The sequence below is a fragment of the Passer montanus genome, unplaced genomic scaffold (genome assembly GCF_014805655.1).
Source record: "Passer montanus isolate IOZ18808 unplaced genomic scaffold, ASM1480565v1 scaffold24, whole genome shotgun sequence".
Taxonomy (NCBI): domain Eukaryota; kingdom Metazoa; phylum Chordata; class Aves; order Passeriformes; family Passeridae; genus Passer; species Passer montanus.
Window position 1 is genome coordinate 11,146,056 of NW_024367037.1, and position 288,358 is coordinate 11,434,413.

The window sequence follows — 288,358 nt, forward strand, 5'->3', positions numbered from 1 at the left end:
AAGAGAGGTGATATTAATTTTCATTTAGATGTTACAGACACTCTAATTGCACTTGCTCATCTCACAGGACTTCCTATAGTTTCTCATTCCTTGCTCATAATTTCTTTGCTTTTTCTGTACACCAGGATGTAGTGGATTTGATTTTACCAAAACTTTCATGGCAAGTATAATTTCCTTAACTGTGTTAAGATGCAAAACAAGCAAAAGAGATTTTCCAAAGAAAATTCTGCTCTGTTATTCTGTATCCTCTTTCTTGGTTTTAAATTAATATATCAAGCTATTTCCTGCTAAGGATATATTATATTCTTGAACTACCTGATTTAAATATTTAAAACCCTTGCAAACTTTGAATATAATAGACTTTTGTTTGATCTTTCTTTACTATTCTATATAAAGCTATAGCAAGATGTCCTTTCTCACATATACTATTCATTATTTGTAGTTTATTACACGGACTATTTATTTGTGTAGTGAGTAAAGACAGGGTTTTATTTATTATTTTCAAAGTGGTACAGAAAATGTCTATGTGGGTTTGCAAGTGCCCATGCTCTGGCAGAAGGGGGTCTGCAGCACACAATTTGTGAGGACAGGCTAGGGCTTCCCTGAGCCTTACCTAGCCAGTTGCAGCTTGGTCCAACAAACCACAGGGCACAGTTGAACCCCATAGCCACGGGAAGTAACTTATTAGAAAGTGCATCTGTTTTAGAGGAAAAAATCCCCTAACATTAATCAGTAAGTGATTTCCCTCTCTTCATCTCAGCTCATGAGCTTAGCTGAGGTGGGAAAGGGAAAGGATGGCTGAATGGACATCTCTGACAGACAGACAAGCTCAGCCCACCACAATGTTGTAGTATAAACAAGGATGATGAAGTTTCAGATTAATGAAATATATCTTCCCTCTAAAATAAGACATCTGTGTGAACACTGTCAGTAATAAGAATATTCAGTAATTAGGATACCCTAAATAAGATTTCTTCCCACGGACTAATCTAATGCATTGCTAGAAACATCTTAGGAATGGAACAAAAATTTCTAAATGACAACATTTAGAATGTTTTCAGCACAATAACTGAATTTCCCCTTCTGCATGCGTGCGACTCACAGCATAGTTAAAAACATTCAAGGAGGAAAGAGCCCCAAGGAAATACTTTTCATCTAAAAACACACAACTATTTTTCTATAATCCACGAGGAAAATCAGTGTGCTAAAAGACTCATTGTCTTTTACATAATTAACCACAAAGCAAATTCGGTTAGTGAAACAAAGGTGGCTACACAATGTTATGAAATTCTCTTGCTTCAGGTATTTTATTGATAGACATGAAAATCATAATGAATTACCAGTCACTTTTCTTATTTGCTGCTTGACTTCAAAATCATTAGAGAACATTTTTTTCATTCTAATCACGGTTTATCATTCATCTTTTACATTGTATGAAGGAAATGTTCTACCAAATGCTACAAGTTCTTCCAAATGCTACTATGAACTATGAAGTAAAGAACTACCTAAGAATGCACTGTGCCTCTTTTTTCCCAATGATTACAGAAAAATAGGAAAGCAGAAGGAACCACTGATCTATAATAGTCTTTCCTTGAGACAGATAAATAAGCAGCAGCTTTCCCTTTGTCCCATATATATCTGTTCTCTACTAGATCTGCTGTCACCTACTGTATTGAGGTTCAAGTACTTCTATAAACCCCACTGCAGTCTGTCTGTTTATACCTTCAGGTTAGAAAGTGATTGGCTGAGTCCCTCGATGGTGATGCCAAACTTCAAATATTTTCTAGGTCTGTTGCCTGCAACACACTTCTTTCCTCTGCTGGAGGAATGCTTAAATGTTGCCAAAAGGCAGTGTTTTTAACTTTGATTCCAGAGGAACACCACATTTGCTACATTTCTGCAAACTTATGCTATAAACAGGATTAAAAAACAGTTAGGTATCTGGAGTTTAACCATTCCTTATTTTAATGAACTGCTGAAAAGGAAACAGAAATATTTCAAAAGTTGCCACAGTTTCAGTCACCTGAAAAAGAATGAACTATGAGACAAAGTGCACCACATTCTGTAATTATCATATCCCATATATTTCAAATATAAACCGCTTCCCTCTGTAAAATATTACTTATTTAAGTGCAGGAGTGTTTTTTGGTTTTTTTGTTTTTATTTTAACAAAGATGTCTCTGAATCAATATAATTGTTAAAATTCAAAAGCCTGCCCAGACATTTTTTTGAAAGTCCTTGCTTACACTGAGTGGAAATGAAATTTTTCTTGTCCTATAACTTTTTCAGTAGACCAAATGCCACCTAAACCTCTCCAAAAATAGCTCAAGATTTCAGTGTGAATTTAATTCTCTTCTTCTTATCCAAAGATTAGCTTCTGCTGCTTAAGTTCTCCCTTTTCATCTTCTCTTTTTTTTATCACCATTCTTTTGTTTTGCTTTTTCTTCCCCCCCAGTTCCTTTTGAATTGAGAAACCGTGACCTTTGAAAAGAGAACTGCTCTGTCTTTCAAAATATGCTAATAATACATGATTGGAGAAAGTTTCCAGTAGTAATGCAGACTGAAAATGTTACTGATGGTACTGCGCAATTCAAGGTCGACTTTAAAATCATTTACATGGTTCTTGGATGCAATTTCCCTTAAAAAGTAAAAAAAAAAACCTTTAAAATAAATGAAGAAATCATACTAGAGCATGATTTTGTTATTTGGAAATGGTACTCAGAGAGGAATTAATTTTGTTAGAGAGCCTTCTCTGTCAGAAAATTAATGCAGGATCTCACAACTTTGCAATCAGTTACAGCTGTAGATGAGACTATGCCAAATGAGAAAAAAAACCCAAAACATATTTCTGCCTCTACTCTTCTTTTTTTATCCTCATTTAATCCTATTCCTCCTCAACCCCTTCTTCTGTCATGCTCTTGAACCCTGTGATAATAATTCTTCTCTTGTACAGTACTAATGCATCTCTGAATTCCCCATCAGCAAATAGCTTTCCTCCCTACTGATTCGGGCACTCTGCTTCTCTCTCATATAACACAGTTCTCCTTATACCCACTTCTTATTTACCACACTCTCATTTGTCCCACAACTTCACTATCATCTGTGATTTCATTCACTCCTCACTCTCCTGAAGCTTAAAGGAAAGGGAATAAATCACAAAGAAACAAAAGTCTAATTTTTCAGGTCTGTGCTCGTAGGTCCATCATGTGAAGCAGTACAAGTTCAGGCCAGCTCTGACTGTGGCTGATTACTTCTTTGGAGGCTCAGAGTTCTTCAGAAAATACAAACAGTGTGTCCTCTCTGGATGAAATGCAACTCAGCTTCAGAGTTCAGCAGCAAATCTTTAACAGGTCTCTCCTGAATGCATGTCAGTAACATCATTGGATTGGGAATTCATTATGGAAGTGTGGTCTGTCATATTTTTTTCATGATAAATAGAAACGGCAGAAAGCTGAAAAACTTTTTGCTGACACCCTTGTCCAAAATTATAGGCATATCACTGTCTTTAAACAAGAAGCATTCTTAACCTCTCTTTTTTGCACAAACTTTTTTTGTTTTCATTTTCTTTCCTATTTTTTTTTTCAATTTCGCCCTCTGTGTGTATTTTTATAGCCTGTGGATCCTTTTATGTCACAACTTGTAACTGAAGTGGTATAACAGGCACAATTCACTCCAAATGTCTTAAGTTTAGCAAAATTATAAAAAACTGAAAACAGCTTTAGAACAGGAAGCCTTAGCCAGCATTAGCCTGCACTCTGTGAATTAGTGTCTGCCCAAACTATAATTACAATTTTTAGCATGTAAATTTTATATGAAGCACCATCAGGAGCTATGATCTCCTAGAGACCTTTTTTCAAATATAATTATTTCCATACTCTGCCCTTCACATACCCAAAAATATGACCAAGTATTCTATTTTGAGCACTCCTACATTAGCCAGGGCCAAAATGTGTATTAAGAAAAGCCATTTATAATATCAAATATCTGTCTACACATTGCAGAGAATAATTTCGACAGAAAAAAATCATTTGCCTGCAACTAGCATTTTGCATTTTTTTTAATTGTTAGCTGAATACATTGGCCCCAGAAGTATTCTTACGCATGACAGGGGTAATGATCTAGGAAAATTGAAAAGTGTGATACTGATTAGGTAAATGAAAAAACATATCTTTACTCATCATGAATCATTACAAAAAGGTTTGATAATGTAGTCAAAGCATTATTTAGTGACAAAAATGGGCATTTAGGAGGATAAAAATAGAAGAAAAAGCAGAGGTCATAATTTTATAAAAGTAGTGGTAAGTTTCCCACTGAAGCAATAATAATGGAAATAAATATGCCATCTTGAAATCTCATTGAAGTGGATAACCCTTTCATTGAAGGATGATGAAAATTATTTTTATACTGAAGAAACTGTAAGTTTAAAAGATTAAAATTAAAACTGTGGTAATTTTTATTACCACTTTGGTAATAACCTCACTGGAGTCAACATCTTTTTCCCCCACTCCTTCTGTCTGCAGTTCAGTTTCTAGCTAGCTACCTGCAGCAAACTAGCTGCAAAATAAGAAAAGCAATTGAGCATTTTGTGAGGAATGGAAGGATACAGGTATTATCAAATACTCTGACCAGTTTCCCCAGTTATAGACAGCACTATAGCAAACTTTTCTTTCTTATTTCTAGGAGGCTGATGGAAAGATCACTAAAGAAAATTATAGGATAGGGAACATAACTTGTATAAAGTAGTATCTCAAAAAGGAAATGGTGGGGGAAAAATCCAGTAATTTAGGAAAAATGATTTTTTAAATATAAGTGGAAAAATATCTACATGATCCATGAATCAGTTTGGTATAATGTAATTATGGGGCATATATGCTTCTAAAATTATTGAAACATGACAAGGCCCTGTCACTAGCAGTAAATAGGTCTTTATTAATGACATTAATTTATCTTTGAACCCCTTTAGTACTTCAACCATTTTCTGTTATTAACTCACCTTCTGTGAGATTGGGAATAATTCTGTAGCAAATGCATTAACATTATTGCCACATCTAGATTTTTTCTTCCTGCTTCAAATGAATATTAGCTAAGCAATTCTGTGAGGAAATGTTTCTTTTTGAAACTTGTGGCTCAGTAAGCACTGTTTTTGACAGTGTTGCTGCATTCAAAGTACCAAAAGTAAAGTATATTGCTGTTTCAGAAATAGTTATTTAGCATGTTTTTCCAAAAAGTTGTTTTATTATGGCAGGAGGACAGCTAAAAGCAAAGGTAGGGGTGCAGAATCTAGGCATTCCCACAACTCATTATCTTGCAAATACATGGATTGCCACAGCACGAAAGCAGTGACTGTATTCAAGAACAGCCAACAAATCTCTACAGTGAATAGTTACTGTGAGAGGCTTGACATGAAGAAAGTTGAAAGCGACTTTTGTGCTGCTCAAAGACTCATTCAGGCATGTAGGGGGTGAAGCTTCATCTCTCCAGTTTAATAAACTGGCTCATTTTAATTAAGCAATAAGGTATGGTAAGGCATAAACTGTCCAGCATTAATTCATAGTTGGTGTACCACTGTTAACCATGAGGCTGAAGGATGTCACCCTCAATGCAACAAAGGCATGAATTACCTGCCCTGAGAGTTCTTTATGCAGTGTCTTATGGCCACTCTAAAAATGTTACTATTGAAAAATATTTTTATTTTTAATTAGAATTGTGTACAAATAGAGTTTTGTTTTAAACAATTCCTATTCTTTGTCAGTTTTTTAAAGTCTATATGGATTTCGCCTAGCCCTGCACACTGCCCATTTGCAATGAAATAAGTGACAATGGGGCAAGGGAATAGTTAGGGTGTTTTTCTGTTTGGCTATGCCTGAAACTTCATCTCTTTTCTGAGGGGCTGGTCTACAGATTTATCAAAAATACATACAAAATATAAATTCAGTGATTAAAAAAGAGTTTGTATTAAACTCAGAGACTGAAAATTCCTAGTGCTGAACAGGAGGTCAGATCCTTTCTCCTATTTTGCTGCTCAAAATATTGAGTACATTCCTTGGAGTTCAGCAGAATAAGTTCACTTACTTCAAGGGGCTGCTTTGTACTCAAGTAACAGAATATTCTGTTCTAATGATTGCCACTAGAACATGATGAATTTTGCAGAGCATTTACCCGCTTTGTGTCTCTTCAGCTGTTGGAGATTTCATGTGTGTTGCAGATTGGAACCACAAAGAAGATCCAAAGCAATCTCCCACCATACACACTCTGAGTTACATCTTGCCCAGCTTTGGTCCAACAGTACTGAAGTCCCATCACCATGGGAGAAAAATGAAATTTCATGTTTAATACTGTAGTAAAAGACATACCATTCTTGTTATTCTTTAAAATATACACATGCTTTATTAAAACAAGGAATTTAGTATCAATACTAATATTTAGTACATTTTTAGTAAAGCATTAAATATCTGTCATCCATTCTTACAAGTTTTGTACTAATTATCATTCCTTTCATTACTGTTCTTTTTTTCCTTGTGTCACTTTTAACATGGTTAGTACCCAATGAAAGAATTCCTGCTTTATTTTTCTTTTTGAGGAGAGCATGTTAGCATTGAGACAGGTCCTAATAATACAAGCTGGCAACACATTCTGTGCCTATTATCATCAAAAATGAATTTCTGTCATAATATGAGACCAAATGTATGGAATATCCTGCATTTGGAACACATTAGATTAGATTTCTTTATGCTGGTGAAAACCAATTAACAACACAATAGGATATGATACAATACATCCGCCCCATGTCATAGCAAAGTAATTATTGCATCTTTTCCAAACATTAATTCAAGATTTTCTTTTCCATATGGTATATGAAAGAAAGTAATTGGCAGTGTTAAGGTGCTATGTTTGCCAAAAGTGCTCTTTGGCAAGCAGTTATTCAACAAGCAAATAAGTTTTCATATATAACTGGCTGATGGAATGACCATGTGAAATAAGTAAATTTTGTTATTCATGAATAATTAATATCTGCAAATATATTGCTGGTAATAATTTTCTCTAAAGAACTATTTTTGAGATACTTAAGAGAAATAGGGTTTTTTTGTATTTATTTTTAATATGAATAGCATCAAAATGTAGAACACTGTATAGAAGTGCAGTAATGTCTACTGGAAATACCAAGGTTTTGTATGGCCAGAAAACAGCACATTGTTTTGTGCAGTCTCAAGTGTTAAGTAATTCATTTTATCTTCAGAGAAGATGGCAGCAAATATGAGTTGGAACTTCATTAAGGTAAGAGCTTGCTCATGATCACCTGGGCTGGAAATGACACTCATCAATAAAGCTTGCCTTCAAACTGCAGGTTTGATCTGTTGACCTAGTTTCAACTAAACACTGGATTGTAACTTAGCCACAAATACATTGGACTTTTAAGTGATTAAACATCCTGTCAGGGAAGAGGGAAGATATTAATGTTTCTGTTCTGTCTCCTAAGAAACTTTGACAAGAATCAACAAAATTACTAAAAATAGCTCAGAAACAGTCTAAAGTTTAACTGGCTTCACACAGTCCTTAAGAACATAAGTTGTCATCAATTTCTCCTCATCCTGAATTGATACTTAAAAATCCTCCCCCCCAAAAAAGTGCTAGGTTTTCTTTTTCTGTTCAAACACATAGTACAGTGAAAGGATTCAGTACATCTCACCTGTCTGATTCTCACACAGACCACACACTCATGTTCATATTTGCTTCTAGTCTTAAGCAGAATACCAGCTACCTTTCTAGGTCAACCGTAAAATTACTGATCAAACTTTGATTTTCACATTTTTGCAGGTAGAAAGTTACAAGTTGGTAGACTTTTATTCTACCTATAGAAGAAGCAATAACACTGACTAAAAGTCTAGGGTAGACACTGAGTAACTGGAAAATTATTTCCTATAAGGGGTCAATATTGGAAGAGATAACTGAAAGATGGTTTGTAGCAATATTACCATACACTAAGGCTCATGTCTGACATGTTTTAGGTTTACAAGGAATTAATTTTATTACTGATTGGACTGATAAAACATTCTGTGTTAATTTACAATTTCAAATAAAGTGGTTTATTTTAAAGGGTAAGCAAAAATATTTTGCTTTGAGCTAAAATCTATATGTGTTTCTTAAAGAAGGTATATAAGCAGATACATAAGTAATATCTAAATGTGTTAAACATAGTAACATTGCCTTTATCTTGGTTAGTGGAAGAATTAGAGGCTCTAAAAAGTTAAAAGTTATAGGAAAAAACTATGAAAAAATAATTTATTATAAGTATGTTTGAAGAACAGGTTAACAACCTCTAGATCAGCCTACTATACTACTTCATATCTCATTCTAAGATTTTTTTTATCAAATTCATTTGACAGTGTCACTAACATAAAGGCAGAACAGTTTCCAGTAGAATATTTTAGGTCCTTTGCACAGCCAATCTATGGTAGTTACATCATCTGTATCTCTGGTCTTCTAACTTTTAAAATTTTTAATAAGTTTGGCTGCTGCTCAGGCAATTTGTTTATAGTAATAAGGCGGCTGAGCTTAATTTCTTTATTTGAGAATCATAACACTGGGGAGAAACACAAGCATTGATAGACAGCTTAATAGTGACAGTAGGTAGATATTTGAAAATCTGACCTTCTCTTTGCTTTCTCTAGTTATTTTATGATTGACATAGGATAAAACATTTATGAAAGAATATTAGATTAATCATAATTTGTGAGAGCAAGGAGAAAAAATGAGGGAAAGTGATAGACCTGGAAGCAAGATAAACCCTTCAGATTTATGAAGCAGTCACGTGAATTTTAACAGAAGTTCAGATTCTAATATAGTAGAACGTCTTCACAGACAAATTGCAAATGTATGCAGCATGGTACGTAGACTTCTGCAAGGCTGCAGAATAGACACATTAACGGCCCAACATCTGTAAAATAAAAGATCTGCAAAACTATTCACTTGCCATGCATATTGAATATTAATGACATTTAATGCTGCACTTTATTAACCTTTTACATTAGTGGTCAAAAATGAGGCACACTGGGAACAAATGCATGACAGAAGGGGAAAATGTTTCTGACGGCTATTGGGCTCCATTTGACAGTTAATAAAAACCATCAAGTCCATATTATGTTAGATTAACCAAGATCTGGATTCTACTTGACAAGTCATTATTATTAAAGGCAAGTGGAGGGTATTTTCAAATACACCCTGGAGTGATGCATGTTAAAATATGTATGGCAAACCCTTGAATGTCAAGGACATTTTGTGCAGCGTATAATGGAAAACTGCATGTAATGTGCAGTTTGGGAACTATTTTATGTACCTCTGAAGATTTCAAAGCATCACAATGAATGTTTTATTGAAAGCTGTCATACTCGGTCCTGGGACCAACTGTATTGCAGATATTTATGAGCAGTCATCAGCAGTTCAGCAGCTCCATGCTTCTGCTAAAGGAGGAAAAGAGCAGAATGGCCCATTTTTGCTTGTCTGTTTTCTCTTCATCAACTGTGTTATTCTAACATACTGATTTCACCTTAACATGCAACTTTCACCTTAATATTATTTTTAAATACACCAAAAGCCTTCTGATTTTGGGCTCAGTGTTGTGCAGGGATTTTATTTTCCAAAAGCTCATCTGTTTCCTATTCCATGCCCAGGTTTTGTTCTGTTGAAGAGAGTTATTTTTACTTTACTACTACTTTGTGCTAATGTTTTAAGACAAGTTAAGATTTAGGGAAATATTATTCCCAATATTGTTATTCCCATATTTGTGGGGAAATCTAAAATTAAATACAAATACTATTTCCGGTAGTTTACAAACTTTAAAGCTTTAATGTAGTTAAAACAGAAATAACCTGATTCAGTTTCATAATAATTTTCTAACAGAGAATCTCCTTCATAGTCATGGGAACAGTTCTGTTTTATAAAAGAAGGAGTATTACATCAAATGTAACTGTTTTCTCTATGCAGAAAGTAATTTTGCAACATATACTGTCCTATGATGTGTCCACTGTCTCTGACTCTCTCCATTTATTATAAAAGTAATGTAGTGCCCAGGTTAAGTGGTGGAATAGCAAAAGATTATTCTACATTAAAGAAATATTTGATGCAAATTTTCATATTTTTTGTTTCTTTTTTTAGGTCCAAGTGTTTTGAGCTTTATTAGTCTTCAGGTCACTGTGATCTTCCAATGTTTATGAGGAGAGGATGCTCATTTTTTAATGGATCTTTGTACTTTTTGGTGCCAAATGTTATCACTTTATATTTGGTCAGGATTTGTTGAAATTTAAGAATTGATGAGCAAAAAAATGCCACTGGTGAAAATGGTAATGAATTAATGTGCAACTGGTGGCTTTGAGGATATATGTCTGCTAGAAGGAATAAAGGGGGTAAGGCAGAGCACAGAAAAGTGCTTCCTGTGCATGAAAAATGTGAGATAATAATGATGATTTTTCAATATGTCCACAGCTAATTCTCACTTTTATCCCACCTTTTATCATGTCTAGAGATGGACTATGAAAAAGACATTAATATTATTGTCTTCTGTATGTGGTAATGCCATCCTATCAAAATTTAGATAATTTAATATAATTTGCCACAAATTTTGCAAAGCTGTGATACAAAGCTTATTGAGCTCTGCTTTTATCATGAAAAGACCACCTTACCTTTGTAATGGGAGATGAGTTTTAAAAAACTCCAATTTTATATACTCACTATTGTGGTAACAGAGCAATTTCCATACCTTTTTGTTTGGTTTAGCTTTCACAGAAATCCTTTGTATGATGCAACTTATACAGATAGAACAAGGTACCACTCTGAATGCCAGCTCTTCTTGACTCAGTCCACTAATTTAAATTTAATTTGTTACATAAAAGCCTATGAAATTTATTCATTAGCTAGTAGAAAATGATATAACATTTTGGAAACAAATGTGCTTGTGACAATTTAATACGACATGAACGTGCAAGGTTGTACTGTACTTCATACACAGTTATCATAAAAGCATTATGAATCCTGGGGAATAGGAAGTTTAGATTCTCTGATTGTGCAAACCTTGTAGATGCAAATTTCTTATTGTAGGCATAAAGCTCTTAAATACAATCCCTGCTTCAGCAGGGAGATGAACTAGATGGTCTCAGTGCCCCCTTCCAACTCTATACAGTTTGTATGGATCTGTGTTATACCCCAGGACTAATAACTTTCAGTGAGACCTGACTTTGCTGTTGTCCAGATCTAGAAATGAGCTGAAGGGTGCACACTTAGGAATGGTGGACACTTAGTCTTCCCTTTTTTATCTGATTTCCAGTTTTTAACAAAGCAGAATTCTCTGTAACCATGTGCAACATTAGTATTCCTAAGTAAAAAATGTTACCAGTCAGATTGAGATGGGAGAAAGAGTTTAAAAAGTGTTGGAAGAAGATTCATGATTACCCCCAATATAATCACTATCAATCCAGAAAAATAGTATTCAAGGTTATGTCTCTAAGAATACACAGAGACACACAGAGACAAACCATTTAGTCTAAGACCTTATCTCCCATAATGACCCATAATAAGAAACTCAGAGGAAAAAAACAAAGCTGAGAGGAACTCTAGAGACATCACTCATCTGACTTTTCTTGACTGATCATTTAGGAACTTTGTCATTCTGTCTGGACAATAATATTTCTTTTCCTGGAAGTATTCCCCATTAATTACTATATTTTTTTATGCAAAAAAAAGAAAAAAGCCTTTTGTTTGTTTCTAAACCACTGATAAAATGATCTTTTTTTTTCCCCCTAGCTTCTCTGCTATGAGAAACAGAAAATAATAATTCTTTATTCACCTTCTCCTGATTAGCACAGTTTTACATATCTTTCAGAAATCCTCATCATGTTCCAGGCTAAAAAAACTTCTCTTGTGAAAGCTTTACTACACTATTAATAATCTGTCTTGCCTTTCTCTGTTCCCTGTTGGTTCTACTGCATTGTCTTTTGTAGGTGATCAGCCTGCATAAAAATGTCTTTCAGATATGACCACGATATAAATTTGTAAGTGATACTGTGGCATTAAAAGTTCCTTCAAAAACATTCCTAGCATTCTTCATCATTACTATTGTTGTGCTCTCAGCAGTACCTTAAATAAAAAAAAATCTATGGAGAATAACTCCAAAACATGTTCTTTGGGCCTCAATAATTGAATTTGTCCTATGCTATCTCTCTGTGCCCACAGCCAAAATTTTTAAAGGTTTTTCATGTATTTTTCTTTTCATTAGCTGGTGTTGATTTTTAGGTATCAGTAGTATCATGAGGTAGCTTTAATAACATTCTTGTGTATGCAGGGTTTAAAAAAATATTAAAAATTCCATTATTCAAAATATTTTTTCATTATTAGAAAATATTTAGACATCAGCATTCACAACTTTTTCTGGATCACACAGACATTTATTATAAATCTCAGTTTTCGTACAGAATTTTGATACTCTTTTGGTGACGCATTTTATGCATAAACACTGACTAAATACTCTGAAGTTTTTTTCTGGTCTTTGTTTCTTGCTTGCAGACATTTATTAATTCATAACTATCTTTCTTGTTAATTGATATAATAAATTCTTGAAGACTTTTCAGAAGGAACCTTTGAAAGACTTTGAAAACCAATGTTTTTATGACTAACTTGTTAGATTTTGAATAATTCCAGTCTTTCTCATCTGCATAACTACTTCAACAATAAAGAGATATTTGTGTGAGACTGATACCAAGCTATGTGTCCTATATGTGTTTGATATATTTTAACATGAACCAACAAGTTCCCAATGACTCATATTTTCAAAGGACTTGCATCTTTTTTTTCAAACTATGACAATTACTGACTGCATTATAAGAACTGTTTCTAAAATAGGTGATTGAAATATATGGCTGTCATTTAGAGATTTGCTGTTCTGTCAGGTGCTCTACCTGATCCTCTGAAAGAGAGGACTTCTGTAATGACATTATTCAAAGACTGATATAAATCCCCTATGAATCATTTACTTATTTCTAAAAAAATGAGAACAAAAATTCATTTATTACACCAAAGGCTGAAAAAACTCTGTTTTGACCCCTGCCCAAAGCTAAACTAACATACTAATTTTTGTATTCCTCCTCTTTGAAATTTGAGTCAGTGACATTCCTTCTTTTACTCATCTAACATATTAATCTTCAAAGTTTTTAGAGTCACACAGTTGTCATAATTATAAGGGGTTCAGGAGCTTTACACTTAAAAGAAAATTATAAAAAACTGGACAGGAGATTCAAGCTAAATCTTTGAGTTCAATAAATAGTATAAATCAAATATAGCACTGTCTCATGACTGTCATCATCAATTACAAGTAGAGTGTGAACAGCATGATATCCCACTCAAATAACACACAAGAATGATGTCTTGATACTACATCAGTATTCTACGTAATACAATGATCTGTCTGTGAACTGGATGGAGTGGCTGTGATTTAAGGCGTTCTGTTGTAAATATTATGTACAATATATTTTCTCCTCAAGTATACAAGGTACCTCTGAGATATGCATTTGCATACACATTTTCTAGATCTTTACTATGTAAACAGAATAAATTAGTAGATATTCTGAAAGGTTTTGATTTGAAAGGGTTTTTTTCATAATTTTCCTGTAAAACATATACTTACAAAATTTCCATGTTTAAGTGGTTCCTGCTAATATTTCAGAGTAACTCCTCAGACGGAACAAAGTGTATCTGGTTATTATTCAGTTACAGTGAGGTTTTTTTCCCTCACTTTCTCTTAATCATACATTTAAACTCCATCATTTTAATGTACCGCAACATTTCAATATGGAGTATTCTGAGAATCCCAGAATGGTTTGGGTTGGAAGGGACCTTAAAGATGATCTTGTTCCAACTCTCCTACCAGGGTCAAGGACACCTTCCACCAGACCAGGTCACTCTGAGCCCCATCCAGCCTGGCCTCAAACTCTTCTATGGATGGGGCTTCCACAGCTTCTCTGGAAAACCAGTTCCGGTGACTCATCACCCTTGCAATCAACATAATATCCAACCTAAATCTGCTCTCTTCCAGTTTGAAGCCATTTCCCTTTTTCCTATCATTACATGTCCTTGTAAAAATCCCTCTCCAGCACTCTTCAGCTGCTAGAATGTTGTTTCCAGTCATAAAAGAGGTCTTTCTAGTCATTGAACAAGTGACCTGCCATTCAGATTTCTTCATTATGAGGGCTGGCTTTCTTTGCAAAACACCTTGCCAAGTGGCTATTCAAAAACATGAGTCATCTTGCAGTCACTGTTATAAAAGTTCATAAAAATGGATCAGAAATCTGTAATTACTGAATGAGCATTGTTTGTGTGGAGAGGTCCTGGCATCAAGCTGGTGAGCTTTCCCATCAACTCTGAAAAATGTCACTTAGCTGCTGCAGTTATGTTCACTACTGTATTTTACTTCTCCTCCTAAAAGTGTTGTGTGACACAAGGCAGCTGATACAATTACTCTACAGAAGTCCCTATTTCACAGCAGCTAAAATGGGGCCAGGCATACAGCTTGTGCTTGTCTGTATTTGGGAATTCCTTGAGCTAAATGGTATTTATATAGAGTTAAGAACAGGTATTTATAGATGGAAGGTGATATAATAACTGACTACGGGTAAAATTGATATAATACTGACTAAGTATTCAATTGCAGTTCAGGCCATGGTGTCTGCTGTTTACAGTGCTCATTCAGCTTTATTGTTTTTAGAATGTATTTTGTGTGAAAAATATTGTCTATTTCCAATCTAGCTTTTAAACTTATCTAGTATCTTGTATGAAAGACAACTTTTTTTTAAAATCTAATACATCATCCAAAACCAGAAAATTTCTGTCCATTTATTATTTACTTATATATAGATGTGTGGAAATACAGATTATATACCTGAAATTTAAATTTTAATTTCACACAATCAGTGTGCTTATTTTTTATTTTTTTAATATAAATATAAACTTTATTTCAGTGGGGAACACATGCTTTTGCATTCTATTTTACGTTGAGGTCACCAAAGATCCCCGATTCTTCACTTGGGATTTTTAGCCATAGAAATAATTTTTTCTCATGACATTTAAAACTATTAATTGCTTATTTGTCTTTCATATATCAGTCATAATAAGCAAAAATACCACAAAGTAATGATAACAAAGAATGAAGTTTAGAAAGTGGCAAATATTTTGCTTCACTACTCAGTGTCTGGACCATCCACAAATCATCAAAACTGGCTGTGAACTCCTAAGTTTTTAGCTGGGAAACAGAAACCTTCACCTTTTCTAAATCCAAAATTCAGAAAGTACTTATCTTTGCTCTCTGAGACCATGTATTTAGCAATTTGCAGTGTTTGCATATGGCAGTATCCATCTATTTTTCAAATCCAATTTTCTCTTAATATTTAGATTTTTCATTATAAAAGATCTAACTTATGAGCATAGGTTAGACAGTGAGATGTGAAAAAAAAATTATTATTTCAGACTTACAAATAGAACACTGAAAATAACTCCCTTGTCTGTCCTTCAAACTATCATTGCTGTCCCTCAGATTTTCCATAGTCTTAGATTTGGCTGAGCTGCTGCAGTCATGTGCATTTCTATTAACACCTTATTTCCACAAGCTATTTAGTCAGTACTGACCTTTGTAATAAAATTCTTAAGATAAGAAATATAGCACATATTGAAATTGCAGAGCTGTTTTGCAGAGTGTTTTGTAACACTACAGTAACCTTATTCAGAGAGTTGTAAGGAGTATGACAGCCCTTAGATGGTCCAGCATGATTGAATAACACACAAGATTCAGAAATATTAAAACCAAATTTAAAAAAGTGAAAACAAAAACACCAAGAAAAAAGAAAAGAAAAGAAAAGAAAAGAAAAGAAAAGAAAAGAAAAGAAAAGAAAAGAAAAGAAAAGAAAAGAAAAGAAAAGAAAAGATTTTTCCTTGAAGGTGACAAAATAATGCACTTTCATTTGAATGTACAGATAGAAGTCTATTTATAATCATTATAAATAGGATAACAATCAATGAATATGTGAAGAAATTGAAATATAAAGAAGTGTCAATAAGAAGATAACTATGAAAAGTGTTAAGGTTGACTTTTCATAGATTTTTTTTTTCATTCCATAATTAAAAGAATGACAATTACATGGTAGAAGTAAATAGAATAATTTAGCATAGTTGGTATTCTCAGAATTTTTAATAATAATCTACTCTAAGTTTCATTAATTTTTTTAATAAAGGGGGGAAAGTTGCAGATCCATCTACCACTTAAAGTACTTCATTATAATGCTTTGCATATTATGTAATTTGCAAGAAATTTTTTTAATCCCTACAAAAAATAATTTGAATGAAACAATTTATATGTCAGTATCCTATATTCTAAGACTGACTTTTCTTAATCAGTAATCTGTCTTGAAAAATCCATGAGAGTAACATGAGAGCAGAAGAGATTGTAAAATTATGAAAATATTTCTCAACCAGCCTGAGACTAGACAGCAGAAAAAAACACATGGAGAACACTTGCTTTTGAACTCAGCAGTACTGATGTGATTTAATCTGGGCCTTCCACACAGTTTAAGCATCCCTCAAAGGCACTCTTTCAAGTGGATACACATGCTCAGAATAAATATAAATCATACCAATATCTCCATATAGCACAGACATTGTAGAAGAAGGATACAATTTAAAAGAAGAATTTTTTTGTTAAGGACTCAAGCAGTATATAAATGTTTCTCTACTAGTTTGTTTTATAGACGTAACAAGATTTCTGTTGATAGTGTTGCAAAAACAGGGGGACCAACATTGTGAGAAAAGAGTTCATGTCTTTTACATTTAGTTATTCAGCTGAAATTGACTGAAAATGTGAAGAGTTATGACCAAGACAGGTAGACTATTTTAATTTTGAAATTGTTTAGTTTTCATTTTCCTATATATATGTGAAAACACTAACTTAAAGCTTTACAGTTTAAATTTGTTTATCACATAATAAGCAAAATCAAAACATGGAGGTGAAAACTGGCCAGTTTTCAAGGCTTACTCACATATGTTCCAGATAAGAGAAGAATTTTGTCTAGAGTTTGGCATATACCTTATGCATTCAGTTTTTGATTTCTCAACATGATTCAAAATTGTTGTCATCAACACTGTCTATATAAAATAGGGAGAAAGTTTGAAATTTCTTCAAATAAAGATGCAGACATAAAATTGATGACTTTGAGCTCAGCATGGGATGAGGAGATAAAAGCATGCTGATTTCAAAATTACCTACTGTTTGCACTTAACCTACAGAATTAGTTTTATGCTTGATAGTTAGAAAAGAAAGAGGGATACAGATTCTTAGATTTTTCAGGTTTTTTTCCTGTTTAATTTGCAAACAAATTCTACCTACAGGTGACATTTAAGGCTCAGAGGAGGATAAGTAGTCTAGCTACAGTCTAATTTGTAACTCAGATAGCATAATAGAAAAGCCTAAAACTTCCAAGAGAAATTTTAAAGGTTTGAGGTCCTTGCATGCCTTTAGCTGTTGTATTGGGGGTTTTTTCATGGGTTTGGTTTTTTGATTGTTTTTTTTTTCCCCCCCCCGGCATCAGGATTGCTGTACACTGTCATTACTCACTTGTCAATGCAAGAATTTCTCCTGGTTTTTGACTTGACACAAGATGTCAATAATGGAGACATGTGACAAATGAGCCTTTTTCTTTTTTATGTGCTTGGCTATTTTGTTCCACCATAAACACTATTTTTTCTTTGCCAGAGCTTTTCATGCCTGAAAATTTCTTGCTGTGTAACTAGTACCTCTTTTATTCACTGAGGATGGATGCTTGGTTGCTTTTCCCATGCAGTGAGCACATAGCAGGAGAACATATGCTGTATGGTGGCTTATATGGGAATAACTCAGAGCTCAGGAATCTGACCAATCTTAGCCTCATTCAGTTCCTGCTCAGCAGAAAAGGTACTAAAACTTGATTTGATACAAGGCATTACAGTAAGCTACTTGCAAATAAGGTATAATACCCGATACCTCTGTAAATGCTATTAATGTAGCATTTCTAGAAATATCTATAGGTATATATATGTATGTGTGTGTATATATATGCACTATTTAAGCAACAAAATAGAAAAGAAGTCAATTAAACAGGTGTAATAGGATACAAAATTCTAAAGTTCCCATGAGAGTAAAGGAAACCATCCTATTTCAGAAAATCCAGGCAAGATGCTAAAAAGGAAGCTTGATATCTGCTCTGATGAAATAGATATTTGTCACTGCTAACCACATAAAAAGGTATAATAGGAAACTTAAGTTTTTATTTATATTCCTTTTTCATATTATTTAAATTAAAGAGGAAGAGAACAGGGAAAGAAAGATACAATTCTTGTGTCAGCAGCCAAAATATCCCAACCAACTCTGAGAAAAGATATTTTTACAGTTGAGATTTGTTGCAGTATGTTCTCTTGTTCAGCAGATCACATAGGGAAGTAAATATGGAAAGAGAGAATACAGAAAAGGAAGAAGAGCTACTAGCAGTTTTTGACTTGATGAAAAAACTAAACAGTTTGATTTTTGGTTAAAAAAGCCCCACAGTCTTAATGCCAGCTTTCTGGTTTCTGAAATCTGTTACCCATTAAAGTGGTTTCCAAGTGGTGCCACGGACTAAAAGCAAAAATGGAATTCCAATGAACAGCACTGGATCCAAACCAAATCCAGCAGACAACTGCATAATATCAGGGATGCATATGCGTAGCATAGCAGTAAATTTCAAGATTCTGACAAGAACTTCTTAATGGCACTTTTCTCTAGCTCCCTTCTTCAGAAGAAATAATAGCAATAACAGCCACAGTATTAAAACAGTAATTATTTTAATCTTCTAAGAATCTGACTGTCAGTGTTTCAGCATGTCTGATTGTGTTGCGTGAACTGTCTGTGACTCACAGAAATATTGCACCACTGATACCTGATGGCAGCTGGACCACTCACCCTGACTTGTGCCATGCCCTGGAGCTTTATTTGGCTGCCATGGTTGTTTCCTCCCAGTTTCCAGGTGATGCAGCCTGCCAAGAGTGAGAGAAGACATCTGTAGCTGGAGGACTGCATTTGATTTCAAAGAGCACAAGTCTCTGCTCATATACCCTCAGGTCTGTACTGTGGTCAGATTTCTGACTCTGGCATGAAGTTGTAGGGCTTTGCAGAGATGACTTTGGCTGGAATAACCTCTGGTTGAATTGGTCTGAAGTCATCATAATTTTTGTTCTCCTGTGTCTGCAAAGTGAGAAGACCTAATTTTATAAGTGACAGTGTCTTGGCTTATAATGTTAACATATGTCATAAGTTTTCACAAAATACATGTGGTCATTATTTGTTCCAGATTTTGTAAATGTGTCTTTATTTTCAGATTCTCTCGATTCTGGAATCATTTTTGTGAATGATGTTTGTTTCAGTGGTCCAAGATATTAATGGGTGACCAGGAACAGAAAGGTAGAAATCCACTAAGCTTTACTTATTTCAAGGTGAATTCTTTGCTTGTTGCCTTGTACGTGACCTGACCACAATACAAAATGTGAATTAGGTAGCAGAGCAGTTAATGTCCAAAGAATATACAACTGTAATGACTTGTATTTGAACATATTCTGTAATACAGCAAAGCCATTACAACTGATCAATATCCTCAATAATATAAGTGAAAAGATCATTACTGTGTTACCCACCATAGGACAATTAAAGACCAACTAATAGCATTGTATATAGATTTTGTTAATAAGTAAAAAAGGATTCTTTTCCATAGCCACAGGAGGATTAGTAGTAATATCTAGCCACTTGAAAATACTTACATGTATTTACAAACCAAATGTAGAGATGCTGAGTTTTGAAAGCAAGGAAAAATTTTCAGAACTACTTTATTAGTTAAACAAATGTACCTAAAAAAAAAAAAAAAGAAAGAAAAAAAAAATTAAGACAGCTCCCTTCTCCCCAGAAAACCTCTGCCAGTTTTTTTGAGCCGGTTGAAATTTAAGCCAGTTGAAAACAAGTTATTCCTGGTTGAGGCTCAGGACTGTGGATTTTTTCTTTCTTTTTGTTATTTAATGTAATTTCCTTTTTTCTTTTGTCTTGTTTCCTCTTTTATTCTCTTGACTTTTTTTTTGTTGTTTTCCCTTTTCCTTTTTTTTTTTTTATTTTTAATTCGGGATGGGGAGTGGGAAATGGTGGTATTAAACTTAAAATGGCATTTGGTGTACATTACATCCTATTGAATGTGACATAGGGAGTATAGTTTTATTTTGGTAACAGGAAAGATGACCTTTTACTGGTTGCATGGAATTTACAATGAAATATAAACTCCCCCCATGCTGATGTACCATGAAAATCTCATACTGCATATTGGAGGATAGAACAAAATTCAGTCTTTTAAGAACGTATTAACATGACAAATTTAATAGAAGCATAGAGATAATGGCCAATAGTCAAATGCCGTATGTGTAAATTCTAAATTATTACAATATAATGCAACATTTTTAACACATTTGTTCAGATATGAGTGTGCACACATGTATAGGCACACATCCATCCATATATATATACATGTATATATATAAATATATATATAAATATATATATATATATATATATATATATAATTAATGCAATTTCTCTTCCCTTTCTTCAAGGGGAAAACATTTCTGAAAACAAGTCAACAGAGATGGACCAATACCTCTGGAAATAAAAATATTTTGAAAATTACATTGTAAAAGAACTTTTGAGAATTATTTCCTCCCTCTATGACAATAAGGGTCTTCAAACCTACAGCTGTATTTATTACTTTCCTTTAAGCTTCCATATTTTTTCACACAGATTGTTTTTATTTTTATATAATAGGAAAAATCTCAAAGTTTATTTTGAAATCAGTTGATTATATTGCTCAGTTTTTGCTCTATGCTGATTTAATTCTTCAAAGTTCTGCCTTTCCATAATGTGTGATAGAGTAGAAAGAAACCCTTGTCTTTTGAAAGCTTTATATTAGAAGGATTTAAATCCTTACTTTACATTTTGCATGAGATCTGCACATAGTATAAAAGCTGTAGCTCTTTCTCTACTATTGTCCCTCTGGGCTTTGGCATGTGGACTCCGAAATTTTGTAACTTACAAAGAATCATTTATCATACTTAGGCCCAGAGTAGCTTTCAAACGTTATTATAAAAGAAATAGGGTCACTGTTGTAAACTCTTAGGCCTTATTTGATTTTTCAATAGCTCTATATTTAATTTTATTGTTGAAAATTTCTTGTCCATTCTTTGTGGTTATTGTTAAGGATAAATGCTTGCCCTCTTAAGGTTGCAGTTTTTATTTTCTATTGTGCCAAGTCTCCTTTTCTAGCATGGTCATCTGAGAATTTAAATCAACGAACAGAGTACAACAATTTAGAGTCCATTTTCCCCATCGACTTGAATCCTTTTTTCCTTGCAGTTAAGGAGAACTGCAGATTATCTATTAGCACTTAAAACCTCCAAAAAGCTCCCAACACATTTATTCTCATTAACAGTTACCTCTGTATTAGAGATGGCCCACTAGCTGATCCCTCCTTCCAACTGGCAAGTTCAGTGAGAAAAAGCATCAGTTTCATCATTTTATTCTGAACTCTACTCATTTTATTTATGAATAGTTCCCACAGAAGTCGTTTATAAATGGTATTGCCCATAGGACATGTATCCCACTGCTGTTTTTGAGAACTCACGAATGACTTAAAGGGATCCTATTTTTACTGCCTTTCACAGCAACTTTAATATCAAACATTATCAAACTACAGACAAAAATCTGCTTAAACTGTTTTCTTCCTACCTGCTCCACTTCAGCTCTTAGGGTTGAGCTACAGTTCCTCTCTACTCAGTAGTACTCACTAGTAATAAAATGTTAACAGTTTTACACCTATTTTCAAAATTTAGTTGTTCTGCTCATATTTATGGATTTAAAATTAAAATTTCTAATTTATACTAGTTCAAACTGAACTATTTTTAATTAAAGGTACTTGTATACTTATGTACCCATCTTTAATAGATTTTTTTCTTACTTCCTAAACCTGACACTATGAGATAACTTAACAAAGAAAGTGAAAAAAAGAATAAGAAAAGGTTAGTAAAATATCCCAGAAGCATTTATGGAAATTTTTAACTGCAGAGAAAGAAAATAGATGCACTAGCTTGGATGTTCATGGGCTCACAGCTGGTGGTGCCTTTCAGCAAATAAGCAGGAATGCAGCCACAGATACTTAGCCAACAACAAGCAAAAGAACATTAAGATCTCTACTTGTCCTTAAACTAGGCATCATTAATCAATGAGTTCAAATATTACTGAAGTGTCAGTATGGGAGGGGGCAGGCAGCTTATGTGTACTATCTTACTGCATAGGTCCTATTTTTATCTAAAATCAGGTTCTTGAAATAGTAAAAACACAGTGGAAAAAACCCCAGAGGACCCTCTCGAAAAGATGAATTCACTTGAATTGAAGAAAATAGCAGTACCTCATTGTACAAAGACAGCAAAGAGAAGGAAACAATTTTCATGTTTGCTTGAGATATACAGCTTATTCTCAGTCTACCAAAAGCGCATTTTATCACCTGAATACCTCTTAGTAGTCTACTGCTCTGTAGAAAGAAAGTAAATTTCCTACCACTCTTTAAAAAAATCTGTAGTGATGGGGCTCTTTGGAAAGGTTGAGGTACTTTTTGAAAATAGAGGAAATGGTTTGAGACAGTCTTTTCTAACTCAAGGATATATAGCACAGTATCATAAACTTTGTTTCCATATCCCATGTTTCATTAAATCAGACATTTCTGTCTTCTTAGATGCTTGTTTGGATTTCTAGACAAGGATATTTTTCTTTTCCCTTAAATTAAGACCTCACCTTCCTTGTACAACTGCTATCTAGTTTCTGTTGCAGCAGATTACCTACTGACAGCAGAATTTCATTGAGCTGGCTCTGAAAGCCCCTTGGAGATATAACAGAAAACATCAGTTTGACTAACAGAGATCTCTTCTCATGTTATCAGCTGGGGAAGGGAATATCTCATGGTTTCAGAGAGCTTTACAGGGGCCACTGAAGACTCAGTCAAGCCAACAGTTCTTTTCTGCCCTAGAGAATTAAGAGTTACAAAATCTGCTTGAAATTCAACATCAAATTTAAATTCATAAGTTTATGTGTCTATGCATAAGTTCCCACATGCATACTGGGCATCTAAGCTCCTATTAAAGTTGTTGTAGATCTATTTTCCAATATTTTGGACTTGGTTTGTACAATGGAAATAGGGATTTTATTAGTGAGACTACACTGTAAGCACCCTTCAGAGCCATTTTGCAAAGGATATAACTTCTTATAGCCCCTGGTAACGACATGTTGATGATTTTGCTAGAAATGTAATAGCTTTTGCTTTTAGTTGAGTTATCAATGACTCAATTCCTATTATGTTAGCCAAATGAGCAGCTGCCATATCTGCATTTAATATGGTTCATGAATATGGGACACAAGCTAAAATTCAACAAGATTACTGATAGGATCCTGTATAACCAAATTTAATTTAATAGCAACTCACAGTGTATTGAAAAGAAAATCATCTATTATCAGACTTTCTGTTTAACTGTTAGTTTAGGCATCCTAAAATTTTCATGTTTTGATATGAAAGGCGAACATATTATTTTAAATTCTAAATTATAGCATTTATGAAATGGGAGGAGAGCAATATAGTGTGATTAGGATGCAGACCCAATCTCTGTGAAAATTGAAGGCAAGTTTCTGATGTAGTTTTTATTTTGATTTTCTCTCAATATTTGTATTTTCTGGATGAACAAAGAAATAAAGATTTGTAATCAGGTTCCTAACTAGGGCTAAAAAATATCATGAAGTATGGTCTTTAGTCACTATGGTCACTGCTATAGTATTCTCTGTTAAGTGCAGGTAACTGTTAATATTTTGGGAAGTTACTCAATCTCTATTAACTCAGTCTCCATATTGTGAGATTCATCCAGCCTTAATCAAATAATTCTTTACATTATGCATGAGGATAATCTTGCATAAAAATTGCAGCAGGGTATTTTTTAAGGGGAGATACAAAGAGTACAGTTACCTCCAGTATTTAGAGAAACAAGTTATCTTAGTGGAGCTAATAGAGGCTATGATATACTCAGAAAAAGAATACCAAACTTTTATCAGGACTTATGAAATTAAAAAAAAACCTGTAAAGATGCTGTATAATTATTAAATATATATTATTTGCACATATCTTTACAATATTTTGCCTATAAATGTTACACCAATGCATGCGTTTAATATTATTTATAATCAGCAATTAAACAAAACAATCACTTCTTAATAACAGTCTACTATATTGCACACTGAAGTGTAATTGTGTAGTTAGAATACCTCTGCTCTATTTTATGAGACTGTAATTTTGTTCCAGAATAGATAAAACTATAAGATCAAGGTATAAATAGGCCCATGTGATGAAGGGAAGAAAATTGTTTCCTCATAAAACAACACAGAGGAATTGGTGTCTCTACTACACTGAGAGGTCTTATTCTTTTAAAAAGCATGTCCCTGGCAATGCTGGGTCCTTTGTTTGTTGTTCCATACTAACATGACCCACAAATGTCCTGTCACAGCTTTGGTGGAAGTGCTAGGCACTTACCAGGACACTCTATTCTGTAATCCTTATGTCTGAAAAAGAAATCCTAAGGGCCTGAACACTTGACTGACTTTTTTCCTCACCAATATAAATTAGTTTAATAGGAGATACCATTCCTTTCAAACTTCAAAGAATAGCACTACAGTTCAGGCATACGTAAATCACAGATCTGCTTTCCTTTAGGCTAGATTATAAACAAAACTAATACAAATCTAACTACCTAGACAATTATTTTAAAACATTAAGGTCATTTATAAAATCTATATTTTGTTGCTGCAATTTGGAAAGGAAAAAAATGAGAAAAAAAAAGAAAAAAAAGTGAGAGAGATAAAAGTTTGGTTCCAATGCTACTTTTTCCAGTGCTCTGTATTTCCTTGTTTGATTGTTTCTATACTTTTTTATCATTTTATGATATCATTGTTATGAAATAAATAATCTTATTTTGAAATACCTTTGTCTTCTTATTATATCTTAGTAAGAACTGAAATATAAGTTTCTGGTTGCATTCTGGCTTCCCTTTGACACAAAAGTATTACAAGATTCTGTATGGTTGAATTAAAGATCCAGGGGGAAAATGCTTTGACTTCTGAGAGACAGCTGGGTGTGATCATTCTGAATGTTTAGATAGTTGAGTTGTTCAGACAAGCAGAAATGTTTATTAGATGTAAGGCTGTTTTCTAGCAGCAGTAAGTGAATGGATTTTTCAGGAAAATCTATGAACAAAAGTTCTGATTGCTAAAAATGTTTTGAGAGCTCCACTCCCATTAGCTGTATACTATGAGAGTCAGGAGTAAAATTCACAAAAATAAGAAAGGCCTGGGGCTGTATTTGTAAGCATAAGTTCACACATTCTGAACTTCATTCAAAATAAATACTTTTGCATTAAATTTGACCTTTTTGTTTTCTGTATTTAAAGGAAAAAATCATAGGTAGTGCTAGTACTTTTAAATAGCTGAAAACCTCAAACATCAGAAAACTACCAATTTAGAGCATGTGGGGTTCATATGTGGTTCACCTTGCTCTGTGATTGTTGGTAGTTTTTATCCTTCAAAATATGCAGAATACATTGATCAGGTGTTGCAGTTTTATCTGTAGTTAGGTAACTGTCTTCAACAAAGTTTCTAATTCTGCTGTAAAGCATACAGAAATCATCCCATCTTTGTGGCTCTGCAGGTTCTCCTACCCTTACTGAACTTCTCAAGCTTCATAGGGGTTGAGTGGAAAATCAGTGGTGTTTTATACTAAATTAAAAACAATGGAAGGCGCCAGGAAATTTATTCTGTTGTAATTACAGCAGTGAACTGTAATTTTTAATCAACAAGATTAAAGATAAAACTGATAAAACAAAGCACCATTCATTCTATATAAGTTTTGAGTTTGGAAATTGATGAGTACAAATGTATTTCATTGCTTTTATAAATTCCTGTCATGAATGAAAAAATGATTAGTCTGAATAAAATCATGTGTAAAATGTTTGTAACAAAGGAAGACAGAAGGATTTTTTTTGAATGCTACCCAGAAATGAAAGTTTGTTTGTGTTTAAGTACAATACAGGAGGAGCTAACTTTAAACAGGGTCATTATTTCTGTCCGAACTTGCTTAAATATGTCTCAAAATTCTCAGTTTCTCAAAATACCACTTAAATATAACTCATATTTCTAACACAGAGCAGGTAAGGAGGTAGGTTATATATAACCAGGTATTGAAGGTCTAGTGTTTCCATACTTGTACATACTAAAATACTTGTATTCATAGACTGCAAGAAATTACCCTTTCCATCAATGTAAAAAAAAAAATCTTCCATTAATTTATTATTTATATATGTATTTATAAATGAGGGGGTTTTGTTTGTTTCTTGGGGTTTTTTTGAGAATAGGGTGTGTTTTCTTTTTTTTATTTGACTTTGTTTTGTTTGGTTTTTTTTCTGTAGAGTTACTAGAAAATCAGGATGTGTGAAATCTAAGGAAAATTTGCCACATCTGAGACAATGCAGCAAGGGAAGAGAAGCAAGAATATTTTCATTTTCACTGATTCCTTTTTTTTTTTCAGATGAAATACTAAAATATCTCCTTTAAAATATATTTTATTAATTGAAGATCAAATGCATAAAGCACTGGTATCCCTCCAAGTTTATTTCTCTTTGTATATAATTAGAAATATGAGCTGGCAAATCACGGTTTCACAAAATGTCAATAGTGCCTTGTGCTTGTACTGCTCATTGAACAATCTTTTTGTCATGGCCTCCATGTCAGAACTTATTGGTTTTCCTTATAAATATATAAGGCAAGCAAAGCTAGATGTTGGCTTTTGTGCTGTGTATTCTCATGGGTGTCAATGACATCTGTTATGCTAAATTGTATCAGGCTTGAGACTTAAAGTGTATCCTATGTTTTATGGACAATTTATTTAAAGTGAATAATGTTTCATAGTTCTCACAGTTTCTCTAGTGTTTTAGTTTTTCACTGATTGTACAAGAATTTTGAACTAAACACACTTTTTTTTTGAACTTGGATATCTAAATCCGAGATTTTGTTTAATACTGTCAAACTCCTTCATATGAAATTTTCAACTCCATATAAACAACAGTGAGAGTTTGAATCAAAAACTATGGATGTCCTGATAGAAGCAATATTAGGTGGTTTTGTTGCACTCAATTTTCAACATATATTTTCCAGCACTCTTGTGTTCTAAAGTACCATCCCAGCTGAAGTATGTCTTAACCATGATGTCTTCAATTCTTACATAAACCCAGAAACTAATTTTAAAAATAACTCATACATAATCATGGGCCATCCCAGTTCAGATTTTATCAGTTGGCCCAAAAGAACTAGACTTGGTCTAATTCTGGATAAATCCTTTTCAGCTCTGTTCCCTGCCTTTCTGCAGAGCTACTGGCTTCTAATCCACTGTAAGTGTTACATTCCTTCTCTTTTCTAGTCAAATCAGCTCTTTATCTCTTTCCTTTAGTTTGTGATATACTGTTTTCTATCTATCAGTGAGGCCTTTGTAAGACCACTTCCCTATTTCTGCTGTTTTTCCCTCCATTTCATTTCATTGTTCTAACTCACTGAACAAGGACTCTGTACACCATACTGAACTCTTGATAAGTTTACAATTCTCTGATATGTTGTAAACCACCCACTAGAAGGCTATATGAAGTTAAAGATGAATTTGTTATGGTAGAATTTATGGAAAAGTCTGTTTCATCTCTATATTAAAAAAAAAAAAAAAAATTTGCATTTCAACAGCAGGTAATTAGAAAAATAGAGAACTGGAAATATTTTTGATCCAAAAAGATGAAGGGAAGGAAGGATTGTGACACAATAATTTAGAATTTGTAATTAAAATTATTTGGATTTAGATTGACTGTGAAGGAGTAACAGAGAGGATTTAGTAATAGAATTTTATGTGTTTAAGTATCCCCTGACTTTGAACTACACATTAAGCAAATGAAAATATGAACATTGCATATTAAAATGTATATCTCTACAGGACTTTGATCTCAAGATTGTGAGGAAAAAGTATTTACACTGAAGTTGTTCAATGGAAGAAGAAATCTTAGGTAATTTAAACAATTAAAGCAAAATACAAGATATGCTAACACAGAGAAAACAGGGAAGAACATATTCTCACTAGATAGCCTGAAAATATTAGCTTACAATAGTCTGAAAATATTAGCTTACTTGGCATGGTATCATCAGTCTGAAATATAGCTATTTCTAAAAAAAATGTATATGAATATATTTTCAAGTATTGTATATGGTAGTTAATCTCCCCTTCACCTCTTGTGATTTTAGAGTGATGATTTCCACCTAAAATAATATTCCTGCCTATACCATAGAAACAGGAGTCTGTCTAGCAGGCAAGAAACTGAAACTGACTGTAAAGTGCTGTGAAATGCACACAGTAAACATACTGAAAGAAATTAGATTATCCTCCATCACCTTTTTTTATAGAAATATGGTATGTTTCTTGTAAATTATAACAAGAACAAGCACAATGTTTTCAAACTGAAGTGATTTTTGAGATGATAGTATTCTTTAAGACACTGATCTATTTGATTATATTATCTAATACAGAAAAGCAATCTGCCACTGCTTCAGAACTGCAGATGAAAAATAGCAACACTAGAAAAGAAGAATGGACTCAGGAATAATAATAACAAAAATCAAAATCCAGCCTATTTTTCCATGCAGGGAAATCCACAGGAGGCCACAAAAACTGCTTTGCAGCACAGAAAATACACATATACTCCACTTCTTTCTCCTAATAACAGAAAAATAATGCAATTGAAGAAATTAACCTGTTCATCTTTCACAAAGAGAGTCAGCAAGACCTATGTTTAAAAATATATATATATTTTAAAGCATTTTTTCTACTTGAGAATGTTTTAGAATTTTTTAGTAACATAAATGGAAAAAATACAATTAGGCAAATTATTCTAAAAATCATAACAAATTCTTTCTTTGAAGCCTTTAGTTTCCAGACTCAGATTCTATCTGCCTATGTAACCAAAATTACTTGTACAGAAAATCAGAATCATAAGTTCTTTTACTGTAAGTGATGTCAGCCTCATTTGCTGTCAGAATGACCAGAAAATAAGGTAATCCAGAACTGAAAACAAATTTGTTTTCTTCTCTACTTAGTTGTTGACCCTTAAGTTTTGAACCAATGTGTGAGCAATGCCAGAAAAATGAGGCATTTGTCATTTAATAAGCAAAGACCTGAAGTTCAAGAAACTGAGAGAAAGGAAGAAACAATGGAATATGTGATAAGTGGAGGAAAAAAATAAAGTTGTGTGGAAATATTTCTGGAAATATGGAAAAATATTAACACTAGAAGATAGAAAACCAACTGTGAGACTATTACACTTCTAGTAACTTCTGACACATGTAACTGGTGTGGGGGGGTGTAGATAAATAAAGTGATAACACTTGTGAACTTCAAGAAAATAAAATTAGAGTAAATGGAACACTATTTTTGCAAGATAAACTATACATTAAGAATTTGAGCATTGAGGTCAAAAACCTTATTCTCAAACAGTGCACATATCTTTAATGATGTGCATAGCATTATTTTATATAACTTATAATAAAATCAGGAAAAAAAAGTGAAGAAAATTTATTGCACTACACTTTTGGTTTATGATCTTTTTTTGGAGTACTTTTAGGCAGTTCTGTGGAATCCATATAAATGACTGGGGTGTCTAGGCAGTCTGACAGCATTATTTATAGACAACAGCAATAACTGGGGACCAAGCTAGCTTGCTTGATACGTCTCTGTCTTCTACTGCTCTGAGTGGTGACTGATAACTAGGGTTAGTGAAGTTGCAAATGCACTGACATTAAACAAGAGAAATGACAAAACGAAGGGGAAATGCTTATAACAAAAAAAATGAAATAAAATGTGTTCTGTGGGAAAATCAGAACACAGCACAATACATTGTAGTTTCTCTCTCTGAACATTCTGAGTTTTACATTTTCCGTGCAAAGGGTTTACAGCCTCAGAATCATGCTGATTTCAGCTTCACTAGGGAACTCTGCAAAAGTTTACTGTACATAAGCATTTAATTTTTTCTTGTAGCAAGACAGGTTCTTGTGGAATTCTCATCATGGCAGCCCTGTATCACTTCCTGAAATGATGTGTCTGCTGTCAAATTTGTGTTACAAATTTGTACTACAAAGACAGGAAGGTTAAACGTAGGAAGCAGTGAAATTCCAAAGCAGTCTAACACATATTGCATAGAGCTGCAATGGTTTATCACTGATTCCTTCATTTGAATTGATAAGAAACAAGATAATCTAATAAAAAATAAACTTACATTAGACAAAAATCCCCCAAAACAGAGATTAGGGACAAAAATTACTGCATGAAATCATTAGGTAGGAATTAATATTTTACAGTGATTACATCTTCAGGTCTTTCAGAAAATTTTCAAATTATTAAAATATTATTTTTTTGGGAAGAACATATTAATACACATAGTCTAGTGGAAAATGGTTTTTTAAATTTATTATTAGTCATGGATTTTTAAAATTTATTATTAGTCTTAAGGGTTAACATGAGCAGACCTAGCAAAATCACAGCAAAAAAATCAGAATTACAGAGTGACTGACAGGTGTCTAGATCACTATGAAATTTGAATCTTAATATCTGCTTTTTTAGCAGCTTTACTGCAGTTCGTGTGCAGACAAGAAGTCTGCTGCCCTTTGAATATGACATTAAATATCACAGGAAGCAAGTTGGCATTTTGTTAGTTCTCTTCTTATCCCTCCTGTATGTTTGCTAATGGATGGAAATCCTCATGACAACCACAGTAGGGGAAGCTACTGTTCTCCAAATCTCAATCCAGAGACTTCTGCAATTATTTAAGCAGAGTTTGAAGCACCCAATATGTACAGTCTGTGGGAGATATTATGAAAAACTGATGTCTTCTGAGAACTTCAGGCACAGAACTGTGATTTGTATGCTGAAGGCAAGATAAAAAAAAAAAATCAGAAGTTGAGTTAAGGCCTGTAAGTTTAACTGTTAAATAGAATGGCATGGCATTTTATAGAATGAACGCAAGAAGATTTCCTCAATTTTTTTCTTAATGTAAAACTTTCCTTAGGCAGTAAAGTATCTTACTCAAGCTGTAGATTTTAGGGCACTAAGAAGTTATATTCTCCTTTCTGAAAGTTGATGTATTTAATTGTTTTGGAAGACCAGTCTTGAAGAATATTGTTATTAAGATCCTTACGCCTCTTTGTGCCACAGTAATGCATCTACCTTGACATATGCTGAAATGTTGGTGGAGAAAAGCAGTATATTTTCCTTCTAAATAACAAAATCATTAGAGATTAATGTGGGTTTATATATACATGTGTGTGTGTCTGTGTGTTTTGCTCAGTATATATCAAAATTTACCTGAGTGTTGAAGTCTCAATTATTAAGCATGGACAAATCACAGCTGAAAAGACTGGATAAGAGGATTTTCAGAGACATCCTTCCTGTCTGCTGATTCTATCATTATTGTGAAATGCAGTGAAATTTCCTGTGTTCAGAAATCAATATTATTTGCCTTTTTTGATGTGCACACAAAAATTTCTAAGATTTTTTTGAAGATAAATTTCCATGTTTAGTCTGAAAATACTATTCTGGAAAATACCTTTGCATAGTAAATACAAGCACAAAAAATTTAAATATTAGAAATATATTAAATCAGGCTAAAATTAAATTTCTTATGAATTTTTCTTTCTTTTTTTCTGTATTGGCTGCAGTATACTTAAAACTTAAGGTGGCTTTGTATACTTGGGATAAATTAGGAAGAAGGAAAAATAGGACGAACTTTGTGAAAATACTTACTATGTAGGGTGCACTGCAGTAATATTTGTTTTTAATTTTGAGCATATTGTTAAACTTGTCTACAGTGGTCATTATGTCATTAAATCACTATAAAATATCATATCCCATTAATCACTATAAAAAGAGAAAGAAACACCTTGAAATTTTTCTTGGCATATAGAAGTGCTGGACAGATGCAGACATTGAGGAGGATTAACTGTCTTATATTTTCTACTTCATGCATACATTCATACATGTCATTAATTTCTAAAATTATTTTTGGGGTTGAATATAAATATCAGCATTTTGATAGGACTTGGGAAGATTTCTATAGCTTCCCATGAATTATCAGAGTGGTCCCTTGATGAAGAAGGTGTAAAAAGTAAGTCAGAAGCACAAGGCAGGCCATGAGAAGCACAAGGCAGGAGTTTCCAAGAAGCCATTTGGCATTAGCATTGTGTAGCAGCAGGTTCTCTGGGTTCTCTGAAGGAGAGAGCAAATAAGGGGGAAAAAGGATCTGTGAACTATTAAATCAAGACAAAAGTGAAAAGACTAGAGCCAAACTGTACAGAATAAAACCATAATTACTCTCAAGGCATCAGATCAATTTCCAGGGCAGCATTATCTATGATAACTCTTGGCAGCTCCTTTGTTTATCAGGACATTTAAAGTGGCTGTAGGTGCAGGACTCACATGTAATATGTTATATAAAATGGAAGACTGTGATCATTCTTCATATACTAGATGGAATTGAAAAAAAAATTAGGAGTGAGAAGCTTATAAATAGCACAAGAAAACAAATATTCAGGGTTTACTGTGCCTTTAAGCATAGCATGCTTCCTGCTGAAAGAGCTCCCAGTTAGCATTTCAGCTGGGAATCAACATATTATAATTCCTCTTTTGGCGTTTTCTTGTTTTTAGTTTTCCTCCATCTAAAATAAAAGTAAAGCAGTCTGAATAAAAAAGAGGTTTGCTCTATATGTATAGCAACAAAACCATGACAAGAGATTGATGTGTCTATTAAAGAAGTAAGTGAGGGAAATCATATCTTAGTTTTGCTAAAGATGTGCTTGCTGTTCTTTTTCTAAATGCTTTCGAGTAAAATTTTATGTTTAAAAAAAAAAACCTGTTCATTCAGCAAAATCAGGCAAATAATAATTTGTGTTCCAGGATAATATTGAAAATAGTATTCATGTGAACACCCAGATTCCCAACAGACTATAGGTTCAATGATCAGAAACTTTCCGTGCTATTAGCTGACAGCTTCTTTGAGACATAGCAGAGCCTAAAATAGGCTTGAAGGGTTTGTTTGTTTTGGGTTGTATTTTTTTTTTTTCCAGTGAAGAAGATTGGAATTGCCACACAGAAAGCTGCTGCATCTGACATTATAAACAGCTGGAAAATTCTGGGTATAAAAATTCTTAAAACTACTGTTAAATACATTTGGAAGCATCATGGTGAAGCTCCATTGGTTACAGATACTCCTCCTCTTTTTGTCCCTGTTTCAGTTTTGTAACAGCCACTTGTTTACTATCAATCCACATCAAGTGGATTGATAAGATAAGTTGACTGTGCAAAACATTGGCGTCTCATAAAGCAGTGTTTGGACCACATAGGATTAATGGAGGCAGATTAATAAAACTTAATAAATAAAAATTAGAAACAACACAGACAGGTGAAAGCCTATTGATATTTTTCGCAGTTTTAATTTTCACATTGTTTCATTCTACATTTTAGTTATACTACTGGTCACCAAAATTCATTTCTGTGCAATGGGTTTGGAATGTTGCAAATGAGAACAACTTCTTAATGTCCGTGATGATATGATTGTAAGCATCTTATTTAAGATGTATTTCTGCCTATCTGTGCATAAACGCTTATCTGCCTATTATTTATCTCATCTGATCATATAAATGATAATCACAGGGCTTCCCACTGCACTTAGTATTAATAAAACTCTTGAGAGTGCCTGAAATAAATCAAATTTTAAATGAGCCTTAAACCTTAACTAACCTGCCAAGCCTTAAGACAAAGAACATAGCTCAGAAGTGGAGGACATGGAAATTTTACTGGGTTGCAGAACTTGGTATTACTTTTGAGTTGTGCCCTGGCAACACCTCAGGGCAAGGCTAAAGTCACTGCTGCCTTGTCCTTTCATCCTTGTGCATGGAATGAAAATAAAAAGGGACAATCCAGATCTAGCTGCAAACCAGCACATGACAGATGACTGATGTACCTATGTCTCAGCAAATACACAGAGATACAGTGCAAGAATGATAAATGGCCTGTAGTTAAGCAGAAAATCAGTTCTCCTTGACAACCTCCATTTTTGTGATTGCAGAATAGTTATTGAAGTCCAAGGCAATAACAAAATCAACTACTAAGAACGAATCTGTAGCAAGTATTTTAACATCATGGTAAAACTGGAAACATAATTTAAGGAAAAAGGACCAATTTCCTCAGACTTGCAAGCATTGGTATTGTCTTCTCATTGACTTTCACATTTTCAAATTAACAGAAAGAGTAAAGCCCTAGTTTTGAACAGATTCTTTTGCAGTGGAAGTGTCTTTGAACAACTGTGAAGTCAGCCAGTATGTCAGGTCCCCATCGTCTCATCTATGAAGCTAATAATAAGCTCCAGAGTGTTAATGAGAAATGGTAAGTTGCTCAAAAAACAAGTCAGAGTATAGACCCTTAAATTAGATGGTCCAATACAATTTTTTGTAATAGCATCCTATCTTGATTTGCATTATATTAATAAGTCTTAAGTTGCAAATGCAAGATGTACCTAGGGGTGTGTATTCTATCACCCTCTGTTAGAGGTGGGCCAGTTATCTGCTGTTAATTGGGCCACCTGTTAAAACCAGGTGGCAGATAGATTTCTCTATCTCCTCCACAAACCAATCCTCCCTCCAGAAAATATCTTCTGTTAATGGGCCATTGAGTTGCACTGCCTGACCGATAAAATGGCATCATCCCATTGTGAGGTGCTCCACCCAGGGGGAGGAGCCAAGCATTCCTACCTGGATATAATCTGAGATTTAGAACACGGCACACAACCTTTTCCCACTGGACTCCTAGAAGAAAACCCAGCCCATCTACATCATCACTGAACCTTCAGAAGAAAACTATACCCTTCTACAGGATCACAATTTCTACAGAACCACACCTGTCACTCCAGGAGGACTGTAGCCACCATTTAATTGAACTGCTACCAACATCCTGACCCACAGTGTGTCAGGTTGTGTTCTGTCAGGATTGTTTTGTATTACTGCATTTTTGTTTTTACTTTTCCTAATAAAGAACTGTTATTCCTACTCCCATATCTTTGCCTGAGAGCCCCTTAATTTCAAAATTATAATAATTCAGAAGGAGGGGATTTACATTTTCCATTTCAAGACAGGCTCCTGTCTTCCATAGCAGACACCTGTCTTTTCAAACCAAGACATCTTATTACCCAAATCATTCATGTATGCATGTATACATGGGAGTCATGGGATCCCACCTCTGGGTGTTGTCCAGCCCTGTCTTCCACAACTACTACTGAAAAGGTAAAGGTGAACACAACACTTCTATGACCTTGTGTGCCAAAATGTAGATTTGTAATATCCCATTTGGAGAATACCTTCAGAAACTCCCCATGTCGAGTTTAGAATGGAAATAGAGAAATTATCCCATCTTCTTAAATTTGGATCCATGTGACTTCTAAATAGAGAACACAGACATTCTGAGGCAGTCTCCTTCTTACAGATCTCAGCTGTTTTTCTTGCTATCAAAGCAGCCACAGACAGCTTGCTTGGACACCATGGCGAGAGATGAGTCAGACCTCTTCATGCAGCAGAAAGTTTCCTCATGCCCAGCGCTTCTGAAGACCATCATTCTGAATGATGCAGATAGGATGGTTTGTACCAGAGAAGCTATCATACTGTGACACAAAATTCTGCAGATATTTTTGAAGGAAAAAATTGTTTTTACCAAAGTGTAGTGTGGATGGAATTGCTGTCAGGTGTTTGAGACCCTCCAGGGTCTGGGATCTCAAGTCTGAATCCGATATCATTAATCAGAAATTATGAAGTCTTTTTATTGACCAAAAAACAAAGGACAATGGTGGTTTTTCCTTTCTGACAATTAAGAAAATAGGCCCCTAATTTAGACACTCAAAAATTGCAAAACCTACTGTTACTCACAGTTTGAAAAACCATCCATGCAAAACTTATATATAGCATGTTTGCAGTCTGCCTAATATTTATTCAAAAACCTTTCCCACTGCAGCTGGGAATGCCGTTTCTAACCACTGAAGACAAGTGCAGAACACTGGGGATGTAGAACAATTGGCATTGTTAAAGGCAACAGGGACAGCTTTCATCCAAAACATACTACATATCTCACAGATGCTGGTTATCTCCCAGAGCTGGTACTGATAAATGATGTACAACACAAGTGAATGCTGAGACACAGCCAAGCAGAGAAAAGGATATCTAGGAGGAATTCCTTCACAGAAAGAGGCAACTCATTAAAGGAAGAGAGCAGGTACAGCATTTATTTTTCCTTTGCACATCTGTGTTCCTTCTCTCTTAAACTTAGGACTTGTTTGCATGCTCTATTTCAAGACAGAATTTGGGCATGACAGCAAAGCCATTATTTCTTTGTGCCTAGGATGGGTTTATGTTGGTATAGATATGATCAAGTGTAGGGAGGTCTTGAAAAGGTGTTCTGCTCTTCTGGGAAAGCAGTGTTCAGACTTAAAAAGGGGCTCTGCGATTCAATATGCCTTACTCTTACTCCCCTGAAATGGATAGCAGGTTCCTAGTTTTCCTCCTTTCACTTTGATTTTTCATCACGTTGCCCTAAAGAACATCTCTGTTGTTTGAAAGGTTGTACAGTTTTTTTCTGAATTTCCTGGTTTTGGCTGAAGTTGAGTTAATTTTCTTCACAATAGCTGGTATGGGTTAATGTTTTGGATTTGTGGTGAAAAGGGAGTTGATAATTGACAGATGTTTTTGTTATTGCTGAGCAGGGATTGCACAGACCCAAAGTCCTTTCTGCTTTTTGTACTGCCACACTGGTGAGGATATTGGGGGTGCTTTGGAGGCTGGGAGGAGACAGAGCTAGGACAGATGACCCCAAGTGACCAAAGGGATATTTCAGACCATATGGCATCATGTTCTGTATATAAGATGTGGGAATAAGGAGGAAGGAGATGAGGTTTGGAGTGATGGCATCTGTCTTCCCAAGTCACCATTACATGTGATGGGGCCCTACTCCCCTGAGGGTTGCTGGACACCTTCCTGCCCATGGGAAGCAGTGAATTAGCTCCTTGTTTTACTTTGCTTGTGTGTTTGGCTTTTGCTTTCCCTATTAAATTTTCTTAATCTCAACCCTTGAGTCTTCAAGCTTTCCCTTCTCTGATTCTCTTCCCAGTCATGCTGATAGGAAGGAGAGTGAGTGAGTGGCTGTGTGGAGCTTCATTCCAAGTTGGGGTTAAACTGTGACACGAGTCTAACCTGTCTCATATATTAAACTGTGTAAAGAACATTTGCAACTAATTGAAAACACGCATAAACTTCACAGATGAATGCTTCAGTCATTATCTTTCAATTATAAATCTTGGCTCTATCTATTCTTCAATATCTGGTTTTGAAACCACCTTCAAATCCTGACCTATAAGCTCAGTAGCTTGTGTAAGATCTGGAAGATAAAGAACCCTTTGAGTTTTGGCTCTGCATTATGTCAGATGCTATTTATGGGGAAATATAAAAATTACAGTCTATGGTGACTATGGTGTGGCATATATTTAATAGAATAGGCATAATTTTCTCAGAAACACTGATGTTTGAAAGCAGAAATCAAAGAATTTGCAGTATGCTATACCAGGCTCTGATCTACTTCCAGCAACAATAGGAGAGTTTTTAAAAGAAACCACAGACTTTTATCCACTCAGCTCTTAGGTTCAGAACCAAACAGTTCTGAGTATTAAAGTGTGACTCACTGACACTGATTCAGTGGTCACTGAGGACATTTTAAATTTACCCCAGTGTAGGTGATTATAGATCCACTTGAAGTGGTATGATCCAGCAACCATGAGGACATAGTTCTCAAAATCTTAAAAATTGCTTGTTTTAATTTGCTGTTGATGCTAAAATATTTTCTTTAAAAATTGTGTCTCTTTGGGCAATTGCTGACATATATAGGGGAATGTTCTAATGAAATTTTAATTTTTGAAAAAAATTGCTGAAAGCAATATGAATAAGTGAAGAAATGTAAGTATTCACAAATTCCTTTTTCTTACACAGGAAGGGAAAAAAGACTTTTGATTTATTAAAGTATTATGTTTTAACATTTTAAGGTTTGAGTTGCTTGTCCAATTTGTAGCTATTTGATTGAAATGACTTTCCATTTTGGAATTTATTTTATTTTAGGAAGAAAGAATACAAATTTAAAAAATAATTATTAATTGATGAGATAAAAAATGCTGGTGATTAACAAGTTATTATCTTTTATGGTTTATGATTCATTTTTATTTTCATTGAAATAAGGAGTCTTAAGGGCCAGGGAAACTATATATATATAAATAATATATATATGTATATAAATATATATATTTTTAATGGTTTACGGATAGGAAGAGAAAAGTGAATAAATTAAGCAAAATTTTTCCCAATAATTTTCATAGACTTTATTTCTCAGTTCCACTTCATAATATGAACACAGAAAATGTTACAAGTCATGTCACGCCTCCCTTGATCATTATCACCATATTCAGTTCAAAACAAGATTAAATAGGTACAAACTGATCAGAAAGTAATTTGGCTGGTCACTGGAAGAACAATATTAATCATCAGAAGATAATGTATTCTTTTAGCCCTGTTCATTCTCTCAGAATTAGTTCTAGAGCCCAAAATTATTCCATGGCCAAAGTAGTCTGGATTTAAGCAACAAAATCAATTAACCCGATTAATCATAGATCCATTTGTTCAATGGAAGTTGTGATATAACAGCAGACTGTGGTGCTGAATGATTAATGAATTTTCTTTCACTCCTGAGAAGCCACAAATAGGAGTATGATTTTTCAGTTCAGTTCTATCAATAACTATAGGCCTCTATGCCAAATATCGCACTAGTTTTACAATAATTTTTGCTCTTCTAATGCATGCTGACATTGAGAAGCAACTCAGGTGTTTAGTGATTCCCTTCTTTCCCTTCATTAGTAGAGAGACTGACTAAACAAAGGGACTTTAATTGTTGGGTTGGGTCATAACAAGATACACGGCTGGGTCTAATTACCTCTCCTCCCTGCTGCAAGAAGGGTCATGTTTTAAAATGGAAAAGAAAGGAGTAAAATCTCCTCTTTTCCCCAGAAAAAGAGCATGAAGGAAGGTGGGAAGAGTAATCAGTATCCATGTCTGGTCTTTCTCTTCCTTACAGTAGAATCACATTTTTATCCTTGCATCCCATAGAGATAGAAATCTGTAGATTTTTTAAGTCTGGGATATATTTAACTCTTTTTCTTCCACAAGGATGCTACAAAATCTACATCACCACAGTAATTGTTTATGATATCCTAAAGAAAATCAAACAATGAGTGAAAGTTTTATGGCCGGTGTGAATGATGAAATCTTTGTATGCAGACAGCATGGGGTGGGAAAGGTTGTTTGGATATTTTCCTAGGGTCTGTGCTATGAAATTACAAATCTAACAGAATAATCAATGAAACTTATGTTTCACAGTCTAATAGTTGTCTTCTGTATCCTGAACCTGAGTTATCAGTCCCATGGAAGCAGGCTGAGTTTGAAAAAGTGTTTTTCTTCACACTACCTGCCTACCTGTGATTAGTCTTGCATTGGGTGACTCAATTTACTTGTTTATGAGACACATATTAGCCGCAAAAATTAATTACTTGTGTCTCTTCAGGACTGTAAAGAAATACCCACATTGCCCTGTATCAATTTGTTAAAGAACAAGATGGCTTAACTGCCCCACTGTAAGCTCATTTGCCTAGAAACTTCAGTATATTACAGTACACAAAAACTGTGCAACTGCTTCTAATAATGCTTGTATGAACGACTCATCCAGCAATAGTGCACACAGTGGATGGGATATAATCCCAGTCCTCCTTGAGAGGACAACCACAGACATAAGCAGAAGAGTTCAACCTGATGCCAGTGCACACAAATCTGACTGCTTTGTCTATTTTCCTCACAATAGACTGATGTAAGCCACCAAAAGAAATATTTGCCTTTTCAGTGTCGGATCAATGATCCACAAATAAAGAAGCCTTAATATCAAGAATTAGAATAGATTGGAGATGTGTTACTTTTGTCTTCAGCATACTTGAAAAATTAAGCCCATTATGAAGATTTGTGTACACATTGGTTTTCTTGTGTTTTGCATTTTTTAAAGTCTTTCTTATATGCAAATCCAGAATTAATATACCAGTGCAACTCTAAAGGAGATATTGAAGTATGCCAAATGTACACAATAATTAAAATATTAAATTCATTTTTACCAACTTTGTAGGTAAAGTTTTACAGTTATTTCAGTGACGTATTGCAAATCAGATGTTATACTTGTGCAACATATTTGTTTGAGTTTAACTGAGGATAATCGCATGAGATGAGAGAAGAGGAAAACTCAGAGGTAAGATAAGACTGTCTTTCATTGAGTTTGGCTGTGGTTGTTATTTTGCTGTGCAGTAACCATCTGGGACACTGAAGATAACTTCCTGATAGTAGAAGTCAGTAAAGTGAAGTCTGGTATTTATTTAGTATAATTGGCTACATTTACAAAAAATTCAAGAGTATATCCATATCAGAGGAGTATAACAAAGAGAAGTTTTTGTTGGGATTTTGATTTAAACACTAATGACAACTCTTTTAATTATATTTTAAAAATGGAAACAAACAGAAAAACAAAGCAAAACAGACTTATTCAGGCCTTTTCTTCAAGTCTGCCAAAGCATACATATCAGAGGAGTATAACAAAAAGAAGTTTTTGTTGGGATTTTGATTAAAACACTAATGACAACTCTCTTAAATTATATTTTAAAAATGGAAACAAACATAAAAACAAAGCAAAACAGACTTATTCAGGCCTTTTCTTCAAGTCTGCCAAAGCATTTACAGTGCAATAATACCCTTCTTCCATTCTTCCACAGCTGTACCTTGCTTCTGGGCTGTGACAGAGAAATTAAAAGGTGTTTAAACAAACATAAACTATAGGCCTTGTGTGATTATATCTTTCCACATTTAAACAAAAAAACAAATGATGTTTTACCTTTTAGACAATGACAACAAATCTTAACTGAAACAGTTTGAAGTATTTAACTCTGTCAACTTTCAGTCATCATTTGAAGATTACTGTAAAATCATATTTCTGTATTAGAAGTGGCGTTCTTCTTGGAAAGAAAGTTTGCATATTCCGTTTCCTGGTATGTAACCTATTCAGACCTTATTAGTTCATTCTAAATTCATAGACCCATGTAAGGGATGTGAGAGATCCAACCAAAAAAAAACCAACAAAACCAAAAACCAGAAGACCTGAAAGATTTTGTTGTAATAGAACAAAGCATTTTATTCCAGGTAACTAGCAGGCCAAATTGCTTGAATTATCACATTTATTGAAATACATACTGCTTTATTGAAATCCATAAAACACTTTCATTGTGTTCTATGAAATAATGTTTAGGGAACATAGGTTTTTTTTTTATTTGTTTTTCTAAACACTGAGTCTATATATGTGTGTATATAAGGGGGTATATGCTCATATTCTTTAGTTTTATCAGCCATTCTCACACATAGAAATAGTGTTTGGACTTGTGAGGTTGAAGGGGACAGAAAGGTACATCTACGCCTCAAAACTTGTTTAATTCTTTCAGATTTTGATTTTTGAGCTAACAGTGTTATCTAAGCATCTCTCATTAGACTACAAGCAAAATTGATATAATCAACAGAGAATTTCAGAATTTTATAATAAAATTCATGAAGTTTGTCAGAAAACACAAAAATAAAATCCCTAGGCTAAACAAAAAAAGTGAGATGTCAAGGTTTGGACTATCCAGGACACACCTTGATAATGAATAAAGCAGACTCTGACTAAGAATTTTCTTAGATTCTGGATTTCAGAGGAGCTCTTGATTTGTGTGGTCTCTGTTACATCGGATGGGCAATTTGTCTCATCATGGTTTAATTTGTCACACACCACTTACTTACCAAATCCAGGGAAAAGAATAGTCTTAAGGATACTTATATTTGATTGTTTCAGTAAGGAAATGATGTTCTTTATACTCTCAGTGTCCCTACCTTATAATTTGCAAATATGAAATGAATAACTCAAAGTGGTGACAGATGAAGTCCAAACACTCATGATAAATAAAGTTGTTTAAAATCCAAGTATCATTTCCTGTGAATATAAAAACTAACCTTTTTTTTTTCCTTTTGAGATCAAGGCTTTGAAAATTTTACTGCTTTTTTTAAAAATCATAATACCAAGAAATTAGACAATATTCAATTGAATGTAAGGAGTATTACAGAAGAAGAAAAAGGTGAAGCAAAAATTTGATACATGTAAGATTGATAGTCAACAGAGCTTTTTGTGTGTGAAGCACAATAATCTTTATGGAAAAAAACATCAAGCTGCAGTAACACAATTTTGATAACTTGCCTTGGCTGCTGTAGGACATTTATTATCTCATTACCATGAATGTTGTTGTAGACTCACTAGGATTTTAAATTTAATTACTCCAATTTCAAATAAAATTGAGAGGAAAAAAGAGGGGAACAAATAATAAAAATATGTTGGAAGACCACAGATGAAATAAACAATTATGAGGTTGATATTAACCCTTAAATTGCACAATGTATTTTAAGTTAATTTCATTAAATAGATTTTATCATACTTTGAATTTTTCAGAATGTTTCTGGGTGACTTTTTTACTAAAGATAAATATTATTCCGTATGTGTGTGTGTATAAACATATTTATGCATAACAATAAAAGATGCTTTATTAATTTGGGCTGCTGACCATAACTAGAAGTTAATAAACTGGACTGACAACTGTAAGTGGAAGATATGTCAGATCAAAGGTACAAATAAAATAGTGCTTAGTGCTAAGTTAGCATACAACTTCTAAAATAATGGATTAATTCCACAGCATAAAAAATATTTTTCATATGCCTTTTTTGATCATAGATATTAGAGCAAGGCAATGCATCAGTCTATTCACCCTTCAGTATGCATTATTTGATGATTATAACTGTATCATACCCATGCTTTAAATGTAATGGATCAAGTACTCTTGATTTCTCTCAAGGAATCTAAAGGATGATTTTTATTGCAGACCATCAAACTTCAGTCTTGATCTTCAGCTTAAAGGAAGACATGTAATACCTCTGGAAAATAATCTTATTATGGAAATATCATTATGTCCTCTGGCACATGTATATCTGCCTAAAATCAAATGAACAGACAACCTGACGGTGGGATCACTTGTAATGAACCACTGTTAACACTGATAGTGACTTTCAATTGTCACTCTTGCAAAGATGGTAATTAACATTTCTTCAGCATAAGAACTCCCTCAAAACAATCAAATATCATTTTACAGTTAACTGAGTATTATATTGAAAAGAAGTTAAATAGTTGGAAAACTAGCTGGCAGCATTTTAACATTAAGATTTCTGCCCTCTGTTGCCAAATTAATGTGCAAGCAAGGACTGGAATGGAATTTCAAACATTTGCTTATGGAAAAGCTCCTGTGTGTCTGAGGCAATCTAGAAGACTAACTCCATCTTTTTAGGTGACAACTTTGTGGAAACATATGTTGTAACCAAGACATGAGAGCAGGTCACATAAATATTACTAATCTATTTTTCACTAGAAACCTTGAACATTAGGGAAAGCAGCTTAAACAGCAAACTCAGCTTCGTAGGCCTCCAAAGCAAAAACAAGTAGCTGCTTCCCAGAAATCTCAGTGCTGTTGAAACTAGACTGCTACTATGATATACAGTTTAATTTTGATATGTCTGTGTGACATGTATCATAGTATTTGATACAAGTAAATTTGAACAACTGTGCTTATTCTACCAGTACAATTCTTATGATGTTTCATAGCTTGCATAACTCAGGCTTTTTTTTTAATGGTAAAGTAAGAAACAGAGGAAATTGAGTAACTATGATCAGTACTTGAAAATGCAGAAGAATATTTACTTCGTTGAGAACTTGGTGCAAAATTTTAATTAAGACATAGTTTATAGCTTATTATGGAAAGTGAAACAAAATAATCATGTTGCAGTTTTCATATAATGTAATTTTACTTTTTGCTCTGCGTTTTTTCTTTCCTTGCTTAAAAAAAAAATCCTAAATCCTAAGTCCATCCTAAAGAGTATGGACCTGTACACCTATGTCATGCAAATGAAAGTAACAAAACAATTTCTATAGCTGATATTCGTAAGTTTCCCATAGCATAATTTCAGTTACACAAAAGGAAGATTTTGTTTACTAAGTTTTCTTTGACATTTGAGTTCAGTTAGTGCCATGGCAGAAGACAAGTTGATTAGGTCATTTGCATCATCTAAATGGAATTCTGAGTAATGTCATCATTCAGTGGGTCATTGAGAACAGAAAAGTGATTGTATCCCATCAAACCAGGCTTTATAATCAAGCAAATAATACTTGGAATGTATCATTTGTCTGTACAGATACAAAGTCTGATTGGATGATATTCAGATAAGGAATATGGACTTTGAATTTTAAAAGGGTGCTTAAGAGTGGGGAAAAAAAGAAAACATTAAAAAGAAGGAGAAGAAAAACACCTTTCAAGTGAATCTCTGTTTGATTCCAAACTTATTCACATTAGTCAGATTTGAAATCACCTTTAAATATGTTGAGATGCAGCCAGTAAAAAAAATATTTTCAGTAACAGTATAATTTTATTTATACTCATGGTTTATTCTGATGGAAACAGTGTTTGTCTAGTGGACTGTATATTTTATTATGTTCAAGATATCCCCCCCATTTCAACAGGAACCATAGGTGTTACTAACCAAACCAGCCTTAAAAAAAACTTGTATAGGAACATTTAACTTCAGCTGCCTGAAGCACTTGCCATTCAGTCAGCCCCAAATGGCTCAAGTTAGTCCAAACTATAAAAAGCACTTTCATTTAAAGCACATACCACCACTGGAGAGGTGTTGAATCTGTTGCGTATTAAGTTAGCCTTTGTCAGCAGAACATTGCAGGGATTTAAACGTGTGTTAACAAATTACCTTCATTCAGAACACCAACTTGACCTGAATCTCCTGAGCTATAAAATTCAGCATGATCAAAAAAGAGAAAGGAAAGTGACAGTATAGGTTAGACTCTTTTGAAATTCTAATGTTTCCACTTTCAGTACAACTGGCAAGAGTTTTAAGAAACTGGAGAATATCTTCTATTGACTAGAATATGAAAGAATCTGAATAATACTGTTTAACCTCTATAGTATAAGGAACATATATTCACACGTGTCTGTATATCTTGCCTTAGGCCAGTGTCAAGGAAAAGAGAGTGTTCAATCCTGTAAGGTACTGAGTACTCTGGCTGTGATCCAGCAAAGCACTCAGCTATGTGTTTAAATTTAAGTACATGGATCATGCCACTAACTTCAATGGGATTATGCTTAAAGATAAACCAACCTTAAATGCTTTGCTGGATCACAGCCACAGTGCTCAGTGTAGGGTGAATACAAATACAGTCTGAGAGGAGCATTTCCTCTCTGTTTCAAGTGAGACTTCACAAAATACATAAAAAAGTTTTTGTCAGGAAAGGATGTTAATATAATAAGCAGACTGAAAACATTCAGAAGGGTGGGATGATTAATAAATCCTGGGGTCCTTATGTTCAAACAAATAGGCAAAGCAACCAACAAAAACCAAGCTTCGACTTTCCCAGGCTCAGATATTAATTTTTTTTTCATGTCACATAATGACTGAGCATGGACTGGGATATAGATAAAGCAGCAGAATTTGAGTGAAAGAGTAGAGATAGAGGCAAACAATGTTCCCTTTTATCCTTAGCCAAATTTTTCTGATTTTAGCTGTGGCCTCTCTTAATTTTGTAATTGAAAAGAACAAGAAGGCTCTAAGTTTAAGCATATGAGAATACCCTCACAGAATACACATCAATTGAAATCAGACAAAGCAGGCTATATAATTAGAGGCAAGTGATATTCTTATGGGTCTGATGCTGTTCCAGATGAAAACAACATGAAAGTACACTTAGGAAACAAAGAATATTTCAAAAAGCAAAAGCAAACCTGTGCTTTTCAGCATTATATATAAATACTATTAACTTTATCATTTGGTATACATGTTTGGAACTTCCCTTGGCTCCTGCCAGTGTAAAGAGGACCTGGTTAAAGCCCTGGAGCCTACTGAAAGAAGTCAGATGAACCATACTGGTCTTTCAAAAAGTGAAGCAAATGAGAAGAGAAAGAACCTGTCATGCTTCCACCACTCGCCTGTTCTTGATGGGCAGCAGCAAAGGGTTGGCACCAATTTTTCTTTTATTATCATCAGTCGAGGTTGCCAAATCTTTGGACAAATCTGCAAGTTTGTCTTCAAACAGTAACTATCACAACAACTCAGGTGGTGAAAATGGACTGCAACAGTGTTTACCAGGGTGATGATATGACTTGAACAAACACGTAACAATTGCAAAATCCTGGGCAGCCTGACTGACAAAATGACAACCAAGTCACATTTATCTTCCCATAGAAAAGATAGCACGTTCCCTAAAATAGCATACAAAAACCTAGGAGTGCCTCAGAAAGTTTGGCCTCTTGTGGTTTTCTGAAAGGCTTGAACCATATTTAAAAATAATACACAATACATAAAATAGGGCTTCATATTTCAAGAGAAATAATTAGACAGCATTGCACTTTCTAGCTAACAGTTCTTGCTGAAGCAATGGGCAGCTCTGGAAAAAGTCTGCCACAGTGCACCCTGAAGTACAATCAAATCAAACTGATAAAGAATTCTATCAGAGGTTAGTGAACATGAAACACTTTTGAACTACAAAGCGCCCAAGCAACTCAGCATGTGTATTTTTTCCCCAGGTTTATCTCATTCCCAGAATTCAACTTCTCACCTTTTCATCATATCCATCAATTTCTTCCTTGTTGAGAAACAATTATACCCTAGGAATCTCTTGAACTCATTTATACTCTATTATTGAACCTTGAACCTTGTTCTATGGCTTTATTTTATTTTTTTTATAGAAGCCCTGCTCTAATTTTCTATTTACTCCTAAATCCTTAATGCTATAAAATATTCTTCAGATTCAAAATTTGTCACCAACAGCTATGAGTTTCTTTTTCAAACTGAAAGGCTTTTGATTCAACTCTTGAAATTTGAAGGATGTTCTCTATTTATACAAGTACATTTTATGTTTTGACCAAATATACATAATGTTTTAAACGGGGACATATTTTATTACTTATATTCCCATAGATCTACTTTTTAACCACATAATCAAATCAGGGAAAAAAAAAAAACAAAAACCCAGAACAAAAACCAACCCAAAAACCCCATAAACATTGAACTGGTTAATTTTTCTTTCCCATCATACACAGATTTTTATCTCTCTATAAAGAGTATACACAAGAGTTTAGTAGATGTATGCAGTATAGAAACTCATTGCCTAGTGTTTTGAAATGCTTTTGCAATTTTTTACAAAAGCTTAATTTTGTTTGACTGAAAATTCCACTTGCCTCCAGGATGGGAAAATATTTTAATCTGTAGTTCATGGATGCTTACCTAACTCAAATAAAGAGATAATTGCATTTTTGAAGCTCAGCATCTCTTCCATAGCTTCTGTAAAAATCACTGTGATACCTGTAGCAGCTCTCTTCCTGGGAGGCAAGTGTCCATCAGGAGAATTATCATCAGAACTGGAATTTTTTGGGAACTTCATCAAAGAGACTGAGAATTAAAGGCATTTAGAAATATAATTTTCTTCCAGGGTTAGACTTAATTCTGTTCTAAGGCACTTTAGTGAAGTTGACTGTTTTTTGACAATTGCAATGCCCTGCTGAGGCCGTGATAGAGTTTAGGTTGATCTTGAGGTCAGCTCTTTATCCAAGCTCTTGGTTTGTTTCCACACTGATGCTAAGTCAGGTTTTCAACACTTAGGTGAACTCCTTTGCAAAGTCAATGCTCAGTGTTCACAATGTCAGTACATAACAACTGAGCTCTTGATTTTGAACTGAGAATAACACACTGGCAGCTTAGCTTGAACTTAAGGTGCTTATTAGGTCTAGGGAGAAGTCTCCTGCTTTGAATATGAATGAAGTTAGATGTAAAAGAAAGCTAAAGCTTAAGTTTACACTTCATCAGGGAAAGAGGCACCCAGAATTTTTTACTGATTATGTTTTAAATTCCCAAGGGAAATGAACAAAGCAAATCTTGCATGGAGAATGGAAGCATGTTTAGGCAGAGAAAATTAGAATATTTCTATTATTTTATTGGTATATGAATATGTTTGATATAGATTTATCTCTGTGTCAGTCTTGGTGGGATAGGAATCTTTTACTGCAGTGTAGTTCCTCTAACCCCAGCAGCACAAATAAAATGTTTTCAAGAAAATCAGCAAATGCCATCTATTCCAGGAGGCAGTGGAGTTATTTATATTTACCTTCTGTTTTGAATTCCTGACTAAGTATAAGCACTATTCAGACTTCCTTCTATAGGTAGATAAGTGCCCTGAAAATTGGGAAATGGGAACTTACATAGTAATTATGATGTGTTACTTATGTGGTAATTTAATCAAAATTACCGCACATTTAAAACTGAAAGTGTGAAAATACATATGACATAAAGTAAGATTTAACCCCTTCTTTGGATGTAGCTCAATAACACAACATAGCTACTTCAAGGGGTTGATTTATCTCTGCCTTCCTCCTAGTCCAATCATTCCTCTCTCTTCTCCAGCTCCTTTGTTTTCACTTCATATTTGCATTCATGTCTGTGCAGTAATCTCCCTTATCTTGTGTGCACTGTGACACATCTGCTTTTGAAGGCAAATGCACATAAGAGTCTGTGAAAGCAATGGGTTGCTAAAGCTATTCTACTTGTCATAACAATACTAAAATACTCTCTTGTTTTTGCTGGGGGAATTTGTGTTTTGTGGTTGGTTGTTGTTTTTTTGGGTTTTTGTTGTTTTGTTGGTTTTTTTTTTCAGCCAGATTTAGTTTATTGAATTGACTTACCACACAGACAATGTTTTGGTGGCTCAAGGCTGGGAAGGGTGGTAGAGTATGAAGTGGTGAAGCAGCAGAGGTGGAGGAGTGGAATATTGTTCTTTCCCATTTGAAGGTAGAAAGCTCCTAAGTCATCTCAGGCTTCTGCATAACTGCACCACTAGGATATGATAGTTTGGATAGGATAACAAGTACATTTGATGTGGTATTGTCACATAAAAACCTACCTTATGATCAGACTTTATAAAGCTACCTTAAAATACTGAAAATTAAATTTTACCTTAAAATGTGTTAACAATTCTTTTGAAGAATGATTCAACATTCAGCAAAGAATCTAAGAGTCTGTAGATTTCTAAATCAGATGCCCAAAGTTAAATGAGGTTAAGACATGAATATTCATTCTAGCACAGCCCAGTGGAGAAACAGGGATCCCAAAGTTTCTCTCAAAGTCTATGAAGAAGCTCAAGAGATTATTTTTGACCTTGTAGAGCAACCAGCTGCAGAGGCAGGAATCTCTTACAGAGAATATTATGGCAGCTACCAACATGTTTTTGCTGAGAGATGAACTCTTTTGCTGCAAACAAAATGTGATGCAGGAGTCTGTCTATCTACTCTGTGGTAGCATAGAATTTAATGGAGCTTTGGTGACACTGAACTTGGATAATGTACTACAAATCAGTCTTGTTCTGAAAATGAGTGTCAACTTTTACCAACACACTTTCTCATATTATTCTCTACCCTCTCATAATTAAATAAAAAATTGTTAGCTTTTCTGAGCACATATTTGCATTGAGAAACCAAGTTTGATATGCTGCCTCTGTTGACACATAGATCTTATTCCTCTTAGATTAAAACAACTTATAAATCTATTAATTTGTATGGATTTTCTTTCCTCCCTGCTAGGTACATTACATTGCTCTAGATGACAACAAATATAATTTCCTGTCAAGTGTCTTCATTTTTGTTTTCACATAGTCCCTTTGCTTTTCATTAACATGAGCATGGGCTATGCTCATGACAATTTCTTTGACTTCTATTCACCCTCCTGATTGTTTTTCATCTCTGCTTTAATTGTATAGCTCTACAAACACATTTCTCTCTTTTGTTGTCTGCAGTCAAAAGAGCTCCTTTTTTTGAGCTACCCTTAATTTGTTGGTCCAGTTGCTGGGTAGTGCTACTTGAGTTGCCTCTCAGTAAGACCCTTTGAATTTTGTTTTGTGCACATTTGATTTTCCTTTGTTAGGAGAAAACAAAGGAAACAATTGTGCATTATGTGTCAGAGCACAGTTTTTGCACTCTCACACCATCCTTGCACTTGCTGTCTAAGACCCAGTAGCACTGCTATCAGGAATGTTGTACCTTGCAATTTTTTCTAAGAGGCAAGTCATTCTTGTATATGTTTTGATACTGTCCAATCTGAGGGTATAATTGCATCAGCTCCAGTTTGGAAACAGACTGGCATTCAGAACACCTCTTAAGAAAAAAATGCATGTATTTCTGTGTAAGTTAAAGCTCAAATATTTATTGTTTGAGGGTACAAAGGAGTTGATCTCTAGCTTAATCTAAAGCCTACTGAATCAATGAAAACACTTCCACTGGCAGAAGCTAACTTTGTAGCAGGTCCCTTGTGCAGTATCTGTCCTCCACTATTGGCCTATGCCTTGTTCTGTGATCCTTTCAGCAACAAAAAAGAAAAGAGCATCTAACTTAACAGCTGGCATAGAATGCATCCCTGCTAATCAGAGACAAAAAACAGCACTTCAGTAGAAGATGTAAATGTATTTTTAAAAGCAAGAGTAAAATTACAGACCTCTACAACTAATTTATCACCGTTCACAGTTTCCAGTCCATGGCAAAAGAAATAACAATAAATATTTACCAAAGGAAAGTGAGCAAAAGTGGATCTGCATTTAGAGCATTTTAATAAATGTTTAAAAGAAAATTAGCATAGATCACTTGGCTTTGAAAATCACTTTTATCTTCTCTCTGTCTGTCTTTGATGGATGTTGTTCATGCTCTTCAGTTTACAGTAACAAGCAAGTTTTTAATTTTTCTATCTTCCTTCTCTCTAGTGCCAGACTATGATGGATGATGTGACAAAAATATTCATCAGTAAATTCTAAATCCTGAATACAAATTAAATTAGTAATATAAGAAACAGATTTGCATTCTCCTTTGACATTGTTGTAACTGCATCTGCTACTCTCTTGTTTTTCCCTTCTACTTGTTCAATATTGATAATAATACCAAATCAGCATTGGGATATCTTGTACTTCCTTAAGTAGAAGAGCATACAGTATTGTTCTAATATACTTTTGTCATTATTTGAGCTGAGGTGTTTGGATTTTGAATTGAAGCAGCAGGAGCTGAATGATAGACAACTGTCAAGGATTGCATTTCCAACCAACCACAGCAGCACATCTCTAAGCAGCATGGATAAAAAGTTTTACTAATTAAAAATATGGCTGTCTGGCCAGGCCCAGAGAGTGGTAGTGAAAGGAATTACATTCAGCTGGTGGCAGATCACAAGTGGGTTTCCCCTGAACTCAGTGTTAAAGCTGATCCTGTGTAACATCTTGTATCTATAATCTGGATGAAGGGACTGAGTGCATCCTCAGACAGTTTGCAGATTACACCAAACCAGGTGGGAGTGCTGACCTGAGCTGAGATGGAGTGTAGGAAGGCTCTGCAGAGGGATTTGAACAGACTGGATTGATGTGCCAAGAACAATCCTTGTAGGCATTGAAAATATGTGTAGAAGAGACAGTTGAGGACATGGTTTTATGGCAATGTTAGGTTGGACTCAGTGGCCTTCAAGTCTTTTCTAAACAGAACAAATCTGTGATTCTGTGATTCTATTCTATTTTCCAAGTGTTTTATTTTACTGTTCTGAATGGCAGTGTTCACTTTAGCAATTGCTTTCCTCAAGTTTAGGGGTGTCTAAGTCCCTAAAGGTTTGCTGCATCTAAATGGTTGCTTGGAATCTTTCTGAGGTCCTTTATCCTCTATGTAGAGAAAAAAACCAATACCTCATAGACAAAAAGAACAATGGTAGAAGATCTAAGGAAAACAGTGGTCATCCTTTTTAAATGTTTTTTATTTTAGACACAATTTCTACTTTAGAAAGGAATTTAATTTTAAATTAGTGTTGCATGTAACCTCTGTTAGGCACAAATGAACACACACACACACACACACACACACACACACACACACACACACACACACACACACAAAGAAGATTGTGACGTTGAAGTTTTCCTGAGAGAAGAAATATATGTTCAGAAACTTAAAAATTGATACTTATGAAAGTCAGGGAGGACTAAAATAAATGTATACATCTCAAAATATTACTAGTGAAAAATCAATAGGGAGAAGAAAGCTGGATGAATTTAAAATGCTTCTTCTTATAGATACCATATTTTCAATAATATCATCTTAGCAATGCAGTTATTCACTCTTGCTGAAGAGCACCTCTAAGGTCAGTCTCAATAGAAGCTCAGCTTATTGAATCCAAATAAATGATTATTTTTATGGTGTGGAGTGTATCTTCTGCAGTCTCTTTTACATTTCTCTTCAAAGGTAAGACTGAATGGGTTGAAAAGAGATACCAAAGCATCCTTATTTTTTAATAAATTTCCAGCCACAGGAATACATATTTTTTGTCACCTAATTTAACACAGGTGACAGATTTTATCCCATAGTTTTTGTATCTATCTTAAGCCGTTACATTTTTACATAGTATTTCAGTATATGATCATAGATAACAACTGGTGGAGCTACAAATTTTTTTAGAAAGTTTCTGAGTCTAATATTAAAGACTTACAGAGACAGAGCTCAACAGCTTTTTGATGAAAGGATTTCAGCATTTAGTTATTGTAAGTGTGAAAACTAAGACTGATTTCTAGCATGAACTTTCCTCCTCTGGCTAGTGGATTGTGTGATAAGCACAAATAAATTGAAAATCCTTTAAAAACAACAACAACAAAAATCTAGCTGCAGAGTTTGTGCTTTGGATGTCGAGAAATGAGCTAGAAATATGCTCCTGATACCATATATTGAGACATTGTATTCCATGCAACCCAAGCATCTAAGAGAACAAAGCAGCCAGCAATCAAAACTTAAAATCACCCTCAGCTTCCCCTGCAAAGCAAATAAAAGCAGTATGCCAGCACAGTTTATTAGATCAGATACAGGCTGTGAAGTTCCATTCATTTATGTTCTTCCTGTTGTATCACTGAATGCTTCAGAAAGTGTGGAAGTTCCTGTTGGCAAAGAGAAGCTGAAACAAATCTTTCTGGGATCAGGAACAAAGCGATCATCAGGCCTGTGTTCTTATCATGCCATGGTGGTGCCCTAGGGAGTCAGCGTGCTCTCAAACTGTTTCAGAGGGAATGTAACTTTTGTGAGACTAGAACTTGAGCAGAGAAAATTTGTAGGACACAGTATGGCAGAAACACATTATTGGGGAAATGAGAAAAAAATGGGTCAAATCTACATATTCACTGAGAATGCTTTGAAAAGAAAATTATTGATTTCTTGCATTTGGGAAATTATCCTCTTAAGGCAGAGAAGAGGTAGAATGATTATCTGGTTTAACTATAGGACCAATGGGACAAGAGAAAAAACAGGCAAAGAGGTGATCGAGAGCAGGTCTATAGAGAAAGATTTGAGTGTGATGGTTGATTAAAAACTCACCATGAGCTGGCAGAATGCGCTCATAGCCCGAAAAGCCAATGGAATCCTCGGATGCATCCAAAGGAGCAGGGCCAGCAGGTTGAAGGAGGTGATTCTTCCCCTCTATTCTGCACTTGTGAGATCCCACCTGGAGTACTGTGTCTGGTTCTGGTGCCCTCAACCTAAGAAGGAGATGGAACTGCTAGAGAAAGTCAGGAGGAAGGCCCTGAAGTTGATAAGAGGACTGAGCTGAGAAAGTTGGGGCTGTTCAACCCAGAGAAGAAAAAGTTATGTGAAGACCTCACAGCAACTTTCCAGTATCTGAAGGAGACTATGGCAAAGATGGAAGTGGTTTTTTATCAGAAACTGTAGTGATGGGATAAGGAGTAATGTGTACAAATTAAAAAAGGGAAAATTTGGATTAGATATTAAAAAAAAATTCACTGTAAGGGTGTTTAGACACTATAACAGGTCACGCAGGGAAGCTGTGGATGCCACAACCCTGTCAAAAGCCAGGCTGGGGAAAGCCTTGAACAACCTGGTCTAGTGGGAGATGTCCCTGCCCATGGTGAGGAATCAAGACTACAGGTTCATTTCAACCCCTTAACACTGTGTGATTGTGTGATTCATAAAGTACTGAAGGCATTTTATTTTAGAGAATCCATTAAATGCAGAGGATACGTAAGAGTATGCTCCCAGAAGTATCCTAGAACACTTCTGAGCAATGAGACCATTAAGTCAGAGAAGAGTGTTTTGTTGTTTATTGGTTTTGTCTGGTTCTTCTAATGTAGTCTGACACACAGTCTGACAGCAATTTGTTTTCAGGTATGAGCAAAATGCCCATATGTGTAATACTCACACCTGTCACAAATTCTTAAAAACATTTATTGTAAAGGAAGAATTTAATCTTCAGCCAGAGCTGCTGGAGGTGTCTGGGGAAGGCAAACTTTATTTCCAGGACCCAGTCATTCTGGACATTTTGGTTCCAAAGGATTATCAGAGTACTAGGGGAAGCTCATATCTAATGTACCTCAGGCAGAGACAGAGAATGTCCATAAAAAGAACCAGAAAACTCATGACTTATGGGATTCAAAGCTGACAAAAACTCTCCCAGCAATTCTGCAGTGTTCAAGCAATGATGCTCCAGTATGTCCATGACATATTTTTTTTCTTTGTGCTGAGTTTGTACCTGAGAATTTAGTCTAATTTGAACAAAACTTAGAGATTATACACATTCTAATAAAAATTATGTTCTGACTGTAAATATAATTAAAACATATACAGTCTTCTTTTTTACACCAAATATATCATATGGTCTTAAAAAACACCTACGTATATCTCTCCTTTTTCACTTTCTTTGGAATCTTCTCCCCTCTAAGATGTACCACAAGTGTGATTCTACAACTTTACGAAGTGTTTCTCAACTTAGCAGATTTTTGCCTTCTACTTTATGTCTCCATTACTGATGTCTCTTGATAGTAGCAACGTGAGTGAAGGAAACTGGGACATCGTATCTGAAAGTACATTTAGATGTTCCAGTTTGAGTGGAAAATAGACATCATTTCAAGTAATGCTCGGGAAAAAACCCCAAACATAAGAACATTTTGTTTCCCAGTAATTCCAAAGAGTTAGCATCAAGAGTAACTATAAATAGCAACAGATACTGGAAATGCTGTGGCACATATTACAATTATGTTTGAATTACTGTACTGGTGCTGTGTAAAAGGCCATATGAAAATGCAAAAAATATGCTGGATAATTAAAACCAGAGAAAAAACTAGTGGGATAAAAACTAGTGGGATGCAAAACAAACTATTCACCCATTTCTGCCCTTGAAGTTAAGAGCTTCTCATAGAGGTAAAGCTAAATAAATACTGAAAATTAGAAGAGAGAAAACCAAAAAGCATACTAAAATGAAAACTTACAAAGGAAAAGTTAATGTGCTATTGAAGTTTACATTTTTTCTTTTTCTAAATTAAATATAAGAAAAAAAAGAAAGGGAGAGTACAAAAAATCTTCAGCTAAGCACTACAGTTTTTTTCTACAAACCTGAGGAGATAAAACATATCCACTTATTAAGACTAATCTCAAATCTGTGTTAGAAGCACATTTAAGACATCTAATCATGGTTTCAGTCTTTGTCACCAAAGTAGGCAGGAAGCATCTAGCTGTCAAACACTGGGACACAGTTCCTAGCTAAATATCTGTTTTTTATATAGACCTAAAGAAACTGGGGAGAAAATACTATCTATGAAATATTATTATGAAAGTTACACCCTATGTGCTAAAACCAGAATTATTTTGGGAGGCTGAAACTATTTCTTAAAGGAGAAGCTGTCATACTTCTGAGTTATCCAGCCTTCTAGGGATAGGCAAATTTGAAACAAAAACAAGCTAAAAGCCGCAAGAGATGGAAACAACCCTCCAACAGCCAAAAACTTTGATTAAAAGCTTTATTAGGTTCCTATTGGATCTGATAGGCAATCTCAAAAAGGTTTGCATTGCCCTCTGTTTAGGCATTTGGTATTTTCACTTCACCCCTGACAGTATAAAACCTACATTGTGCACTACTTCCCCAGTTCTGAAAAATGAAATTAAAACAGAGACATGAATTTGTAAGGGATCATGATGGAAAAGGATTCTTATTTTTCTTTAGATGTATGAACCTGCTGCATATAGTAAGTGGCTCTCTGGATCCCAAAGATATCCATGAGAAGCTTTTCCCAGCCACATGATTCCAACCAGGCTGTACACAGCTCCTAGATTTAGGAAGCAGCAGAGAACACTTCTGAGACACATAAATGAGGTAGTTTCTAGCAAGTGTCACATTAGAAGAATGGGTGCCTGAGTCCTTGGCTAGTGCTCTAATAGCTGGAAAATCCCACTTTTCATTTTACTTTTCTTGAAGAAAGACAGTCTCTTTCAGTAGCAACTCCCAGTCATGTCTGAGAAGTGGGACCTGTGTGACTCACCATTGCACCCATGTACAGATGTTGTAAAGTGAGAACTGAAGTTTAGGAGGGTTCTTCATGGCATCCAACAACAACATTACAATCTACAGCTGCAATCCAAAGGCTAAACCTCATTTAAAAGAAGTATGCTCTTCTACACAGAAAATTATTTTGAAGAAGCTGCAAAATTTTTATTCTACAACTTAATGATGTGTTATTTTTGGTCTCAGAATTCCAATTATTCGTACTGAGGTTTCAGCGAGGTACTTACTGAAAAGCACTGAAAATCTATCAGTTTCAGGCAAGAGAAATCTTCATATAAATCTGAAATTTAGTCAGGATGGTTTGGATTCTGGATGTCAATAAAGGGTATAAGAGGGAAAGGATGGAGTGGAAGAGGAAGCTTGTGTGAATGACTTTAAGCCTCTGGGTGAGCTCAGGGCAGACCCTGTGCCTATGAAATCATTTTCTATTGTTAGCCTGTACAAAATGTTTGACTGTAAGCCCAGAGGGAAACTAGGCTGGTTTTGTGCCAGGCTACTGTTATCAGGACAGTGTAAGACTGCTGCACTGCACATACAGAACAAAGAATTACAGATTGACTTTTCTCTGTGAGAGTCAGCTTAATAACCATTATTTTTATTTTCTACAACAAATCAGTAAAAAAACCTTGTTTTCAGGCAGATGTGTTTCTTATGTATTAGAGAAGGGAAACCTCGACTCTCTGTGTACTGAGGGTGAAAGAAGAGGGATTTCTACCCTTGGAAGGTGACCTGCCTCAGAATATCTCAGCTGAGATTTGCTGCCCTTTTTTATACAAGTTTTTGCCTTTGCATGCACAGTTATCCTGGTTATACACCCTGGTGAATAAAAAAAATTCTTTCTGCATATAAAGGCATATAGCTTGGGTTTTCCTTGAGAGAATAAATGCACTCAGAGTATATAATGGTTGGGAAAAAGAGAAAAACAACATGGAAAACACTTTCAGCAGTATTTCTAGTAATAAGCAATGAGATAATTATATACCTGAAAACACATACATCTTATGATCCCATACCTCAGTAAGCTCTGCAGTACAGTGTTCTAGTAAGCATGAGTAGGTGATTAATGTAGAATTTAAAATAATTTTATTTTAATACATTATATGCATTCATTTCAATCCCTGCATTATCATTATCATCTGAGAGTGATTAATCTGTTGATTTCTGCTTTACTTGTTGTAATAACTAGTCAGGCTGGGAATCTCAGTTTTGGATATTGATGGACAGGCCATTTTCTTTTAGATCGAGGTTATACTTTCTGCTCACTGTCTTCAGATATGAAGGTGTAAGGCTATAAAAATAGAAAGTACTTTTCACAGGTCATTTGATTCAGCTTTGGAAAATAGAGTGTTTTGATATCGATCATGTCAGGATCTCTTCTTCTGCTTTAACTAGACCAGCTTAACATTAATTACAGAGCATTTAAAAGTCATCTGTTTAAAGGTGAATAGCTGGGAGGAAGGCTAGATGAAAGAACTTAACAAAGTTCTATTTTGGTCGGCATGTATTTTAAACGGCAAAGTGTGTTATCAACCTTGAATATGATTCACATTCTGTCAGCATCCTCAGGAGGTGTAGGTTCCTTTGCAGCAAAACTAGAATAAATGTCATTTTGAATGTGAAACAAATACGTAAAACAAGTATCCTGAAACATAATTTCTCTAAGGAAGTTGTCACTGTCAAAAGTCATGAAGTGATTTAGTGTCAAGGAGACTCTAGATAGTTTTGCTTCTTTCCTCAGGACTCGCTGATATTAATTATTTGCAGGAATCTGTATGTTCCTATGAAACAATAAAGACAAGGAATATTGACTCTGAAATAAATAGTTTCATTAAGTAAATGCCTCTAGGTAAAAATATGCTCTGTGAAATGCAGGTCTCTCAAAGTCCTATATACGTTTGTGCTGCCACAGATCCTAAACTGTGTTTTCCTGAGTACTTCCAAAGAGATAAAGTATACACCAGTAAATAAGCAATATAGCATATCTACTATGTTAAGATGTTTTTTAGTTAGGTTAAGCTGAGCATAGGACATGGAGTTTTCCTTTATGGGTTACCTGAAACTAAAACTTTTGGTTGCTATAAACAAGTTATGCCACAGTTTGTACTAAATAAAAGGCAAATTTCTCATCTTGGTGACTGTTTTACTCAGCTCGAGTCCCACTTTTAGTGGGACAATGGCACTTTAAAATCCATTACTTTCTTGCCAAATTCTGAAAAATTAATATTCATAGACTCTTTTATAATTCGGGTGGCTCATCATGGTAATCCTGTGTTCTGGCAGGGACCAAACACAGCCGTATATTGGCTTGTAAATTAATCTTAACAACCTGCTAACATAGTAGCATATTTTGCATAGGATGAATGGATAAACTGATCACATCTGTGTAAATTCAGTTTTTTTGTATTTGCAACCGTATGGTCAGCTTGATTTATTCTGGAAAGTGAATATTAGATGATGCCTGATGGTGGAACTCTTGGTTTGTATTTTCTGCTATGATTTTTGTGAGAAAAGAAGGGCTCTACTTGATAGCTAGGTATCAAATATCAGCTCTAGTAGTTTTGTTAATGGATTAACATGTAAAATAATACATTTATAGTAAAATTCCATCAGAAAAGGCTTAAATGTGTCTTTCTAGAGGTTATGTCCAGCTCTATTAGAAATGAACAAACAAAACAGAAGCTGGTTAGAGTGATTCACCTTGCAAGTTATACAAAGTATAACATCTTCCTAGAATCACAGGGTATCTCATGTTGGAAAGGACCTATAAGGAACATTGAATCCAACTCCCTGCTCCTTAGAAGAGTAGCCTACCTCTTATAGAGAAAAAAACTCGTTTTATCCAGTGCTAATCTCACACTTAGGGGTCCTACTTAAGATAAGACACTCCATAAACAAGACACACATCCTGTTCTGATCATAGATAACTGAGTCCCACCTCTGAGTAGAGGGCCTCATCTTAAAGGGACATTTGAAGTCTTCTGGATAACCAGTAATGACTTTTTTTTTTAAAATTATTCTATAAAACTAGATTATAGGAGAGCATTTACTAGTTTCCTGACAGTTTTTCAAAATTATTTTGATGTGTTGGATGACTGATGTCCTTCAGTATCAAGGGTTCTGTTGAGAAAACAGCATGTCTTCTTGAAGATGATGTAATGGGAAAACACTGGCAGATAAGAAGTAATACACAGCAGGGTGAAAACTTTGCACCATGCCCCTATAAACTAAGACAGTAACACATGTTATTTTCATGAGATCACAATTCTGGCAAAATTAAAAATTGCAAGTGAGGATATAAAAGGCAGGAGAAAAACTTGCTATTATTGGTAGAGTTAGAAGATTTACTCCATGATTAATTGTAGTGTCACTGAAATTTGACTTTTAGATCTTTCAATCCTACTCAATCTGCACTGAGTGCAGTTCCTCCTAATAACAATGCATGAACAAATGGATCCTCTCTATTTAGAAGGTGCCTGCGTGTGGTAAAATATGTACTTTCACTTGCTTGCTTTTTATTATATATATCTATTCAGGACCCCTCTGTAAGTATAGTAGGTGGTAAAATAATCTGCAGTTTGAGAGAAACAGTACATCAAAGGGGAGGGCTGTGAAGATGATCAGAGGCTGAAAACAGGTTGAGAGAGTTGGGCCAGCTCAGCCTGGAAAAGAGAAGCCATCAGAGGAACTTGACTGTGGCCTTCCAGAACCTAAAGATGTCTTAAGAAAAAAAAAAATAGAGTCTTTTTACCAGAGTATGTAGTAACACAACAATGGAGAATGCCTCCAAAATGGAAGATGGTAGCTTTGGATTAGATATTAGGAAGAAATCTTTTACTGTGGTGGTGGTGGTGATACATTAGAATAGGTTGCTCAGAGATGTTGCACAATCCCTGGAAGTGTTCAAGACCAGGCTGAATGAGGCTCTGAGAAACCTGACCGATAGGAAGCTGTCTCTGCCCAGGGGGGATTGGAACTAGATTATCTTTAAGGTCCTTTCAAAACTGAGCCATTCTGTGAGTCTGAGCCCCCCAATTCCCCTCAGCACTACAAGTAAAAGGCATTGTCTGCTGGCCATCAGCCCACTATCAAGACATCAGAGACATGCCAGAACAGGCTCTCAGCCTGAAGGTGAGATTGGTGCCTGAAGGGAACATTTTTATGAATGCTGAGTTAACAGAGCATAATATCTTTGATATTCAGATATTTCTTATTAATAGACCAGGGACCTTGGTATTGCATGTACAATTCTGCTCAACCTTATCGAGATGCATTTTTTTTCTGCTTGAATCACAGCAAGATATGTTTTGTAAAAAAAAAAAAAAAAGCTTATATCATCAGAATGAAAATCGAATTCTGACAGGGGAAAGATTTTAACAATAAAAGCTGTGAAAGTCTCCTGAAAGTGAGATTCAGTCCAATCTGACACAATAAATTGTTTTACTGTTGAACAGAGTCCCACTAACAAGTATAGATTACATGTGTAAGACCTGGTTTTGCCTGCAGCTAATGTACCTAGAAGATGTATTAACTGTGCAACTCTCCTATTTACAGGCAGTAGAAAGAGTTTCTATTTAAGTATAAGCTAAAATGGAAAAGAATATGAACATTAAATTCAGCCAAATATTCAAAATATTTAATGTTAATAACCGACTTAATGTCCTAAATAATCTAGGAAGTCTACATCTATACCTACAAGTAAAATATTCATTATAATTTACTGGAATATGGAATTAAAAAATTACATTAGTCACTGATATTAAAATGCCAGACAGGCAGAGGAGGTGTGCTCTGTATTCTGCTGCATGTCTCCTAGGAACTATTAGTACTTCATGCTTTAACAGGCTGAAAATGAAGTGCAAACTCATCAATGTAATTATTTCTTCTCTTCTTTTTGTGGAAGCTGTGCTAAAGGGTGGACATCTTTAACTTAATCACTGATTACATTTGTTGCCATATGAATCTGTAAAACAAGTATAGCAAATCTATTTCTATGCTGAGTTGTTGGGAGCCCCAGTTCCTGCTCTCAAATTTGTAGCTCTGCTGTATGGAAAACAGAAAACTCACTTTTTCCTGCTGGTGGTTTGAATTGGTCTAATTTGTTCTGGTAATGGCTCCAGATGTCACAGTATAAAAGAAAGCCCGGCCCCACAAAAAAGATTGCCATTCTGACCTTCTATTGAATTCTAGAGCTCTTGCCCTTTTTTGTCTTCTGAACAAATCCAGCACTCACAAACATGTTGAATGGAGTGGAAAAAACAGCTTGACTCTTGTGAAAGAAGTTACAAGCAGAGCTGAGATGGCCGCTTGCCACTTTCCCCTGTCAGGGTGACATCTGCCACAGTTTTCTAAGCTGCTTTTTTTTTGGGAAAATGAACCTTCACCTCAGCAGGGCTGATCCTCTCCCCTTATCCCTGTACCTTTTCTTTGTTTCTTTTTTTCAGAAACTTTTGTGGTTTTCCTTATGTTTCTGGAGTCCATCTTTTAGGAGAGATAAAAACTCCGTCTTACGGGGTTTTTACTTCTTCAGCAACATCCTGATACTATTTCTCTTCTCATACAATAAAAATTTATTTTATTGCACTTATCGTTCTGTTTGTCTTGGCAAAAAAAGGTCACGAGAGTAATTCCAAACAAATACAGACAGACGCCTGCTCACATTGATAACAGTCCACTTACATAATACAGGCAGGCAACATGATTCATGCATCTTTACCTTTAATTCATATATTTTGTTAACTGATCTTCGCCATGTTCAAGAACAAATGTGTGAAGTCCTTTTTACCTGTTTACAGGAGGAAGTAACATATCTTAGCAGTACTGATTTTGCATGCAAATATGTGTGCCTATGTGTATGCAAATGGGTGTGCATTTGTGTGTGTGTATATATTTCCAAGGTCTTGTCACTTACTTAATTTCCATAATCGTTTTTTAAGTAAGCCTAAACATAGCTCTGCAACAAAACTAGACACAGAGCCTGATATAGTTGCAGCTTTCATAGGCAGAGAAAGGGTCATTAAAAAAAAAAAGAACATATTCAAAACCCTCCTCTGCTTGGTGAGGGTGTAAGTACCCTTGGCAACGCAACAAGAGCATAGATTTTGATCTGTCCTCCTAACTGCCTCAGATGTACTATTCAGCATCCTCCAGGGCAGAGACATGCTGCTTGGCAGAGGGCATAATCTCCCAGTGCTGCATGAGGCTGGCTCTATTTAATGAGTGCAGAAAAATAGGGACTAACCATAAGAGACAAGACCAAGTAACAGTCAAAGATATAGTGTACGAATCACCCATAGAACATTTTGGAAGAAGACTGTAGTCCTTGCTCATGCAAATTCATATTTTCTCCATTACAAAAGCCCAACAAGCATGTATAGTACTTCATTATTTTTTTCAGGAAGCAGAATTATGCGGGTAAATATTTTGTTCAATATAAAGAATTCAAGTGGGAAACCATTTGTTATGCTGAAATAAAATATTCTTTTTGAGCATCATGTTCAAGAGAGCAGAAAGCAAGTAAGAATTAGAGACTAATGTTAAAGCAGGCTGAAATTATAAAGGATTTTGAAAAACTAACATTGGAACCTGTCTTGGACATTAAAATGTTGTTAAGGATCTTCCCCACGATATTTTCCATAGGATACATATGGGAGAAGAAAACTCTCTCCTACAGAAGAAGTGTGTCTATTTTTATATTTATCTTTATAAATTTATGTTTATGTTCATATTTTTATTTTTTATGTCTTTATCACTATCTTTATCAATAACATATTTTCATTAAATTTTGTCTTCACAGTATGCTTCATTGGGCTAGATCACTCCTTTTCAGGTTGCTTTCAATTTACACACAAGAAGCAATTAAATATTCAAATACTGAATTGTTCCTTGGTTTATGTTCTCACTTTAAGATGGAATTAATATAAAAAGTATGTTAAATATGAGGTTTCTACTTTGAATCAAGCCCACAATGAACAGATTAGACAATGTAGAAAATTGGGACAAGTTTATTATTCACTTATCTGCCAGACAATGCTGGAGTTCAAAAAGACTCACAGTCTACTGAAAGGCAGAATAAGAGTTTTGCTATTTCATCTTGTATCTGATATGATCTTTACTCAATTTGCAAAGCAAGATTCCTTTTCTTTGCAGAGTATTGTGGTGCATCGCTAAGCTATTTCTTTGTTTGAGTTCTGTGTTAGAGACAGGTAAGTGCTGAATTGTTCAATTGTTCTTTCATCAGAATAATTCTTATTTTTACAATGAATAAAGAATAGTAGGCCATACCTAAATGTGAAATATACTTACTGTCAGGAAGGAAGGAAGGAAGGAAAGAAGGAAGGAAAGAAAGAAGAAAAAGAAAGGAAAGAAAGGAAAGAAAGGAAAGAAGGGGAAGGAAGGAAGGAAGAGTCAGGAAATATGACACTTACTGGGCCAATCCTTCTCCAAGGATTCATACTATCTGGAGATTTCTATCCAACCATTTTTTTTTTCTCCCTCCATTCTCTGTTATTTATCATCAGTCCACCTCTTTCTTTGTTCTTTGCAGTAGTAAGTGACTCCCACCAGCACTAGCAATTTGAGGTCACTAAGGCAAGTGTCTGTGTCCTACTGGAATTGATCGTTGCTCTGGGAGTATGACACACATATGACAGAGCAAGGTCACTCAACTTCTTCCCCCCCCTTTCTCATTTCTATTCAGGTAGCTATCACTTCAAGGTTCTTCCTCCCAGCCTGTCATGTTTTTTCTTATTATCCGCCACATGAAAAATAGAGAGTACTCCAACCTTTATGAGATATTATCTTCAAAGTATTGCTCTGCTAAGAGCTCAGAAACACACTTTTCACTAAAAAACATATTGCTGAGGTATACAGTTTTAAAAACACAAGATTTTTCTAGTAACAACTTTTACTATGGGGGAAAAGCTGCAAAGAAAAGAAGAAGCCAACTCATTAGGAATAACCCATTAAATCTTCATGAAAATACGTTGTAGAGGAGTTATATATCTGTAGGGGATGACATAAATAATAATTCAATGTGAAGTAAAAATTCACTCAAATACCTATGATAGTAACTTTTGTTGATGTAAAGCACTTTAGGATATTCCATAAGTGCCATTAGGCTATTTATCTTCGAGCAAAAAAGGCATTCGGGAGTAGTGCAAGGTTTTTTGTTTAAAATGGATAAACTTACTTGCATATTAAAAATCAGCCTCATGCTCTGACATCACTTTTCCACTCTCAAATATTTAGTGGTGCAAAAATAGATGTATTTTGGTAAATATGTGAAGCAAATTTCCCACCTTTTTCTTTTGTTTGGTTGACTTGACATAGTTACTTTATTATGTGTAGGAGTGAATGGCACATGCATTGACAGATTTCTAAAACTGCAATTTCTATCTGATGGCCAGGGTCTGAAGCCTCAGGAATGTTTTTAAATTAATATTAATTCAGAACTGAATTAAATTCTCTGAAGGAAAAAAAATTATTGATTGTTCTATTTCACTGATTTTCAGAAATAAAATTAGATGTAAACATAGAACTTGAGGTCAGCCTTCACTGGACTGTCTTCATTATCTAGCAAGAATCGAAAAGGTTATGTTTTTACTCATTTTATAATCAAGTCAGAATGGGAACAGAGTTTCATACGAGGTCCAGCTGCTGTAGTCACTAGTGCAAATCAAAATCACTGTCTTCATACCAGTTCTTGTGCCAGGTTATCTGATGTTGATGAAAGCTTACAATGGCATAAGAACAGGGGAAAAAAGGTACAGTCTAAGGCAAATGACATAAGAAGATTTAAAATATTTCAGAGAAGTATAGAGAAATAAATTTTGAAAGAAAAGAGCCTTCCTTCCACATTTTATTCAATGAGTTTATGAATTACTGAAGCTTAAAAACATATTCACCCATGCAACATAAGTCAATCTCTAACTCTGGGATAATGAGTAGAAAAATTGGCTGAGGACAATTATTACATTGTTGAAAACTGACTTTTGGAACAAATTGCTACTGCAGCCTTTTGACATTTAGAGGTATGATTTTATGATAACCTCATATCCCAGGCCCCTCGTATCATAGAAATCAAGACTGGCTTGGACCTTAAGGCATCATTAAGTGTTCTCTTTTTCAAAAACCTGAATCATCTGCACTTGAAACATTGCTGACAGATGTTTCAATAGTTTGGTCTAAAAGGCAAATATTGTCACATATCTTCCCTCCTGCATCTAGACCTCCACCAACATCAATTTTTTTTTTTGCTACATCACATTGTAAACTCCTGTATAAATAACCCTTAACTCAATGCCTACCAGTTTATAACCAAGAAATAGCTTACCTATTCTCACTGCTAGATTTATTCCCTTTCTATCTATACTCATGCTGTTTCATACAGAATTATATTCTTTGTTATGTTTTCTTCTGATGAAGATCACAGTGTATATTTTATCCTACTCCTTCATTTATTGCTTCTCTATTTTTTTCCCTATGTTCTTAGCAGATTTCAGTATTTCAAAAGTCATATATTGTGATAGACTGCCCTTTAACAATTATTCTCTTCTTTATTAAACACCAGAATAACTGTGTAGGCTTTTCAAAATATTCTGCATGGTGAGATTTTCCTCAATTCTGTGGACCTATGGCCTAATCCACAGCATAATTGTATTGTCTAGATGGCTTGGAAGCATTCAGATGTAATGATCTGTAAGCATGTCTATTAATTTGCTTGAAATATTACCCTCATTTTGATCTTTAAATTTCCTTAAAAAAACTTGCACTTTCCATTCAAGGGTTTGATTCCAATATTTGCTCTCAATCACATTTTGCCAGTCTGCCAACTTATGTCTAAATCATTGCATTTTTTGTCCCTGGGATTGTGTAAATGACCAAAACTAATATTGATGTTAGTTAGTTTGATGAAGCTCCCAAAAAACCAGAAAAACACATTGGATTTATATGTGAAATTATCAGTGTAACCAAAACAAAATGATGCAACTAAACTGGCTGTGATAAACTACAGATAAAAAGGTTCAGGTCTATGTATGTGTTCTGTTATAAGAAAGCAAATATACAAATGTTACCTCGTCTTTCCTCTACAGCTATCTACAGCTCACAGAAACAGGATGTATACATGAAGACCTCCATATGCCCATGTTTTCATAGGCTTATCATGAGTGTTTAATTTTTGACAGCTCTGTCTCCAGATCATAATATATCTAAGCATATCATCACATACTTATAACTTGTCATGCTTGTCATGTCTCTCTAAATTTTTAAATTTTCTCCAGAATCACTGCAAAAATTCTGCCCTCCATCCTTCCCTCCCCCAACATCCCTAGAGTTCCCTGCCAAAGACAACATCCTTCTAAAACACCCAATGCAATGCCCACTGCAAACTCAATGGCCTACAGGATGACTAGAAATAATGATAAATTTTAGCGAAAAGATGAGTTTGTCAAATCTGAGATGCATTGAAAACAGATATCAAGGTATATTTTCATTGGAAGTTACTGAAGACCATGGCCTACCTTTCTTCTCCAAAGCAGCTTCTTGTATCATATGCCAAGTTTCCGACTAAGGATCTTTTGGTTTCACAAAAGTACTCTGAAAGTGGGGTATATTGTGTCTAGTTTACTTCTCTTTTCTGCTTCCCATTATAATTTCCCATATAGTTTCTTTCTCTGCTTCCTGTCCTTTAAATATCAGAAAGAAGACCAATTCCAACTGTGTTCAAAAGAGAACTGGAAAAAGAATGGGGAAAATTATAAATATTTGAAGACACAGAGAAGTTAGACAATAAATGAGTGCATTCTAGGAATCTCAGAAAGAGTTTTATAGTAAATGACATATAACTTAATAATCAGAGAGTGCCATGTGTATGATAAGTATCAAGAAGGAAAAGAAACAAAAAAAAGCAGCTCTAGAATTGTAGTTATGGGAGAAACCAGATAAATTAAGTAAAAATACATAAAACTTCATTGGAGTCTAGGGCACTGCTAAGAGTGGTTAAACATGCTTGGCTAGATTGTCTTAGAAGTAATTAAAAATACTGTAACAAGAAAAAGTCTTCATACAAGTAGATCAAAGAACAGAAATCATCTTAATATTTTGCATTTTTCATATTTGTCTAATAAAATAAAAAGAAAATAATCACTGTTCATTGAGGAGCTAAATGGTAGTTCACTAATCAAAGATGACATGGTAACTATCACATGTACCTTTTGTAAAGCAGAACTATACATCATTTTTGAATGTCAGAGTTAAAGTCACCATCCCCAGCAGTAATATAAATAATCACAACACCTCATCAGTTTTTCCTCTGTAAGCATGAAATAAAACTGCTGAAGCCTGAAATGAATAATTTATCTCAGAAGATAGCAATAGCGGTAACATCAACAGTTACAGGAAAGGAAATAAAAACTTCTGTTATCTTAATCATTTTGTGGTGAAACACACAGCGCTGTACCCCGCTGCCTCATTCCCCTCCTCCCTGGAAGGAAAACTGACGCAGCAGTGCCAGTGGATGAGGCAGGGATGTGCCCCTTGCCCGTCCCACTCCGCCTTTCCCCTTCCCGCAGGGCTGCCCGTTGTGCCTTTGCTCTGCCACCCATCTGCAGCCCAGCTCCTCTTGCAGGAGCAGCAGCCGGGGAGGTAGGCAGGTTCTGTTTGGAGCACACACCCTGAGCCATCCCCTCACCCTGAGCATTCATGCCTTGCTGACAGAAGCCTCTTTATGCAGAAGCAGGGACCCAGGTGTTAACACATGGGACTTGGAAGGATTAATCTTTTTTTTTGTATCTGCAGTCCTGTTTTACCTCTGCCCCACTCCGCCTTTCCCCTTCCAGCAGGGCTGCTCGCTGTGCCTTTGCTCTGCCACCCATCTGTAGCCCAGCTCCTCTTGCAGGAGCAGCAGCCGGGGAGGTAGGCAGGTTCTGCTTGGAGCACACACCCTGAGCCATCCCCTCACCCTGAGCATTCATGCCTTGCTGACAGAAGCCTCTTTATGCAGAAGCAGGGACCCAGGTGTTAACACATGGGACTTGGAAGGATTAATCTTTTTTTTGTATCTGCAGTCCTGTTTTACCTCTGTGTTGGCAGTTTAGGAGACTTTCAATTATCCTCATCAGAGTGTTCAATCATGCAGCTTCAATAAGTAAAATAACTGGGTCTAAGCAAGTTTTTTTTTCTGATGGATGTTGTGGTTAAGAGGACATGACAGTGAGCTGCAAGAGTCATTATCTATTAATTTTGCTGGTTTATTTTAGTAAGCAATTTATAGCTTTTCCAGAATGTCTTTTACATTTTCCGCTCATTAATTGAATCCCATTTATACTATTTCTTTTGCATTAAAAGATGTATTGCACTATTTAAAGTCTTAATTTAGCCCATATGTCAAAACTATATCTAAATGAGCCACTTAGAGCACTTTTGTATGAATTGCATTATGTATGTCTTTCCCTCTCTGTCTTTTTTATCCTTGCAGTTTCAGCTTCCTTATTAGATGGTAGGAAAGGAGCAAATAAAATATAAGTATAATAAGCAGCAACATTAAAACACAACATGGGACTACCAAGTCAAGTTCAAGCTATAGAAGATATTTTTAGTGCCTGAAAATCTCTGGCTTTTCATTTATCTGTTTTCCTAATATGCGCACTGAAGTTATTGCTGCCATCCTTAACAAAAAGAAGGTGCATACTTTCTCAAGAGACTCTCTTCTTTTAAAACCCATGTTAGGGAGACAAAGCAGCAAAAAATAGAAGAAAGTGTCAAGGTGGACCATAACCAGAATGCCTTTCTCAAAGCTCATCCGGTTGGTCATCTTTTGACAGTCCTTTTACTCAAGGAGAAAAAAAGACCAAAACAAAACAAAAATAAACCTCTCCATCCTACAATCTACACTGGTATTACTGAGGCTAGGACACATTCTGTGCTTCAAAAGGTGGGGGGTTTTGTTTGGTTTTTTTTTTTTTTTTTTCCTGGAAACTCTTCTGTAGGTTTTGTATGCATATTTGATTAGCTCATCCGGTTGGTCATCTTTTGACAGTCCTTTTACTCAAGGAGAAAAAAAGACCAAAACAAAACAAAAATAAACCTCTCCATCCTACAATCTACACTGGTATTATTGAGGCTAGGACACATTCTGTGCTTAAAAAGGTGGGGTTTTTTGTTTGGGTTTTTTTTTTTCCTGGAAACTCTTCTGTAGGTTTTGTATGCATATTTGATTTCTGTCAAGTAATTTTTTGCTGTTTCATATATTAGCTGCCTAAGCTATGAGCTAGATAGTATATTGGTTTATATTTTTATATTTTTCCTTTAAGGTCTCAATTGAATGTCCCATGGACTCCAAAACAGTATATTTACAACAGGATATAAGAAACATCGTTGTTTCCCATGGTTGGAAGCCAGCAGTGACATCTCCCTTTGGGAGTAGTACATTTGCACTGTTCAAATGTGCGTGTAACTTAGATGCTGATATGGATGTTCACAGTAATGATGTTTGTCATCTGTTCCGCTGCAGATGTGAGAAGCTCTTTTCCACTTATCACTACATGAGGTGTCACTCTTTCAGGTTTTTATGCTTCTTTATTTATTCAGAGAGTTCAATTAATTTTTTCTACATTATCTTTTAATAAGCAAAGTATGACTCCTAGATGACTTTAGGCATGTACTGTATTTTTAGGATCTCAATTAATAATAACCAAGACAGTTTTTTGCCCATAAAATTGTATTTTCAACAGAGGTTTACTTTCCTTCTATGCTATTTTGTGCTGGTATATTGCATATTATAAGATACAATATTGCCAGTGGTTATAATAATGATCTTAAACATCTGTTCTTTGCAAATACCAACTGTTTCTTAATTTGGTGCTATATTTAAAATTAATTACCAGCTTTCAGCCTCCCAATTTAATGTCAAGTCATATTTCATTTCTATGTACTTTACTATGCAGCTGATTTTGTTTCCTTTGTTATATAGTTGAGCTTTAGCTTGTAACAGATTTCTGTTTTTCTCATGTTGGGTATATTTGATGATGTGAATAGCACTGCTTGTTTTCTTATTCCATTGGCTGCTTTCTTTCAAGCCTGGTAAAAAAACTCCAAAAAAACTATCACAACCATTTTAGCAACTTCCCCATTTTATCCTGAGCAAGAATTTAAATGTGCTACACTCTGGAGATATCTCGACTGATATGTAATACCTAGCAGTGCTGTTTTTTTCTAGTAACTACCTTTCACATGGATCTGAATATTTAATTAATTAATTAATTAATTATTAATTTATGCTATAGTTTGGAAGACTTTGTGTTTTGGGCCAAACACCTTTATGATACTCACATGGAAAATCACTCCAGCACCTGGACTGCTAATGCACTTTCTCCAAAAACAATAAATAGAATAATTCTGAACCCAAATCATCAGTGTTATGGGTGAGATAGTAAATGTTTAGTTATCAGTGTTTACATATTAGGACTTTATAGGGATTATTCATTCAGATCCTAACTTGCTCTTATTTTTTCAAGAAATGCACCTTAACCAGTCCTTCTTCCTTGTGCAGAGTCCTTTTCCCACCATCATGGAGGGAATTATGACACGTTTTCAATTTACTTACTCTGTAGAAAGGCTGCAGTTATTTGGGCTATTCTAAAGTATTATCACCTTTTCAAAAACCTGTTCTCTCTTCCAGATCTACTCTGCTCTGTTGGAAATGTTTTTTACCTTTTTTGTCTTCAAGATAAAGGTGTTGGAGAAACCTGAAACTGACTAAGGATTTCATCAGGCTATTGATAAGAATAGTACAGAAAAAGAAGAGAGAATCATGTTATCCCATAATGCCTTGCTACCTCATTTTGATAACTTAACTGTTAACATTACAAACTGTTAAAAACTGGCTCCTACTCTAGCCAATCTCAGTCTCATCCAGTGTGACTATTCCAACGTTCCTGCAATTACTTCTGTCCTGGTACTTGCATTTGTTCCAACTTTCTGCTGCAAAGTTCAAATTCATGGTCATAAATATTCTCAGAAGAATGCAAGGTCTGCAAAAAATATTTTTAAAGATTTTTGTAAGTAGTAATCCCTGTTACTTTTATTATAGTATAGATAAAGAAGGATGGATATTGCATTAAGTGAATAGGAAGAATGTACCTTGTAAATACTGATGCAATAGATTGGTGCAAAATTCTGGTACAAAATTATTTTAAGTGACCAGTATAGTAAACACAGCCAAGATGTATTTTACGTGTACAAAACACCAGGAATACTTGTTTTCCCTTAGGACAAGAAAGTAATTTGAATTAACCAAGAAGTGAGTACAGAGAAAGAAAAGGTACGCAAATTTTTACTTTTAAAAAATCTGTGAATATATAGTTTTCATTTGTGCTTGTAGCTGTGCTTCCTGAATGGCAATACATAGAAGCTGAGGTCTCAGAACATTTTATACCTCTTCCTGACCTGCTAGGGTCACTAAACAGAATATTCAAATTCTTATGCATCCATAAGCTCTTAGAAAATTTTTAGCTTTTCAGACTCACAGACACTGGTAAATTCAAAGATTTCTCTATACTGGAAGTGTTGTGTTGTAAACATACAAATTTTTCCAAGCTTTTTTTTTTTTTTTTCTGTTGAAAGAAGAATCCCTTTTGTGATATTTCCCTTATTATGCTCAAAACAAACAGATCAAATACAGATGATGAATTATTGTTATTCATTTGTGAATATCAGACAACCTTTATAAAGAGCATCAGAACTTCTGATTTTTAATTAAAATATTTAGGGTATATATATTTTTGCATGAAGGAACTTTATTTTGTGTAGGTACAGTACTTAACACGGCAAAAATGTATTTCTTAGATTCTCCTCGACATTTCTGTTCATACTAGGAAAAACTAATAATATTATTAACCTTCTGGGGTAACACTTCAGAATAAATTTATTTCTTGAGCAATGCCCTTATTTTTTTACAGAATTATATTTCTAATAATTTGAATGTTTTATGAAATAAAATCAAATAGTAAAGATGTAACATGAAAGAGGGAATTAGTTTATGACAACGTATTTGCATTTGGAGCAAAAAGGGCAGAAAGCCAAATACAACTAAAAATGAAATGCTGTATCATTGACCTCTAGAAAACTAATATTATTCCTTGTAATATTCCTGTGTTAATTTTATCAGCCACAAATTACATTTTTAATTTCTCTGCATTCCCTTTCCATATTTCTTATTTTAAGAATGATTGTAAAAATGTATATATAAGAATTACTACGCTAAATATTACACGTAAATATTAAGTCACATTAAAAAAGGAAGATGAGAGACTTATTGCCTTGTTTGATGAACCTTAGGGTATTATTCTGTATATTTGGTTTCTACTTTTGTTGAAGATGATCTTTTAGAAAAATCCTAATGGCATATAGTATTTTATAAAAATATTGTGTCTGGTTAGTCAGATAAATTAATTGAGAAAAAATAATTTGTTATATGAGATGAAATAAATTCCTCTCAAAATATCATTACTAGACTAAAAACAGAATTTATTTTTTTGTGTTGAAGAAGAAACGTTTGAATGCTAATGTTCCTAGAAATGTAGGTTCCAGACTTTTTTTTATGATCCAGAAGAAACTATCAATTTATACAGCAGCCAACATCATCTGTTGTGATATGCTATTTGTATACCATTTTTTTGAGAACGTAGTTTATTGTTGATAATAATAAAATTGAACTTTTTAATTTAATGAAAATTACTTTATTCACAGCAATAATTAAACATGCAGAATATATGCTTTGACCTAGGAAGAGATTGCAAAACTAAAGTTATAAACACCCTCCTAAATCTTCCTCTTGAATCTCTTAGCTGAAATGTGAAGGCAACACTTTTACATTTATTATCTGTATTGGGTTTTTCTGTGTATGAACTAAATAAATTTTTACTATGTTCAGAATGCTGAGGAAAGACATGTAAATAGGTACTTATAAGCATTTTCCTTTTTTTCTTGACTGCCTCAAAAGCTTTGTGCTGTAGGGAAAATATTATATAATATAAGATAGGGAAAAATATTATCTTTTGAGTAACAGAGAATCTCAAATTCCAAAACACTGTGGTAAATGCATACTTGTGCTAGCAGATTGTTTGGTGCACCTGATTTGTAGAATGGGCTACTTAATTTCCTTTGAAATTAATTAGTTTCAAATCTTGTAATAAACAAAGGGCAACAAATACATTCTTTTAAAAATCAAGAACTTTTTTTTTTAATTATAGTCTCAAGACTCAAGTGAAATAATAACTACTATTATCACAATTACAATATTAATAAGTCATAGGTCAAAATATAGACAATTAAAATTACTGTGCTCAAATTTCCTGGTATGCTCACTACATTTTTCTGGTGAAGTGTTCCTTTCTAGTGCCCTGCTGTTTGCTGAGGTCAGTAATTTCAGTGAAGGTTGAAGGAAATTTTGCATTGAAGCATCAGCATCTGTAGCCCTTCACTGAAAGTAGCTAACTCTTGGGAGGGATAACGTCTTCCCCACCACCGCCTGACGTCCTTTTTTTTTTTTTTTTTTAGGGTCCATTTGTACTATCTTGACCTTTCTTCATTGGTCTGCAGGAACTTATCTGATCCAAATGCACAATATATACATGTTTTATATGTTTACCTAGGTTACCAAGTTACATCCTCCTCATAAGCTATGGTATGTCATCTATAGCACCATCTCCTGTCCATAATTTTAAGGTCTCAACTCTTATCCTGTGCCTCCCCTTCTCCACGCAGCATTTCACTCCAGGGTCATAGAGAGTTCATTCTGCATCAAACACAGCTGCTGAATATGGATATAAATCAGCTACCAAAGTGTGTAGAGCTATACACAAAAATGCATGTCTATACACTGTAACACAATTTTACAAAGCCAAAGAAAGAGAAAGAAAAATCAGATAATTATTAAACTGGTCAGAGGATAACCTCTTTTCTTGTTAAACAAGCTAAAAAAAAAGATTTTCAGACATGAATCCAGGTAAAGCATGGTAAATCCTAAAGCATGTGATGCTTCCTCAACCCAAAATCTGTAGCCCATAACTAGCAATAACCTGGTTCTGCAGAGCTTGAAGGCTGAGCTTCTTTTCTTGAAAAAGGAGGTCCTAAGATATAGTCCATTTATAAGGCATTTATATAATCACTCACTGACTGAGTATTCTAAAGTCAGACACCTAGTCATTAACAATGGAAATCTGATAAATCTGATAAACTGATTTTCTTGTTAGACACAGACCTAGTCAAGGTTTTTTGTTTTGTTTTGTTTTTTTCTTCCTTTTTTTGGTTATTATAGAGCTGTGTGAGAGGCTATACAGCAATTATTCTCTGCAGGTCAGGCCTGGAGCATATATTTAATAGAGAGCTTGCAGTGGCGCATGCCATTTGATTTTGTTTTCTGTAACACAGTTTAAACTAACAAGCTGTAAATCTTGAAACTGCTACTTTCTTCATAGACTCCTGACTAATGGTGGCAAAGACCTGAAACACTGGTTGGATTTAGGAGCTTACTTTATTGGGAAACTAGAGTTCTACAGAGGTAGCAAAATGAAGATACCAATGGCTGAAGGAAAAAATTGTCAAGTCCATATAATGTAGTAGAGAACTAGATAGCTATGGCTACACTCTTTATTAAATTTAGCTCTGATATTCCTTTTCATATCAGTTTCAGTGATCTTCCATACTCTGACCAGGTAGCTGCCATAACTGTGAGCATGCTTCAAAGTACGTATGGGCCCTGTGTACCAGGACATGTTTAGCTTTCTAGCACAGATAGCACTAATCCCTGAAATTAATATGAGAGAGAAGGCAAAGAGCTATACTCATCACTACTCCAGTGTGGGCCATTTTATTGACAAGCATATCTATTTTATGAGGTTGCATATAATCACAGAAAATCAGAAGTGCAACCAAACAGATAAATCCTGCTTTTAGGTACATTTAGTGTACTGTGAACAAAGCTACACAAATATTTATCATCCACGTATCTTAGTTTCTAGATTACTAACTCAGTTTTTCTCTTTTACATGCATTTTTCAGAGTTTTATGTGCAAACTTTCAGATTTCAAATCTGCATGGAATTTTTTTTTTTCAGAAGAAAGGAAGACTTCACCTTTACAGCGTATATAATATTCACACACAAAAACACAATACAGAGAAAACTTTTGTCAAAATGGTCAAATTTGAGATTGGACATAAAATACATTTTACTGCTGATCTTGAAAATACTGGGAAATTTGAATTTCCACTTCAGAAAGCATGTTATCTGGCTAAGGTGAAAAATAAAAAGTAGATCTTAAGTGTTTTGCATGAAACAACAGAATCCAAGCACCCCATTCCATCCTTGCTAGATTTAGTTTCCTGATTCTCTAACTCTTCCCTAAAGAGCAGAATCATCCAGTGACAACAATAGCTGCTTCTGCTATCAACATCCTTCCCTGTGTGAAGCCCCACAGCCTTGCCATTGACACAGGAGGTGGGCTGGCTCCTGAAGGCAGCAGCCTGACCGCTGCACAAGCTGTTCTCCATCTTGCTGCGGGTGAGCTGGCCAGCACCCAAGGCAGGGCTGACCTTGCTCCTGGGCTACTCACATCTTCATCTGTCTGGGACCTTGCTGGGCTTCTCATAGGTTGCTCTCTCCTTTCTCCTGGCTGCCATAATAACTGGTCCTCCATCTGGCTAGTGTCCAAACCAATCCAGTCACAGTTTCTCCATCTGGTTTATTCTTGGAAAGATGAACTGGATGTTTTAATTTAGAACAGTCAATCTCTTCCTACCCTCTCTCCACAGCCTACTTACATCTACATGTATTTAATTCTGGCTAGACTTCTGCATAACTGTGGAGAAGAAATGTGGTTTCCAACCCTGCACATCTCCCCCAATTTTTTTTCCCTTTGATTCTTTTGTGTCCTCCAACAGCAGAAAGTTTCCTAAATCCTGTGAAATTGTCCCTCACAGGATCACTTCAGCATCATCACACAACTTTCCTGCCTACTCTCTGCTGTTTTGTGAAAACACTCCCCATTCCAAAGAACAGAACAGCTTAAAATCTGTATTTTATATTTGCACTATATCTCAATTGTTCTTTTGATACACCACTATGAACTACATACATATATACATTCCTCTCTCTCCCGTGGGTAAAGATATTTAGAACACAAATTCATAGAAATAATTACATATTAACAAATATCTTTGATACCAAAGAGTAAAACACATGAAGAGATAACATTTTTAAAAGGAAAAGGCTTTGTTAATATTTTCAGTTTACCATGAAATATCTCATTTAACCGGCTCATATTTCACATGAGATTTTGTCACACAAGGTCTTGTTTGTTGCTTGGCTCTGACTCTTCGAGGTCAATGCATTTCCATGCTGTTACTCATGTAGACTTCACGTCAGGGCATCAGCTGGTCTAACTGGCAGACTGCATACAGTGGCCAGTGAAGCGAAGTACATTTGCATTGCCTGTCCTGCTCCTAGATCAAATAGGAGCATTTTGCAAACAGCAGTTACTCAGCGCTATCTTTCATGTCTTTGATATTTAAAGATCATAGAATCACAGAAAAGAATCCCACAGTGATGTGAGTTGGAAGGGAGCTTTAAGGTCATCCACTTCCAACTCCCCATCATGGGCAGAGACATCTTGCACTAAACCAGGCCCACATCCAACCTTGTCTTAAATATTTCCGGGGACAGGGCAGGCACAGCTTTTCTGGGCAACCTGTTCCAGTGTCTTGACACCTTCAAGTAAAGAATTTCATCCTGATATTTCATCTAAATCCACCCTCTTTCACTTTAAAGCTGTTAACCCTCCTTAAAGCCATTACCCCTCCTTGCTGCCCATTGCTACCCAAGAGACAGATCCTGCAACTTGCTGCAGTCTGAGGTTTGCAGTGGAGACTCCCCCTTCAACAGCTCTGTTTGGGTGGAGGCATTGGCCCACCACACAGTGCAGATGGTGCAGACCCAGTCACAGGTTCCTCTAGGTAAAAATGGAAGAAAATAAGTTAGTATAATTGTCATTATAATCACAATTTGTTGTGTCCAGAGTGCAACTGAAGACTGTAATAAATTCTCTTCTGTTAAGTGTCTACCTCTGAATCTCAATGTAGAAAAAAAGGAAAATGTTTTTCTCTCTGAATTAGAAACAGATAAAAGAAGGAGAATTCTAAGGGGGGAGAAAAAAACCCCAAAAAACAAAACAACAAACCCCAAACCAAACAAAATAGGAGATGTCATTGGTGTTAAAAAAAGCAAGGTTCTTCTTTCATTTTTGCTGGATGAAAAGCTTTTTCTCAGGGTGTAATACAAAAGCCCAGTTTTTTCATTCTAAGAAATCAGACAACTCAAAAAAATTGTGCTACTCCTTTCCTCTATGCCCTAGAAATCAAAACAAGGTAGAGGTTTAGGGTGGTACACTGATAGATTGGGAGTACCTTGTCCTATGTAATATTTTTAGCACCCATTAACAAAAATAAAATAATATTTGGCATTCAATTTTCATCTTCCTCATGGCAAAAGTGATGGTCCTTACTCAGCAACTCATCTTGTTGGATCTTACTCATTGGATCCTTACTCAGCAGCTCATCTCAAAGAATTTAAAATTTAGACAGTTGTCTTCCAAGATACCATTTAAGCTTAGCTGATGGAATATGAGATTAAGTGTTGACATTATGGAATTCTTCAAGTGAGAATCCTTCATTTTATTTTGTTCTATTTGATTTCATTCATTTTTCAGAATTGAAATGTCACGAAGATTAATTAAACAAAATAAAACAAACAAACCAAAACACATTGACATTTCTGAAATTGGAAAATTTAATTTCATTTTTCTGAACTAATCCAACACAGTTACATTTCTGCCACTGAAATTTGTACATAAGTGTCTGTTCCATAAATGTCCCAGCTTTGTAGTCCCTATTCCAGTTCTTGTACTAATTTCTACATTTATTTTCAAATTGGGACGTTAAAATGCAGCAGAATTCTGGGCTGATCAGACACAATTATATTTTTTTCTTCATAAATATACATCTGATATTTCTAATATTCCTTTTTTCATGCTTAATGTTTTTCTACCTGTAAATAGGTGTACTAAGACATATTGGTACTTATATCGAAGTATAAAAACTTTAACACTTGTAGGTGACTGATCATGTACATGAAAATATGTACGAGGGATATGTAAACAAATGGAAAAAATATTTGTCTTGCTATTCTTCAACATATTTTGTTATTCACAGCTGAATTCTGCCTTGCACTACATATGATCTGTATCTCATGACAGGCACTGGCTTCTCTGCAGGAGAAGGGAGAATATGAACAAGTTACTTACAGACACCAGCCCAATTCAGACTCTTAGGATCTGATCATCAGCATGAGACCTCAGGCTAAAGATAGAGAAGAGATGACATCCCCTATTTCATTCAATTTATAGCTAAACACTGTTTCATAGTAAAACAATAAGAGAACTCCAGTCCTTCAGGGGATCATCTAGAAGATTTACCTGCTCTGAATTCATTCTTATTTGATTCTATCTTGTGATGGGAATAGAAACAGAGGGGGAAAAGACAATCAGTATCTGCATATTATTTTCCAAGCACAGTGTATTCTATCATAACAATATTCACTGGGAAAAGAAAAGGAAAGGGTAAAGGAAAGTAAAAGTGAAAGGAAACATCTCTGGAAAGATCTGATTACAGTGAGATATTAGATTCTTTTAATGACTGCTTATGCACCATTTCCACAGACTTTTCAAATAAGCCAATAAGTGCACACATAAGTAATTATATTTTGTTGCAATTCATTAAACTTTTTTCCCTCTAGGAAAAAAAAGTCATTACACAGAAAGCAAAAAATACACAAGATTATCATTAAATAATATTAGAAAATACACAAAATTATTTTAAATAGATTCCAGATAATTCAATTAAAAAGACTCTCATTAGTATTGTAGATCAATTCATGCATTTTTGTATTTACAGTGACTCATGTATAACTTCTATCTTCTCTTCCAGAAGCTGTGACTAGTAAGATACTGTAGTGGGAATGGAATTCTAGTTGCAAAATTATTAAAGATGAAAAGAAGCGGGGGGAAAAAGATGCATTAAAAAAAGAAATTCCTTCATTCAGCATCGTATATTTATTTTGTATAGTGACAAGAGACTGCTCAGGAGTGAAAGAAAAAGTTATTGCATTTCAGCCTGTGAAGCCCTCCAGGCCTCACTTCTGTTCTCTCTTGGTTCCACTTGGCTCCTCTTGAAGCTACACCTCCCTTAAGTGGTTCTAAGTAAGACTAGCTTTAGAGAAAGCTACATAGCAAAATCCCCATTAAAAACTCCTTCTATAAATGACAAAGATCCCAACAATAAGAAAAGAAAAGAAAAGAAAACAAACAGCACAAATCTCACCAATTCAGTATTGAGTCTCCAGAGCTGCAACTATTATGAAAGACTTCACTGATATTGTGAGCAATGAAACTCCTTCTATTTTCATAGCACTTCCACTTTCCAGAAGTGTTGTGCTGGCTATTTACCTATCCTGGAGTAATTCTTTTTAGCTTAATGAAAATTTGAAATGCAAATTCCAAGGAGCCATGATCTGGACATAGGTAGTATCATCCCCCTTGAAATAATGTAAATTTGTCCCTCTCCCCAATATTCTTCCTTTCGTTCACTGAATAAATTCAATTTACTCTGATATGAGCTTACTGACTGAACCCAAGAGAGTGAAATCTTATTACATCAGTCCAATTAGGTAAATGTCAAAGAGCACATCTCCTTGAATGAAAAATGACCCTTAAAAAAAATTACAGGGTTCTTTGTTGTTTGGTTTTTTTTTTTAACCAAACAATTCTCTAGAGTTTTTCCATCTTTTTTTTGTTCAGTTTCTGGAAAATGGAATACATTTTCTTAATAAAAAAGGAAAATAAAAGTAATTAACTCTACTGAATTCTTAAGACTCTCTCTTCAAGTTGTTATAGCATGTACAGATATAGCCATAATATATGATTGATCACTATATTTCAGGTTTATATTTAAAAGAAGTTAATAAGTATCGTGTTATAACTGGCTGGTCAGTAACCAAGTTTTAAATTATATAGCTATTTTAATTCCAAATTTATTATGCTCTTACTTCTAAGCAAACACCTAATTTAAGCTCTATGTTTTGAATGGATAAAATTCCTGTTTTAAATTGCAATAAAGACAGTGCAAGAAAATACTCCAAACAGGTTAACTGTATTTTTTAGTTATCATTTTCTCTGTAACAACTTATTAATTTGTTTATTTATTAGGTAAAAAAAAATTCACTCAACTCCTCCAAACCTCCTGAAAAGTTTTGCTCAGGTGATGAGTAGAGTTATTCTGCTGAACTCTTCCATTTAGCTGAGGTCCCTCTCTAGAGGAAACATCATGGTCTGTGAGATCAGGAAAGAGCTAACAGGGTGAAAGTTTTCCTTCATAGATGGCAGTCCAAATTATTTAATCTCTATGATAATATTGAAAAGCCTGCTGGTCATTAAAAGGTGCCTACACAAAGAGAAGCGGAGGCTGTTTATCACATGAGAACATTGTACTGGGAATAAGTATGTGTTTTCTTCTGAATTAGAAAATTTCCTCATAATTGTGTGAATTAGCCTTCATTTGACTTCTTTCTTAAGGTGCAGCCTGTACAACCAGCTTTAGCTTTTTCCTTATAGCTGCATACTGTCTTCACCTTGTAAAAATCTGGCCATGGTTCTGCCCAGCCCTCTTCATCAGCTCTTCAACAAGCATTTCCAAGAAATTTCTATTTTTGTTTACCTTCTAGAGTTCATTTATGTTTGCTTCACATGGCACATCTTACTTAGATTATATCCTGTGACAAGATCCAGCATTCTCAGTAAATGAGAATATCTTGTTTAGCATCTGTCAGCAATAGGTTTGGCCCTGTCTTACATCTGTGTCTAGTTAATTCTGCCTTGGTGAATAAACTGTCAGATCTTCTTTATTAGTAGAAAGTCAGTGAGAAGTATAGTTCATAAAAAAGCAGGTTTTTTCCCAAGTGGTAGATCGCAACATATCTCTGAATTCCAATTACACTTCTTCAGTTTCCACAGAGCTTAGGAGAGCGTCCGTCTCCTCTTCACATTCTTTTGGTTTGCTCTACCTCAATCAGTCAGACCATGAATAAACAGTAAGAAGTAACCATTCTTACTAAACAGCAGCCCCTACCAAACATTCCTGATTCTTAAAACAAGCAACAAAAAATGAAGTTTGATAAAATGTGTAGATGATATAAAAATGTGATCTTAGTTCATTTTGATTCTTAATGTAATGACAAGATTTAGGCAAATCAAGTTTTTTTCTAGCTCAGACAAAAATGCTTGAGGTAAGAGAAGCAGAAATGCATCTCTGTCAGCTTGTTTTTGATATATAATTTCATGAATAATTAAATAATGTGTACTAGAAACACAGTGTTGTCAAAGAACCTTAAGCTGTATAACATAATGTTTGCTTTGTTTTGAGAAAAAAAATATTAGCTGATCTATCTTATCTATCTTAAAGCTAGAAGTGAATATATGTTGATAAACTGTATTCATTTCCAGCCTGATACAGAAATTATATTACCTATACTAAAGTCATTAGGACAAGATAATTCTGAAGAAATTTTCAGGAGATCATCCTCAAAAGACTCACAAGTGATTCTGAATGATCTTACAAAAATCAAGCTGCTCAGATAATTTATATCATACTTTCCTATAGAAAGCAAGTCTTTCTGACTCTGTCAGGATGGGAATGATGAGTGGACAGTTTTCCTGTGTTACTTCAGTCCATTCAATTCAAGTTTTAAAGTCTGTGATATTAGGGGTGCTTGTGTTGATTTGATAGAAGTCAATTTGGCCTTGACATCTAGATGTAAATAAATTAAACAGGGGTTCAGCCATAGCCAATGTGCCAGATTCCACAACTGCCTCAACCAGACCCTGTTCCCTTTGCAGACCATGATCTCACCATGTTGTTTGACAGCATTATCCATTCTAAAGTGTTGCATTTCCTCATTTACTATCTCTTGTGTTCTGCCCATGACATTTCTGAACATCAGACTAAGATCTGCGTAGCTGTCCATAACTTATTTTATTTAAAAAAGAAATGGTACCATGTATGTGGCAGAAGTACAGAAAAGAAGTTTTCCATTTCCACACAGAAACAGATGTTAAATTTTCTGAGACTGTATGAGGAAGAAGAAAAAGGGAGAGAGATTTTTCTTGAGGTAGGTGGCTTGGAGATTTTTTAGTTTTAGCTTTATCACTAACTAGACACATTATGTATGAAATTTTTTTTTTCTATTTAAGACTTAGAAATCTTCTTGGCCTGGAGCTATAACTGATGTAGCACTAGACTCTAAGTTATCCCACCATAAACATGTTTTCCATAATAATTATTTTTCTTGAGGTGGGTGGCTTGGAGCTTTTTTTAGTTTTAGCTTTATCATTAACTAGACACATTATGTATGAATTTTTATTTTTTTTTTTTTTCTATTTAAGGCTTCTCAGAAATCTTCTTGGCCTGGAGCTATAACTGATGTAGCACTAGACTCTAAGTTATCCCACCATAAACATGTTTTCCATAATAATTACTGAAGTGTTACTGGAATACACAGTTCTTGTTTTCTCACCAAATATCCTCTTTTTTTTTTAAGGCACAATGAGTATTTGAATTAATCCTCTAAATTTTTTTAATTGACTTAAGATAAAAGCTGATGTCTATGGAAAATTATTACCTGTTGCATAATTATTCCACAGTATTTTTAGGGTTTTTTTATTGTATTATTTTAATTATATTTTTTCATTTGACTGCGAAACCCCTGCATTAGCTAGTAGATAAAATTCAATTTTCACAGACAATTATAACAAAAGAAAAGACATTCATTTAATGTTCCTAAAAAGATGCAAGGTGATAAGCCAATATCTTGTACATATTTTTTTACTCAGTGTGAAGATTGTATGATTTTTGAAGCTAAATTATTTGGTAGGGAAAAAAATGGCCAGAGGGCAAACCCCAGACTATAAAAACTCTTTTCTTTGACTAACTTTTGTGACTGCTCTAAATTGACCACTTTTTTCCCTGACTAATCTCTAAACAGAGGGCCTATCCCTTTCACTTGCAAAATGCTCTCACACAAAATAAATTACCTTCCCACCACCCTGGTTACTTGCCAGGGAGTACTTTATTTTTCCACTAGGAAGAAGAAAATCAGCTTGTATTTTGCTTGCTAGAGCCTTCTGCATTTTAATTCTGGACTCTGAATGGACATCAGAGAGGCTTTATGATGTTTTGCACAAAAGTGCCTGTGTTCATAGTTTTACTCAGGGCACCCAAAATAGCATGCAGTAAGCAGTGTCATACTGTGAGTTTTCAAAAGTAAAAGCAGAACTGACTTATACTGGCAGGAAGCTGTAACTCCTAGAGCTTTCTGAGGATTTGGGAAGTAAAACAGGACTGCTTACTCCTCTGCAACCCATGTTTCATGAAACTTTTGTCAATATCCATTCTTTATTCTATAGAAGGCCCTGAAATTACACAGGTAAGATACATCTCTAATTTTTATTTATTTATTTATTATATTCTAAAATCAAACTTAAAACATTTATCTGGGTGTCTCCAGTGCAAAAGACACAAAAGGCAAAGACAAACCTGGAAGCCCCTCAAAACCTCAAGAAAAAGAGGTCTGCTTTTGTTTCTTCAGAGTCTACAATCTAACTTCTATATCTGTGAAATTACAAATTTCTAAATTGGATTTATCAGAAGAAATATTCACTATGTTTGTTTTGTGTTCAATTTACATGTTAAAATTTTCATGCTATCAATCAATTTTTTGCAAGACCCCCTGCTCTGACAGAATGCTTATGGCTGTTTCAGGTGCACTTATGCAAGTGAAAATTGTGTTGTTTTAAAGGAACAGTAGGAAATACTCCTTATCTTGTTACTCTTCTCTCCAGAAACAGAAATAATATATTTTTTCTTGTTTTCATTCACATTTCTGTTTCCATTTCTCTTTATAATCTCCCAGCTAGAAATTGCAATGTCTTTCAGATCACAGAAAATATGTGCCTCTACTTTTGTCAGATCTTGAGTGTGAAATGGCAATTTCTTAACATGATTTTTTCAAACAGTGCATTACATACACTGGCAAAATATTTGCATTGCATGTTTCTTTTGTAATCTTCTATAAGGAGGTATAGTTAAAATTTATTTTTAAAGCTCAGAGTTTTCAAATAGACTGTAGCAAAAAAAAACATCCAGTAGAATATAGCCCAGAGGTATTTAATAGTTGTTGATTTGTTATTGACATACTGAATGTCTGTCAACTTGTTCATTTCTGCAAATTATTTTACTACGAAACTGGTGGGAATTACACAGCTTTTGGAGTATAATGTTATTCTTTAATAGACTGTTACTTAGAATCAGTTATGGTTGCAAAAGCATCCAGAGAAACTACTTTTATTTCATATCTGGATGAATTTGCACTATGGTGCAAAAATTGATCTGTGGACTCAGTTTTAAGAGTTATGAAGATATATTTCAATGTTCAGCATTTTTCTGTTGGAAGTGTTGAACCAAGCACTTGCACTTACATAAAATGAATATAGGGCTGTGACTGCAGTTCAAACTTTCTGCATTTTTACAGAATAAAAAATGCATCAGTGAAAGAGCTAGACAACAAAAATCTATTATTGGACTCATTTTTAGATAGTGGAGAGAGGATCAGAGGGGGCATTGCTCACAAAACACTCTAAGAAAAGTAGTTTAAGATTAAAGAACAAAGTCACAAATCTATTATGGAAAGCCACACATAATTAGAAGTAAAATTTAACTTCTTTTACCCCAGTGTAAGGTAATTTATGGAATTATAATGCACTCTTTATATTCAAACTGAAAAATGTGTAGTATCCTAAAAATTAAGTCTATACAGTTCTTCTATGTGTTAGAATGTTTTACGTTTACCGATATGAAGTAATTTTCATACCATATCAGCACAATTTGATATTGAAATAAGAAACCAATACATTATATGCCATGCAGGCATATTTTAATGATGTCTGCGGTTTAAGCTACTTGTTGCTTTTCATCATTATTCTTTGGTTTATTTGATTTGGTACTTTATATGTATATACTTTTGCATGAAATTTCCATTTTGTAGTCTTTGCATCACGTCTTCTAAAAATATATTTGGAATCTTCTTTTTAACTTAATCAGAAATATTTGACTATTACTAAAATGAGTTTAATTTATAAGGTAATTTTGCCAACAGATCTAACAATACAATAGATAATATTAGATTCTTTTTAGGTAAAAACTATTATTTTGTTTTTACTTTGTAAGTCACGGAAAGTTTTGATTTTTACCACAAGCAGTAGAGATAGGTTCCACCACAGTCCCTTAACTTTTTTCAACTGTGTTCCAGCCCCTTTGATGCTAAAGGGAGTGAGATGTGTCACAATGTTTTTCTTATCTGTCCTTCCAATTTTATTTATCCAACAACATATTTGTTTCTGCAAATGGGTGAATCAAAGGGCCAGAGAGTGTCTATGGTCATCCCAGCTATTCTGGTTCTTCATTACAGACCCTGCTAAGCAGGCATGGTACACATCCATTACAGAGGAATCTGATGTGACTCAGGACCACATGGGACAGACCAGAGGACATAATTCTGCTTTAGATACACACGTCAAGGTCTCCTCTCTGATGTGTATTGCCTCTAGCACAAAAGAAATTGCAGTTGCTGCTGCTAACAAGATGTAATTGTTAACAATGTTTGCAAAAGAACATTTCTCCCAGGCTTTCTATTAGGGACACAAACATAGTGCGGACCTTGGTATTAAATTAGAGTCTTACAGTCTCAGGCCACTGACCTAACTGTTGAAGCAAACTCCTTTTGAAAAAACATAATTAAGGAAAAAGGGATATTTAATTACCAAAAAAGAATTAAAAAAAAAAAAAGAAAAAAGTAAAACCTCAGTAAAAGACTTTGTACCTACAAATATAGTACTGGAATTAAACATGATACCTAAAGATTACTGAGACTATCTTGAGGGAGAACTCTAACACATGTACTCTGATGCAATGTTCAATTTGTGGAGGGAGAACTCTTGCATTGGCACTGTATATATTTTTTTATTACTAAGGAATGACAGTTGTTAAAACTTTAAAACTGTTAACTAAACATTAGAGGAAGCGTAAGATGTCACTTAACATTTCACTTTTTACATGTAATTTTGACACATTGGAAGCCAAAAGACACCATGGTAGCATAAATTATAAAATATAAGTAACAAAAGAATAACTGAATTGTGTGACTGAATACTATCTTTAGTATGAATGTGATTAAAATCTAACCAGGTCTGCAAAAATTTTTTTGATCTTTTAGAAAGTGTTAAATAAAACAGAAAATAAAAGTTCTTGAAATTTTATTTTGTTTAAAAATTTTCTGTTAGAGACTGGGTTTACAAGCATATTAAGCAATAATAGATATTATTGTGATGTTAAAAGCTATTTCAAATGCTCTGTGCTCATTGTCACACAGCAAAAAGAAGGTTTGAAGCTCTTCATTGTTAGTATTTGGATGGTCTAGTCAAAATTATGAGTTTTCTCTAACTACAAGATTACAAAAATTAAAAGTAATTTAAAGAGACAATGTTTGTCAAATGGTAAAGATATTGTAGTTACACAGCCCTTTCCCTGTAGAGAACCTTTTCAGAATGGTGAATAGGATGTAAACCGTCCATCTTTGCTAAGAAATTAGAAAACAGTGCTGCTTTCAGTTACTGCCCAGTTCAGCTTTGAACAGCTGATTTCTCAGTCCTCTATGAGATGCAGATAGTTGTTGGAGAACATTAAGGGCATTGCTGGGCTGTTTTTAAGTATCACTGTGATGTATATTGACTAGGCCAAAATTTACCCTTACCAGCAATTCCCAGTAGTAGAAGAGCTAGAATGATTTATGCTACTTTATATCTCATGAGATACTCCTGGAGAATAAAAAGATGTTTCCAGACAAATTAAGACAACAACTAGTCTTACAGAACGAAAATGTGGTAAGTGTATTGGTTTTCCCCTAACATCAAATTTAACATATAAATTGAATTGGTTTCAAATGCCAGGTCATTATATAGCTGGAATACATGGCTATTTTCATAAAAGACTGACCCAGAAAATGTATAAACAGCATTTGGAAATGTCACATAGAGATAAACTACAATGACTGCTCAGCTTTTCATATGCAGTCTTTCAGGGGTGGGCAAATGTTACAAAATTAGACCCATTTTCTGGTGTCTCACTTGTAATTTTCTTCCACTCGATTCTTTATCTCAAATGTTTTGTGAAGCGATCATATTAAGGAAACTTTTTTTTTCTACTTAAAGATAATAGGAAAACAGAGCCTAGACTCGAAGACTGTCACAGCATAAGGCCAACTTCACAGTGTGCAGAAGAAATAGGCCCAGTTACCTGAACATTTTAATCAGAGCTATATGAAATATGAGTGATACTACTGCTGTGGCCTGCAGCCTGGGGCAGTGGCAGTGATGTTGCTCTCCAGGAAGAAGTTCAGGCAGGTCAGCAGAGCAGTCTCCACCACATGGTGCACAGCATCAGATGGGTGTCTCCGATTCCCTATTTGAGTCATCCCACAGGTACACAAAGAGTTTCTCTCCTCACGTACTGTGGGGTGCCTCCCCCATGCAACTCTCTGAGCAACCCCAGCCCCATCAGCTCCTGGTCCCACGGGTGGATACTGCCATGGATTCCCCATTCCAACACTCAGCACTCTGCAGCAGCCCATGGCTGTGGCTATGTCTGGGCTTTTCAGAGCTTTTGTCCTCTGCTGGCGGCTCCTGCAGAGCAGCACCACAAACTGCTTACAGTGGGAGCCCAAGCCACCCTCAGGTGACAGTCCAAGACTGGATCATGAAGGATCCTCATTTGATGGGTAGAGCTAGTTCCACAACCATCATCTGAAGGACCCAGACATGTAACTGAGTGCTCTTAGCAACCCAGCACTAACAAAAAGCCCAAGTTTCCATTACACCAAGCCCTTAAAGAGCAAACCTGAGATTAAATAACCTAAACCCCTCCAAATAATTAAATATTTTTATAAAGATGTTGTTTTCAGCAGATAATATTGCTTATTTCCCGCCAAAATGAAATTATTCTCTCAGAAGAGAAGAAAATTTAAAACAAGAACTTACTCCCAAAAGTAGTGTCTACAAGCACGGTATTGTTGCATGCATGAAACATTCAAAGAGACTCTGAAATAAAAATTTATATTCACATTTTCCACCTATATTACACAAACTGCAAAAGTAAATAATTCAGAGATGTGAATAACTGTTAAGTTGTCATAAATAATGGATTTTTGCTTTTTTCTCCATTGGGTTTTTGTAGTGTAGTTTGCCTGTTTATTCCTTTTTTCTTTTTTTATTTTTTTATTTTTCCTGATAGATAGCCTCTTCAGAATAATAGCTGATTTCCAAGTGGAGAAATACTGTTTAAGTCTGAGCTACTACAATCTGATTCAGCCTATTTTATTTCAAATGAAAACTAGACAGCACAGCAAAACTGTTGCATCATAAAAATGATAGAGTGTATTCCTGAGAATTACTAATCATAAATGTCAAGAGGAGTAAAAAGCACACTATTTCAGTAGGATATCCTAAGATAAACTCTCTTGGAACTATTTCAGTGGCCTTCCACTGGCAGCAACTTTAGATTTCTAGTAATTCATAATTGTTGCCTGTAGGCTTTCTTTTTTTAATGTTTGGCTATGTTGGAGCAATGTTCACTGTAGCCAAACCAGGGAAATGAGGTGGTGCTATGGGCAGATATAGCAGAACCTATTGGAGAATGAATTAATGTCAGTGAAAGACTGAACACACATTTACCTCTAATGAATGAAAAATGGGATAATTTTAATGTATATGTGACAAAATCACTATAAAATGAGGTAATAATGTTTTGTTTTGATGTTTTCTCATATCCAAAAGAGATATGGGTTTTTTTTTCTTTCTACATGACATAGTTGTCAGGATTTATGTGTTAATATGATACCACAACACTATGACATTATGATTATATTAATCATAAATCTTAGTAATCATATGGAGAAAAAGCATTCTGACAATTCTCAGCTGCGATAAGGAGGGATTAAAATATGTGATAAAAAGTTTTCTGAAGTTTTTTATCTTTTTTAATAATATATTGGCAAAAAAAAATGTCAGTTTCTTTCGATAACATCATTCCTTTTGTTCAATCTAGAAAAAATGTGTTAAAAAATAACAGCTTATAATTCAAAGTAGTTTGTACCAAGAAGATAAATAGCATATTAGTTAAGAATATTCCTTTACTGGAATCATCTTTTGCTACCTGAAATGAAAACATTCCTAATGGAGGAATACGTGACCTCTCTGTAGATGTCTTTAAGTAAATCATTACATTAGGTTAATTGCCAAGTTTCTCTCTGGACAGAAAGATGGTGGCTTAGACTCAATATGCTGCTTACCTTTCTTACAATGCTGTAAAGCACAGATACATTTCTCTTTCCATTGTCTATTTAGGGAGGCTACATTGGACATTACAGTAAATCTTTAACTTTCAGGTGTTTACATTAATAAAGGCCATCTCAAGAAAGCATGAGAGCCTCAGGCTCTCTATTATTAAAAGCAAAAATGTTATCTATGCCATAAAGAGTAAACACTCGCATTAAAAAAATTAGATAAACTCTTGTGTTATTACCAGGCCTATAATATCTATAAATTTACAATAAACACTGTAATATTTCATCTTGTAGTAACTATTTTTTAATAAAAGAACTTTATTCCATATTATGTTCCTTTCTTCTGATCATAAAATTAATTTTATACCTCATTTGGCAGTTGTATTTAGCAGACAATGGTTCTAGGAGAATAAATAATTTACACAAATAATACTAATAAAGTAATGAAATAATAAAAAGGTAACAAGGAAAGATAAAAAGAGGGAACAAAAGCAAAATTAAACACTTTGGACAGTGCAGCCTTGGCCAAGGCTCTGCTAGATCTTGTTAAAATGACAGTGGGCACTGAAGAGAGGCACGGGATGTTTTTCACTCAGCAGAAACTGTGAATAAGTTTGATTTAACTGAGGCTGAGAGGCTGCAAATTGATTTCTTGATTCATTTAGGACACAGTCAGGGGCAGCATATAGAAAACCCTGGAGAGAAGAGGACAGCATTATTGTTTCCTTCCTTAATAGGTGTAAAAGGTTGGAACTCTGTCAAGTGGCAGCAAGTTCATCTGTGTAAAAGACACTGCGAGGTATTTGCCCATCAGACACATCGATTGCTTGATCGAGGCTGAACCATGGGTGACAGCCTCAGCAGCCGCTGGTGGCTCGCTGCCTCCCAGAGCTGGGGGAAGGAGATAACCGGGGATAACAGGGATGCTGAGCCAGCCCTGCTGCCAGTCACAATGTGGAGCTCAGGCACTCAGCCCACAGCTGTGCTGCTGGCAAACCACGGGGGATGGCGTTAGCAGCCACTGCCTGCTCTCTCTTGCCCGGCATTGCTAAAGATTTAGTCAAAGATTAGTTTGAAATTACTTTACAGTTAATGAAAGCTCAGTTAAATTAAAAAAAATAAAATAAAAAAAATTGTATGTTCGCACATCTCTCTCTCAAGAGAGGAAATTAATTTGAAGAAAACAAGTTTTAAAAATCAGAGATGCATTGTTTTCATATAGAAACCCCACCATTTTTATTTTTAAATAACAAGATATTTATAAAAATGGTCATAAAATACCATCAAAACAATTTACTGTATTAAAAAATATTAATTCAAGTATCTGGCACTGAAGACACAAAACCTTAAAGACTTTAAGAGGGCATAGCTCAACAGTAATTTTTTTAGGTATTCAGGTCTACCCCATTAGGCAGCTAGTTACTGATATATAATAATGCTTTACCACTATTTACCATTTGAAAAATAATTACATATAGATGTATAAAACAAAATCAAATTGACAGCATTCCCATTGAATAACATACAAGCTCCTCAGTTTGCAAAGATAATTTAGAGTTGGTTTTGGTCCTTTGAGGGCTACAACCTGTATGTACAGAAATAGTCCACTAGAGATGCTAATGGTGTGTTTAAAAAAACATCACTTCTTGTGTTGGAATCTATTTTCTACTTGGAACTTCTAAACTATTTATAAAATTTAGAATGTTTCCATATAGATGTTTATATGTACGTGTTCCATTTTCAAATAGTCATAATGCACTCTAACTCTCCCATTTCTATGTCTGTGATAAAGAAAACAGGTTACAATTATAGCAGGAGAATTTTTTGGCATGGGTTCAGATTAGTTTGCCATTTTCTGATTTCAGTAAACACAACTTATAGAGCTCAATTTATTACACTCAACCTAGTTGAAGACCTCTTTCTATAAAGAAAGAGAAAATCAGGAAGGATCTTGGTTATCAGATGGATAAAGGACTTAAACTCCAATACTTTCCACTTTGTGACAATTGCATTTCACTTAGGAAAATGTGCTAAAGTAATAAAAAATATATTACCTTGAAATAATAATTTTTTTTCAATTCTTTTGATCCCTCTGCTTCCTCAGCAGAAATAAATCCCATCGTTTTGGTGATATTGTACAGGCGTTCTGTACAGGAATGAGCATTTGGATTTATATGTATGATGCTGGAAGTAGTTCTTAGACCTTGTACTAAAATCCTCAACAAACTCAACATTGTACAAAAAAAGTCCTGTGAAAAGAGATTAACCTTAGCCTTCAAAAGAAACCATCTTTACGAAGGAGTTGAAGCCATAAAACATGCTGTAAACATGACAGTCACTCTCCTACCTTATCAGGCATTTTCTTCCTTCAAACCTTCTCTTCTATTGTAGAAGTAGTAAATAACCTGGCAAAAAAAAGCTGTTTAGTTTGTTTTGTTTTGCTTTTTTTTCTTATAGTTTGTTCAACTCACAACATACAATTTCTCCACTCAAAGAACAAGAGGGACTGACCGGGGGCAGCAAAAGTATCTGGTGTAATAAGAGAGGGAAAAGGCAGACTACTGAAAACAACTGTTCAACTGTATGGTATAAACTGCAAACTATTCTTCAAGAAGATTGCAGAAGAGCAGCATGGTCCTCTGTTAGGATAAAAAGGGAGCTCTTTCAATTCATTTACTATTAAGCACAATTCCCCCCTGACTTCTCAATATAGAACAATATTCTACTGAGAGCCAGTGGAAGTGCTCTTCAAGGTGAAGTGCTTTCGTTACATATGAATTATGTGCCCTGTATATTGAATCAGTTGCTGTTTCCACAAAGATTATAAGCCCAAATAGACTGTACTGCAAGAATCCTGATAATAGATCATATTTTACTTTAAGGCTACCTTTTCACAAAGCCTGCTGAGTCTCTACTTGATCCTAGCTGCAAATAGTTCAGCATCCTGTTTGAAACCAATATTTGAAAAAAAAATAATCAAGTGGTGTGATCCACAAAAAAAAACCTCCACCCTCTTTTTCTCCTTATATGAATTAACTGGATTTTTATGAGATCATTTTTCCCTTCTTAGTCTCTTCCACAGAGAAAAATAATCTATTGAAAAATTTCAGATCATTTGGTTAACTTGAAAATTTTCAACTTTGAAATAGCTCCGAGTTCAATCATTTTCTCAAGGTAAAATATTTTGTTCAAGCATATTTCAATTTTAAGCTGTAGTACTTCCATATTTGCTTATTTTAAATATTGCTGTTTGCATTCTACAAATCTCATTGGATATCAAGTGAAGGAAATGGCAAGACATCCCAAAAGACAAGTTCAGATGATCTAAAATCCTTTAGCTATTCCCTGTTCTGGCATGTTGCCTCTTTGCTCTTGGAGGTTGTATATGAATGCTTCATACATTTGTCTCCTTTAGTTTCACCTAATCCTTCCTGACACTGTTTCAGCAATGGGTAGATTCAACACACTAGATTTATTCATTACTCTACAGAGTAGAGCTTATTTTAATGTTCTACTAAGAAAACTTGAAACCCTTGTATTTATTTGTTTGGAAAATGACACTTTATATCCAGCGGGTATTTCTTGTTTTGTTTTCTCATTGCTATGCTGGCTCTCTTAGCATGGATAATGGCCCTGGCCCCTGCCCAAACAGGGGGATTTCTGTGCTGTGTTTAAGATTCCATAGCACCATGCCAATAGCCTGTCCCTGTTTCTGCTCCTTTGATACTGCACAGTGAAGGTGAAATAGTGCAATAACATAATCAGCATTAGCGATGTATATTTGGAGTCATATTTCAGTTAGGGGCAAGGAGGTCACAAAAGTAATTTGAAGGAAAATGAAAGTGAAAATGTACAGAATTTACTTTCCTGGCTGACAGGAATTGCCAATAACAGCACAAACTCAGGACTAAAATATTGTTATTGCCCTTTTGTTTACATGTTTCCCTGTAGAAAAATCATGAGACCAAGGAGTAATCCCAGTTTATCTCTACTTGAATTTTCAGCCAGTTGTCTAGATACTTTGACCTGATTTTTGTTTAAACAAAACCCTAGTGAAATTATGAAGCACTTCTAAATGAAGTTTCTACCCAAATTAAGTAAGCACGTCTGCATATTGTAAATACCCTCTATTGATTACACTGGGATATATGGTGGGCTTTGTGAAAGTAATGAATTAGACACGAAGTTCTCGAGTGGTCTTCTAATTCTGAGTGTCCAGATGACAGATAACTTCATTTAAATTAATGCTTACAGTGAAAGGCTTACTAGGTTTTAGCATATAAAATGTAAAATTCATGTGCTCCATAACAAAAAATAAAATATTTTTATGAGATAAAAAAATACCAACAACACATGACCAAAGGAAACCCACACTCATATATATATATACACACATATATATACACACACACATATATATATATACATATATATACATAAATATATAAAAGTTTCAGAATTAGAGGGTGTTTTCTGTAAGAGACCCTAAAAACTCAAGAGTGTACTGAATAGCACTTGAGGTTGAAAAAGGGAGATGAAAGCAAACTTATAATTAAGGCAACTGCCTATGGCATCTCACAATTCATGAGAATTTCCTGAACAAAGCAAAACTTACCTAAAATTGCAAAAAATCCCCAAGCCTTCTGTTATCATATGGAGCAACAAAGGAATTTATGATAGTGGCATATCTAACTGCTCCCTGTTTACTTCAATTGCAAGTAACAATTTTCTTTTTACTTGTCTGAACAGTTTTTCTTGTCCTGGTGCATTTCATGTAATTTATCTACAGTTTACAATCATGAGCAGGAAATTGTGAAAGGACCCAAAACACTGGAATGATAGGAGATAGCTGGAATGACAAAAAAATTAAATACAAGGATAAAATCTAATTGCATGATTAGCTTCCATCCCAGAAGAAATACAGTTGTCAGTCTGCTCTTCAAATTAAATGTGCATGGGAAATTTTCAGGCTCAATATCTTATTGAAATCTGGAATATAAATTTAAATACCAGAAAAGAATAAAAGAAGCAACATAAAATACAATAAAGCTGTAGTGGTAATTCCCCCATGAGCTGTTTTTTTTTGCACTTGCAGGATTAAAATAAATAACTCATGTCCTCAGGAACTTCATGAAAAAGACCTACAGAGTTCATTACTTAAGGGAATTAAATTATATATGTATATATTTTCTTAAGACACTTGAAGTTATTGGTAGATGGATGATTATTTGATGAAAATTTCCCTATACATTTACTAGTGCAATATTCCCAAAGAATGTTTATTATATTTATGTTTACCAATGCTATTTAGGCAAGTTGCATTGCAGCAGGCCTGGTTTATGGTTTCATTCTATCCACTTGCTAAATATGGCATAAAGCAGACGGTGTGGGGAAGGGGGGCAAAATTAAACAGACAAAAAACTAAAACTGTTATTGTTCTGTTCGTGGATCATCTCAAATCAGTTCTAGGTAAAAGATTTTCAGTTTGAGATCAAGAAGTTGAGAAGCAAGAAATTATCTGGAGTGAGCAAATATATAGTTTCTTTCACTATTTTTGTCACATCCATCTTGACACAACCCAGCCCAATTGTTGATTATGCCACACTCTTAATCAAAAATTATGTAGTGGCCCTCAGTAAAACTGCCCATGAAAAAATTATGTAGTTCATAACACATCTTTCAGCAGACTTCTTCACTTTTGCTGTATCACATTTTGTTACCTCAGCACTGTTAGTGCAAACTATATTTGTGAACTGTAAACAACAATTCATGCCAGTCCCATTGTTTTCACTAGATTGCAAAATTCCAGGTGTGCCATCCTCTTTTTCTGTTAAATCCACATGGCCTTTATGGACCTTAACAGCTCAGTTTGAGGGATTTTTTTCAAAATAAATTCTTAATAAGTTAATAGCATAGTTCATAGTCTCTCTTAACATGGAAAGAACTACTTTCACCATACCCAGGTTCCTCTTCCTTTTATTCCCCTTGGCATTTTGATTGGTTTACTATCTCACACACAAACACTTTTGAGACAGCATGGGGCAATCAAAGCCCATTTTTCACTAACTAAGGAGCTGACACTTATTTATTAAATATATATAATCCATTGACTTTTTAGACCTAAATAATTTAAGCCCATTACTATCTGCAGGATATGAGTTCTGTCTTTTATAAACTAGGGAATTAAGTCTTTGTCCATTGAGTTACTATGGCAACTTCATGGACTTCCCAGTTTCTGTTGGCCTGCAATGAATTAAAGTCAGAAACTCAGACAGGTGCCTGAAAGAAGGGGAATTATGTGGATGAAGTTGCTTTAAAATAGTGAGCTATCCATAAAAACCTATAATGGTAATTTCTTTTGTAAGAACTTATATTGGGGGCAAATTATGATTTAGTGAATCATGATGTGTCTGAAAGCTCATGCATATTCATGCACTTATATGCATTGAAGTTATCCAGCTGGCTCCACAGGAACCAAATGAAGCTCTACAGCCTGATGAAGGAAAGGAAAACTCTACAAAACAGGAATGTTGATGCCCATGTCCAGGGCCAAGAAGTGATTTTTAAGTGGCTTGAAAAGTATCCACTCATTAATGAACCCTGAAGTGTGATTTCTCCAATACTAATTTCCATGCACCACAGTGAAGGGATTAACTTTAAAAAAAGTACCCAAAGCCTTGCACATCACTTTTAAAATATACATGTGTACATCGATGAAGAGGTGTCCTATCTTCTGTCTTGAGATTTTATTAAAACATTACTTCCCAGAGGAAATTCCCCCATGTGACTCAAAAATCTAGTCATTAAAGTAGTGAGAGATGGGAATTACAATCCATGTTTTTTCTTTCCGCCCTTCTCCATGAGTTGTTGTTTTAATTTACAAACTCATACAATAGTTACAAATAAATAGTGATAACTGTCATGGCAGAAATAGTCCTGGTCACATTTTGCCAACTTAGAACCATAAGTCTCTAATTTTTATAGTTAAGTTTCCAAGGTGAATTATTGGTTATTATACAGTCTCTTCTACTTAAAAAAATCAATAGAGATAATGGTATGAAATTGGTTGTGTAAAGTCAATTTTACCCCTAATATTTTAAAATTTCATTTAGTTTGGTATTGGTAGGTTTCCCTTTGGTTTTTTTTGGTTTTGGGGTTTTTTTGGTTTGGTTTTTTTGGGGGTTTTCTTGATTTTTTTTGTTGTTGTTGTTTGTTTTGTTTTATTTTTGTTTTGTTTTGTTTTTGCTTTTGTTCTTATTTTTTGGGTTTTTTTTAATGTTTATATTGTTACCTTAAAAAAAAAATCTATATTGTTACTTTGTTTCATTATCCAGAACTTTTTCTCAGGAAATTAATATTTCATCTTTACTCATTCTTATCCTGTTAGCCTCTTTTAACATGCCTAATTTTGAACAAATTGTCTATTTGCAACTTAATTCAACTCCCAAGTCTTCTGCCTCCTGCATGTCAATACAGTTCTTCATGGCTCTTTGAGATCTTCTCAGATTACATCTGCCTTCCACAAACTCTGCTCCTTTCTTGACTGCACAGCTTCTTCAGGTAGTATGTCTTGAGCCATTTCATTATCAAGGGCTGATAACAATAATTTCTATTGTTTCCTTAATCTTTTCTCTTACCTCCTTTTTTCTAGAGATTCTATATTGACCACACAGTGCACCACACCAATGTCACATCACCAGAACTAGCCTTTGTTGGTTTCAATATTCTTTTGAAACAACTGAGAGTACTTCATACTTAACAGAGTTTTCTGCTGATTTCTGCCATTTCTTTCACTGAATTTCAACAACTGGTATAAATATATCAGATGAAAGGACACAAAACTATCCCATGAGTAATATTTCAGAATAACTTCAGTTGAGCTATACTGAACATATCTATAGATTCAAGCTCAGTATGTCTTTTAAAACTGTGGACAAAACTAGAACATGCAAAGGACTTGTCTGCTCTTTTCTGAAGCCCTGCCCAACAGAACCCTGTACTGACCAGGAGGGAAGTTGTCCTCTCAATGTCTCCTGTGAACTGAAAATCCCCCAGCTCAGTACACTTGGTGCCCCTTTCTGATGCAGGCCTTAGTCTATGTATAGCTCCTCTCTTACCTAATCACTGTGTGAGAATGAAGTCTTGCATTTCAAACATTTGACTTTTCCAGTACCTCACAGCTTGTCACTTAACATTCACCATGATTCCTACTCTATTAAAGGCACCCTAGACAGGAATTACTTTCCTTCTGTTTCTACCTGTCTCCTCCACTTGCTTCTTGGCTTAAGAAGCTTCATAAAGTGAAGGAAAAAGTAGGTAATGAAATGTAACAATTTTAAGTGTGATTGTGCATTTCAATACTCTGATAATACATAAAGTCCTGATGCTACCTGCTCAGTTGGAGATACAAAAGCTAAGGCTACAAAGTACATAAGAGCTTTTGAAATTGGCAAAATTACCCTCTGAATGACTCCTGAGGACTTTGGCTCAACAATATAATTTTTTATAATAGGCTTCTATGAAGTAATATATCAAAAGAAATCTGCACAGAGAGGTCTGTTTGAGAGATAACATTGAGCAGAGAAGCAGCAGAGGGTCACACAGATAACAAGGGGAGAATGACACACAAGGATTATAAAGAGGGAAAAAGATGCAATAAATTGTTATTGCAGACGACCTACAGCAGCAGGGACAGAAGTGACAGGTGAATAGGTAATTCATTAATGTGAGGTGCAAACAGGAAATGTTTTTAAATGAAAAAAATTTTTAAAAAAAACGGGGTGGAACATTCAGTGCCTTGGCTTCTCAGTGAGAAAGGAGTCTTCAATATAGGCTAGAAACAGGAAGAATCATGTTTGAGTAAGGTAAAAAATGGTTGTAAAATGAAAGAAATCAATGAAAAGTTTTAAAAAAGCAGAACAAAAAATATGGAGTAATGAAACCCAATATTTTTTTCCAGATTCAAAGAGATCTGGCTGTCTGGCTTTCTTCTATCAGGAGCACTAGTCCAGAACCTAAGTAATGTTGACAACTAACAGTAACAGTTAACTGAATTAATATCATCTGAATTTTGGGGGTTACTCTGAATTCTTTAGCCATATTGAATTTTTAATCCAATTTTCCATGGCTATCACTTTTTTTTTTTTTTTTTACTTTCACCCTCTGAAACAAGGTAAATCTTGAAGAGTGACCAGAATGTAAGGACCTGTGATAAAAGGATGTTGAAAAGGCAGCATGTGTAGGCATTCAGGCACAAAATAATAGCAGTAATTTTTAAAAGCCTTTTTCTTACATAGAGACCTTACACAACTCACCCAAAACAAGGGTGAAACCTGAAAAATTATTTTTGAAAAAGCAAATTTCAACACATCCTCAATGATGTTCATTACTTCATTATTAATGGATTTTTAGTCAAAATGGATTAATAATTAATAATAATATCCAAAGATATACTATTTTGGTTCATTGTAAGGACTATGTTGACTGACAATGGAAGTATAAACAGCATTTTCCCCCCTCTTTATAGAAAGAGTTGCATGTACTAAGTAGCAAGGTAATAACAGAAATTCTATGGGTGAGCATGCAAGTAATGGATAAAAATTATGCTGAGACATCACAAGGCAGCTTGACTATGGAGAGTGAAGTCCAAGACATTATGCAACTTAAATTTTATTTTTGCTTAACCTGATAGCATATCTTGATTATATGTCAGAATATAGGGATGTCAGAAATATCTAAATTCACACATACTCTTCAAAAATAGCTTTTAATTCAAGAATTTTTAGAGCATGTAATATCAATAACTAGAAACTACCTTCCATTTTCACAATTTTTTCTATTTATAACTCTTATAAAATAGTATTTCATAAAAAAATAAAAGTGGTTTGCAAATCCGATGTACTTTGTTGGACCCTATCTGTAAAATTTTATTCCACACCTTGAAGCATGACAGAAAAGAAATCCTTTTTGAATATTTTTGCATGAAACTTATTGTACAACACCCTTTGTGTTGCCTGGATGACCTAATGCTCTGTTCTTATACTGTCCTGACTAACTCAGTGCTGGAAAATGCTTCCAGTGTTTAATTGGATCCAATAAGGACCTCATTGAATTAAAATCTTTTTGATATGTTAGAGGTTAGAAAAAGATACCAGCCTTCAATGTAATTTATAGAATGACTGAAGAAAAGATACATTCTTAGTAGTAAAGAAAAACAGTGAAATATTGAAATCAGAGGTAAAGGAACCTCTGATCATTGAGACTTAAGCAAAACAGAAACGAAGTTTATTTCATTGCAGGAGGTAAGGAAAGATTCATCAGCAGAGTACTAGATTAAGAGAATAAAAAGGCAAGGAAATGTATTATATTTTCAGGAATTTTGTCAGTTATATATTTTCTATCTCTATTTCTATATGCATACCCTTCAATGTGCTGTCTCTTTCAAAAAACAGACAAATTCTACCCTTTCCCATCTGCTGCAACTGCAGACTCTCTGAGGCAGTGCATTCTTTCAGCATTTTTCCAAATGACTTCCACAGTGGTGGTGGACAGACTTTTTATGTCCATGAATTGAAATTATACCTTTAAATTGAATAGCTGGATTACATATCAGAGCAGATTTTCTAGTTTAACAAGAACTCTACATACGGTTAAAAGTAGTTGTTCCTTGCTCTATTTACCTTATGTGTTTTATTAATAAACACATTACAAATTAAGAGAACAGATTACGTTAACAATGAATTTTTAAAATGGTCTTGTTTCCTCTCCCTATTTATTTTCCTTTTTTTTTTTTTAATGGAAAGATATGGTTTTCTTAACTGCTTGTAAGGGACTGCTTTCTGCAATATTTATTTACTTTACAAACATCCTGGTACATTTTCTCAAATATAAGCATTAAAATTTGATTTCATTCTGGTTTTCCATTGACATATACTAGATTATTTCATTTCAGGGTGTTTCTGGTTTGCCTCGTATTATGTGGAAATTAACTCTAAAACCAAACTCAGAAATTTAACATAAGTCAAATTCTAGCAAAGAGCATCCTCTTAAATTAAATATCAAAACTTTTTATCTCATGTTTGGTGGAATTAAATCTCCTCCAAAACCATGGAAAAGGTGAGTTCACTGCACTATTAGCTTAAATGTATACATAGAATAATTATGAATTAAAGAGATTTAAAGAACCCAAATCCTACAGAGAGTTTTGGAGCAGTTTGTGAAGTGCCATCCTGAAAATCATTTGGCAAACAGATTCAAGTGTGAAACACAGAATGCGGTCCTTTACATCATTATGCTGACAAGTGGTTCTTCAGTACTGAGTGGTATCCTGCAGAGCCAAAAATGTTCCAGTAGGATTTGCCCAGTGAATCAAACATCTTGTAATTGGATTTGCTGCTTGCCTACAATAAAAAGCAAATGCCAGAAGGCAAGAATTTCTGTTTTTACTGTGTACATGCATTAGTCTTTTTAAAGCAGCAAAATATTTATGCTAAAATACATAGGATTAGTTGTCATTTTCTACAGTGCAGACTATCTTAGAAATAAATAATAGTCCTAGTTAAGGAAAGCTACAATTAAAACTAAATGCTTGCTTATTTTTAGTGTAGACAGTGTGGTGTACCACAACTACTTGTACTGGCATAACTGAATCTTTTAGCATCCTAGCATCTGTTAACCAAATTGATTTTTATATCAGAATAAAATTGCTGAAGCTATTGAATGAATGCAGAGAATGAACATAATTTTTTTATAAAGTTAAGTTCTAAGGTAAGCTTTTCAATTTTTCCTTAGCTAGGAAGCATCTGGACTGAAGTAGAATTTAGCTGTATGTGTATGGCAGAAAGTCCCTGAAAAAGAACAAAATGTAATCATTAATTTACCAGTGTTTAGAAAAGAGACACAGATATTCCTCCCGCTTCATTTTTCTTCCCTACAAAGTGAAGTAGGAATATCTCTATGCCTTGTCTGTGGAACAATTCAGCAAATAACTTCATACCTCAGTTAATAACATGTGGAAAAGCTATGCTTCCAGAAGAACACAAGATGCCACATCAACCAGGAAACCATCTCAAAGGTTCAATTGCATCTGTGTGTGTGTGTCAATGTGATGTTCTTGGTGATACCTGCCAGTCCCTTTGGGGGATGTCAGTAGACTCCAAATGAAACAATTAGTTTATTACTTTGTGATGTTACAGATTTAATTTTAATATTATCTTAAAAACAGTAAGACAAACACTCACAGAGAAAGCTTACAGAAGCATTGGCTTGACTCTGGCTCAGTCCCTGTGCAGTGTTTGCCTTAATCACCACTTCCAAATGTCACCTTTGCAGAGAAAAAGCTGTCTGACAGAGTACTGCCCAACATAAGTTTATCCTTACACATACACTCTCTATTTTGTTGATGGGAATGGTGTGGGTGACTTTCTTTGTACCTAGAGATTTTTAGGTGGATTGAGTCATCTTTTTCAGGTTCTTTTTAAAAAAATTACAATGACAGGACTGTCATGGTTTGACCCTGGCACTATGTCAGGGCCCCTCATGAAGGGTATATTTCCAAAATGGTTGCTGTGAGATGTGAGATGTGACCCGGAAACAAAGCAGGCTCCCAATTGGGGATGGAGGGAAAACACAACACTTTAATAATCTACTACACAGAAACATAAGGGAAAAAAGAAAAAAAAACCACACACAACAATCCACAATGGAACTCCCAAAACACTCCTCCTCCCCCCAGTTCGTTAACATTCAAATCCCCTCTAACACATCGATTCTCAGTCTAATACCCTCTTTCACACAAGCTTCCCCCCAGTTCATCAAGAGAGAAGTCTCCCTCTTACACCATGGGCTTCCCCTGGAAACACAGTGGAACTTCCTGTGCTTCTGCGTTACACGTGGCAGCCGCCCGAAGAAAATCTGCCGTGGTGACCATCTTCCTTCCATGCTCTGTGCTCTCACCACAGTCCACGGATCTAGACTGCTCCTTGGGTCTTTTTAAGAATGCTTTGTCGCCCAGTTCCAAGAAATGGCCGCCACCTATCATTTGGGACGTCTGTCCCCCCATATTTTTATTCCCCTGGGGCCTGAGTCTCTGGAACAGAGATCCTTCGCTGAAGGCAGAGGCTCCACCACACCCTCCCCCTCAGTCTCTGTTCCCTCTACTTCTCCTCGCAGCCTTATCATTCCTGGCCTCCGGCCAACCGCTTCCCCAGGGTGCAGTCTCTGCATTATGGGAAGAAATTGGTCTCGCCCGTGGCTATGTAAGAGAAAAGTCCAGCCAACGCCACTCCAATCATCTCTTCCATCTGGGGCACTGTCATCTGCTGGTATTTTCTTCACCTACTTGAACCTTTTCTTCTTTCCCATCCTCTGTCCCCTCTCAATCCTCAGCTGGGGAAGATCAGTGTTTTTACAGCTTCCATTGTTTCAACACTAAAAGGGTTAAAAGCTCAGACCGGTCTCCCAGGGGCTGGGCACCTTGCCCCCCCCACCGGCTTCTCCTCCTGGCCGGGTGCCAGCACGAGATAGTCTCTGCCATTCTCTCCCAGGGGGATGCCCAAACCCTCCCATGTTCTCTTCCACCTCTCCTCCTGCAGGAGCCTCTGGCCTTCCCCCCTCAGGCTGCATGGCCTCCCACTCCCCCACCCAGATGCAGCTGGGCAGGGGGAGGAGGTCAGACCAGCTCACCTGCTGCCAGATCAAAGAGGAAGCTCCTCTGGGAACGCTTTGCTTTTAACCCCTGTGTGTTCTCAGAGGGGTATCCAAATCTCAGTGGCCAGCACAGCTGCCATTTTCAGATCTGGCCACTGATTGGCCTGACCTAGACCTTTCCAGCAACACATTTCCGGGCCAAACCATGACAAGGACTTAAGTCTCCTGCCTTCTGAAATGTTTGAGGCTATGCTTTCAGCTCTGTTATATGGTTGATAACAGAGAATACAATAATTATTTTTTGTTTTGATAAGCGTGTGTTTCAAAGATTCATGAGAATCTTCACACAATCACAGCAGTGAGTGGCAGCAAGCACCTAAGCCAAACGTAAGAATGCTGCACCACACACAGAAATATTGAGCTGGTTCCAGCTATATATATCTTCAGCAAACTTACAGGTCAACAATCAATTAATCAGTTCTAAAAATAGTGGCGTTTCAGAGTTGAAAAAGGCAGGAGAATGGTTACATCATCAAGTATGCTCATGACCACCAGGCAATAGGTACTGTGAAGCCAGTTTAATATGCCAAAGTTCAGATGGAGTAAAATACAACTGAAGTCACCAACTTTAATTAATTAAAGAGTTGTTTTTTGAATATTGGTTTACTCATGTCTATTGGTGATTAATATAGAGAGTTTTCCACTAAGAAAATGAGAGCCACCAATGATACTGCAGAATGAGGCTGTAGAACGTACAGTGTGTCATCACATCCTCTATATAATCTCCGTTGACTTGTGAGCTTAACAAGTAACAGCTCTACTTATTTTTTTTACTCATTTCAGGAAATCTCATCCTTTACCGTAGACCCCTGTCCCCTAAATTTAAACAAATCTTCTACCTTTGCCTGGAGTTGTCATAGGTTTTTAATGGAAGACATAGGATTTTGAGAAATAAATGTTACAATCTGACACGGAAAAAGATGTTTTGAATATCTAGTAGGGACAGAAATCTAGCTACTGCTTGTCATGCTTTGAAGACTCAGGGTTTTGTCATCACAAATGGCATTTGGGCTTTTCATACAGTGCAACAGATATTGTAGTAAAATATGGGGATGTGTTAATATACTGTGTTAATATATATAAAACACTAAGAATGACATGATTTCTAGTGAGTCTGCTCTACACTGATTAAAATACACAGCCTTAAAGGCATTAATCAGCTAAAAGGTTCATTTCTCTAAGCTATTTTGTCCATGTATATCTGACAGATAATTACACTGCTAATTCTATATAACAGTTTGAAGGCCTTCCTTAATGGAACAATGGTATATTTTAAAAATGAAGAAAATAATGTGCCAATTAGAATGAAGTGAAATTTAAATATATTCATGACATCTAAGTAATTGCTTTCCATGTAAGTGAAGTTCTGGGTGACTGGTGGAGACACTTGCAGCCATACTGTGTTAATATGCACTACCGGTCAACATAATTTGGTCAAATGTCACATCAAGATGTGCATTAAAGAAAACACCTCTCAAGGTTAAGTAGCAGCTTTTAAAGTAGCTAGTTTTGCAGCAGACTAGAAAGACAATTTTTGATATGCCTCTAATTAATTGACTGAAGAGAATATTACATTTAGATGTTAGTTATGATAACAACTATACAATTAAATGCAGAATACTTCTTAGGTATAGAATTCCAAATTTATTTTAAGAAGAAAAATATGTGAAAAACAAGAAAGTCAAATAAAATAAATTAAAATATTTAGATTCAATATAAATAATAGCTAATATAAACAACTGCAAATAAAAGCATTCAGGCAGATAAATATTAGCTGAGAGGATTGCAGAAAAGGTGCCTTAAGCTACAGCAGGACTTGTGTCAATTTTACCCAGTCACAAAAATCAGTTAATCACTCAGTCAGTCACAAAATATATGTACATGTGGTAAATGGTAACTGCAATTGTACTTAGCAAAAATTAAGTTTAAATTTCAAGGTAAATTCTTGTAAATTTTAGTACTTTCTCTTCACTGCTGCTTTATTATAAGCTTAGTTAAACTTTACTGTCACAATAGTGACTTACAGCATAATTGGAGTTAGATATGCCATATTTATTCTTTAGGAGTTTAGTATGCCTTCTTCTAATGTCTACAAATAAAATAGCAAAAATGCAAGAAGAATGAAAAACTTACTTTAAAAGACACCTTGGTACTGATTGCAAAAGACCAAATCACAGATGACATACATGAAAAAGATAAAGCAGAGCTTTAACACATCAAACCTGTAAAAATGATTATCCTACTCTAGCTGAAATTCAACAATGGTAAGAAGTGGCGAGAATAGGATTAAGCCTAATACTTGCACACACCAGAATATTTTGTCATTGTTCTGTAGAGATTATAAATCCAAAGAATAAACTAGCAAACCCACAAAATAGATGCATTAATTAAAAAATATATTCTTATGTGTTACTAGTTCTCTGAGAATTGCATAAGTAATATAATTTAGGTGTCAATCATATTGTGCAAGACCTAAACTAGTCAATGAAAATGAGTCCATATCTAATGTTCTCTGGAAAAAAGATAGAGCAGCAGCACTTATAATACACTAGGATCCTCAGTAATCAACCACAGTAAATGCAATTGGGAAGAATAGCCAGTAGACATAGAAGAAATAGACAAGTCTGTAGTGGAGAAATATGCAAGTTTATATTCCTTTAAGCTTTTTATAACACAGTAATCTGTAGGGGTTAGTTACACATACCCTTTCTTCTTTATCTTATTAAGCCAAAATTAAAGATAGCAACATACAAGGGAGACAGATTTCACTACAATCATAATAACACCAAGGCATAAAACAGAACATGCAACTGAAACAACATCATGTAAAGGCTGTTCTTGAGATAAGAAATGTTTCAGAAGCTGCATATTAATGAATTAGATTGACTTACATGAATTATTCCTCTTGTTTGTTTGATGTTTTATTAAATCAAGGAAAGACAGCATCAAATTCCAGAAAAGGAATGTATTTCAGTCTGACTTTAAAAAAAAATATTGGTTGAGTACATTCAAGGACAGAGAGATTTGTTCTCAGGAATCAGTTTCAAAATTGTAGCACCAAACATGTATAGGAGATGGTCCTAATGGTCTCTACTTAGGAGTATCTATCACATCCCTTGTTACCCTATTTCAGTGTTTTGCTACTTCCTGACTAAAAGGCTTTACTTATAACAAATTATGGGACTTCTGTTACAAAATTAGGCTGACTGTTCCTTATTTTTCAACTTAGAAAACTGGAACAGAATTTTTCACCACCTGCACTCTAACCTGCTGTTTGGATTTTTTTTAATGCTTTAGACAGCATTAAAGCTGTTGTTTGTCTCCAGCTCTAATCTTTTTGTTCTCCACCAACAAATATATAACTTCACTGTATCCCAGAAGTAGTCTTTTTTAGACCTCTGCTTTTTTCAGTTGTTTTTGTTGAAAATCTAGGCAGTAGCATGTATTATTTTGTAATGTAATTACACAATCATAATTGGAAAAAAAAATTGAAACAAATGCAACTCAGAACCAAGTCAGACTACCAGCACACCAAAAATAAAATCCAGTTTCAAACAGAGACAGGATGTCACTTGATGAAGATTCCAAAATAAACTTTTGAAAGGACTCATCAACTTTGTTCCAAGAAGGAAAGTCTGTTTCTAGTCTTCAGGAAACTCGTGTTTTCACTTGGGTATGAAAGGAAGATGCTGCTCCATAAGCTTTAAAAGCTTCAGCCCACTTATTACAACTGAAATGAATATTCTCATTACTCTATTCTTACTATCAGACTTTATTATTGCAACTCACTGCATATGAGAAAAACCGGAGACATACTTCCAAAAGGACAGGAGCAGAACAATGGTTTCCATTCCTTTCTTCCTCTTGAGAAATTTTTAGTGATAGATTGTTTGCTCATCTCTGAAAATATATTTGGGGAAATTTTGTTTGCTTTTTTTTTTTTTTTTTTTAATAAGAAACTATACTACTAAAAAAACAATTATCTATTAGGGCATATTTCTACAGTGCCCAAAAGCTCAGTGCTTTTACTAATCCTCCCTTCTGTTGCATACTATAATTATAACAGAGTACAAGGTCATTTCATTTACAAAGACCATAGCAAATGAGTGTAAAACAAAAGACAACTGACAGATAGGGAAAGACAGGAAAGTACAAGGGAATAATGATGTATGCTAGACAAAGTAATAGGCAACAGTCTCAGCACAGAATCATCTTAAACGTGTGAGCCCTTTAATATTTTTTTTTTTCTTTTAGGTAGGTAACACTAAAGTTTGGATTTTTAAAGAAAATAATAGAAAATTATGAGGGAATAAGAAACTACTTTCTGGATATTTTATTAGGCTGACTTCTGAGACTGAGCTGCAATCAGTGTAAAAGAAAGAAGGTGATTGTTTCACAAGAACTATAATTGGACTATAAAAAATGACAACACATGTTGACCAGAAGCTGGAGGCAGTGTCTCAATGCCAAATGAGTAGGAAGATGTTGGAAGCAAATAGGCTTTGAAAGGTCCTGAAAGTAAAGGCAAATTTAAAATGTTTGCTATAGCAGAGGAGAGAAAAACAGAGATTCATATAGATCTCATTTCCATTAAACAGCTTTGTTTTTAAAGGAATTTGCCTACCATCTGTATTTTCAGGTTAGTCTTCTTATACACTAACAGTGTGTGCAGTATATCAGAATCTAAAAATATTTACTTGTTCCAATTAATTTGAGACATGATGCTTAACTCCATGTAACACAGGTTATTAATGTGAATTATGAAAAAGCAGACACCAAAATGCTCCAAAACATTCATTGCATGCTTTATGCTGCTCGTATGTAACTGCTGAGCTCTTTACAAGAAGGTGGCCAACAGCAGACTAGCATAGACATATTCTGCACCCTCACTATGTTGTTGTCAATACAGGGTGTCTTCAGACAAGTTATATAATGACTGTTTGTTTGACATTCACTCTGCATGAAATACTGCCCCACAAGCCAGAGATATTTTGTTGAATAACATGAAAAATGGCAGAACAAGCATCCAAAACAACAACAACAAAAAAAAACCTAGCCTGAAGTATTTGCTATTGCTGAGACTGAACACCTCTCTTCACGTATAAACAGTGATTGAAGAACATTTTCTTGTGATTCCTCAGAAAGGTCTCCTTGACTGTTCAGCTTTTGTTGTTTGAGTAGTCTGTCCTTCACAATGTGCTGCAATGAAATGAATGCTCCTTTTCAAGGTTACTTTCTATGCAGATTATTGCTTAGCATTAAGTACACCCATAACACTCTCCAAGGTCTTTAGGCCTTCTAAACCCCACTCAAGACTTATTTCAGAGCTAAATTGAGCTTTGTTGGACTTTTGTTCCATGTCAAAAATATTATTCTTGCAGCCATGGGAAAATAAGAAGTTTTCTACAGGGAACTGAAAAAGGAGGGTACCCAAGTCACATTTCTTCTCTTCAAATCTTGTATTCCTCTGTTATGGCTTTACAGTCAAAAAACAAAAATGTGAAGAAATATGAAAGTACACTTAAGTCTCTGTGCTTCTATTTGACTTTCCTATTAGAACTTCTCTTTCTCTTTCTATCTCTGCAAATTACATTTTAACAAACTGTTGTCCAATATCATGTAAAGTTGCTGGAATGAAAGAAGTAGTTTTCTGTATTATCTGTCTATTTTTTAAGCAATTATGGCATTTCCCTTTGGATAAAGATGGGTATTTACATCATTAATACTTAAATAATGAATTTAAAATACATAGATTCATATTTTATCCTGGACAGCTAAAAGACTTATGGATTTTTCAGGTCTAAGATAAATTGATTCAAATATACTTTTTTCAGTGTGTTTTTCAAACAGACTAGTGCATCACAAATTCATAAACTAGACTTCTCCTTCATAGGAAATGTTATCCTTCAATGCTAAAGCCTTGAAAAGAATGGCTGATGCCATTGTCATATGGGTAGGTACTTTCAAAATTTTTCTTTTTGCCTCACAGAAGATGGCTATTCTTAACTGAGCATAGAATTATATTTAAAATTTCCTTCATTGTGCCAAAAATCACTGTAAAGCCAGTAATTACTTACAGTTTGCAAAAAGCCTTCATTTTCTGAATGTTTACATAGTGGAAATGAAACTAGCTACAGAAACCTACAGCTTTTAAGATACATTTGCCCTTTGACAGTTTAATTGGAGAAAATAATGTTAGAGGCGGTAAAATCTGTTAAGAAAACTTCTATTCAAAGAATCACAGAATATGTGGAGTTGGAAGGGACCCACAAGAATCACTGAGTCCAACTTTTAGCCCTGCACAGGACCATCTCCAAGAGCAACACCATGTACCTGAGATCATTGTCCAAATGCTTCTTGAACCCTGTCTATGGGCTTGGTGCTCTAAACACTTCCTTGAGGAGCCTGCTGCAGTCTCCAGACATTCTCTGGGTGTAAGGCCTTTTCCTAATATCCAGCCTAAGCCTCCCCTGACACAATTTTGGGCCATTCCCTTGGAAACTGGTCACTACAGAGAAGAGATCAGTGTCTGCCCCTCCTCTTCCCCTCACAAGGAAGTTGTAACTGCAATGAGATCTCCTCTAAGCCTCCTCTTCTCCAGGCTGAACAGACCAAGTGACTTCAGTCTCTCCTCATACAGCTTCTCCTAAAGCCCCTTCACCATCCTCATGGCTCTTTTTCAGATGCTCTCAAATAGCTTAACATCTTCCCTAAATTGTGTCACCCAAAACTGTGCACAATATTCAAGGTGAGGCTGCCCCTTGGGCAGAGCAGAGCAGGACAATCTCCTCCCTTGCCCCCTTGGTGATGCTGTGCCTGATGCTCCCCAGGACAGGCTTGGCCCTCCTGGCTGCCAAGGCACTGCTGACTCATGTTCAACTTGCCATCAACCAGGACCCCTGGGTCTTTTCCTGTGGCACTGCTTTCCAACATCTCATTCCCCAGTCTGTCCATACATCCAGGGTTGCCTTATCCCAGGTGCAGAATCCATCTCTTTCCCTTGTTGAAGCGCATACAACTGGAGATTGTCTAGTCCCCTACTTTTTTGAGTTTTCTCTGCAAGGTCTGCCTGCTTTCAAAGGATCCTCAGTGTTGTATCATTTGCATACTTGTTTAATATTCCTTCCAGTTCTGCATGAAAGTCATAACAATGTTGAAAAATACAGGGCTGAGCATGGAGACCTGTGGAATACCACTACTGACAGGTTCTCAGTTGATGTCACCCCATTCACTGTAACTTTGTGCCCAGCCCGTGAGCAAGTTGCTCAACCAACACCAACCCATGCTGTGTTTATCCAGCTGTGTGCTGAAAACTTTGTCTAGTAGGATCCTGTGCGAGAAAGTATTGAAAGCTTTGCTGAAATCCAGAAAGATTACATCAACAGGATTCCACTGATCAATTAGGTGAGACACCATGTCATAAAAGGATATCAGATTTGATAAGCTGTAGTTTCCTCTCATAAAGCCATGCTGGTTGTGACCCATTACTGTGTTGTCCTCCAGATGTTTTTCAGTACCTCCCAAAATAACGTTCTCTGTAACTTCATGAGGCACTGAAGTGAGAATGACAATCCTGCGGTCTCTGGGGTTCTCATTCATGCTGTTCTTGAAAAATGGGACAACATTCACCAGCTTCCAGTCAGCTGGGATTCTCTGAATTCCCATGACCACTCAAAAACCATTGAGAGATGTTTTGCAATGACATCAGCAGCTCTTTGAGGATTCTCAAATGAATCTCATAAGGTCCTATAGATTTTTAGGGATCCAGCTGGAGCAGCAGTTTCTGCACAATTTCAGAGTTGACTGGGAGTTGATAATTGATGCAGTCATGGTCCTGCAGCTCAGGCCTGTGGGAACCCCTTGGTGCATTATCTGTGCCAGTGACACAGGCAAATTATCCATGAAATACATCTACCTTGTCCATGTTGTTGTTTGGCTGGGAAGGAGAAAGTTATAAATTTTTGCTGCTTCTTCATGGTACCCTATTACCTTTAACATTTTTGCAGCCATTTTGCTGAGCTGGAAATGTGGGTAAGAAGTGGTTAAAAAAATATTTGCACTACTCCATTTCAGCTGTCAGACATCAGGGCTACTCAGGCTAGATATTCACCCTTCAGGCAGTTTTGTGACTGCATCTCAAAATGAGCCCTGTCTAAGCAGAAACATACAATTATTCCAATTAAATTATTCCTAAGCTACACAATACAATTATCCAGCTTAATTTGAAAGATGAATTAATTGAAGGATTGTTTTCCCTTTTTTTTTTTTTTTTCATAAAAAGTCCCTGTGTAGGATATTCATAAAGAAAAGTTAAGCACTTGACTTTCATGTTAGAGGCTCTGAAAGGTCTTTTTAAAATTTCTTATTAAAATTTTAATAAGAATTATTAAAAATAATTCTTATTATTTATAATAAGAATTTTTATAAAAAAACCCTTCATTTCAGCTCTTTACTTTTGAGGAGAGAAGGAGGTTTTTAACACTGCAAATCAGCTCTTACATTAGCACAGAATCAATATGTATAAAAGTAGAAAGACAAAAGCGATGCTTTGTCAAAGATTTCTTTCTTTTTTTTTTTCCTCTTTCGCAGATTAAGACTGATTGAAAGAACGGTTCAGCATGAATTCCTCTGTATTGCTGCATCTCATGGTGATGCTGGTTCAGCTTTGGCCTTGTTCTCCCAGCACGCAGAACTCCAGTGCTGAAAACACAGTCGAGTCTTTCATACCAGCTCGAAGAGTGAAACGTGGCTGGCTGTGGGAACCTCTTTTTGCAACTGAGGAACAGATTTCACCAGAACCTGTGTATATTGGACAGGTATGATAGGCAATGATTCAAGCACAGTACAAGGTTAGATTTAGCATGCTGAGTAGCAGCTTCTACCTAGACTTCGAAGGCCAAATATCTCCAGTGATGCAGAAATAACAAGAAAAGTAGACAGAGCAGATCAGGAAGATGTAATAAGGCAGTACTACATGTCTCCTTTCCTATGACCTCTCTCAAGGTCAGAGAAGTCTGAGAGCTGTAGGCCACAGCAGTACCAAGCACCTTCCTTCACTGAGGGCTGCTGTCAAGGCAACTTCACATGCATTGCTGTTACTAGCTCCATGCACAGCAGATGAAGGTATAAAGCTGAAAAGTTCCTTTCTTCCTTCTGAGTGGAAGTTAAGACTCATTTATCAACATCTGGCAATTTGCTTGTGCTATTTTTGGCACTGCATCAAAGCAGCCATACTGAGTGTGGTGTAGTTTACAAACAGTGTTTAGCTTGATTTTCTATTACACTAAGTAGCAGCTGATTTACCCCTCATTAATTTTTAATGAAGCTGATTAATACTAAATCCTTTTACCACTGAGAAACTATGGGAATCTGCATGGTTCATTAGATTAACGTAGGTTTAGCACAAGGAGCAATTATTTTTTACCCTCCTTTAAAAATGTGCTTTAAGATAATTGTCTTAATGAGGGTTTGTCTGCTCTTCTCTCTCTGCTTACCATTATTATTATTATATTTATTATAATTATTTATTTTTGTATGCTAGAAGTAATTTTAATCTTGAGATCTTATTTTCTTTTCTTTAAGGCCCTTTTTAGATGAATGAACCAAAATAAGTTTAACTGCTAATTAACTAGCACTAAAATTTAATTGGGCCCAAAGGGTGAAGTGCTCAAAATTCATTAATTACTTTTTCACAGCCCTTTCAAAGTAGTTACTATGGAAGTGTGATGTCTCACTTCTGAAAGAACAAGTGAAGACATACTGTCTATTTTTTAAACAATTATTATTACTTTTCCAATACTTTGGAAAAGTATTTCCTGCACAGAGTCTTCATAAATGTAATGTATTTTCATGATCTCACCTTTTTATTTCTCACAGGTTAACTGGGGATTTAATTGAAGATTATTTTTAATATATTGCAGTGAAACCATTGTCTAATAAGACATATTTACTTGTGTCTTTTTATTGAGTAGAATATGCGCTGCTTTCAGCAAAGGAAGTGGTAGTCTATGATCAACACATGAATTTTTAGTAATTAAGGCCCAGAAGAAAACTGCATCAACGAAAATACAAAGGTAGACAGTCTCTGTTTTTAAATCACTATTACATATCAAAATCTTTTTTCAGTGAGAAATAAATTTCAAATTTCATTTAACATAGACTCATGACTCCTTTTCCATTATCAAGATTAAGAAAAAATAAATGTGTCCATCAGCACTGCAATGGCAGATACATAAGGATGAGTACAAAAATACTTGTTCTAAGTTCTCATTTACAATGGTAAGACCATTTATTTTGTTCCCAGCCCAAAAAAAACCCAAGTAACCTTAGAACCTTTGCTGTTCTTTCTCACCAAATGTCATCTGTATGGGGCCTCTAATTTAACATGTTCAAGGTCATGAAATCTTTTGTGGATAAATGATTATGAGTGAAATTGCTAAACACAGGCAATGTCTTAGCAGCCAGTCAAAGGCATTGTCCCAGACCCTGAGGGTTTGATACACTCTGTGGTCACATCTGAGCCTCATGTTAGTTTAAAGATCTAGATAGATATCACTTCTCCCATGTCCTGGGTTAAGTGAAAAGGAAAACAAGATTTATGGGTAACAAAGAATCTGTGTTGTCCCTTAGTGAGATGCCAAATTTGGATGGTGTTAAAATGAGTTTGACCATGGTCCATGTTTAGCACACAACTACTTATGTTCAAAATATTTAAGTTGTTCATATTTGAAATTATTCTAAACACCCTAAGACTTGAAAATTCTGTCTTTTGTACTGGCAAGGATAATTAACTCTGAATATTTTAGGCGTTAAATACCTTTACAGAACTCAGAGTAGGAACTCAAAACCATTCCTCATATCTCAGAGCAGTGTCCCAGTCACATTCTGAATAAATTATCCATCTGATGCATGCAGACAATTATGCATTATGAAAATCTTAAAAGGCATAGGCATTATTCCAAAGAAAAGTTAAAACTATTTTTGCAATCTGAGAAGTTATTACAAAATATTTGGGTATATTCGACAAGGAAATGTTACTTTCCTGTTCTATGGCCTCACAAGTAACAGTGACCTTTATGGTCAATAAATATAAGCAAAAAGTGAGAAAATTAAATTCAAAAGTTAGGCAAAATATTTGCATTTTAAACATGTTACTTCATAAGAGAAGCAAGTTGAATAATATTTTTTTTTAAACTTTGGATTTTTCAATTAGTATCCAGGCTCTTAGACAGTTGGATATTTTTTGTTCTAAAACCAAAATAAGTGGAGAAAAAATAGAGAATTAATGATATAATGGAAATTTTTGTTCCCATAAAATTCAACTGTGGGTGCCTGCTATTTTAGGAAATTAGGTTGTTGCTCTTAAATATTGCTCTTAAAATTGCTCTTAAAATAAAGCCATTATATATCACTAACATTAACAGAACTATTTGGTTGTCATGAACAAATGCAGATGGACCAAAATTGTCTCCAAGACTCTGCTTAGTCAAAGGAATCATCACCATAAATTTCATTTTAGCAATACAACAGAGGATGTAGACCATCCTGGAAGGAAATGGAAAATGTCTATCAATTTATTTTGGAATAAACAATACAGATTTTCACCACAGAATGTCTTTTCCCCTCTAATATTTCAATAGAAACAGAACATCACTGTTGCACACATTTACACTTTGCATTGTTGAGTAAAAAATATGAACAACTTAAAAAGTACATGTGTCATCTGCAATAATAAAAAATTAGACAACGTTTAATGACCTTTGCATTGTTTTCAGCAGAATTGTAGGGAAGCTGAAAAAACAGTTAACTAAATAGGTACATAGATGCATTCCCTTCACTTCAAAGTAGCTGAAGCATCTCTTTTCAGGATAATCATGCATTTATAAGTCTGTTATATCAATACTTTTAAATAAAATAATTTTAAATATTTTAAAATTGAAATGGTTGGCAGAAAAGTTTACAGCACCTCCTTTCAAACAATAGTGTCCAAGAAGGCTCATTAGCAGCAGACTTCACTGTAGAATCAAAACAAAGCAAAAAATGAGCATTTCAAAACTTCATTCTTCCCAAACTGTGACTTATTTTTCTCCCTTTTACTTTCAGCTGAAATCAGATTTAGACAAGGAGAATGGCAGCTTACAATACATTTTGACTGGGGAGGGAGCTGGAAGCTTTTTTTTCATTAATGAATATGATGGCAAAATTTATCTAAGACAAAAGCTGGATCGAGAAAAGAAACCTTTCTACACTCTAAGAGCACAAGCAATTAACAGGAGCACTCATCTTCCTGTTGAACCTGAATCAGAATTTATCATCAAGGTTCGAGATGTCAATGACAATGAACCGCAGTTCTTGGATGGACCTTATGTGGCCACTGTTCCAGAGATGTCGCCTGAAGGTATGATATACTATGAACCAAACCCTTTATTTCCTGATTTTTTCTAGACAGCTATGTTGAAGTAAAATCTTAATAGCATACGTTATAGACTGTATCTCAGTAAAATGGAAGGGAACTCTTTTACAGGTTTGGAAATTTGCAAAGGTATATTCTTAACTTGACGGTTGTAAATACCTCTACTTAACATTCTTGTTTTTAAATATTTAGGTACCTACATCTATCCAAGTCTTTTTATAGATTCTGGATACATACTTGGATTGAGTATAGACATTTGTCTTTCCCATCAGTGATTCAGCCTTGAAATTTGCACTTGTTTAAAAATATAATATTCTCAGTAGAAATAGCTAGAGTACTGCAGCCAGTTGGGAAGAAGTGATGGCCACCTTCTCTGTCTGCATGTTGCTTGCTTATTTACACTGCCAAGCCTCTTTCCCCTCAGTCAGCTTCTCCTTGTTTGGATTAGATAGTGTGCAGTGAATACATTCTGCCTTCTGATTTCTTAATACTTGAATTGTAATTTTCCTGTCAAGAGGAAAAGCATAATCCCTCTACCTCTTCTTTCTCACTTTCACATGATCAGACAGCCCTATACTAGGATCTGTCAGGTATCTGGAAACAATACAACAAATGCAAAGCAAAGACAACATCTGGCAAATATAGGTATATGTGTATATATATATATATATGTTTACATACACAAATGCATTCATAACATACACAAATGCATTCATAATATGTGCACATGTAAGCCTTCAAAAACCCCAAAGTAACAGTACAGCTGATGTAAACAGGCATATTATAGATAATATCTCCAAATAGCTATCTTCAAAATCAAAAGGAAACAAGATTCTTCAGATCTTACATAAAAGATCCCAGTAATCTTTCACATTTATACATCTACTCCTTTTGTTTATTTTTATTGCAACTGATATTGAAAAGAAATTCCAATATTGTGGTGCTTTAAATGGTATGAATCAATGAGGTCATTAATGTAATAGCATCAGTGATGCTGTAAAGCATTATCTGCTCAACTTTTAGAGCAGAATCAGTGAATATTTGACAAAAAGACATAAGCTTTATCTTCTACCAGCCACAATGGTAGGTTAAAGAAAATTATAATCATGCCTGTTATTTAATTGGAAGTGAGGTTAGTATCCTAATTTCTGCCAGGATGCAGGAGCTCATCATCACTAGCAGCAGTAGCTGCAAAAGACATGCATTTGTCAATTTATTTGCTAGTGATACTTGCTACCTGCTTATACCACTTTCCACCAGAGAAATCACTTTTATTGTTTCTTCACTGCCATTTTCTTCTGTGCAGACAGACTTAATTCCGCACCTGACCTCTTGCTCAAATAACTTTTTCTAACAGAATCAGTCGCTAGTTCAGAGTACTCTTCCAGCTTTTGCATCTTGTTCATTTGCTCAGGTTTGGAGACAAGTGACTTGTCAAAGACCTTTGCATTTTTATTTTTTATGTGCTTATAGTAAAAATGAGTACAGTTCATTGTCTAGAATCATCTGAAAAATTCAAAAATTTAGGACTTTTATAATTCCTTTCTTTTTCTTTTTTTTCCCCCTCTGGTAAAACACTGTGTATAGTCTCCTTAGTCTCTTATAAAAATGTTTTTTAAATGGCTGATTATTTATTATGTATTCATTTATACTTGCAGAGACTTGTAACCATTCATATAAATGTATGAACAACTGAATTCCTTCAATTTTATCTTTCTGTCTTTATGATGGCTATGTGGGAAAAAAAGAAAAAAACTAAATAGTCAAGGAGGGTGGTACTTAAGACCAAAAACAATGGTAGTAATCTTCTCCCATATACTGTTTCTTACCAGAAACCATCAACAAGAAGTTGACCATTGAGAACTTTCACTGTATACTGCCTTAAGTTTGCTATAAAGAGATACACTATAAATAGAAGGCTCAGCTGTCTTTGTCCACTGTCCTGTGACATCTATTATATATTTAGATTTCTAAAACATGGTATCACCTCAGCATAAGATTAATTAAACTGCAGAAAATGTAATTTACTTTGTGATATTCCTGTAATATTATAAATAAAAAATATTCCAGTAAAATATAGAAACAAATGAAATGAAAAAAATAATTAAAAATCAGAAGCCAGGTCGCATTTGTCAGAATGGGTAAAAAATGAAGTAAAATCCCTATTTGCCTTCTCCCTCAGACATGGACTTCTTGAAATAGTAAACTCACAGATTTATGGTCATCCAGTGTATGATAGATGAATCCAGGTCATCCAGGATCTTGAAATATTTTCTGCATTACTGCTTCTACACTTGACCTCTCTAGCACTAATACCATAGCCATTCCAGACATCATTCTTTCATCTACTTCTTTCATGGAGACACTACTGGAATACTAATGCATATGTCTGGAATATAAAATGCAAGTAGAGTGTGTACCTTGATAGTGGTCAGCTTCAAAACATGAAACAACAGAGCCACACACCATGAGTACTTCTGGGGCCTCACTTACCCTGCTTCTCAAAAGGTAGGGACTGCACTACTGAGGTGGAACCTGTTTCAGTGTGCATTCTAAACCAATCTTACAAGGAAATTTATAAACTCCTAGCAGAGGGGAAGAGCATCCCACTGAAGTTTACAGTATCGATAGCATAGCGGTTGATTATATTAGTGCTTTTCTCCCAGTGAACCAAAACATACTCTTGCATAATAAGGGGTGAAGAACAGATGTAATTTAAATGATGCAGTTCAATAGAGAGGCTTGCTCTTTGCCCTGTTTCAGTGCTCTCTAGCTTTGGTTCAGCTCACTGATGCTCGGTCTCCTGATAATTTCCTCAAAGAAAACATTCTTAGGAAGCATGGTCAAGACTTGGGAAAGGAGGTCACATTTTCTCTGGAACTAAAAAAGCAGGTAGAGAATAATTCAGAGCCTCAGACAACCACAGCAAAACCAGAAAATAGACTCAAATATCTGTGCCTGAAGTTAGTTACAAGTACCAATGTATACACAAATGTGCCAACAAATTAGAATACATTTTAATTCTTTATTAGCTCTCTTTTATATTCAGTACTAAATTTTATTAGGGTTTTATATGCAAGTGTCACAGTAAATGAAAAGCGTGTCAGCAAATGGACTCTCTTCTGAGAACACAGGACTCTTTACCCTCAGGCATTTGGTACAATTTTACACTGTCTTCCTTATAACTGTTAAACTTGTACAAATGCAGTATATCTGATGGAGTGGTTAAGAGTCAGATGCAATAATCAATCAGTACTTAATGTCTTTATAGATCTCAAGCTCTAGTTAGAAAAATGAACAGCTATTTGCCATATGAGGGCCCCACAGTATACCTAATGGGCTGCAGCCTATGAGTGGCACTCTACCGTATTTCACTCAAGAAGGGTAAAACCAAGGCTGCAAAGATAGAAAGTAGCAGTTTGACTTAAATAAAACTAATCAAAAAGTTCAATTGTCAGTTATATCATGTGATATTTGCAATGTCAGGACTAGGGCTTTGAAGTTTCTTAATTTTGGGGGGTAAGTTAATTGATTGTTTTAAAATATATGATTTTTTTATCTGTTCAATAATTCTTCTCACAATCATGTAGTTACAAATAATGGCTCTTGGGAGTTTTTGAATATAGAATATTAACATATCAATTTCTGAATCCAAATACAAATGCTGGGTAAATATAATTTCATTCTGCAAATGATTTGAGTTGGGTTTTGGGGGGTTTTGTGGGTTCTGTTTTTTGGTTTGGTTTTGGTTTGGTTTGTTTGTTTTGTTTGGTTTTTTTGGTCGGGGTTTTGTTTCAGTTTTAGTTTAGCTCATTTTGGTGGATTTTTTTTTTTATTTGTCATGGTTATATAAATGTATAAAGAAATACAAGTTTCATGAAAGTGAAAAACTAAAAACTGAGAAACTACTCTAAAGCCAGGGTAACTTTTTTCTTCTTGCTATATAGTCCATACTTAATGTAGAGGTTCATGTAGTTATCACACAATCTTTGTTCTAAAAAAATTATAGCCTGCTCTTTACATGGTCTCCGGTGACTCAGCTTTAGGAATTAATTGTCTTCCTCCTTGGAGTGCAGGATATCTGTTATTTCTTCCTTCCAAATCAACTCCCTCTTTACTAGATTCCTTTTGACTATTCACATTTCCATTGATCACATCCACCAGCTTCATCTCACTGGTTCCAGCTGAACAAAGTCCTTACTACTGTGTTCTGAAATACTCCAGAAGAATTAACAGACAAGAAGAAAAGTGTGTGGGTCCCAGAGAAGGAGGAAATGCTGGTTTAGATTCAATATTTCTTTATACTGCTTAGAAACTGTGCAGAAAATAGATTTACCTTTAAATGTGAGATGTACAAAAGCCGTGATGATGACTTTGAAGTCCTATATATTTTGTATTTTTTTTCTGATTTACTAAATATATTCCTGATTTACTTTTATTCCTGATTTACTAAATATTCCTGATTTATTAAATATTCTTGATTTACTAATAAATATCCTGATTTACTAATTTTCATAGTTGTGGACACTTGAGTTTTTTAGTAGAAAATGGCATTAATAACATACTAAACCTGTCAGATCATCCATAGTGCCTGATCCTTTCCTAACTAGAATTTTTTTTTTCCAAAGCAACTGTGTTCTAGTAATGCTAAATTTTCTTAGAAGATTAATTTTCTGTGACTGTGAGTGCAATTTTCTTATATCACAGATGATACAAAGTTAACAGTTATTTAGCTAAAGATTCCACTTGCTCTTCCGACTTATTAAAGAATTCTGTGTTTTCTGAGGCATATGTTTGCCCTGATTAAATATGAATCTGTAATTTTATCTTTAAATTTCTCCAAAGCAATAGGATCTGTATATGTATTTATACATGTATACACAGACCTAAATCATCTATATTTATGCATCTAAACCCATGTCAAATATTTGTTATTGTATGTAAGTTATTAAGGACATATACATCCAAAATTTGGTTTGAATTAATAACAACTTAGTTTACTCTCTGCCTGAGAGAAGATAACATGTGTTATGGAATCACTTCAAATGCTGCTCAATAAATTGAGAGAAAATGAAAAAGAAAATTATTTTTTTTAAGAAGCAAATTATATGAGAAAGCTTTTTTCATTTCTATTTCAAAATAAAAATATTTAGCTGCTAGAAAACCCAGCAATTAATATATTTGTTTCATTTGGGACAAATATCACATTTGTTTTTGTCATTTAAAAATGGTGTTTCTGGTCTAACTCCTTACACTCCACCTTTTCTTCATCTTTTCTCCTCCAGCCTAACTATACTGGTGTACTGATAAGCAGGTGCAACCATGTGAGTGTATGCCAGAAATTTTTAGAAAGTAGCTTGATTTCCTGCTGTTCCTCACAAGAACTGATATTTGTTTGCTAATGCAGAATCTAGGTGAGGAAAAAAAAGAAAAAAAAATAATGGTTACCTTAAAAAATTATTTTACTGTGAATATTTTTTTTTAAAGGACAGTCATTAGAGAAGGTGCCATGAGACTACTGTCAATCTTCTATCTAGGATATGAGCAGCTCCCCATCAAAGAAGAAACTAAGCTCTGTATTTTGATTCCACTGTGTTTTTGCATTGGGATTTCTGCTACAAGTTTTGCACAGGGACAAGCTCATTAAAGACTCAAGAATAAAAAAAATTATCTGAGCCTTGTTATATTTCTTGGTTGCTTTGCCTATTAACAATTAATTTTTTTTATCACCAGTGGGCCTACTGATGATAAAGCGACTGTGTTTTCTTATTCCTATGGGAGCATTCTGTAAAATACTTTGAAGGAGGGGAGGAGAAACAATTTGCTTTACTTCACTGACATATTAGAAAATAGGCATGATAGATGTAGCATTTTAAGCAATATAAATGTAGTGCTGAAAAAACATATATGATTTATTTTTATTTTAATTGAAATTTTGAATGCAACAAGAACAGCTGCTGAGGAAATGTTTTCCCTTTTTAATGGTAAATGTAATAGGTGCCATTTGCTCCTGTAAATTTTTAGGACTGTATTAGTATAACTGGTATGTTAAAAGGTTTTTAAAGAACTTATGTTTTGTAATTATGAGACAATTTGTACAAGAAGAAAACAAACATAATCTGTTTTATTTTTCCTTGAGGTACTTCGGTTACGCAGGTAACAGCTACAGATGCTGATGATCCTTCTTATGGGAATAGTGCTCGTCTGATTTACAGTCTTGTTGATGGACAGCCTTATTTCTCTGTGGAGCCAAAGACAGGTACCACAAGTGGATTTGTACATTCATAAACTCATAAAATGGATGCAAGCAAAATGGTCTTTCTTGATTTCAACACAAAGATCAGCTGGCACCACTCTACACTTTTGCATCTCTGTATAGATCCTAGATCTGAAAAAAAACCCCACTTTTCTTTCCCATAGGAAGATGAAATTCTTTCTCTCTAGCAAATCCAAATTTATTAGAAAATTATCCTGTTAAAGAGCTAGACTCTGAATATCACACTTTATAAATTATTCTAGGAATGATTCTTAATCAACATCTCAGTGGCACATCATGCGATATTTCTATCGTATGTTGAGAAACAGCAGATATGTGACATCCCTCCAAAAACCTAATTTCTGAGTAAGAGAGATGGCTCTGTATGGTAGAGGAAATATATGGAGTATTCTGCTCCTCAGAACTCTAAATATATGAATGGGTTTGACATAGAGTGTACTTGCTATTATGAGGACTAATACCCAGTATAAGAACAGTTGTGCTATGTGCAGTTTAGAATGAAAATTTATAGCTAGGTGCAGTGATACATGTTACATGCATATTATACTATATACCCATGTCAGATGTTGAGAAAAAAATGAGACTTATTTGCCATTGTATTATATTTCTTGTTTTTAGGGGTCATTAGAATGGCTTCCCAAATGGATAGAGAAACAAAAGATCAGTATTTGGTCATCATTCAAGCCAAAGATATGGTTGGGCAACCAGGAGCGTTTTCTGCAACAGCCACTGTTACCATCAATCTCTCTGACATCAATGATAATCCACCTGAATTTCAACAGCGTGAGTAGAGGCTAATTACAGTAATGGAATTCTTGAGGAAGTTTAGATCCACTGTAGCTCTGTTAGGTTTGCACATAGGTCTCTTTAGAACAGGGCTGTGCTTTGACTTTAGCATACAGCTGTAAAAAAAAAAAAAAGGTGGAAAAAAGTAGGTCTTTTTAGAACAGGGCTGTGCTTTGACTTCAGCATACAGCTGTAAAAAAAAAAAAATAGTGGAAAAAAAATCACAAAGTCCTCAAAAAGCTCAAAAATCAAGAAAAAAGAAAATCTATAATTTCAAAAATCTCAAGTCTGCTGGTTTTACTTGCTAATAGACTTTGGAGACAAATTGTTAAACTGCTTTCCCTATAATTTGCACTACCTCAGCATAAAATCTGGAAAACAGGATATTTAGCTTCATTTTCACTCACCTTCTTTCTTATTTTCCTCTCTTCATTTTTTTCTGACACATGCTAGAGAGTTTTTGGCAAATGAGGTGAACCTCTCTGTCCAGGTAGCAGATGTGGAAAGGAAAAAACTGCACTGTTGGGAAGTGCTGTCCTTGGCTGTTTTTTCACCACACTCAGTCACAGAACCACAGAATAGTTTGTGTTGGAAAGGTAGCAGATGTGGGAGATGCTTATTGGGCTAGCAGGAAAAAACTGCACTGTTGGGAAGTTCTGTCCTTGGCTGTTTTTTCACCACGCTCAGTCACAGAACCACAGAATAGTTTGTGTTGGAATGGACCTTTCAATGCCATCTAGTGCAACCTTCCTTGGGAAGGGATGCTCAGATCTGCATTCAAACTGATGTAGAATTTTTTCAGGGATGGAGCATTCACCTTGTCTCTAGGCAACCTGTGTCAGTATTTCCTCACCCTCAGAGTAAAAAGCATTTTTCTTATATCTGATCTAATCCTTCCCTCCTTCAGTCTAAAACCATTAGCTGTTGTTTTGTTTGTTGGGTTTTTTCAGTCCTTTGCTCTATACACTGCTGAAGTAGGGCTGAGAGGGAAGGGTTCCCAAGGGAAAAGATTGTCCTGCCCTGCACCCAAGATCTATACAATGCCAGATCACGTTGATTGCTCCAGTAGAATCTGGGGCTTTTCGCAGCTCTCTGAGAACCTCAAGCTGCAGCACTTATTAACCACGGCAGATCACTAAACATTGCCATTATTTCTTTCTTTAGGGCTCTACTACATGAGTGTCTCTGAAGAAGCTCCCGTGGGCACCACCGTAGGCAAAGTCTTCGCAGAAGACAGAGACATTGGAGACAACGCAGCCATGGACTATTTCATTGAAGCAGACAGCTCAGATGTTTTTAACATCATTACTAACAATGAGACTCAAGAAGGAATTATCTTACTAAAAAAGGTGGGATCTCAGAAACTTTAAAAAAAATCTCTAAATATTTGAAAGAAAATCCGCAAGCAAGCTGGATGTGCAAAACAGGTCTACTACTTCGGATTCCCTTACTCATTTTTCTTTAGGCTTTGTGATTTGATTGGAATATTACTGGGGATAAAAAAGAAAAAGCCTTTACTTTCTGTTGACATTTCTGACTCTTTCCTATTACTTCTGAATATAATAGCGACAGAGTATCTTAATGTTATCCCTAACTGTGCCACACAGTACATCCCGTTGTGAGAAAATGTTCTCTCTTCTGTGCATTGCCTGTAAAATATTTATCAATAAATTGCAAGCAATCTCACCTCACTTTCAATACCTCCTGTTAACTGAAACAAGAATTTATTATTATACTAGATAGTAGAGTATTTTTGGGGCATAGCTTTAAAAATATACCAAGTGCAATCAAAAAAGTACAGTTTATGAATATCAAAAATTTATATTCTTTGGAGTATTTTTTGGGGCATAGCTTTAAAAATATACTAAGTGCGATCAAAAAAGTACAGTTTATGAATATCAAAAATTTATATTCTTTGATACTGTGTAATTTATTTTGGAAACACTCGGGAAGATTTCTCAGTCATCTCCAGGATCATCTGAAATGAAGACAGAGTTCAATAGCCTAGTGAAATGTAGGAGCTTGAAAAATTGAATGCTTTAAGTGTGAAAATTTTGGAGTTTTTGTGTTTTGATATTTTTTGTTTGTTTGTTTTGTGGGTTTTGGTTTTGTTTTTTAGCTTGGGAAGTTATTTATTTAGTAGGCCTTTTTGTTTTATTTATTTCTTTAATTCAGAAGAAAATTACTAAAATTGTAAATGAAACTATGTCGTTAGGGGTTACATTCTATGGGAATTCTTTTTTACAATGTTGCTTGACTGCAGCATTAAAGCCAGAGCAAAACATGAAAGCAAACAAGCACTTTTGAATTTGAAAGTGTTTTTAACATAAAAAGAAAACCTTAGAATTAACTTTTAGTAGTAACCATTTTTTTGAACAATCTTAAAAGAAGTATAACACTACTTTGTCTTTAATCTCACATCATTTATTGAACTATATTTAATTTAAATATGGAGAAAGAAATATTCCAAATTTCACTTTATTTCTTTCTTTCTTAACAGAGAGTGGATTATGAGAGCAAAAGGAGATACAGTATTCAAGTAAAAGCTGTAAACAGATACATTGATGAGCGTTTTTTGAAAGAAGGACCATTTGAAGACACAACCATTGTCAAAATCAATGTGGAAGATTCTGATGAACCTCCAGTTTTCACCTTGGACAACTATGTGATGGAGATTGTTGAAGGAGCTATGAGGGGTGCACTGGTGGGGGTCGTAACTGCCAGAGATCCAGATGGTGATGAGAGTCCAGTCAGGTACCTCTCCTAAAATATGAACTGGCCTCAAAAGCAAATACAGTTGGTATTTCCAAAGGGTATTTCTGTTCCTTACCACAGCTCATAATTACAGTTAATTGTCTTAATTGCTTTTACTGTGATAGACAAGGTTATTGCAGATGTCATGGTTTAACCCCCATTGGCAGGTAAGGACCATACAGGCACGTGCCCACAGCCACTGGGATGTAAAAGAGAATTGAAACCATAAAGTTGTGAGAACTCATGGGTTCAAATAAGGACGGTTGTTTATTATGATTTTATATATCAAAATAATAACAATAACAAAAATAATAGTAGTATCAAAGAAAATAAGAGATAGGAAAAACCCAAATCTTCAACAAATCTCCAAGAAAAAAAGTGATGCAAGAAGACCCAAAACAATTGCTTACCGCAAGCCAGTTTACACCTAGCCACTCAACCCAGCAACAACAGATTCTGCTATTTATAATATCGGTGATAAATAATTTTGCTGTCTCTTAAAGGAAAAAACAGGTAATTAATCTTTAACATGGGATTTATAATTAAAATAGCTTCTTGAATTGCCTGACATCACTGTGTACTATGCAATTTAGACAAAGCAGTGACAAATGGTTGAGACACAAAATAATTTATGGTATGTAGATTTCTAATAGGAGAAATACATATATATTATGCTAAAGCTTCAGAGCTGTGGGTGGTGATTTGTTATGATTTTCTATTAATTTACTATTATTTATTAGACTACTAATATGTTAAATTAAATAGGGAAAAAAATGTACATGGATTTTTTTTTTTGTTCCCCCCTCTAAAAGGGCTCATTTGGTAGTTTGACTAGGTGACTTCAACATCTCCTGTGGAACAATTAAACATTAACACATATCTATAACTTTTTAGTCAGAAATGTTTTGGAGGAACTGGCTTCAAACTGAAAATGTCCACATAGTCCCAAAACAGTGACACAGGTATTGCATCAATCAGTTATTTTAGAATAGAGTATATCACTTATAATATAAAGATATGTTTTTTGGGCTAAGCACCATGCAAATGAATTTAATTTTGAAATCATTCCTATAATAAATGACAGCAGTTACTTATAACATAGAAAACAACTTGTGTTGCTTTGTGGACTCCACATTTCAAACAAACAAGTTAAAAAAGATGTGCAACAAAACATCACATTAGTAATAAAAAAATTAAAAAACCCCTAAACCTAATATTGTTTTTCTGAAAAATGTTTATCAAGAATCAGATTGCCAAATTATGCCCAAATAAAATGACTATATTCAGAAAAAAATTATAAATACCTTAAATAGAAGTTTATAAGTATCCAAACTTTGGTTCAGATAATAAGAGCTTTCACTTATGGTATTGTGCTGGTTCTTCGATTTATCTTCTTACTGGGTTTTTTAAAAAAAACCAAAATGTATCTATAGATAACAAATTAGAGAGTCATTTAACTGCTGACACATTGTCTGAGCTGGACCCTAAGTGTCAACAGGAAACAGAAAGGCTTTGTCAAGCAGAATTAAAGGTAAAATAAGAAGAAATAGTTGCATGTGGGTATTCCAGATTGGAATGGAAAGAATCTTCCTATCATTCAAACAGGCTTTATTTCCATGAAATGGACTTTATTAGCAACTGCAATTGTCTTCTATTGTATTTGTATCGGGTGCTCCAATGAAGGAAGGAATGATGAATCTGACTTCATTTTCTCAGAAGGTTAATTTATTCTTTTATGATACTATATAATGTTAAAGAATACAGAGAGGGTACTTACTGAATGCTAAAAAGATAACAATGGAAACTTCTGACTCTTTCCAGAGTCCTGACACAGCTTGGCACTGATTGGCCATTAAAACAACTCACACCAGAATCCAATGAAACAATTATCTGTTGGTAAACAATCTCCAAGCACATTTCACATGTGAGCACAGCACAGAAGAAGCAAATGAGATAAAAATTGTTTTTCTTTTTCTCTGAAGTTTCTCAGCTTCCCAGCTGGGTGAAGAGATTTTTCAAAAAATGTGAATGCTACGGTCCTCTGCTTTGCCGACCATTAAAAACAGCAGTAAATATATTTTACATTTGAATATCTTTGACTAGAGATTTGAATGTCTTTGGTTGCTATTTCAGTTCATCTTTGCCCTGTGACAAGTGGTTAGATTTTAACAGCTTGAGTGTATGTGTATGTGCACATGTACATGTCCTCAGCATCTGGAGCCTTTTCAGCAAAGACTCGGGAGTGCTGAGTCTTTCCTGCAATCATCTCGTGCCGTAGGATTTTGTACTCTGCCTTAGTGTCACCTCATTACAGATAGTTGTCTATCTTTATAATGCCTATTCCCTTGGCATCAGAGCATGTCAGCAATGATAAAATAGATTTGCCATTATACCTCCACTTAGATGTTGCTGTTATTCATTTCACAAGTGGCAATTTTGCTGTTTCTTTTCAATGAAGTCATTCACCTGCTGTGAGACTGACTTAGAAGTAAGAATGAATAATGCATTTTGGATTCAGTTCATATTAATATAGATCTGAGACGTATTTAGTTTTATAAAAGGAAGAGCTTTGATCTTGGCAGCAGTGAATTTTAAATGTTTATACATGTACATTTTTCATGATTTCCGAGTTGTTGCAGCACACATTTATGTGCATATATGCGCAGCTCTGTTTTCTCAGTTGACAATAGCTTTCTATGTCCTTGCCTCTGATGGAACTTTTCAGTACTACAGAATGTCTTTCCTTTTTTTTGGTGCAGGTACTCTATTGTCCACAGCAGTCATTTAAAGAGACTGTTCAGCATCAATGAACGCAATGGAGCAATCATTGCCACTGAACCTCTGGACCGAGAGATAGCTTCTTGGCACAACATAACTGTTACAGCCACAGAAACAAGTGAGTAAGAAATGTAAGGAACGCTGGGGTTTTTACAGTGTGAACTGTAATTATCCTTTGTATGTGCCTTCTTTTAAGTGGAGAATACATTCTTCTTTCTGATTATATTACTGTTGCTTGCTACACTAAGGAGCATTATTAAAATGATTAGTTAAATAGAAGTGGAATATATTTGAGCTCCAAGGTCCTGTGCTTTTGCATAAAAGATGACCTTATGAAAAAAGAAATTGTAATAGGATCGAGAGTGTAAGGCTTTCAAGTTACACTGAAGCATAAGAATTGCTCCTGCAGTGCAAGATCTTATGTTAAATTAGACCCTGGTTAATTTCACACCAGATTTTTGACTAGTGTGAAATTAGCCAGGGTCTAATTTAACACCAGTCAGAAACCTGTGGCTCAAATTAATTGTGAATGTTAAGGCCTAAGCATCTAGACTTCTATTCAGGGACAATTAGAGCCTTGAAGCACCTTTTATATAGATTTCACATGTCAATTTTGTTTGAAAGTCAAATGCAAATTACCCCTGTTTGTGTTTTTGGTGATCTGGTGGCCCTAAATCTGGGACAGAACTAGAAATTTAACAGATCCTCATTTATAAGGCAGTTTAACAAGATTACTGGGATATTATTTAAAAACTAATCCCATTTATCCTCAGGAAGGAGGAAAACCATGTGAAGCTAGAGTAAAATCAGTAAATCAGACAGATTTTCCCAAATACTCTTAGAGTCTGTTCTTTATTCCTGAATCTCAGTTAAATGCCATTTATTGCTATGACCACTTTAAACATATATTGTTAAACTTCACTGTTGCCAAAAGGGAGACTTCCCTGTAGAACATTGCTGCTGGAAGTCTACTATAGGATAGTCAGTATCAATTTTCATTGAAGTCTTTAACTTGTATTTAGGAATTGATGGTACTGTCTTCCTTTTCAGCTTCTGTGAGATTTTAAGCATGAATTTCATTCTCATGTTGTTGGGCAGATGACAGGTGTTAGCAAATTTGGTCTCTGGCATGTCATGAACAGCTCTGTGGAAACACAGCAGGATAACTTTGGCCTAGACTTTTTTGTTTAGTTAAACAATAAAACAGGAGAGAACTAAATGTTACAAATGAATAACCGTCTCCTGCAGCAAAAGAAAGTGAGAATTTCACGGTAATGAAAGCTATTATACAGAAATGGAGACCTCGTTATGTTCAAATTCTTATTCTTTATTTCTTTAAGATTATAAGGTCAATGTCTATAATATGTTCAAAATATCTCAAGTTAGGTCATCTTGGTCTGGGCACACGTGAAAGGATTTGTATCAGGAACTAGCAGCATATTATTCCTTGAAATATAGTCATAATATATGCTGTGTGCATGAGACATTTGGTGGATGACATTGTGGCACCACTGAAGCACAATCAAAATGCCATTAGAGTTCATTCAAATAAGAAGTTCATTGTTGCTTAGTCAAGTATTGAAACGACATTACAACAGCAACCTCCCAAGGAGCCTGTTGAGATGCCCTGACATTCATACACTATACAAGACTTTTGAGTCCCTTGCAATGTTTGCAGGGATCAGAGATTAGTAAGAGAGGCTTAACTCTGTTATTTTGGACCTGTAGTGTGGATCATCCTATCTTCGTGCCATTGAAGGAGCATGTTTTAAAAATATCCAGAGGTAGGCCTAATTTGCTGGAACTTAAATGTGAGCAGGGAGAACTTGCAAATTCTTGACTCTCATTCCACTTTATGCTTAAAGCTCAAGAAAAATCAATTTTATTTTCATCAGTTTTTACTTGGTTGTAAGAAACTTTCACGAAGTACAAGGCTGAAGTACAAACAACGTCATTCTAATCCTGCCTGAGAGCAAGAAATCCTTAAATCATTAATATCCAATTGACAGTCAGTCAGTACTGGTTTTCCCTAAGCTCAGTACCGGGGTCAGTTCTATTCAATATGTTTTATCAATGATCTGGATGATTGGATCATGTACACTCCCAGTCACCTTATCTATAGCAACAAGCTGGGCTGTGGGAGGTTATTCTGTTGAAGGGTATAAAAGCTCTGCAGAGGGATGTGGGCAGGCTGGATTGATGGGCCAAGGCTAATTGTACGAAATCCAACAAGACCAAGTTCCAGGTCCTGCACTTGTGTCACCAACCCTGCGTAGCACTGCAGGCCGGGGGCAGAGTGGCCAGAAGGTGCTGGAGCACATCCAGGGAAGGACAACAGAGAGGGTGAAGGCTTTGGAACACAAGTCCTGTGAGGAGCAGCTCAGGGAGTTGGGGTTGTTTGGACTGGAGAAAAGGAGGCTGGCAGGGAACTTTCTGTACAAGTACCTGAAAGAAAGTTGCAGGGAAGTGGGGGTCAGTCTTATCTGAAGATGAGAGGAAAGGGCCTCAAGCTGCACCAGGGGAAGTTTAATTACATACTAGGGAAATATTTTTTCTGTGAAAAGGTTTCCAACATTGGAAAATAATAAGTTTCCCAGGGAAGTAAATGAGTCACCTTCCCTGGAAGTGTTCAAAATACCCATGGATGTGATTCCTGGGGTCATGGTTTAGTGGTGAATATGGCAGAGTTAGGTTGACATTTTGACTTGATTAACTGAGAAGTCTTTTCTGACCTCAATTATCTATGATTCTGTGATCAGTTTTACTTAATACAGTCAGTCCCAAAAAAAATAACTCACAACAGACAAGAGTCATTTTACCACTGAGTCTTGCAGGTGTCCTTTCATGGGGGTCTCCAGACCTGGATACAGGACTGAAGTTCTGTGATAATTTCAGTATGGATAATATAAATTAAATATTAAATGTCACCCTGCCTTTTGTCACATACATATTTTTGTTGATAAACTCTTAACTTTTTGGAGTAGTCCTTTCTTAAAAACAATTTATGTTCATTTATTTCAGGAAGTAAAGAAATTTGCCTTAGCATAAATGATAGTCATGCTATAGAAATAGAAATTTTTATAAGATATATCTTTTATAAAAAGATAACATTTGTTGTTATTAGTAGTGCTAGCATTATTGTTATAATTTGAAGTTTATGTTTACTGGCTGATGTCAATGTAAGCTTTCTTTAATCCCCTGCAAATACTGAATTCTGTTTTGTGTCTAGAGATGGTCATTGCTTTTCTTTTCAAGTTGTTAATACGTGTGTCTAGCAATTTAAGTGTCATCTTAATTTTCACACTGATCCAGCCTGTTGCACTTGACATCCTCTTCTCTGTGTCCTTGTTTTTCAAGTCCTGATCTCTCTTGTAGAGATTGTGACAAAAAAATTTTCTGCCAACTGGGAGATATTTAGATAATGTAGGATATGGGTACTTTAGCTGACTGCATGTTGCCTACCTGCTCTTCACAATGCAAACAATGCAGTAACTCTACCTCATCAAAACTGTCATTAATATTCCCTAGGCACTGATTTCAAGAGTGGTTTTGTAATATGTTGCTCCCTCCCAAAACAAAACAGCTGTGATTTTGGAAAAATTAAAAATTTTCATATTATTAAAAACTTCCATACATACAGAAATGAGAGAAATGCTGTTCCTTGTCATTTAACCCTATACTAAGGAAAAAAAAAATCCCATCAAGGCAGCTATGACACTACAAGACAAATATACTAAAGAATTAGAAACAAGGCTACTACAAAATTCCCCCTGTTCCCCGCCAAAAAAAAAACCAAACAAAACCCAAAAAAACAAAACAAAACAAAACAAAACAAAAAAAAAAACCCCAACCTTTTATTGAAAGAATACAGGTATGATTCCAACAATGTGCTATCTAAATGTTTTGTGCAAGGAAGCCAATATAGTATCTATGAATCTTACAAACAAGCAAGGTAAGAATAGGCAAGGTCCTAGCTAGGTCCTTCCTGTGCCACTTTTTATACAACTGAAGTCACCAAAGGTATTCCCTGCTTTCCATTAAAGACTACAAAGCTCTCCTTTGAAAGACAATGTAGTCAAATCTCTGCCCTATACATCCAATTCTGACTTCAGTAAAAGAATTAAAGTAACTCCTACAATCTTGATATTATTTCTAAAAGGAAGGTATGCTACTTTTTATGTTAATCTAAAAGAAGCTGAACACTATTTTTTATGTATTATTATGTATTATTATGGATGTTTGATTCAACAAGAGAAATGTCATCCCACAAAGAAGTATTTTTGAAATGAGTCTGACAGATCACAAGGTTTGGTAAATTAGCACAGCTGTAATGACTTCACAGGAGGAATAGAAATGTGAAACTGTTGAGTAGCTATGCATTTATCTCTGTGGTACTTGCTTTTGCTGCTATTTCCTTCAGCAAAAGACTCAAAGCTATCAGCATAGATTCCATAAGATCCAAGAAAACAAATGTTTGCTCCAAGCACCTAGTGTATTATACATTAAAAAAAAAGTAGAGTAAGAACCAACCAAACTGATGTAGTTTGACAAGAGGCAGAAAGGAATACTTTTAGCTTTTTTTCTTAAAGATCCATTTGACTAATTTGAATCAATGCCTTAAGAACTTCTGAACAGATAGATGCAGTGACACTAAGCACTGAACATGAGACATATTTTAACTGTAATTATCAACATACTCCTGGTTTAGATATAGGTGAGTGATATATTGGCAGACATTTTGGTTGACAAATGATAAGTATTCCTGGAATATTTTCAGGTTACTTTAATCTCTGGAAAAACATCTTAATTACTCAACAACACATCCAAGTTAACATGAGCATTACTATTGCAGAGGAACTTTTTCCCTACATGAATAATAAATTACATTGTGGAGAAGCAGATATTTCTTAAAGCTATGCTGTGCATGTCAGGATTCAATGTGCTGATAGGTAAAGTACTTCCAAGAGGTATCAAATATAGAATCAAATCATTAAGGAGTAATTTGGTTTGGAAGGAACCAATAAGGTAATTGAATCCAATAATGAACCTAGCACTGTTAAGTCCACCATTTAACCATGTGCCTGCTGCTTGATCTGTATCTGGCACTAGAGATACCTTCAAGGATGGTGACTCAACCACTTCCCAGGGCATCCTATTCCAATGCTAGACAACCTTTTCCAAGAAGAACGTTTTCCTAATATACAATCTGAACTTCCACTGGTGCATCTTGAGGCCACTTATCACTTCTTACTTGGGAAAATAGATCAACCTCCTTTCAGGCAGTTGCAGAGAGTGATAAGGTCTCCCCTGAGACTCCTCTTCTCCAGACTAAACAAGCCCAGCTCCCTTAGACAATCCTTGTCCACCTGGGCACAAGCTGGCTCATGTTCAGCTGCTGTTGACCAGCAGACCCAGGTCAGGAATGCTGCTGACGTGTTTGCAGGCTCAGCCAGTAGCAGTCAGTAACTCGGATTGACACAGACAAGGCTTTACCTTCAGCAGCACCTACATACAGGACTCCCACTGACTACAAGCACAGGCAGCCCACTCCCTCTTCTTCTGGGAAGGCAGAAGATCACTGATGCAGACATGTTCACAGATGCACAACACTCTCCAGGTTCACAAGCACCACACACACTCATGGATCCCTCTACTATCTACTTCTGTATGCTCAACACCCCTTCCTTTATCCCAAGTCCTCTTATCTAATTCATGGGCCCCCAAATCACCACACAGTGCACACTTGATGCTTGTTTGAAGCTCACACAACTCACATACTAATCCCTCATGCACCCCACATTTGCAAGTCCTCCCTAAGTGTGGATCTCCCAAACACTTCTCCTGGACCCAAGGATCCCTAACCATTGTTGAATCCAATTTAAATTTGTCAGTAAAAACACACACAAACCCCATGCACACCCAGTCTGAGGAGGATAGAGACAATTATCTCCTGTGCTCCTGAGTCAGTAGCTGGCATCAAAGACCCCCATCCCAATCCAGTATCTGGAATCAATTTTCACTTACACAAATGCAGGTCACACCAGTAGCTGCCACTTAGTCCTTGTAGCACACTTGTGAGAAAGAATGAGATTATGCAGAAACATGGCTAAGAAAACATTTATTAAGATGTAAGTTGATAGAACAGACTGGTAATCAGGTGCAAGGCTCAGCCAGACAAATGCACTGGCTGGCCCTGTTTTGCACACAACCAGCCCCTTCTATACCCTTTTCTAGCTGAACTCTCTTTGTTCCTCCCTGCGTGTTTCCCATGGATCCATACATCTCCACTGAGTCCCCATTTCTCCAGATCTGGAGTACCTCTCACTTAAAGTGTTGCCAGTTACAAAGTCCAAATTGATCTAGCTGGAATTGCCCTGTGTTTTCTGGATAACCCATCAATTATCATTAGGTTTGTTCCTTGCCATAGTCTCTGTGTTTGTTTTGTCAGATCTGTCTCTTGGTTTTGTATCTGTTTTTTTCCTTTTTCTCCATTGGTTTATCAATTGTCAAGGCCATTGATCTGATGGAAAAAACATTCTCGCACTTCAGGTGCCTACATCAAATAGTATATCTGACCAGGTTAGGTGCTCATCATCCCCTCTCTTTATCACTTGTCTCTTAGGTTTTTGATCCAGTATGTTCTTGTTTATGGCTTCCTCTTTGTCGCATTAACTCCTGTTTCACTGGAAAAGGTCCTTGACCAGATACCCTTAGAAGAGTCGACACTTTCTTACAACATAACCTTAGATATGGCTAGTACAGTAATTTTTTTTTCATCAGCAAAACATTATTTAATTTTTCCTGATCAGGTTTTATCTTTTACATTTAAATCAGTTCCTGATTGGGAAAAGAAAAGCATGAACAAATCCAAAATTTTACTTGAAATATCTTATCTCAAGACATACTATTATAATGGTACTGTATTATTTATAATAGTATAAAAATATGTCTATAAGGTCTTTGTGATTATTTTCTTCCCTGCAGAATATAGGTAAAATTTTCTAATCTTTACGTTACTTTAAAATATTTAGTAGATAATTTATAACTTTTATTATTTCTGTCTTTTTTCAACCATTAGGAAATCCTGAAAAAATTTCAGAAGCAAATGTTTATGTCCAAGTTCTTGATGTTAATGATAATGCACCAGAATTCCCTAAAAATTATGAAACATTTGTTTGTGAAAATGCAGTTTCTGGACAGGTGAGCATAAAATACTTAGTCATCATTTTTCTCATTACAATGAAGATTTGGTCTGAGATTTTAGCTTTGATTTCAGTTCTGTGAGTACAGAATACATTTTTTCTACTTCCAAAGTTAGTTCTGTTGACATATGCATAATATGAAATTTAAATTTCTGTACAGTGATGTGTATTTTTTCCCCTTTAAAACAAAATCTGTGTGTCTTGTTTGATTTTTTTTTAAAAAGTAATAAAGTACAGGCAGAAACTTCTGAAAAAATACAGGACACAAATTTGTTTCATGTTAAGGTCACAGATGAAAAAGCTGTGGCCAGTAATTTCAGCAACAACATAAGAACTTAGCAACAACATAAGAACAGGATTAGACCCATTTCAAGCCAGATCCATTGTGTCCTTCAGATAGAAATGTTTCACTGTGAACTGAATTCAAATCCTGACTAGTTCAGTGCAAGTCTGAAAATGTTTAAGACACAACTCCACAATAACTTCCTTAGCTGGCAGCTTAATCTATTGTTATATTTAACATCCTTCCCAGGAGGTTATTTTCCATTTCCTACTTGATATCGACATGAATGGCGTATCATCAGTCAGCTGCCCCAATTCCCAGTTATGCTGCTGACTTTCCATTTTCCTCCTGTTAAAAAAACAAAAACAAAAACAAAAACAAACAAACAAACAAAAAACCAACAAAAAAACAAACAAAAAAAACCACAAACAAACAAACAAAAAAAAAACCCAAACCTCTAGGATGTTAAAAAGTTGTGTTTGGGGGTTTTCATTAGGTGGATTTAGTTTCTGGGTTTTTTGGTTGGTTGGATTGGGTCTTTTTTAAAGAAAAAGATACAAAATAAACAACATCATCCAAAATACCCAACCAAACAAAAAAAAAGCTATAAAGAGAAAATTTTATACATTTTTCCATTACTCTAAAACACTAATTGGATATAAAAAAAATATCCTTTGGGATATCTGTGATGGTTCTGTTAAAACATTTTGTTATGTTGATTTCTGAGTCAAAGAGTCTCTCTTTTTGTGCCATTTTGGTTTCTTTTCACCTCTTTTACTCTGTGGTTAAATAAAGCTTTTCCTGTTGTTCAAGTGATCTCTTTATGGCCTTTTTAATCCATTTATATATTTCTCTATCAGCAACTACTTTGTTCTGCATTTGGAAATCTTCCTGTCTGCAAAGGCTACCCCTGTTTAGGAGGTATTTGGAGTGAGCCATTTCTATTGCTCTTTGGCTATCTCATAGACAGGTAAAAGTGCAGGCATTAAATCAACTGCACTTTATGCTCCTTGGCTTCAAGACACCATGAATTCAATATGGATGCTTATAACATGGATATTTGTTATACGTGTTTTATACTTGCCTACAAGTTAAAACCCAGGTGATTTATTTCTCAAGGTTTTTAGTATTTCATAGTTGTCTACTGATAAATAATATCTGTATGCTAACCTATCAATAGCTACTTTTCAATATCAATTACATATATATATATATATATAAGTATTTTGAGAATCACTGGATAAAACTGTTCTGTAAAGAACAGCATTGTTAACAATAATAATAAATTATTTAAGTATAGTACACTGCATAATTCTTTGACATTGCAATATATGAATGAGGGATGAATGTGATTTTTCTCGCCTTACAGAAAAGCGTAATGTTACTTTATTTTTTTTCATTATTTTCATTCTTATAGGTTTTTGAGAATCACAGGCATCTTTAGTTTAGTCTTTTGAGACTGTGACAGTAATGTTAAATAATTTTCTCATTAACAAATTATCTTAAGAAGAACAACAGGAAAATGCTACTGAAGTGCATAATTATCATAGACAGACTTTATGATATTTTATTCAGTGTTTAAGATTAAAACCAAATTGTTAGCTGATGTATCTTCTTTGGTGTTAACTGTTTAATTTTTTTCATTTTTATTCACAGAAAAAATATCTTTTTTTTTTCCTCACCAAGAAACCAAAAGATTCAAATGTGATTTTATAGGTGGCCTGGTTGTCCAATGAAAGAAATTGTTCAATAAGAAAATTTACATTTCAGAAGAATTAGTTTAAGGAATTAAAGGACTTATTCAAGATATTACATACATTTTTATATTAACCATATTTCTGCAATCAATTTTAAGGAGCTATGGAATCTGCTTACATGCTAAGTTGAAGTTAAAGATTGCTTAGCTACACTATCACACCTGTCTATCCTTTTAGCTGGAATCACTGTGCTGAGAGATGTTTTCAGAAATGTTCTGCACTTCTGCAATTCACTTCTTACCCTCATCTGAGCTGAGTTGTGTCTCGTTTCATGGGACATTCCAAAATATATTTGCATGAATTTACAGTGTTTAGGGGAAAAGGAAAGAAAGGCACTACTGAGGGAAAGATACCACTGAAAAATGAATTGTCTTACTCAATCTAGACTTCATCTTGGTCAGCCTAGTTTACTAAAAAAGTAATTTAGAGGGAGATCACAATTAAGTTGTTTTTACATAGCCTAAGAGTATGCTGATTTGTGATATGGAATATAAAACACATCATGAGTAAAACTAATTGTTGTCCTAATTATCCAGACACAGACACAGTTAATAATTATTTCAGTCTAGATGAGAAGGCTTGCTTTCAAGTTTTGGATTTTCTGAAAGACTATGAAAGTTCTTGGTCTGCTTTTATTGACTAAGTGCTGACCTTCAAGCCCCTGTATGGTGTTTTTGTGTGAGTTACAGCTATGTTTAGATTAGCTTCCAAAAGTCATTCAAACAAAAGGATTTTATTTCAGTCTGTAGGACTATAATCCAAATTTGACAATAAAAATGGGTATAAAGAAGATAGATAGGTGTTTTTGGCATCATACTGAATGCATTCATCATGTTTATTGGACATTTTGAATGGAATTTTCACTATCCATTTAATGTTATCATTTAGTACTGTCCTATAATGCAGAAGTCAGCTGTATACCACACCACAACTGAAGTTTTCTTTAAAACATTGAAAAACACTTTCACTGCACTACCACCATTCTATAAATTGTTTTATAAATGAATTGAACATGAAAGTTGCACTGTTAAATAGTCTTCTATCCCACTACATCTATAGTTACCATCAGATAAAATAGAACAACATTAATAAGGCATCCAAACCTATGATTTCCTCTTGATTAGACTTTTTGACTTTATAACTGTGTGTAAACACAGTAAATTATGACCACAATGTTCTCTTAATTTTTTATATTTACCATTTATGGGCATGTACAGTAAATATAAAACTTTGCACTTCAAAGGAAATATTGTTTACAAATAGTCAAAACATCAAGATGACCAAATCCACACCAAAGGAAACACTAGAGACATCTCATCAAGAATGGATCTCAAAAAAGCTTAATTCCCAAGATATTAATAAATTAATTCATCTGGAAAGTGCAGCTTGAAAGTTTGATGTAGACTGTATCAACATCCTTATACCTAAGCAAGCTGATCATCCATAATGTACCTATGCATGGTAATTTTAGCCCTTTTGTGAATATTGATCTTCCTATCAGAGAGGAAGCTGATTTCAGCTGAAGATAAACTATACTGAACTACCTATATTCTGAATTAATCTGTCATCTCTAATGCATATTTATTCTGGTAATTCTGAGTTCCTTTAATTTGGGAATCACATATGAAATGTTTTTGATATTATAGCTTGCTTAATAATTTTTATTAGATTCAAAGAAGTGATTGAGTATGCAGGAACTTAGAGTGAGAGATAAGAAAATACCTAAATTTATTTACTCAGTACTTGGCACATAATAAAATAATAATCAGTTACAGTGTAAGTGAAAAGTACTCATTTGCTATTACTTCTCTAGAAAATGAAATGTTGACAGAAGAAAAGAGAGGAAATCTTTAAACAAACTCTATGAGAATATGATTAATCTTAAAAATGAGTAGTTTGCTAAAACAGATCATTTCTTGCAAATCATGATGCAAAATTATTTTTCCTAGCAGAGAAATGAAAGTGAGAGGTAAGACACTGTTTATTATTTCATATTGCATGTTTTCTTCAACATTTATAAAAAGCATCTGGGCAGTAATGATAAGAAAATTAAAAGTTAAAAACCCCTCAACAATTAATGCATCCTTTAGATGCATGAAGCTGTGAAAGCAATGTATAATATAACAGACTCTATACCTGCAGATGCACTGAGTGTAACATGTGATGTTTTGAAACAGTGGGCACAGTGACCCATGGAAAATTCCTTTTTCTGTTTTATGTGGACAATGATTCCACAACATTATCTCTTAGCAGAATGACACAGGTGGGAGAAGTTTATTAGCATATGTGAGCAAACATAAAAAAGCACCTCAGTGTCATGGCATGAGCTTTGTAATTGTTAATCCTTTGCAGATAGGTACACAATTTTATTTATAGTTGAGCAGAAACATTTACAGTAGACCCAGATAAACCAGTTGAATACTGTGCCAATTTGCTTTTCAAAACAGAAGCAGCCAACAGGAGAACCCAAGCCTTGAGGTAAAAGGTCTACCTGGAACATGCAGTGCTGACTATAGTAATCAACACTTTAATCTTTTACCTGCTCTAAACTCTGATGATCATTAAATATTATGACACTGAGAAAAAAATCTTACTGATTACAAGACTCCTGCCAATTTGAACAAAATCAGTTCTGTACTCCAAAAAAATGGGTGACTAGGTCTCTTACATCCTATGATCCACAGCAGAACTCTTATTGTGGGATGCTTTGTGGAAAACAAAACAAAGAAACTGAAGTGGAAAAAGAGGTGGCAAATGTTTCTACTTCCCTCCATTTCTCTAATGGGATTGGTAAGACTAACACAAGAAGGACTCAAAATTCTACACTCAGAGTTCTCTAGCATTAAAATTAAGAGTACTGTTGTTGTTCACATAGACAATTTATGCCTAAAATTTAACTTGGTTGAAAGCCAATAGAAGCAAAAGGACTGCAACAAAGAAGCTTTGAACTTTCCTTTTGCACCTCTCCATAATCCCAGTTTAGTAAGACCATTTGGAGATGAGGAAATAAATTTCCAATTAAGTTTTATCAAGATTACATGGCAGTCAAGTACTCCCTAATGAACAGTTGTTGATTTTTATTTACAAGATGAATAAATACAATCAATTATGATAATTTATTTACAAGATGCTATTCCAACATCCTGGTCTGGCATGTGTATAAGGAATTTCTTCCTCTTTCAGTTGGCCACAGTAGGAATTTTTGTTCAGATAGATCACTCACAACTGACTTACCATGTCTGGTATTCTCCTGTTGTTGCCATCTACAGTTATAGTTACAAGTCCTCACAGGAATTTTTTGTCCGATGCTCAGATTCCAAACCTTCACCTCCATTTAGGCCTAAAATGAGCATCTTTCTGTTACCCATCTATGCTTGTGGTAGCTTATCTTATGGAAACTTTCTTGTCTGGTAGCACATTGAGATATTTCACTGAATTCTTTAACTCTTCAAAAGCCATCATAAATTTAAATCAGTTTTTTAAAAAAAATGATTTTAAAAAAGTCAATTAATTAATTTATTAATTAATCAAATAATTAATATCTGTTTTAAGGAAATACCCATTTTTAAATGAACTGCTGCATTTTTAAAGCTTCTATATTAATGAGACTTGAAGTAAGAATTTTTAAAGCAATGAAATTTCAGCCACATCAACACAACCACTGACATAACCTTGCAAAAGCAACAAATTATCCACTATATTTTCTTTGTTTATACACTAAAATATAGGAAGTGTGTAAGCCTCAACACACAAGTTTTTGAGATGGTGATACCAGTTCCCCTGGTAAAAGGCTAGAATCTCCAAGATTAGATGTACAAAAACCTAGGAAATCTGAAAAAGAAGAAGGGATTTCCTTCACTCTGGGTGATTTTTCCTTCCAAGTCAGTAAAATCAGAGGTACTTACTGGTTTCTGCATATTTTGTAGACTAATGTGGGCTTTGCTGAATCTTAGTAGAACAAGAAGTAAACAATAAGGATTTGTTCTGTCCTTACCTTCCAATTTTTCCCCTGCTGCTAAGGTGAAACCTTGAAGGCATATTGAAGGCATATATATATATATATATATATACACACACACACACTTATCTGTATATATATATATATCTAGAACAACCATAGGAATCTTAGGTTTGTGCAGAACAACACAGATCAAGCAAGGGAAGCTGGTTTGGATTTTTCTTTTTCTAGGTTTGTGCAGATCAAGCAAGGGAAGCTGGTTTGGATTTTTCTTTTTTTTTCAGTTAGCCACATTCTCCTTAGAATTTTATTGATTGAATCAGATATAGATGAAATGTACAGAGCCAAATACATTCTGTATGTAAAATATGGAAGTTAATAATGAGATAGCAAAACAGTATCTAATTCACAACTGCTTTAATTTTATGATTTTCACACATTATAAACGCCTAAAAATACGTTTGCAAAAGACATTGGTAATACCTGGTTAAATAAAAATCCCTTTTTTTTTTTTTTTTAGTGTACAGGTAGGTAAGTTTTCTCTACCAAGTAACTGAAATAAAAACAAAACAGAACAAAATAAATGTGCCCAAGATGTCTTTGTAGATCATTATATTATTCTGCATATTTAGTATATCTTAATAGACCCTGAATTTTAAGGACAGGCGTACATTCATACCAAGATTTATCCTCATCTGTGACATGTAACCAGCAAATTTCCAAGAGAAACAAGTATGGTCTCTTAGTTCTTTTGAGGTAGATGGTAAAATATTATAAAATGTGTCCTTCTTCACAATTTAGACTGTATATATAACTTCCTATCCTTTTTCTGTTCATATTGACCATATTCTGGGAACTACATGTCCTTATAAAAATGGTGCTGTGGTAGTCAAGGAAATGTTAGCTGTCAGATTATCCTGACTGATTTCTTGACCTGCATTTTTATACCCGTATTTGCATCACTTCAGCTATTTTATTAGTTCTGATGAAAGCAAAAAATATCCCTCAAGAATCTCTCTCCTTTGTACACTATGACATCACTGAAAAGTTATTTCTCTCATTAATGGCAATAAAAAAATCCCACAAACTAAGAAACTCAAGGGTCCTCATATTTCCATAGAGAGAAAATATAGATTTAAAATAAATTTCACATATAAAGAGGGAAGAATATTAAGAATACAAGGTTTTTGGTGTGTAAGCCACATTTTGCATTCTGTTGTGATGACTTCTTCAAACTCTGCTTGTTTGAAGAGAAAAAGAATGTGTGATGAAATTCTAGATCTTTGAAAAAGGATCTAACCAGAAAAGAGTTGTCAAAGGCACAGATGGAAAGCAGCAGTAATCACTTTCACTGACTTAAAGTCCTGCTTGTATCATTCAGGTGGTGTGTGGTTTGAGAAAAGTTAAGGGTTCAAGTTCTTGTGTACAAATATATACAAAGCATGAGATAACTGGTAAAATAGAGCCAAAGTTCAAATTTGACCCTCTCTTTTCTGAAAATCAGTGGATTTCCAGCAGTTTGCTTTCCTCCTGATCAGCAAGGATGTTCACTAATATATGCTGATAATTAAATATTTACTGATAAATATAAGAATTATAGACTTTTTAAGCAGAAATACTGCTAATTATGTTAACTATGTGGTTGCTTATTTACAGAGATGAAAAACATTCTTTTAAATGCTGTTATTTTTTATTTTATCTAGCAATAACTGTCTGGTTTGACATTTTTCTAAAAGAAAGCTATTTTGGTTTCTTGAGAAAAAACAGCCAAAAATTTCCATAATCAATCTGTTATAATATCCAGAATCAACAATTCAGCAAGTGAACTTGTCAAAGTATGTCACTTACTGGAGCTATAATATACCAGCTGAATGATGTCAATGTGTTTGTGGCCTCAAAAGGAAAGGGTTTTGCATAGAAAGATTTCTTGAAATGTAGAATGATGTACTGTTCACCTTGGATTAAAAAATAAAAAAAGAACAAAACATTCTATATATATTTTTTTTTTTTTAATTTATGGACTTCATTTACTCCTGGTCCTTTGATCTGGAAAACATTTTACATTTTCTCAAGGTTTTAGTGTCTGCTTGTCTCAAATGGATGAAAACTTAAAACAGAGTACTTGCAGAATATAAGTCTCAATAAGCCTATTTGGATATTTGGGGAATATTTGCATATTATGCAGTCAATACAGATTCACAGGTCACATCTTCAACATCAATAGTTTATTTTAACATACTTGTTATATCTTTTTTTATTGTTTTAAAGGACAAGGAACTTTTTTTACTCTTAAACAACTCTGTTCTCTTATTTTTCCAGCTAATTCAAAGTGTCAGTGCAGTGGATCAAGATGACTCAGCAGAAGGTCACCATTTTCGTTTCTCATTGGCTCAGGAGGATGGAAATAGCTCACATTTTATTGTCAAAGACAATCAAGGTAGTGTCAGTCATGCAGCTTTTTAAGACCTGCCTGATGGAAGAGGCATGCTTCCAAGAGGTTCTTAATTTCTTAAAATTTTCCATTTAAATAGAAATTTTTGTTATAAAAATTAGACATGTCCTGAGGTCCATTTCAATACAATAATTCAATAATATCAAAAAGTTTATTTTCTTTTCAAGTGAATAATATTAACAGCAAAAAGCAGTTTTATTTCAGGTTAAGAAAAAACAGCTGAGATGAAAAATACACTGATATTTCTTATAATATGGTTGTCAATTCCAACTTTCTTGTTAAAATTATTTACCTGAGAAATAAGATCACTAGAAAGAGAAGATTGGTATAAGTATAGAATTGTTATTTCATTTATTCAGCATGAGCAACATTATAAAAACAGATAACTAACAATGGAATCTTATTTTATAATATACAATATTAAGCTAAACCAGAGTGAGATGAAAATACAGGTGTGATATCTGATGAAATTTCAACGAGGTGACCATTTAGAGTCAGTCTGCTGAGATTACAAAGTAAAACATCAGACTAAGCTGAAATACACATTGTTCTTATTGACCACGCTAATTATTTGAATGTTCTGGCTAAGGGAACAAATCAATGGAAATAAGTTTTGGCAAACTCCAAATACGATATATGGCAAACTACTTCTCAATTATCTTCAAAGTTAGTCAATGTATCATAAAGAATTTCAATTCTTATCTTCATCTCTCACTCCCTTCCAGGAAGAGATAAGTCATTATATTAAGGTCAAATAGTGCACAAGCCATGAGCCTTTCCCACCCTTCTTCTTTCTGCCCAAAGCCTAAGCAGACCCTCACACAAAGCAACCCATTCAGTTCCTTTTGATGGCTACTAATGGGGAAAACAAAACTTTTTGAAATATGATGCAATCAGATTTCAACCTGCCCCTTTCTGCCACATTCAACAGAAATGGCTGGTTGAATTGTAATAGCCCTAAGGAAGAGAAAGAGACTGTAGATCTCTAGCATTTTATCTCAGAGTTACTTTCTGAACTATGATAGAGACCTAGAACAACTTATATGTGAGAGAGTTAACTTCAGTAGACTGATTGTATAGAGTTATTGTGCAAATAATGGTAGAAAATCTTTTTTCCCCTACTTCTACATATACACACGTGCAGTCTTTCACTCTGCCATGTGAAATAATTCTGACATAGAAATATTTCTAGATTATTTTTTCTTCTTTTCATTACACAGGTAAACAGGACTATTTTATTTGCAGCAATCTAAGTTACTTACTCTAATTGATACACAGCAGGACCTGAATTTAAGCTGTTAACTGTATTTCTTACAGAAGAGATTTCTAAACACTAATACTTATATACAAAGCAAAGTGAAAGCATCTAAAACTTTTTTTGCTATTTTAGGTGGTAGAAGTCCAGCTAGCTCCAGTTTTTGTGCTAAGGAAAGCAATAAAAGGCCATTTTAGTGGACTTTTTTCTTGTTTTTTCTTCTTTCCCTTGCCACCTGTTCTCACCATGTGCTGCTAGAAACACTTTTTACCTTTTTGATTGACAAGCTGTCTGTATTTTATCTGTGAACTTCTGGCTTGGTAGCAGCTGGATACATGGAACCATTTTAAGAACCAATTAATTAGTCTAAGCAGGTGCCAGGAACTGAAAATATGTAAATTTATTTAACTCTGTACATTAATACCAGAGATCCTCAAATTTTACTATTGTCCCTGGAGTACATATATCAAAACTTAAATACAATTTATTCACAATTGACAAAATATGCACCAAATAGCAGTGCCTGCTTTTACATTTTTAACTTTTGTTAATGTATAGCTTTGCAGAGTACTATTGCTTTTAAATAGGTCAGATTACACTAAATATTATTGTTGTGGTTACAAGATACATAAATGAATATCATCATAATAATTTATCTTCTAGATAACACAGCTGGAATTTTCACGGGAAAAAGTGGCTTCAGCAGGCAAGAGCAGTTTTTTTTCTATTTGCCAATTTTAATTCAGGATAATGGAACCCCACCGCTGACGAGCACAAATACTCTCACTGTCACTGTCTGCGACTGTGACACTGAAGTTAACACCCTCTACTGCCGATACGGAGCTTTCATGTATTCCTTGGGTCTCAGCACAGAGGCTTTAGTTGCTGTTTTGGCTTGCATATTAATATTCCTAGGTAAGTACAAGTAAGAAAAATTACTTTGCTTCCTTTTACAGAGGGGTTGTTTAAGTAACAAAGATGGACCCTTGACTTGAAGACTGGAAGTACTGGGCCATTGGGAAAAATTGAAATAAGGCAAATGTTTCATTTCTTTCCTGTTTTCTTAACTATAATTTCTCCCTTCCTTTCCCCAGCTTTCAGTAAAATTTGAATTCTAACACAATTTCCTAAAAGTTGGATGTAGTTGAGTCATTGTCCTCTTTACTTTCCTGGCATTGCAATAACAAAGATTTCACAGCCCAAAGTCTGTATTGATCCCAGGTAAAGCTGAAGACAGCATTACACAAGAAAATTTGCTAATGTAGGAATATATTAAAAGAAGTAGCACCTTACTCGTTCTGCCTAAGGAATGGCAAATGTAGAATTGAGATCAGTTATAAATAATAAAAGAAAAAGTCAAAGTTCCAGACAAAGGGAGTTTCTTCGCTAGTTAAGGTTACATCTCTAGACAGCATTTTCTCCAAATGTTGGACATCTCCTTTTTCCTCTCAGGAGACACTAGCTTAACCTCCAATACATTTGGGAATGTGTGGATGTGAAAACTGAGATTAAGAGTGGTCCAAATGCACAAGAGTTTTTCTAATACCCCTGTAAAGGGTCGTGCACAGCTGGCAAACAGCATTCAAAACCAAACCAACAACTCAAGTCCGTTCTCGACACCAGCCATTTCTTGACTCCGTAGAAAAGCCCAGGGATGCACTACTTTTCCTACATCCATGCCCTGGCTTCCAATCAAGGACATGGGAACATAAAATGAATTTGTTTTTTCTAGGCTTGCCTGCACTTCCAGAGTTTTCTTATTTAAATCTGAGCTTACATATCTGCTTCATGTCTTTTAGTCATTTTAAGCTTACAAACCAGTATGCATTTCAAGTTTTGATTGCTAATTGCAGGGTATCTGAATAGGTTCACTTTGTGTTATTGACTTCAGGGACTCAGGATCAGGCAAACTTTACCACTGTATTATCCAGGCCATCAGGGGAATTATTAATCAATGATTTCTTGGGTTCTTGCAGAAAGGTTCTCTCTCCAGGTGGAATAAAATCATGGCATCTACCGGGCCTGTTCATATCACAAAAGTCAAAGCAGGAATATAGATAAATATATTGGTCCAAAAGAAGAAAAAACTTAATCTACTATACTCTTTACAAACACACCTATTTTAAACTCCTTAATTATTTGAATATATTTTTGTATTTTTTAAAATTTAAATAATTAAATGTTCTATATCTATTAAGTTTGCTATTTATCTCTGAAAACTAATTTTCAAGTAGGAAATATAACTTGAGAAGAGTTCACCAGGCAAAGCATTTGGAAAACCACCTCTTTTGTGAATACATAGTAGAAATTATTGTTTTCAGTGCTTTCAAGTCTTGTGTTGGTATCTCTAAAGCAAATAGAATAGTTTATTGTAAATATGTAGAAAAAAAGAACTATTTCAGGTTCTTCATATTCTTAAGCAAAATGCCATAATTCTTGGTAGTACTCATTTTATGTGCTGAGTAAAAAACTAAAGTCCACAAATTACTTATTAAGTAGAACTGCATCAAGATGTAGTTAAAACTGAAAGAATTAATCTCTCTGAAAGTCATAGAGTATTGCAAAGGGATGGTTCAGTTAAAATGAAATTATGTGGGATTAAAAAATAATGTTTTAAAAGAAAATTTAAGAAACCTTTCACATATTAAAGAAATAAGATCATCTGATTCATAGGCCTTGACAGTATAATGACACAGAACTGAGTCTTCAAATTTGCAAACTAGCACAACAGAAATAGTTGAACACCATTCTGCATAATTTGTGGAACTGAATGATTCAACCAGGTGAGGAGGATATCTTGCTCATTGTCTCATTTTTCATTTGGTCTTGATGTGTCTTTTATCAGAGAGACTGATAAAGTTTAAGAATTTAAATTCTGAATGTGAAATAGATATATTATGCGATAAAGAAAGATTTTCAAAAAGCATAACCTGTGTTTCCACCAGTTTCAAATTTGCGTCTACCAAAAGAACTGCTCCATTTAATTCGCCTTTTTTATAAGTCCCTTTGTAGCCATTTTCCAACACACTCATTTCTCATCTCAAAACCATAAAACACATAAAAATTACAGCTCTATAAATTTGTTAAGATATCTTCACTTTTCAACAGTCTTGATTCTAAAATAAGAAACGATTCTTTTAATCTTTCCAAGTACATTCATAGTCTCTAGTTCTGCTTAATTTTTCTCTTGTCCCTTCCCTTTTGTTTTTATTTTGTCAGTGTTCTTTTTGGCAATTGTAACCATAAGGCAGCAGCAGAAGAAGAAGCTTCCCTTTTCAGAGAAGATGGAAGAATTCAGAGAGAACATTGTCAGTTATGACGATGAAGGAGGGGGTGAGGAGGACACAGAAGCTTTTGATATTTCAGCACTGAGGACGCGCACTGTCATGAGAACGCACAAACCTCAGAAGAAGGTAGCCTCCGAAATCCAGAGCCTCTACAGACAGTCTCTGCAGGTTGGCCCAGACAGTGCAATCTTCAGGCAATTCATTTCAGAAAAGCTCGAAGAAGCAAATACAGATCCTAGCGTTCCTCCCTATGACTCACTTCAGACCTATGCGTTTGAGGGGACTGGCTCCTTGGCAGGATCCCTCAGCTCATTGGGTTCAAACACTTCAGACATGGATCAGAGCTATGACTACCTTGCAGACTGGGGACCTCACTTTAAGCAGCTTGCAGGCATGTATTCTTCCCATAGAACTGTGGGGGATTAGGCACTTTTTGAATTGTTCTTTTGTTTTCCTAAGTCTCAGCAACCAAACGCAACTGTGGATATTTAAAAAGGAGGTCATCCCACATTAAACAGGAGAAATAAGAGCCCAGGGGTTTTAATATGGAAAGTTTTGGATGTGGAAACCTCTTGAAAGGATAAAACACACAGGGGGTGTTACCACATGATGGGATGGAGGTTATAGTTTGAGAACCTTGGTAATTTAAGTGCTTAAATGCAAACCTTGCTGCTTTGGATATCTAGAGCCTCTTCTGGGTACTGAAAATCTGGATCTTGCTAGTATAAAAGGAGGAGTAGAAGCCATAAATGGATGTTGTAAAAATTCTGTCATCCATAAGCTTTAAACAGTTTCCAAAGCTGACAGACTTATGCTGTTGTGGTTGAATATATACATTAACCAAAGTTAAACATGCATATTTGTATAATGCTTCATTATATAAATATAATTCTGTGAAAAGGTAGACCCTAGATATTGTAATACCATTGTCAGAAGTGCTTACAAGATCATCTATTTATTGTTCTTAGAATGATAAAACTAAAACAAATGTCTTTTCCTATCAGAAAAATTAAAGCACATTACAACATCAGCAAGTATTTGCTGCCGTTTTAGTTTTTAATGAAGCTATTGGAAAATGAGTAAACCAATATTTAATTTAACAAATAAGACAGGAAAAAGAATCAATATTTAACTTAAATACTGCAATCAACCACATTATATATTACTGCACTTAGAACAAAATGCTGTCCAAATACAGGCATTTTTTCCTTTTATTAAGAGTTTAAAGAGTGACTGATTTACCAGCACAGATTTATTTTTTTATTATGGAATATAAAATTAGCTGCAGTAGTCAGTTTTATTATAACAATATTAAGAATCTTTAAAATGCTAAACTGATGGTTATAAAACTTTATGTATGACATTAGATAATAACATAATAAAATGCTTTAAATGTTATCCACTTTGAAAATGATCCTGAATCATTTTGCAAGACTCAAGTAAGATTTCAAAATTAATTTCACACTTTTTTTCCAACCATTCTATAACAAATATATAGCTGTCTCAGAACATTTCTTTACTGAAACCACTACCCAGCAGCAATTTTGGAACTGAGGTCATCAAATGTTTTCAAAATGGTCTGTCTGGAAAAAACAACCCACCTGTATTTTACTCACCTCTCTTTCACTGAATACTCATTTTACAGAAATTATATCCTGCAATCAACTGTTTCAATCACCTAAAAGCTGGCATCATGATAAATCAAATTGTGCAACATATTTCTTTCTGTTTTTCTTTTTTTTTCTTCTTTTTCTAAGTAAGAGTTAGGTAAGTGAAACTGAATTACAGATTCAGGAAAGCTTATGCAAGGAAGAAACAAACAAATAAACCAGCCCCAACAAACAAATTCTGCAATATTTACTACAGCTGCTCTTCACTGAATAACACCAAGGTATGTAGGCTAAGTGGAAAAGTGCCCGTGAAGTTTAAATTCCTGGTACCTAAAAATAAAACATGGAGGTAGTTGAAAAATCAGGAGAGATTTCCAGTGTGAGGTCTGGTAAGAACAGAAATATTACTAATTATATTCATAGGTGGAAAATTATGGATAGGGGGGTAGGGGGACAGAGTGGCTGTCTGACCAGGTGCTGATGAAGCAACACCTGTTTCATAAGAAAAAAAAGATTCTTTCCAGTCTCATGGTAGGATGCCAATGTGAATGAGAAGCTGAAAATAATCTTTAAAAGTAAAAACATTGTGTTAATGACTGTAACCTCTTATGCCAATGGCTTTTATTTGAGAAAATATTTTACATATTAATATTTTGCTTCATGGGGAGGACTAGAGAGAGAACAACTACACACAAGTAGTTGTTGACAATAGTGAAAACTACATGTTTAGGATTAGGTCTATAGATTTATGTGGGTTATACCCTAAACAAATCCTTATTCCACAGATGGTCCCAGTGGCTTTAAGAGAATTCTTTGTGCTTTCAGGTTGTATTTAGTACAAAAAGGATAACAGTGTCTGATCCTTTCTCAATCCAGAGATTTTGTCCATTTATGTGGGAAAATAGCCGTCAACACTAAACCATTGTGCTTGTAATTTTCTGTCTTTACTGTGAGCTATTTTAACAACAAATAATGTTTGTAAGTAGTGCATACCACTAACATAGTTTTTTTAACCCCTTGTAGGCCATTGTGAGTAATTTCTATGTAAAAAAGAATAATAGCTTGCAATGGATCTTAAATGATCTTTAGATGAAAAAGCCTTAGATCATGTCTACATAACAGCCAACGGGCATGTTTTGCTCTGAAACAAGAATTTATTCCTAGTTGTTACTGGACCACACCTTATTAGGTTCCAGGTATTCAATCTAACCCAGCCTTGTCAATTAATTTCCACATGTGAGAAAAGGACCACTGAACTTAGTTCACACTTTAACTTCACACTTCCCTTAAGTTTGCTGAACAACGTGTAGAAAAAGGTTTTTAGAATTGTCTTGTCATTTGTAGGAAGTAAATATTCTAAGAAAAAAATTATCATACAAGAGATTACAGTCATGAGTATCATTAATTTAATAAAGGATAAGTTACAAGCTGGAGTTTCGGATGATGAAATATAATAAATTGTGGCATGGTTTTCCCAATAGAATCTTCCATTATCTTTATCTTTCAAAATTTGATTATTAGCTTGAATTCACTGTATTATTGGCCGAACTGAAGAGAGCAGGTATGATGACAAATGATAAAAAAAATATTCATGTTCATGACCTGCCCAAGGGAATACAAGGAAGACTTATTTGCTTGTGAATTCCTTATGGTGAAAGGAAGTATGTTCACACACACTGCTTTTCTATATGAATGTTTGAAGAGATATTCCTATAGGTGTCTTTTTCTGTGACCTGGTAAAAAGAGAGTTTAAGAACTGGTGAAATATCAGATAAAAGACTGGCTTTCTGTTTCAGTCTCATAAAGATTCAGCATGTTGTGGGTTTTGTTTTATTATATAAAATACAAGGAAATTAATGCTATGCAGATATAATTATAATTAGCATTCAGATGTCTCAAGGTAAAAAAAAAATCACTTAATAGCATATTGTAGCTTCAGACTCATTGCTGTGAGTGGAAAAAATATATTCTTTAATCAATTAAGCCAAAATAAAATGTTTCAGTTTGGTTTTGACTTCATACATCCCGATGCAGATTTTTTATTATCATAACACTGAGAAGAAGTTCTGCATATTACTGAGGGTAGTCTTACTCTTCAATTCACATAATTTTCCTACCTCATTTTTTCTCACAGGTATTGTCATTACACACCTAGCTTTGTTTTCAAAATCTTAATTGAAAATCTGGTTATTTTAACAATCATTCTTAATTATAATGGGTCACCCTGTCAGAGGAGAGTAACACTTGTTTGAAATAATAGTGTGCATTTTATGCTTGAAAGTCAGATCTAATATATGCTCTCTAAAGAGAAGTAGTTGAGGAGTTTATATGATTTTGCACTCTTGAAAAGAAGGTATTTCACCTTGATCCGGATTACGAAAAAATAGAATAAAATTTATATGAAAAAAACAGTAGCTATTAGTAAAGTCTACAATATTTTTCTACCATAAAACTGGTAAACCTATGTCTTAGAGAGAAAAAATGAGAGAATTCATGTTTATAAAAAAAAGAAGACACATTTGAAAATAATAATTTGTTTGCTTTTGTATTTGTTTGGGAAAAGACAAATTCTTCATGCATGATCTTATATCGACCTTCTGTCTCACACATGGAGTTCAAGGAACAGTAAGCTTTAACTCTGATATGTAGAGAAGGATAAAACATGCTTACAGAGAGATTGCTTACATCAGTATGAAAGACCTTACCTGCAGCAAACAGATAATAACATTAGTCAGAAATACGTATAGGACTCAATGAGACGTTTGCCAGCAAAGGCAGTTAGATATATAGCACTAAGAGCAAAACTTAATAATTATAATTAGAAAACATCAGTGCTTCAAAAAACTCTCAAATAGAAGAAACTGGAACAGGATATCAAAGGATCTTAATTCCCCATATATTTTAATTATTATTTAGATAATACTTTCATAATATTAAAGTTCACAATTTAAGTAATACTCCACATATGAGCATATGGGGATTGAAATATATTTGGTTTGTAGAGAGACAATGAAGTCTACATACATATATCTGACCTAATGGATACTACAAAAGTTATTACATTAAAGCTTAAAAGGATACAGACTTACCCATATGTATATACATATATATATAACACTGCTGTAAGGAAATCAGTCTCTGTCATGAGAAATTCCTCTGAAAAGACTTTAAAAAGGACATCTTCAACAAATTTTAGTAGCTTGGGAGCTGGAAGAGGAATTTTTTATGTACTGATTCAGTAAATTGGATTTAAAAATGTCAAAAATGTCCTGCATTACTAATAGTGGGGACACCTGAGTGATAAACAAAAATTGGATGACCCTGAAGAAAGAAAAATAGAAAATGGTTAAACTGCATTGCCAAAGTTAAAGATCATCCACTCTGGAAATAGTACTCGAAAAAAATAAAAATCTTCTATTTTACTGGGCACTAATCCAGTAGGCAATTAAACAGGACAAGGATAGCCTAGCTGCTAAAATAACTATGAAATGACAACAACATTAATTCCAGAAAAAGAAAAAAAAATCAAATATAAACAGCACCTGTACAATACAATAGATAATATAAAATGTTGACTATGTGTCTAAACAATAATAGAGTACTGAACTGTTTAATTATTTGGCAGGTCATTCTGTTTGTCAGACTCTGACCAGCCACACTAGTATTATTTCTGAAATTCACCCATTCATTTATACAGAATGCCAAAAACAGTCCCAATATTATTATAAAATATTTTCATATTTCATTTCACAAAAATCTAGTTTCTAATTTATTCTTTATTGCAGATGTACAAACACTTTGGCAAACCAAGATAAGGTGTCCAAGAGATATAAGAGATGTGATAAAATAAGCTATCCTTAAACGCTTCCTTCTAGACTTTCAACAATCTAAATCAATATGCCCACCTTTCATTGGTATCTGATGGACCTCATTTCATTGGTTGCATTTGACAATTTACTTATATCACTTATGACTTCAAAGTATTAGTACCATTACTTTGCAATTATTTTATAAGAATTCTCAAAGATTAGTGTCTAAAGTAATACATCCTCCAGGTTCTTTCTGTATCTTGTTATCACAAAAGTCTTACTCTGCTTTTTCACCACTGAATGTGAAAACATCCTAGACAGCTTCTATAAGCACTTGCATCCCCTGTGGTACATCTTACTCAACCTCAGCCACCTAAAAATCTGGAGTAAGTTATTCAACTTCCTTCCCATTCTGTGCTGCCACTACCTTAGACATAGAAATTCAAGGCAGGCTGGACTCTCCAGGACTTCAAAGCGAGAGAGGCATCTTTTCTTATGGGAAAGGCTTAGGCACAGTAGACCTTCCACAGCAAAGAACTCCTCCTAATACCTTTCCTTCATCTCACTGTGAACACTAACTCACTGATAATGATCACCTAAAGCTTCATCTACTTTCCCCAATCTGATAGGGGTATAAGGACCCATCTAACTCCTTTTATCTTCATGTACATTTGGATTTGTTTTTAAAAACTCTATGTTTTTTCTTTGGTGATAGTCCCTGTCAGTCTTGAATTATTATTATTGCTTTATATTTTCTTGTTAACAGCTAAAGGTTTCCAAGTTAGCTCCTCGTGAAGATAGCTATTTTGATATCACAAATTTCAGGAAATACAAAGATGCATGAAATCAAGGCCAAAAGAGGTCAAATAATTCTTGTAATTGTTTAGCTCCTGAGCTGGAAAAAACTAACTTGTAGATCCTGAAATATCATCCATCAATTTTCTTTGTCTCAGTGGCCGTGGGGAACTGAGTCAAGATGGTGAGCACCTTGTTTGTGTGTAAATCACCCTCTCTTTTGTATACTTTTGTTATTAATATTGTTGTTACTGTTCATTTCTCATCCCATTAATATTTGTTTTCAGTGAATTTTTATCATAAGCCATAGGTCTGTCTTTGTCCCTCCTTCACCAGAAGGGGACACAGCAAAGGGTGTGCAGCTTATTTGGAGTTTAATTCCCAGCTAATTTTAAACTACAACATTTCATGTAAAAACTCTATATCCACCTGAGTTGGTCAGTTCTGGTTTTGTAGGTCTTTGGGAAAAAAGATTTTTGGCCTATGACCAAAATATTTGCTTGAGGACATTTTATATGTATGCTAGAATTTTTTATTCATTATTTTTCTTCACTACAAATGAAGAAGGTCTACAAGTCTGATTATATTTCATATTGTTTGTTCTACATAGATTGAATTCTTCTTTATTTTAAAGCTCATTTTAGCCAGGTTGCAATATTGCATCCATTCAGTGATCAGAAGCTAAGCACTAGTAAGCTGTTTGCACCTTGTAGCATCCTATTTCAATGGCAGAATCCTGGAACAATATTTTCAAGGCCTCTTCTCATTTTATGATTTTATTTTAATTGGGATTTTATTTTAAGATAATAGGTTCATTCTACAGCAAATAATTCTTTCAAACAAATGCAAAAATGCAAATAGAGATATATAGAGTTACACCATATGAAAGCTAAACTGATTTGAAACAAATCAGATAATGGTTACCTGATGGTTATGTAATTCTTTATGTTTAAACAAGCCATAACTTCTCTCAGGCCAAGATAAATCCAGAGAATAGCTGGCCTGTGTTATCTTAATACCAAGCGTCTCACAAACAGTAGCATCTGCATAGTTATTACCTACACATCTACAATCACTGGAATGTTTTGAAAGGGAAAACACATTCAGAAACTAAGAATTAATCTGCTAAAATTTCAAGTATGTCTGGAAGAGGAATTTCCCTGAAAAGAGAAGATACCCCTTACCTTTCCGTTAGTCTGTGTTACCAAAGAAAAAGTACACAATATTAGAATATTATAATTGTTATGTATTTTTCAGAAATGTAGTTTCACCCTTGCTATTTCTTCAGAGTATGTTTGTAATATGAAATTCCTAATTGTTCATCATGTTTTTATTCATGCATCTTTCTTTACCCAGCAGAAAATTTGTTGGTCTTCTGCTGTCTAACTGCTTCTATGTGATAGATGCTTTGGATTCAATAAAAAACCCAAGCAACCAACCAACAAACCAACTAACCACAAGTAGTTTTCAAGATTTATTTCAAGAGGATTGAAATATTTATTTTCCATTATTATTGGAAAGTGGCAGAGACAATGAGAACCTAATGATTAGAGAAGCAGTCTTCTAAAACAGATCCACAAACTGATTGCTGATTTTGGAAAAGCAAAATTTCAAAGAATATACTTGGCTGATACTTTCTTGCTTTTTCTTCTGTCCAAGAAAGTAGCTCTGTAATGCAAGTCATTGTAGGGACAGCCAAATGCACCAAATAGTTGTTGCAGAAGAGCTTTCTGGAGTCTTCGTTCCTTAGGGATAAAGCAGACGTTTTCAGACTATTAGTATAGTTAATATATTGGGTTGATACTAAATAGCAGTGTAAATGGAAACAAATAATTTCTTGGCACTGAAAATTAAATCCAGTTTGTACCATCTTTCTAATTTTCCTTTGCATTATCCAGGACATAAATTAACTGTTCCTGACATTCCTTGCAAAATACACACTGCATTTTTATATTGGTTTTCTCCAAAGATCACACAGAACAATTTTTGCTTTCCAAGTCCTTATTGATTTACTGGCTTGTAGGATTCTGACAAGTGCGCACTTTTTGCTCTGAGTATTTTCTTGATGTTTCTTTAATGTGCACCTCTAAAAGGAAGAAGAATTTAAGGGAAAAAATAAAAAAGAAGAGAGAAAAAAAGAAAAGAGCAGGAGGACCAAAACCTCAGCAACCATGCAAAAGAGTCATTGTAGAATGCAGTTTGAAAGATAATCAGAAATGGAACCTACTGGGAGTTCTACAACTTAAGCTCTAATAAAAAAAAAATAATTTTAGCCTTTTTTTTTTATCTTTGTAGGATGAAAAATATGCTTAGAGACACCTAACAACATTGTTGTTATTGCAGAGACCTGGGACATTAGAAATTTCCATTATATTGTTGTCTTAGAGTGATATGTTACAGATATTTCACTGTAGATTTTAAGTTCATGATAGAGTGGTAAGAAGCATTTTTATAATCCTTACTTGGGAGTTGAAAATGGGAAAGATTTCAAAGATGCAATCAGAATGGATAAACACAAACTACCTGATCTCATATTCATTTGATTTTATTATTACCTTTTCATGTATGAAATAATAATTTGACCTCTGAAGTCTGCAGTTTAGCAGTCCAAGAATGGGTGATCCTTTTTTATTGGTAATGCTTCAGAAGACATAATGAATTCTTTATGTCAATTTGCACAAAACAAAACAAAACAGACTTTAAAAAAAATTAAAAAAAACAAACCAAAACAAGCAAACAAACAAACAAGAAGGAACCAGACAAGTTCCAATGGTTCTTGAAGGTGGACTTCAACCACCCCAAAATCTGTTAGGGTTTTTTTTTTTAAAAAACATGAAAACAGTATTATGCATACATGGGTAGAAAAAGCATACAAACTGTATTTTTAGGTAAATAACATCATCTTAATCCAAACAATTCTTGCTCATTTCTTTCTTTGATCACAGTTAGGCAATTTTTATATGTTTGATTGCTTCTGACTTCCTGGGAATTTAATATTCTCTGTCATTTTTCAGAAGATGGCATGCCCCAAAAAATGTTATATTAAACCTAGGCATACCCAAAGGACTTGTTGAATTCCTACCCATTTACTGTTATCTCTCATAGTGGTTGAAGGGAAGCCTTGCAACCTGTATCTTAAAGAATGTGTGAGGACAAGAAAGAAAACAAATGTCATGCATCTCAAAACCAAAATAAGAATAAAAAAAGTCATAACTCATATTATATAACAAAGCATAAAAACAAACCAGAAAAAAACTCAGACCTTGAAAAGCCATTAAAGCTTTAAAGATGAACCTGAAAGAGAAACATCAATTTTCTTTCCTCTGTGATTGTTTTAAAATGGCACTATACCTTGAACCAACCTTTGAGTTTTCAAAAGTATATATATGGCAACAGTGTAAAGAGACGAAAACGTAATTTTCTGACAGAAAAACTATTTTCTTCAATGCTATTTACACTTCGAGCTTTTAGGCTAATCTTTGAGCACATTCCAGGCAGCAGTCCAGCTCAATCTGACATTATAGCTTTCAAAAACTTCCTATTTCTGCTCTCAGATGCCTTTTTTGACTATGCATGCTTCCTTATCAAAACAGCTAATTAAAAAAAACAAAACACCTAATTATCCAATTTACAACACATGTTCTAAATTCCTACCACCTGAAACTGATATTCTGAAGTCCTAGAGCATACTTAACCCTGTCTTAGACAAAACAAGTAGAAAATAAACAAATGTCTACTCATTTTCTTGGAAGGTATTTTTCTTTTTGCTGAGAGAAGATTTTTGGCTGGAACAATCAATCATCCTAAACTGAGAAACCATATTTAAAAAGTCCTTAAAATAGTGTCCTTTTGGGGATATTTATAGTGTTGATTTTTTTTAAGTGTGGAGCCATTTACTGGGGGCTATGTTTCATGCAGATTTGCCTTACAATAATGGATGGGAAGAAGATCACTAAAGAGTTACCCTGCTGGAAATTCTGTGTGTCTGTAGATGCACTCTGGCTCATTAAGGCTATACTCATATACTTTGACAATGAGAAGTTTTATATAGTGTTACACTATTGAAAGAATTCTGAAAATGTTTGCCCACCCTTTTTATATAAGCAGTATTCTGATTTTCTGGGCTAGCCTAAACACTTCACTAAGTACCTTGTTATTTGTCCATTGGGTTTCTGCACCTTACTGCAAAACTTTGGAGTAAAACAATAGAACTAAGTTCCTGAGTTTTAAACTACTACTACTACTACTACTACTACTCTAATACATCTTTGTTGTTGCAGTAAAGTATTTGTGGTGTTAAAAGCTTCCATCAACTGAATTTATCTTGCAAAGCTATTGAAATAATCCTAATGAAATATAGCTAGGTCTGCTAGCTTTTTTTATTTCTTTTTCTGATGGTTGCAGAAGACAGCTTTTTCATCTATTTAAGCAATGAATTTTTATCGCTTTACAGAAGACCTGAAGATCCCGTGCTTATTGAGAATTACTGCACAAGCAGCTTCCACTAAGTAGATGAATATATACATCCTTTCCTGCTCCTATATTAACTTAAATGCTGATTATTGTGGTTCTTTTTAATTTTTTCTATTTTTTTTTAACTTAAGATGATTCATATGGGCTCAGGTCTTAGTATGTAAAGCATAGATGTGCAACTGTAGGGCCTACTTTATATACCGTGGAGCTTATTGGTGGGAAAATCCTGATATCCAGGATTAGCTTCATGCTGTGATTAACTTTTCAGTGGCAACAGAACGGGATTTTTAATTCTAGGTTTTAATAAGTTTATGTCACTTATCAGTTGAACACTTTGGTTACAAACACACGATTTCCACATAAAATGCTTTTATTTTACATCCGCTTTTTCACCTTCTAGTAAACCTATTCTGCAAATAATTCTAATTCTTTCTCAAAAGGATTCATTTCAGAATAGATTCAAACAAGGTTTTTGAATGTTAATATTTCAGTTATTTTCTTTTCCAAGTGATTTTTCTATCAAATAACACATAACTGTTAATGCAACATCTACTGGTAAACAAGTCAGCCTTATTTGTGGCTCACCAATATAGGTTCAGCTGCAAGAGGAGAGGAAAAAAATGATAAATATTTTTGTTGCTATTCTGTATAAGAAACACTAAAGTATTTGATATTCTTCTTGTGATAAGCATGAATGTATTGTAGAGCTCTTAAAACATATATAATTCCATGCAGCTGATATTCCATGCAGTGATATTTTGTCTCAGAAACAACCAGAAATTCAACTTAATATAGGTATACAAACTAACATCCTTTTTCTGTTTGTTTGATTTTCTTATTTAGCTCACTTTATGCACAACATCTTTCTGCCTCATGAACTTTTTTATTTCTGATTTCTAAAAATATAGTCATAGTAAATCTAACTATATAAACAAATTGTTAGTCTGGATCTTGGTCTCTATCCTTCAACAACTCAAAATTATTTACTTTGCTGCATACATAAACAATAAGAGTTTCTGTGCAAGGGACTAGGAATGCTTGATAAGTTCACTGTGAACAGTGGTACCCAATGCAGCAGACAGAGTCATGGAGCATGCTCTGCTTTACGGGATGTGGCTGGGAAGGTGGCAAAAGAAACGTTTCACAAATAGGATCTGCACTGGAGTTGTTCTGCTCCTGTCACTCTCGTTTACGTGTCTGTATGTGTGAAAAAAGAGAGTACTGTGAATCTTTCCACCATCCCCTGAGCTGTCCAGATGCCAGCCAGCTGTAGCTATAGAAACCATATCATCATTCAAATACATAAATAAACCCTTATTAGAAAGAAATTGTGCTAACTTGTTCTAAAAGCAGCTCCACTATGCAGCTCTGAAATCACAACAGGTTTACATGTGCCTGCCTTGACATATCTACACCTGCCTGCCTGCACTTCTCTGCAGAGGTGTGCTCTAATATTAGCCTCATCCTGACTAATTCTGTGAGGATTATTTTACTGTTGGGGTCAAATTCAAAAGAGCAGTTTCTCAGGGAAATACGCATCAGTATTTTTTGGGTTAACTATTTTAACAGAATACAATAACATTGCAAATTGCAGAAGTGGACCCTCCATTACAAATCACTTGTTTCTTCAAGTGGTGTTCTGTTTTCTAATTAATTGATAATATAAGACTTATAGAAACTCAAGGCCAAAAATTTCTGGAAATTATGGAAGAGTAGTTGAGCACTTTAAACCAGATATGAAAGGTTATATTCCGCCTTTGAGCAGTACTCATGTCAGGCATACTACAGCCTGAAAACATTCACTTTATGAAATAAACTTCAGCTATTTTTACTCTGCACAGAGAATGGAAAGCCAAATAATTTACTGCGGTTGAGCAGATGTTTGTTCTGTTTTGACATTATTATTGTTATAAAGAATGAAAAATAAGCAATACCAGCCAATGGAGAAATGTTATTGCTTTAAATGAAGAGCTTTGAAATACTGCACATATTGACAAATCAGACCAAGAGAGAGCATTATATTAAAAGATCTCTAAGAAAAAGAATAAAGCAAGAATTCTAATAAAAGAATAGAAAAAGGAAATTGTAGGAGGTGTTACAGATTGAGCTTCCTCTGTTTCTCTATCATGGTAGGTCTCTCACTGTTCAGGGACTTCAGTGGTTTCTATAGGAGGGTCAGAAGCCAGGAAAGGGAGATGTAGATAAAACAATCAACATCCTCTTAAAGAAGCCAGAGCTTGAGAAAAGCAAGGAGCACCCATCTCATCCTCCTCGTTGGTAATGAGGTCAGAGCTTATACAAAGAGCTTACACAAAGTGCCTCACTCTAAGCAGCATGGTAAGTTAGGCTTGATGATTAATCTAAGATACCCAAACCTAGTGTGCAAAAAGTTAAACTGAAAGCCAGAAGGCACTTGGCTTCAGAATGAGCTGTCCTAAAGCATAATGAGCTTTGTCTGAGAAAGGGGCATGAAAAAGTTCCCATAATATTCTGAATTGCTGCAAAAGGCAATTCAGATAGAAGCTCCCATGCAGTTGGTATCTCTCCCCTTAACTTGTTTTTCAAAATTTGCATGAAGGTTCTATTGACCATCAGGGTCTTGGCTGGTATGCCAGGGAAGATAGTTGGCACCAAGTAAGAATGACAAATTCTGGTTGTTCAATATGTGACACTGGCTATCACAGCTGATGATACTTGAACATTCAGTTTAATTGATTCTTTTTTTTTTTAAATTTCTTCTTTTTTTTTTCATTACACTTCCTGGTAGAGGATTCTGGGGCAAGATATTTTACAACTGTTTTACCAGCTCCATATATGTGTGTGTATATATATATATATATATATCTTCCTGATGAACATTTGAGGCAATGTCATGACATTGATTTGATTTTGTTAGATGTGCTGGGACTCCAGCATGAGCCCGGATTAAACAAGGCTGTCTTAGTCTATAATAATGGTTGGTTTTGTGTGTTTCTCCTCCATATAATCTAATCTTTCAAGCATTCTTTTTAGAATTAACTTCCTCCTCAGAAATTGTCTTATTATTTTAATTGGCATTGCTTTTAAAACATATTTTTGTTCTGTTATATATTACATCCATCTCTAGGAATCTGCTGTCAAAGTAGTGAAACTAGTATTTTAATTCAGTAATAGCTTCTCTGGCTTCAAGATTTTGTACCATTTGGCTTTACATCTCAGTCATATCTTTTCATTCTACTATTTTTTCTAATGACTTTTTTTTTGAGTAAGATTGTTATTATGTAGATGAGAGTCACATAAGTCATCGTTGACCTGCATTGCCATATCTAGTTTTGTGAAACAGAATGTGAATTTTTTTAGCATTTCCCCCAGATCATTAATAAGGTCTTGAAGAGGACTGGACCCAGTCTGAATCCTTGAGACACACTGCCTGATACTGGCCTCTAACCAGACTTTATGCCACTGATCACAATGTTTCGGGTTCAGGTGCTCAATGGTTTTCAATCCACCTCCCTGTTTACCCAGATAGTGCTTCAGCAGGTTGTCTTTGAAGATCTTAAGATCTTACAGGAGATGGAGCCATAAGCCTTTTACAGGACCAGGTATCCATGTCCACTGCTCTCTCCTCATCTACCCACTGAGTTATTTAATTGTAGAAGACTCTCACAGTAGTCAAACACGGCTTCTCCTTTGCGAATCCTTGCTGATGCCTTTTAACCAACTTCTTGTCCTTCATGTGCCTGGAAATGGTTTCCAGATTTAGTTATTCTAGGATTTTACCTTTTGTTTATGACCTATGTTCTGCTGTATTTGAGTGCCTGACTTGCAGCAGAATCTTAATCAAACCAGCGCTCAAATCTCTGGAATATTAATGACTTTGAGACAATATTGATTGATTTTTCTACCTATAAAATAGACTAAGTAATATTTTGCTGCTTTGTATGAAACAGAATACATTTTTTTAAAATTGACTCCTCAATTCAAAAATGCAAAATGTTCTGTAAAATCCAGGTGGCTTTTTTTTTTCTAATATATCTAGGCAAGTGGAAATTCTTTCTCAATCTGTCATAAATTAATTGTACAATTTGACTCAAGAATAGGTTAAAATAATGCAAAATACATTAAAAATGGTACATTTGCAACACAATTTTCTGTAGCTTCTAAACTGGTGAAGTGTATTATTCCATGTTTAACAGAATCATAGAAAATTATCTGGGATTTCAGAGACAGAAAATTAGTAGCTTGAACTTGCCATTCATTGAAATGACTTTCAGTCTTTTATAAAGGCATTGATTTCATAGGCTAGCTTCCAAATCAGGTTGGCAATAAATTTTTAGCATTGAATTGTAAACATGAGAACCAAAGGACATCACTAAACTACAGAGAACTTGGGAAGTTTCCAGAAATTTATTTACAAATTTCAGATAATTAATTTGATGGTAGGCTTGTCAGCGTTCACTTCTCATATAAAATTGTGGCTTCTATGAAAATTGTCTATTTCGAAGTGCTCCATTTTTCGTCTATCCACAATCACAAATAATGAGGGCAGAGAGGGTTTTTATTTTCTGGGAGCGAGTGGTTGGTGGGTGTTACTTGTTGGCTTGTTGGTTTTTTTTTCTATCCTGGTTTACAATAAAACATCTGACACTTGTAAGCAGTAGTAGCTATTACTCTAAAGATATCTTCATTGGCATCACTAAAATTACCCTGTAATAGCTAACACATTAACTATTTGAGGAATAAACTGTTAAACTGTTAAAAATAACTAGGAAAACTTTATCTTCTTATTTTCAGAATTAATTAATTGGTACCTACAATGTTCAACTTGAGTACATACCATTTTTTTTGTTCCAAGAGAAAAATGTGCTGCATTTACAGAGCTGTGGATTTTAATCTGAATTTGACATTATTTTCAACATTCTGATCACAATTCATGTGCAGGAAATTGTGTCTCTGCAGAACTAGTTTTATGATACATGTTCAGAGATACATTTTAATTTTATAAGTGTACTTTTAAATGCATTATCATATCTCCTAGAGACCCAGTCATGGCTGACTTCCATTTGCACTTAGGAGTGAAATAATTGTGATCCAAGTTATTATATCTGCATCAAAGATTTCCCAGTTTAACAACGTTTAAAAAAAAAAAAAAAAACAAAACACAAACAAACCAGAAACATTGGTTATCTACATGCAAGGACTTCAGGGAAGAGAGACAAACTGTCGGTTATATTTTATGAACCTTTTGGTCATATTTTCTTGTTAGGAGGGATCTTTTCCTTTAGGTCTAGATTTCACTTTTAGGGTAAATGAAATGGTGCAAAGCACCGACAAGGAAAGAGCTAGTGAATTTGGAAAACAGGCTTGCTTCCTTACTTTGTTATATATAAAATTGGAGACCAGCAGAAGAATACCCTTCTTATTCTATGAAAGTAGGCTGTGTTGCAAAAATCCTGGAAAATTTAAAATTCAACATGACTGCCACATATGTGAACTTGGGCTTTCCAAATCAATAGAAAAATAAATGATGTAAATTTAACATCTATTTTTTTCTTATTTCAAGTTTCAATTTAAAAATAGTTCAGTGTGAGCCAAGCAAAATTATCTTGTGTCTCTGGTAAGGATTGCTCTGTTAGTCAGATTATGCATCAACAGTACCAAGATTTCTTTCTGGTATTTTAGAAACTAGTTCTCTCTGTAAAGATGCCATCTTGCCTTTCATTCTTTATGTTGTTTGTTAAATTATGTAGTTTCTAAATTATGTGTTTTTTATATTATAGGTTTGGTTTTATACAAAATTATCATTCTGTGTTCTACAAAATTTGCATGGAAATTTTTCCCTAAGTCTGTCTCTTAAGGATTATTTCTGTGCAGCCAGAATGGATAAACTCGGATTGAAAAATATATTGAAGGTTACATAGATCCAGCCTTCAGGAAAAAAAAAAAAGGCTGTATGGGATTTTTTAAAAAATCTGTAGAAGGCGGAGACCATAGGAGAAATAACTTGTCATAGTTACAAAATATTTTCTGCTTTGCCATTATATTTAATTTTCATTGATGATCTATTTTCAAAATGAAGTTAAGCATAAGTCAATTATTTAAACATCTCTGTTTTTAATAGGAGCTTAAATCTTGTTTCTTTTACAGTAATTCAAGTATGATTGTATTCCAAAAAAAGCACCCAGGTGCACTAGTGAAAAAGAAGCAAACAAGGACTCAGAAACCAAACAATCAAGCAAGTAAATGCTGAATTTATTTCAAATTTCAGCATATACTTACCTTTTTTTTTTTTTTTCCTAGAGGATGAATGTTTCCTTATTGGTAAGAACACTTAAATCTAGTCTAAAATGCCATCAGTATTATGCCATTAGTATTATTAATGGCATTGAGCCTTTTTCTTTGGCTGAAGAGACCAAATCCCCAGACTCTTGGAATTTGGAATTTTAAATAAGTTGTGGGGGGAAAGAAGTACAAGATTAAAAGGAAAACTAATCTAACATTGTTTAATATTTGGTTAAAGTTCAAGGAAGGCCCTGTAGCTGAAGTATTTCTTCTAATGTTATGTTTCCCTTCTAGATTATTTTATTAATGTTTTCTTTTGTCCCACAGTATGAAGAGCCATAAAGATCATATCTTTTATTTTAAATTAATGAGGAGTATGTTACTTCACTGAGAAACAACATCAGAAAAAAAAAAAATATTTTCCCTCACTAAAGGAAAGAGGTTTGTAAGCAGATTTAGGTTTTGGTTCTGGATCTTCCATGTTTGTGAGGTGAACTTGAAAAATTATTTAAATTGCTTGTGCTGAATTTCCTGAAGTTTTATACTATACTGAAATATGCAAGGTAAGCTCTTAGGTGCCTTGAATGTCTTGATTAAAATCTACATTGAGATAGCAAGATTTTAAGACAATAACATGCAATTTTTTAGTGAAGGCACTTGCATGTATATCTTCCATTCAGCTCAGATGTTCTGAGGCAATTTCTTGTAGCTAAAAGATATCAACAGCTAAAACTCTTAGAATATGTTTGGTAATTTGAATTTAATGACTTTTCTGCTAAACCTGAAATAAACTCAACCCTCCCTAAATATTCAGTCTTGCAATATGCCAATCACTTCATATGTCACATGGGAAATACATCAGAGCATCATAGCTCTGACAAAAGGAAACCCTCACATATGAGAGATCCCCATTCCTAGCTGTATTAAGTATCCATCCTATGAACATTTATAAATTAACCAGACTTTCTCTGAAGTTATAAAATTCTTGTCATGCAGTAGTTGTAGGTATTGTTCTCCTATGGTACAAGGTGCTTGAGAACCCTCTGAACTCCCCAGCAGATGTCTGAGACACTGGTACTGTGTATGTGAAATGTAGGAACCACCTCAGTATTTTGCCCCTCTCACCTGCCTTCTCCAGCAACCTTCCCAAAACCAGTGTTGCTACCAAAGACTTAAAAAAAATCTCTGTAAATTTCTCAGGACAGGTAGTGTTCATCATAAGTTTGTCAATCAAAAATATAAATTAATTATTTCTGCCAAAATGAACACTTTCAAAATCAGAAAAGCTCTAGACTAACTATTTTGACTTGGGATTTTGGGTTTCTTAAAGTACCCTAGGAATTAAACCAGTTTATCTTCTAACTTTTTTATAGAAGTCTTATTTCATCCTGAATGATTGAAATACAAGACAATGTATTTATTCGACTCACTGATTCACTTTTAGCTTCATCACTATGAAATCTGAGCCAACTGATTTTAAGAAAAACATATTCTAACCTGTGTGATTAAGATAGGCAATATATAAGGGTCTCAGAAAAACAAAACAAGAACACACAGCAAAGCAACATGAAAAGAGGCAATAAGAATATAATAAGAAAATTGCAAGATGAATTAGAGTTTGCAATATTGTTTTCCTGAAACACCAGATAGCAAAGAAGTTGTCCAAACTATCTTTTATTTGTGTGAGAATGGAATTAACAGCAAAGAAATGTAGGCATGAAAGATAATCATCCCCTCTGCTGATAGGAAGTCATGAAATATGGATGAAATCTGATTAAATTACTTCAAAACTTTACATTGCAGATGAAGCCTAGAACAAGAGATTCAGCAATCTCTTATTATTCTGCAAAACTCATAATCATTTACTTTACTTCATTATGAGTTTCCATTTTAACAAAGTCAATTACTTTCAATTATTTGTTTCTAGTTAATCTGAAATAACTACCATAACCCCTAACTACCACAAAGTTCAGAAAAAGATACTAATTAACAAGCTGCATTGGTATCAGGAATGTCTGATTATGATATATTGTAAAAAAAAAAAAAATTGAAAAACAACCAGCTCCAGCATAGTTCAACATACAACAGAGATTTATCTGGAAAATGATAACTGTAACAACAAGAAGATTTTGACTGTATTTTGTACCTCCACTGAATTTTTTTCACCCAATTATATATGCTACATACCTATGTTTACTAAATGAGCTCAACATTATAAAATGCAGTCATGAAATTTCTCATCGTCATTCACAGCATTTTGGTTTTTATACCAACCAGTTTCGTATCAAATAGCTTAAAATTGTTGTTTTCTCATCTGCTGGCAAAAGATTATAGGTTTTTATTCTAACATATAAAGGAAAGAAAGTGCCTCAAAACAATCTGCAAAATACTATAATCATCTTGGCTTATCACTATTCTTGTTAATGTAGATGCTCTTGTTATTCATTATTCTTCCTTTTCTGAGCTGACATTTCAAAAAACCATTGATGTTTATTGCTCACATAAAACTGATCTTCTAATTTCCTTTTCATGTTTATTTATTTTATTTTTTTTTCTCCAATAAATACTAAGCTGTGTTGAAACATCTGATTCTTTTAGGTCATTTTGCCCATCTCTTTCTTTCCAGGATGAAACATAGCAGGGTTTACAAAGTAAACTGAATTCCAGAAGAATCTTGATTTCTTTTTTTCTTGGTTATGTTGTTTTACATATATGTTGATTAGGAAGTTGTTACTGAATTTTCTTACTTAGGATTTTCTTTAAGTTTGCAAGGGAAAAAATTATTTAGGATTACTCTGAGACTATTATGCCTGACAAGTCTGGGTCTTCAATGCTTATTGAATTCAGAGCCTAAAAAGTCTCTGCTGCTATCTGCAATCTTACTAATAGTTCAGTGTATGCCCTTTGCTGATCATGCTTGTGCTTCAAATGCTCATTATTCATCCTTTTCTTGCCAGAGTAGAAAATACTCTGGAAATATATACTTTTTAAAAAATGTGTTTTATTTTAAAAACATAAATATATAAGATATTTATTAGGTATTTTAGTAAAAATACTTCTTTAAAGCATCTTACAAAGATAAATCCTTAATAATCACTGCTGGAAAACATATAAAATTTAAAAAAAGTTTACAAAACCAGCTGAATAAACCAGTTTACTAAACCAGTTCTCCCCTACACTCCTTGAACACAGTTCTATCTACTTTTTTAAGACTGTCCTTATACTACCTGTGCTGCAGCATATGAGAAAATGGATAGCAAACAGGTTTTGCATATTAGGAATTCAGAGGAGATGACTGACCTTTGCAATCTAGGATATTTCATCCATTTATGATATACCTTTCATTTGTTTGTGAAGACAGTAAGCTTATTAAGGGAAGAAAGACCCCAGAAAGCCAGTTAATGTTCAAGTTTATCCAAGCTCAAGAGCAATGCATCCCAAAAAAGAGGAAGTCAGGCAAAAAAAAAATAAATCTGGCAGACCAGCATGGATGAAAAAAAGCTCCTGGACAAATTCACGTACACAAAAAGGAAACCCACATAGAGTAGAAGCAAGGACAGGTAATGCTAGAGGAATACAGGGAAGTTGTCTGAACAGCCAGGGATCATATTAGGAAAGCTAAAACCTGGGCAGAATAAAATTTGGGCAGAAATATCATGGACAACAAGAAAATCTGCTGTAGGTATACTGGTGGTGAAAGAAAGACTAGGGATAATATGGACTGTCTCTGAAAGGAAATGGGAGATCTGACTACCCTGGTATGTGATGAAAGTTGAGGTAGTCAATGACTGATTTGTTACAGCCTTTACCAGCAATTGCTGCAGCCACACTGCCCAAGTGACAGAAGGCAAGGCAGGGACTGGGAAAACTAGCAATCACTGGCCACTGTAGATGAAGAACAGGTCTGAGATAATTTAAAAAACCTGAAAGTACACAGGTCTTTGGGAGTTGATGATATGGATCCAGAAGGCACTTGTGGATGAAGTGGCTAACTAACTATCCAACATATTTGAGAAGTCATGACAATACAATGAAGTTCCTACTGACAGGAAAAAGAGGGACATAACCCTCATCTTCAAAAAGGGAAATAAGAAGGACTTCGGAAACCATATACTGGTCAGTCTCACCTTGGTGCCTGGCAAGATCATGGGGCAGATCCTCTTGGAAACTCTGAAAAATGAGAATGCAGTTGATAACAGTCGACACAGCTTCACCAAGGCAAAATCATGCCAGTCAATTTTGGACATCATCTGCAATGGGATTATGGTGTTGGTGGATGAGGATGGAGTGACCAATGTAACCTATCTGGACTTGTGCAGAGAATTTGAAACTATCCTGCACATCACCTTTGTATCTAAACTGGAGAGACATGGTTTTGATGGATGCACTACTCAGTGGATAAGGAACTGACTAGATGGTCACACTCAATATTTGCATAAAACAGCTCAATGTCCAAGCAGGGACCAGTGATGAATGATTCCCCAGGGGTCAGTATTGGTACTGGTGCTGTCTAACATTTTGTCAGTGACATGGACAGTGCAATTGAGTGCACCCTCAGCAAGTTTTCTGACAGCACTGAGATGTGTGGGGAAGCATGCCGTGCAAAGAAGGGATGACAAGCTTGAGAGATGGGCATGTTAAAACTTCATGAGGCTCAGCAAAACCAAGTTTAAGGTCCTGCACCTGGTTTGAAGCACTCCTAAGTACAAATACAGGCTGTAGAAAGAACAGATCAGGAAGAGCCTGAGGAGAGGAATTTGTCTTGGTTGATGAGAATCCCAACATCAGCCAACAACATGTGCTTGCATACCAGAAAGATATAACAGCAACCTGGCTACATCAAAAACAGCATGGGCAGGAGGAAGAGGGAGGCGATTTTGCCCCTCCACTATGCTCTGGTGAAACCCCATCCAGAGTACTGCATCCAGCTCTGGGACATGCAATATAGGAAGGATGTGAAACTCCACCTGTTGGAGTGGGTCCAGAGAAGAGCCACAAAGATAAGCACAGGGCTGGAGTACTTTTCTTATGAAGACAGGCTGAGAGAGCTGGGGTTGTTACACCTGGAGAAGAAAAAGCTCTGGAGAGATTTTACAGCAGCCTTCCAGTACCTTAATGGGCCTAAAAGAATGATGGAAAGGCATGTTTTATGAGGTTGTGCAGGGATAGGACAAGATATAATAGCTTCAAACTGAAAGAGGTTTAGATCAGCTATTGGGAAGAAATTCTTTTCTGTGAGGGTGATGGGACACTGGAAGAGGTTGCCCAGGGAATTGTGCATGCTCCATCCTTAGAAATGTTCAAGGTCAGATTAGACAAAACTTCATGCCACCTTTTCTTGGAAGATGACATCTTGTCCCCAGCCCTGGTTGGGTAGTCTTTAAGGTCCCTTACAACCAAAACCATTCCATTACTATTCTATGATTTCATTATTCAGAACACCCAAGGACACATGCTTCATTGTGCCAAATAAATGACTTTTTTTTTCTTAAGTAGATCCTACTAGGGTTTAAAAAAATGCCTATTAAAAGTTAATAGAGTAGAAAAAATATAGTAGACAATTACAATAAAATGCACTCAAAAATTTTAGTCTTTCTATGGCAATTTTTTAGGCTTTTCAGATCATTAGAAGAAAATATTGTCCAAATAATTCTACAGAATTTTCATTAGAAAATCAGAGCTTTGTTGAGAAAATCAGAGCACTGCTGAGAACTATCTAAGTTAAGAACACCTGCCTTTGAAGAAAAAAAAAGCAAGATAGTGAAGTCAGAATATCTTTAAATTAATATAGTGTGTATATTTTTTGTTAATGAATCTTTACTTGCCACAAAAACATTCAGGCTTTCTGCATGCAGGTTAGACTGCCTACAGCACAGCCTTCTTCTGAGCCTGTGCGTGATTACGCTTGTACTCTAAGAGTTAAATAAAAATTTCAAGTGTTCACTTTCTCCTGGGCTTTACACAGAATATATGTCATGGCAAAAATATGTGGTGATTAACTTGGCCAATATCAGTAAACCAAAAGCATCCAAGACTGGCTGAGAATAGTGCGGTGCAATTTGTGGGTTTATTTTATAAAAGTCTTTTCCTGTAGAAAATTTAAACTCCGGTTATTTCATTGGTTCACAACAAACAAAACCTAAATATTTCAGGTTCTTTCTGAAAGTGAATACCAGGGAAAAGCACTATTTGCATATTCACCAAATAGCCAATCTACACTAAGTGTCTGATGGCAATTTTTTCTGAAATTAGAAAAAGATGTTACTAAACTAGTGAACCTCATTATCCTTATTTGCATGAAGAGTAAAGAAATTATAATCTTACAGAAACACTAAAAAAACCCATATTTACTTGCAGTTGAATTAGAATAATTTCAGTGTTGTGCAGTAGCACATTATACTTTTATACAAGTCTGTAAAATATGGGAATGCCACTGCTGCTATTCTGCATGTGCATTATATTTCCACAAGAAACCAAACTGTGCATCATATTGTTTAAATAAGGATGGGTAAGCAGATGCTTCTGAGTTGTTATTTTATGAATGAGATGCTTTAATCTCCATTAGGGATAAGATGTTGATTCATCTCCATTTATTGTGTAAATACATGGTGGAACATTATGTGTACAAAGGAAATGCTTCACTCTACTAATCAAAGAGATCTAAAACGGCTCTGCTATCTGCAATCTTACTAACAGTTCAGTGTATACCCTTTGCTGATCGTGCTTGTGCTTCAAATGCTCATTATTCATCCTTTTCTTGACAGAGCAGAAAAGACTCTGGAAATAAATACTTTTTAAAAAACGTGTTTTATTTTAAAAACATAAATTTATAAGAAATTTATTAGGTATTTTTGTTAAGACATTCTCCCGTACAAGAAATGAATATGAAAATGTACTTTTATTTTTTATTTTTTCTTAAGTAATAACACACAGTGTTTACCCTCTTATTTTGCAAATCAGGAAAGGAACTCCCACCTTTGGATCTGAGGAGGTTTTCAGTATATTCAACTCCTTAAAGATATGGAAGTTTGAAGGTGTGCAGGTTTAACATGTGGGGGATCCTCCTCTAGATACAAATGCTGGTTGGATTTTCCTCACCTCATGTGAAGATGGTGATTGCCAACCCAGTCTCAGAGCCAGATTGTCAAACTATGCCACCAATGGAACACCGGTGGAACTGGCTTGAAGAGCAGAATGACACAAACACAGCCCTGTACCTCCTCAGGTAGAGGAGTCTCCTTTAATAGTTAAAGTATCAACATAGGCTCATTCTAATTCTATTCCAAGGAATCTCTAGCATCACTTAATGAAATTACCTAATTTCAGTCTGAGGACTCTTTTTGTACTTGGTTGGGTCCCTTTGCCTTGATTTTTATCACAATTTTCTAGAGGCTATTTGAGGTGCCAGAGTAGCAAATTCAGCATAACTCTCTCTCCAGCTGGGCTGGAGGCCTCCTCCAATAATCCGTGGCTCTTTGAACAGCTCTCTGTCAAAGGAAGTATTAGCTCCTGCTGCAATTTGGATAGAGCAAGACTCAGCAGGTGTGAGCAGACCCACTTGTAAGAACAAACCCCTTCTTGAGCCTGAGATAAAAAATTCAAGCTTGCCTGGAAACGGAGACATAGGCACCTCGGGAAATGCCATGCAGAAGACTCAAATGCTTTTCAAGATTAGATTTGTGACAGACATAACACTTGAGGGGGGACTGTGTACAAACAGGCCAACAGTGACACAATGGGTGTCTAATGGGCCCATAATCCTTGGTGAAGGATTCCACTGAGGAGAATGCTTGTAAAAGTCCCCATAAATTTTATTTTTAGCATAATTTAAAAAAATTAAGAAAAAAATCTTAATTTGATTTTACTTAGCATATTTGTGCTGACCAATATATTTTACACAACAAATGACTTTTTCTCTTTTGACTTGAAAAAATCCCCACAGTATAAATCAAGCAAAAAGTAAAAATATTTCCCCAAAATGACATTTCATGCAACCCAGCTGAATCGGTCTCTCAATAGGTAAAGCATTGGGGTAAGAGAAGCTGACAGGCATTATATATAATTCTGTTTGACAGATGTTGGTGCTCCTCTACAGGTGTACAAAAGTGTGCATATGTTGCATCATTCAGTAAAAGCAGGAAAGCAATTACTTTTTGAAAAAGTCAGAATTAGTCTTGTTTCCTCTGTTTCAATTTGGCTGTTTTTAAATAAATAGTTAATACACAAAGACAATTTCTTCCATACCATTTGCTTTAGAAAAACTTTCACCTGTTTCTCTCTTGCCTTTATTCTTGTTAGTGCTATGGCACTTAACAATTAAATTAGTTCATAACTATCCATACTTTTTCTAACATCATGCCTTAACACTTAAAGTCTTTTAAGTGATGGTTAAATAATTGTTTTCCATTCATCAACATACAACCATACTGTACAATGAAAGACGTGACTGGTTTTCTGTTAAAAATAAAACCAGCAAAACACACCTAAAATTTTTATCAGCTTCACACTGTGCAGCATGACTTATATAGCTTTAATATTTCTGTGCTAGTTCAAAGGCCCTTGTATTGAAATACTTAAAGCTTTGAGAATATGGTGAGGTCTTTGTCCTCCCCTGAATAAAGTAAACTAACAGTAGCTCAAAACACTCCAGTAAGTGTTTATCCACCCCTCATGCTTTTTAGCTCTCTCAGTGTCAGAATAGAGACATGGTCCCATCCTGCATCTGTCTGATCCAGAGAAGTGACAGCTCTTGCCCTCATCCCTCTGTTGCCATGTAGCACAATACATCAGAGAAATTCACCAAGGTCTTTCTCATAATGCTTTGTACTTGATGGGATGGAATATTTGTCTGTTGTTTTAAAGTTTTTGTTTGCAGGCAGCTCAAAGCAGTGGGGGACAGTAAATGCAGAATGCCTTTTCCAAGACTCTGCTGGCTCTTTTCTATTTACACAGTTTCTATCACACTTATCACAATGGCAGATAAGCACTTTTCAGTGTTAAAGATGACAATTACACTGATGGCGTTTCTAAACCTATTGAAGCCTGCCACCAGTTGGCACAGCTTCCTCTCAGCTGCTAGATACAGTCTATGAGATTGCCAATAATTTCGGAGGCTGACAAACCAGCAGTGTTTCAGCCCAGGGGTAACCCAAATGAATACCCCTTTGGCTAGTGTCTCAGCCTGTCAATTATAAGATTTCATCTCAGAATGCCTCTACATGCCAATTTTAATTGCTGTCAAAAAGCTGGTGCATGTAGCTGCAGATGCATAGTGCTGTTGAAGTTTACAGGACAGTAGGATAGAGCAGGTGAAATGTGGGAAAATTATGACAGTATGCAGTTGTATTGAGCTTCTATGACATTATTTGAATACAAACAAAAAGACATGGTAGGACTTCACTCTTGTTTCCATTACACTTTTCTTTCAAAACATACTTTTTAAAAAAGTAGCAACTATTTGTAGCCTGTTTGTTGCTCCACATATATTAAACAATTTTTTTCTCTGGGGAGTGTTATCCTTTTCATGAAGCAAACAAAGAGAACATTTTCTTCTCTGTTTACCTCGCGCATCCATCATCCCTATACCTCAGTAATAGTATTTCAGTGCCATTTCAAAATTATATTCTGAAAAAAACCCACTTGCTTATCAAAAGGCTGATTTCCAAATGCTGTCCTTGGGAGACTCTGAAATGTCTACTTTATGGAGTTGAGAAGTTCATCTTGCCATGTAAATTTATGTATGAGAGCATTCAAAAATCTCTTTCCAAAAAGTTAATGATCCAGGCAATGACAAGTTAACCTTCTTCACTCAGCAGGGTATAGAAACACAAGGAAAGCAGGGGTTTCAGTGCCAATGGACTGTTGTCTTAGCTGGTATAAATTTGCATGCTTTATGAAATCTACACTGACCTTTCAGGATCTGATAATCTTCAGCAACAAGTTAAAATTAAATATCCCATTCCAGCCTATCTAAACTATATAAGTAACACTGATTCTAAGAGCATAAAAAAGGTCTCATATGCTGTTGAGTGTATAAATTAAGGACACTGAATGATCCAACTCCATGGAGCATTTTTAAGATATCTCAAAAGGCAAATTAATATCCTTAAGACTTGATTCATTAGGAACCTCTCCCATTCATTGGGATCATTCAAATCTTATTGAAAGTGACTATGAAATTACATCAGTTAGCTCTCTTATCCTTTGTGGAAGCATCCTGTCAGGCCTATGGACATACAGTGTCAGGTTTGCTTAGGTATCTACTTGATAACCTGAGCTACCTTGATTTTTAACTTTGTTTAGGGTTTACTTCTGTTTACAAATATTTGTCCATGGCAGATTACTCTTTGAGTAAGGAAACCAGCTTTATTTTCTTTAGTTTCAAGGGAATTGGTCTTTCCCAGAAATCGCATCAGAAACAAAGGCTGTTTACTTTGGATTGCGGATTGGGTAGGCTGCAAGACGTGAAAGACATCTGCTGCTATGGTGAAGAAAATTACAACTGCATTTTAAGGTTTCAGAATTCATCTAAAACTTTAGCAAAGACAAGGAAGCGGGAAGTGTGTTTTGGCTACATTTTAATGTACTTGATGCAGCTGCAGTATAATCTTTATAATAAAATATATTAAATTTTATTTATTATATTTGTCATAGAAAGCAGCCCAAATGAAATTAAAAGTTTTGTTACCAGATTACATAAAACTAGAATTGCATTTTTTGTATGTTTTAATTCACATTTACATATTTTTTTGTGCAAGAAAGACAAGAAAAATGAGTGCATGTATCCAGAGAAAAATCTTATTTTTCAGTATTTGTCTGGGCAGATTTATGACCTATGCTAACCTTGAAATGGGGAAGTTCAACCTGCTTAGCACTTAACATATGCCTACATTGTTGGTAATGCTATGGTTTTCAAATATGTCCCAGATATGTCACCCTCAAACATAACGCCATGAACTCCCATTTGTTAATCTGAATTAATGAGCAGATGATGTCCATCTAAGGCCAGAAAAAAAATGTAGTCTTATATTGTTAGGGATGATTCATGTACACATACATATTTTCTCATTATTAAATCCTTTATCACAACAATTTTCTGTGTTTTTTTCTTTTTATATAAGAATCTTTAATGATTTTTAGAAATGTAAGGGCAACATTTTGTCTAAACAGAGAAACCACAGCTATATTACCTTTCTGAGTTTCTTTCTTGATTTATTTTTAGCATAATTGTTGGATTCAGAAGCAAGTATTGTGATATTTTTGTATGTTTGTTTTTACAAGAAAAGAATAATTTTGAATTTTTTAATTTAATATTATCAAATAATTCAATACACTACTAATCAATCTATTTTAAGACTTTTTAACAAAGCACATGAGATTTACTGAGGATAAATTAAAAACATATATGACATTTTCTCATTCTCATCCATGCTATTCCATGACTGAAAATCAATGTTTCCTTATTTTTATGTTAATGGAGCATTTTTAGTTATTACATTTTAAATATGGAGAGTTGCAGCAAAGGAATATTTTTAGGGACTGTAAAGATTTTTTTTCTCAAAAAAAGGAGCACAGAAACAGTGTCTAGAGACATATTTGTTTAAATTATAGCACAATTAATTTTCTTCTACTTTGTAAAATAAAAATTCATTGAAATATTTAACAAAATAGCCATTATAAAACAGTAAAGACACATAGATAATTATCTTTCTCTAGAGAAATATATAGCATTAATTTTGAAACATTTTCTGTCAGTGTAATATTTTTCTTGAGTCTGCAATGGCTATATGTATGATTATTAAAATTACATTGCTATTTCCCATGTCTTTTGCTACAGATTCTCTAATTATGATATGAACACTCCCTCAGAGGTACACATTTAATTTACACATGGTGGGAGGGTTCAGTAAGTCTGCTCTAGTTCAGATTAACAGAACAAAGAGCAACCCTTCAGAAAGAGGGATTCTGGAGCATGAAGCCACATATCCTCCTCCCTCGTTCTAGAATGCTTCAGCAGTGGGAACTGTTAATGGAGCATAGTGTGCAGTAAGATTAAGAGTCTATGTCTTTAATTTGCTGTCATGACTGACCCACGCTGACTCCTTGTAGACCTTTCTAGGTGCCATCTCACACTCTGAGGATTTCTTCTTGAGCTTTTGAACACCTCTGTCCTGACAAAAAAAAAACAAAAAAAACAACCAACCAACCAACCAACCAACCAACCAACCAACCAACCAACCAACCAACCAACCAACCAACCAACCAACCAACCAACCAACCAACCAACCAACCAACCAACCAACCAACCAACCAACCAACCAACCAACCAACCAACCAACCAACCAACCAACCAACCAACCAACCAACCAACCAACCAACCAACCAACCAACCAAAAAAAAAAAAAAAAAAACACACCAAAAACCAAACAAAGAGTACCAAAATGTAAAATGCAAAGTTAAAGATTTTTTTCCTTGCTATATCTTTTACCACTGTATGTCACAGGCTGGAAAATATTGTTTCTCAGAGAGATGATAATAAGGAGAAGGTGTCATATTTGTTAATAACCCGTGTATTTTAAAAGTGTTTTTTCCCTACCACCTCCCTGGAAGCAATTTCCTACATATAACCAGTATTTTAACTCTTCTGAGGCTAGGAAGCCTGTTTATGAAAGCATACTTGCTTGTAATTGTACTGCTAGCTGCACTGCAATTTTTCTGACAATCTTTATGTTGGCATATTTTATGTTGTTATTATTATAACTTGAAACTTTTAACTGCTGTTTTGTGTCATCAAGAAATGATGGACAGAAGCGTTTTGACACTTGTCAGAGGGCTGAAAGAAAATGGGAAAGTGGAATTGTGTTTTATCTAGGGCTGGATTCATCTGGTCAAAAAAAGGAAAAAAACCCAAAAAACATAAATAGTAAATACTAAATAAGCAAAATGTGGTTTATTAACCAAAATGTATTATAACTATCTATATGTCTTAGCTTTTCATACTTCTTTCAAAAGCATTTTCAATTGTGTTTTTAACAAATTCAATTCAATAGGCAAGTAAAAAATCAGTAAGGGGGAAAAAAAAATCTTTTAATACTCAAGAACAGTCAGAACAGGTAACGAAGGACTTAGCTGCACTCTTCCTTACTCTTCCTTTTTACTGGCTTGCTCAGTAAAGCAACTGTGTCAGACCAGACCCCTGAGTGCTCTCTCACATGGTCAGTAGGGCTGGGGTGATGCCATTCTCTTGGGGCAATGGTGGTCCTTCCAGCCTTGCCTGTGCTGCAGAAAAGCTCTCATCACTCAGAACCCCCCAGGTTTCAATGCTGTATTTCCTCTTCACCACAGTCTGGGGACAAGATTTTTGCAGATGGGGATTACCTTTGCCCATTTACACAGGTCTTCAGACTCCGAAATAAAGCCACGGGTCCATTAATCTTTGCCATAAAGAGTAACTCTTTGGCTAAGGTTGATTGCTGGTGATTTCTTGTGTTTACCTGTGAACTAGTGCATTTCCAGGGAATCCATCTGTGTCATTTTCACAGCATACTATTAATTTCCTATGGTATGTGATAGAGAGATTTTTGTGTAAAAAACTCCCAACAACCAAAAAACTAAGCCAATACAAACACTAAAAATGCAGATATATGTTTCTATAATTAATTAAACATGTTTTGGAAATCAGAGTTTCTGCAGCCTGTTATCTTCAGGCACTTTGTAGAAGTATACGTTGTACTGACTGAGACCTTTAAGACATTCACTAACTTCTAGACAAATATATGGGTTACAGGCCTACTGAAAACAGATAAGCCAACAGATATGAAAAAATAGAATATCTTATTTCTTCATATGGCATTTGAAGAAAATTACCTTGTCTGAAAAGGTTCAACTGTGTTTGATATCTATGAGGAAACATCTTGGGAAATATATTTTAAGAAGAAAATTAAATCTAGTTGTTATGATATCTGTAAGTCCTATTGTTGAAGGTCTTATTGTAGAAGAAGAAACAAATCAGAAAAAAAATTACAGGAATATAATATATTTTTTTCACTTGAAATTCAGTATTATTTGAAAAATAGATGTTGAAGTGATATACCTCCTCTAATTTGTGAATCACTCCTTTTAATTGTTTTTCCAAGTGTTTTACGGTCAAGTAATTCAATTTATCCTGAGAGTTCATAATGGACTTAAAATACATTATTATATTAAATGTGAGGAGCTTTATTTTGGTGGTATAATTACATCTTTTAACTGATCATACTAAACTCTTTTCTCCAAAAGGTACTTTTACCAGAATAAATGAAAAATATTCAAACTAGATAAACTTTCATTAATTTTAAGAAGTACCTACTAAATTCTAAGGACCTTTTATAAGACTGTATTTTGGTTGCTAGATATCAAGATGGTTCTACGGGGATAATGTTGATTTATGTTACGTGTAACCTATAGATTTAACTTCATTGTTTCACTCTTGCAAAATATTTAGTACTTTTAATTTTTACAGAAATTAAAGCTAATTAAAGGGGAAAATTATATTATCAGAAACCTCAGTAGGTTACAGAAACAAATTTCTGAGTCTACAGGTTATATAATATATGCTAATGAAAATATTATCTTTCACTCTCTTGTTTGGATGTCACACTGTAGTTTAGAAGATAAAGACAATAGTCTATAAATCTGTCTTCCATTCCTGGCTGAACCATTGATTTACTGTTTTTCTAGCACACAACACAGATCTGAACAAGATTCTCAAATCCAGATCATACAATCCAGCAGGCAACAAGATCCTTTTGGCTTCTCCAGAATCCAAGAGGGTTAGTTGTTATTGCTCAAAGTCTTTCCTCAGTGTGGCATGAGACTGCATGATGGAGTTTGGAAAAATGCTACAGGTCTCACTTAAAGACATATTTTCTATAAATTTAAGAAAGTCATTGTGTTAATCCCTGCATTTATTTTTTTTTGTCTGTCAGACTGGCTTCATGTCCATAGAGTATAAATTATATCCTCTGTCTATATGTTTGCACATCCTCTATGAGAAGAAGAGAACAATCTCAGCTGAGATTTATGCTTTTATAGAATAGAAATGCTAGAGCATAATTATTTTAAGTGGAACTAATTGCATATGTATGACAATAATGTTTCCAGAACACTTTGTTGTTGTTTTCCAGGGTTTTACAAAAGATGTCTCTATCTAGTCATTCTGATTTGCTTTTTGCAACTGCTGTTCCTAATTGACAGAAAATTTAATGGAATATTTCTTGAAAGAAGAAAAACAGTAATAATTTTGAAAAATGTATTTAATGAACACTCATCATTAAAACCTTCTTTAAAAGGATACAAAAGCCCTTTCCAAGACTATAGTTAAATGATTTGTCAAAAAGACCCAATGAGCTTGAAGTACTGGTCTCAGTTTGTTCATAATGATTGCTAATTGCTTTGTGGCACTTGAACTAAGTATTTTTTACCCCTTTTTTGTCACCTAAGTTGACCTGTGTGCCTACCAGTCAATGTGCACATCGTTACATAACAAGTTGTCTGACTGACATTTAACCTGCCTATGTGATAACTTCCCATATGTGTCAGATGGTACTTGCTGAAATTGTCATGACTGAAAAAAGAGTTTCTATTGCCAGTTAATGGGCCATATCTGCCATATTCAGGATGAAATATACGTATAGAAATAGGGAATTCTATAGTTATCAAGTAAATCTGGCACCATGCTACAGATACATCTTCCAAAATATGTCATACTCAAAGAATACGAGTTGCAACTTTAAAATATTTTATATGTAAGTAAATTCAGTTAACAAAAGAAAACAAAAAAACCCAACTTTTGAAATATTTATTCTTAAAGAATTTATCGGAAATGCATACTTCTATTTTTATCTTTTTGAAATGCATTTCTGATATTTTAATTAATTTTTGTTCTTTAACAGATAGAAAACATTTCTATCTTTTTTAACTTAATTCATACACGCTTGTTAAGAAAGTATGCAGTCTATTTTCATTGAAAATGCAATAATCCTGTCTCATTATAAAATTCAAAGCCCTTAAAAGAACTTTAATGGAGATTGATAGTCATGTTGAAAATGTCAGAACAGCATTTGTATTTGTTATTAAAAATAAATAGTACCATTTAAAAATAATTTTACCTTGCCAGAAAGACCTTTATTTGAAAGTTTGAAAAATATTTATTGCGATAATTATTAAGCTACTTCATCTGAAACCAACAACTTACTGTGCTAGCTGTTATAAAATACATAACATTTATTTTCGTGAAACAAGTCTTTTTGCACAGTTTGGGAGAGTCAGAACGAGAATACATGATAGAATGCAGCCTGGTAAAAAAAAATAGATTGAATTATGCTTAATTTTATAATTCTTTGTTAGCTTGTTTTTGTCGGGAATGGAAAATTATTTTATGCATTTCTTACTATTTAACTTTCATTTTTGTATGAAACGTGTCATTCTTACTGGCAATATTCTTTGTTTTCATGATTTTGTCTTTGCATATTGCAAAATAACAGGGCTAATTTTCTGTTCGAAGACATTTCTAAGAGGCTTTAGAAAATATTTTTCTGTTAGTTTAATATAGGTGGGAGATATTTTCAAAAAATTAAATTAACTGTTAGAGTAGTTATTGATAAATGGTTTTAAAAGTCCTTGAATTTTGAAAGAAATCTATGTTATTAAACATACAAACACACACAGTGACAAGTTATAATATTGACAGAATAAATAAATCTCATTTTGTACATTCTGGAGGTCCCATGAATAAGAGCACCAAATGAAAGAAGACTAGAGGTCGACTCTAAGATAAGGAAAAAATCAAACGCATATCCAAACTGAATATAATTTTACTTCTGTTGTTCTTTTCACATCTCTCTAACTCACCCCATACTCTTCACATTGAAGCTTCATCTTTTAATTTTATAAATATCTGTAAGAAAGTGGGAATAGTTAGTGTTTCATTTTATTTACTAAACTTTACAATTTTATTAAATATCAATGACTACTAATAGATAGAGAGGAATGAAAGACAACACTGGCAACAAAATTTCATTGCTACCTTTGAAAGTATTTGGGGTCATCCTCATAGCTAAAATCATGCACAAATGGATGATTTGATAGAAAGCTTGCAGATCCCCTTCTAACACTCTTTTTCCATTAAAAAAGAGATTTACTCTTAGAAAGTGCCTTTTGATTTTGTAAATTCCTTCAGAAGCTCAAAAATCCAATTAGTGTTATGTGACCAACATATTCTAGCCCAAAAGTCAAGGCAAACAGGGTTTCACAATGCTAAAATTAAACAATAAATACTTTCAATGAGTATTTTTTGAACCAGGAAAGGCTTTTTATTTGCTCAGTCCCTAATTCAGATATACTTCAAATTTAAATCTATTGACTTAGACATTAATCCTTTGAGTTGAAATGTACTAAAGGAGATAAATTTTAAACAGGGTTGTCTGTTGGTCTGGGCTCAGCATCTGCAAATAGAAACCTTTGAGCATATGTAAAGAACTCTGTATGTCTTGTGCACTGGTCATAGCTTTCCTATGGACATTATATTAAGTCCTTTGCACAATCATAGCTCAACTTTAAGCACATTCCAACACCTCAGACAGCAACCTGTCTTTTTCCTTACAGCTATGGTATGCCCTGGATACCAGATTCCATCCCTTAAAAGTGTGTTGCAAGGCCAGTTCTTGTGTCTTGGCATAGATCATTAATGAATGTAGTGACAAAGAAATATGTTTCTTCATTTAGAGATGTCTGAAATGCTACACAAATATGGCAGGATCAAGTCACATTATAGGCCCCTGTCACAGAATCAATTACATATTTGAACGGTAAAACAGCTAAATATGTGTTCCTTAGTTTTCACCCTCCTCCACATTCCAGAATTGCCAATTTACTTGCTTTTTATGGTCTCAAAGAGAGACTGGGCTCATGCAGAGAAAGCAATTCTGATAAATACATACTTCTCAAACTGCACTGCCTTATAAGCCATCAAAGCAATTTGAAATTCAATTTGATGTTTGACAGGGAGCCAGCATACTCCCTTCAGGATACATTGACATGCTGAGGCCACTTAGTGAGAGGAAAATTCTGACGATACCATTTTGCCAAAGCTGGAGTGTCAAAATTCAGTGTTTCTCAGAAAGAGCATAAAATAAATATGTTAAGAGCCAAAAAACTGCAAGTCAAAGGTCAGAACATTTGGTAGCTTTCAGCTGTTTTCTGACTAGATGTTACCATTGCATTCTTTTTTATATCCCACAGATGTGGTAGACCTATCAAGAGATTCAGTGAAGTGCCCAAAAATTCTCTGCTAAGCAGTAGGCATTAACAAGCTAGAGAAAATATTCTATAGTTTATTGGGATCATTCATTGATATTTTAAAATTATTTCTGTAGAGATGACTAAAAAGCCTGATTATTGAGAAAAAGGACTAATTTCTTGTGTTTTGTTGTGTTTTGGTTTTTCTCTGAAATGGCCAATATGTACAAGATTATTGGCATTTATACTCTATTTCCTATTGAAAATGTATTTTTTTTAAAAATCTGCACTCTTTTGTGTATCTAATTTGAATTACATCACTGGATTTTTTTAGGCCTCCCTGAATTCAATACTTCTAGTTATATTAAAATCAGCAGTATTACTATGAATTACATGAAATGAGATATAGATCTAGTTGTCTGTGCATTTAGTTGAGAAGTTGCAGCAAATATCATATTCTCAAATGAGAAAGAGCAGCAATATTCTCACAGTTTAGAGTATCTGGTTGGAAACAGAGAATTCTGCCACACCAAGAAAGACAAAATTTGAGGTATCATTTTCAAAGCTATTGACACAGAAGTGGTTCTAAATAGTATAAAACCAGAACAAGTCTATGTCAATCAGGAATTGCCCCCAGATCACCATGAGATGAAACTGCCAAAGCCATACAAATTAAAATTGTAGTTTAATAGAGATTCCCATGGTCAATCAAAATATATTTTTGAGATATTTCTTAAGCATGGATAAACAAATTACAAACTTCTGATTACAAATTAGCAAATTAAGAAGCGGGGGAAAAAGGAAAATCTTGGAAAAGCTGTAAATATATTTTAATTGAAAATGGACATAGCTGTGAATGACATTGGCAGTCTTGACAATATGTATTTATTGTAGTCATCCATAGATCACAAATTAGAATTTTCATGGACACAGAATTTTCATGGACACATTGTGATATGGAAGAGTTAATGCATTTTTCCAAGGTCACATGGCATGTTTCTTGTAGATTCAGGAATAAAAGTACTTCATCATCCTATACTTAATGCCATTTACCTTTCCATTAAGTCATTCTCCCGTTACAAGATAAACAGTTTTCCTGTTAAAAAAACATTAAAAAAACAGATACAGATGATTTTGGCACCAGCTGGAAATGAGGGTGAGTAAAGGATCGTGTGTCAGCTACTACCCTGAATTTTCTTTCAGCTAGACATGCAGCATAATGCCATCTGAACCTCTGTTGATTTACTGATATATATTTTCTCCTATTCATTTCCCATAGTCTGCTATGTCATGTGGGTAATTTATTTCTTGAGAGATGTAGCTGTTATTACACTTGGGGCCATCTAGCTGTATTTTTCTTTGTCTTTAATGTTTCTGTGCTTAGCTATACTTAACAGAATTCTGAGGAAAAGATGGTGTACTTTGTCATAAGGTATAAATCAGCTTCACAAAGCCTACTTTAAACTCCAGATATATGCTTAGGGAAGGGAACTGCGTTAGTAGTTTAGTTGTACACCAGATTATTTAGTTAACACTATAGGCTATGGCAATTGTGATTATTAGTAGCACTGTAATGGTGTTTTAAATGTTGCTGTGCAACCTGGCCTCCAAAAAGATTTACAATGAACAAACTGTGTGAGTTACCTGACTTTGTGGTGCTGTTCTTTATTCATTCAGAAAAGAGAACCATATGAATATGATGACAGTATAAAACAAAACTATCTGTCCAATAAAAGAGGTGCTATTAACTACAGAGGTTAGTTTGATTTTAGCAAGTGACAATTTCTTTTTCACCAGTTTTCTGACCTCCATGGAATGTCTTCTTCTTGCCTCTCAAAAATCTACAATCATTCAGTTAGGTCAGCTTTAGACCTCTAGATCAAATTATTGCTTTAGTAAGTCCTACTGAACTAGCCATTTAGCCATTTTCACCTTTTAGTCTTTGTGCTAATGCACTTTCAATAATTTTGTTAATCTAGGTGAGAAGTAACTCATTTTGGTAGCGCAAATCAATGCAATTTCTTTTGTGTAATTTGATGTACAGGCAGCCCAGTACCTAGTGGCAAATGAAGAAACATTAATATTTGTGAAATTTAGCTAATATTATGCCAGCTTATAATTTCACACTAGGCAGGAATAAACAAGAAGGCAAAATATCAGCAAATCATTTAAGTGAAGAGTCATCTAAAACACAAATTTTTTGTTCATATGTGAAGTAGAAAACTAAAATACATCAGGTACTTTGCACACTTCAGAAATTAGATTTTATAACTAGTGTTCTAATGTAAGTCAATAAGCTGCTCCTTACCTATTCAATTCTGTAAAGAAAAAAGAAACATATTGAACATACATATTCCATCAAGTAAGTATATGTGATACAAAGCATCCTCAACACAGCAAAAACATCAGGTCAAGTCCTGAGATCTCTGTACATACAGAATTAAAATACAAGTAGACTCCACAAAGGCAAACCTATGCAGTGAGATTTTCCATTTGTTATTTTATGTGATAAGGAAGAAGGCTCCAGCAGATCTTCACATATGTAACAGCCAATGCTGTGCATAAATAAGGGTGAAGTCAGCAGGTCAATTTCCAAAAAGAACTACAAGTGTAATCTTGTCATGGGAGAGCAAAAGAGAATATCAGTTGTCCCTAAATATTATTTTCCCTTTAAGGTAATAAGTAGCTCTCCAGGTAATAAACATTAATAGTGTTAACTAGAGAAGTCAAAGAAAGACACCTGAGCAACTAGAGAAATGTCAGGTGCAAATATCAATGATTTAATTGCTGAAATGCTTGAATGCTTATTTTTAGTCCCAAATTCAGGGCAATTGCATTTTCGTTTTCTTTGTTCACTATTCAGCTAATGGTATTTGGTATGAAATTAAACTCAAATATATGTCATTAATGAGAAGATCTTATTCAAGTATGAGAACAGTCTCATTTAGTAAATTTTTTAATAAATTGCAAAATTGCCAAGGTTTGAAAGAAGAGCCATGAACATGATCTCTTATTATCAGTTACTGCCAGGAAGACCCTGCATGACTGTCAGTCATCAGGACAATTACCAATACAGCAGTCTCAAAAGGAGGGTCAAAACTTGGCACGTTGCTAGTGTCAAGAACTAAAATGTGAATGAATTCCAAGTTTAAATACACAAGGGTATATTTCATTTAATGATGAAATTTTACTTCATCTATCATCTTTATCTATCTACAGTCAAATGTTATGATCTATTGAAAGAAAACTAGACAGCTGTTACAATCTTTAAGGGCCAAAAGATATGATGGCAAGACATCATGTAGTACCTTTCTACAACTGCCTGAGAGGAAGTTGTATAAAGGTGTGTGTGTCAGCCTCTTCTCCAAGGCAACCAGCGACAGGAGAAGGAGACAAAACCTTAATCTGTGCCAGAGGATGTTCAGGCTGAGCATCAAGAGTAATATCTTCATGGAAAGGGTTGTTAAGCATTGGAATGGAGTGGCCAAGGAAGTTGTGGACTCACCATCCCTGGACATGTTGAAGAAACAAATGGTGAAGCTGTCATGTAGTGCTATAGTCTACTTGACAAGGTGGTGATCATTTAAAGTTGGGTTTGATGATCTTGGAGGTCTTGACCAACCTAAAGGATTATGTGATTCTGTGATTATTCCTTCCTGTTTTCTCCTCATTTCATTGTTTCCACCATTTGAATAAGATTAGGGGTAATAAAAGGTTTAGCAATTTTTAAGAAAAGAACATTTTTGTTCTGTGTCACGCTGCCAATGAGTTGTCCAGAAATGATAGGATAAATCAAACAGCTGTTTGAGTATCAGCCTATCTTTGGTTAAGCAGGTATATGGTTATCTTTCTGATAGAATTAACAATGCCATAAAAAAGGTATACTATAAGATTCAAAACTGGCCTTCTATTACATCCAAGAAAGGAATAAAAGGTCTGCTCCTCTGGATCACATAGGGCTAGCTAGCTTATACTGAAGTAAAAGAAAATAAAAACAAAAACAAAAACCAAAAGCAAAAAGCAATAAAAATTAAAAATATACAAACAAAAAACTACAAAACCCCCAGAAAAACAACAAAACAAAAAAACCCACCAAAGCAACCAAACAAAACCAAAAAACCAGAACCACAAACCAAAAGCTCCTCAGGATGCACAAGATGCAGCAATGAGAAAACTCCTGCATCTATCTGTGGAATTTGCTGGTACTGTTTTCTTGAGGCTCCCCTCCCAAAATGGGCAAAACCTAACAAGGTTGTCACAGCAGTTTTCAGAGAGAATAAGTTGTTGCCTAAGTGTCTTAGAAGAGTATTCAGGATGAAATTCTTCATTTTAATAACATATCTTCAGTTAAAACTACAGAAAAAAAGTGTGAAGATATGTATCAAAAATATTAATCCGACCTGATTTAAAGTTGGGGTTGTCACAGCAGTTTTCAGAGAGGATAAGTTGTTGCATAAGTGTCTTAGTAGAGGATTCAGGATGGAATTCTTCATTTTAATAACATTAAACATCCAGTTAAAACTACAGAAAAAAAGTGTGAAGATATGTATCAAAAATATTAATCCGACCTGATTTAAAGTTGACTTATTAATTTGGTTTCATTGATTCATTCTGGCCTAATTATTTTTAATACAGTGCCAGCGAACAGCATTTTCTGTGAAACAACTGCTGCTGGAGTTCTTACTAGCTAGCAAATTCAGCAGTAAATATGTGTGCCAGAACTGTGCTGAGAATCTGTGTATGCCACAGCATGTCCATCTGCTGTATACAACACATGCCAGTTTCTTCAGTACGCACTGGAAAGGCAAGGATGGAGTGTAGGGTAGCAGAATTAAATTTAGAATATAAATAAGACATATCATACATGATTACCACACCCATTACTTTGTTTTTGTTTTTGGGTTTTTTTTAATTTTAATACATCCTTTCACATTATTCTTCTAAGGTTATCGGCTTTATGTAATTTTCTAAGCATAAGACATAAATGATAACTTTGCACTAAAATGAGATATTCATACTATACTACTCATGATAGTAGTAAGCTTTCAAAATTCCAGAAATAAGCAGGATTAGAGCTGCCAACTTCTACTATGTATCCCTACTTCTGTAGTCACAATTTCTGGCACGACAACATGAATCTCTTTTTTGAAATTCTGATATTACATGGAAAATAGGACAACCTAAATCTAGCATTAAATGCAAGCCAGATTCTGTAAAATCCATGCACTGATGAATCTCTTTGCATCTGCATGGTCTCACTGAGGATAACTACTGGTATGTATAATACCCAAATCTGTGTGGATGTCAAAGAAGAGATGGTGGGCCTGTCTAGCAAAGAACAATCTTACCAAGCAACCAACTAGCAAACAGCAACATATTTTTTTACACAGAAAAAACCTGCACAAATAATGCACAAATATCTGTTTGTTGCCATACAGTTGTGCAGTTGAAATTTATATGATTACTAAGATATTAATTTTTGTTTCATCCATCTGGGAAGTTCTTCAATTAAGACACAATCTCTAGACATATTCAGACAGGAAATTACACCTCTCAGAAATTGTGTAGAAAATTGATAATGTTAAATCCCTAGAAAGAGATGCAGTCACTTTGAAACTGTCAGAAAGGCAATACAGAGCTCAGCCATACACCTTAGGCACAACCTGATGTTGTGAAACTAAAGTGTATCAGAAGCAGCAAAGCAGAGAGAGTATTTGTGAGATAACTAGTTCACTTTTAAGTGGCAAGTGACCTCCCATCTGCACTGGAGGTGAGTGAAGTCAGCCAGAGAGTCAGGCAAAGAGCTCTTGCTCTCCCTGTCTTTTCTTTTCTTTTCTTTTCTTTTCTTTCCTTTTCTTTTCTTTTTTCTTTTCTTTTCTTTTCTTTTCTTTCCTTTTCTTTTCTTTTTTCTTTTCTTTTCTTTTCTTTTCTTTCCTTTTCTTTTCTTTTTTCTTTTCTTTTCTTTTCTTTTCTTTCCTTTTCTTTTCTTTTTTCTTTTCTTTTCTTTTCTTTTCTTTCCTTTTCTTTTCTTTTTTCTTTTCTTTTCTTTTCTTTTCTTTCCTTTTCTTTTCTTTTTTCTTTTCTTTTCTTTTCTTTTCTTTCCTTTTCTTTTCTTTTTTCTTTTCTTTTCTTTTCTTTTCTTTTCCTTTCCTTTCCTTTCCTTTCCTTTTGTTTTTATGTTGTTGTTGTTTTGGTGTTTGGTTTTTAGGTTTTTTTCCATTCATTTTTTGTTTGTTTGTTTGTTTGGGTCTTGCTTTGTTTTGGATTTTTTTGGTTTTGGTTTTGGGTTTTCATTTCAGGTTTCACCTTGGCAGGTTAGCGAAAGCAGTATATTTTAGTGTGCTTCTCTGAGAGGCTATAGTAATTTGTCATTTGTATTACAGTAGGAAACAACCTTGATACAGCCTGGTAGCACAGCTGGTTTCAGGGACTTCCATCACTTACATATGCAAATTTTTGTGCAAGAAATGAAAGACAGATTGGTTAGGCCAGTGGTTTTCATTATAGTGTCTGTGTTTTTTGCTGACAACAGCCAGATGCAAGCAGAGATGTAACATTTTCAGAGGTATGTTGGACTTAAAATTGAGGCCCATATTCAGTGTTCATTTACTTCTCATGAATACAGTTCTGACTTATTGACTTCACTGGGAATTTCAGTCTAGAGGGCATGAGTAAAAGTGATAGTTTTCCAAGACAGCTTTTCACTTTGTATTGTCTTTGGAAGGTTAAGCACCTTTCTGTAGAAAAGTGTAGAAAATTTGTTTTAGAATATGGATTTCATTTTATGGTACCATGCTCATAATAACAACAGTTTTTATTGTTTACATATCTAAACATAGAATTAAATTTAATCGCCTCTATTTTCTTTATGTGTATAAATTTAAAAAAAATCAGTAAAGACAAATCTGAAGTCATAGAAAGATTCCTTAAAGAAACACAGATCATAAGCATTTTCAGTTCATACTTAATTAAATTTCCATCTTTTGCAAAGAAATATTTCTTGTAATATACTCTTTTTCTGTCTTTAGAAGAGGCATTGGTTCATAGTGTTTTTCCACTCTGCAAGAACTCACATTAAAATGAATACTTCTTCTGTCGTCTCACCATATAATCCTAAAGAAAAGAGTCCCATATTTTGATAGCTACTTTTATCCTCTCTCTTCCCTAATTCTCTTTTTTATCTAAGCATATAGAATAGACAGTTTCAAAAAAGTCAAAGTCAAACTGATTCCAGTGAAAGGACCAGAGTCAATGGACACAAAGTAAAAGAGGAGGTCTCCTGTGAATAACAGATCTTTTTTTTTTTTTCCCTGTGAGAGTGACTGAATACTGGCAGTATTGCTCAAATAATTTGTGGAGTGTTCCACCTTGGAGACATTAAAAGGTCATCTTATCATGATCCAAAGTAATCAGCTAGAAATGCTACTGTTTGGGCAGGAAGGATAGATGAGAGAAACTCCAGAGGTATTTCTAAAGCCCAACCCTTCTGTGTTTCTGTATTACTGAGTTTGCGTTTGAAAACTGTTTAACGATGCCTTCTGGAGCAGAAGTGTATTTTCTAAATGGTTTTCCTTGCCTGATCTTAGTTAACAGCACTTAATGAAATATCTCTGAGCCAGAAAACAATCCAAAATACTGGCCCTGAGCAAATACATCGACCTTTTAACTTTGCTGCAGAATTACTGAGTTGAGAAATTTCAAAGCATCCTTTACATCAGTGTGGTGCTTAGTCAGACCTCTTATGGAATGCCAACTATACGCCAAAGAAGGAGAGTGTACAAAGAAGGATACTCTGTGCATTCAAAGCTTTTCAGGCTTACAGCTAAGTCCTGTCACCATAAATGCATACAATTGGGAAAGGGGAAGCACTAGTAAAACAATATGTCTCAATTTCTAATGTTCCTTATGATCTTTAAAAAGCTTGTTTAAGTCTTGCTTATTATTATTTAAGTCTGAAACTACTCTGAGCTGGCTCCTGAAATCAGTCAATGCTCAGTTTTTCTTTACTGTTCCATTGTATTATTTTTCTTACTTTTCTTTAACCATCCTGACATGTATCTTTGTCCTCATGGAATGGATCCTTAGCCTCTCAGATGCTCTGCCTCTGACCCCAGATTTCTCTCTAGTGTTTTACCTTTCCAGCCTCTGGTATATCCCCCATTCCTGTTTTTCTTGAAATTCCACAAAAAGTCCATTGCCACTGCTAACGCGACACTTTGTTCTGGCATAAAATACTCGTCCTAATTTTACACAGTTTTTCTCTTTTACTGGAAATAAAAAATCTGAATACATAATGTAGGAGGTTTTAGTTAAACATTAAGAATTTAAGTTAAACTCCATTTTTGTATTTGAACAAAATTAAAACAAGTCACATACTTGTTTTACAACTCACAGTGGAACCAGTTACACATAAGTTCACTGAGCAGACATAACACTTATGTCGATGAGGAAACCCAAGCTTAAAATCTTGCTCAGCTGAGAAAAATGTTGTTTTGGGTTTTTTTTAAATTTTTTTTTCATATTTTATAACTTGCAAATCAAATGAACAGTTATAAAGGCCATACTGGAGTATAATTAGCATTTCCTTTTTTTATTTGATGTTTTTAATCTATCACTTGTTCTCAGTATCTCTAATTAAAAAATGTTTTGCTAACTGTCATACTTGTAACAAAGGTTATGCAGTCATAAATGTCAGATAGAAATTATAAACAAATATTTTTGCACCTATATGTATATTTGTGAGTGTGTATATCTCTCACACATCCACTCTTATTTTTAATATTTTATTTTTGTATTTTGATTTTTGCACATCTCAGAAGTATTGAATTATGTTTTCTTGGTAGAAAAGGTCATAGTCCCCAACTAGGATCCATAGTGATTTAAACACTAAGTACATGATTTCTAAGAGCACTGACATATGTTTATCTCCAACTATTTGACATACAGTATGAAACCACTTGGCTGGAACCTTTTTCATGTAACTTTAAGGCTAAAGTGTACTTGTTTCCCTATTCTCTTTCCCAAGTGGCAAACTCTAATGAGGGTTGAAGCAAGCACAAAATGAATCTGTTCTCACAAGTCATTAACAAGAGGTGAGACTAGAATAATGGTATTAATTTCTTGTAACTGCCTTTCTCTTGTGATCACAGATGCTTTTAGGAGACACTAAAAAAAGAATTTTCTAAAGCTCTGTGATTGCAAGTTTGTCTAGGCACAAGAGAAAAGCCTTGCAATGAAGCAAAGAAATTCTGAAATTGGAAGCTCTTTCTGACAGGATGACCTTCACAATCTAACAAAGTATTTCAGCACATAGAGACTCCAAGTATGAGCAGTGAAATTCATCAGGAGACACGAGGCATTGTGCCCTTCTAAGGCAATGTGACAGTCTGAATTTCTGGCTCATCAAAGCCAACAAGACTGTACACTCATAGCAATGATGAAAAGCATCAATAGACAGTGCAAGCTGTAGCAGGTCAAAATAACAGGACAATTTGACATTCTGGTTTTGTAATATCTGTAAAATCCACCCAGAAGACTCTGCCATTGTGAGAAACAGGAATATTTGGTCAGGATTTAGGAAAGGCAGACAGGAAACAAAGTATTGCTGCCTTTGGGCAGCAAGCTCTGCTTTCTCTAATCAGAGATCTTCAACTCACCTTTTTTTCTGTTGACAGAAATAAGTTCTAAAAAAGTGTGAACTGTCTAACAGGTCCTAGAAGATCAGTCCCTAAAAGGGTTTGCCCTTTTTGTTAATGCAATTTTCTACCTTCTCCCAGCCCAAGCTGCTGGACAATATTCTTGAAAAGCTACAAGCAATATTCTAATGAAACTTCAACCGTCTTTGCTAATCAATACAGTCAAGCTGGACTGATGTAGAAGTTTTCTCAGAAAAAAAATGTAAGCAATTATATAGCATTTCAAAATGAAAGATTTAATTTTAGACTATTTTGACTTTTTAGTAATAGTCTTAAGAAGGAAAAAACTACCCTGTAGCTGAAAAATGAGTTGGTTATTACTCAGAGACACTATTTAGCAACGTGCTATTAAAACACCAACTATCCAACAGTTTTTTCAATATTTATAAAAGTTTAATATCAATATATAGTACCATTGCATTATGATTTTGGTTATATTCGGTAATTATTTATGAGCTGAACTAAACTAATAATCATGGATCCAGCTCTACTGAGATATATTATAATTTCAGAAAGTCTTTATTTTTGTAGTAAAATAGATAAATATTTTTTTGACAGTCAGGATGGTGTCATATGACTAAAGATGGTACAGATAGGATAAAGCCAAACTGAGATATCTTGTGAAAAAATGTGAGAATAGATATTATCATGATAAAATTTTTTCTCCATTCTGCCAAAAATGAAATGTGATAAAAAATGTCCCTGGAAAAGAGAGAGAGTTTGAACATATTTATATTCTGCAAGGTTTTAGTGCACATGGTCAACTAGGATCCTAAAAATCTCAAACTTTGCTTTTGTCAAGTTTTGTGGTTATGTATTATCTGAATTATCTCTTTCTGGACAATGTAAGTGACATTAGAGCCTTTGTCTCATTTGCAATAAAACAAATCCAGCATGTTGTTTCTAGGAATCAGCAAAGCCAAGTCTTCACTCAAGGCTGCAATTCTGGTTGAGAACACTATTGATAACAGTCCTTTGAAGGATCAGATAGAAAAACAAACAGATGCCAAGATACCAGGAAAGGCGGGGTGCGATACTGTTGGTACAAAGCACATTATCATGCATAATGTACTGAGTAGATTGTATAACAGTAGCTCCAGTAGTTTTATTTTGATAGATGTCAAAATATCAATCAGTAGATTGATTAGAGGTGCTTCATCTGAAAAAATACTGTTGGTACAAAGTACATTATCATGCATAATGTACTAAGAGTAGATTGTATAACAGTAGCTCCAGTAGTTTTATTTTGATAGATGTCAAAATATCAATCAGTAGATTGATTAGAGGTGCTTCATCTGAAAAGGTATAAACTGAATAACTTGAAAGACCACGTTCATTGATACTGAAGCCAGATGACATAATGTAAATAGATCTGTCTATACCATGCATCCTGCATTCAGTACTGAGTCAACTGTGACTAAATAGTTGTGGTTTTATCTCGTAAAAGACATTTACTGTGGAGGGTGGATATGAAATTATGGTCAAAAAACATCCTGCTGAAATAAATAGTGAGAAGCAGAATAGAATTACTGAGAAAATAAACCAAGAAAGCTGTACGGCCATTTTCACATTTCCTCTTTCTCTTGGAACATGTGTTGCCTTACAGACATAGTATGGATTAGAGAATGAAGATAGATTAGAGATACAGAAAGACATAAATACTGATTGATAGAGATATATATAGGTGTAGTTATAATCTGTTTAAGTTTTCTTGTCTCACTTCAGGATGAGCACTCTCATTTCACTTCTCTTCTAGTCTGAGTCAAAAAAAACAAAGTACAAAATAAAAAAAATGTAAAACACTAAACAGGAAAGAGAGAATCTGCATGCAGTGTGTAAGCAGAAATAGATTAATGCAGTGAGAATTTTCAAGAAGACATCAGATGATAAATTTCTCTCTAAAAGAATACCATGTCCTGGGCAGATGCAGAACCTCTGTAAAAAGAGGTAGGAGCCATCTTAGTTTAATCAACATAGGCTTGCAGTGAATGAAAGCAGCGGGAAACGATCCTTTCCTGGTACCTTCCTGGACTTTAAGAGTTTCTAAAATAGCTTGCCACAGAGGTAACAAACCAGGCGCTTTTTTATTGCCTTTAGTTGCCCAATCCCATAGTCGCACCCCTACTTCATCCCATAACTCTGCTGTAAAAGCAGGGCTGGCATATAACCCATTGACATGTGATTCCTCCCAGCATAAAATCACTTTGAGAGAGTGAGAAGCAACTGATTTGTCATGATTCTCTAAAAGTTGATACATAATTTTGAAAACATGTTTTTCTACTGAGGACATATTACTGCCCATGTTCCCCACAGCTCACCTTCAAATTCCAAAGGGATTGGTGCTGGCCGGGCTCCTGCTTCCTTTCAACAGCACTTCAGTTCTGTGGGGCTCACTGCTGGATGCCAGCTAGGCAAGTTGTCTTTCCTCACACAGGCCACCATTTGTAGGGATTGAAAGAAATGGACTACACAGTGCAAGCAAGACAAAGCCAGTTTATTACACTAATCACCAGTATTTATAGTTCTTTAACTTCCACACAAAATTTTCTACTCAGACACCCTTGCTCCCGTTTCCTTAGCAACACAATCTTTTTAACCCCGGTTACAACCTTTAGCATCAGTGATGTCCTTGTCCACATCATCTCTGATCAGAGTGATCAGACATGGTGTCTTCACTTCTTGTTCTTGACTTGAGTTTGTCTCTCTCACCTCTCTTGCCTCCATTGTACCAGGGCCAGGTGGTTTGCAGTGCTACCAAGCTCACCTTCTGCAGCTGTCTGATCTTCTACACAGCATCATTTCAGTGATCAGCTGGCATGTGATACAAAAAATATCAAAGACTATTTCCTAGGAAATGCAAGCAAGTATTTTTTGTTTGTTTGTTTGTTTGTTTTACAATGAGTACTTTGTCACAAATATTCTGTAGTTTTAAATATTCTTATTTTTTCATATTTTAAATGAGAAAAATAAAAATCCCATAAAGCCAATGATTATTTAGAAAATAAATAATACATTTTTAATTTAATTCATATGAACCAAAGGAAAAAAAAGTAGTTTCTGAAGGATTGAACAGTTTTAAAACTATGAAATGTTGCATGATTTTTATTTCAAGAGTCAGATTTATTGCCATAAAAATGCAAGGTATTTGAAATAACTTAGTCCCAAAGGAATAAATCTGCAATCCAGAGAGAACTGCAGGGAATAAAAGCTTCTGCATTGATTTACTAAACTATCTCTTTCCCTTTATCTTGAGGTCTTTTTTTTTTTTTTTAACCACAATGAATTAAAAATATAAATGAGAAATTTAGCTGCAGTGTGGAAATCAATGAGCTGTTCAAGAGGAGTCTGCAGGATTTGTTTCCTTGACCTCAGTATTGCCTTTGGTAATACATTTGAATAGGGTTCCTGTGTAATGGCAGGAGACAATTGGAAATGCCACAATTTATTATGCATATGAATTAAATAGACAATGTTTAATTTTGTAGTTCTTCTTCCAGAATAGTTTTCTGTTTGACTGCAAAACTGCAACTCCCCTTTTCACTGAGTGAAATCACAGAAGACTGTGGCAAGACAAGCCTAATTTATTTTCTTTCTCTTCTCTTCCATCCATCCCCCCAAACCTTTTTTCCCTGTTTAATTTTAAATGCATTGATTATTCCCTATTAGGCTCAGTGAAGGCAGACTAACAACTGCTAACAGAATTTCAAAAAACAATAAATTAGCTTATAGATTAAGCTCTCCTGCATTATTTTTTTAAGGCTTTGAAAAGACATGCATGGATCTCAGAGTGCTAAAAATAAATAAAAGTTATCCCCCATGCCTAGTGCCCAGAAAGAGGACTGAAATACACTTTTCTAATGGTTTCAGAAGCATGCTGTTGTATTGAGTCTGATGAGATGGAGCTCTGTTCCCCACAGCACCCTCACAGCGCTGTGCTTTGTTTTGCAGAACTGGCACAGCATCAGCTCTGTCTCTCAATGTTCTCCACACTCACCAGTAGGTTGGGGGTTGACAAGAGTTTGTGAGGTGGCATAGCTGGGACAGCTGATCCCAAATGGTCAGAGGGTTATTCCCAATCATAGACCATCTGCTCAGATATAAAATCTAAGTGAGAAGGAAGGGAATGCATGCATTATTTATATTTATCTTCAGAGCAACGACTGTATGTGTTGAAACCTTGCTTCCTGGGAAGTGGTTGGACACTGTGTGCTGATAAAAAATAGAGAAAGAAGTCATGGCTTTTCCTTTGCTCCCATGTGCATGAATTTTGTTTTTTCTTAATTAAATCACCTTGATCCACAAGGAGTTTTTCCATGTTATTTTCTCCCTGTCCTGCTGAAGAGGTCTGCGAGAGAACAGCTTGGTGGACACCTGGCATCCAGCCGAAGTCCACCTACCACAACTGCAATCCTGCCACAACCACAATCTTAAAATATGGTAAGATATTTCAGGAGTGGGGTGTCCTGACCTTTAACTGCAGAAAAAACAGTATAAGCTGACAGGATAATCTGCAGTGATCCTATGCTTGTTTTATCACAGTCATAGAAGCAGAGTCTATTTCGTGTTCAAGACTGCCAGTCCAGCTGCTTGCTCAGAGCATGGTCATCTATGAGGTCAGACCAGGTTGCTCAGAGCTGTGTTCAGGCAGGATTTAAAAACCGCAAAGGATAAAGAACACAGCCTCTCTGAGGAGGAAACAATTTTCTTACTGCAGTTTGTATCCATTGTCTCTTTACCCTGCCAAGAATGGTTATAAAGGCGCTGTCTTTGTCTTCCCAAAAAACCTAATCCACTGGGGAGGTGCAGTTAGGCCCCCTAAGTTCTATGTTCTTTAGGATGAGCCAGTTCTGGTCCTTCAGCCCCTTCTCCACAGGCAAATGCCCAGCTCTGAGTGTTCAATGTGCTCTCTGTTGAAGTTAGTCCGTTTTGCCAATACATTTCTTATCCTGAGGTAAAGGGAAATATTTCTACCACAGTTTGAACATGATGGAATGGCCGTGGATGTACTTAGAACAACATGCATTAATTTTAGAATACATATATACATATATATTTAACCATCTTTCATATGTTCCTTTCTTTTCTCCTTCAGATTTAAATCTTTAGGGAGGCATTATAACTGAAACACTACAACTGATCTTCAAAAAACTTGTAGTGAGATTTGATTTTATTAAAGGTATTTTCGTAGATAATAAAAACATTAGTTTATTCTTCCTAACTTGCTGCACTACATAAAAAAAATTGAAAAAACAAAGATTATTTTTCATTCCTGCTGTTCTTACTTACTTTATGATCTTTAGTTTAAGAACTGTTTCTTGGTATCTTCTAGCATGTGGCTAAGAGTTGCATGAAACCTGAGCAGCAGCCTTTACGAGTCATTGAATTGTAAAAAATAAAGTACATTGACAATTAAATGAAATATTTACCTATATTTTAACAAGCTGTTCTGACACTAAGAGTATGTCTAAATTATGTTGCACACTAGTTTGCAAAGATATTGGAGTTGACCATGAGCAAATTTTTACTCAACCAACTCACTGTTATCAATGAAACACCAATGCCAATGAAACACCAATGTGGTACTGGGAGAATAAGGAATATTTTCTCCTTTAAGCATTATTTTGAATTCTTATTTTAACAGGGTTCCTGTTGTCATTAATAGCAGACAAAAAGAAAATGTCAAAGTAGTCATATAACATATTTTAATAGATAATGCCCAATTTTGTAGAAAGCCTGGTAAAATGGTATTGTATGGTTTGAAAAATTCCAACTCTGTTTTTAAAAAAAATAAATTTCAATTATAATTTTTGTTACTAAAAGCAAGTTTGGTCTGCTTGTTTAGGAGCATCTTGGTTACCCCTACAAAACACACTCTCATGATATAAAGAAACACACTTGCAGTGTCCTATATTCTGTTATACTCCACCTCCTTTCATCAGAATTCCTCAGAAATTAGCATCTGTATTTTTATGGAACAAAATACTTGTAAAGCTGCTTCTGGAAAATGTAAATAGGCTTAGGAAAAAGAAAAAAATAAATAAATGTAATTTTTACAATGGATATTAATGGAATTTTTTTAATGATAATAAAATTTTACATACATTAGTTTTCTCCAAAGCAGGAAAATAATCAAAATAGTTGCTAAAAATAATGTAATAAACCATGAATAACACAGTGAGAAGCAGAGTTGGAAGTCATAGGTATGTGGAGTATATCCATTATAACCTTAGTCCCTTCATGACATCAGCTAGAACTTGAATTGGGATGGATATGTTAAACAATTCTCAGAAGATGAAACTGATATTTTGATCTAAACAAGCAGTGTGTGGCCTTTGGAGTTCTTTGGTCCTGGAACATTAAATAATGGAACACCACCAAAAGAACACCCCAATATATAGGAAAATAAATTCTAAGAAAAAGCTGGAGTTTCTAAAGAAAACAGTTAAATCACAGGGGAAGCCTTCAGAGAACCTCTGAACAAGACATTTGGATTAAAAAATAATCTAAGAATATTTGTTTGAAGAAGAAAATTCACAGTCAACATCTAAGGGTTTCTGTGGATAAAATGACAAACATTTTGTTTGTTGAACAAAACAGATTTTTAAAAGTGTACTTGATGTATTTAAAATCTGAAAGAAATTAATTTTAAAATAACCTACTATTTTTTTAAAATAAATTATATAAGTGGAATTTAATTTGAACAAAAGTACATGAAGACAAGCTGTACAAGGGCTTCTGAAATGTCAAAAGTCAAAGCAAATTTTAATTCATTTCTTCCTCTCTAGTGAAGTGAATTTCTCTCAAGATGCCTGGAGATCTATTTAGCATGTTTAAGAGATGCTCTCTTAGGATGCTGCTGCATGAGAAGTGACATGCTGAGGGACATGATTGTCTTGTTCACTGTTGCCATATGAAGCAATGGATTGGAAAAATATCAAATACCCACTGAAAAAAAAAAATAAATGAGCACTGGAAGAAATTAATAAACTTGAAATTAATTAATTAAAAATTAATAAATAAATTTTCATCCCATCACATACTACTAACATATCAGCAGCATTGATGCCTCTGAACTTTTAATTTTGACGTGTCAATGCAGATCATACTGTTTCTGGAGAAGGGTAAATTTATCAAGATGACTACTTCTATGATAACTGTGAGTTAATCAAGGAAAATCACAAAGAAAAACTCCAGAAATGGAACACATAACAGTCATTCAATATTCAAAGAGACACTAGGAAAAGCAGTATCATGATACCATGATATAAACTGATATCATGTCACTGACAAACATCTTTGCCTGGATCGTGTTTTCTTATTAATAATCAGGGAGTACAATATGTTCTGTTGAATATATTTTAAAAATGATCAATCACAAATGTCTCACAATAAAAGATATTCAGTAAATATCTCAATTTTTTTTTAATTTATTTTCTCTCTTCTTTCATTTTGCTTTGTTGGGAGTTTTTGGTTCATTATTTTGTTTTTAAATGGCAGCATAAAGCAAGCTACACAGTGTACCATTTTCATTTTAAACCTGCCAAATAATTATCTACAAGCAATCCCTGCACCATGACAAGTACTAAAAGATAGATGACAGATAGATAGATAGATAGATAGATAGATAGATAGATGATAGAAAGACAAGCTCTGAATGATAAAAAGGCTCCATGAATTCTTGCACATAGATATTCTCCATTCGTTGTTCCAGCTACAGTATAAGTACTTTTTAAATGAAGTTTCTTTAAAAAGCTTAAATGCAAAAGTAACTTATTTTCATTCATAGGATAGACTGAGTCTGAATGCCACTTAAGTCTTTCAAAATTAGGTTAATTGATAGTAATAGCTATTTGGGGATAAAAGATTTAGTTTTGTTCCACTTTTATTTATACTCTGGTTTTATACTTAAGACAAATGAAAAATATTCTCTTCTCAAAAATGCTTCCTTACTTCTTCTACTTCTGAAAAAGTTTTCTCTTTTCCTAGTATCCAAAATTACCATTTCTAAGTGTTCAAAAAATAGCATAATCGCAAAAAAAGTATGTAAAGCTGCTTCTTCTCTCTGATTGCAGAACTCTTACATCTATCATTAATAGAAAAAGAACTGAAAGAGAGAACATCCAGCCCTCAGTGCTGATTTTACACTCTAAAACCTCTGTGTGCACTTATGGCAACCCCTTATTGCCATTTTATTTCATCATGATTAATTTTACAACAGAGATTAGCAAATGAATTAAAAAATTATTAAACAATTACTTTACTATGTCAACTAGTATGTTTTAAATACAATCAGACATAATTTTAGGATTTAAACCTGTGACAGATACCTGGAATTAAAATCCTGAACCTTCTACAAATATTTTAGCTTTCAAATAACAATGTATTCTTACAGCATGTGAATAAATTTTGTCTGTTAAAAACTAACCATGTGCACCTGGAGAATTCATAAGTGCATTAGTATATTTTTATTCCATGGCAACCCTGGACAAACATTTAAAAAAAATAGAAAAAAGAAAAATAAAAGGAAAATAAAAGAGAAAAATATTTTTAAAAAAAGAAGAAAAAAGTTAATCTTCCTTTCTTTGCCCCCTGTGCACTACTTGTGCTGCATATATATAATGAATACTAAGGTGGATTGATGACTTTCACACGGGAGCACTTTACACATAGAATTTACATTCTCCTTCCTCCCATTTCATACCATAATTTCAACTCTGATGAGATAATTCTCTTTTAGCCTTCCCTAGCTGTATTTTCATTGGGATTTTTGGATCATTTTAATTATATTTTATGTCTTTCCTAGAGTTGGAAATTTTTTAATCTTTTTCAAGAAGCAAATTCAAAGCTATAAAGAAAATACTATACCTACTAACTAAGATGTTAATATTTTTTACCCAACATTCTCTAAAACAAAATCAGCAATATATCAGGAACTTTGTTCAATGGAAATGTTATTCAAAACATAATATTGTGAATAAATTTAATTCATCACAAGGCAAACCACGTAGTTAATTTAAAATCATGCATTATCTCTCTGGTCTTCTAGTTTGCATCTAAAGATATGGTTTTCTGATAAAACCTGTTAGCAGAGGAAGGACTAGTAAGTATTAGGGAAATTTTAACTATCTGCATTCACATATGAAGCTAGCCCCAGCAACTCTCTTTTTGAGGGTTTCATTCAATTAATCTAACCAACCATTTCTTCTGTTGTATGGGTGATGGAAGCACTGCTGTTTTAATTGCCTTATAGATCCAGATCTGGTGGAGAGACCCTGTTCTGCAAGACAATGTGGCTTCACATATACCATCTCTGCCTGTTTGACTTACTGATGCTTGAGAAAAAACTTATCTGCTTGAAAACTAATTCACATTTCTCATGATACTGCAGATCTTGTAATAAGTAAGTTGCCATTTGAATGTGGAAATCCTTCTCATTAAAATCTATAATCTCTTCTCTCTCTTCATCTTGACTAAAGACCCAAAATTAATCATAATGCTTCAATTGTTGTTGCTAAAATTCCCTAATTAAAAAAAAAAAGAAGTGGTGTAAGACACTTATACACTACACCAGCATATAAGAATATATTTTTGAGTTTGTATGACTCAGTATTTAATGTGGAAGGGTTAATACAAATACAAAAAAATCTGTAAGCCGGAAATTATTAGCTGTTTCCTTGTTACCCCTCTTATTAGGAAACTCTTACATACTTTTAAGAACAAAAGAAAAAAGAACAAAAACAAAGATCAAAATCTAAACAAATCCACCCTCCCGATTTATTTTTGAATCATTTCATAATTTCTAGCTGGCAGATTCTGCTGAAAAATGAATGACTATTCTTTGTCTGTGTTCTACTTTTCTATAAAAACTTGATACCTGTGCAATTATCTGAAGACTTAACCACCTGCAGGCACCTACAAAATTTGTGAGTGTATTTATTCCAGTGTAAAAGTTCACTTGAAACTTAAAGCTTTGCTCCTGCCTTTGGCACCTGGCAGCTTGAAATCTCTCTCATCTCTAAACCCCACTGAGAACTGTAAAGTAGGAATTCCTCAAACTACCTCACTTGAAGGAATCAATCCAGCAAGTGTCACAAGGTGACACATACCTTATGTATTGTGGTCACACTCCAGGGACTGCCAACTCACCTCTGAAAGATCAAAGAGAAATGTGTTTATAAGGGGTCCTGAAATACACAGGATGTAAACCTTGGCTTTAAATCTTGCACCTAGGTGATTTTCTCCACTTATGAAAGAAAGCTTCCTGTGAGGAAAATTAGCACCACAAAACAGCTTTTGCTAAAAGGGTATTTAATATAATATTCTATACATAATTTCCAATTATTTATAAGGGTATGTATTAAATGTTCACTATGCCAGGACATATGTTCCATTATTTTTGCTAAGTCTGTAGGAAATGTAACCCCAGGTAGAATGCTAATTTCCTAAAACATTATGAAATACTGAATTCTAGCATTTGCTAGACTACAGGAATAATGAAATGAAGGCAAATGCTGTTTAGTTTGATTCAACACCCTTTAGTTCCATTACACAGAAGTGTTCAATGTGCTTTAACCTGAAAAAGGCTTCATAATAGAGTGAAAATGTTGTCAGGTGTAATTATCATTTTTGGATAGGAATAAATGAGGCAATAACTGTTTCAAAGCACAATAGAAATGGACTCATTCAGAGATGAGAACATTTTGGATATAAAAAACCCCAAAGTGTACCTTTAGAAATTCCAACCAATACTTAAGAAATCACATATAAATAAGGGTTCTTATTGATTGTTTACTCAAATTGTACAAGTCCACTGACTAAGTGGTGTCGAAATGGCTAGCTTTTTTCTTAGATTTGGGGAAAAAATAATCCCTTAGTGCTCTGAACCGCAGCTGAAAAGATTCCTCTGTGCAGCAGAGATAGAAGCACAGGCACTATGCGATGAGTTCAACTCAATTACACTATAACTGAGTGAAGTCTGCAATGCGGACAAGACCTGTGTGGGGTATTGAGCAGTTCAAGGACTGAACCATCCAATTTACTGAAGATAATGAAATGTGTCATAATCATTCCCACTGCAAATGCTCATGTGGAGAGGATTTTTCATTGATGACAAACATATGGACTGACAAAGGGAGCAGGTGTGAAATTGACTTAGTTAAAGCAGAGCCTCAAATCTAGGCTAACTTCCCTTTGATATGTCAAACTAGTCTCAGTTCTGCCCAAAGAAATCACACAGTGCTTAGGATCACTAATAGTCATCATAATCATACTTAGCGCTTGCATAGGACTTTATGTTTTCAAAGTGTGTACAGATTTGCATTTCTATCTTATTTGCGTCTGGCCTTGGAATGGATGCTCAAGGTGAGCATTGAAATGTTTCTCAGTGATGAGGCTTCAGTTATTTATCATTTTTTAAAATGAAAGTGAGGTGATGAGAGAGTAAAAAGGAAAGATTGGTTTCATATGGGAGCTGACAGTTCTTCCTGTTGTCTATCAGCTCAGCTTCATCAAGAGGAGAAATATATTTTCTTTTAGAAGTGGATGAGATAGGGACATAGGGTCCTAACTCATCCTCCTAATCCTACGATACATTCCCACAGAGGAGGAGGATAGATAGGGTGGTAAAGAGAGGTGACACAATGCTTGTCAAGGAGTTGAACAAGGAATACAGGATGACTTGAACATCAAATATAGAAAAAAAAAATCTCAAACAGTCTAAAAGAGGACAGAGGAGGAATCTTAAGCATTCAAGAACTGTGAGGAAAAATCAGTTTTGCAGTGGCATAAAGAAACTAGTATGTGTTTTTTCTGCTCCTTGCTATGAGACCCAGATATCATACTGAGAATAAAAGAGGGCGAAATAAAGGGAATAGCGTTTTTTGCTCTTACTGAGCTAAAGAAACAGACAGTAGGAAGAAAAGCTTGTTAATGGAAACCATTCAAAAGTGGCCTATGACATGATACCCTACCTCATGTTCCTGTAAAATGAAACACAGCATAGACAGTATAAAACACAGGACCTTTTCCATACTTCCAGATCTTTGGTGTCAAATTAAATTGCATATTTTTAATTGATGAACTAAAAGAAGCATAAGAGCAAAGCTGAAAAAAAAAAGAGGAAGGTACATATAAGTTGTATAAAGTTAAAAAAATATTGAAATAACGTAGGATAACATAGATAAAATGTTAAAAGAAAAGAAATAAGAAAGAGAATGGGTAATATATTTAAAAATTAATCTCAAGACCAGAATAACTATAGAAAAAATACAAACCTGAAATAGGAAAGTGTTGGGAAAGTTAGAAACTAAAATTAAAAAGCAGTAATCCTAATCTCTTATTGACAAACATTCAGGGAAAAAAAGGCAAGAAAGTGAGAAAATAGGATGTGGCATATACAATCAATAATATTAGACCATTATTATTTTATCTACTTCAACAATAATATAGTGTATTTATTTTAAGTACAGATCTTGGAAAAAATATATATATATATAATTTTATTTTTTTTAGAGGGAATAAAACTGATTTTTTTTCTGAACAGTTTTAGTCTCACCAAATAATATTTGACTGTGTCTGAATAGAGTTCTGTGATAGGCTCACACTTACAAATAGTTCCCTTTTCCCCAAAAGAAGCTCCTAAATCACTTCTATAAAAACTAACAGACTATATTGTACACAGGTATGTAACAAAATGTGAGACAAAAATGTCAAGACCACATCAGTTGTGAATTTTATTTTTTACTGATTTTTCATTGTGAAAACTCAAATCTGAATTATATTCACTGAGGTATATAGGTGCAGGACAAATAAGTAGCATCAAAGTGAAATTACAGAGCATATAAATGTGCCTACCTCTAATATTGTATCTGTCTTAAGTTGCTCCAATGAAGCTATTTCTACATTTCTAAAGCATTTTAGGAAGAGAGATGATGTGAGATATCAAGAAGAAATTTATCAATATTCTTTTCTTATTTCTACACTGCAGCAAAATATTTCTAGTTTAACCTGTACTACTCTATATAGGGGTTTCTTTAATACTTGAATACATTATACCCTGAGGGAGGATAGGGCATTCACCTCAAATTGTGATTGAGACAATCACTTTGATTGTGGTAACTCCTTTTGATATGACCAACAAACACATGTGCTGGCTTGCAGAGGTCCTTTCTTCATCTTGCACTGTTTTTGGCTAGGATAGAGTTAAGTTTATTCACAGTAGCTTGTAAAGGGCTGTGTTTTGGATTTGTGCTGAAAATGGCATTGGTGACACAAGGATGGTGTAGGTATGGCTGAGCAGAGCTTACACAGTGTCAAGGACATTTATGACTCACCCCACCCCACCAGTGGGTGCGCCGAGGGTGCACAAGCAGTTGTGAGGGGACACAGCCAGGACAGCTGACCCCAGCTGGCCAAGTGGACATTCCACACCATATGGCACTGTGTTCAGCAGCCACCCTAGGGGAAAAGGTTGCCAGTGGGGCACCCTGCTCAGGGACTGGCTGGATATAAGTCACTTGGTGATGGTGGCAACCAATGGTTTTCATTGCCTTCACTTGTCTTTATTGGATCTTTTCCTGGTTTGTTTTTTTTTTCCTTTTTTTCCTTATAGTTTTATATTATTAGTAGTACTACTACATTTTTTAAAAATTAATAAACTGTCTTTAATGTCTGACTTACAGCCACCAGACCTACTCCACTAAGAGATGACTGACTAGCAGAAAACCTTGTTTTAAACACAAACAACATGGTTGTAGCTGCACCAGACAGCAGCAACACAAAGAGCTGGTAGATCTTATCCTTTATTCAGTAGAGAGGACCACATCTTCAAAGACAGTGAGGGCTACCAACACTGCAGCTGACTGTACCTCCAGTGGCTGAGACAGAACTCATATGAGTTTTCCACACAGGAAGTTGCCTTTGAAGTGACCCCCTGGAAATGTCCCCCTAGGAAGGTTAGATTGAATTGAAACGCTGTTTTAGCTCCCACCTTGCCTGAGGAGCTGTACTGCTCAGCCACAGAGTATTACCATGTCTGCCTTTGATCCCTTTTGCACACCACTTTCGCTACATGATGTGCTCCTCTGCTGCTCTCATTGTCATGGTTCTAAGAGAGAATTACACTGACCTTTCATGTGTTTTTGTAAACTCCTATGGGCAGAAAAATCCCCTTCTGCCTGTACTGTATATTGGAACCAGTGTAACAACTGCATAACATATTGCAACTGAACAAAGTGCCAATTGCCTCAGGTCTTTGACATAGAATACAACTGCTAAATATTAATAAAGTAAAGAGATAATAATCTCTCTAAATGTCACACACACAAAAATAATAGCAACCAGTAAAATCCTTTAGATGGTTTGATAGTTATCAGACATTTAAAAGTGCATTATGAAATGTCATACAGTAAAATTTACTGTCCATCTTGAACTTATAAATCAAGAAATCTCTGTCAGAAACTCTTCATAGTGTCCACATCCTGTACAGGTTTATTTAAAAGCTATTAGAAGCAGTTTAAGCAAATGATGTTCAAAAATAATTATGAGTCCTACATGACAATGAAATGAATGTAGCTAAACCATGTGAGTAATTTTTCTTGTTTTTCAAAAAAGTCATAACAGATGATATGTGGATAGCTATTGACAGCTTGTCAAAATTAAAAACAAGCAAGAAGAAAAGCCAGTTTTGGCCTGACTCCCGAGTTTTCTCAGGTGGTAGAAGCAAGTCTCTTAGGCATTTCATTCAACATCTATCATTGTGTAAAAATGGACCACAATGACTGGAAAAATACAATTATAGGCAAGATAGTTGAGATCATATCTTAAGTCTAGGTCCACCTGCAAAAGACAAACCATGTGATTTTGCAACATGCTGTTCTTCCCCTTCTCTAAGTTACTCAGCATGATACACATGAAAAGATGATCACAGACTTCATTCTTAATAACTGATTTAAAATCATGTACTATTCACAAGAACCCTGAGTTTCTTCACTTATTTTACCACAGTAGCAGGTCTTTTGAGTTGTATTTCTCCCAAATTTTAAACGTATGTGTGAGACAGAGCAGGAGTGGGGGAAGGGAGGTTGCAGAAGGAAAGAGGTGTTCAAAAGTCAGTTTAACTGAGGGAATAATGAGGTCATATGAAAATGTCAGTGCTCTCATGTATCCCGGTATCTTCATACCATATTCAAAATACTGCTTCTGAGCATAATATTTCCAAATAAAAACATAATAAAGAAGAAAACAACAACATAATAAAGAATCAAGGACCTTGAAATAGTGAGTCAATCCAACCACAGAAAAATCAAATCAATTGAAAGCCTTGAGGTAACTTGCATCTCTAATATACTGTATGTGCAAGAGAACACTCTGTCTCTGGAGTTTCTTTCCCCTCTGGAATGATTCTGCTATTGTGATTTATTTGTTTTTCCTAATATTTCTCTAGGCAATGATATCAGTGGTATATTTTTTTTTCTCTGATAAGTGAATTCATTTCAGTATTTACCCCCAGAGGACTTTGAGGAATCACATGAATACATCAAAAAAGGCTGCACTAAGAAGTCAAACCCTGTTAAAAAAAACAAAACCAAACAACAACACCACCACCACCAAAACCAAAAATTCCATGTCAGTTATGTAAATTAAAGTCCAGTTCATATTGGTTGCATCAGCCAAGTTCATCTTTCTTTCTGCTTTGTTTTTTTCTTTGCTTTCTTCTGTTAAGACCACTCTTGTTTTCTCTTTGGCTACAAATTAATCCTAGTACAATTTTCTAAGATTGTGGTTTTTAGCCTTCTGTAATGCCTTATGGAGTCAAAGTAACAGCACTGGAGGAAGAAATGGGAAATAGGAAATACTCTCCCCACAAACCAAACACCGTCATATTTGTTTCAAAGTTGTACTTGAATCTCTACTGCTAGCAGATAAAGAGGATAAACTGAAATTATTTGAGGCCAACTCAAGACAAAAAGCTCAGAATTTTTATACTAACACAAATTGCTAAACATCTTCATATCAGGGTTATTCTTTACTGTCTTCAAGAGAGATAAAACATGCATCTGTATGTCAGACAAGGATCTCCTTCATAATAAATAGCCAGAATCCTCTGCAGCAGCTAAAGAGGCTCATGAAGGGTGTGGGCACATCTATCTAATCAAGTTTTCATCTTTGAATTAATTTTTACTTATTTTTAGAAACGCACTAACTATGTTCCCTAAACCAAGCTCAAACCTGAAAGGCTTTGGTTTTTTGTTGTTTTGTTTGTTTGTTTGTTTGTTTGTTTTGGTTTTGGGTTTTTGTGGGGTTTTTTTGTTTGCTTGTTTGTTTTGTTTTTTGGGTTTTTTTGGTTGGTTGGTTGGTTTTTTAATTTTTTTTTCTCCTGACAGGCTATATTAAAGTATCAATAAACAATATTTTTTCCCCCAAACACAAAATTGGGTACTCTCAGCCAGTTAAGACTTGGCCTGTTTCTGAGAAAAGGTCTAAAATTCTTCAGATGGTTCACTTCCATTTGTAAGAACTACATAAGGACAGCTATAAGGTCTGGGTAAGAGCTTTTTGCAATCAGTAGAAAAATTCCAAATTGTTTTTTGGTTTTGTGTCATGCCCTAAGGTAGGATGGACTGCTGAGCAGGCAGTCTCAAAATTTCTTTCCTTTTGTACAATAGAAAACTTATTGAAACATTAGTTCCTTAATGTCCTTAATCTGGAAACAGATATTTTGTGTCTCAATAAGTCTCTTTAATATTAAGAAGAGGCTTAATCTAGATAAGGGCAATTCTATTAAAAAATGAGGACATGCCTAATTTAAAGTTTGCCTTTACTTTCAATAGGTTGAGATAAGAATGAGCAGGTTTTTATTCATATTTCATGGTATTATAGCAATTTGCTATTGTATTTGCTAATTGAATTCACAACCCACATATTTCTGTTTTAAAGTGCTCAGCAGATCACTTTACTTTTGAGTTCTAATAACTCTTTTATAGATCAGATGTTCAGGAACGATGCTACAAAAATTTTGTGGTCTCTGTCTGAGCTCAGGCAATTTTCCTGCCAGCTGACTTTCTGGAGTTCAACCAGTGATCTGTAAAGTAAGCAATTTTCCTATCAGATTCCCTTCCAGATCTGATAACAGTAAAAGCAATGAAAATATGACATCATAGACAACACTAACTAACAACATAAACACATAAATGTTAATGTTTCATTTCCAGTGCGGGTTTATTTTATATGTTTCTCTTCACCATATAGCTCAGAAATATAACTAGAAAATAGCAGTGAACAGAATTCTAAGCACAAATAATGAGAACTATATCATGCCAAGTGATAAAGAGTGATAGCCTCAGAAATTAAGAAACACATGGAAAAGCCTGTTTAGTGTGCTGTTTTCTCTACTACTTACAAACATACCTCCCTGAAGCACACTCAGAATTTTACAAGGGCATTTGCCATCCTGAGAAAGAGGGTCAAGTCATGTCACTGCCAAAGTATTTTCTCAGCAGTGAAAGAATGCATTGAAGTTGTGTCTATTTTACAGTGTCCTGTGCTGGAGTGAGTATTATCCCTGCACGCTGCTCTGACTCCATACATCAAACAGTTACAAGGGCCACAGAGTGCAATAGCTTCTCCTCTGGACTGCGAAGTAGTGTTAGAGGAGTACAAGATGGCATCACAAAGTGCTGAGTTTTCTTGGCATCCTCCCTGCTGCTGAGACTCATATCAAAGCCTCCCACAACAGTATGGGTGAGAAGGGTGAAATCGGAGACAGAGGTATTCACTCTGATTCTCAGCTTACTTTCGTCTCCTTATAACACACCATGGCTCTGAAAAGCTATCCACAAAGCTAACACTTGTGTCAAGATGTACAAAGAACTATTGCTATCTTTTCCTTATCTCAGGCAGAGGAGTCTATTTCATGGTCAGGGGCTTTGTGTGCCAAAAATATTCTTTGGTTGAGCACAATTTTCTCTTCCGGAGGGAGGATAATGCACAATCAGCCAGCAGCAGCCAGATTACATTGCAGTTTATTGATATTAGGTACAACAACTGAGACCAGAATATATATGGGGTTGAAAGCCCCATACATTTATCTTGAGTGTTTAGGAGAAGAATCACACCAAAAAATGGGGGGAAAAATTGATTGCACAGAAATTATTTGGAGTTTTTTTATCAGTTTTTTTTTTTTAAGCATCATTTTCATTACTCTTCATGTAGATATCATACTGCCAATATTTTCTGTTTATGACTGTGATTTAATAATGGTTTAATTAACATGTGATTTACGATCTGTGTAATACTCCTAGACCTCATGATTTCATGTAAAAGATATGTGGTACTTATAAGGGCTTTTTCTAATATTAATGTTGCTTATGCTAACTGATCAAAGTGTCTGACAGGGTAAAACTTTTACAAGTGAACTGATATAAAGTCTGAAAGAGGATTCTTAAAGTTTTCTTAATACATCTTTGATGTCAGGGACTTTGATCTAATTCTAATGTGAATCTGGAAATTTCACTACTGGAAAATTGAAAAACTCCATGCAGAATCATAGAAAATAAACTTAAATTTTTTCAATAATTTGTCATTGTCTTGTCATAAAGATTCTTAAGAATTGGAAATCCACAAAATCTCTGGGGCCAATGCCATTTCAAATTTTCATTGCTATAGGATGGTGAAATATGTTTATAGGAAAATATCAGTACACGGAACCTGATAAAATCATATAGAAAGACTTAGACATTGATAAATTAACCATTTTAAAAATGATGGGAAAAGATCAAATGGTCTAAAGTGCCAGATCTTGGAACTTGGATGATAGTTAGGTTAGTTTCTATAAACTTAAACAAATAATAGATAAGAAAAAAACTGACTTAATTACATTATTATTGAAGATTTAGTCAGATCGGAATGAGTTTAGAAAAGGAACACAAAAACAATCAAAGAGCCACAAAGATGTCCCTAGGATTAGCGTTCCTGCCATTAAAAGGAAAGTCTCAGAGAACTATGTTTGATCAGCCTTGAGAAAAGAAGGCTTAGAAGATATCTTATCATCATGTTCCAATACTTAAAGGATGGCTTCAAAGAAGATGGAGATTGTCTTTTTCATGGAGTACCATGGAAAAGACAAGGGATATTGGGTACAAGTTGCTCATGCAAAGATTCCAACTGGGCACAAAAGGAACATTTTTTACAAGGAGAGAAATCTGCAATTGGAATAATCTCCCCAGACAAATTATGGATTCCCCTTGAATAAATTTAAGATTCATCTGATCAGGGTACTTGGACAGTTTTTCTAGACCTTGCTTTTGCCAAGAAAGGTTGAATCAGATGATCCTTCCAACCCCTTTTGATTCTATGATTCTATAAATCAAAGAAAACTGTGAAAAACTAAGCATGCTCTACAAATAATAAAATTACTAACAGAACTAAAAGGATACTGTAGAAAAATTATATGCTACACCAAGTAGGAATGTAAATTCTGGGAATCTTTTCCAAATCTACTTTCTATGAGTCTGGTGATCCTGATGAGATTTATTTAGAAATACTGTGTCCAGTTTCTATAACTGAAATTTAGAACACTGGATGTTTAACCTCAGGAAAATAAAGATCTTTTAATAAAGCTCTGCAGCAACCTCTCATATGGAACACTTTTTCTATAGAAGAAACTAAAGTTTGGCAAAACATAAACCGATAAAGGACTTTGTTTCTCTTTGCAACAAAACAGAAGATGGAAAATACCATAGAAATATTTAACTGAAGTTAGATGCTGATTTTTAAACATAGCCTTTTAGCAACAATCTGAGAAGTAGCAAGTATCAAAACAATGAGGTGGTGAAAGATTAAGAATGCCGGTATACAAAATTTGAGAAATTTCGTCATGGATGTTGGTACTTGAAAAGAAAGCATGGCACCATAGGATGATCCACAGAACCAAATTAATGGAGGTGAAAAATCAAATGAACGCTAGATTTTCTTATGCTGAAATGGAGTCCTTTAAACTTCGTTGTAAACTGTATTTTGAAGTAAATATATAACACAATATCATATTCAGATGATTATAATCTCTATGCTATAGGCAGGAACTGAGATCCTTTTCTCTACTGAGAAAATCGAGCTCAGAGAAACCTTTCTGCTGAACAGAAAAAGTTTTTCAGCAGTGAAAAGGCTTACATTTTCTCTTAATCTAGATGTGAAAATCTAATTTCTACTTTGATGCTGCAATAATGTCTTGACTGGTAAGGTAACAGGAAACATGAGCTTTCACATACTCTCTTTGTTTTTGTGGTAATGTTAATGTTCTCTGAAGTTCATCCAAGTTGTGCTTAGCAGCTGAGGAGTTGATATTAATAATTAATTAAAGTATTTAATTTTTTAAGATAGACTTTGGAACTTATTAGTGTGATAAAGCAACATTTTCTTTGTTAATACTTCCCTGCAACATTTCCAAGACAAGGAAAAATGTAACTATTTTGCTGGGTTTCCTTTAGTCATATCTGTTACTGTATTCTGATAGAATGACTGTCCTTGCCAAACCTGTTTGCTGGTTTGTTGTTTTTTTTTCAATTAATTTTATCAGCTAAAAGATAATTAAAAAGACATGCTAGCTATGGATAAATTCTAGAACAATTCTGATTTCAGATACTAAGCTGAAAAAATATGAACTATAAAAGATGTGCTGGTTCACAGCTCCATGTAGTACCATGCAGATTTTACTGTGCTTTTTTTCAAAAATAAGAAAGCTTCTGTATATAGTCATATGTAGTAATGCATACATATGACTATATACATGTATATAGTCAGATGTAGTAATGCATACATGTTACTACATCTTAAAAGAAGAGTATGTTCAATAATAATTGACATGCTCATTTTGCATAATATGAAACAGATTTGTGGGAACTGGCTAGGAAAGTTGTAAATGCTGGGCTCTTTAAGGCTGAATTACTAGAAAGTAATAAACCAAAAAGCAAAGGGGCATAGAGCTTTAAAAAAAAAAAAGTAGAGAAAAAGCAGAACATTCAGAATAAAAAATAACAAAGCAAAGAAGTATGGAAAAAGCTATGGGAAAAGAGCATTAGGCAAGGAGAGAGCTGTGACAAAAACTACATAGCACATGCAAGTTAGACTTTAGTTAAATTTTGGAGACCTAAGCTCTAAATATTCATATACTGCGCTACGTACCTTACACTTCCATCTTCTCTCTTGCTAATTTCTTAGCCTTTACTGAAACCTTTGTAATTTTAACCTTATCATTAGAGTTCAAAATATGCTTTCCTATTTCTGAAATGTAAATCACTTTAGAGAAAAAAATCATGTACACACACACACAATATCAATAAACATTACACAGTCTTTTTTACTATGCTAAAAGATAGGTTTTCTAAACTCTATTGGACCGCAAGGTCATTTCAAGGTACAATACATCTTCATCTGTCACAAATTGGCATAGCCATTATGGATGCAGAGGAGATATGATTTTCAATGATGAAAATCTGCACCTATGAAGTTCACAGATTCTACTTCTGTCTAAATAATATTTGAAAAAAAAAAAATCTATACTATTTTTGGCTTCAAATGACCTCACTATCCACTTTAAATTGCCTTTATAACTTTCTATCCTTTTGTCTCGCTCTTCCTTTTTCTTTTACAGATAAGTTGCCATATAACTCCCTTCAACGAAACAAAGAGTTTGAAGGCTGGCCGTTAATGTACAGGTGTGGTGGGTTGACCTTGGCTGGCTGCCAGGTGCTCACTTGCAACTCAGTGGAATAGGGAGAAAAAGTAAGACAAAAACCACCATGAGTCAAAATAAATACAGGGGGATCATTTACTAATTACCATAATCATGGACAAAACAGAATCTACTTAGGGAAAATTGATTTCAATTTTTGCTAATCAAAACACCTTCAAATGGTGAGAAAGAAAATCTAAAACACCACCCGCCCTTCTTCCAGGTCTGGCTGAACTCCTTCCTTCTTGACTCTTTTATCTCATTGATGAGTAGAGCAGGGTAATGGTAATGGGAGCTGTGGTCAGCTTAGGAACTGTTAGGACAGTTCTTCTGTGCTGCTCCTTCCGCCTCAATATTTTACCCTCCTCCATCATAGGTCCTCCCCATGAGATAGACATGGATTTTCCACAGATTGCAGCTTCTTTCAGAAAATATCTACACACTCCATGGCTTGCAGTGTGGGCATCTACTCCAGTGTAATCTCCATGAACTGCACGGGAGCCTCTACCCTGCTCTGGCACCTGGAGCACCTCCTCCATCTCCTTCTCTCACCTTGCGGGGTGTAGCGCTACCTCTCACCCTTTTTTCACTCACTCCTCTCCCACTGCTAGTGTGCAGTGTATTGCCATTGTTAAAGTGTGCTTGGCTGAGGGACTGAGCTGTGTCCCATGCTGGATCTACTGGAGCCAGCTGGAACCAGCTATGTCCAGCACAGGACAGGCCCTCCTCTGCACCCCTCTCATAGCCATGGCATTGCCACACAGTACATCAAATAAAATATGTTGGAAGGTACAGCAAAAATACTGATGCCAGGATGCTTCCTTAGCCTACACAGATATTTTCTAGCTCTCATGAGTACAGTCTGTTTCCCTGTCTCATGTAGCGTCAAGTTTATGAATTTAATTTTTTACCAAAATGTCGTTTCTTTAGCTGATAACAAGAAACTGAAGATCAGTTAAATGCTTTATGTTTTAAGCACCACATTTCTTGGCAGAGCAACTAGAATACTGCAAAACTGAAAATATTCCAGAATTTAGGAAGTAGTGCTTCTGAAATTATATGAAGAGAAGTGCCAGTAAATCAGTGTAATTAGCTCTGAGAAACTTCTCTAACCTATTTCAGACCATCTATTAATCTTCATTCAAATTTTTTTGGAAGAGTCATCATGAATTTTACTTGTTAGTGTGAGTGAGCAAGAGAAATATATCTTGTGTTAATGAAAATAAAATCAAAGAAGGACTTGGCAGATAGGAAAAATCTAGAATAGACCTATGTTTCTCTAACTTGCATGTATATATCACTTCTGGAAACTGCTTTATTTTTCCTAAGACACAACCACTGATAAAATCACGTGCCAGAGTTTGGAGGTTTTTGTTTGGTTGGGTATTGAGTCTTTTCATAGGAGAAGTTTATATTTTAAATGTAAAATCTATGCAACTATCATGTCTTCAGACTTTCCCGGTGCTGAAGTGGCTAAAGTTCACTAAACAACAAACAGGACACTTTTCATCTTCTGCCATACTTTTCCTGTCAGGTAGAGAAAAAAGTGTGGGGGGGAATGATAAAAAAAAAAAAAAAAAAAAAAAATGTTAGGAAGATCACATTAAGTCACATTAAGTTAGGTATGCCTTGCCTGTACTGGCAACCATGATCCATAGCTTGCAGTAAAAGCCAGACTGGGGCATCTACCTTATAAATGAAAAAATTTGCAACATGATATTGAGATTCAGCATGGGTTTAGACATCACTGACAAAGGCTGAACTTTCAGGTTCAACCTGCTCAGTCCAGCAGTAGGACCCTAAAAGTTAGCTTTTTCTCTTAACAGACTTAAACGATATGGTAAAGGCAATTCTTCATCAGGAACTGTAGCTATAGGACAAGGAGTAATGTTTTCAAACTGAAAGAAGGGAAATTTACATTAGATATGCAGGACAAATTCTTTACTGTGAGGGTGGTGAGGCAGTGGAACAGGCTGCCCAGAGAAGCTGAGCAATCCTGGCAAGGTTGGATGAGACTTTGAGCAACCTGGTCTAATGAGAGATACCCTTGCCTATGGCAAGGGAGTTAGAACTAGGTTATCTTTAATGTCCCTTCCAACCCAAATCATTCTGTGATTCTATGATTTTACAGAAAAAAACATGAGTTAATGAGGTGCTAATCTTCAGCCTGCTCTATATGTTTGGCAAAATAGGTGTTTTGGAGAACTGAAATTGAAAATATCAATATCTCTTGAATCTAAAAAGTAGTCAGCATCCAAAAATGGCAAGGAAGAAAAAAGAGGTTAAACATAGACAAGACGGTCATAATATAGCAGTGTAATCTCTGTTCTGGACAAAGAATAGTGAAAAAAGCATTCTGTCATGGAAATAAAATGGTTTCATATCATAAGTTCAACATTTTGCATTAAAAATTTCCTTCCTCAAAGAATAAGCCTTCTTTGAAGCTTTCCTATAAAAGTACAGTTTTTCATAGAAAAAAATTTCACCTATTAAGTGACCAAGTAACACAACTTCAAAACAGAAAAAAAATACAACCAAAAAAAATCCCCAGAAATACCCCTTTCAATATCAGCAATAAGTGAACGAGATGATTTCAGCCCATGCAAAGAAACTTTAAAAATTCCCATTTCTACACAAAGGTATCCAGCACATTGAGAAAACCCGTGCATCAGGAGTGCATTGTCCTACTGGGAAGCAGCTGTACTAGGCTTTGTAGCTTCTGTTACAGAATGTGAATATGGAAAGCTATGGGGTGTCTATCATTAGTGTCTTAGCACCCTGTAGAATTTCATGCTATGTAGACATCTATATGAAGAGAGAACCTTGTGGCAACATTTGTATCATGCATCAAATGTTTCATTTCTTCATTTAATGAAGGGAATGGAATGTAGGAATTACCCTACAGTGGACATAATGACACTATTCACATCATCTCATAGTGCATCGTGCAGCATAACTTTTCTATTATGTCAGTTGGTGACTCACCTATTTTATGTTAGAGACAGCAGCAGGTGCTATCAATGAACTTTTTCTGAACTCTTTAGAAATTTTAAAAAGGCAGCCGAACAAAAATAAAGAGAAATTTTAAATTCATATATGAACTAGAAAAAATTGTCCATCATCACACTTAAAGGCTGACAAAGTGCTTCTTGCAGCAAGTCTGTGCAGTTTAGTATTATTAATTTATATTGTATGTCTTAAAATATTTCCTTTGAGTGTTTGGCGGTTTTTGGGGGGTTTTTTGGAGGGTTTTTTTGGGGTTTTATGTTTGCTCTTTTGGTGGGGGCTTTTGTTTGTTTGTTTGATTGATTGATTCATTAATTGATTTTTTGTTTGTGTGTTGTTTCTTGGGTTTGGTTGGGGTTTTTTTTTGGTGATAGCTTGCACCAATTTGAGTTATCATAAGCCACTTAATATTACATAATTTTATTTGCTTCATAGAGGAACAAAGGGAAATCTTTCAAAACTAGGCCTGATTTTTGTTGAAGTCATGGATAAAATTCAGTTTGGAGGGGGTTAATAGGCCTTGGCCCATATAACATAAACATTATGCATCCTCTTAAAGTATCCACAATGTAGCAGATTGCATCACGGTAGTGTGTGATAAATTATCAAAATATCAGTAATTTATAGTAAAGGTAGGCCATTGACTGGAGGGGTGGAGTACCTCACCTATGAGGAAAGCCTAAGATATTTCAATTTGTTCAGCCTGGAAAAGAAAAGGCATTGGAGTGACCTAATTGTGCCCTCCCAGTACCTGAAGGAGAGGGACTATTTACAAGGGCATGTAGTGACAGGACAAGGGGAAAGGTCTTTAAAGACAAAGAGAGTAGGTTTAGATTAGATGTCACGAAAAAAAGTTATTTACTGTGAGGTTGGTAAGTCACTGGAACAGGTTGCCTAGTGAACTTGTGGATGTGCCATCTCTGGGCCAGGGCCAGGCTGAATGGAGCTCTAGGCCATACAGTCTATGAAAGGTGTCCCTGTCGCGCAGGTTGAACTAAATGACCTTTAAGGTACCTTCCAACCCAAGCCATTCTATTGTTCTAATTCTATAGTTTCATCACTGTCACACAAAGAGTTCTTTAGGAGAACAATACATTAAATTGCTTACAAGATGGTATCTACTTATATTGCAGCATACTTCAAACAGTTCTGTGCAGACCTAGTTGATACAGCTGATAATATGATAGAATAGGGAACAGCCCAGAGCTCTTGAGTGTCCACCTACTACTATTTCTATGGTAATACAGAAAACGTAAATTGAATTATTTGATGATTTGACAGAATGGGTTTTTTCCTTTATGCTTAAACAAAAAAATAAATTACAAAATACCCTTTTTTGGTTATGAAAACATCAGCCTTGTCTCAGTGCTGGCTATAAGCCAGTATGAGTTCTGTTAGCCCTTTCTGAGTATCAGCTCCATGAATTTCTGTGGTTAGAAACACATAATTAAACACAATTCTTCCTAGTGGTGACACTTGCTGTTTCATATAGCTGTCAACTTACTTTCCAGCTTCAGCTATACATTAGGCAATATGTTATCATGACATCAATTAAATAGTAAAACATACAAAGGCAGACTGATTTCCTGAGTGTACAGTTTCTCTGTTCTGGTAGATTCTTGCAGGCTACAGGATAGCAACATTTTCTGTACATTTTCTACGGAAGTAATTTTGGCATTGCTTTAAAAGCTGTTTGTTAACTGTACTAGTCAAAATGCTTATTAGCACTTTCTAAAAATGCTTAGAATTTAATTGTCAGTATTATATGATATACAAAATTGTTCTTTACTTATTTTAAATGTAAACTCTTTGGAATGAAAGGTTAGATTTTTAGAATCTTATTTTTTTTTTTAATTTTCTAAAATGAAAGCTAAAGTTTCTTCCTTACTTCATTGAATAATTAAAGGTTAATGTGTCATGTCACCATGCAGTAATGGAAATTTTGTATTTTACTTAGAGTACTACATAGAGTATTGGTAATTATTCTTTTGTGTATACACAGAGAATGTGCCAGTAACAGACTGGCAGAGCTGAAAATTCTTATTATTTTTAAAAAAATGTATATAGTAGCCAGTTTTTCAGCTGGCATAAATCACTACCTTCATGCAACCTATGCAGTTTCTTTCAATATTATCACCCCTACTACTTTTCCTAACCTTTCCTTGTTTCATCCCTGCACAGTGTATGTGTTATTATGAATGAAGTGCAGACCCTGACAGAGAACCTGGTGCAGAGGATGAGACAAAAAAGAGAAATACAAATTGATTATGGTGTGTTTTCAACCAGCACTATAACAACTTTCCCTTCAAACCTCATTAGGCATTTTCCTTTCTTCAGTCTGCTCTGCCTGCCTCTGCTCCTGCCAGTAGAAAATGTCACACTTCCAAAGATGTGCAGACACTTTAAACCTTTCTGTCACATGCCTCCAACCCAGCACATTGTTTTCTTCAGATAACTACACTTTTCTTCCACTAATGATGGACTGTATTCATATCTTCTGTAACACTATTTTGGGCCACAAGGCTTTCTTTAAATCTAAAGTGCCTAAATTATAGACAGAGCCAGGAAATGTATTATATACAACACATTGAATTTGAATGCCAAGCCTTTCACAAAACCCTCTCTTTGGTGCTTAGCATTACATTTATCAGTGTCTGTGTTTAATCTCATAATAAATAAAAATAATACATTAAATTATATTGTTAAAAAGTATTCATAGTATTTAAGTAATTCTTCAACAAAACAGAATTGTCCTACTTCTGGGATTTCTCTTATATTTATTTAGGTTAAAAAAATTAAAAGGGGAAAAAAAGAAAAAAAACAGTTTAAGAACAAAGTCCTCTACTTTGCACTTAGAAAGAAAAAAAAAGCTTTAATGCAATTACTTTTTATTTGGATTTTTTTTTTTGTCACACCACAGTGTGTATATATATATGGAGATATACACACATATATATATTTGTGTGATTTTTCCCTCACAATTTCCTAGGGTTAACCAGGTTTAATTTTCATAGTTATGTGTTTTCATAAGGTGCAAAATTTGAAGAATTTACTTGATCTAATGACTGTTGGAAGTCCTTGCCAAATGATAGTACAAGAGGAAGAGAAGCCTCTAAGAGGTTATATTTGTCTGTTGCCTACAAATGGTGTACTGTTCTGTTAAGAGTTTAAGTGTAAGGCAACTGTGGACTTCCCTAGATTAAAAAAAAAAGTGTTCAATAAAGTAGGTAGAGAATGTATAGTTACTTAGAGCTAATTGTCTATGTGGATTGTTTCAGTGTGAAAAAATAGCATATTTGTAAATCTAACTGACTTTAAAGTAATTTGTTCAATACATGCTTGATATTTCCACATTGGAAATTAGCCCCTATTAGCAATAACACATCAATTTAGCTGTACGGGCAAATTCTCTGAGGATATGTGAAATTAGGAGTTTAAATTATGTAAGAGTTTCCTACAAATTGAGGTCATGTACCCTATAAACAATAGGGAGTGAGTTTAAGTTTATTCCTTTAAAAAATTGTCTTAGATTTCTACAGGTTTCCTCATCTTTCCTTTGCTACCATGGTACTATCTATACTCTTTATATGTGTTCAATCTCTCCTCATACATACATGTATGTGTATATGTGCATGTGTGTGTAAATATATATATTTGTCTCTGTGTGTGTTTATGTATTCCTACCGAGTTTTGACATTTTAGCTGCAACCTTATGTGCTTAAATGAAGATGTATTTAAACTGATGTATCCACTGTGGTGTCAGCCAGGAAACTCCAGGGACACCTTTTTCTGGGAGAGGTCACCTTCTATCTCAATCTGATGACAGCTGTTACTCCAGCTTCTTCTTCAGGATGCCAGATTTTGTTTTATTTTAACAGTCACTTCTTTCTCGCCCACCCCTGTCTTTTAGTCCTCTCTTATATATTTTATTTTAAATTTTTAATTTTTTTTTTTAATTTAAATGAGACTGCGACAACTCAAATCTTATTCCAGGTACTGAACAGATTCTTGTAGCAAGGCATATTTCTGCAGCGCTAGCCAGGAGCAATAACATTTTTCTGTCCAACAGGAGGTGTTCTAATGATACACAGCAGTAGTACTAGTCAGAGCCTAAGTGGCAGCCAATGTAGCATCAGTCCAGTCACTTCAAATTAAGTTTGGATGATGAATCTGTAGAACTGCAGAGCTTATGAGGCTGAGACACAGAGTTTATGTGATTACTTCTATTTTATGGCTTTTTTCCCCTTTTTCTATTAAATTTGACTTTTTAAATCAAACCATGGTATACATGGTTAACTTAAGGCAAGATGGAACTTAACTAGGATATAGAAAAGATACAAAAGACTTGGGAAAATTGAACTTACAAGCCTGAATGGGTAGCTGGTGGCTGAAACTGTTGTAAATGAAAATTCAGATACAGGAGTTATTCAGGGTTTCATTGTTACCCAGCAAAGCACTTTATTTACCTAAAGTTCCCCATTCTGGGAAAGAAACATAAGAAAAATGAGGTTAATATCTTGTTCTTAAAGGAACAGCATGCTCTGACACATCACTGTATTTCTGTCAAGCATGTTAAAAATAGGTAAGTCTTGAAGTAATTTTGGAAGAACTGAAAGTACAGTTGCATTACTTCATTTAAAGAAAGATGAAAAAGAAGCCAGCCAAATAAAAACTTTTATTTATCATGATCATTTACTGTGTTATAAAAGCAGGTATTAAATACAACTGGAACATAACCTACATTATTGTATACAAGATAATTCTGTGCGCTTCTCGAATGCATTTCTAAGATCACAAAAATTCTCAAAATATATGTATATACAACATTCTTCTAGAGCACAGAAACGTGTTTTCATCCCAATTTAGAAATTAAGTACTATCAATTAAAAGTTTCATGTTACAAAAGGATTTTTTTCCTATAAGAATAAAACTTGAATCTTCAGAGAATAGGCTTTACCTGGATAAACAGATTTTCTTTTTCATCCTCTTTTCTTTTACTAGTGAGATGTGTTCAGAAGTGTATGAGTTACATCACCACAGTGTACCAGTGTTTTCTGTTATTTGGATGAATATGGTCCATTTACAGGTGGGGTTTTTTGGGGTTTTTTTGGTGGTTTTTTTTTTTTTGTTTATAAAGGACAAACAAAAAAATGAACTCTTTCATATAAAACTATGTTTCTATTATTACCACTCTGCTTGCACATAGAGGACAAATGTATTATACTGTAAGCAGGGCAAGGAGAAGACTGGATATCTCTCCCTAGGACAAAGGCATATAAAATGAGTGGCCTTTTGCCAACTTTACGCCACACTGTTACAATCTGATTATTAAAATTATTAGAGAGACACCTCTGCCCAAATGAAGGCGCAAACAGGACCATATGCTGAAGTCAACAGTATGGACTTTATTTAGCAGTAAAAGTGATAGGGAGAGAGAGAGAGAGGAAAAGAAATAGAATTACAAGGAGAGTGAGAGGGCATGGTGGTGAGGGAGAGAAAAGAAAGTGAGATAGATTAAGCAGAACAATAATCATCAGCCCTATAGACCCCATGGTGTCACATCAGTCCTTTTCTGGCCTTTTCACTGGTGAGGGTTGCATGAAACAGACAGTTCCATGGATTAATGTAGTTCAGGTACATCTGGGAATGCCCAAGAACCTCCCTGGCCTTATCAAATGAGTGCAGGCTACGGCCTTTCCCACACCAAACCCAATCAGAGCTGATTTTCAGCACAGCTTTTGTTGGCTTTCCTTGTGGATACATTATTGTCCCTAAGCCTTGTCTACTTCTCCTTAGATCTGCGATAACTGGATACTAGTGCCACCTTTATCTTATCTCAAGCTCCTATCAGGTGTCTTAAAGTCCAACTTTCTGAAACCCAAGAGGCAGGGTGTGCTTCCGTGGTTGCAAATTTTTTATACAGTTCGCCATAGTGAGCAAAGACCTTTGGGGATCTTAATGGTGTTTAAGAGAATTATGATTCTTTAAGACTCTTACAGATACTTGTAAGCATCTCACTTGTACTAGCTAGTTAGCCAGATATTCTTTACCAGTCAGTTAGCCAACATTCTTTATCAGTCAGAGAACTCATATGGATCCTCCCAAAGACGTCAGCCTGGCTTCTCAAATCATAGAATCATAGAATGTTAAGGGACTGGAATGAACATTTACACCTTCTAGCTCCACCTCTGCCATGGACCAGGACATCTCCCACTAGGCCAGGTTGCTCAAGGCCCTATCCACACCTACAGTTTGGGCAGAGAAGTGGTTGAGATCGGCCTGCAAAGAACACAAAAGTTTCTGAAATGCATGGATTCTTTTATTGACAAACAATAAATTTAGTAATATTCTCTTTTATTTTATAGAAATATCCGACTATATTTATATTATCTCATATTCCACAATGTGCAAAGGAATGAGGACATTTAGCTTTGAGAGTCTTATACTATAGTAAGGTGAAAGACTATATTTTAGAAACACAAAAAATATAGAATGGGAAAATTTATCAAGCCCAAAAGGACAAAACTTGTAGAATCAACTAATCATAGATTGGTTTGATTTGAAAGAGACTTTAAATATAATTCCAATTACTGCACCATGGTCAGGGGTGCCAATCACAAGATCAGGTTTCCCCAGACCTTGTTTCTTTTCGGGGGAAAATTTGTTTAGATAAGGCTTCTGTAGTCATGCATTTGGGTCTGATGCTTTCAGTCTCTTTTGAAGATGATGCAGTGTAAATGGCACCTATAATAGAAATCTAAATACTTCTTTAGGGCTTGATCAATTAGAAACAAAACTGGAGTTTACAGCCTTTTGTTTGACAATTTTTTTTTTTTACTTCAGAAAGTGTTTGTAAGGATCTGGGCATGTTTACATGCAGTGAAATCTACATTTTGACTTATAGTTGCAATACACTCAAGAAAGATCAATTTTAAAAAAATCTGTGCTACAGAGTAATGCTAAAAATATGCAACAAGCGATATAATATACATACAATAAGTATTTCACTATCATTTTGTGTTTTAAGATAGATCGTTTTCATTCAGGTTTCATTTAGATTTAGGATCATCACTCTCATCTAGTAAATACCAAGAGTTAAAAAGGTATTTGTACTCTTTTTCTCTGAAAATTAATTTACATTTAAAACACTTTTGTAATACTCCATATATCTACTCATTCTCTATTTAGACTCTAATACAAATTAGGGAGAATATTATGAGTAAAGAGTCCCATATATTTTAAGATATTAAAAACTCTGGTAAATGTTGTTCAAATAAAAAATATTAAGCCTTAGGGGAAAAAAAAGGGTTTTGAAGGCAAAAGAAAACAAAACTTAACTTTGTTGATAATATCTATTAATTCAAGTTTAAATACATATATGATCAGTACACTTGCCTCATCAATTTATTACCTCATCTTTTCTGAACAGTAAAAGGTATATATCTGGAGACAAAACTCTCCATAGCTCCTCCATTTACTCTCTTACTCTCACTTTAAGCCCTTAAAGACTACAGTCTGTTTTTTTTTTACTTCTCTCATCCTTTACACTATTCACTGCATGAAGGTTTTGTGCATGTCTCTTGACTATCCAGAAACATTTTTTATGACTTTAGCATATTGATTGCATGGTTACTGTCTTTGGTATTCAAACAAAGAATCTCAGAACAATCTTTTCTCAATGTACTGAACTGCAATAGAATGATTTTAGAGTTCTTTTTTTTAAACAAAGAAAACAAACTACAAAATGAAATTATATTTCAAACTTGATCAGTATGTAACAGGAGGTATGCACACAAAAAGTGATGTAGCCTAGAGAGAAAGCAACATGTCTTCATTCAGTGCCAAAACATATCATCAGTATAGCATAGCCAGAATAAAGGGCATTAATTCCAAATCAGGGACATTAATGACCAGTTATCAGCAGTATAATACAGTGTTTTCTTTGTTCAGGGAAATAGCTAATATGATGTTAAATTCTTTTCTGCTTATGGTTTATTTTGGATAGGTAGGAAACATAGTAGAGTGTACTCAGATTAACATATTTTGTAGTTAGTAGAATATATTTAAAGAGGGAAAATATACTGTTGCACTTTCTAGAAAATCTTATTAGAGCTGTCACTGCAGCTGTAGAAATAACAGCACCAAGAAGAATTATCTCAGGCTTTGAGCACATTTCTTACTTACATTTGACATGGACTCAGTACTTTGCCATATAGCTCGGAAAACCTAGGTTATCAGCTTTATAACATAGCAAACAGTTTAACTAGGGCCCAATGAAGCAATACAATGACTTATGACTGAAAATCTTCACAGACTTATTTTGAACAAAACAAAAAATCTGTATTCTTACTTCTCTCCCTCATATTACTAGTGTTTTACTGAAAATTATATTCTCTCTTTTTACAGTGTTGGTTTTCTTCCCCATCTAGAAATGAAAAATGTCAGAAAAAAGAATCCTTACTTTCCAGTGTCTTAAACTAAATGTAGACATCTTTTGGATATTTGGTCCTCATCTTCAGTAAAAAGACAGAAAAATACTCACCACTTATTTAATATTCATGTGGATATACATAACCATGTTTTAGAAGCATCTCACTTCAATACCTGGAATATCTACCTTACTGCAATATTTACAAGGTAAGCAAAGATGCCAGGTGCTGAAATTTTAGTGTGTTTAAGGATATGAGACGGCTGAACAAACTTAGGTAGCTGAGGATATAGGTGATTCATGTAGCCTTAGGTGACTCCAGCATATTGGAAGACCAAAGCTAAAAATAATGTCACTTTAAAGACACCAAATTTCTTCAGCTAAAAAAAAAAATAAGAAAAAAATTTGCATCAACATATCCTTTAGGATTTGTTATAAGGTTTGTTTGGTGGGTTTTTTTTTTTTTGCTTGGGTTTTAAGGAATAAACTTTATAGTTATTCATAAGGTTTTCTTTTGTTTTTGTTATCTCTTATCACAGATATCCTTATAAGAGTTTTATCTCTGTTTCTCAAACACTTTGACTTTTTACCAATTCTGTCTGAAACATTAAATTTATCATAAATAGTTTTGGATAGAAGCAGTGTCTCCTGGAACTAGCATATTTTTGTCAAAGAGAAGTGTTGTGTAAGGTAACCAGTTTTACAGACTCTCAGAAGGGAATTCAGTGATGTCGTAGTCTCCATTGCAAATGTGCTTAATCTTGCTGTTCTAGTATAACTCCTCTATATGCTGAGCAAAGAGCTCAAGGCACTGTGTTTACTTTGGTAAAATCCTTAGATTTTCTAAGTCAACACACCATATTAATCATAGGTAGCATAAAAGCTGCTGCTGGAAGTGATGAATGCTGATCAGGTTAGTGCTATTCTACTGCATGAGATATACAGTGCATTAAATGAGTATTTTTATGTACTTTAAAAATATGTAAGTTATTTCCAAGTTTTTGTTCTAGTTTTGTTTGTTGGGGTTTTTTTGGTTTGTTTTTTTTTTTTCCCCCACAAATATCCAAACAAAATTATAGGCAGGTATATTGAACACATGGATACCAAGGAAATTGGTTTCCATGGGAACCTTATCCACATGACAGTTTTCAAATGCTTTTCCACTTTACAGGTGTCATTTCAGTAATTCTAACGGCATTAATATTGCAAGTGGACGTGAAATATATGACATAAAATTATTTGTTTGTGTGCGTGTGTGGACAGAACCTAAGCAAACAGCATATTGATTGAACAGCTTTTTCAACTCTGTGACTGTGACAGTTTGTCTGTTTATTGTAAACTATTCCCAAGCACCTCATCTGGGGACAAATCTGAACATCATTTGTTCTGCCTCTAAGTTTTAAGCACACATACACATCTAGAAGAAAGAAAATTGGTTTCAGCACAATGCATAATAAGTTCACTATACATTAAGGGATTGCTTCATTATGAAGCATTCAGATCTGAAACCAATTTTCTTCCTGCAGGAGGAGGCTACATGAAGAGTTCTGCAGCCTAATTGTGAAGTTAGCAATGTGGTAACAAAGCTCAAATCTGTACAGAAATGTGGCAACTGGTGAACCCTGCTGCCTTGATTAGCACATTAATTACAAAGCAGGTGTTAGTGGACTGTGTTAATGGGCTGCACAAAAAGTCAAGAGGACTTAGCTATAATTTTTTCCCCACCAAGTTATTGAATATTTATTTCTCTGCTCTTCTGATTTGAATATGTCTGAGAAGGACTGGTGATCTCCATAGAGCAAAGTCACTTTTTCCTTTTTTCCCTTCTCTTTCTTAATGTTATTTGTGTTAAACAAAAAGTAATTTTGAATAAGGGTATGTGGTATCTTGTCAAAAAGAAACCACTTAAACCGGGGACTAATATCCAAGGGATACACCACTTTAGTGTTAAACCCCTACCAAGCTGTGTTTATCTGATCTGAATGTACATCTCAATGAATTGCTTTGAAGCAGAGGAGACAATCCAGAGGTTATGAAATTTATTTTTTTTCATGGTGTAGGTACTTAATCAATCTGTTATTTCTCTTTCAACAGAGGGAAAATTATAATTTTCAGATGTAAATATTGGTCTTAATCTCATCCCTGAGGAAAAGTAAATACCTCTTCTTTCTTCCTTTTTGAAGAATGCACATCTTCTTCTGGCTTGAAGACAATCACCTCTTCAGAAGAAAATACTGAATGGACAATTTAAAAAATAGATAAGAAAAATGCTTTCTGGAAAATTAAGTCAGTAATCATCATATATTTATAATTTATATTGTGTCAGATAGTTCCAGAGTGTAGTAAAATTAAGGGGGAAAAAACAACACAGATATTGAAGAAGGTGGTAATAAATGGAAGCAGAAGTTGGTTTCGTTTGAGTCAGAGAAAATCCACCAAATAAAAATGAAAGGCAAAGATTTATTTTATTACATAATTGCTTAGAACATAAGATTGCTATTATAAGAGAATATCAATGGTCTAAATCTAATGAGTTCAGAAAATTATTTTCAGAGTTAATTTCTAAACCTTTTGAGAAATCAAGGCATTTTGCGATATGTACATCGTACATATTTTGCCATAAATACTAATAGTGAAGCCAGCCTTTAAAGATGTCTGGATTAGGTATTTCCAATACACCCTCATGGACAAAAGTAAGCAAATATATTTCTTCTGTTTGGATCTCTTCATAGCATTCATAAAAGCAGTGCTTCATGTTTTCAAATTTGCACAAATCTTCTGTAGTATTTTTTCTGTTCAATCTCTTAATAAAATCTTTATTGACACTTCCTTACAATTTCCTTATTAAAAAATCTACCTCCTGAGTCACAAGTCATTCTGGTCTTCTCTTGAAACACACCATTTAAAGACTTTTCTTTCTGTTCTCTAGACACAGCAGAATGTACCACCAAGCAAAATTTTCTTTCTTTATTATGCTGCTCTTCCTGCAACAGAAATGCACACATATGCCCAGATGTGAAATACTTCTTCCACTGCTCTGAAAACTGCAGTCTGATTTCTGCTGAGGGCTGTTCAATGTGAAAGTACCATTTTTGCCATTTTCACACATCAGAATATCATGTGTAAATGCAGATCCCTGTGCAGATTCCTACAGATGAGTGAGAAAAAGAAAAGTATTTAAGAACAGTAAATGATTCTGACTACCTTTCCTACACAGTAGCTGCTTACTGTGGAGGATCAACAGAAACAAATCTTTCCTCCAGGGTATCCCAACCTACAAACATGGACCTTGTGGTCAAGATGTCTGATGCATCAGACTGAAGGTAGGTTATCTGAATGTCACTAGAGAGAGAACCAAACACAGCTTTTGAACAGAATATACTGAAATGAATTGACTCCGACATTTTATAGCAGCAAACTCTAGAAGATGCACAAAGGGCAACTGGAGAAGGCTCTCACAGGTTAGGATCACACAGAGACTGAAATGTATCTTTAGTGCAACCTCTCACCATCCACAGTAAAAATAAGCTGAACAAGTGTCCTGCTTGTCCTTGTTTTTGTCCACACCAGATGGGACCTCTGATCTTACTGGTCTGTTTACATGTGATCACTGGCTGTTGCATGTATATCTTATCTGGGAAACAGTCTTCTTATGAGGATATAAATTTAAGTAAAATGTGTCCTGCATATATAACTTCTAGACAACAAGTTGAATATTTATTACATTTGTACAAGCAGCAAAAATTTCAGATTAATTAATGTGGATATTCCTCTGCATTCTCAAAATAATACACTAAATCATGTACTTTTGTCATTCTAGAAAGCTGTTACTAATTTTTCCTTGAAGATATTTTTGGTATCTTCAAAAAGGCTTTAATGCATCCAAGGTCTATCTTTTCCAAACAGAATTTTGTGTTTTAAGCCATTACTATCACTGTAATAATACAATTTTTTTTTAACTTATGCATTCTGAAATACTTTCTGAATTACTGTCATTCTGAGAATAAACTAAGGACAAAAAAAAAGAAGATAATGATCATCTCAATTACCTTCTTTCAAAAGGTGAAACATATTTCAAATTTACGTAAAGCTGATAAGACAATAAGTAATTAAACTGCCTGAGGGCAGTTTATAGAGTTTATGTCTTTTTCAGATAAACATTTAAGTCTCTCTTTTTTTTACAAAAAGAGTAAACATGAATTGGGAATCAGATTAAATTAATCTGATTCCAGATTCCAGCCTTTAAAAGAACACATAAACAGTCCTGTAATATCTTTTTTTTTTTTTTGTCAGTGTATACAGCCATACACAGCTTACATTCTCAGTGGTTGTAAGACATTTAGTATCCATTAATTTCGGTTAAAGTTATCTTCCTAAATATTTTTTAAGTCTCTGAACAACACCTAATCAGACTTCTGTCTCCAACTGTTTTTCAATGGATCTTTAAGTGATAAATCACATAAAACTTCTGTTCTGTAAAAGTCAAGATACTATACACAATCAACCTTTAATTTGTTTCCAAAAAAGATGGCCTTAGAAATTTGGCCATATAATCCTCAGTAAAATCTAAATGCTGCTTTGTCATTGTACATAAATTATTTGTGGCAACTGTTGATTTATTCCAGATTTATTCTTGTTTCTTCCAAAGATTACATTTTAGGGGAGAAAAAAGTGTAACCGATTTTTGTCTTTTAAGAGAATTCTGAAACTTGATACACTTTATATATTTTTTCCCAAGAGAAATATTTCACTCTAGGCTACATTTTCTTTAATTTCAGAACCCTGTTTAAGGACACTTACCATCCACAAAATTAATTTCTTCTCTTACTGTAATTATACAGGATGGCTTGGATAATTAAAACTAGCTGTAAACATCTAAAGCTGGGCTGTGCATGACCACTGTTCACGTCTGTGAATCTATCTTTGATCTATCACAAACATCCAAATAAGTGAGACTGCCAAATCCAAATCCAGACCACATCTGAGGACTTGTAAAGCATTAGAAAACTGACATGTAATCTTGCTGGCCCAATGTGGTACTCCTTTAAAAATTAATATCTTTTGAGAAAACTATCAGATTATTTTCTCATACTGTACTGTCCATAGCAGTCCTCTATGTGTCATTATTCATTGTTATTTTTAATATTATATGACCAAGAATACTTTTTAAATGTCTGAGTGATAGGATCATCAGCTAACCAGCTTCCTACAATGGGAAGAACATTTGTGATTTTAGTGTTAAAATTTGAAGTTTTAAGTCATCAAGGTGACAATGTAGTAGTGCAATTAAAAAAACGCATAATTTTAAATTATTTTTAATTTAGCAGTTTAAAATTATCCCTATAATCACTGGGACTGATGTGGGTTTTTTTCAAGTTTTGAATTATTTAAAATTAAGTTCAAATTGAAGTGTCATTGAACTGTGCCCTTGTGCAACTTGGTACTATCAGGTTTGTCAAATGTGCTATCCAGAGTTTTTCAAACAAATCTATATTTTGACTCTATTCCAAAGTCAGCTAACATTCTTACAATTACACCTGGGGGTAGGGATGTGTGGTGTGCACACCATTTATGCATAGATATTACCTTAGTTGTATATTTGCGTGTTTCTTTCTGCAAAGATATTAAAAAATAAAATAAAATAAAAAAAGACCATTCCAAATCAACAATTTCCCCCAGTACATTCTTTCTTACTCTGTCTTGCCTCCCTTACTTCCACTGCCTGGTACTAAGTGAGTCTCTCAAGGTCTTTTCGGTATCCATACGTTTCAGTTTGATTGCATAGAAGCACTTGCTCTTTTTCAGTGCTGAATCAGGTCAACTGCAGATCAGCAGCAGAGGGATTGTGTGATTGACAAGTCTGCCTTTGGGATACCAGCAGACATGAAAGTACATTGGTAGCAGAGGTTTCAATTAATTTAATAGAGAAAAAGCAGAAGTGGAGCTATACAATTTTTTTACATGAATCTTAAGAAATAACTGCATAAATACATCTAATCTCAGAAGCAATCTTTGGAAATCAGTCTGACACAAATTATCTGTGAGAAATTTTGATCAGGAAAGGATTTTGCTTCAAGCTCACTCTGACAGCATTTATCCCTGGTGGTTCATTTATGATGGTCTTAAAGCAAACACTCAGATAAAGCTAAAACACTGACTGGAGTTGCAGAAAAGCTGAAGTCATTTAGGGACTTAGACAGCAAGTTTGTTATTTACTTTGATAGGTGAAAAAGGACCTAACTGCATTAAACCAATCCCTAGTGCATAATATAAACATTCCCATTTATAATCTGAGTCATCTACTGGCTCAGTAATTCTAATATCAAGGATGTGGTAAGCTTAAAAGTAGCCCTACAGTACTGAGTTGTAGCAAAGGCAAACACAAGCTAATTTGAATTTGTGCAGCACATTGTAATCTAGTCAGATATAATTAATATAGAGTACATGTCTTAGTGATGAAGGTCAATATTATTATAAATGCAACATGAAATTATGATTTTTTTACCTGAATCTCATTCCATGTTCTTGTTGGAATCTTTTTTATTTGTGCCATTTGCCTCCAAGCATGTTTAAAAGTAGTCTGAGAATGATTTTTACCTATGATGCATTTGGTATTTCATAAAAAATATCTTTGTTAGTGAACCTCATGCTTGAATATTTTCTGTTTATTAACTTGGAAATAATAAACTTAACTTTTTAAAAAACTTTGTACATTTTAGTGAGTTCTTACCCACACTGTGGTTTTTGTCCTATGCCACTGAATCTTGAAGGCAGACTGAATGAAAAGTGTTTTGACACCTTTGCTGAAAGAATTTTAAGATCCTTTTAGTCAGCTGCAATTATGCTGTTGGGTAAGGAATCCAAAACCAATGGTCTCATTAGTAAGTGTTTCAGTAAAAACTGCCATCCATTGTGACAATATATATTACATGTTATAAATTTTCTTGCAGTCAGTGATAGCTTTTGTATATATAAAAATATTTTTCTCCATGTATGCCAAAAATCTCTCACATTTTAACTTAGATCATCACAAAATAAATTAGCAATTAGTTTAATTCTCACAGATAATATTTTTCATATTATTGCATTGACAATGTGATTTCTTTAGGATGGACTAAACTTATTGACATGAATACAAAATACAACCGTTCATGCATTTCATACCAATGCAGAAGAAGTACAACAAATGCAAAACAATTTATTTTATTTTTATCTTGCCCCAATTACTTTTACATTCCCACTTTTGAGAGTATGAGTTGGCTTGGGCTGACCCTTCATACTTCACTTATCTGATCCACCTAGCTTCATCATATCTCAAGAGTGATTTGCTTGAATAAAGAATTTTTAGATAGGATATGGACTAAACAGAGAGAGATTTCTATCCTTTTAATGTTACTTTCAGAAACAGCATATGTCATAAAGCATATGTCACTAAGTGCACTAATCTGCATTTTTAGGTCCTCGCCATGGAAAATATAGAAAACACTGAACACTGTGAACGAAGAAGAACATTTTGGGTTTTTTTAAAAATATGAGTATTTAGCGCGCTACAAAAATCTCACAACACCTGGTGAGGATGGCTCTTACGAGCTATTAAATGAATAGCATTCTTCAAACTTCCTCATCTTAAATCTGTGTGTGACTCAAAGCAAATTCTATATTGCTGTACTTAGTCCTGTTACAGTATAATTACTTGGAAATCTGCATTTGGAAGCACCTGCCAATAGAAAATACAATATTTCAAATAGCATGAAATATACTCATTTGCCTTGAATACACTGCAAATATCTCACATAGATTGCACTCAGTGCAGCAGTCTATGATAATCTGCCCATTTTATGCATATACATTTTATTCCTCAATTGCATGTTTTGTCAGTTGGATGAAGATACCTTCCAGAGAGAAGCTGTGATGCCCAGGACTGTCCCAAAGTGAATGCACAGTAAAATATTATTAAAGCAGTATCTTGCTCTCTGAAGTGTCCTGCTGATTCCCCGTGTGTACTGATAGTCTTAGATAAAGAGAACTTGTCATCCCATCCCCTTTTATCTAAAGATGAATTCCTAAAGGCTCTAGCATGCAACATGTGGCTGCGTAATGGTTTAATCCATTGTTGATCACTGATAATAGCAAATGAATTTCAGAAGCTGCAGGTGACATCCCCATAAAAGCTTCATGGGCCACATTTTACCTGTCCTTGTCTACTGCCCTCTGTCAGCTGATCAGCCTGTGTTGTGCCAGAACTTCCACGACCTAGGTACATTTTTACTGTAAATCACCCATAGACAGCTGGGATAGGGGTCTACATGGATGCTTCATGTAATTATTCCCAAAGTGTCTTGCTAATCCTGAACTGAAGGAACTGCCAACTGAACTTCCTTCAGCCAACTGACTGAAGAAAGCATGACTCTGAGGAAGCAACAGATAAGAAATGTTTGTAAGGGATGTGTTGCAAATGTAACAGTCTATACTTGCGTCTATAGTGTTGAGTTTACACCTAATTTCATTGGAGTACTCGCCTACCCATCTGGTCAGATGTTTCTAAGTGGCAGCTGAAGTGACATCATGACAAAGACCGAGGAAGATCTATAAACAGACTAAGTCAGCAAAGACTGTAGACATAATATATAGTTCTGATGCCAAAAATCAGGAGCAGGAGCAGTAGGTACAAAGTTATTGTGCCTTGTAGCAGAAGTTACCTCAATGTTGAGCTCATATCAATTTTTAATAATGAAAGCCCTTAGTGCAGTTAAAGATGGTGTTTGCAGTCTTGAAGTGTCTGAATGAATATGGATAGAGACACATGAGTATGTATCTAACCACTACAACCAAAAGTTATGGGTGGTAAATGTAGCCACTGATGAATAGAATACATCAATGCATGTTCGAATTGCCCAGTGTGAATTGGCTTAAGGAAAAGGGAGTAGCCCATAGTCTTTATGTTTAAAGCAATGCAAACACAGTTCCTGTGCCAAACTAAGCCTCCAGTCTGTTTGGAATCCATGCTGCAGCAGGCCCAGGGCCTGCAAAGCCTCCTTGGAGGTCAGAAGCCTGAGCTAGGAAATGCCAAGTCATCATGAATGGACCTTAGCAGCCCCTCTCTTCCGCCTTTCGGACCCTGCTTATCTCTCTGCAAGCCCATAGGTCACTTTCCCTTGATCTTTACTATTGGACAATTTCCAAAACCCCTGTAAGGTATATAAACCCCTATTTCTGCCTGGTTTGGCAGCAGAAGCTGTCACTGAGAACCTTTGTGGAGGACATCAATAAAGAATTCCTGCAGGACCTTATATAGCGTTTCTCCTCTCTCTCCCTGCGTCTGCTGGGGCACCAGCAATCTAAAGAGCTGAAATCACAAAGAGCTGATAATCACTAAGAGCTGATATCACTTAAACTGTGTTGCCTGCAGCTGGGAGCTACTTGGAATTCGGACGCTGTGCTGAGAACCTCCCTGAGTTATCCTGGCCAAGGCATCCCACTGGGCATAGCCTGGCTGGAAACCGCCTCTCAATACCATGCAGCATCTGATATTGCTTGTTAAACACTTCACAGAGTGTGCTTTGGTTGGCAGTCCTTTTCCTGCATAGGACAGCATCTCAGTTCTGAAACTGGTATGTACTGATCTTTGATGAAAAGAGAGTTAGATGATAATACTTCTTCCACAAGGGGCACTTTATTGCACATATAATTTGAAAAGATTTCCTGCTCAAATCTGCTTAGACATGTTACTTTGCTTTCAATTTCCACTTTAGTTCTAAGAGGTACATTACAAGCTTATATGCCAATACATGGCCTGGATACATATTAAGTTTCCCTTTGCTACATTAATGATACGTATTTTTCTTTCACAGTCAGTGTACAAATCAGAATTTATGCTGCTTTTGGTGAAGTGTTTCAGCTGCTGAATTCCTTCTACCTTCTTTCTCTCATTTGAAGTTTATTGATCATAAGTACCATAAGAATATGTCTGCTGAATGTGAATAAGACTGCTACTGATTCTAGATCAGTAGGAGCCTCACAGTCTTCCAGTATATGTTATCCAGCTCATTTGTGATATATAATGAATAACTAACTACTTTAGGCAACTTGTTATCCACCAATTTCTCTGCTGATTGTGATGAGGATTCCATTTTCATTGCAGTGTTTTAACTGACGTATCTATACCTCATTGCTTCTATCCATTATAGAAGATATCATTATTCCTTTTTTTTCTTTTTTATATTCAAGATCTTACATTTCAGTTTGGCCCTGTCTTGAAGACTTAGAATCTAGTTGTACTGGCTGAGTCAATGCAGTCTTTTTTTTTTTTTCTTATTTTAATTATTTTTAACATGTAGTCAGTATGCAGTAATAGATCTAATGTTAGTGAATCTTTAATATTTCACTCTTGTTCTGATTTTATACAATATGTAGAGCTGGAATACAGCTAGATCAGGGGAGCTCCCAGAAGGACATTACAGAAAACCCACATCTCTTGAAAATCCTGTTCTCGGAAAAGAAGTATTCTCCAGACAAAAGAGCTCTTCTTCTTGCCAGGAAAGGAGAGCTTTGTTCTTTGCCAGGAGAATGGGCTGTCTTTGATAAACTTCCTCTTGTATTACCTATGCATAAATAATAACCTGCTTTGATTTTGAATTTATTTCTCTTGTCAGACAACCTGTGGGAATTGTGTGTGAAATCTGGTAATAATTAATATCTTCAATACTGATGTGTCATTTTGATTCATTTCCTTTCTCCTTCATCCAAGGTTTAACTTAATGTTTTCAGTACAGCGGATGTCTTTTCCTTCCCACATTCTGTCCTCATGTAGCTTGTAGTAATTGGATGGGGTTCATAGTTGTTACATCATATTTGCTATTTCCAGAATTGAGATGTGTTTTCATTTCCTGGCAGGCCATTTTATGGAAATTTATCATAATTCAAAATCTAATTGATCATTTTCTTCCTCTTCCTCTACTGTCACACAAGAAAGCAAAATGATCTATCTTTTAATGAGTCCATTTTTCCATTTCCTTTTGAAATTCTAGAATGATAATGAATTTTCCTGTTTAAGTATTTAAGTTATTATTATTATTATTATTAAGCAAATCCCAATGGATTTTCTTATAATCAAAACTATAACATTCTTTGTTGTGATTTAGCTTAGAACTCTTGATTCATCTTAGAGCTGTTGTCAGCCTGAGATCCATTTTTTCCTGTCTTGTTTGTTCAAATGTTTAAAAAATACTAGATATTTTATTAAATTTATGACATATCAGACATTTCATGAAAAGAACCATCTTGGAAAATTTATGACTAAGTACAGAGTAATTAAGAGTACTAGGTAAATATTTCAAGAACACCTTTCCTAACTTACATCTTTTCCTTACAATGTGGACAAACATCTGAAATGTAATCTTCAGGCAATACATTCTTCCAGAAGGTCCCAAACTATCAGTTTAAAACTAGCCAGCCACTAGATCACTCAGTCACTACTCCTGGCCCCATCTGGATTGGAGAGAGAATCAGAAGTTTAAAAGTAAGAACATTGTAGGTTGAAATAAAGATAGTTTAATGGGGGAGAAAAAGAAGAAAATAGCAATGACAAAAAAGAAAAAAAAAATAAAACAGGTGATGGAAATGAAAGCAGTTGCTCACCACTTCCAGCCCATTGACAAACAGCGGCTGGCCTGCCATCTTCCCTCCTATTTTGTATCCTGAGAGTGGTGCCATACATTATGGAATATCCCTTTGGCTAGTGTAGGTCAGCTGTTCCTGGCTGTTTCTCCTCTCAAGATTTTGTGTTCCACCCGCCTTCTTGTTCAGTTTAAACAGAACTTAGCAATCACTAAACATCACTGTATTATCAGTAATTTTCTCATACCAAATCCAGAAAACAAGAATGTACCAGCTCCTAGAAGAAAAATCAACTGTATCCTAGCTGAAACCAGGACACAGACTAACACTGAGAAGTTAGGGTTTTGTGCCGTTAAACATTCTAAATTAGATCTTTCATTATCTGGGCTAGTAAATGATTATTAAATCTAAAGCTATGAGACTCTAAAACACAAATACTACCATTTCTGGTTTTTTAGTGTGTTTGTTAAGAAATTTTAATTTTATCCTCTTTCATAGATCAAAACAACATGTTGCTGGACATTAGGCATGTGCTTAGCTTATGTAAATACTGTTTGATTAAGTATCATTCATAAAGTAGCACATTCCACTGATGCCCTCTTCTTTTGGTCATTAGCTCAGGGTAAGATTTAACTCTTATTACTCACGTATGTCCTTTTTTGTTTGCTCTTATGACACAAGTGAAAAAGTCTAAATCATATATTAAAACCCAGATCAAGTAGTCGTTTCTACCTTTTCTCTGCAGCTTTATACACTTCATCTTTGGGGAAAAAAGAAAAAAAAAGAAACATTTTACATGTTTGTAAAAAGTATGTTTCCTCCCTTTAGATTAAGGCTATACTTATTAAGGGATAATGTATTTAAGCTGAAATGTCCTAATAACACAGACTCATAATGAAAGGCTTGTCAAGTGTTTAATAGTGATACTAAGTGAATATTATGACACTGCAAAATGTGATCAAAGCCAATCACAGATACTTTTCCTAGGTCATATACCTCCAAACTACTAAATTGTTAAATTGCTAGCCATTAAGCTCAATCTCATTCCTTTTCCTTTGCTCAATAAAAATTGAGCATTCTGAAGAACAACTCCATGTCAGAAACACCATCAAAGTTCATCTGTGCCAGCAAACTGCTTTTCTAGGGGCACCTTTTGGGTTTAAACAGCAGTTATGATGACAGTAATGATTCCAGTGTACCTCTGATTCAAAGATTACAAAAATACTTGTGTTACAGGCAGTTAACCTGTACTTACTATTTGTTTCACACTCCTTGTTAAATATTATGAGCAGACATATTCAGCCAGAAGCACAGTAAGAGAAAAATATGTTGCATCAGTTCTCTGCAGAGGACCAGGCTGGGGTAAGCATGCCATAAAACCCTGGATACTTTTTTTTCTGTGTAGCTAGATCTTCAGCAGCTACTGAAGTCAGGAGACAGTGAAGGATTGAAGGAGGAAAAGGAAAGCCCTTGCACTTGAAGATAATACTCCTAGGGCTGGAATTAATCTAGAATGGGGAATGGGTGATGTCTAACATGCACTCAGATTGCTGAAGATTTCATTTTAACATTTGTGATCTACAAATAGAAGCTGTCTGTGACCAAAACTTATTGTTTAAAAGGGGGGAAATGTAATTTTTGGAAGCTAATATGAGAGGTCCTGTATAGTGAAGATTTAGAACCTGCTCTGGAAAGAATTAAATTGTTGACCAGGGTAACTGTAGAAATTGATGCCTTTAAATCTACCTGTGTTCACCGTTCAGTTAGTATCAGTGAAGAAAATTGAGTTAATACACCAGCACCCGGTTCTGTTTGGAGGGAAAGCACCTTCTAAAACCCTCTAGAGAAGCAAAGGCTTTCCTGTTCTATGAAGTTTAGGGTGGAGCTGCCCCACTTACTGACCTGAATTGTTACTGTTCCAGCCACCAGAGATTCATTAAAATGTACAATGGAGCACCACAATACCAGAGCCTGAGAATTCCATAAATCTATGTCATAACAGAAAACATAACAGAATACTGAAGGGAATTCCCTGTGCTTCTCATGCAGATTTAGGCTTCAGTGTATAATTTAAGTAAAATGAGTCCTTATCAAAATGGAGATCTAACATTTTGGTGTAGAAATTCTGGGACTTTCATATGAGGCAACAGATTTCTTGGGACCAGTACTTACATAGATATAAATATATACCTTATCTATATCATATATATTTTTTTATATACTTGATATGTATACACACACATATGCACATGCATCATTTGTACCAACAAACTAATCTGATAATGATATACACATAATGGGAACATATATGCATGTACATTTTATATGATGAAAAATGGCTGTATTGGCTAAAATGCCTCTTTGGAGGAATGTTTTATGGAATGGGTATGTTGCCACATAAAACTTTGACTAGGATAATTATAATGCATTTCAATTTCAAGGCAAGGCATAAATCAACACACTTTACGGTTTTGCTTTCAAAAAATCCTCTGAAAACCCTCATATGTTCAGCTGGCTTTTAAGATATATGAATGTGTTTAAAAAGCTGTGTTTCATTATTGAAAATGTTGTTGGTAATTCATGGGCCTTAGCAGAGCACACATATTCATCCTGGCAAACCTAAGTGTTCTCACTGTTGCTTGTCACCTGAGAAAAAATATAAATTAAACAAAATGTACAGGTGACAAAACATGACTGAAGTTTTTTTTTTAATATATCATAAATGTTTCAGTATTTCTGAAAGCTCCAGATAAGCTAAATGTCAAAATTAAATTACTCCACTGAGTTATACTGTGAAAAAAAAAGTGATAAAAATGTGTGACACATCTAATCTTATCACATTTATTTGGGGAATGCCCAGATTCTCTATTTTGAACATCCAGTTGAAGACTGGATGAGCGGAGTACCTCCAAATGTAAACAAAGGGCAGATTCAGGATCTCTTCATGAAACCGAATTGCCACAAGTCTATGGGTCCTGATGAGATGCATCCCAGGGTTCTAAGGGAGCTGGCTGATGTTTGCCCTGAGAGTCTCCTTTGTATGTGAAAAGGCATGTCAGTCAGGGGAAGTCCTCAGTGACTGGAAAAAGGGAAATATTACTCTGATTTTTAAAAAGGAAAGAAAGAAATCCCCAGGGAACTCCAGACCAGTGAGCCTCATCCCCATGCTTGGGAAAATCACAGAGCAAATTTTCATGTAAACACCATTAAGGCAGATGCAAGACAAGGAGGTGATCCTTGACAGCCAGCATGACTTTACTAAGGGCAAATCATGTGCAGCCAATCTGGAGGCCACACATGAAGGAGTGCTTGCCATGGTCAACAAGAGATGATTGACTGATGAATCTACCTAGACTTCTGTACTACCTTTAACACAGACCCAAATATCATCCTTATCTCCAGACTGGAGAGATCTGAATTTGAACGGCAAACTATTCAGTGGATAAGGAGATGGATGGATGGATGGATGGATGGATGGATGGATGGATGGATGGATGGATGGATACAGAGAGTTGTGGTCAATGGCTCTATGTACAGGAGGAGGCCTGGGATGAGTGATGTCCCTCAGGGCTCTGTCTTGGGACTGGTGCTCTTCAATATCTTCATCAAGGACACAGAGTGGGATCAATTTCTCCCTCAGCAAGCTTGCAGAGGACACCAGGCCAAGCTTTGCATTTGACACAGCTGGATGGGATGCCATCCAGGGTGACCTGGACAAGATTGAGAAGTGGGCCCTATGAGAACTTAATGAGATTCAACCTGGGTGGGGCTGATGCCTTCCCCTTGTCCTAAAAATAAAGAGCCAGACACAGTTAAGGGATAAAGGTTTTTTACCTCAGTATTCAATTAAGGATCTTTATGGTGCACCACTTCTCCAAGGTGGAATATGCCGAAATGCACACACATAATTGATTGCATATAGAATTTTATGGACCTTACAAATTAGCATATCTAAAAAGGATGCCCCAATGAGAGTCTTGAATTAATAGCATGAAATTCCCCTATCCCAAAGAATTCCCCCCTGTATGGGCCTAATGTTAATTTATGGGACGTATTCTAAAGAGGATATTGGTTTCTCAAGATAGCATAGGGCTTTCCAACCTCCAACTACGAGGCCTCTAGGATGTTTGGTCTTTTGGACTAACAGAATATCAGGACTGTGCTAAATTATCAGACATAAAGAATTACAAGTATGCATGCTAAAAGCACTGAGGATGCACAAAACGTATAAAAGGTATATAAAAGAAAAGTCAAAACATCATCATGGCATCAGGGCAATCCCAGACATGAGTACAGACTGGGAGAGGAACTCGCCAAGCATTGAGAGGAACTCTGCAGAGAAAGACTTGGTGTTCTCATGGATGAAAAGACGGATATGAGCCAAGAGTGTGGCTAACAGTCCAGAAATCCAACTGCATCCTGGGCTTCATCAAAAGAGGAGTGGCCAACAGGTAAAAGGACTGATGATCCATTTCAGTTCAAATCCTCAGGTACTGTAAAATGGAATAGCCTTATTCAATAAAAGACTGTCTCTATAAGCTTTTCCATTAACATGAATGTTTTGTTAATCATAACCAGCACCATAATCTTGATTACAGCAAAAAGTATACATTTATACAGGTTAGCAAGATTTAGCTATGTCTTACAAATATTTCTGAAAGCATTGAATTATTGTAGTGAGTTAAATTTTCAGAACAAATTTTGGCTGACTTGTTGAAGAAAACATTTCATTTTTCTTTAAAGCTAGGCTTTTAATCCCCCAAATACTATCCAAGATAATGCTGGAAAAACACCTTTTTTAATCTCTCAAGCAGCTTGTCTATTTATCCTAGCATCAGACAAAAAGGACATGTCAGATTCAGATAATCAAAAACTCACAGAACTGTTGAGATTAGAAAATCACCTTGTCCAATCTCCCCATTTAGTCAGGGACATACAGACCAGGTACCCTGGGCTATGTGCAGAAGACCTTAGAATATCTCCAAGGATGGAGATTTGTCCTAGGTAAAGAGATGAAAAGAGGGGTGGAGTATCTAGCAGAGTTTAATTCCATACCTCCTTTTTTCTTTTTTCTTTTCTTTTTTTTTTTTTTCCTATTAATAATGTTGTTTTTACTGTTAATTTCTCTCACATTGCTACCTCATGTAAAGATGCATGTGGACTTATCCTGGAGCATGCTAAGATACATAGACAGGATAGTCCAACATGAAATATCATTAAAATATTTGCATATTTTATCAACATAGATATTTGAGAAAGTCTCCTAGAGGAGGATTTAGTTCTAAATATTCATTATTAAATGACTGCTGATTTGAACTGAATTTTGAAATATCATTAAACTGATATTCCTTCTTTTTTATTTTTCTTTGATTTCTTTGATGTTTGGAATTATACAAGAATGTCATAAAAGGATAGAGAATGTCTATTATGTGAAGATAACAGGAAAATGAATAGAAAAACATAGCCTTCAGGGATATATTTATCTAAATTGTTTCTAAAAATGTTTGATTTAAGTTTTTTTTTTAATTATGCATATTTTTTTATAATATAAACTAAATTTAGTCATTTAGTATAACATGAAATTAACTGGACGTAGAGGACTGCTTCTGTCACATTATACACTTGTTTTGTCTTACATATAAAGCTCAGCTGTTGGAAAGTGTTAAGAATAATCTCGGAGGGCAGATATGGCTGAACTGATAATTGCTTCTAGAATCCATACTTAGAGCAGTCAGAAATAGTCGGGAGCTCGATTCTATCCAGGTTGCACAAAAATTGAGACAAAGCCTGCCTCAATTTTTGTGCAACCTGGATAGGATCGAGAGATGCAATCTAAATGAAAATGACAGATAGCAAGCTGCAAGCACATAGTAAGCATCAAAATGCCTTGGTGTCAGGGTCAGTATTACAGTTCAAAGTCAATACAGTTTTCAATTATCATTTGTAGATACTTTCCAAGAAAGCAGTACAGAAAATTAATTTATACTTCATTCCTTCCTACTGATTATGGATCTACCTCTGATTAAACATGAAGCTTTTTTCAGGTTATTGCTTTTATCATTTTTTAATCTTGTTATGGGTTTATTTGTTTGTATGTAGCATGCAGTTAGATGTCAGATGGCACTTACAGTCAGTTGAACAAATTTCAGTTAGAATTTTATTAAGACAGTAACATGATTTAAGTTTTATATTAGACCTACTTATTGCTTCAACCTGCAGAATATTTGAAAGATAATTAGGAGAACAGAAATAATTTTGATAGTGTTTTGAACATTTTTTTTTCTTTACAATTTGTAGACATGAACTTGATAAACCAGAACTAGGAAAAAATCCTCACAAAAGCTTAAGTAATTTGAGATCCCTGACCTTTAAGGATCAGGGATCCTTAAGGATCAGGGATACTTAAGGAATGATTTATAGTAATATTTTGCAGAATATAATAAATAAATTAGGTGAATATGAAAGAACATCTAGCTGTAACTGAAATTTCTTCTTTTCACTTTAGTGAGTTTTCTTGCAAACAGGTTCTTCCAAGGGAACTGTGTTAGGACAAGGCCAAGAATTCTTGAAAAACTTCTAAAATTTCAAAAATTATTGTGATTTATAGAAAATTTGAACACAAAACAAATCTTCCTCTGTTTATTTAAACAGTGTTTGGAACTCTAATAATTTCTGTTCTGTGAAACAGTTACAGAAGTTATCTCCATTTGGTGGCAATATCCCTTCAGCCCAGAACAGCTGTAAAGAGAGGTGCAAAAGATTAACCACAAAACTAACTTTTCTTTCACTAAACTGATGATTATGACCTAGCAAAATTATCTGGATAAAATCACTACACTTAATAACTTACAAGAACTAAAGTACTTTTGAAGATAACAAGAGAATTTTGCTTTTTCTTAATACTAATTTTAATATTCAGGGAAAGTAAAGGGTTTTGAGTAACAGATATCACACATAACTGATTGGTGGTTGACAGTTTAGAGAAAAATACTTTTTTTCTGTTAATAGGAAGAGCTAAAATAATGTACGACCTATTCAATGCATAAGGTATCTTAGTACCATTTTCATTGAATTAGGAGTTCCTGTGAAGGTAGATCATGAACAGGCACACTTGTACAGTCCATGAGTAGCATATCATATATCATTTGTGAATTCTTGCTGTTACCCAAAGCTATTTCTCCTAAGAACAAGTAAAACTGTGAAGTAAGTTTCTCGATATACTTTTCTTAGAGCTTTTAAAATCTATGGTTAAAATTTCAAGATGGGAATCAGTGTTTGGTGTATCCTTCTGTGCTATACTCTCTCTTGATTTTGACCAATGAAAGAAAATGGTGTAGGAAAGAAAAATAATCTGACAGTCAGGAATACTTGATATTTTAGCATTACACTTGTTACCAAACCATCTTAATGCATAATTTTCATTTATTTTAAGTCCCAGAGGTGTAAAGAGAAAACAAGACTCCACAATCTTGATCAATCAAGACTGTCTAGAAATAGTTCTGAATACTAAGTACACATATTGAAAACATTAAGTTTCTCAACTCGAAACTTCAGCTAAAATTAATATACTTTTCATTTTTTAGCAGAGTTTGGAGGTAATAAGACAAAATTTCAGACAAATTGATATGGTTTTCTTTTTATCAAACTAATGAGCTGAAGCTTTCCACCTCCAGAAGCACTCTTCAAGGGTGAGAAAAATATTATTATGTCAATTCTAGTAATTTAAAAATTTAGTAGCTTGGAGACATAATCAGATCTGAGAAAAAAAAAATTTCTGTCTGGATTCAGTCAAATTTTTGCAGTGTCATTGCCATAATCACAGGTAAATTATTAGTGGCAAGTGCTGGTGGCTGCAGGAAACAGTAGAAAGGAACAGAGTTCCTTATAGGCCTTGTTCTTAATCCTTTTGTTCTTCAATACAGAATCTTCTTTAATATATTTATGACCTAAAAATCATCCTGATGAAAAACTCTTTTAACACTAATAATATTTTTTGAGAGAGAACATCAAAATAATTCTAAAGTCTCAATGAATACCTTTATAATTTTGCCAGCATTAATAAAACCAAAAGGAATTAAAGACCTGATGAGCAAGTTCTTTTTTTTAACAGAAAACAATAAAAATTCCCAAACAAACATGAACAAGAAAAAATAAAACAAAACCCCCACAAACATGCTCTATAATTCTAATTTGCAACACAAGTCTATATATTATCTACTTTTCACTTTCCATTTATATTTCTAGATTTCATTTTTCATATATAGCATTTGGGAATGCTGTTATCAAGTGATTATAAAGACTAAATACAGAGGATAAAGAATAATTGTCAATGCTTAAAGTAAACCAATACATGCCTTTCCTCTGAGGAATCCACTGCTGTGGTGAATACTGATACATCTTTTGACATTGAAAGTGATGAGTTAGGTGTAATTTCAGATCAAGACAGCAGATTACAAGGTCAAAAGCTATCCACTTGAGATAAATCTTATGTCATCATACAGAACTTAAAATCTCGGATATAGAAATTCAGTAACAGAATAAACAGAGTGCTGCCGTTCTTTTTCTTTTTAAATTTATGTCTGAGAAGGCGATAGTTATGATTTAACTTAAGAGAAAAGATAACAGAATAAAATAGGAAGCCAATTTGGAGCTCTTCTAATGCCTTTAGATCCCAATCCATCCAAATGAGGCTTTCAGCTTCCTGAGTGGACACACATGCTAAAAACAAAAGTTCCATAAACATTCCCAGTGAACCTGAACGTGGCCACAGCCTCAACCACAAGGATCAGACTGATTTACTGTCCGACTAGGTACCTCTGCTGTTTCTTGCCATAGAGAAAGAAAGGTTTGGTAGCTAGCCCTGAGGGCAGGAAAACCCACAAAAGTGAATACTCCTAGCAGCTTCAATAGGAATGATAAGACTCACTCCCACTGTTTCTAACAACTGTCTGTGAAAATCTCCATGCATCTGTCAGCTTGTGGTGTATCTGTTTCTGGAGGATTCTGAAATTTATTTGCTTTGTCAATATTTTTTAAAAGGAAAGGTCAGAAAAAAACTGATTTTTTTAAAGTATATCTATGAAAACAATTAGATTCCAAAATATCTGTTACAACACCTGCTGCATCTTTCTTAATGAAAATACAAATATCAGATCCTCACTGCACTTTTTGTAACCAAGGGGCTCAAAGGTGTTGTGCGCCCATTAAGGAGAAATCAGATTTCACATCAATAGGTGTAGACAGAGAAGAAACTGCAAGACCAAAAATTGTATCTGTAGCTATGCAACTACTGAAGAATTTCTCACAGAGACAGTGAAATGTAGTTCACAGGTAATAAAAGGATATTTCCTTCTCTACAAGTAAATCTGAAAAAGTAGGCCAGAAGAACCACAGTTAAGAAACTAAACACAAACAGGTCATAAAGCCACATAACACATAATCATTGCATGTCAGTACATTGCTGCATTTAGTAACACCACAATAATTTCTAGCAAAATCTGTACAAGAGCTTCAGTAATCCAGCCACCTGGCCAGAAAGTCAGGGAAAGAAACACAACACTCATATTTTACTAGGGCCTCAAAATTCAGATTCTGAAGCCAGAATCACCAGAAATTAATCACACTGGCGTGTCACACACCATCTACATTATATTTGGTTCTGACTGAAAATGAAGATGACGGAAATACATTTAAAATATTTGTTCTTAACTTACTGTGAAACAACAGAGGAGGAATATAACAAAGCTATTCTGGTATAAAACATGTGAAAATCCATTTTTAGAGCAGTCTCACAGAACAGGAAACATAAAATATTTTTAATTAAAAATTATGTTCTCAATATAAAAATAAAAATGAGAAATAATACAATGCTAAATAGTTAAAACTTAAACATTGTTAAATCAGTGAAATCCACTAAGTCTGGCACCAAGCTCTTCTAGATGCTGTTACAGATTTGGCCACAAACTGGAGACACATGAAGAAGGAATAGTCATGTAATTGTGAAAATTTAAAACAGCCACAGATGCCAGCATATGTTATTTAGCTCAGATTTAGAATCATTGACTTGCTTGCAGCTAGTCAGAGTGCTAGCTAACATCAACCACAGTTTTAACCATTAAATTATCCTTATTCTTATAGTTTTCTGATCCTTGTTAGTTATATTCCCCTTACTACTCACATCTTCATTAGGAAACATCTTTAGGTTTTAGGCTTTACATCTTTGATCTATTTGGATTCACGGTTGTTTGCAACTGCCCTGATAATTTCTTCTGTCTTGTACAGCCTCCAGTGCAGACAATCCAGTAGAGTTTGCCTTAGGCCAGGTAAGGTTTAATTTTTGTTGTAAAAAGCAAGCAGTCTTGCCAGGTGTTTCTGAAGGTGGAGAGAGTTACAAACAAGAGACTGAAATAAAACTTTTGCAATGGATAGCGAAATCAGCACATAGAAGCACTCTTTTTTTGTTGGATTTCTATCTTTCCATATGTGGTTTGCCATTAAATGACAAAAAAATACCCCAGAGTTTTTAACTGTTTCTTAGTAAGCAGGATGTTGATAATCTCTTTAAACATCAAGAGTCTCAGGGATTGATGGAGTATCAGATGAAAATCAGGAATGTTTCATGTCTCATTCTTGTCTAAACCCAAAACAAAACCAAACTACATTGCTTGTGGTAATATATAACAGATATAGCCAAAACTATCTACAGTAAACCAAACTTCTTCCAACAGTAACATATACAGAAATTTACATGTTATGGGTAGAAGGAATAGATTAGATGGATGTGTACATTTTTTCTAATTCTCAGTTGTAACCTTAGACTACTGATTCCCATTAGATTATCATTTTGCTAATTTCTACTGGTTCTCTAATGACAAGTTTCCTCCACTCCTCACTGATTTATGCCCTTTATTCACTAGTACCATCTGTTGGTAAAAACAAACCACAGATTTACCAAACAAATAAATATTAATATCTAAAATAAGTTGGTGACTTGGAAAATGTGTTACGACCTAGAAACTTTCACAGATTTTTAGCTTTTGTTTTCTGTGATTATCTCTGCTTCCAAGGCTTGTGTAGACAGAACTCATCTAAAACACTCTTGTGGTAGTATCTAAACCAAATACATGGGAAAGTAGATGGTGGGTTGATCTAGTGTTCTTCACAAGCCTGAGAAAACTTTTTAATTTTCTTTCTCAGATTAAATAAAATGACATGTTTAAGTGTCATCAGAATTTAAGTTTTCATGTACACTTTGACATTAAACTATTTCTCATAGATTATAAAAGAGAAAGAGTTTTAATATGAAAGTCCTGTAAGTGCTGTAATTCTGAGGAAGGGAAGGGAAGGGAAGGGAAGGTTCATCTGCAGTTTTATGTTTCAGGATAATATAAAATATTTTTCTGTCCGGGAGCTCCATAATATATATATGTCTGTATGATAGAGACAAATTTTCCCGATGTCAGGAAATAGCAACATTTCCCTCAATTTTGTATTTAAGTTATCTTCTCTTTCTGTCTTGAGTAAAAACAATCAGGAGAAACGTAGTAGTGATAACATTTTTGAATTGAACCCAGACTGAACCCTTTTGATAGTAAGATGTTTCCTTTGGTTTGCACAAATGAGCCATTCTTGCAGTGGTTTTTCTGAGCTCAATTCTGGCATCCATTTATTTGCATTTTGGCTAGTGAGCAACTTATTTTCAACCACAGCACTACATTATACTCTGCACACAGGAAAAACCTAACAACTTAAGAACATAACAAAAATCCCCAACCCAGCTGACTTGGAGAGATTTCTTCTACCATCCAATGACACTCTTCTGTTTTAAAATGAATTTATGTTAATGACCCTCTAGTCTTACTCCAGTAATGCTCACTAAGGTCTAGCAAACTACAAGGTAGTACTAGTAATTTCCTTAATGTTGTATCTTTTGAATCAAAGAATTAACTGCTAATGTGATTGAAATATTAGCAAGTTACAGCTTGCATCTTCAGATCTTCTATTATTACTGTACCATATTATAATATTTTTTCTCATAAATTCATAAATTTTTTTCTCTCCACTGATATTTCAAGATATTTGCAAGATTTAAAAAATTAAAACCAACAGAAAACAACCACAAAAAAAATCTGTACTGATTCAGAAAAATATATCCTAGCTTTCTATTAAATTGAATTTTATTTTACTGGCTTTAATTTTGTCTCTCCCCTACTATTTAGTGGTCTATTATTTAACATATTACCTGTATTATACAACTATTAAATGTGTAGGTATAGTTAATGAACATATTTTTTTTCTACATGTATATTCCTTTGTGAGTTTTCTTCTTATGCAGGCGCCAGTCCTGCAGTAGAACATTCCTCCCTGTGCCTGCAATTATGATTTATATGATTACTTTTCTAGCCTTCAGCTATTCATATTCCAAGTACCTATTAACTTTCCTTTACTGAGGATATTAAGAAACAAACATGTTTGTATATGATTAGTCTTTCAAAACATAGAATCCATCATAAAACAATATAAAATGGCTTTTTCTTTTTTTTTAATCTATGATGGAAGAGAGGCTGACTCTGTTCAAAGATTGTAGAATGGAAATTCTTTTTAATTAAAATAGAAACAGACCAAATAATTCAACTAGTCTTCATCTTTTTGCTTAGCCCTTAATGTATTCCTCCTGTATTTGTATGATAAAGACCATTTATTGAGCATCACTACTCAAATTATACAGTTTTGATGTTGGATCCTAAGACTGTCATCTAGTAAGTAACAAACAAAAAGTATCTGTGAGCAGCTGACCAATAAATTGGACTTCATCAAAAATTCAATACCATCCAGCAAAGCATTGGGATATTGCTGGCTTCAGTTTATGGAAAAGGATTTTCTCAGAGAGTGTGCCAGTCATGCAAAAGGATGGTTGAAAATAACTGTTGGATTGGCATATTAATGATCAGAGGAGACCGATGTAAATGTCATGAACTATTGGGAAAGAATAAACTGAGCACTACTACAAGTCCTCATGTGTTCCCAGTGTGCAGAGATAAAAATTTTATCACAACAAACAGCGTGGTAGTTTGCATGAATTATTAAATCATATGCATACAAGAGGGTTTGTAATTAAACAGAAAGACTTACTGAGTATTATAGTAACTGACAATGTCTAGAGCCTGAAAAGTCCAGCTATAAGTCAAGAGACTAGCATATATGACTGCTTTTAATCTTGTGTGACAATTTGTGAGTTATTAATTTATAACATTTTTTGGATGTTGCCAAAGTGGAGATGAATGCACAATTAGTCTTTCAGCATGCATATGTCATTAATAAAAAATATTAAGCGTATAGCATTATTTATATGCAATCACTTTTGTCTGTCACAATAATAATAAGTCCATTATAATAAACATTTTAATGCAGAAATTTAGTTTAAATTTATTATGTTGTCCTTTATGCATTATTATGTATGAGTCTCTTTAATATGCCTTCTGTTTTACATTTTTAGCAACGGAATCACATGCTCAAAACTCTCAAGGGCTTATTTTGTATTTCAGTGATGAACAATTCAGCCTTAAGGTACTTAATTCAGATTATAAGGCCTGTGACATTTGGAATAATACTGGAGGTTCCTTTTCACCCCATTATGTACACAAAGACTTGCAGTATGCTAATGTGTGCAGAAGGTCAGTAGCTCTCCTTTCTTATTGCCCTCTACCCATAGAGAAAATAAAGAATATACTTTGTAGAAACAAGTAAAAGTTTTCAATTATGTTTTCCCTTCATAACCTGAAGTACAGGGAGACATCAAATAGGTTTATATTAACTCTCTTCTTTCCTTACTTATTTTACCTATTATAATGGATTAAGTTACATTATTCTTCTCCCCTGGTTTGTGACAATGCTGAAGATGTTAAATAGTTGACTGACATTACTTCATTTTAAAAAAAGGAGGAAGTACACAGGGGTACAAACACTAAAGAAACTAGCCCTGAAATTCTCAGCATGAAAATCCCAAAGGGGAGAAAGTTTTTCATCCCTTTCTGAAAAGCCTAAGCCCCAGTACTTATACTGTGAAATACAGTTTCAGTACTCTAGTATGACACCAGTCCAAGGTAATTAGCTCTGTCAGGACTGGAAAATTTCTGCGGCATATCACAGAATCACAGAATCACATATGTGCCATAACCATACACATTAAGAATTAAATCTTTCCAGTTTGAGGTAGCTATGAGGCAATCACATAGCAAGATTCCAGCAAGTTCTCCACTTTCCTCTATCTCTGTATAAAAACTTGTGTTTTTTTCCTTGAAAAGTACTGACTACTCTACTTTATGCATTTTATGCTTTAAATTGGTTTGAGGGGTTCTTGAACAACTATTCAATTACTATATCACACAAAATTAATTACTTGCATTATATATTCCTTATAATGACTTTATGCAAATTTATATTCCATTTTTAAAGAAATTTTTTGAACTTTATGAAGTTCTTTCCCAGACCAGCTGTGCAAGTCTCTAGGCCAGTATAATATTAGAAGTCTTAATGTCATTTGGAAGGTTCTAAAAAATTCAGAATCGAGCTCAACAGGACAACACAAACTTTTACAATAGAGAAGTTTCTATCTGATACTGAATAGCATTTAGATGTACTTTAACTGCACGTAAACTCTGGTTACCCCTGTAGATATACAGAAATTAATCAAAAGTAAAATTATTCCAAGCAGCTTTTAGGGTTTTGCTTCTGTACTAACTACAGACAAATAATAACCATGATGATAGAATCATAGAATCAATCATACAATCATTCAATGACTTGGGGTGGAAGGGACATTAAAGATCAGCCAGTTATAACCACCTTGCCATGGGCAGGGACACATTCCACCACCACCAGGTTGATCCAAGGTCCCCATCTAACCTGGCCTTGAACATTTCCAGGGATCGGTTATCCACAATTTCTCTGGAGAACCTGTTTCATTGCCTCACCACCCTCAGAGTGAAGAATTTCTTTCTAGTATTAATTTAAACCTACTCTCTGCCAATTTAAAGCTGTTTCTTCTTTCCCTATCCTTACATGTTCTTGTGAAAAGTCCCTCTCTGGCTTTCTTCCAGTCCACCTTTTAGCTGAAGCCTGCTATCATGGTCTTCCCAGAGTCTTCTCTTTTCCAGGCTGAGCAACCCCAATGCTCTAAGACTGTCTTAATAGCAGATATGCTCCAGTCCTCTGATCATCTTCATGGTTCTCCTCTGGACCTGCTCCAACATGTCCTTGCTCTTCTTATGCTGGAGGCTCCAGTACCCCATGTGGGGTCTGACAAAAGTGGTGAAGAAGAACAGAATAACTTCTGTTGACCTGAAGACCAAATTTGGCAGGCATTATTTGCAGTTAGTGAAACCATGTTGGCGCATGTCATCATTTTCAACATGTCTTGACATATACCCCAGGAGGATCTGCTCCATGGTCTTCCCTGGCACTAAGGTGAGAGTGACCATTCTGTAGTCCCCAGGTCTTTCTTTCTTTCCGTTTTAAAAATAGGAATTATATTTCCCCTTTTCCAGACTGCCACAACTTCTCAAATATGATGGATAGTGGCTTAGTCATGTCATCCGCCAGTTCCATCGGGACCTGCTGATGCATCACACCAAGTCCCATGAGGGGACTGCTTAGTCAATCTCAGTCTCTCCTATAGTGGTTTATTGTGGCAGACCTCTGCTACAATGTCACCTGTCCCAGCCCTCACTTTGTTCCTGACCATAAACTGTCAATTCATACCTCATCCATCCCCAGGCAGAGGTCCATGATTCCATTTGGTCATTGACAAAGAGGCCAACACTCCCTCCTTGTCTCCCCTGATTGTCTTAAGGAAATTTTACCTCTAGCTCTGCTGCTCTACAGATGCTGTAATGAATTTAACAGAATTAGTCTGTCTGTACAGTAATTTCTCTTTTTTCTCCATCTGTGTGATATCTGTTTAGCTCAGATTTAACTCTGAACTGCTTTTTTTTATTAGATTGTGAGAAGTTTAGCAAAAGAAAACTTTTTCTTTTTGGATATCTGAAGTGCATTGGAATTCAATAACAGCACATTTCCTCTCCTGTTCACAAAACTTGGACATTATGCTTTACTTAAAAGATAATATGAAGAGTTTCAAATAATTTTTCTATTTGACAAAAAGACTCATTTATACAATGAGCAAAGCTGATTACTTTTATTTTTTCAGTATTGTACTGAAATGCAATATGAATATGTGGTATTTTAATTTTTTTTTGTGTATTTATACCACAAAACATATAACTAGAACCTGTACCTGAAGTCCAGAACAATTATTTATTTTAGCAATAATTTATTAAAATGCAGGAGCTTTTAAACTGTAATACTATTTCCTTCTGAGGAATAAAACAACACCCATTTATGTTTTCCTTTAAAAATAGAAGTATTTCATACCCATGTATTTTGCAATGTTAAGGGGTTAATCATGCTAGTGCAATCAAATCAAGTATAATTGAAGAACTGAAGAAGAAATCTTTATCTGTTTGGGTTTATAGGATTTTTAAAATCAAACAGTTTATGCTCTTGAATAAAATATCTGGCTCACACAGACAAGAAAAAATCTATATGGAAGTCAAAAGATAAAAGTTAGATATCTAAGGAAAAAAAAGATGATTAGTTATACAAGCTAACATTTAAAAATATTACTGTGAGCTTTCTTATGTATTTTAATGCAATTCTTTTCCCCACAATTTTAATTTTATAGGAAAATCAGCTTTCTTTTCATTGTTTACCCACTTATTTGGAATCTGACACTAAAATAACTCAGCCAAAAGCTTTTTGGTTAGCTAAGCAACATTGGTTAACTAAGCAACATCCACTAGTATCCAAAATAGATACCTGCTAAAATGGAAATTAATATCCTGTAACTGAAAACTGAGATTACTTCATGCAAGTATTCAGCTATAACATAATCTTAAAAATGATCTTCAAAAAAAGATCTTGCACAATAAGTACTCACTTGTTTGTTGGACATTTGTTCTTCATTACTTTACAGTGCAAGTGTTTCTGTGGCCATTTCCATGCTTCCACACCCATGCACCTGTTAACATAGGAGGGTAAATATCTGTGACACTTCAGTCAGTCCTGGAACATGAGTACTGAGAGTTTTTTCTTTCAGTGACTGGAACAAAGTTCTTCAGTGTAAAACCATCAACTAATTCTGACTGCAAATTGGATTACGTAGCTAAGTAGCTAGAAACCAGGTATTTCCAGTTTTTCACTGCAGTGTCTCAAGACATACAGCTTCATGTTGTACTTCAGACTTCGAGGTCTTCATCTCAAATGATGGACTCCCTTTTAACCTACCTGGATACTTAACCACGTAAGATTTTCAGAACATTTTCACAGCATCCTTCTCACAGTAACATCTACGTTTTCCCTCCAGTTCTGTCCTACATTTAACAATTTTTGGTATGCTTTTTCTGGGCACACAAGTACTTTCCCTACTTCTGACATCACTGATAAAAGACAAGTCTAGGAAAGAAGGAGAATTACTAAGAAAAGGCAGTATCAACCTCGCAGTTAAATTACCTCCTCACTATTCTCTTTTGTGCTAGATATATATCATAGAATATAGTCTCTTTCTGTTCTGAGTCTAGAATAGTAATGATCATCAGAGGGGAATTTTTGCTTGGTGTTGTCCATCATTATCAGCAAGTCAATGTCTCACAAATTACATTCATTCAGCTTTGAATGTGTTGTTGGTGAAAGAAGCAGTCATGAAGCTACATTCAGAAAATTACAAAAAATGTAATACAGGGAAATCAGTTAAAGGCCTAAAAACCACAGGCAAAACCCCACTCTTATTTCTTCCTTGTTTAAAAGCACTGTCTGATAAATGGATGGGCTGCAAGTGCTCCACCTAAAAGCTTTTCTTAACAAATCCAGTACTGAGACATTTTTTTACAAAAGAGCAATGAATGCATATCCTGGTTTTATTTCAGTACTTCATGAATTATGGTAATTGCAAAGAATGATTATTTTAAGGAAAGAAAAAAATCAAATTTAAAAAGCAACCTTTCCTCTTTCCATTATCTTGGCCACTAACTAGGCATTTATCAGCATGAACTTTAGCATTCATAATTGCATTGTGTCCTGAAAGAAAATTTTTAATCAATACTAATAGAATTCTATGAAGCAGAATTTTTTCAGGTAGGAGTTCCCACTTCTTCCTAGTTTGGAGATAAGATCTTTTCTCTTGTTTTTCTCACTTTTTTCTCTGTTAAAAGTATTTGGCATGGCACAGGTCTCAACCTGATGAACAGGAAAACATGAACAAAGATACCTAAGTAGCAAGTGTGTTTACTGCACTTTGTTGTACTAAACCGAGTCCAGGAATACAAGTCTTAATTTCTCATTCTGATGAAGAGATGTATTTACTAGTGAGACAAGGAGGTAGAGAGATGGTCTTTACAGTTTGGAATTCTTATTCACAGTTTTACTGTGGACACCAAATTTTGAGACAGATTCTATGTCACTGCACAACTTTAACCATATTTTCTTGGCACCCAATCAGGTCACTCTCTTTCTCTGATGAATCCCAAAGTATGGAATATATTGTAGAAAAATTTACTCCCTCCTGACCTTTTCTTCCCAGGCAGAGCATTGTTATTTTATCTAAAGGCTGATTCATCACATCTCCATGATAGTGATGTGAAGAAGTCAGGAAGCAGAAGTACAGGGCCAAGTAAAAAGAGAAAAAATACAAAACAAACAGACAAACCAACCAAGCCCAAACCCCCAAACCTAAAACCCATCAAGAATAAAGAGTGAAGATAACCTTATTCAGAGATCCATAGCTGCTACCCACTTGTGAGATGTAATAGATAATAGACTTCTAGCAGATTTTTAGCTCATAGAAAGAGCTAGAAGACTTGAACTGACTATGCATTTTAGGTAAACTGGGCTGGAGATCCATGTTTCTGACACAATCATTATGTTTACAGAGAATATTTCTATATAAAGTGAAGAAAAGGACAACATCACAGAGAGAGCTAGGGAAGTTTTCTAGGGCATCTGCAGGAACAGCAAGACCAACCACTTTGTGCGGCCAGCTATTATCTTCTGGTCAGGTCTCAATGCAAGGCTGCAAAAAGAGAGTTTTGTGCCCAGCTGTCTACAGAAGTAAACAAAATGGTAGAAACCTCCTAACTGTTACAAGACTTTGAGCGGATGGAGAACTATTCTGAGCAACAGCTTTCAGAGAAGTTGTGCATGAAATCAAAAGAGATGTCGGATCCACAGACCTGTAGACCCCTAGGTCCATGGTGTTTTCCCACCGAAATGATTCTATGATTTTGTAATTCAGAAAACAACCACCATAAAAGAGCAAAATATAACCTTGTGAATATGGGCATGACCATGAAGCATTTCAAAATGTTGTCAATGAAGAGAGAACAGGCTTACACAATAAAATGAATTTCCTACCAACATCACAGCTCTTCCTCACTTTCTTGCCTTGAGTCACCACAGGGGCTGGGGAGAAGCTGTCTTTCCCATCAATCCATTACACGATACCCTGAGGCAGCTTCCTTAGGTCAAAGAGAATCAAGATTCCTCTTTTTCAAACATCCACACTTCGATCCTTTGTCCCATACACTTTTAAAATGTAATATTTTTTTTGTCAGATGAAAGAAACATGATCAGCTCTCTTCTTCCTATCTCTTGATTTCCTTTAATTCAAAAGTCTAGATTTCAATGTCTCAAAAGGTATTCATCCTTTGACACAGCTTGGAAAGTCTCCTGTGTGCACTGCCTGCAGGCTAAAGTAATTTCAAGTAAATGGATTTCTTCATAACCTAAACCAAAAAAGGTAGAAGATAGGAGAAGGTGAGAGTTAGGCACTTAGCTTATAGTGATTAAATCGTACTTATTTGTGTGGGAGATAAATCACAGAACTCAGAAAAAATTTTTTGTCTAGAAAACGGCAAGACTGCCAGGATGCAGATCCTGGGTGAATTTTGAAGATGAGGTAATTATATCTTGGGATGTAGTTTTCCCATTTTTCACATGCAGATGTTTAGGAAACCATTGTCATTAACTATACATAAAATAACCAAATGATGATGTGACAATGGGAGAACAGAAGGGTTGGGCAGTGCTCAGTTAGGAGAGTTAACAGGAGTCTGGAGTCTGTCTAGAGGAATTTGGATGATAAGATGCCAATCTGTGTTTATACAGATTCCTATGCAGTTTTGTATGGGGTGTACTGAATGGCTCCATTTTGGGAACAAAACCTGTGAGACATAAACAGGGTACTGGTATGGCAAAAAGTGAAGTGGGAGAAATCCTGAAAATTTCAAGATCCATAGCAGTTGGGAAGCAGCCCAGCAGAAAGTGGACCATGCAGCCCAACACTTAAATAGCCAAACAGACTCCTTCACTGTGCTGGCTGTCTTAGCAGAGGAAAAAGAAGTAGAACAAGAGGAAGAGAAATGGGATTATCTGTTGGAATGGCCGCAAGTGAATCATGGATACTCTGGGATAAAGACTTGTTAAGAGAGGGGCTAAGTAGAGGATGGCTGGTCACCCTAAAGGCATATGAAACATTTATCTCTGCCTGCAGCCAATTCCACACCAAACTGGAGAAACAGTCCCTGCAAGACTCTCCCTCTCCGTCTAAGGGCAGGAAAAGGGTTATGGGAAACTTAGCAGGTTGACTACATCGGTGCTTTTGACAAATCAAAAGGAAAATAATCTATGTATGAGTTGAAATAGTCTCAGGTCTGGTGCAGGCTGAAGCAGCAGCATGGGTCACAGGGGCTGAAAGGGTTATGGTTCACTTTCCTGCCAAAAGCAAAATCAATACTATCAGATAATGGCAGTCACTTCATAGCAGAAATAGTCCGAGAATGGGCAGAAACTAGAGGAATGCTGTGGCTGTTCTACATCCCCTACTACCCACAAGTCGGTGGGATAGTATACAGGACAAATGGTCACCTAAACCAGTTTTTGAGACTTCAGGATCCAAAATGGCCTGACCAACTTTGGGAGATTATGTGCAAAGTCATTAACCGAAGTGGAGTAAATGAATGTTCATGACTTGTATAATTTTGACTTACGTCACCTACTATATCTTCTAGCAAGAAAGGGACTGACAATCCCCAGAACTCTTTATATTTTCCACATCAGCCAGTATTGGTAAACTTCCCAACTATTGGGTTATAGAAGTGCAATACAAGATGTTGTCCCTTATTGCTTTAAGAATAACACACAATTTTAATTTTCTGATTAGTCCTCAAAATATAAATCACCTTCCTTGCTGGACTGCTTTCATTGAGACTGTAGGTGGTGGCTTTTATCTTCTTGAATGTTTTAAACACATGCTAAACAAAGTTGTCCTGGCATGCATCCTGGCTGCTCTTTTAATGGTCAGTTTAACCTCTGCTGTCAGAAAGATAAAGTACTGCTTCTTTCCTGTATAATGCTCATAATATAGCTAGAACTTAAAAATCAGCTGAGCATTCTGGAGAAATCACTTTCTTCTTATTTATTTGCTCAGTTTACATTGTAATTAGCTATCTTAAATTGCAGTCTTATAATTCAAATAATTCAAATTTAGGCACATTCTGGACTTAAAACAAGAGAGAGAAAGAAGATTTAATTAAATTACATTGGAAATTAAATTAAACATAAGAAGGAATAACTTAATTCATGATCAATTCAAAATTATTGGCTGAATAATACCTAATATTCTGACATGCAGAAGAACACTAATTTCTATCTTTCTAATCCTGCTTAATGCAGTGTTTGACGTGATCAATGTTACAAGTGCATCATTTGCCACCCTAGAGATAATCTAACTGCTAATATTGTTTCAGTACATTTAATGGATAGATCTAAAACAAAAATAAAAATTTATTTTGATAATTTATAGTATTTTTAATAATTGTAGATATATATTTTTGAATATTATTTATGAAAGCTATCTGGACTTAATTTTCTGTCTTTTACATACGTAATTTTTTTGGTTTACAAAGACGAAAATCTGAATAATAATATTTTTAATTTTGAAAGTAATTTCTGTTAGAACAAGTTTTGCTTTTATTAGCCTGACAGAGGGAAGGAAGGAGGGAGGGAGGAAGGGAGGGAGGGAAGGAAGGAGGGAAGGAAGGAGGGAGAAAGAAAGAAAGAAAGAAAGAAAGAAAGAAAGAAAGAAAGAAAGAAAGAAAGAAAGAAAGAAAGAAAGAAAGAAAGAAAGAAAGAAAGAAAGAAAGAAAGAAAGAAAGAAAGAAAGAAAGAAAGAAAGAAAGAAAGAAAGAAAGAAAGATTATAGTTACACACTGTTAGTGGCTAGTAATAGACCTGTGAGGTAATGCTTCAAAATCTTCTGAACCTTCTCATACTAAAATCATTGTTATTGACATTATATTAATATTGGTAGCAAGTGAAATGCACCTTAGTAATTTGATGTCTGATTGTAAAAGCTTTTTGTCATTATGGTTATTGCTGTCATCATGTGCTACTTCAGATTGAACAAGTCATATCTCTGTCATCACTAATGGTCCATTATTAATACATGTCCTTGATCACTGATAAATTTAGTCGAATAATTGTCATGCTGTAACTCAGATTTTTCTGCAGTCTCTGGGGCTATGATAGTATGCCTATGCTTACATAGGCTTGCATTCAGTATGAAGAATTTTTGATATAGACTTGCAGCACACTTGCATGTTAATCATAGTGCCTGTATTTGCAATGCCTTGATATGTAGTCCAAAGAATCCTTCAGGTTCTCTAGGAGCTGTGACTCAGAATGGTTCTTGTCATTTTGCTTAATAAATAAGCCTTGTAGAAAACTGCACTGCATTATCCTACATAGCATTTTGAATCTTCCTTGCTTTGCTATGTCACTGACCAGCACCTAATGTCTATTATTTAACTGCTATAGGCACACCACATGATCAGACTGGTAACTTCAAAAGCAAGCCACACATAAAACTCAAGTTGCTTCTGTTTTTAACAGTGATACTGCTTAGGAGTCATTAACATAATCTAGGACAATTGCCATGCCTGACTCATCCTCTACCGGAACCAGAAAAATAATTTTCCAGCAGAGAAATCTCACAATTCCACAGAAATTTGTCATCTAAAAAAAAAGAAGAACAAAAAAGGAAAAAAAAAGGATTTAAAAATTGTTCTGGCTCCTTGGAGCTTCTCTTCTCTTGCCTGGGTTACATGTGACAAGCCACCACCTTCTTGACTCAGCAAGTTATAATCTGTGATGTGATATTATATAAGCACCCAGGATAAGACTCAACACATTGGAGACATATGACATGCTGTCCAGGGAAGGACTACCTCAGAAATACATTTTCTCACATTTCTATATGTCTTTTCAACCTAGGGGATAATCAGGACTAGGGAACTCTTCAGTTATTACTTCATAACAAGGTGAAATTGGAAGCATAATTATGTATTCCCTACCACCTCCCCTATCCAGCTATTAAGGTTGCATTTTTAGTGGCATATAATTAATCCCTTGTGATTTATCTTCATTCCCTTAGGACAATTGTATAATCTTGTGTCTGTACTTTTGAGGTTCCCTGCAACAGTCCTGGTATAAATGTTACTGACAACTAATGCTTCATTAGCAGCAATTACTCACACCTACATCCTTGTACTAGAGTCACTGAATAGGTCAATCTACAAGAAAGCCCTAACAGTCTATATAGAGGATATTATACAGATAAAGTATTTTTTTAACTTTTCATTGTTGTCATCTATTAGTTTCAGAAATATCGGTGGTATGTTATCAAAACTGCACTGAATATTGCTCTCCATACAGATCAGACCTGAAACACATGAAGGTGATGTATCCTGAAAAAAATGACAGCAAAAACAGCCCGGCCCTTCTCCACATATGTACTCTTTCTTATGCCTGTTATTCAGCTACTTCCTTCAATCAATGTAGAAAGCAGGTTGAAGGTGCCTCAGGCTCATAGTCAAAACAAATTGGAAAGACATCTTGTGCATATCTCTTTTCAGGAAAGTTCTCTAAAGATACAACTGTCTGCAAAGACATAGAGTCTTACCTGCACTACCAATCCACCCTCACACTGATGAATTCTTCTGCTCCACAAGACAACTGTTTTGAAACGTTAACAGGATAAATGACAAATGTGTATTTTATTTTGCGTCTTCAATCACTGATGACAACTTAAGTTAGGAAGTCTGATAAGATTTAATCACAGAAAATAAGTATAATATTAAAAAAAAACATGGGAATGAGGGCCCAGGTAAGGACTTCTTTCCAGGAAAAACTCCATCCCTGTGATAAAAAGCACTTTGAAGGCCAGAAAACAATGGCACTTTCTTCAGCACATTCATGAGAAACATGTAGCTCACAACGTGCAGCAATGCAGAGACAAAGGCTTTTTGGCAGAGAACTTTCATCATCTGTAGAGTTATCTAGTTAAAGTGATGATTCTGGTTTTGGTATTTATTTTCTAGTTTCTAACAGCACTTTACATAGTTTGGTGCTCTCAAAAAATAAATTTTGTTTGAGAATATTTCAACAATGACAACAAAAAAAAAATCACAAAAGTAAAAACCAAGAAGAAAAAAGCAGATATACCATTTAATATGCTTTCTAAACAGGCGGCACAGTAAAATTCCAGAATTCATATCTCTAAATATGAAAAATACCAGAATTAAAATAAAATACCAGAATTCATATCTCTATATTTATCCCTGCAGAAGGGCTGACATCCAGCAATCCACATAATGATGACTTTGCAGAGTTTTTTTCACTTATTGTCCCATGTTTGTTTTATTTTCTTTTCATTTTACCTTCACTGGACTCTCATATGATTTTACTAACCCAGAAGGCAAGTGTCCCACTAAGTGAACAAATATAATTTGCCAGATGATTCAATTGAGTAAAAGTCCAGCAAGAATGTAGATGAAGCTACAGAGCAAGAGCTCTTTTTCCTTGACCACATTTTTTTGATATATTTCATCTTTTATATTAATATATAATTCTATTATTTTTTAAATTATGTTTATAAAATCAGTGTGGGGATGGTTAACTTTTCATTTGTTATATTTTGTCTAGGCAAGTAAAATTTATTTTATTTCATTATAAGTAGTAAGGGTGGGAGTTCATGTAACTGCTTGATGATGAGCTTCATAACAAAATAAAGTTTGCAATGTCTTGTTGCAAGAGTCTACCTCATTTTTTTAAACTGCCTTTTTTAGTATTTGTCCAAAGTATTCTGCTAATCTATTTTGACTTGGGTAACAAATATCTGATCTAATGCATTTTCTCACTTATTTGTCTTCAGGAAAACTGGAAATTCTGCAGGGAAAAAGAAAATTCTTTATCTAAAACAGTCTCTCCAGGCAAGCCTTACGGGAAAACATAAAATCACACTATGCCTCAATAATTTTAACAGAAATTATTATCATTAGTGCTACTTCTGGCATCTTACAATAAACACAATTTATAATTATGTACATGTATTTATTTTTGTCTACTAAACAAGATGCAGCATTTCTACCAAGGCTTACTGCCATTTTCATCAAAAGGATAAAGTGATTTGAGTGACAATGTTTGTATTGATTTCCTCTTTCAATACTACTCTAAAGGCTCTTACCATAAAGAATAACTTCTCTATGGTTTTATTTATTTATTCATTTATTTATATTTTTACTGTGTGTTCACTTCAGGATGCTAGAATGAAAGTTACATTTTGTAACTTGGAATATGAACATCAACTGAATGGCAAAGTACATACAGTAACTATATACAGAAATTCTTGTGCTTCCCTACTCTGCGAGCACACAAAACCAGCATGTTTTCTTTCAGCTTGTACAAATTTTCAGTCTTGTAATTCTCCTAACTACATTTTCATAAGTCGTTAAAAGCTGGAGAAACTATTAAGAAGGATATGCAACCAAAATTTTAGATTTAAACAAAAAAATTAATTTTGTCAGTAGATCAACAATATGGTACACCATACTCTATTCATGTTGTCTTCAAATAAGTTTGGTTAGGTAGAGAATGACCATTTGAATCTGTACAAATACTCAGAATGCAGAAACTTATGCATGAAAGTAATTTGGTAATTAACTTATCTTTATATATAAAGTCTTTGACTTTTATCACTATTACTCTAAAGACTTCATTTTCTTTTTTGTTTTCTTTTTCCTATAACCTGTCTTTGGAAATGGTAGACTGTTCATTGCTCTTTCAGGTTTATATGTCAAGATGGTGGTAGCAGGGAGCTGCAGGTATGGTCTCTGTGACAGACACCAAAGCCAAAGAGGAGGTAAGAGGTGCTCTAGGTCCCTGCAGCCCCTGGAGAAGTCCATGGTGAGGCAGGCTGACCCTTTGCAGTCCATGGTGAAACAATTTGGAGCAGATTTCCAACTGTAGCCTATGGAGAACCCCACAGCAGAACAAACAGATATGTCCTGAAGGAAGCTGTGGCCCATGTAGCAGTTCCCATGCGGGATCAGTTTTTCTGGCAGGAGCTATGCCTAGCCAGAAATCCATATTAATTAAGTCTCTTCCTGAAGGACTTCCTGAAGGACTACATTCTGGGTAGTTTTTGAAGGACTGTACATCATGGGTGGGACCTCACACTAGAGCCAGGAAACTGTGAGGAAGAAGGAGTAGCAGAGAGGAACTCTGATGGACTCATTACAACCCCCATTCCCATCCCTCTGCATCATTCAGGGAGTGGATGAAGTAAAGGAGTTAAAAATGTTGAGACTGGGAAGAAGACTAAGTGGGAGAGATCTACTTTGGGCGTGGGGAGTGGGGGTTGTTGTTTGTTTGTTTCTCAAAATCCTACTTTATTTTTAATTGAAAACTAATTAAATTTATCTTCCCCAAGCTGAGTCTGTTTTGTCATGGTGGTAATTGGCAAGTAAGTGATGTTTCTATATTTATCCTGACATTTAAATTTGTCATCTAATTTTGTCCCCTATCCTGTTGAGGAGGAGGAGTGAGAGAGCAACTGGGTGGACATCTAGAACCCAGTCAAGGTCAACCCACCACAATTGCTTAATTTTCATTTTCACATTTACAGAATGATTGTTTTATCCTCACATGACTATAAAATGTTAGCTTATTGTGTAGTGGAAATAGGATGGACAAATCATGTTTGATACTATGTTGATAAAAATTGATTCAGAATTTGTCATGTTTTTTTCAGTTTTCAGACTAATTTCATATCTGTGACCTCTGGTTTCCATCTGTTCTAAGGAGCTCACTGCTCTCCTGTGCCTCCATATAGCCATTTCTCATGTATAAGTTACAGTACACTCTGCAATGACAGAGGCTTAAATTTAACTTTGAGAGAGGGACCATGATGGATGACAACACCATGACATACCTATGCTACTACTATGCCTAAAGGGCCCAGGAACAGTAGTTTAGTATGTCCAGCAGTTGAACATGAAACTAATACAGAACCTGACATAAATGCCATATTAGTACATCCCTTGCTAGGAATGAAATTCATTTGGCTAAAAGTAGATATTTATGAGAATGATTCCTCTGTTTTAGAGGTTATGGTGCAATTTGTGTTAGTGCTTGAAGTCAATTAATCTCATCTGTGGAACCTCTGATACCCATCTCCATCCATTTAGCTATTCTCTCAGCCAGGGCTTCCAAGGCCACTTTGTATTCTCATCCTAAAGAGAATATTAAAGACTTCTTTTAAAATGAACACAAACTGTCCAAAATGCTGAAATAGTTGGCTAGCTCTTGGTGGTCTACTTTTAAGAGCACTGCTTGAAGACATTTCAGACAGATACACTCACCAAAAAATGCGAATTCCTCTTGAAAATCCTGGAGTACATACTTGATTACAGTCTGAAAGGTGTAGTGAGATGGAACTAAACTGTAATCTTTAAAGTATTAGGGCACACAAGAGGTGGTTATTCAAATATGTTCCTGGCCTCTCTGTATTTTTCAAGCTGGCCCAATCTTTTCAACTCCACACAAAAGTTACCAACAAAGCCATGTAGACACACACACCAAGTATATAAGTTTATGAGGCAATCCCAAGGATGCATCTCTCCACTTCTTGCATTTCTTGTTTTTGCATGTCCCCAAAAGGACAACTTGGCTGATGGAAGGTCTACAACACAAGTCTAGTGCACAATCTAGAATGACTGAGGGAGCCAGTGTTGGTCAACCTTGACAATAGGAGGCTTAGGGGACAACTTATTTATCTCTATAACTACATGAAAGGAGGCTGTATCACACTCTTTTTCACAGTATAAGGATAGGCTGAGAGGAAATGTTTTCAAGTTGTGCAAGGAGACATTTAGATAGTACATTAAAAACAATTACTCCACCTAAAAGGTTGAGAAGCATTGGAAAAGATTGTCCAGGGAAGTTGTGGAGCGACCACACACACAGGAAATTAAAAGATTAGTTGATATGTTCATAAGGGACATGGTTTATTGGTGGATTTGTCAGTGTTAGGTTAATGTTCAGACTAAGTGATCTTAGAGGTCTATTCCAAACTAATGATTCTATGATTCCATTAATTTATTATTTAATTCAACCCTCTTCTTTAATAAAAAGCACTGTCATCACATATGCTTTTGTGCCAGACACACATCACCTTCTTCAGTTTGATACTGTAGTCCTGGTATGGTGCTGACATGTCTCTAAGGAGTTTGAACTGATATGCTGATGTGTGTGCCTAGTGTTCTTTGAGTAAATGCCACAAACTGTGACTGAGGCAGTGGGAGGTGATGTGTCCTTGTAAATGCCTAATACAGTCAGCCTTAATATGAGGTGAAACAATTTTATTCTTTCTGTTCTGCTTCCTTGCTTCCTTCTAGAGTGCAGAAAATGGGTGTTTCAGCTCCACTCAGTTTATGGTTCAGGGACAGAAGAAATAATGCCTCATTATGTATTGCACATTTTTGGGGCTTGGAGTCTGGTGTTAGAGAACATATGCAATATTGTTTTATTTATCCCATGCCTTTTGTGAAGCAGATACTTCTACTGGACGTAACAGACAGGACACCTATGACAGGCTCTTCCATGAGATAAGAAGCTGTTCACCTGTGCCTTATACATAAAATTCATTCCTGCCTATACAGGCTGGAACTATCACAGAAGACGAATATACACTCCAGTTTAGACGAAGGGCTTTCTTCTCAGGGAGAGAATGTAAGGAGGAATGGAAGGTGCACTGAAAGGGATCAGAAGTGTAGCTTTCTTTGACTGTGGCTTGTGATATAACTTTGTTGAAAACATGACAGATTTCAAATGCTATTTTCATGAAGGTATATATCTACCAAATCTTCTGTGAATATAGGAGTAAATAAGTTATTCAGCACTTGACATGATACATCTTCTGAACAATGATAGCTATATCAGAAAATGCAGTCAGGCTAAAGATAGAACACATATTTAATAATGAATCTCACTCTTATAGTCTGTGTGGAACTAGCAAGGAAATTAGACCTGAGGAAGTTAGTGGCAGAAATATGTTAATGTAAGCTGCAGTCCAATATTTGTTTGATTCTTCATTCAAAAATTGTAACAACCACAGGCAGTGCCTTCCTTGAAAATATACCTCTCTTCACCATGGGAAACTGTAGTGTAGACTCACTGAAGGACCTCCAAGAAAGATCTCACTATTCACGTCCCAAACCCTTGTGGGAGCAAGCACACTAATACCCAAATATCAGTTACAAACATTTTTTATGGGGTTCTTTTACGTACTCAGTGATATTGCTGAGGGACACTTTTTACAGGTTGAAATGGTTTTCTTACAAATTCATTTAAAAGTTGTGACTGCACGTAGGAAGCATAAAATCCTACTTGTTCCAATATGTACTTTCAGAATTATACCCGTATCTTAAACCCCATTTAAATTCAATGTTATATAAAAGGTTAAATTTATGTGGGTTTAGATGCAACATGAAATAATAATAATAATACCCATCGAATTTTGCCACAAATAATTTCTGAATAAATATGCTTAAATCCTCAATGTGGCATGGCTGAGTGCATTATGAGGAAAGCCAAGCAAAAATAGATTTCCGACCTTACATTATTTTGACCCTTGTCAATGGCCTAGAAGAAATAAGGTCACAGTCAATAATTTAAAGATGACAGTCAATAATTTAAAGATTCTGTAACTGGTTAAATAATGAGCAGTGCAAATCATTGCCACAAAAAAGATATGGTTCACTTGGTAAACTAGGACAAGAAAAATATTCCTTTCAAAACGAAACAATGGAAGCTATGCATACAGAAAAACTATTTTAAGAAGAATTATACCAGAATGCAAATACTCTAGAAGACTAAGTAGATAATTAAATAGGAATTTGCAATAGTCTCCAATGGCATAACTACAATAGGTAATTAATGAACTAGGAAAGAGGAGTAAAGAGGTGGCTGTTACGAAGATCCATACATTGAGAAGGGTCTTAAAACACTGGAGAGATTTTAAAACCAAAATAAAGCTATAGAATATGCTGGTTTGGAAGAGATGCATCAGAATCCCAGACTCCAACACTTGGAACTCCATAAGACACCCCAAGTGTCACCCCATGCACCTGAGAACATTGTCCAAACACTTTTTTAACTCTGTCAGGCTTGGTGCTGTGATCACTTCCCTGGGGAGCCTATTCAGGGCTCAACCACCCCATGGATGAAAAAACTTTTCCTGAAATCTAACTTAAACCTTCTCTAACTCAGCTTCATGCTGTTTCCTTGTAATTGGTCCTGTAATTGGTCATAAGAGTGAAGAGATCAGTGCCTGCCCCTCCTCTTCCCCTCATGTGGATGTTAAAGACTGCAATGAGGTCTTCCCGCAGTCTCACCTTCTCCAGACTGTACAGACCAAGTAACCTCAATCCCCCCTTGCCCAGCTGGTGATGCTGTGCCTGGAGGCTCTCAGGACACACTTGACCCTCCTGACTGCCAGGGCACTGCTGACTCCTGTTCCATTTGTCATTAAACAGGACACCCAGGTCCCTTCCCACAGTGCTGATCTCCAGCCTCATGTTCCTCAATCTATACATACAACCAGGGCTGACTTGGCCCAGGTACAGAATCTGGCACTTGCCCTTGTAAAACTTTGTATGGCTGGCGATTGCCCATCTCTCTTAATTGTCTAGCTCTGTCTCCAGGGCCTCTCTGCCCTCAAAGATGTCAACAACTCCTCCCAATCCAATGTTGTTCAGCAGACTTAGTATTGCTTTGAGTCTCACATACAGGTGCGTAATGAAGTTGCTAAAGAGAGCTGGGCTGGGGGTGGAGTCCTGCAGAACCCAGATAGTGACAAGTCACCAGTCTAATGTCACCCCATTCACTGTAACCCTTTGTGCCTGGCCTATGAGCTAGTTGCTCACACATCACTTAACACAGTTATCCAGCTGTCTGCTGGACATTTTATCCAGAAGGATCCTGTGAGAGACAGCATTAAGAGCTCTGCAGAAGCCCGATAAAAATCCATCTACTGGCTTCCCTACATCAGCTAGGTGAGTTGTCTTGTCATAGAAGGAAACCAGGTTTGACAAACAGGACTTTACCCTAATGAACTCATTCTGGTTGTGACCTGGCCTTAAAATAGTAATTCCTGTAGCTGGGAAAAAAAATATACAGACTCTCAGAAAAATCCTTAGTGGTTTTAACTTGAGAGAACTTGAAAGAGTTGTTTGATCATACCCTTTTGCATAGCTATACTTGTATCTTAGGTGTAATTGAATGCCTTTGCAGGGATTTTCATTCTAGTAAAGGAGAAAATTGTGTCACTATTCACTAGACAGTTTGCTGGATGTGATAATCTTAATTATATTAGGAAATTACATTTCAGAGTAGTAGGAACTCTGTGTGTGTGCTTCAGGAGATGATGCTCTGGCATTTTTTTGATTGACAGGATCACGTTTTTGAAAAGGACATTGAGAATGGGCTGCCATGTGTAGAGGGTTGAACTAACTGCTGGCCATCCCATAGGAGTACACTGTTTGTAGCAGGATAGTAACAGGTTTTGAAGGTGTGAAACCTCTTTTCTACACTGGAGAAGGAGAAGAGAGAAATTGCAGCTTGGATGAGAGTCATGGTTGTATGCTTTTGTGATTATGACAGGGGCTGGTTCAGAAAAACAAACCAAACCAAGGTGATACCCAGAGTTCCAAATGCAGAACAGAATTTTTAGTGTGCAACAGTTCTGTGGGTCCCAGCTCAGGAAGAGGTCAGCTGCCATTTGGTCTGAGGAGGACACAGACAAAAACCTGAGTAACTGGAGCATGATGAAGACTTAACATTTTCATTTGAGGCAAGAAACAGTCAGATTTTGAGATCATGAAGAAATCTAGTTCATCCCAAGTCTAACACAACTGAAAACATTACTTCTAAATGTATTACAATTCAAAATGACATGTTTAATGGAGAATGTTGTCAATATTTGTATTTAAACATATCACTGTAGCTTTCAGAAAATAACGTGTAATTTTTAAATGTTTGGAATAATTTTCAATCTCTTCCATATTGACTGAAGTACTTCTTAAGCAAATGTTTGCATATGTAATTAGAAAACTGTATGCCTGAATATTTGCAGCAATTATATTTGCAGCACTGTACATTTTTGGACATTCCTACAATTGAAATCAGTTGCCTCAAATATTTACACTTATTAATTCATTTTAAAATATTATCACAGACACTTCAGTTATACTAGAAATCTATGCTATGTTATTAGTTCATACACATATAGTATGGCCTTTCCTTTTTTTATCCTTTTTTCCTTATTTTTTTCCTTTTACTTAATTTTACTCTGTAGTCAGGGTAATTAAAAATTTCATAATATTTCATTTTATAACAGATTTTTTTGCATGTGTGTGGGATGATGAGGAAAAACTTGAGAGCTTTGAGTGACATATCTTTTATTTCTGTTTCAAAAAGCACTCTACTCACATGTTCAAAGACTAATCGGAATTCCAGGAATGTTTTTGCTTCAACATGTGCACAACTGTCTTCCATGTAATGACTAACAATTATATTAACAGAAAAGTATATTGATATATATATCTTGGACAACATTTGTGAGTTTCTCAATCTAACCAAAAATTTATTTTATTTTCAAAAGTTCTGTGGAATTCTTATGTGTTTCTCAGTGAATTATTGCAACTTTGAAATATACTGTTTGGAAGAATAGGCTTGGGTATAATGTTAAGTAAGACATCTTTGGAGTTTTTCAAATTTGTGTATCTAATGAACTGAAAGGTTACTTTGATGAAGTAATGATTTCTGCTCTGATTATTCATTAAAAATAAAATATGAGAGTTCTTTATGCTGAACGGTTTTTTTGTTTTACTGGCTGAAGTACCTTTGATTGTTGAGGAGTCCTCATGGTGCATATTTTCTGTTTGCACTTGGACCACTTAAGCTTCAAACAGAACTGCTAAAATTTATAATAGATCCCAAATCAATGACAAAGATACACTTTCCACTAACCCTGATTGTACGCACAAATACTTTTAAAGTGTTATTTTTAATATGCCATTTTTTGGCTTAACTAGTTATTAGCTTTTCTCTGGTAATAGGAAAGTGGTTCTAAAATTTGCCAAATATGGCTATAACTGAGAATTAAGACAAAATTCAGCATTGTTAGGTGGTGACTCAATATGAATGAAATATTAAAGGAACACAAGGTCAATGTCTCTTCGCTTTGATAAGTGCTTTGATGAAAAACTCAGACAAAAATATGTGTGGATGTATTTGTGCTTTCAAAGCAAATGAATTGAACAGAATGAAAAAAGCAAATTTTCTTCCCAAGGAAAAAAAGGCTATCTGTACATCTGCAGTTTGAGATGAAAGGTAGCACAAGGACAATAGTGCTTTCATTGGTGGTGCTCTTCTCCCATTATAGCTTGGCCCCACAATGCTTCATTTATCAGGAATGTATTATGGGAGACAGTTTAAAAATATCCAAGTGATAGATATTCTTTTCCTGTTGTATTTAGAATAAATGGCTTACTGTAATACTGGAATTGCAGAAGAATTTTGTTCAGAACTTCTGGGAAAATGAACTTAATAAGCCCTTAAAGCACTCATCTATTTCTAAGTCTTTTCAATGTTTTTGTTAAAAGACTAAGCCTATTTCAAATATCATTGTCCATATTTTTTCTAACATTTTTGAGATATGAGTGATAAACGCACATTTTCCTCACTGCTGGTCCATTTTTCAGACCTTTGTGTGGATTGCAAGTCTCATTTCTGGAATAGGAAATCTATAGTTTTATCTGCTGAACACAAGTATTTGCAGACTGAGTCTCATTAATTATACATAATGATAAAAAATTAGTTTTACAAATGACTTGTGATACCTTTATGATGGTTTCTGCTGCATTTGCAAGTGTGTGTCTTAGTTAAACCATACTAACCAAGACATGTACCAACACAACAGTGTAGGAATATTCTGGGGAGAAATCAGCTGTAATATTTAACAGTATGCACCTCTGTGAGGACATATATCTTTCTGCCACTTCAAATTTTACTGTGTATCTCATTTGAAAGTGAAATCATGAGAAAGAGAGTGACATTAAAGGTACACACTGTGGTGCTGGGAACTGAGGGTGCCACGTTAAGACTGGTCCCACAACAGCAGGCTCAGGCTGAAGGGTGCCAGCAAGGCTTGGCCTGTCAGCCACCAGGCTTTACTTCAGACATAAGAAAAGGGCAGCTCATACCAGAGAGCAAAAGTAGTCTGTTTTCCTTCAGATCACCCATCAACCACTGGGGGATGAGTCCATAGAGAAGAATGGGTAAGACTCCTTAAATACAGGGATTCCCTATGCACATTTCTCAGTGTCCCTTTATGAAAGCCAACCCACCACACTTCCTGGACTGGAGAGTTACTGAAATTTCTATCTTATTGCAGTTCTCTGTGCCTAGTTTCAATGCAGAGTGTAGACCAGTTGATTTACTGTTTTCTTGAAGAACCCATGCACTTTGCTACTCTGCCAAAAAAAAAGATTTAATCTCCTTTACTGAGCAGACAACCAAAGCACTGGGAACTATGAGTCAAAATGCACAGCAGCTGCAAGGATCTGAACAAGGTGGGAATAGGCCTCTACTGCAGGGAGATTGAACATTGTGGGACAAATTACCAGGGAAGGAGGTAGGCTGAAGACAGCAGAAACACTGAAGAAACTGAGGCCACAGAAAAATCAGAGAAAAATTTTAGCATGACTTAAAGGCAGAGTTTGTAGGGAGGGAAATGTCAGGGGAAAAACACAGAGATATTAGAATCCAGCAGCATGAGGGGCAAAGGGTTGCCATTAAGAAATAGTCCTTGGCCAGAGGTAGCTGAGGTTTGAGATCCCTGGCAGCGCTGGTAAGGTTTGAGATCCTGGGCAATGCTGGTGATTGATCACCTCAGGACCCAGTGAGTTGCAACAGCTCAGCCTAGAGAACACCTTATATTTATGACATACCAGCTCATCTGACTTGCTTTTATTGAAGGAGAGAGCACTTGACTGAATAGTTATGCCAGCAGGTCCACAAGTCACTAGACCCAACAAATAGTGCAGATAAACAGCTGGGAACAAGGCAGGGCTGGCAGTGTCTTCACTTGGCTCTGCTGCAGTAAGATCAGGATGTGTGACCACAGCCTCAATATGGTGGTCAGCCACTCTGGTCAAAATTACCGTCGGAGATTGTTTTTTGTTTTGGTGCTCATGCACTAAATTGTGAGAAAGCAGCACAGCAGGTTTTTCTCCTTTACTTGATTCTTGAGAAACAAGGGGACTCTTCATCTTTTTTCTGTGATTACAATGTTAAAAAATAAGCTTCACTTCTCTTCATTAAAAAGATCCAGCAAAATTATGGAAAAATTTCCTGCAGTTTTTCTAAATGAGTCTTAAATTTGCTGAATGTCCATCATCATCACCTGCTAGAAGCTTTCACCTCCCTTTCGATGAAGGTTTGTCCTCTCTGGTTACTCTTCTCCATGGTGGAGAAGGTGATGACCTCTCCATGTGAATGTTGTGATCCCTCTGTCACACTCAGGGCTCTGCATTGCTACTGTAGAGGCATCCAGGACAAATTTTCCTTTCCTCAGCTTTCTGGATGCATCATGTTTTTGTTCTGTGAGCACACTTACCATGTCCCTGCCATTTTGCTTCCCTTTTCTTTTAGCATTTGTGCATTTCCCCCTGCAGCCTCCACTTATTCGGTTCACATCCCTTTCAGGATTATATGGTGCTGAAACTGCAATGACACAGAGAGTCACTCTGGGCAGCTGGAATTGCAGTAGAGCTGAGCACTACAGGGGGAGGGCTTAGACAAGGCATGATGCTGAGCTCTGAGGCTGGAAGACTGCCTGAAGGCCTTACAGGCCACCAAGACAGCTCTGGGACTTCTGTCTGTGTTTATTTTTATTCTGGCTGAGCACTTTCTCCCAGTCAAGTCATTTCTGATAACTTTCTGCAGTCATCAGAGAAAAAACTGAGGGGGTTTTTTTTGGTGGTTTTTTTTTTTTTTTCCATTTGAAAAAAGAAAAAAAAAGAGAAAAATATATAGATTTAGGCATATTTTCACCAAAATACATAATTCCTCAAAGAAGGTTCTAGGAAATTGTTATCTATAATGATGAAATAATAGGAACAGAAAGAGTTCTGGTGAGGTGATTGTGAATTATTTTTTGGTTTTATTTTTAAAATCCTACAAATTTCAGATTAGGAGGAACTTCACCCTCCCAGAGAAAAAACAAGGGGAGTTCCAAATAAGATTTTATTTTTTGCTACTTGCTGCAAGTTATACTTGATGATACTTAGAGGGAACAGGTTGGTGGCTAAATAAAGGTTCAGATGCATAAAGCTAATGTAATATGGTTCAGATACATAAAGATTCTAAAAAAGAAACTATCATTCTCATCTCCTGGGGCTTTATTGAAGGTAAAAAACTTTCAATATATGAAAACATTTGATTTTCAAACTTTTATGACTTGTAGTTTTGATCATAGCACTGTAATACGTCTTTATGTGGGTTTGTTTAATAATGTCTGAAGCAAGTACACTGAAAATGTGGCTCTTCTGCAGAAATAAGGCTGTTTGCCCCCTTTATTACAAAACTTTTGTTGGTTCCAGATTTATGAATCAGTGTTGTTTTCTTGTGTCAGATTTACCTGCAGTCAGGCTACTTTTCTGAACTTCTTTTCCTATCAATGGAAGGTAATACAATTTGCTCAAGTATGAGTCATCTTGTCCTTCAGCAGATTTCTAAGGCAAGTCAGATGAATCATTTTTCTTGGTACCCACTTCTCCCTGCTGACAATAAAGGAAATCTAACAGAGCAACTCTGATAACTCAACACAGGTTGTAAGTGTCTAAAGCTACTTGAGATTAAACCCACTTCCAGTGTTTATGGAAAATGTACACAATCTATCAACACAAATAGGCTTCTGGGCGAAATGGAAGCTATGGGTACCTAACCTTCCAGCCAAGGTCTGTCCTTCAGTGAGGGAGCCCATGTAATCACGTTGCCTACAGTCGTGACTTCTGTCTCTTCAATAGGTTTGTTGTGTACCAACCCATGTCCTATGCCGAAAGGCTTCCTGCTATGTTTCAGGGGAAATAAAGAAAAGTATTTAGCCTGATGAATTTCATCAAGTGTATGGCACTTTTCCAGGAAAACCTCTCATGCCTATTTTATTTAATTGAATAAATCCTGGTCTGTTTTATTTGGAGCATTTGCTAAGATGTAGGAGCAGTAGCAGTAACATCTGATTTAGATATCTATATCTTTGAATAGCTGAACTTGGGGCACCTGCATGGTACTTAATCAATACAAAGAATTATGTTGTGGGCTTAATTAGCAGTAACAGACCATTCAGTAATGTTCGTGCACACACACAGAGTCAAAAAGACTAATTAATCTGATGTGCAGCTTCCTCTATCATTTATTACTAAACATTTGAGAATACAGAAAAATCATAATGGCATAATAAGATACACCCCTTTAAAGTGAAAATATGGACTACATTAACTGAAGACCAAAACTGTAAGACTTACACCATTCTTGTTTGAATCATAATCAACATTGGCTCCTAAAGAAAATGTGATCTAACTGTCAAAAGTGCTAGATATTTTCTAAAAGTCACAGTCTTAAATGTTCCTGCTAGCAATCAAGACATTCTGTTAGCAACTCCATTCACAATTATCATTCTGCAGTCAGAATGGTTGCATTTTTTTCCCACATTATAATTTATAATATTTTTAATGGATTTGTTCTGCACTTAGACCTTCCTTAAGAAAATAATAATGTATTCGGTGGCTTGCATAATCAAAAGGTAATCATGAGAGAATTTGGAAGATGGCCTTCCATGGGATCTCTCAGGTTGGAAGTGATTTCAGGCATCTGCTCTAACATCCTGCTCAGAGTTCATAGTGAATTCAGCATTTAGACCAGGTTGCTCAGGGCCTTTTTGGGGTCAGATGTTTATAGCCTCCATGGCAAAAACTCCACAACTTCCTGGACAGCCTGTCCCAGTGCTTTGTGGTCCTCAGAGTGATCCCAGGAGAATTTGTTCCAGAAGTTGGAACTTCTCCTCTTTTAGTCTGGGACTGTTGTTTCTCATTCATCTACCATGCCCCAACATAAGAGGAATTTATATTCTTGCTAACATCCCTGTGGATACGGGCAGACTGCTGTAAGGTGCTCCCAAAGCCATCTTGTCTGTAGGTTGAACAATCTCTCTTTTGCAGCTTCTGCTCAGAGGACAGGTGCACCAGCCCTGAGCATTCTGCTGGCTTTTACTCAACTAACTCCAGTTTACCAACACCTTGTGCTGGAAACCAAAACTAAGAGTATTCAAAATGTGATCTAATGAATATCAGATAAAGGTGAGTAATCATTTTCCTTAGTCAATTGGCTGCAATTATTTTAACAAAGCCCATTATGCCAGGACAGTGCTGACACATGTTAGACACAAAGATACACTGATGTAGTACCACAGTATTCTGCTGCACCTCAAGGATTTGCAGGCAAACACTGGTTTTGGGCCAAAAATAGCATCTTTGTCTAGATAATCTTGGATTTTTTGTGAAAACAAAATATGTTAAACATACCTGTCTGTCTGACTTCAACCTCAATAAATCAGATGGTCTCACAGCAAGCAAATCTACTGTATAGCACATATGCCAAGTTTATATTTACTATGCAAGTAGAAAATGACTTTGATGCCTACACTTTTTCTTTGGCTAAAGGTAAAATATACTTAAGAAAATCTCTCCTAAACAAAAAAAAAAAAAAAAAAACCAAAAAAACTTTCCCACAGAGTTGCCCCTTATTGATGGAAACTGGCTACAAAACTTTTTTAAAGAAGAAACCCAGAAAATACTGGATGGGCTTTGACTACCTTAACAGGTGACCTGGCCCCAGATAAGTCACAGGTGTACTAATTACCAAGTCAGAAGAACAGCCTTTGCCTAATGGGTTGCAGCTGTGAGTAATTAAGGTAAAGGTGATACCGGGGTGGATTTGTTGGTCAGGGAAAAAAAAAAATCTTGAGGAAGAGGACCTTGAGGAGGTAGGGGAGCTTCTCCTCTCTCAAGTACTAGGGGCCATTTAGCAATGCAAGGTAAAAACTTCAAACCCCCCCCCCCCCTCCTCCTTCAGTGCAAAGTGCCATTTCAAAATGGAAGATAAGAACCTTGTCCACTTCATCTCTTCTCCTCGAGTATGAAGAGCCACTTGGGAATGGAAGGTAAGGACCTTGGCCGTCTCCACTCCTTAAGTATGAAGAGCATTTGGAAATGGAAGGTAAGAACATTGCTCCTCTCCTCTCCTTGATTATGAATGACCATTTGGAAATGGAAGGTAAGAATCTTCTTCTCCTGTTGCCTCCTGTCCTCTCCAGTACGGAGAGCCTCCTTCTCTCCTCTCCAGTATGTGGAGGCTCCTCCTCTCCTTTCCAGAGCCCTTTGGAAATGGGAAGTAAGAGCCTCACCATGCCACGCCTTGCCACCATTTGGAAATGGTAGGTAAAAACTTGACCCGCCCTCCTCCACTCTTCTCTGGAAATGGAAGTTAAGCAACTTGCACTTCTTAGGTTTTTGCTTTCGTAGCCAAAATTATGCAAGGTATTGATTAAAAAACTTCAACTCTCACCATATAAGAGCATCCATGTATAAATACCATATTTTTGTAAAGCCTGCAGCTTGGGAAGCTTTGGCTTAACACAAATCATAAATTATTTTATGTGGCTAGGAGTCAAAACTCAGTAGACACATCAGTACCACATGCAGGTAGTGGGGTTTTACAGTCTTTCCCCATCTTTCTAGTACCTTTTTAGAGCAAGAGAGTGATTTTCTGTTAAAACAAAAGGTAGAAATTTACAGTCAGTTACAGTTCTTAAAGTTCATATATTTTCTGCAATTTACACCTCCCTGAATCACCTAGATGAATTTCATCAAGTCATTAAATCGGGAGAAACAAATTTTGTTTCTTCCCCATCTTCTGATTTGATGTTACTTGATCAGCAAGTTTATAAATGTTATAACATTAAATGGCAGTACTGTTTATTTATAGCTTGAACAAGGAACTCTAGGTTTATATCTGTTTGATTTTCTGTAAATATGATAATTTAACTTTTTTGTATCATACATTAAAATTTAAATAAAATAATATGCAGTAAATGCTTTTCTGGTATTTGAGATAATTAAAAGCACTTTCAAACATAACATATTTTTCAAATGCCACCTGAAAAACAATATTTGGAATATAAATTTTTTGGCTACTTGGAGCACAAGTAGCTACAAAGCCTTTGCAATTTCCCCAATAATGAAATTTCACATTCTATCTCAATGCTATGATTTCTTACAAGAGCATCTGTGCTGTCTATGCTAATTTATGCACTGTTTGACTAAATACATCCCATCAAGGAAGCAGGAAAACATTTATGTATTTTGCTCTGGTGTAATTGTCTTTCTGCTTTGTGGGTTTTTTTCTGGTGTTTTTTTTTTTTTTTTAATGTGGTTTTTGTTTTTTGGTTGTTTTTTTTTTTAATAGGATTTGCAATTTTTCAAATAAGTATTGGTACAGGTAATCCTCAGCCAGGTTGGAGACTCACTGTTGTAGAATGCTACACAAACATCCAGTGTGTACCAGGCTGTGCCCCAGAGCAGTCATAGTTTGAAAACACAAGATGTAACAAGTGGGTGAGAAACAAGGAAAGAAGTGAAGTAACTCTTGCAGCAGAAGGCTTTAGTACAACTAATTACTTGTGCAACTGAAATCCTATTGGTGACAGCAATGAGGAAATGTTTTGAGAAAGACACAAAACTCAGTATCTCCTGTTTGGGTTTTGCAATAATACACACAAACCTGCTGTCAGCAATACTTGACCAGAAATTGTCAATTTTTTTGCGATAATGAGGCAGTATAATTTACCCTGTTAAGTAACCAGCCTTTGGAAGACTCATAAAGCTTTTCTAAAGCATGGACTGTAAAATAAAAATGAAATATTAGTTTAATAACACTTTAACAGTTTAATGTGCTTATAGTTTTCAAAGAACTTAAGCATCAAGAGCTTATATTAAATTCTGTTTTCTTCTGTATGAATTAATCAAAAGAGTTTCTCTGCTTCTGGACATTTTTGGACTATCAGATATTACTAAGCTACAAAGAGTAAAAAAATTCCATGGCTACTGAGCTGGAATTCAAGGTTTTATTATGTGGCCTTGAAGAGATATCGTGCCATACTTAGTAATGGTTGTTAGAAGAGGTCCTGAATATTACAATACAGTAGTAATTTGCCAACAGCAAGTTAGACTAAAATTCTTCATGTTTCTTTATAGAAACACAGACTGAAGAATATACATAGGAAATGTAATTTGCATCACCTTAAAATTCTTATTTCTATGCCATGGCCTAAAGTACCTAAAGAGTTGACATTTTTCAGCCTTTATAAATGAAATTATTCCAAGGCTGCTTATTTCAAAACAAAAGAAGTAAAATACCAACCCAACAAACAAAAAGACCAAAAACCTCAAACAAAAATACCACCTGTTCTGTACTAGAATTCCCATGTAATACAGAAGTAATCTCAACTGCTTGATCCCATAAAAGTAAAAAAAGGGCAAAATGTCTTTAGACATATCTGTGTGTTCATACATTTAGTCTTTCTAGATAGATGTATTATGGCACCTTTCTGGGTGAATACAAGGTGAAGCATTCAGCACTATGAAAATGTTTGAATAACCTGCATTGTATGAACTGAATGAACATAAAAAAAATTTATAAATTTCATATATTTGAATACATACTAACCAAAACCTTTAGCTATTACTAGTAAGTGAATTTCTTTATTTACTACGATTTATTGTATCATTTACCAAAGCTATGTTAGAGGACTTCTTGAAAAGAAGTATCTTAAGTGTCTTATAAATAAATATTTTCAGCTTGTACCATGTATTATTTTGTTTACATGCATGTGTATTTTCTCCTTAATCTAAAAAAAAAAAAAAAAAAGCATCATTTCAACTGTTAAATGTCACTTAGCACAGTCTTTTATCTGCACTGTAGCATGTCAATCAAAGCCAGAATTCCCTGGTTATATTTCTGCCTAAGAGCTGAAAATGTAATGATCAGATAATGATATTTACAATACTGTGAATGAGTGAGTTCTAAATAGAACCTTACCATAAATGTCAAGAGCAAGAAGAGTTCTGCCCCTTTTTGTACCCCTCTCCTGTCTCCATTCATCCAGAGTCTTAAAGAAGGGTTTTTCTTGCTGATTCTTTTCCAGATGGTGAAGAGGCTGATGACTACCTCTTCTTACAGTCTGCAACCTTATCAAAGAGTGGATATTATTTGAGTGTTACTCTTATCATCTTCTTCAAAGAAAAAGACAACATTCAACTTTATTTCCAAGAAGTTATTTTGGCTTTGGGGATATGCTTTTCCTTTTCTTTTCCTTCTTAATGGGCAGAACTGAATCTAGACCAGATGGAATTTAACTTTTGTCATACTCTGTGAAGTTATAATTTGCATAAGAAAGAATAAAAAAATAATAATTCCATATTATCTTTGAGACTATGCAATTTTCTGTGGCACTGATACTTTGGAGAAAAGTACAAAATGTATTTGTTTCCAGAGATAACAGCATGCCAGAGAATATGTATGGAATATTTGTCTAAAGGAAGGAGAAATATTCTGCAGCTTCAAGTGTTCTTCTAACTTCTACTGTATTCTATTAGCTTGTCACATCATGACATCTGAGTGGTTCCTGAATATTTTAATAGTTGGAATTAAATAGAAAACTAGAGCTGTAGTCACACTGCCTTACATGTTGCAGTAGCCTGTGATGTTCCTTTGAAACAAAAATATTTAAAAATGTATCCAAGCAGGGAAAAAGTAAGAAACGGAGAGCTACTTAGGGAAAGCTACAAAGGATATGAGCATGCTTATCTCAACATTATATCAATTTTCAATATCAAATATATTTAATGCTTATATCTTATATTGCTAGTAGCAAATAGAGAAACATAAGTAGAGTATTTGTACATGTATTTGAGTTAAAAATACTTATTATTCTATTGACAAGTAGATTAATTTCGTGGAATTGTTATAAAAGTATACAAGATCTCAGCAGATCTCCTTCTGAGAGAAAATAACATCTTTTCAGGCTCCATTAGTGTGACATTTTTAAACTCATTATGTTCAGTAGGATTTTGAATGAGAACATGTGGTTTTAATATATGATGTTCAGTATCTGGCAAAGATAACATATATGTGGATTATATGCCTCTGTGAAAAGAGAGGGATTTACGTTTTTTTTTCATACTTTTGTGACCTCAGATTGTGCAGGACTATAGTAAGGTTTTGCTTCTCTTTTTCTCTACTGAAATTAAAAATATATTATGCATCCCCTATAAAACCTCACAGATCAGGACAGAGATATAACAGTCAAAGTCTACAGAGAGAATTCCCTGTAGTATGACTTTGAAATTAGAGTAAACCCATCATGATGATAAGTAAACAGAATTCTGAAGCTTGTTTTGGGTTGTTTTTTTTGGGTTTTTTTTCACATGATGGCATACAACAGTAAATTAGCTTCTCAGAGGGTGAAACCCATGGATGCTTGGCTTTGGTTTTGGTTTCTAAAAGGAATAGAGCTTATATGAAACAATGTGTTGTCTGTTTACATAAGATTTTCTGAATATATTTTTTATTCTAAAAAGAAGTACGAACGTGTTGAAGTCTAATTTGATGCTTTAAATGAGAAGATTTTGTTAAATATCTTAAATAAGTGAAACACTGGTTCAACCTCAAAATGAAGCATAAGAACAGCAGAGGCAGTAATGATGAGTTATAATGGACTGCAACTTACTAGCATCAGAAATATTTCCTGTGTCATGATGATAGATTCTCTGCACTCTTTTTCAAATGCAGAAATCTGGCCTTTGTTGTTATAAAGCTCTTGGCCAAGTGACAGATTTCTACTATATTTTATTTTTACATTTTTATTGTATTTTATTGATTCTTTTAACTATTCCAAATGAACACATTTTTTTACCAATTTGATAATTGTCTATTCCTTCAAAAGCAATTGAAAGTTAAACTCTTGATGTCATAGTAATTGGAGGATTAAGATTTATGTTCTGAAAATCATTCAGAATAAATACTGCTATTTCTAAAGTAGCTATGCATCTTATAAGTTTTGTGAACTCCTGAACTCTCCTTGAGTTCTAAAATATTAAGTTCCCTCTTTGAACATAGTGTCAAATTGTACCAAGAAAACAGAAGGAAACAGAAATCTTCCTGAACCACTCTGGACCTGTGGCATTTGTCCTTCAGGATAAGTATGAAATTCTCAAAAGTCATTAGGGGACAGTAAAGGGAGAAAAAAAAATTGAAAGGATGAAAGGACAACACAACAGATATAGGAATATATTTATCTCTAAAGCATACAATGGAAGGATGATGTTCTGCCTGCTGTAAATATATTAATCGCTTTTGTTCTCCCATTCTTGCAGTGAATTTGAAGGTCATTTGAGAGTCCTTGTCTTCACGGGAAAGGAGGCCCCAAAATTGCCTTAAAAGCAAGTCATCTTGAAGTACAGCTTCTGATCCCAAGAGAAAATTCCATAATTTTCAAACGAAAGAGTAGGTGAATGTGCAGCTTACTTACTGCATCTGCCACAGCATGGCATTTAGGGAGTTCATTGCTATAAACAAAGAGATAACAGCAGCTCCTGCAGAAAGAAAACTGCAGCTCCTGTTCCTAGCACCTCCAGATCATCTTGTGGTATTTTTCTGACTAGAAAAAACACCTCTTCTCATCCTGAAATTTTTCTTCCTTACTTCTTCATACACTACAAATGCAAAGCCATGAAATTCAGATTCAATTGCTTGGAGCAAGGTGAAAACCTAATTGTTTTATACTATTTTTTTGAAAATTTTATATTTTAGCAGGAAAAGAACCCCAGATGCATGTGCAGTGTTAGTATGCCAATTTATGTAATTCTACCAGAAGAAACAGATGATAAGCAATATTTTTAATCAGGTAAAAATTAGCTGTTAAAGAAATGCAAATAGATAGTGAGGCTTCTAATAAGAATGATATTAATGAGATCTTTATATTTTTATACCACTGTGATCATGTTCAGCAGTTTTCCTTACAGCATATGTACTGGTGTAGTATGTGATAAATATAAACTGATTTATATGAGACAATAGGTCTTGGGTAATTATTTGCCACATATCTTATAGTTAATATTTTCTAGAATTCCTTTCAGCCCCCCCAATAATTTTAATTTATGATATTCCTTTGCCATTAGCTAACCAGGAAACAGACTTCAAAACCAACAAACCAAACAAAAAAATACAGAATCTTAGGTTTTCTTTTTTAATTCAATTTATTAAGGATTAAAATAGTCTGAATATACATTTCCTAGGAGAAATATCTAATTGGAAGTTAAAACTAGGTTTAAATATCTGTCCTCCTTTAGTATCACTCCTAAAACACATGTAATTTTTATGTCATCCTTCTACTTATTAAAGGAGATAATTTCACTGTGTGTAAGTCTGACATGGATAGAAATAAAACCACAAAGTTTTCACACAATTGGTAGTGTAAAATAGACTGATTACTGAGAAAAGTTATAACAGAAAGTACTTTAAATATACTTGAAGCACAGAACATCATGAGAGTTGTAGATCAAAGTTGATTTTGTTTGTTCTTGTCCTCTCTTGCTCATCCCAACCAATAGAGCACACATGAAAAAAATAAAAAAGAGAATGATTTTGTTCTGAGTTTTTTAAAAATAGCAACATTTACTCTGTTTATAGTTTTGGACCCTTCCTTGCATTTAATTTTTTATCAAATAGTTCTCTAAATGTTAGTGAGATGTGGTCTCATTATTCTTTTGTTTAGATTTCTTTTATTTGTCTATAAGACTTGAAACAATTTTCTTTATAGGAGTTGTATTAATGTAGGTTTTTTTTAGTTATAAACTCTGTGAAGATATAGTATTTTTAATGTTTCTCTAAATAGTCACCAACTAGTTTGGAAAGACAAATAAAACATAAGGCTCATCTGTGGTTTGCTTCTGGGTTTTTCTGTTGTATTACAGTCTAGCTGAGTAAATGTATTAGTTAAAATATTTTAGAGAGTCTAGACATCCTAATGTTATCAAAGCTATACAAGAGGTACTTTTTCTGAGATATTGTAATAGAAAGCTGTGTATGTCTCTTTCTTTGCCTGTATGGCTTTGTTCAAATTATAGTATAATTTGACAGGGGATGAAAAAAATCCCATTTCTATAAGATTAATAATAATTTTATTTTAGATTTATGAAGTCTTTATTAATGTAAATAGATGACATTTTAAAATAGGCTATTACTGATCTGTGCAGCAAAAAAGGTGCTTTATGTTACTTTATATTTGTGAACTATTGCATAAATCGTAGAGAGCATTATTACATTGGTAAAGACACCAGACATATTCATTTATGATTAACCAAGAAAGAGCTGCAATCCTATTTTTATTTTGGCCTTCCATGTTTCTTTTTATAGTTCAACATTTATAGTGGATAGTCAGATAGTGAATAACAGAAATTAAAAATGAAAAAGGATCAGAGCAGAATAGCTTCAAACTTTCTCAGGGTTAACTGTTTTGTGAGAAACACCTTCCTTTGTGTAACCTAAATGATATTAACATGAGAATAACAGCTCAAAGGTTGGAAAACTATGGTATTTCTTTGCAAAAAGTAGAAATAAGGGAGTATGGGGAGGTTCCATTTAGTGTCTTAGTATGCTTTTTATGTTGCAGATCAACAATCTACATCTTCATCTTAGTAGCAATTTTTCCACAGACCATTGGAAAATTTTATGACCATGTCTGCTAATGAAAAAAACACTGCGGGAGTATATCTATTCATGTTTAGAACAGGAAGAAAAGGAAATTAAAAGAAAGATACTCTGGAAGCACATGAGCTAGGGAGCTTTACTTCAAGAACTTAAAATTATTCTTGATTTCTTTCTGACATAGTGATTTCTTGGAGCAACTTCAAAAATGTCTTGTTTTATTATGATGCCCCCTATTGAAGATGGTGTTTTGTGAAAATTCAATTTGAAGTGGAGTTCAAAGCAAGGGGAAAAGTAGATTAAATGAATGCATTTTCTCTAAATAGAAACTGTGGTGACGTGAAATTCCATCCACTGTTTTCCAATAAAGACCCATTAGTAAGACAACAAATTACAAAAAAAGCACATATGAACATCTCAGTAACAGTGAAAAGATAGAACAATTAGGTTTTCATGAAGGAAATTCTACCGAGGACATGGAGATTCCGTTTTGCCTAACTGTAAGATAAGCACTTGTGATATTCATTGACTCTTCTACTTGAAATGATGGGTTCTTCATTATACAACCACAAGATATGTAAATTGAAGAAGGAGGTGATACCAAAGAAGATAGATTTCAAAGTAAATAACTTGAAAGTATTCAGAAAAGATCAAACTTTCAACTGCAATTCAAACACCTGATTGAAAATGATCATAAAATTTGTGCTGTTTCTCCAATGCAGTTTTAGTTACTTTCACCATATTAACAGTTCTCTTTCTTCATATATACATACAGCATCCAGATTTTTATTACAGTACAAAAAATGTCTCAACCTAGTCTCTCTTTACATGTTGAAATGGTTTTATATATGCAAGACTAGTACAGTGTTACCTGAATTTCAGCATGGAGCCTCTATTTCTATCTTCTGTGTAAATTCAGAGAATACTCAACTGTGTTAAAATGCATATTTATTAGAGATCTTTGCCCTCTGCTCTTAATTGAACTGCTCACTTAAAAAAAAAAATTACAAAAACTCTGCATTCACTGTTGACAACTTTTGTTCCGTGTTAATAACAGGAGAAATTGCATTCACGGGCAAGACACAGTTGGCACTTTCTCACTGTAATCAACTAATTGTGCAGGCTCTTCTGTGCTTCATGTGGTATCTTTAATAAATGAAATCTTGAGGTAATGAAATAGCAGAGACTGCTACTGGAAGTCAGTCAGGCACAACCTGGACATAAAGGTGTTCATCCTTTAGAAAACAGGTCTTGATGTTCCTGAGAGGGCACTATTAAAGTGAGCATCACTGTCATATACATGGGATTTAGGTCAATAACAGTCAATGTTAGGAATATAAAAGTCATGTGTCAATAGAAATAGAACCTCGAGTGGTGCTTTTAATCTATATGACTACAAATTGCACAGGTGGAACAAAGTACTACCTGCTGTTCTCTAGAACAATTATTGGTAAATGAATTGTACAACCTGACAAATTATAATGTACAAATAGATCAGTTGTTATGTTAATGGCATCTTATTTTGCACTTAATATTCCTTGTTTTTTTTCCCTTTGACTTTACTCAGTGGAGTATTGATTTGCAGCTACTTGTTGACTGAAGAGGATGGTCATATGGTGCTACTGTCACTTTGACATTTGCTCTGTAAGAAGCTACGCGTGGTAAAGATTTCTGGTTTGAACTTTGATTAAAGAGGAGTCATATGTCAATAACAGTCACATGGTTTCAAAACAAGTAACATCAAACTCCTAGAAGGATTAAATACTGAAATATTTAAAACAGCAGATGTCTAGCTTGATCCCTAGACATAGCTACAATTCAATGACTGAACAAAACTGAGGATAGTGATTTGGAATAAAAAGTACTGAGCAGCAGTACTCAGTACCTCATCAGAGGTTTCAGCTATAGTGCACATTATTTATTAAACTGTCAATCTGCCATAACTAGAAT

General features: G+C 34.9%; 1 protein-coding gene across 2 annotated transcripts; it reads left to right on the forward strand.

The window, feature by feature from the left end:
- The first annotated feature begins 36,409 nt into the window (after positions 1 to 36,409).
- Positions 36,410 to 150,496, forward strand: CDH19 (cadherin 19). 2 transcript variants are annotated; one of them, XM_039711175.1, is made up of 12 exons: positions 36,410 to 36,542; positions 112,767 to 112,993; positions 116,280 to 116,574; positions 122,729 to 122,848; positions 123,485 to 123,649; positions 124,817 to 125,001; positions 126,153 to 126,406; positions 129,166 to 129,302; positions 136,263 to 136,384; positions 144,704 to 144,821; positions 146,755 to 147,006; positions 149,311 to 150,496. In XM_039711175.1, exons 2-12 carry the CDS (start codon positions 112,796 to 112,798, stop codon positions 149,802 to 149,804), a joined length of 2,340 nt encoding a protein of 779 aa, XP_039567109.1. In that variant the 5' UTR covers positions 36,410 to 36,542; positions 112,767 to 112,795; the 3' UTR covers positions 149,805 to 150,496. The 2 variants fall into 2 exon arrangements, with proteins under 2 accessions (XP_039567109.1, XP_039567108.1); XM_039711174.1 differs by lacking the exon at positions 36,410 to 36,542 and adding an exon at positions 84,374 to 84,503.
- The last annotated feature ends 137,862 nt before the right edge of the window (positions 150,497 to 288,358 follow it).

Excerpts from the sequence above, each read along its gene's own strand:
- CDH19 (XM_039711175.1), top strand. The coding sequence starts at position 112,796 with ATGAATTCCTCTGTATTGCTGCATCTCATGGTGATGCTGGTTCAGCTT. Across the intron at positions 122,849-123,484 it reads CTCTGTGGAGCCAAAGACAG|GGGTCATTAGAATGGCTTCC; the intron begins GTACCACAAGTG and ends TCTTGTTTTTAG. Across the intron at positions 123,650-124,816 it reads TCCACCTGAATTTCAACAGC|GGCTCTACTACATGAGTGTC; the intron begins GTGAGTAGAGGC and ends TTCTTTCTTTAG.